The sequence below is a fragment of the Caloenas nicobarica genome, chromosome 3, assembly GCF_036013445.1.
Source record: "Caloenas nicobarica isolate bCalNic1 chromosome 3, bCalNic1.hap1, whole genome shotgun sequence".
In the NCBI taxonomy this organism is placed as follows: domain Eukaryota; kingdom Metazoa; phylum Chordata; class Aves; order Columbiformes; family Columbidae; genus Caloenas; species Caloenas nicobarica.
Genome location: NC_088247.1, coordinates 117139195 through 117350597, shown reverse-complemented (window position 1 = coordinate 117350597; position 211403 = coordinate 117139195). Strand labels below are relative to the sequence as shown.

Below are 211403 nucleotides of genomic sequence, written 5' to 3'. Positions count from 1 at the left end.
GATATGTAGGCCTGACCCTGCCACTTAGGGCTGTGTGGGGAGTTTCAGACCTGCTGTATGCCCTCACTTTCTGTGACTTCAAACATCTTTTAACATGAAGTCCACTTGCTGTTAAAACTGACATTGTCAGTACCTCTAGTCTTCTTGCAGAGCTAGGGTCCTGACAACGGTTTCTTTGATGATTGCCCTTCTTTGAATGAACAAGTCAGGTCAGAGACCTGACACTGGAAAGGGAAAGACTGTGAAAGAACAAAGAAAGGCTTTTTCTAAAGAAACTATACTTCCATTAATTCTGAGATGCCACTGCTTGTCTGCAGTTCATGCAGTTATCCAAGAATTTAAAGTGCCTACATTTTGCAAAAACTGTTTTAAGAACCACAATAATGAAGATAATAGGCCTGAATTTTACCCTGCAATAAAATCCTCTTGCACAGGCAGGCAGCCATGACCTATTGTCATGTAGAAGCCATTTCGGAGGATAAGAAATCATGGGAAAAGCCAAGCAGTGTTATGGACCAGAATAACAGTGTCTGTGCTTAGAGCCAGTGAAAGCTCTAGAGGTCTGAACAGAAACCACACAAGGATTCCTAGGGAGAGTCCAATACTATTTGCTAGTGAGTAAGCCATTATGCCTCACTGGAATTAAAACATTTTTATTACTATTTTTATAATAATTTACTTTATATGCAGCCCAATAGCAAAAAGAAAAAAAAAAGCAATGAAAAGGAAATGGAGCTCTTCATTTGTATACCTGCAAATGTATCCATTTCATTCATTTTGAAATGAACTCTTCTGGAACCACAAACAAAACCCTCTTCATTAGCTCTCTGTCCATCTCACATTGAAGCTAATGTCCTCCATCTTTAATGGCTATAATTGCTGCTTCTATATCCTGCATGTTAACTTGATCCCTTTAGCCCTGCCAGCACAACTGGCCTTCATCCAGCTCATGTGCTTCTCATGCAGGTTCCTTTGTTATTTCCTTCCCGTACCTCCTTTTGCACGATACACCCGCCCTGAGCCTTAGCTGCAGCCTTGCTCCCCTTCATGTATTTCTTAAGCCCTACCTCTACCACCATGCCCATGAGGAATTTCTAATTGAGTAGACATAAGCAAATACGAACATCTGCTTAAAGTAACACTTGCCTCAATTATGGAAACCCCTCAGTCTGTAGGTCTGCTGTGCTGACAGGCTGTCCCTGAAATCATGCATCATCGTTGCTGTTGTTCTTGGTCACCCCTTCGCTTACTTTTCTGTGGCAGCTCCAGGAGCACGATGTCAGCTCTTGAAGGCACAATAATTTTTATCACATCCCAGTACAGCACCTAGCACCAATGGGGAGGTCTTGTTCCAAGCTGGATATTTATGGTTTACAGTACGGGATAATACAAACATTGCCATTTGCCTGCAGAAGCTCTGGCCACTCCATTACCAGATCGGGTAGTTTGTGGCAATGCAACACTGATGACTGTTTAGCAAAATTATTTTAGCTTTTCCTCCACTGCCTTCTCAGATCACTCTTGGTAAAATCTCCAGGTGTAGGTGGCCACCCCTCCTTCCTTCTGAGTGCTGCTGCCGGCTCTTGGTGCCAGTGTCCCTTTGGGATGGCTGAACTGCAGGCCCTGGGCGGCCAAACTTAACAGTTCACTAACAAAGTCCAAAAGGGCGAGCTGTAGGAGAAAAGGGATGGGGAGCCTGCTTTGGCTGCAAAACTCAGCACTTTGTGGGCCATTTTTCTTGACACGGAGGAAAACACTTCTCGTAAAATCACGGGGAGAGAGGGAAGATTGAGACCAGGCACACAATGAGAGCAGAGGAGTGCAGGGGAAGGCACAGGGTGGTATGGTACATGGGCAATCCGTGGCAGGGGTTTGCAGCCAGTCACGAGCTGTGAAAGGGATGGACGGAGGATATTCGGAGAGGGAATCCCACGCTCCTGACCTCAGCTTGCTTACCCAGCGCCGAGCCTTCTCTATTGCTCACTTCAGACAAACCCCAAGGAGTCCAACTGTAATTTTGAGACAAAAAAAACTGTGAGAGTTTGGGAACCCTCCAGCGGCCTCTGAAACATCCCTTTTCCTCTTCAGCCGTGTGTTATCTGCGATGAAGGCAACAGGCCTGGCGGGGGCCGGGAACACACGGGGGATTTCCTCCTTCTCGATTCAGCCACCCTTTAAACACGCATAGTAAACACGGGCACGCTGGCGCGGGCATCCTCACAGAAACACGGCCCCCTGCGTGCTGTGTGTGTACGTACATACACGTATGTGCGGTGCAAGACCGAGGGAACCCGGCCGCGCCCGGGGCCGCGCAGGCGGAGCTCCGCGCCCGCGGCCCCGCCGCCCACTTGCCATGCGCTGCCCGCGGCCCTGCGCGGCGGGGGGAGCCCGGTGCCCGCGTCCGGAGGAGGAGGAGGCGTGAGCGGGTCGGCCCGCCCAGCCCAGGCGGCGGCTGTGGCCGTGGGGTTTCCCCCTTCTCTGCCGCGTTTCTCCGCGCTGCGGGAGTTGAGGCGGGTGCGGCGGCGGGGCCGCCGAGGCGGGGGAGGAGGGAGCAGAAGGGAGCGGGGGGGAAGGAAGGAGGGAGGAGCCGCCGCCGCTGTGAGGCGGGCGGGTAGCGCACACACACAGGCACAGTGTGCGGAGGAGGAGGAAGAGGAGGAAGAAGAAGGAGGAGGAGGAGGAGGAGGAGGTCGTCGCCTCGGCGCAGCCCCGGCACCCTGCGCAGCGCGGCGGGGCCGGCGGCGGCGCGCGCCCCGGCGGCTGAGGTAAAGGCGGCAGCCAGGGGCTGCGCGCGCGAGGCGGCGGCGGCGCCGCGCGGGGCGACCGTTGGGGGCGACCGTTGGGGGCGACCGTTGGGGGCGACCGTTGGGGGCTGGCGGGTCTGTCAGCAGCATCGCGTCCTTCACGGGTAACGACTCTGCCTGTTCCTCCGCTCCGGGCCGTAACCTTGGGCTCCCCGCACCGCCCGGGGCAGCCGCCGGGCGGCTTTACCGGCTCCGGCCTCGGCTCACCGGCCCTCTGCCTCAAGAGGTGGACGTACACACACGCACACGTATGTCTGTGTGTACGTGTGTGAGATTGTATATGTCTTTATGTATGTGTGTGACTGGAGGTTGAATTGTTCCTCTCATCTTCGCTGCCAGCTGTGCAGCTCGCTGTAGTTTCTGAGCGTATCCGGATTTTGTCAGTGCTGGGCGATGTGACAAATTTCTGTGTAGTTAAGTATAACTTTCTTGTAGTGTGTTTTTTTGTGTTTTGGTGGGGTTTTTGTGTGTGTGTGCGTGTGGGGGGATTCCTCCCCCCCCCCCCCCCCGTCTTTTTCTCCTTCTTCCTTGGAGAAAGGAAGGCTTACCTTTGAAGAGATTTTTTTGTGTGTTTTCTTTCAGATATATTGAAAGGTCTCTCGGGTTACAAGTGCTTGTGTTGCCTATGTGTCTATAATTTGCACGGGTGTTTTTAAATCACTCACTGGTAATTTTCAAAGCAAGTTGTAAAAACAGTATTTCTGTTTTGCCAGCAAGGCTATGCACCGTATTTGATGCATGACTTTGAATTATGTGCAGTCAGACACCTGTTACTTAATACTGTTTATCCTTTCCAGTTACAGCTATCCAGCCTCAGACTTCTTTTTTTTTTAATATCTGAAAATAAATTCCAAATATTCTTTTATGTTGGCATCTAGTAGAAACCCAGGAATTCTAATTCAGTTGTGAGGTATATAATGTGTGTATGCTTTCTCAAAGGGAGATGATTTTGGAAAGTTATAGAATAATCTTTATCTCTGAGGGAGTTTATATAATGTTAAAGTGTCCACGGGGATGCCTTTGTAAGGAAGGCGGGCAGTACGGGCTACACAAAGGCAAAGTCTTGCACAGTATAAATCTTCAGTAAAGAGTGTATCATGCTCTCTTAGTATGTAAATAATGTTTGCGTTTTCCAGACTTCACTTGATGTTACACCATGGAATTTTCAGTTTAATAATAGGAGTTAATGAGGATTCTAGGGAAAATGTCGCATTTCTGATGCCGCAAGAGGATGGAGCAGATTCTTTCATAACACATTTGTGTTGGTGGTTGTATTCTGTAGTTTACTAGAGCAGTTTTAGCAAGCTGATGATATTACTCGCTTCCAGTTATTTTCTCTAACTTCTGAAAGTGTAACGTTGATAGCACTTGTAGGCTTTCTCCAGATGAAGAGTACCTAATATTGCTATGTATCACAAAATAATTACTGTTATATAGAACTGAGCAATTTTGTATTATACAGAGACAGTTTCTAAATGCGAGTTGGGAACAGGTTTATTCCTCTCTGCAACTGACAACTTTGTAAAGTAATTAAAATAAATTACAGATTTCAGGGATGAGAATTCCTTCCACAGCTGTTAATACCACTCTGCCTTCAACTGTCAGTTTTGATTCATCTCTTGATGATATCACTACAAACCAGGTATTAACATGAAAGTCAAACCTCTGGTGAAAATGTAACTGCACGTAGCTGTCAAAATAAAATTTTAAGATCTGATTTGATTGCTAGATGTGGCTACGTATTTAGTAGAGTAACAATGCCTTTTATTTTATAGACATGCACCCACGCACAGGAGCTTTGTTCTAAAACAGTATTTTCTGTCATGAATTTATGTATAACCTACACTCAGCTTTTTCTTAGCATGCAGGAAAGAAAGAACCTTGAGGAGGAAGAGAGAAAGACCAAAAAGGGGAAGAGAGAGAATTCATATGAATTTCCATTACTGGCAGAGGAAATGCCTCCTTGTTATATATCACAAAAAACCACTGGTTGTGTTCTGCTTTCACCTTTTCTAAATAATGGCAAGTTGTTTTGGCTTGATATATGCTGCTGACTTCTGTTGCAGACTTTGGCCATTTGTTCCAGTAATATCTGGCTGTGATGATGAACTTGGGGCTATGCTGTGAGTCTGTCAAGTATTTGCTACAGCTTTGTAGAAACTGATAGCTTTATTTTCACCAGGTTTCCATACACTGCATTGAAAACTTGTAGGGGTATAATTTCTATGCTTACTGAGATGGCTTATTTTGTATTTATCTTTCATTATTTAACTTGTCGTTTTTTGTGGTCTACTTGCGTCGTTTAGTGGTTTGCTTTCCTTGGTGGTTTTAGAAGTTCAATTGCTATTCCTTCCTGTTTGTAATTTGCCAGAGACTGAACTCCGCAACTGCTGTTTGAGTATTTTCCTTAAAATTAAATTAGTTCCTTTTCCAGGGTAAAGGGAGAAGGGGGCAGAGGAATACTTAGCAGAATTTTGAAAATGAGAACAAAGACTTAATCCAGGCATCTTACCTAAGAGCGGCTAGTTGTGGAAAATTGATACCTCATTGATTTTAGAGAAGGCTGGTTTCTTCTGCAGTTTTAATCATCTGCCCCATTAGATTCAGGGAATTGTTTTAAATTAGTTTAGAAGTGAAATTTTCCAAATCGTAAAATCTCTGGTTGGTTGTTAGTGGAAATCATTATTAAAGGTTTCATAAGCATTATTTGTAGGGTGGCTAATGAGTAGCCTGGACTTAGTTCCATTCTCTAATAAATAGGTGCATTGTGCTGTTTCCAAAATTGCAAAATCGATGGCTTGAGTTCATTTACTAATTTTGCAAGATATGTAATATATCCAGTTTTGGGAAGACTCTTTCATGTCTACAGAAGTTGCACATGGTGGAGATGTTTATGAGCCAGACTCTTAACTCTTCAAAAGTTTTTTGATTATACTGTTTAAGATGTTTTATTCTTATGAAGGATGCATGCATAGCACTTACCACATCAAAATGATCTTAGTGCATGCCTCAAAGGCTGAAACTTTCTGAGAGTAGACTTTGTGGCCCTTTTGCTGCTGAGGGAAAAGTGTGTGTTGATTTGACTTTGTTGTGTGATTTTTTTTTTTTTTTTTTAATTCCTTTTTGGACTTTGTATTCCTGGAGATCTGACCTATAGAGGGTTTGAACATATGGGATGGCAATGGTATAAATACCCAAAATACTGCGCTTTGGCATTAACATCCTGCTTTGCTTATGTTCTCACCCTGTGAGCACTAAGCTGTCAAAATCTATCTTGTTGGTCCTCACCCATCTTCTTACAGTAGCGGTTTCTGGAAGCCTTGTAAATATGGATAAAGAGTCTTGTGAAATTGCAGAAGAAGACAGATTCCCAGCAATTCTGGTATTAATTAATTAATTATGACTAGTAGGAACTTCCATTTTCCGAGAAAACGTGCTGGTATATCTGAGTGCCTGGAATAGGGCCATAACATGGGGAAGAGTATCAGGACAGCCCTTTCGTACCTGTCCTCAGAGTGCTAATGCCAGGACTCTCTAGTTTTCAGGGCAAGATACTCCCGAGCGGCTTATGTGAGGCACAGAAATAGATGGTGCAGCACAATTGTGGTTTCAGAGATTCCTTTCCAGCAGAATTCTGGATGGTGAGTTGTTGATCTTTTCCCTGTGAGGTGGTCACTGCTGGGAGTCTTGAGAAAAATCAATACTTAACACGCCCTTCTTTTGAAGACCTACATCAGCTTGTATAAGGTAGTGAATTGCTGTGGTTTCTTTTGTCAGTTTGGCTATACAAGTCATTTTAGGTACCATCCACTGAGTGGAGAACTCATTAGAGCTGTACCTGGGCAATAGCAAAAGAGTCCTGATTTTTGAAGAGGAATGAAACAAAAACACTCTCCTGCTTTTTACTGAAGAGCTCAGCCTTTAGGTAGACTGTTACTAAGTTGCACTCTCACATTTGTCTTGTTACTAGGCTTGGATTGATGGTATTGGTGAATGGTTGTAATGTTTCATTTCAACTTTGGAGTTCCAAGAAGCACCAGTCAGTCTTTGTGTGGAAGAGACCCTGTTCCCGGGGAGCTGTGCAGGTGTCATTGAAAGGTTACATTGCCTTCATGTAGTATATGGTCATGAAAAGGGAAAAAAAACAGGGTCACCAACTCTTAAGGCCACTTGCCTTTTTCATGGTTTAGGTTTCTGTGGCAGATGGGGCTCTTAGTTGGATCTCTCTGTGCCTTTCCATTCTTTTCCATTGCCAGTTACTGACCTTGAGCTCAGTCATGACCCTGCGACCAATAGCTACTAGCTGCTCGTGGGACAGATGGAATAGATCATGAAGACCATAGATATGGCATGGAGCAGTCTCACTTGTTCTCCCTGGTTTAATGACCAACTCATTTAATGAGTAGGTGAGTCCGTAATCTGACTTTCTGCAATTGCTGCATGCTGCCTGATGGAAAATCTATTCTATAACCAGTAAGTGTTCCTAGTGCCTCATGTTGCATCTCTTGCTTTCCTTTTATAATAGCAAGTAATCAAAACTTGACTTAAGTAAGTGATTGGCAGCTGTCATGCATCTAAAGTTAGGGCCTTTCAATTTTTTATGGAAGCTGTTATCCTACCACCTTAAGGCTCTACACTTGGACAGTTAAGCGTCACTTGCTCAGTCTTTTCTCAAAATAAGAGCTTATTTCTTTAACCATTAAGGTCTGTTTGTGAAATTAGTATTGCTGAAGTAACCACGCATCTCTGCCCTCTCATTTCTGAAGAAGCTGGCTCTATTCAGTTGACTTTGGGGCTCTCAAATTGTAACTTTCTTTGTAAGCTAACCTTGCAATTGGTAATTTTAGAAGACCATGAGAAGATGTATAGTATTATAGATGCTAAGTTCAAGAGTGACTGTTCAGATTGAATACTCTTCGTTGTTCTTTTTCAGATGTTGTACTGATAGATGATTTATTCAAAACATTTTAATCTAGGCTTGGTGCTTGTATTTTGTTGGTTTTATGTGTAATACCATCTGAAAATATGAAGAGATTAAAAATTTAGAGGTGTCATCCACCTATTAAATAGTTATATAAAACCACTTTATATCTGCAGTTAGTCTAGCAATGTGTCATCTGAGAGAGAATATATATTAAACTTCAGAAATGTTTACATGCACTGTGGTAAGGAGAAAACGGGTACGAAAAAGGTATTAAAGAACAGGCTATTTATTCTTGAAGTTATAGATAGTTTTCCTTTTCTAACAATTTCTATATTGAACTTGAGCACAAAATGCTCCTGCAAACTGGAAGCAATCAGGAGGTTAGTGACTACTAAAGGGGGCAAAAAGAGTAAGGACTTGAAAGGCTAATAAAAAGCATCTATTGGATTCCAGTGATCTAGAGTTTCCATGATCCTGTGAACAGTGTGATGTAGAAAAAAAACAAGCAATAAGGAAGGTCTGTGAGAGAGAAACTCTGGTTTTGAACAAGATATAATATGTTGGATGAAAGGGTTTCTCATAAGAAAGCGGTAATTTTTATTCCTTGATCTTTTAGGCCATTCCAAAACTCTATAGGGTTTTCTGTTCCCATTTTTCTCCTTCTTGAACATATTTATTTCCCATGCCTGAGATTGCCATGTGTCTCATATTTGCTTTTTGGTTTTCCTTCCTAAGCTTGGGGAGATGTTTATATTGATGTTGCTGTATGTGCTATACTTGTTGCATGTACAGATCTCGTCTGCTCTCCTCTTAGCAGAGGCTTTGTTCTGGGTTCAGTATGCTTGACTGTGTCTCTGCCTTTAGACGTCTCTACTGCTGCTGCAGCCGCTAAAAGGAAGCATAGGTAAGAAAGGAGTTGATAGCTGTAGTAAGAAAAAACAAACAAAACAAGCCCACCTATACACAAACTCAAAACAAACAACCAAACCCAAAGCAACAAACAAAAAATCCAAACCAACAACAGTTTTGGATATTGATACCTTCATGCAAGTTACTTTGTTTTGTTACATAGACATGATAAGGACATTTTGCTCTAATTCTTACAGGATTCTGCTCAGAAAGGAGTGAGTGGAAATGGAGGATGAATGCTGTATTGGGAAGCATGAAGTAGAGCCATGGAGTGGTTACACTGGGTGGGCTAGTGTGATCTATTAAACCAAACAGCATTGATATAATCTTTTTTATGAAGGACCCTGATCAGGGAAGGAAAAGCATTTTTGAAGAAGAAGGGGCAGAGATGGGGTGAGAGGCTGATGAATTCACAGGAGATTTATTTGTAGAGGTGACAATGAAGCATATTTCTGTTAAAGGAGAGGTTGGGTGGCATGGTGTGGTGACGAAACGGACTGTGTATTGCTCCTAAATCTTGACTGCAAGGCAGACAGGGGCTGTTGGATGATTTGATTTTTTTTTTTCTTTAGATACAGTTCTTGAGGATTGGTGCAGATTAATTGGGCTCTCTGTGGGATTCAGAGAGCTGTACTGCATGTCTGACATCAGCAAAGAATAGACTGAGTAATTATTGCTTTCTGGTCTTTCAGTCTGTGTTATTTGTGTACGGCTTCCCTAGCAAAATGTGCTTAGGAATAATTGTCATACATTAAATGACAAGGGAAGATGGAATGTGATTGCAGGTATATCAGAGCAGCTTGCAAATGAGGTGCTGCAGTCTGGCATAAGAGCTGTTAGTTGCAGGTAATGTGAACACTTCAGCATCACTGCTCAGCTCGTAATTTCCACACTGGAAATCTCCTGAATCTGGGTATGCTGCAGGTGCAGGGGAGCTCTTGGAAATTCCTCTCAGCGTGTCTGCCATCCCTCACATAATACGCTTATCTGCTTTGATTGGTGAATCCCCGTGCTGAAGCAGAAGGTGGGGGTTTCTGGGGACAGGGAGGAGGGGGGGAGAGATGTGACCTGAAGAATAATTGAGGGCTCACACAGGCAGTCTGAGCAGAGAGGAGATTCAGCTGCTGCTAGTTGACCTAGGGGGTGGTGGTGCCATATTTTCCCAGGCACAACAGCTGGGGCTGTGAGACCCTGACAAGCTATTCTGCTTGCTCTAAAGCTAGAAGTAGCCCCTGCTGTACATCTGCATTTGCCCTGGGGAATGACTGTTGGTCCAGTAATCTCTCAGCTGCAAATGAACTGATACAGTGATTTCCCTCCCTCCCCCCTCACATCCGAATCCTTCAAATCTGGCAATATCTAGCAGACTCTGGCTGGTTTTTTTGCTGATGCTCTGGTTTTCAGCTGTGACATCATAGCAGCTTTTTGTTGACCCGTAACTATAGCAGGTGGCAGGGAAGAGAACTTCTGAGAAGACCTTGCCCCAGGTCAGAACAAAACAGTTTTTTAGTTGCACAGGTTGCTGCTTCCCTGTGTTCAGGTATCATTGGTATAATTTTGCTAACCTCAAGCAGACTCTTGTCTACTTGGATTAATCCTAAAGCATTGTGTATGTTTGGCCCTGCATGCTTTTTTTTTTTTAATTCCCAGACTGAGAAAGTACTGGAACAGGCATATATGCCTAGCCTGGCCAACAGGTATTGATAAAATGGTCTCCTTTGAGATAGCCTGATGAGAGCGTAAAGCTAACTAGGAAAAGTCACACAAAAATAGTAACTGTGTACCATTTTGTGTGTGTCTTTATACAAGAAAATGTCTTACAGTTAAATTAGTTTTTGCATCAGGTAATGGAAGTATTCACACTGGTTTTATGGGAGTATTGCCATCTTTTCCCTTGTTATATTAATGAGGACTGACACCTTGGAAGAAGCGTATGATACTTAACTGGACTTGCCCCAGAGAGAGTTACAAAGTTGGTGTGGTGCTGGTGAGCTTGGTAACCTGTATTGGTACTTCTGTGAATGGATGTATGGATTGCGTGCATAGGAGAGGGTACCCAGAATGTCTCTCTTGCAACCTTAGCTGTTAATTACCTTTGCATTGAAGAACAAAGACAGCTGATGATCACTTAGTTTTCTGCATTGAGCTGGTAGTAAAGATGTATGGATGCTTATATGGATAGGAAAAAGAAACAGCAGTATCAGTTTCTGCATTTTTCTTTCATCTCTCTCGAGAGCTGTGTGATCATTACTATGGAGAAATGTTGAGTGTTGTTGCTATTGCATGTTTTTGTTGGGTTGGTATGGAAGGTATAAATCTTCATTTCTGCTAGTCTGGTCGAATTCATTTAGAAGGGTTCTTATTAATGAAGTCTGTACTGCAAAATTGTGGTCCCTGTGTGGATAGGGGAACCACAGCTCACTTAGACATTTATCTGGTAGTCCAGATCACATATAAAAAATTAATCACCATTTCTCTGCTGCGTCTTCATTTTCAGTGCTGATCCTTTCACTGAATTGCAGCCTCAGAAAAAATAAAACTTGTTGTTTTTTGGCTATGGTGAAAACGCACCAGTTGATTTATTCAGGTTTGTGGTGGTTTTTTTGTTTCATTTGTTTGGGGTTTTGTTTGTTTTCTTTTTTTTAAAGGTAGATAAGATGTTCTTTCAGAGTTTTGTGTAGATCCTTGTGTGTTAGTTTCTAACAGCCTTTCCCTGTGGTGAACTAAATGCCTTGTGTAATGTAAATGCATTTCCAGATGTGGGGGAGTCAAAAGTATATGTTTGTAGTAATTCTTTGCTGTACAAACATATTTATTTTGTAAATGCATCTTGTATTTAAAACACATGAGGTGGAAGCAATACTTACATGAGTAGCTATGAATTGGCGTGAAATAGACTACTTTAAAAAAGTGAGCTTTAATGCTGGGTATTTTGTCGTCATATAATGATCTTTGTGACATCAACTGAAACTTTGTAAATCAACTGAACCAATCTGTCGAGAAATGCACGCTCTGATTTATATATCTTTGCTTTAGTTATGCTTAGTTAAACAAACAGTGCCCTATAATCTTAACTGATCTCATCCTGCTTTCATTTCTAATGTATCCTTGAAAAGACACTGCTCACTTTAATCTTGTGTAACCACCTCCCCTCCCCACAGAACAACTGAAAATGAATATTGTGTAAACAAAGTTGTAATTGCAGCTCTCAGATATTTTATGTGTTAAAAACGTCTATTGAATTGATCTGAAATTATGCAGAAAGATATACAGGTAGTTCTTAGGCAACTTTGAATCATGGGATGACTGATACAGTGAGTAGTTTTCCATGATTGAGGTGCTGAGCAATGTGGCGATTACTTTAAGGCTTTCGAAAACTGTTTTCCAGTTTTCAAATTTCACGGATAGAAGTGGCAGAGGGAATTACATTGTTGTGTTAACCATTGCATTATACAGTTTTAAGCAGTTGGCTCCATCCCACTGTAATTTCATGTCAGAATGTTCCCTATGTATTTTCATGTAAATTTTGGTTTTTTTTTTTTAATGGAGTTGTTTTCTTTACAGAACACAATTTTAGTACAACAAAATATGAGATTTTCCAGTTGTGTACAATTACATTAGCCTTTTTTGGGGCTTAGTTTTTAAAATTATTTAATGTTTTCTATTCCCTTGGTAAAGACTGATATAACCCCTGCCTTTAGCATCATTTAAACACTGATGAAGACCTTCATAACTATTTTGAAATTTTAACCAAAACTTGGATTGCAAAGGTGTTGCTTTGCCTTGTTTGTTTCAAAGCTCTGTGGAAGTATTTCTTCAAAGTGTTAGAGGTAATAATTATCAGAGTAAGGTGTCAGCTTTGTTAAGAGCTGTAAAACTATATACCTAAGAGTTGTAAAATTGTAGACCTATAATATTTGTTAAGTGAGGTACATCTCTTCCTTAAAAAGTAATATGTAATTTAAATTATAATTGCTCTTCTGGTAATATTGCTTAATTTTATAAACCGTTACATGGAGTCAGTTACTAGGAAGCCAAATCATTTCAGTTAAAAGTACCAAAAAAATTTCTGGCTATTTTTCTTTTTGCAGAAGTTGAGGAGAAGGTAATACTTCTCAGTTAGTTTTCAATCATGTGAAGAAATTCCTATTTAAAGATGACTGAAAGTGGATGAATTTCTTTTTTTTTTGCCTTCCATCTCTTCATGCTATCATCACATCTCAGGTTTTAGAAACTAAAGAATATTGTCTTAAAGGCTTTGGTAGGGTGTGTTTTGCTTAGCTGAGTAGTCTTCAGTTCATATGGTAATTAGCACATCTGTTAATGACTGAAACATAATTTTAACAAAAGTTAAAAGTCCATGTTAAAAGTTTTAACAAAAGCTCTTCATGTTTGGCAATGTCTATTGACAAAGTGTGTGTGTGTTACAAGCATGTAACCTAAGTCAATTTGAGCCTTGTATTCAACTCAAAATCACTTTGCACCTCATCCAAGGTGCATTTTGGAAGGTGGTTGCAATTTATCTGCTCTCTCTTACTGTAATACTATTGTGACTGGGTTTATGCACAAGCAAGGATTCATAGGCCAAAAGTGTGTGTCCACTTACTGGTGTATACCTTTCATTGTTAAAAGGGAAAATAATAATAGAAGAAATTACTGTGTGAGGAGTATGTCACTGGAGATGTGGTTGGTTTGTTCTGCTCTCAGTGCAGCTCATTCAGAGCAAAGTCCATGAGATGACAATTGGTAAGATGGTGGTTCTTTGCAGAACTGATGAGAAGCAGGGTATATAAACTTCACTGTTCATTTCAGTCTTATGTTTTTTATTCTTGTTTGGGCTTGATAAGGTAAGTAGCTCTGTAGATCATGTCTAGCTCTGTGCTGATAATATTGTTTTCACATTTGGGCCATTTCCGACTGTAGCACTAGGCTGACATATACTTGCTAAAAATGCTGGGTTTTGGAAAAAAAAGCCCCCCGGTTTTGTTGGTGTTTGGTAATCCACTGTCTAGCCCACTTCTACCCTCCCCCTTTCTTTTGGACATAGACATATCTGGCTATAGTGGATTTTTAAAATTGGATTTCTTTGTTCTAAACCAGGACTTGAGTTAAATACAGTAAAACACACTCAAACCCCACCACTCCCAGTGTTCTGATTATGGTATTTTTCAATACCTATCTTGAATGTCATGATAATGCCTGGCATGAAAGCTCATTGTCTTGTGAACAATGAGATACACAACAACCTTCAGCAGTGCACATCAGAACAATGTGCATAATTCCAGTTTAGCCCTTAACTATGAACTGAAGTTCAGCACAATGTAAATGTCAATTCAGGAATGTTAGGTAGGTTTGGTATGATCCCTTAAGGATTCTTTCTTCATGTCCTAAATTGCAAGGTTTCTGGGGCAGGAACTATCCTTGCATTATTTATTTTATAGCATTTATTACAATGCAGCCTTCCTTAAAAAACTGATTGATGCCCATTTGCTAATACCTCAGATGAGATAATACACTGTGACATGGTGTTTTTAATTAGAATATATATACCCTATTTTATACAAATTAAAAAGAAATGGCATCCCTGTTGTTCAGTTTAACATGCTGAAGTGTCTAAAGGTATAAAGCAGCTTTCAGAATGATTATGACAATTTTGTATCTCTTTATATTCCAGTCATTGAGACTTTTTAGTGCGATAAGAGGGCTTTACAGAAGCCTGCAGCGTAGGTGTTAATAACAGCGCTTCTGGTAAATTTTGTCTTGACCTTGACTTGCAAATCAAAATGTAGCAAATTAGGGGCATGGACATACTATACCAGGACAAACTCCCAAGAGCATAGCTTAATGTATGGAGCAAGAGATTGCGCATACTGCTTAGATTGATGTCTCATGCAGTGTTAGAGACCGTTGTTTTTAATACTTTGTTAAGGAACAGATCCAGTTCTGATTTATAGCCCAGCAGTAGCAAATTTCCATTCTGCTCACTTTTAGAAGTATAATCTGATATTCGGATATTTATCAAGCAGTCTTTTTTCATATAATCTTTGACACCAGTCTTCCAGCAAAAATGTAAATGTGTTTCTTAGTGTTATTTCTAGGTATGAAGACTCCCTGTGTAAACCTTTAAGTCAGAGCAAACCTGATGGGCTTCTTTTTTTTTTCTTTGGCAACTGTGTGCAGATAGTTTGAATCAGCAAAGCTTGCTTAAAGGGAAACTCTCAAGTCAAAACCATATATATATATAATTTTTTTTTTCAGTGAATTGAAGTAGCTGCAGACATTAGGCCTATCACTGAACATCCTTGTCAGTTCTAAAACTATATGGGTTGTGTTATTTCTGTTTCCTCCCTCTTTTTTAGTTCTGTGAAAGGCAACAAAGAACAAACCCTGAACAAACTCGATTGCATAGTTGGATGAGAAAAGAAATAGAAGAGTCTGGGCAGAAATTACCATCTAATTATAGAGAGCATAGATCTAGAAAGATGTCTCAGCTATGCTAAAAATTATTTGACACTTTGTAGTCTTACAACACTCAGTGATCTAATAGTGGTTCTGGAATCTGTTTTTAGGCATTGTACATACTTGTTAAAAATGCTTCTTCCCTCAATGAATTTGTGATACCGGTATAGGAAGAGCCTAAAGCTGAACACATTTTTTAGTATATAGGCAACAGAATATAAGTGTGAAACAATTCTAATTACATGTGGCAAAGTTCAGCCTAAAAATTCAAGCTGCATGTTTTAACAGTTTTCGGTCAAGCAGGACTACCAAGTTACTGGCTTCACTTTCAAGCGTAAGTTTTTACATTGTGCAACCTAGCACAGACTAGTAATGGCTGCCATCATGAAAGATTTGTTTCAATAAAGACTGTAGCATTGTGCCCAGGATGTTTGTACAATGAGGCTCTGTAAACCTCACTTGCAGATATATAATGCTTTGATCTGTTTACTGGACGAATGAAAAATTAAACTGAGGTCTCCCATTTTTTTTTTCTGCTTGGGAGAAACTAGTGGTCAGGAAATCTGGCTAGCCGTATCAGATTTTGCCCCAAGAAATTGCATCAGTTTTAAAAAAGAGGCATTGTACTTGCAGCTTAATGTTTAAACTTAGTGTCAAAACGTTATGGCAGAATAATGCAAACCGATAATGCAAATGGTTTTCTTGGGTGGATTTCAACTCCCGTGCTAGTATCTGGTAGAATATATTTACTTTCTTGCATTGAAATACCATGCTGTTTCCATCACAATGATGCCACTTTTAGCTGGCTGGTTGCAGCCAGATTCAGAGATAGCAATCAAAATTGTTTTGAAATGTATCTCTGTTTATTACAGTGTAAATTTTTCTTTTATACTTCATATTATGCAGTGATTAAACATGTTTACTTTGAACAGGGTATGTGTTCTAGGTGGGTAGAGGCAAAATAAAATTGTGTTTGAGCCAGTTGTAATTTAATTTCAGCTTTGTACATTTTGTTGAGACAAGAAAAGCTGCTGGCATTTGGGCCTTGCAGTGCATTATGAAGTGACTACCAGTTCAGATTTTCCTATGGAATTAAAACAAATTGGAAAGCAGAGTAAGAAAGAGGAAGAGATATTTCTATGAATTAAATGTCAATGGCCTGTGGTTTGCCATCCTCTGTTGCTTTTGTTGATAACGTCTTGTTATGTAAACTTCTTCCCACCACTTTCTTCTTGAACTTGCAGCAAAGCAGTTTTGTTGTGATGTAACATCTGCTAGCATAAAATGGTTGTAAATACACTGCTGCATCTTCACTGTGCAGCCCAGTAGGAAGGAAAGAAGGGTGGAAGGAACTGCTCTTTAGAAACACGGATGGCTTTAGTAATTAATAATGTTTCGTAAAATAGTTTTTTTTAAAAAAGAAAAGTATAACTTCATATAGCTGCCGAAAAAGGGACTGTATGAAAAAGCTGAGTGCATCTGTTTGGTACATTTGGAAGAGGAACATACCTACTATGATCAGCTATGTACTTTCACATGTGTTATGGGACAAAGAGGTTTGGATGAAATGGCATGACTATTCTGTGTTACTTTGCACAATGCAGTGTATCTTGTATTATAACAGATACATGATTATCTCTGTAAATATTCAAGGGGAAAAATAATGCTGCTTAATTCCTTTCTCGTGCTGTTATAAAGGATTGGGATAATAGAAGCGTACATTACAACATGCTACGTTGGAGTTGCTGGACTACATCTCAAAACATGAATGACAAGAAACAAGCTCCCAGTTTTTGAAACACAGGGCACATCCCAAAAAGAGTGATCTGCAGCAGGATTTCTGTGATGATGCTGAGGTTTCCCTGGAGACCTTAGATGATTGTGTTTTATCTTAGTGATTTTAAAGTGCTGGCAACTGGTGGCTTGCTGGCCTGAAAGAAGCATCTATCATCTTCTCACCTGCTGCATATTCCCCACTGGCTGCCCAGGTGCCTGCGATTGCCCCTTCATTTCTCTTTTGTTTGGATATGGTGAGACACTCCTAAACTTTACTCTTAGTTGGAGTGCAGTTTTTCATGAAAATAATTAATTTCATTGGCCCAAGCAGAGTAAAAGCATTTACTCATAATTGAGCTGGATTCTTTGTAGTGCTGTAAGTGAAATCTTGGATTGTTAATGCTTTCAGCAGCAGAGAGTAATTTCATAGATTGAAAACCTCTTAAACTGCAGAACAATAATTTTGGTTCCAAAGAATTATTATAGGTGACTGTAAAAATAGAGTACTCCTCTGCCTCCCCCCCAATATGACCATCCTAAAACATAGTTAAAACAACCTGTAGGAACTTTAGGATAATCTATAGCTGTTACATCCAGATACCCTGAAATTCTGTGACTCAAATTGCAGATCGTGTCTTAGGCCTATTACATTTGCATGCTGATGAGAGTTTGTGGTACTGTTTTATATTGTGCAAATGCTGCTGCTCTTTATGGCTTGGCTTAAATTATGTGGTTTTATGATATAAATATAATATGTTCACTGTAGGAAGAAGTCTGAAATATTTTATTACTTACAAATAATTTTGGAGAGTGTACTTAACTATTATTGATTGATATGCTTTTCCTAAAGCATAATTTCTGGGCTCCAAGTTATTTGAAGTCTCTGTGGAAATAGTCTGCCTGTTTCAGGGATTTGGTGTGCTGAATCTTGCTCAGCAAACACCAGGAAGTACTTTTACTTTTCAATTTAGTGATATCCACCCTGAACCTGAGTGGAGAACTCTCTTGACTCATGACTGCATGGCTGGAGTCACGTTTAGAACTAATACTTAAGCGTGAATTGTGTGTGGCATTAGCAGCAGGTTGTGTACTTTCTTTGTTTAATAAGTTTCTGAGTTAATTCAGTGAAGTTAAATACAACAGCCCTTAATAAAAACCACGTGGTTTACGAGTATGATTTCCATCATGGTATTCCTTTGGCAGAAATGGGTGAAATGTTGTTTAGGTCTTTTTTTTTTTTTTTTTACTGTTTCTGAAGTTATTGACCAATAATTGTGTTTAGCTGTGTATTTAGCTGCTTCTTTTGTCTGCATCTGTGAATCATACTGTCCAGTTTTTATTTACATGGGAACAGACAGACGTATGCCCTGTAGTCAGTGCCATCTAGGTCAGTATCAGGGAAGAAAAGGTGCAGAGTTATCTGGTAACCAAAGAGGCTGCTGATTCTGTGAATTAGTATGTGAAATGTTCCAGAAAAATATGCCAGAGGGTCAAATTATGTAATGCTTTGAGCAGGAAGCCACCGAATTGTGTGTAGAGTGTGTCACCAGCAACAGACTGATATCCCTGGCACGGCTCCACTCCAGGAAGGAGCTGAGGTTTCTCAAAGGCTTTACATGAGAGTGAACAATTTGACGGCGTGGCCCTTGCTAGAACAGCTTGCCCTGTTGAAGGCAGGCCGTGGCAGCACACAGCCCTGCTGCCTGCTGCTAGGAGGCAGGGGGCTGATATAACATTGCTTTGGTAAGTGTGGCTTCCTGCCCACAAGTGTGTACCAGCTGGCATCATCTTATCAAAGACCTAGTGTTAGGGTGAGAGTGATTTCTTTCATGTTTTTTGGTTTTGTGCGTTGGTGGGGGGTCTTGTGTGTGGTTGTGGGGGTTTTTTTGCATGTGGTATTGTTTGTGGTTTTGGTGGGGTTTTTTGTTTTTTTTCCCAGATCGTGAAAAAAAATGTACAAAGGACCTTTTTAGAAACTAAACATCCAGATTCCTGTATAGGGAATTTAGGTGTGGAAAATGTTTAAAAATGTGTGTCTAAAAATAATAAGCAGATAAAGCATGGTTGGCATTCCTTTTGCAAACAAAAATAGTTAAGGTTTGGTAGGTAATGACTGTTACAGAATAGGATATATTGATGAGCTAAAATTGTCATGTTTAAATTAAGAATCTAATGGTATTTTCCAACTTGAGTACTTAGACTTCACTTCTAATTAGAATCAGGCAAAAGGTCCTTATTGGATTCTAATGTTTCAGTCTCCTAGTGGGTAACTCATGGAAGTGCTCTTTGTCTCTAGCCAGGTGTCCATAGATGGGAAACAGTAATAGACTTCTAGAAGTGTGTTCCTGTCAGGTCATTCTCCTCGATCATTTCAGAGAATGGCAGGTGAAAAAAAGAAACATGTATGTTAGATCCCTGTTGATGAAAATTTGCTTTCTCCCTCAAAAACCAATATTAAAAAAAAAAAAAAAAATTGATAAGCCCAGAGTGTCTGTGAAGGCTGTCCATCCTTTCAAAGGATCATCATGATTTACCTGGGGGTTTTGAAAATGTAAGTCATTTCCTAGGGGGTTAAGTGACGTGAAGAGAGAGAGAGAAGGAGGCAACCCATATGGTATGTTTAAGGTGATAGGAAAGTTCAGGTGACTAGTCAAGAAATGAGTCTTGCCTTACTGAACAGTAGTCAAGAAATCTCTGTTGTGGCCACTAATGGACATTGGACACTTCAGAATTTGATGCCTCACTGCCTGGTTAGGTGTTCAGTTGCAGTTGAGATCCTGTGGTGTATCTAGTTAGGTGTTCAGGAAGTGAGGAACATAAAATTGATGATCCTCTGCAAAAAATAAGTATCAAGCTACTTAAGACCAGCTTATTTACTTATTTAAAAAAAATTTTTTTTTTTTCTTTGCAACAGTAGAGAAATTAAAACGGTGGGTTTTTCCTGGTTTAGCCTTTACAACCAGCTGTGGAACAAAGGATAAACCTGAGGCTGCAGCTGCCGTTGGATTCCCCATCAGTAGTTAGGTTACTGTGAATTATAGATTGCCCAGTGTTTCTGCCTCTGTAACTGAGACTTGATTCTGGCTCTAAGTGTTTCCCTCAAAGAAGTGAGAGTCTTACTAAATGGACCATTGGAGATGCTGAACACAAACAAGCTTCTGAATAAATACTTAACTGATGAAAACATGAAAAATCTTTTTCTTTTCACAACTAAAAAGAAACTAGTTTTTTTTTCATTAAATTTATGAGATTGTACTCATCTGTTTACATGGAATATGAAAAATTTCAGAGCCCAATGGCAGTTTTACCCAGAAAGCTGTAAGTTATTAAAACCAATTGAGAAGCAGATTCTGTTTCTGTTATGTGCATTAAGTATGGTATGATGCTACTAATTTCAGTGGAGCTATGCTGGATTTTACTCTGATGTAACCGTGTTGAAATTTGACCACAATCTGCAAGACAGCAAAAATATCTGAGGTGTGTCTTCCATTGCAGACTAGTAGAGTAGCTTGTATGCTTGAAAGTATTTTTGTAATGTCTTTGCTTTTCCAACAGAAACGTGTTTTGAATAGCGAGTTTATTTTAGCATTAACTTGGCTTTAGTTGTCCCCAGAAGTAAGTGTAAGGACACTTCTGTGTGCAGCTGCGAGGTGGTGGGAGACCCAGTGATACCTTGTCATGTAATGATGAGGTACTGAGGCCAGCCTGAAAGTGCAGTAGCAAAATTATAGAGTTTGAGGCACTAAAACAACAACAATCAAATAAAAGCACTGTGCAGTCTCTTACTGGAAGAGCGTGCTGTCAATATTTAATGAGAACAAAGTACCTAGATGTTATCCTCTGAGTTGTTGTTTATGTTTTGGAAAAACTTCTGTTTTAATGGAAGTTTTGGGCAACTGTGGGAGAACTCAACAGAACAGGAAACTATTTTCTTTAACTACTGTCATTGCTATAATTGTGATTGCCATGGTTCTCAGTCCCTCTAGTATGCTACTTTGGGTGTTTTTTTGCACCATGTGTTTTCAAGGCAAACACTAGACCTACAACATGCTTTGGCTTTTTTTTTTTCTTTCTTTCTCTTCTTCCGTACCTCATAAAACTTAAAAGGTGTCAGGTCAGATTTAATCCTGAGTATGCGCTTAGTGGATACACTCAATTTTAGGCTTGAATTATTTTACTTTAAAGGAAAAAAAAAAAAAAAAGAAACTTAATGAAAGAGTGAAAAATACAGATTCTGAAATAATGTGCAGAAGCTCTTGATAGAGATTTATTTGAAAGAGCTACAGTTAATTTCATATTATTTTCATTGCTGAACACACTTGTTATTTTTTCTTTTAAAACATCTTCTCTTATATGATATCCATTTCTAACCTAAATTGGGATTTGACTTCACTTTGTCCTTTTCATTCCCTTTTCTGTAAATCTGCTGCTTTGCTTGTTGCGTGTCTGTTGTGCTTATATCCACTATAAGCTGTCATACAAATGACCTAAGTATAGAAATCAATGGGTTTTGTGCATTTTAAAAAAGAAGGAAGAAACTAACAACAGCAAAGCCATTGGTATTATTGATACAGGTGTGACAGCTACAGGATCTGTAGAAGTGCTTCCTCAGAGGAAGCTTGGGAAGAGGTCGGTTTTTCCTTGAAGCACGGAGTATATTGCAGAAGATGAAAGTACTAGAATGTCACTAGGACTCTGCCATGACCTTATTGCTGCCCTGATGTGTGGAGCTGAGGGAATGGTGTGAATCCCTTTACCCACTTGTTCCGCCCAGAAGCACGGAAGTGTCAAATACTCCTGTGCTACCAACCGCATCCCCACAAAATAGAAGGGGGAAAGACCGAAGCAGACATTGATGAATTAGTTGATGCTTTCATCCTTCTAAAGTGTTGGCAAAAGCAATGGAGGAAGTATGTTTTTGCACTGATAATGATAGCATAATTTACTTTTTACCCAAAGCTGGGATGAGAAAGAGACCTGATTATATGCCTCAAAATAAAATACATTTTTTTTCTCTGCTCCTTACTGCTACATTCTTGGTCTCCATTGTGTGTAGGGTTATCTTTCCAGTTTTAAATGCTTGGAAGAATGGGTACCACGTGTTAGTTTCACCTGCAGCTATGATGCTTTTCTTAGGTAACAAAGACAGAAGGGAATTTCAAAATAAAATGAACTTCAAACAAAAACTCACTGAATGTGTAATATTTATGCTTGCTCTAGTGTACATATTCTGATCATTAAGGACAAATTGTTTCTGGGGGAAAAAGGTGGTCTCGAAGTGGTTCATTGTGTTTTATTATGTATTTAAATATTATTATGCACAATTAAGGCTTTTTGTTTGTTTGTTTTAGGGAAAGGAAGACATTTTCTACAATGGACACTTCTACAGAGTAATTTATGATTTTCGAAAGGTATGTGTTTTCCTGTTAACTTTTTTTTACTAGATTATTTACTTCAGGTTTAAAATATGGTTTAATGTTTCAGTGCTGTTCATATTAGTAGAACAAGAAATGTATTCTGAAAAAACAATGGTTGCGATTTACAAGAGGAGAGGTGTTATTAGAAATTTAGGTCATAACTCTGCGAATTCCGAGTATGCTGAGCTCTCCTGAAAACCAGATGCCCTGACACTAAGGAAGTGTGTGTGAGGATGATCAGTGACACAGGCACATGGCAGTATTCTAGGTCCTCCGTGGCCTCATCTCTTTGTAGTAGCCTAACATTCTGGGAAGTACAGGTGAGTAATAAGCTGATCTTTTGTTTCTTATCCCCCCCGCCCCGGCCTGACTAAAATACAGTGATAATGTGGAGCCATTCTTAAGACAGCTGCAAAGGCAATTTAAGTGCTCTAATCTCTATGTGATTCCAGCAGATTCTTCTCACCTCCAATTTGTGGAAAACACTTTTTTCTTTTTTTTTTTTTTTTCCCTTCTTTTCTTTCTCTCCCCAAAATTCAGGGTTGGGTCACTTGCACATCAACTTATGTTCACTTCATACATACTCCTAGACTTGAGTGTAGTTTTATATATCCCACTGGCATCAAGGTTTCTTACCCTATTGACTTCTGCTGTCTGAAAGCTACCTTTTCTACAGAAGTGCCAAACTGGCACAAAATTCTACCTGCTTTAGCCTCCAGGCCTTGAGCAGGCTCAAAAAGGTTGTTGAGGGAAATACTAGATTCTCGCTAATCCTGAGTGAGACCTCTGTTGGTCAAGCCATTCTGTTTAGCTTGAGTTCTTTGCCCATCCTTACTACATAGGAGCAGAGCACTGCACATGCAAGTAGAGTGTAGAACTCTCTGATGTTATCTGAGATGATTTCTCAGATGAGGATTCCAATTGCAGATAGATCTGCTCTAGAGGAATCTTTTGCAGGACTATTTCAGTGCAGGAAAAGTCATTGACACCAAATGATATTGTTGTGTTGGTCTTCTAGAATTTTAGAATTAGTCATTAGTCATGGCATTAGTCATTAAAATGCACTTGTGTTTTTCTTGTTTTCCACTTCATTGTTATTTGATCCCTATACTGTATACCATAAGGATTTGGGAACTTGTTGCACTGTGACCTGGTGTTCTATCACAATTGGTTTGTTTATTTATAACTGATAAAAATAATTCTTCTGTGGGCACAAGTACAGTTTGATAAAATAAAGAAAAAAATTAAACCTACATTGGCCAGAAATAACCTTCTTGGCAAGTAGAAGCTACTGTAAATATTGTCTTAGAGCAAAAGTCTGAAAATACAGAAAGTGCTATCTTCCTATCCAGGTATAAGCAGTAGAACTCCTACTAGAGACTTAGAACGAAATCACACCAGTGACAGAACTGCTGGGGTAATTGGCTGATTTGTTCAAATTGATAAAGAAGTAGGGAATGAGTCAGTCTACCTTGAACAGCTATTGCATTTGAGCATCTTGCGTGCTTTCAAAATAAAACTCTACATAACAGAGGGAAAAGCCACTACATATGGAGTTAGGTGAAGGAAGTTAGGGATGCTGCTTTTTCATTTTCCATTTGGACCCGTTTTTAACCATTTAAACATAGCATGCATAAAGATATGCTGTAGGTTTCACACATCATCTTGAAAGTGAAAGACTTCTAAAACTTTTGGAACAGCAAATTCCAGAACTTCAGAATTTACATCAAGTAAATATGAAGAGAATTTTTCTCAATAACAAAGCAAAACCAAAACAAAAATAGCCCAGGCAGTCACAATTCGTACAGTCAGTTTTAGGGTCTGAAAACAGCATACTGTAGTTAATCCTAGTTACATTGAGGATGTCTGGGAGAGGTTTTTTGGTAGCAAGAATGCTGACATCATATTATTAAATATTAAGTGAGACCATCATGCATTATTGTCTGTTTCATTACACTGTCATTCTAGACAGTATTTCTTCAGGAGATGAGATCAGCCAGTCTGTCCTTAAGAGGTTTATTCTGTTTACATTGTGGTGGGAGGACACGAGTGTGCAAATGGTAGATGTTGTCTTTATCATTACACATCATTACCTCTAATCATGCTCCCTTTAATGCCATCAGGAGCTACAGGAACTTCGACCCCTTTGCTATTCTGAAAGAGAGTGAGCTGAAGAGAGAACTAGGCAAAGAATTTTTTTAATAAACTATGTTTTCCAATACTGTTGGAAGGAAGCAGTGCTGGATCCCTGTTAAAGTGTATAATGTGAGGCTGGGCATAATGTTCACTGGGCATTCCTGACTGGAATAATAATTAAAATGTACTGATTGTCACGGTTACCTCTTTGATTTTATTCATCACCACTTTTTAGTTGATTTTTATGGAGGCGACATAAGATCCCTGTGGTATTTTTACAGGTTAGAACTGCAGATTTTTTTTGTAGATTGAAGGACCGAGTCAGGTTATTTGGCGTGTGTATTTTTGATGAAATTACCCATGCTCTTGGGTGGGTACTCATGTGCCACTCTCTCTCAGATGGGGAGCTAAAAGCAGCGTTCACCCCAGCCTCATTATCAAACCCAAGGGGCTTCTTAGTTATCGCTGTATCTCATGCTTGATAAGAACCAATTATGTGCTGCCCGTGTTAATCCTATTTATGTGATTGTGTCCTTTGTCATTAAAAAAAAAAAGGTATATTTACGTGGGAAATATGAGAAAAAGCATCAGTCTCTGATTTGGGTACAGCCCAGCCTTGTGGAAAAGAGAGTCTGTTAATAATTCTGTTTAGGATTTAGCAACACACTGGAGCAGTCACTGGTGGACTCTTTTTTTTTTTTTTTTATTCTGTAGGCGGGCAATAGTTGGGTCAGACTGTGATGAAAAAACACTAATGTTTTTGTCAAACTGCTGTCTGACTCCCTCTTGCTTTGGAAAAGTTGAAATACCTTCCTGACTGAATGAAGGTGAAAGAAGGGAGGGATGCAAATTAGAGCCATCACCAAAGATAAGTTGAACTGTAAAAGAAAGTAAGGATTCCCAGTACTCAAACACTGTCCATTAAAGGTGTCATTGAATAATTGGATCCTCAGCCCAGATTTTATGAGCAGCTAATGGACAACTGGCTAGAATCACAAAAATGAGGGCAGGAATATTAGGAGCTAATGTGCTAGGTATATTTGTCTGTGTGTATGACTTTCTTTTGTTTCTCTTTACCCGTTTCTGTATGTTCTGCAGTGGTGCAGTCTATAGTCTTCATTTTAAAAAAAAAAAAAAAAAGAAAAGTACTTAGTCTTATAATTACCTGAAACCTGTTCATCAAGGGGTCTGTGTGCTCTGATGTACCCTGGCAGAGTGGGGGAAAAGGGCAGAGTAGCTGAACCTCAAGGCTGATAAAAGGTGGAGGTGAAATGATACAGCTTTGTCTTGTATTCAAGAAGATCATTAACAGATCACTTAATCATACCATTGCTGAAGTTTTCTGTTCCCTTTGTGATTACAAAATAGAAGACTGACTACTGGCTCTTCTAGGTTCTGAAAGAGTATTGAAGCTTAACAGAATATGTCTGCTATGATCTTTCTAGTTGAAGCAACTGCTAATTTTGCTTTAACAGTTGAGGGAGTACTTGGTAGATTTGTGTGACTAACTTGCTCACATTTCTGAGGCCTCCAAAATAGTGCCATATAGCTACAGATGACATCTTGTAGCTGTCAAAGTACTGCAAGTGCAACCACAAACACTGTTAATGTGGTGCTGTGCACACCACCATACTTGTAAGAATTATCTACTATAATTTCTAATGTTACACTGCTTACCTGCTTTACTTGAAAAGACCAAACCTTGATGACCTTCTCTGTATGTAATCTATCTGCTACAAGTGCAGAAATATTTGTGCTTGTTTTCCTTATTCTAGTATGGACCTGTACTGACTCCATTGTCGCACCTGCTGAGCTTATTCATTTAAATACTGACATAATTGAGGATGGGTTTTAGTCCTAAAGTATTTGCTTTCTGGTCATTTTATGAGGCATGGTAACTGCTCCTAAAATGGAAGTCACGCTTTATATGGGAGAATAAAGAAAAGTTGCTTTCTTGTTAGAGACCAGTGCAATTTGCTTAGATTGCTGTTCTCAAACTAAAGGGTTTTCAATCCTAGCTTTAGACTGTGTCTCCACTGTATATCTTCTTACTGTCACTGATAAGCGCAGCAATTAAGATATATTATGTGAGTATCTTCCATTTGAGCTGAATTTTGCTCTGCAGCATCTATTTTGGCCCTGAATCTTACTACTGCTTTCTTAATCGGGTCCGTTGAATCCTACAGCCTGTTTCTTTGTACATGTTATCTCTGGCTTCTGGTAATTGAATTCTCTTAGGTCTGAAAAGTTATCTGCTGTTTGTAAACAACATGCATAGCTTGTTTAGGTGGAGTGTACACAGAGTTTCCCTTCAGATGGATGGTGTTTTCTTTGTAAAAGTTCTCTTATTCTTAGCACATTTCTAGGTCAGGAATGCTTAAAATATGCTCTGTCATTAAAACTTGGAGTCAACAGTATAAAACAAAAATAGAGAGGCAAAAGAAAAATAAATAAAGCTCACTGAATCCAGATGAAGCATTGTTTTCCAAACGTTCCCTGCTGCTTGTGATCATGTAGTCTTCATACTTTCCTTTGAAAGACTGTTCTGTTTAGTTACAGCAAAATCCAGCGATGGTTAGACCTCTTTGGTGAAAAAGGTGAGCATGGAAGAAGCAGAACTTATATATTGATGAAGGTCTCAGGCTGAGAAAAGTTGGTGGTTCAGAGAGGAGGCAGAGCTCTGGGAGCTAAAAAACAAGTGCTAACAAAAGCATACAGGTAATTTATGGCAGTGGTAACTGTCTCAGTTGTCAGGTTCCCTGTAGTTTCATGTACGTTTAAACTGATGCTTCTGATAAAGAAAGTAGTCCCCAGTCTCACTCCTAGCCTCTACATTTCTTGTCCCTGGATGCTTGTTCACACCAAAAGTCTGTGTAAGTAACTAGTGAACTGGGTAACTGGTCTGTCTGAAAAGTAGACCTGCTAAATAAAATTCTGAAAGATTATTTTTAACCTGGATAAGAGAAGGCTCTGGGGAGCCCTTATCACAGCCTTTCAATACTTAAAGGGGACTTATAAGAAAGATTAGGACATACTTTTTAGTAGGGTATGTTGCAATAGGACAAGGGGTGATGGTTTTAAACTAAAAGAAGGTAGATTCAGACTAGATCTAAGGAAGATTTTTTTTTTTTTTTTTTTGATGATGATGAAGGTGGTGAAACACTGGAACAGGTTGCCTGGAGAAGTGGTAGATCCGCCATCCCTGGAAGCACCCGAGGTCAGGTTGGATCAGGCTCTGAGCAACCTAATCTAGTTGAGGATGTCCCTGCCCATTGCAGGGGGGTTGGACTAGATGACTTTTGAAGGTCCCTTCCAACCTAAACTATTCTATGATTCTTCAGCTGAATCAGTTTTCATTTGAGCTGGCAGAGCAGAGGTTAGTGGGGAAAGAATGAGTGACTGGTGGACTTCTGGTGAGGACTCATTAAGTTTACCAGATTAGTCCCTGGCAGGTCTGTCTTAAGCCATGTCTGAATCTTCAGATATTGTAATTCAGAGAAAGGGAGGAAACATATCTTGGCTTCTGTATATTTTGGTTTTTTATGATATGAGTTGTCTTGGGCTGGGAAAGGTGGTTTTCTTGGCTGCTGCTCTCCAGGAAGAGAAGACTATTTGCTGTTTTTTGAAAAGGCATGGGAATGTTATATAAGGAACTAAGCTATGGTGTTATTTTATTCAAAATCTATATTTTATCAGTGCCCAAAATTAGAACATTGTTCTTTTAAAATGTGCAAAAACCTGGTCTTCAATGGAAATCTAGACAATGTGGGATGAACTGGTCAGAAAATGTGAGACACAAAATGACAACTCATATTATTAGGGCTCGATAAAACCCGAAGAAAGTGAAGTTTTGGCAAACCATTTTGTCCTATGCAGGCTCAGCTCACTAAGACATACTGGGTTCTTTGTGGTTTCCCCTGTCCCCTGCCCTTTTTGTTTTGTTTTGTTTTTCTTTCCCTGGGTCATTTTCTTCCTTCCTTATTAGTGAATTAAACTGGCTCCAGGAGGAAACCAGAACATGAGAGTCTTCTCTAACTAACCAGCAGGAATGCGTGTCTGGAAATGGAGAGCGTAGAGTGGACAGGAGTGGAGGAAACTTCTCTTTCTAGTTTCTCAATCTAAACTCAGCATGATTCAGTGCGAAAGCTGAAGGGCAGTGGTGGCAGAGGCGGTGAGTGACATTTCTGTGTTCCGAAGGGATTCCTTTGCAGACAGGTCAGTGGGATCTTTGTCATTGACTTCAACTGAGGCCAAGTGTTTGAAAAAGAGAGAAATGGAAAGAATAAGCAGAACAATCTGGAAGGTATGAGGAGAGCTGCAAAATGAATGAAGCAAGATAGAAAAAGTGGTAATATAATAATAAAGCTGTCAGATGTAGGAAATACGTATGTGGTGGGGAAGAAAGCAAGCGGTCATATGCACAGCAGAGTTGGGACAAAATGTTTTATTCATTTCTGACTCTCTTCTCCCATTGAAACTATTTGCCAACCACTAATATCGATACACCAAGATTATTTGCCCAGTAGATTTTTTTTTTTTTAAACTGATGTGTCTTCTTATGCCACATGAATAGTGCACTCATCTTTAGCTCTTATTGTTTTCTGGTGAAGCCAAAAAGAAAATTACTAAATTACATCCAGAAAATGCATTGTATTTAGAAATAATTTTTTTTTCTTTCCTTCCAGTATTTTCAACTTCTCTAAACCCCCGAACTATGGACAATTTCAGAGGGATGTTTTCTCTAATTACATTTGTGGTCTGGTTTAGAGGAGCAATGCTTGGTTGAGTGTTTAAGTAAACAGATTCTAATCAAAAGCAAACCCTGTATCATCCTGTGGCTTTCCTAGAACGTGCTTTTGTTTTATTGTTCGCATCTCATGTAATTTTGTTGCTCTTAAAATGAGTATTGCATTATAGAACAGGGAGTGTGCATGTGCGAGATAGTTATGGAATCTGCCTTATTGGCAGCTATTTAGCTGAAGAAATCCTTTTTGATCGCAGTACCTGTGAAAACTGGAATCTGAGAAGATGGCATGCGTTGTTCCGCATCAGAATAATTTCTTGCAGGCGATGGAAATATCTGTGGCAAATCAAATTTGCATTCAAAACTTCATTTATAATGATTGTGGTTATTATGATTTCCTCATTCTCCGTGTACATCCTCTTAACCTACCGAGTGTAAATTTTCCAAACTCGACAGGTTGCATAAGCCAGAAAAGTAGGAAATAACTCCAAAAAGAACTGCTGCCAGATCTTTGAAGCACGTATTGAGTTATTGGATCTGAAACACAATGTGTAAGAGTTGCTTTGCCAAGTTTTGAGAGTTACAGTATGTGGAGTGATGAGACTGCTGTCTAGTTATTTTCTGTAAAACAAAGGGGAAAGACAGAGAAATATGGAATGTTGTTTATTGCTTAACGACACACATTCCACTTTTCAGATGTTTATGTTTTTAACTGTTGTTTCTTCTTTTTGAAGTTAATAAGACTTGTTAAACATTACAATGAAAAGTAGCAAGTAAATCTACTTAGATTTCATAACTGCACTTTTTGCTGTTTGGTCTGTACCAGACTGAAAACTTGGATTGTAAACAAGATCATTATGAGATCTTTTGCATGCTGGGTTAGCAGTTGGGACCACATCTCTGGAGCTGATGTAGATATTACACGTAATTCTTGTGGTGATACACAGACTGCTTTTTCAAGATCTGCAGGGGCCTTTTCTCAGGCATTTGTACATTTGGAAGACTTTTTAACCATCTATACTTGCTTTGCAATGAGTGTTTTTATAAATGGCCTGATAATCAAGACTCTTCTCGTACAAAGGAAGCTGTGCTTCACTTACCTCATTAAACCACATCTAGATGGCCAGATATGTATATCCAGCTCCTCTCTGTGAGCAAGTGTGTTGCTCAGTCTGACAAAAATTCAGTCATTTTCTTCTGTTGAGCTATATTTTAGCCTTGAGAAGGCAACCTCGTCTTTCCTTCTTTAGAGACCTTAGAGGAAGAGAAAAGCCAGTTAACCTAGTTATTAAAATATTTGTGGCTTGTCTTCGGTTTGAATTCACCTAGGCTGGGCAGCTGGCTCTATGAATTCAGTCAGTCCTTTCCAGCAAGATAGTCAGGCATACCTGCCTCTTGTTAGTACTTCATTACTCTTCAGAACCTTTCTCTTTGGAAACTAAATAAATGTTGTCTTAAATTTCCTCTAGTAAGATGTGCTTTTGCACATGATGAGCCTTAAATGTAGCCCACTAAGCAATTTAACTCCCTCTCTGGAAGGCAGATCAAATATTCTTTAGTATCTGAGTTATAACAATGGAAGTTTTTGGTTCAGATGAATTGGTACTTGAGTTTGCTGAATTTGAAGCTAGTACCCATTTTTCCTTTAAAAAAGCAGTTCTGCCTTCCTTAACGGAACTATTCATATCAAACATTGGCAGGGTATTTGGCTGTGGCTGCGTTGGAACTAAGCGAGTTGAAATCTTTAATTAGATGCAGTGTCTTTATCAGACCCAATAATGTAATTTTATCTGGGGCGGGGTGGGGGAGGGAAACAGAAAAGTATTTGGGCATACAAGCCTGTGTACAAGTCATCCGGGTCTGTCTGCCTGAAAACTAGTTAGCTTTTTTCTGTGCTGGCCTTTATGGCCTGCTTTTGTGTAAATGAATTTGTTTTTAAGAATGTAGGTAAGCAACTGGTAAGATATTCTGAAAAGCTTAAAAGATAAACTTCTGTGGTTTTAAAATTACTTCTTTTCATTTAACTGGCCTTTTCCTACGTGTCTTAGTTAGAGCAATTTGTTGCCTGGACTCTATAGAATATATATTTTTTTAAATTTGTAAATTGTGTATATACACGATCAGTGAACTGGGAAGTTTACCCTTTTAAAATGTTAAACAGTTAAGGTGGTTTCCAGGTGAATATTTTAAGGAAATGAAAAGCTTTCCTCTCTTCATAATTGATACATCAGCATGGAGTGTTGTCTGTTGTCACATAAAAATTGGACTCACATTTATCATTATTAATACTCTTCTGTGTTAATCTAGAGATGCTGTGAAAGTGTAGTAAAATATTTTTACATTCGCTTTAATGTCCCTTTCATCTTAGAATCATAGAATCTTGTGAAGGTTTGCAATTTGGCAAGAGCATAAATGGGAATCAGACCCTAAGAACTTCAAAAATTATGATGACCGAAGCAAAGACATTACAGCAAAGGCCTTTTAAATATGAGGTAATATAGCTAAAGCAACACTGCACAGAATGGCTAATCAGTAAGAGCTGGAGCCTATTCTGTGACGTGGGAGAATATGGTTTTGTCCTGAGTGTTCCTTAATGGAGTTTCTTTTACTCTCTAGTATGAGTGTGCAGTCTACCAACTCTGTTGATCCAGTGGGATCCAGGGACGGCTTTAAAAAACCAGGGCTGCCTATGAAGAGGTCGAATTCACCATCTCTCTTAAGATATTTTGGCTGCCTGTACCCTCTCTGTCTCTTCTTTTCTTGGTGGTACACATTAGCTACTGAACCTTGGCAGCAGGTTACACAGGAGAGCAGGAAATGATGCTGTTGAATCTGCTACCTGTTGTACCTGTGACCTCAGCAGAATGTACCAGAGTCTATATTATAAAACTAAACCACAGGCTGTTTGACAGTTCATTGCTTATCCTTATATGTGATCTTTGCTGTGCATTTTATTTTTTGTTTTTTAAAGACTTGTGTCCAGAACACAAGTGGTTTATTTCTGTATCTAAGTATTTTTACTGGCACTTCATGTGGCTTGATATAAACAATAGGAACTTGAGTCAAGTAGTTAAATGTTAAAACAGCTTCCCACACGTCTTGGTTTACTTCCAGGTGAACGTGCAGCATAAATGCTGTATTTAAACACTAATCAAACGTATTACTGTTGAATGAATGACCTAACAAGGATGCAATTGAACTAAAATGTACAGGTTATATTTCATGGAGGTGAAAAGCTTTATTAATATTTGAAGTATGGCTTTAATTAGTCTGACTGTTGGTAGGTGTGTTCATTTTCTCAATGTACATCCGGTATAGCGTTTTTCACCAACTTATAATTGGCAGTTTCCCATAGGAAATAATCATTATTGGTATTATAAAAGCACTTTGTATCTATCACATTTGGGAAATGAAAGTTTTGCAAAGGTCAGAATAAAATGTGCCCCCAATTATGCTAATAACTCATACCACAAATGATCCACTGGAAGGTTTAATAGCTTGGTAGTCTTCTTTAGATTTCCTTAGAACAGGAAGAATTAATATTACGTTTTGACACTTTACAGAAAGGTGAAAAAAGGAATCTTCCTTCTCTCCAGCTTTTGAAGTTTCTATCTGAATTCTCTTAGTTGCTTGATGATCTTGAAATGTTGTGAGGTTTTTATTTTGTTTTGGTGGATTTTTTTGTGTTGTATGGTTTGTTTTTTCTTTTTTAGGAATGCTTTTTAAAATCATTGTATTCCACTTCACTGAGAAGTCAGTATCTTTTTTTTAAGGAGCCCAAGTTTGAAAAAACCACCATGTTTTGACATTTGGAAATGTCTATATATTTTATTTGGAATTTGACAGCATATTCTAATAACTTTGATCCTTTTGCTAAATGGAATATGTTGAAGTAATTTAAAATAATGACCTGCTCAAAAAATAGTCAAAGTTATTAAAAAATGCAAAACTAGAATTTTAAAGGAAATTAAATTTTAATTTTGCTTTTTACCTGTCAAATAAAATTTCCCTTGTTTCCTTTGAGGGATGTTGGACATCTGCACTGCACTCCAAAGGTTTGAGTAACTAAACTATCCAGAAGTTTTCCAAAGATCAGAACAGATCTTCAGGATGTAATTACTTATAAATTATTAGATACTGAATTTTCTCACTCATGTAACATGTCCACCAGACAGATTTCCTTTGAACCTGGAGGTCTATGTTACTTGAAATGGCTGTTTCTTTTTGTAATTTTGAGGTTAAAACATTAGTAAATGGCTAGATGGAATAATTTACTCCTGAGACTGATATGCCCACAGTTACCGTGCATCTACTGAGTTGTTAAAGAACCCATTAAGAGGGCAGCCTGAAAGGTAACATTTGCAAATGTCGCCAAATTGAATTATAAACGTCTCTGGTAAACAAAATGTTTGCTGCACTGTGTCAGTTCCACTGAAACGTCTGGCTGTATCACGTATGTGTATTTTGTAACATACTTTGGAAAGACACAAAAGGTAATGAAATAAATATCTCAGATTTACTCATCTCATTTTTAAAGTGTAGAAACATTTTTAATTACGTATGGTTTTGTTTGAAATATTTTCTTTTTTTTTTTTCAGTGAAGTGTTTTCTCTAAGCTTTATTTTGATGGAGATGCAGATGGTTTATTAGTCTTTTTAGATGAGCTGTAAATGAGGAATATTGACATGGATCGAAATGGAAACAGGGTTGTTTGAAATTTGTATACACGGATTTTATGGGCTGCATTAGGAAAGCTGCTGGCTTGTGCTTTACTGAAGGTGTTGTTTTGCCTTGTGCAGCCGTTAGGGTTATAGCAAGGCTACCTCCAGAAAATGTCTGTTATACGAACAGTCCTTTATAACAGTTTTTCAAAAAACTGTACTAGCAAGGTCTGTCTTGTGCAAATATTTCTGTATAGAGCAGGATGGGAGCAAGCTTTTGGTAGGCTTAAACTTGAATCTTGATTATGTCCTCCTGTAAATATTTTTCTGTTGTGTCATTTATTTATTTTTTCATTGTCAGTTGTAATACATGCTTAATATTAAGTGCAGGGACCCTTAGTTGCTCCTTGCTGTGTATACTTCAGTTTCGTCCACAGGCAAATTACTCTTCTTCAGCATAAACACCTCAATTCTCTGAGGGGACCTTATTAACTCCAGTCAAGCCAGTCCTTATTTTACCTAGAAGATTCTTTTTTGTTATTATAATACACATAGTTCTGTGCAGAAGGCATAAAGGCAAATGTGTGAAACTTACCTGGTGAAATGCATACATGTGTGATTCTGTTTTCTGTAGCCTACCTACAAACCACATTGTACAGTCCAAAACAAATTTTTCAAAACAAATCGTAAGTTTTAAATATCAGGCACGCAATGGAAGATTATGTTAGGGCCCCAAAGTATGTTTATTTAGCATACGTTGTGAAATACATGGCAGTATGTATAACTGGCAAGATGCAGCACTCAACCATTGTTTCAGTAAACTTTCAAGAAGGTGTGGATTTTATTTCATAGCGATGTGAACAATTAAATCCTCTGAAATTTTTCTGACTGTCCTATTTTTTTTTTTTTCATGTGAAGCTTGCTAATGCAGGTCTCATTGCTGCTCACTCTGCCAGTGAGTCAGGTATGTCTCGATGGTACTTTTGCTTTTAGACCGAGGGGACAAAGTGATCCAGTTTTTCCTTCCTTCCAGGTGCAATTATGGGTCTCAATATAATAAAAATAAAATGATTTAATATCTGCAGAGGTTCATATGGCATATTTTCCATTTATTTTAAGTTGGGAAGCTAAAATATCTTAATTGATAGTCCCATATGGTTTATTTTTTCATGAACTCTCTTTTTTCTCTGAGGTTCTGTGTTTTCAGGGTATTGTTAGTTCTGTAAATGTAGCTATCAAACTATTGTAATTTAAGGCCAAATCCTTCTCACAGTTGAAAGAAGTTGTTCAATGGTTTTATTGGAGTAGAATTGGATTTAAGGAGCAGAGCCCGACTAGACTATAATTGTTCTAATCCCTGGACAGCTTTCCAGCCAGGATGCTTCACGGACACTGTAGCATTTTGTATTGGGTGAATCTCCCCTGATGTGAAATATAAGAAGATTTGTTATTCATGAGTTTGATACATAGTCTGCTAAAATCAGTGGGTTCAGTTTTTCTAATCACATTTAATAGGCGAGAAAACATACAGATTTTTGTCGTGGTGGATTTGTCGTTGGTTTTGTGGATTTTTTTGTTTTTGTGGGTTTTCTGCCCTTCTCATGTTTCACTTCATTTAATTTGGTTGGCAAAACTATTGATATGGGGTCTTTTCACAAAGTCTTGCAGCTCCTGTGGCAGATTGTGTAGCCTGCAGAGCATTTGATAGCATCAGTGTTTTGGTTGTTGCTTTACAAGTAGTAATTTATTTTCCTGGTCAAGTATCTCTCATATATGTGGTCCCTACAAGAATGTCTGTCTTTTGTACTGATGTGCTTTTGCTCTCATCTTGTAGTTCCCTGTAAATCTATCAACTGACGGGTCCGGTGGAGACAGCATTGATCTGCGATGCAGGAGTAGGTCAGATTTTGCATTGCTCATATCACTTTCTTATGCCATTTTTCCACCACTGAAGAACTCTTCAAAGAACTTACCCCTCCATCTGTCAGTAGAGCAATTAGCACAGTGAAGTTAGGATCTCTGCTGGTACCATGATGTACTTGTGCATTCCTGGTATTTCTTGCTGCACGAAACCATCCTGTTTGAAGTATTCTTGCTCTCAGCTTTGCCATTTGCATCCCAGTGTCATTAAGATCAAAAGAATTAGGAAAACAGAGCCTCACAGGAGTATTCTGGTGCAATGATGCGTCAATCACAGGGATGATTCTTATTGGTTGAACGATTCGGTAATTTTTTAGGCGGGCAAGAGCTGGTGTTCTGACTGTAATTTCACTGAGTAATTTCAGAAAGCAGCAAAGTTTTATTTATTGATCACGAAGTGATATCAAAATATGATCAAGCAATATGAAAATATTCGCAGGAGAGTAATGGGTCAAGAGTTTGTGTGCATTTTAACGTGCCAGATGAATATTTCCATTTCTTAGGAGATGTGTAGAAATGTATCTTGTTCTGAATTTAGCTAGTCCTGCTGTTGTTTTCTCTACTTGGTTTATATGATCAGAAATACTTGGTCAGCTTCTGATTGGCAGGACCCTGGATCTGCCGTGTAACTGAACACTGAGGAGGCTGTATCAGGCTCCTTCATTAGGCAGAGGCTTGTGGAGAGCAAGATCTTTTTGCTTTCCATGTGTGTGCAGGAGGACAAAGAGGAGTTGCTTCCCTGTGGCTTCTCTAATGAGTCCTAATACAAAAGCTAAGCATGGTAGAAGTTTCCATGTGCTGTTGAACTAAGCAAATGATACGGCCACTTATTTCCCTGTTCTGCTCTTACTGAGAGCATATTGAGAGTGAAGAAGCAAATACCATATTTATTTGCTACTGTGGCAATGGATGAAAATCCTGGTCTTAACATGAATGGAAACATTACTCTTCTAGTTTGGGATGCCAGGATTTTACCAGCTGTGCCCATCTTACTGGCTGCAGAAATAAAAACTAATTAAGAAATAATTCTGTGTTACCATTAGACTAGTGCTACTGGAACTAGTTCCTGGCCCTGTCATGGATAATGGGCTTTTCATCACTAATGGATTCTTCTCTTGTGTTTACTGACCAAATGCAATCCACTGCTGCTATGTAAACAGTTGTTCAGCCCTTTCTCAGTACAGTGCTTTCCCATAGTGTTACTTCAACTGTATGAGTTGCCATTCTGTCTACAGAATTATGGGAAATGTTCAAAACACCTCCCAGAGGTTCAATGAATTAAAGCATTGATGCAGAATTGCGAAATAATAGGGCAGAGCAGCACGTAGGTGAACATTATTGGAGTTGATGGGGTAGATATGTTGGACCACAGTAGTCACTGTTCAGAGCTAAATTAAGGGACAGCAAAACACAAAATTCCTTCAGACTCTGAAGCATCACGTGTTTGATCCTGGTTTTGTTTCTGAAGACATAAAAAAACTATGTACCACACCCAGAAACAGCAATGGAACAGGGTTTGTTTGCCAGTGCCAGCTAAATGGTGTAAAAGGGAATTTCATGTATCTTATGACTCTTTGTTTTTATTTTTGTGCTGGTATTAAAACATACAAATGGTTTTAATGTACAGTCTAAACAGTGGTATGTACAATTTTGTACAAGTGGTGGAGAGAAATATCACTGTTTTAATTTTTTTTTTTTTTCTGCTAGTGATTATCTTAAAAAGAAGTGAAGGCAGAACACATCAAACCTAAAATTGAGAGCTTTTTAATCTTTGAGTGAGTAGTCTCAAGTCAAGCTCCTGTCTCACAGGTAAACCAATATATATTTGTTGACAGGTAAGGGCTGAAAATTAAACTCATTGACAGGAGGAATAAATGCTGGTCTGCAAAGACACTATTGTATGTCAAAGAAAGCTGCTATATGAGGAAAACACAGAGAGAGAGAGAGAGAGAGATCTTGTATATATTAGTACTCTTTTGTCTGTGCACAATTTCTGCTGGCTTTTGGAGGCAACAATTAAGGAGAGTTTGGGGAACCAGAAGGCATAGTGCTAAATACTTGAATGGAAAAATATGTGGAAATTGTAAATAAAGATATTTGAGAAGAATAACAGTGATGCCCTGTTGGACAAAAGGACCTTTTTTCAGAGAGGTAGAGTTAAAAGAGTATTATGTGGGGAAAAGTGAGACCAGTGGCATGGATAGCTTGCTGAGTGAAAAGGTTAGGGCAAGTCTAACAGAGACAGCTGTGGAGGCAAGAGGGCAGTGTGTGATCCTCGAATCTTCCACTTCACTGGAAGTGAAGCCCAGGTGATTTGGCAGGAGGCAGGAACTGTCTTTAAAATGTGTCTGTTCTTTGGTCCCCAGGTGTGCCCTGTGATTAACTCTGTGCTTGTGACTGATGTTTTGTTTTTTTTTTCAAGTCACGGCATCACAGATGTGCATATGTGTGCTTGTGTGTGGATAAGGGCCTTGGGGATTATTGTGATGCTCTTGCCATCTCCTTTGCCCTTCCTTTCTCTTTGCTCACAGAGGCAAACACCAGGAGGATAAGAAGTCAGTTGTGTCTTCTCTTTCTTCTATAGCAGCAGTGAAGAATAGGATGGGCTCTTTTCACAGAGGCTCCCCAGATACTAGGGGGATGACAGGTATTTAGTGATCAGAGAAAAAGCTGAAAAGTTATTCCAAATAATCTTTGGCTAATATGCAAGGAAAATGTACTGCGAGCTTAGCTAACAGAAGGAGCTGTAGTCAGTCAATTGTTAGCATAAAGGGAGTTTAAGCAAGTGACTGATTGTTTCCATGGTATTTCAGTAGTTTCAAGGTATGTAGTTTCAAAGTATGTAGCAGGAGAAGACAAAAGCCTCTTGGAGGCTGGCCATAAGGTTTGTTGTGCAAATTGAGTTGAGAAAGAAAAGTGAATTTGTCTGACACTGTAAAATAGCTTCATGTCCTGTAAGCTATTTCCTCATTGGTGTATGGAAGGCAAGGTCAACATAAACACAGCCTGCTGCCTAAATAAGTTAATATTGATATGGTATTTAATTCTGTACTAAACAATAAACAGGGACAGTCATTTCTTTGTTTACATAGAGATTTAGAAATAATTATATTGCCCTTCATTCTTCTAGGTTTTGTTAGAAAAGACATTGAAGACAAATGGAACAGTGACAAGGCTAATAATAGGTCTTCTATGGAATGTGAGGGTTTTTTTTCTTTGCCAAACTAGAGCATTTTTACATCCTTGTGCTTTTAGGTTGACTCTTTTGTAAAAGTAGAAAAGGGAGATGCAAAGATTTGATTTAGACTTTATTTCAGCTGTGTTGATTCAGAGCCGCTTGTTGTTTTCTGTGTCATGAAACATCTCTAGAGATGTTCTGCCCTGCTTGCATATTTACTTTCTTTGTGGTTGTGCATGAAAGTGCATATGTGTTTACCTGCAATTGCAGTTCTAATGTCAGTCATGAAAATGCACTTGGGATTCCTGTAGATTACAAGGCAAAATGCTGGAGCCTCAGGAACTAGGAATTGGGCACACTTGTGCATGTTACTTTAACGTACAGAGTTTGGCTTATTTCCTAGCGTGCACAATTCTCACATTGCTGTGTATGTTTCTAGGTATTTCGTATGTGAGTATTTGCCTAAGTAATTTTAAAGACAAAGTACTTCTGAATGCAGGATGGCAACTCTTATCTTTAAAGCCCCTACAGTGCTTCTGGCACAAAAGGACATGGAGCTGTGTATGAATAATTGAATGTCGGCAATTAGAACCGTTATTAAAATAGGAAGTTACTGTGACTGTATTTTCTGCTCATTGTCTCTGTTTTACCTGTTCCTCCTGTAAGTGTAATGCTTGACTGGCAACTGAAAGCTAAATATTTCTTGCTTCTCTTTGGTGTTCTATTTTTGTCTCAGTAGTAGCATTTCACACATTATGAACACCATAGGTAGAAATATAGTGTGCAGCATACTGTGCTACTCTTGTCACCAAACCCTCTGGCTTTGCAGAGGTGGGAATGGCAAAATATTTGTATTCCTTGATTGCACTGGGGAAATGCTCCACAAGGTGATTGTTCTTCCCCAGCACACACTCCTTGTCTTCTCACCCTCAGCTTTTGAAGAGGGTGCTGCAGATGTGCAATATTGGGAAGGGGCTGAGGTTTCTGCATGGGCTCTGGGTGGGAAATCCAGTCTCAGAGCTGAGACTAGCAAGGAACTGGGCACCAGATTTGGTGCAGTGGTTCTGTGCTGTGGGAAAGCGTGGAGGGACCATTCCCGCAGGGTGGTTCTGAGCAGGGACAAGGATTAAGGCAATGTTGCCTCTGGGGATTTCTGCTGCAGTCCCTCCGTGGGAGAGGGCGAAGACAGTGGAAGAGCATGAGCTGGACTGTTTGAAATTTGATGTTCCGTGGTCCTTCTCTACTTCCCCAACAACTGCCCAAACACCTCTCTAAATCTGGATGGATTTCACCCATGGTGAAAAGACATAAGCACCAATACATCCATCCCCAGCCTCTGTAGCTGTCTGGGAGTCATTGCAATTGGCAGCTTGATCTCCGATTGAGTATGGTTCTGGATTTCCTTCCTCTCCTCCTCTAATGAAGGAGGGATTCACCTTTTCAAATATAGAGCAGTAATCTTCTCCCTCCTCCCGCTTCTCTCAATTATCAGGTGTGCACTATATCTAGGAATCTAATTTCAAATTAACTTGTCACCCTACATCCCATCTGTAGGGGTTTACAATTTTAAACCAATTGCCTTTGAGGTGACTTTACATACTGTTCCATTAACATACACATATCAATTCTAGGGCACCTACAGACTACAGAATAGAATCCCCTCTCAAGCAAGGCATCTTCAGGGAAAAGAAGTACTTTGCATTTGATTTGCTGTAGAATGAGAGCTGTGATAGGTCAAAACCTAACGTTGAATGGGGCACAAATGCCCTATCTTTGGTTCAAAGGGAGTTGAAGTACAGTGAAATGGTAGGTTGTCTCTAAAGAGAGTGAAGTAGTCTCTCCAATGAGAGAACATGCCTCGAACGAGGACTTACAAGCAGACAGAGGGCCAACCATGCAATATACCCAGAGGCAAACTGGCAGAATTAAGTCAGAGGCTGTTTAGCTCAGTAACAGTGGAGCATTTTCCACAGCTGTGCCTTAATAGCTCCCATGTAGACCTAGTTTTATTTTGTGGAGGGCTAAAAAGACAAGACAGTCAGGTGATGGTGATGAGTGTAATACTGGCCGTGAAAATAAAGCTGAACCATTTTAGGACTCTCAGGTTTGTGGTTTTTTGGTTGGTTTTTGGTTTTGTGGGGTTTTTTGTTTTTGTTTTGTTTTTGTTTGTTTGGGTTGTTGTTGTTGGGTTTTTGTGTGTGTATGTTTTTTCTTTTAAAAAAATTCAATGTATAAATCCAAATATTTTTTTCAGTTAATTGCTAACTCTTCTTACAATGTGCATCATACAGCTCTCTGTAGTCACCTATCCAAGGGCAGATGGGTGGAGATCTGGTAAACCTTTGGACTGCAGTTCAGCTCTCCTTGCTGCTTCCTACATGACTGCTGTTGTGCAGTCACTAAGGCTTTGTGTAAAAATCCTTTCTTATGCTATTTCTTTGCTTATGGCTTAAGGAAAGTACAATCTCTAACCATACAAATGTGCTTCAGATTAATAGTGTGTATAGCAAAGGCTAGTCAGTGAGACAGAAGTCTTACATTCTTGATATTTGCTTATATTTAAGTAAATGCTTCTATTTGGGCTGACATTCACCTCTGCTGTGTGATATACAATCAAAAATGCCATCTCTGCCATGACATAAGCACCCGTAATGCTGCTTTTTTTTTTTTTTAATAAAATACTCCAGAGTATATTCTGACTTTGTTTTTTAAAATTTTTAATCGTTAACATCACTCTGTTTCAAATACATTCTTTAACAATGAAGCACATGCTGTACATAGGGACAAAAGGGTCTTAAATAAATAAATAAATCTTGGCTAGATTTCCTGCCATACGCCTCTAAGTTAGAAAAGTACTATGTTGTCCAGCTGAACTACAAATGCTTAATTCTACAAGGGAGAACAAAAAATACAACAAGTTTTATATCTATCTGTACCTATCTGTCTATATCTTACCTGTGAATATGCATCTATCCATCCATATGTGTCTATACAATATGTATAAGTAACACTTATATCCAAAATTTTTATTAAATAGAAAACATCTCTCTACTACATGTAAAGAGGTATAATATGTATATTTTATACATGAGGGGGGTTTTATATAGTTTTATGCATGCTTATGTAGAGGTACCCTTCTGGAATATATGAAAACCCAGTCTTCAGGGGGGAAAACAAAAAAACAAACCAACCCCACCCAAGACAACACAAACCAACCAACCAACCAAAAAAACCCAAAAAGCCAAACCAAAACCACACAAAACCCCCACACCCCCCAAACAAAACAGAAACTAAGTGGTTGTTCAATTTTAGAACAAAACTGGTCTGACAAAAATGTCAAAAATAATTTCAATGTTTATTTTTGGTAGTTTCAAGATGAAGTTTTCCACGGATGCTGAGGGGTTGTGGTGAGCTCTCACCTGCGGCTTCTTCTGAATCCGGCCCTTCTGGGACCTGGCAGATCTGCCTGGCCTGGCTTGAATGGCGCTACTGGAAGCACTTGGTGCGTGCTGGAGGACACCAAGAGCCCTTTTGCTTCCGTGGAAAGTTAATAAGCGCATGAAAACTATGCCTGAGGGAAAACATGCTGACATTGACTCTCTTCTAGAAAACATTTTGATTTTCAGGAATTGTCATATATCATTGGAAAAGTGGCGTGGCCAGAAACCTGCGTTGTTTCCATTTGCAGTCTCGCTGGCTGGTTTGTTTGAGTGAGATGTGGCCTGGTGAGCGTTTTCCTCAATTTCTGGAAAACTGCAAAACCTAGAAAGCCAGTAATGTTTCAGATCAGACTGTTGAAATGTTTTATTTCTCCTTAATAATATTCTTCCAGCTGTAAGTCACCTTCCAACTGGTAGATTTCAACTTTCCTGTTTATATTTATCGGAAGGTGACCACAAAATAAATAGTGGGGTTTTTTCATTCTTTCCCCAGTTTGTTTAATTTCTGCATTAGACAGTGCTATGTAAATTATAGTTCCACTTTTCCTCTTGAATAGTCAGTCAGGCATGTTACCGTTTCACTTGTGCTGGAGATCCTTTTAAAGGTTACTCAGTCCTAGGAGAGAGAAGTATGTTTTAAAAAAATAGGAAAATGAAATAAATTGATGGAGGAAACTAGGGAGAGCACAGTAAAATGAAGTTTCTTCACTTTGTTTTGTTGACATACTTGTTTTCAGATTGGTAGTATTCTCGTTTCTTATATTTTGCTCACCTTACAGCTTCATTAAAAAGTAATAATGAAAACAACGTTTATGTTGTGTCTAAATGTAAGAAAATCAGTCCTTATTGAAATATCAGTTTGGTTGGAAGTGGAAGACTTCTGTGATGGGGGGGGGTGAGGTTAGTTAAATTGGCTATTAGAAACACGATGTCTTGCTGTCTTTGGTGCATTTTCTTTTGTGTTGTATTTTAAGAGCTCGCAGCTTTCTTTTCTTCCTATTCTTTCCCTTCCTATTTGATTGGGGTATGAAAATGGGAAAGCAATTGAACTAAACTGACCTCGTCTGTAGAGACCTTTCGGTTTGGCTAGCAAAAGGCCAGGATGGAGAAGTGTCATCTGGGGATAACACAAGAAATTTTATTTATAAAGGTGGGTTTCCCTAGATGCTGGAAGCTTGCTTGGGCAGATGTCTGAAATGGCTCAATGCAAGGAGCCCGTAATTCTGTGTATTCCGCATGGCTAAAACGTGTTACACCTCTTGGTCCCAACTTAAAACTTCAAGCTTGGACTGCATTGCGGTTAGGTGATAGGATCTGTCTTAGCTTAAGACTATGGCAGATAGACTCTTATGCGCCCTAAGCACTTCTGTAATTTTTCTGTTTGGTAAGAGTAGTTCAAAGCTATGTAAAGAAGACAAAGCAGGTGCGGAAGGGAGGGACATCCCAGCACAGGAAGATGCTTTGAGGTGTTATTGGCTGTGAAGCAGTTTACTCTTGGTGCTACCATACAGCTATCTGTAACAAACAGCTTGTTTTGATTTTTCACTCTTCAAGTGAAATATAATTCAGGCTTTAAAGGATTTTTTTTTAATGTGGCTTGCAACATTTTTTGCTATAAAACTAAAGATTAACCTTGTTTTATTATGTTTTTTTCTTTCCATATTAGTAGTTTAAGTTTTGGAAAGTGGGAGGGCATGGAAGTTTGCCACTGTTAATGAGGCACAATTTTCTTATTTTAGTTTGGGAACTTCGCAAAGGCAATTCATGGAAAAATTGTGTTTTATAAGTATGAATAGTGGCTGCTCTGCATTATTTAGATACTGGTTCATACCGTGCAGCTCAAGTAAGTGTCCAAATAATGGGAATTCTTATAAACTTATGAAAGGAAAATGCTGCTTGTAAACATATATTAATTTTCCATTTTTCATACAACTTTTTAGGTCTCTGAAACTTGCTTAAATGTATTGGACAAGAAGATCAAGTTTAACATTATATTTATCTGTTTGCTTTAATTATAATTTGAGATTTGTTAAGAGTTCTTTATACTAAGTTGTTTCTCTTAGATGTGTCAGCTCTTTTTATCCTTCTCAAGTAGAAAAAAAAAGCTTGCCTTTTGATAGCACACTGACAAGTTGTTATCTTTTTTATTTGTTAAATGTAGTAATGTACACATTAAACATCTGCTGTCAGTTTAGGGTTTAACACAGATTTCAAGGTTTTTGACAGGTATGTGCCGCTGTATACGTTCGCTTCTTTGAAACTCTGTATTGCAGCACAAATACTTGATGTTTATTAGGGCATTGTTCAAGTTTGCCCAGCCATATTCCCCCACTTTGTTTATTTGTAGGGTATAGGAAAAGAGTACAAAATGATATTTCTCAGCACATCTGTGTTGTTAGTGCAGTTACTTCAACTCAAGTTTACGAACATTTTAGTTTTCAGCTTTTCTGGGAGCAGGGTTGTTCTTCCTAGATAAATATTCACAGCAGTTTGGTTTTTTTAAAAAATGGAATAATAAAAAATATTACTCTCACTAACACCACCACCTAATGTATTCTATTCCACTCAGAGGTTTTAGAATAGACCATTAAATGTGCTTTATTCAATTGATGATTTTACAGAGAGAGAATTTGATTTGTTGAACATCATGCAATGTTATTTGTGGGACTGGTTTCATTAATGGCGGTGTGAATAACTGCTTTCCTGAATTTATTGCTCTGTGTTTGCTTTTGCTGAATCAGAATTTTAGTAAGCTCAATGTGTGGAAAAATGTCATAAGTTTAATTTTTGTGGCTTCCAGGGGCTGTGTTAAGGAGTTTTTGCTTATGAAAATAGAGATAAGTCAATTTGGGAGGAGGAATATTTAACAATTTTCATCTGTTCTCTTAACCGTGAGCTAAAAGAAGTAGAGTAGCTTTTGAAAGGTACATGTTAAGAGCTTTATCACAGGACAACTGCAGAGTATGTTTATTGTAGATTCCTTTTCTTTTATCTTGCAGGTGTGATTCAGTTCCTGTTGCACTTTGTCCTTTATTGTAGGCTCGACTTCCCTGCCCTTTTCCATAGGACAGGTTATTAATTTGTTTTCTTTGGAATGCCCTTGGTGGTGAGAGGATATCTCAGGGACAGGGTTTGTTCATCTGAGCTCCCTGGGACATGAGCATCTGAAGTCTGTCCATCTTCCCCCACTTTTATTCCACTGGGTGACTGAGTTTTACTTTTGTTTTTTAATGTAAAATGCAGTATGTGCTGGATTGTATTTATTATCTCACTCTTTATTTCCTGGAGTGAAGGGATATATTTTTTTTAATTTAAAAAAATAGGTGGGTTTTTTTTACAGTTTAAATGCCACATTGCTTTTTAAAAATAAGCCTCGTTTAAGATGGATATTTTTGATAGCATGCTGCAGATAGCAAGTATCCGTTTGTTGCTGAAACTGTAAACGCAGTCAGCTTTCTCCATAATGGCAACAACTACTGAAGAATGGGCACAAGCTTTGCTAAGAAGCTCATGCAACTTCTGATAGTAGGTTTTTGCAGAGGCAGAGAGTTTGTTTTCTGTAGTTGGGGTCATTCAGGTGTGCCATTTCAGTGATTAGCTCAGTTCAGCCACTGTTGAGGAAGTTGAGAACAGAAAACTGTGGCTTGTTTTGCCTTCGTGTTCCTGTGTACAAAAGTAAGGTATGTGGAGAGAGCACTACGCATCTGGAATTTTGAAGAACGTAACAAATGAAACCATCTTGTTCTGTTCCTTCGCTTAAAGTAGTACCTTTTTGTTCAGTAAAATTGACTAAAATCGAAAGTATAGACCAGAACTTAGTCTAAATTTAGGCTTTTTTTTTTTTTAAAAAAAAAAGTTGCTCTTTTTGCACAGCTCACTCCTAACATGCTTGTGAAGGTCAGACTTCCCAGGTTCTGCTTATTTACGGGATGTATTGATATGTCTTCTTATGAGGAAAGAAGCTCTGTGCAAGGCCCAGGCAAATTTGCTTTTAGTTAATCAAACTATCCTTCGTGTCAGGACAGCAGCTGTGCAATGAGACCAGCAGAAGGCATTTTTGAAATACTTTCCTTGTGAACGAGAATCTCAGTACTGTGAAAAGGAAGACTACTTCAGCTGTTTTGTACATATTTAATGAAAGAAATTCTCAAGGAAATACTGTGACACCAGCCAGGTAGTAGCATGAGAACACTCTCCTATTCCCTTATTTCTAATATAGTTGCGAGTCCACGGAAGCTCACGAGCTGCTGTCATTCTAAAGTAGGTTGCTTCCACCTGAACTGCTTGACAGAATTTTGAGGATCAAATCACTTAGCTTGATATGACACAAAATTACAGCCTTTGTGGTTTAAAATAATTTTAAAAGGTGTTTGCATAGTAAGGAATATGTTCTTTAATATCTGTACTTTTTTCTTCTTAAAACCAAAAATCTTAGCACACATCTTCAGATGCCAGTAACTTCAATACGATTTTGACTTTTCATCAGATGATGCATCTGTTCCTTCCCTTCTTCGTACTTATAAGGGAAGATATTTATTCTGTGCTCTTATATAATTACTTTTTTCTGGTATTCACTGGATAACAACAGCTGCCGATGTTCTGTTCGCTCATAATTATAAAACGTTCTGCATGTGTTAATTTCTGTAGTTAACTGACACGGTGTTTTTGAAGCAGTTTTAAGGCCTCACACTGTTTGCTGCTTTTGTTTTCATTTGACTTCAGAAATTGTCTTTTCATCTCTAGTCCTTTTGGTTGAATTGAAGAATAGCACATCAAGCCAGTGGTGAACAGTCTCAAGTGCTTAAAAAAGCCCTATTCCTGCACTCTTGTGAGCCTTCTCTACTTCTCTGCCCGCATTTTTTGTGCCGAATATTTGGAAAAGAGCTGTGACTGATACAAAAACATTCTCAAGTACTCATTTCTATACTGATTATGTTTTGTAGTGTATTTGCCTTCCAGTAAAATGCAGTATTTGTAATGATTCCATAGTTTATTATGTTGAGGGAATGGGGTGAATTTTTAATAGGTTAATTAACATGTATAAAGACAAACTTCGCAACGTTTTTTTCAATGCAGAGGAAGTTCAACAGTTACTTCATTGCATAAAGTAAACTTACAATGTAGTGGATGTTTCCAGATGTTTTAAAAATTCCTTTCAGATAAAGTAGTATAGTCTAAACTAAGATCTCCACAATTTTAAAGCCCAAAGCAACCCTAAAGAGGCAGGAGCTCTGAGAGAGAAATGGGGGAGAAAATGTTTGCAGGAGAAGGAATAAAATTAGAGGTTAGATGGGGGATGAGTTAAGCAGAAAGTAAGTATTATGTTGCTGTGCAGAAGAAAAGGGACATAAATGACAATTTTGACATGCACAGAGTAGTGTAGATATAGCATTATGGGATATCTTGTCTAGCTCCACAGGTAGGATTTATCTTGCCTAGCTTTAACTGCATAAAGCTGGGCATCTATTTAAACTACTGCTTTGGCTTCTTCTAAAGTCACAGGAGAGAGTAAGGCACCTTTGGAGGAATGATTCATCTGTTTTCTTTTAGACAAATATCGTAGGATGGTATGACTTGTCCTCTGGAGGTGTCTAACATTTTGCATTGATTAGAGAGCTAGACAGATAACTTGGCTTGGACACGTAGCTCTTAGGGCCCTGAGGTAGGGGAGATAGATTTCAGCTGTGTTGAAGTCATGTTCCAGTCTCTCATTTTCTCTGTAAAGCTCACTCTGCAGTTAAGGTGATTTGTAGTTCTTCATTTTTACAGTTACCACAGGTACTGTTGTCCAAGGTCTACAAAGAATTGTTTTTTTTCCTTGTGTTATTGTCTTAGTTGAAGTAGTTGCTTTTACAATTGTCAAGTGTGCTAAAAAAACCTACTCATTTTGAAGTGATGCAGTGTATAATCTGTTACTGAATTTTGTTCAGCTTTATATTACCACGTAAATTAACACTCTTTGGTTTGTATAATTAACAAAGGGAAAAATGGGCCTTTGTTTTAATTTTGGACTAGCTGAAAAAAGGATGTATTCCTTTTTCTCCAAACAAGCAGATAAAACCTTAAGTGAAAATGAAACTGAAGGTACATAATAACACAGGTTGTTTTGTGGTCTTTTTTTTCCCTAATGACAGTATCTGCAAAAACATCCATTTGGTCTTTATCCTCGCACTTGCCTATGGCCTGCATAAATATTGTAACAATAAAGGGGGGAAAAGATCTTTGTCATGTTCTTCATAATGGATTAAGAATTTCATCTAATTTTTTTGATGAGAAAGGTCGTGATTACTCACTGTTGAACAGAAAGTCATTCTAAAAGGTTACAGAACAACAACCGACTTTCAGCAATGACACAATAGTCTCTTTGGCCTTTATATAGTTTGAAATCGTGCATCACTTATTGACCTTTGAAGATTAATAATTTTTAAGCCTCAAAAATTAGTGCTGCCTTTCTTGAAATACAAAACTTTCATAAATGGAAGACAGCACAAATATTATGTGTCTCACACTTCTCTGCCACTGAAGGAAGCTTTCTTTTCATTCCATCTGGCTAGTCAGCTGTCAGTTTATTGTGGTGGGTCTGCTGAGGCCTTTCTCTCAGCCTCAGGACTGGGGACAGGGGCTCAGTTCTACTCCACTCTGAGTGCTAGACTGTGGTGAGACTACACAGCCTCTTCATTTCCATCCCATCTTCCTCACCCTTCTGTTTAGGGTGCCACAATAGAACTGGGAACAGAAAAGGGGAGGTTGTCTTCTTTCAGTTCATGCTTATTGCCTCTCCTACTCCCACCTTGTATCACTGTGAAGAGCTTGGTCCATCTCCTTGGTAGGTACTAGTCATTACATGTACTAGTGGGGCAGCTGTTGGGTGTCCCCTGAAGCCATCCTTTCTCCAGGACAAACAAGCCCTGGTCCTGCAGTCTCTCCCCACTGAGCATGCACTCTAGACCCTGGTGGTCCCGTCACCTCTGCTGGGCTTGCTGCAGTTTGTCTAAGTCTTTCTTGTATTAGGAATCCCTAAACTGGATGCTATTCCAGATGTGGTCTAACAAGTACTGAGTAGAAGGGGATAATCACCTCCCTTGACCTCTTGGCTGTGCCCGAGATGCTGGTGATGCTCTCTCCTGCCAGGGCATCTTGCTGGTTCACGCTGCACTTGCTCTTTCCTGCTAGGACCCCCCGATCTTTTCTGCAGAGTTGTTTACCCACCTAGTTGCCCACCTCTCCAGACCAAAAAATCCCAACTGGGATGCAAGGAGTAGGCCAACCTGTTCATTAGCCAATAAATTTTCCTTTGTTTTCTCATATTAGCATTAAATATCTGCAAGCCTTCTTGTCTAACAGTGCAACCTCAGTCTTATTCATCGCTGCATCATAAATGACTGGAGTAAACTCAAGTTGCAAGTGATTTGCTGGTGTTCATACAGCCTCCTGATTATTGTGAGAATATGGTACATGTGTGTATGTCCTTTCCATGCCTCTATCCACAGTCTGCTGCAGACACAGGATTTTTTTCTCACTCCTGTGCCAAAGACAGTTCAATGGCCTTGCTTTTCAGCAAGTAGCTTAGTCTCAGTGTATTCTGACCATCATACTCCTGTGCAAGAGCAGAGTGAAATCAATAAGAATCCTTATCAATTTTGATGATTCTCACTGGTTTCTTAAAGGCAATTTTAAAATTATCTGGTCTCGTTCTTTTGTATCTGAGACTTGAAGTGGAAAAGCAGTTGTTTGCATATTGATAGGGTGCAGCATTTAACTATAAATGCACATGGAAAGGAATGAATTGCTGATGAGCACAGCTAGCATTTTTAGTTGGATTTTTGTGTTGAAGGCAGACTGTGCTCGTAACAAAAAAGCTGAACAGAAAGTAGTTCATTTTCTCCCCAAATATAATACTGAATAATAAGATCAGCTTTATTTTTTTTTCTTTAGTCTAACATTCTCATTTGGTTTTCTGAAATTTGAGACACTATCAGAACTGGGAAAATTTATCAAGTAGAGCATTCTGTATGGAGGTTCTTAGCTGCAGTGTGTTTGGGGTGAATATCAATTTTATAATTCATGCTGTATCATACTCATCTGTGCAAATACACAGAGCAGCACCTGAATCATGTGAAGGATTCACTATATCACAGCTTTGGGCAGGATTCCCTCTGCTGACTCCACATTTTGAGCTGTGGAGAAACAATACTTTAGATGTTCAAGTTGCATAAAGAGTTGAATGAGGATGGGAAGCAGTGTGCACTGCAGAAGTGTAGTGGAGCCCTGGATGTCTAGGTCAAAGGATGATCGTGTTCTGCTGCATGTTCTCCTATCTGAAAGGAGAGCAAGGTCTCTTCTGGCAGGGGTTGCCCTGATACCTTGAACATCAATACTGGCATAATCTAGAAGGGAATATGTGGAAATTGTCAGATGACATAATTACAGTAGCTCAGAAGACAACCATTGTTTTGTGAAATCAGACTAAGCAACGGCCATATCATTTTCATGTGAAAACATAGTTCCGAAGGTTGATTAGAGGTACGGTGGGAGCAAGCCCACCTCCTTTCTATCTATTACCAGAAGCATTTTATATTTACAGGTCTTCACCAACTCTATTTTTAGGCAAGAGCTTTGTCAGGAGTGTTGAAATCTCTTAGAATTTTGTCCAGTGCTTAATACAAGAATACTCCTGTTAGATTTATTGCAGCATCTAGATAAGGAGACTTTACCTGAGTGGGAAAGTCGAATACGTTCCTTTGTCACAGAGCCTGAGTTTAATTTAAATAATCTGCACAATCTTTTGGGTGTTTGTATGCAATGGCACCACAGGTTTTAAATCTGTAGCATAGCCTGGCTTTATTAGCAAGGATTGACTGCTAAGGGCCATAAATTACAAGTACCTACATTATGGATGATACTAATACATGAATAAGTGCCTTACAACTGAGGAAGTGGAAGTCCTTTGAGAGCAATAATTAATTAAACCTCAAAACAGTCCCCTGAGATGGCATTATCCCTGGTTTTACGGACGGTAGAACACAAAGGCTAAATGTATTGCTCAAGGATAGGTAGCCAGGCATTGTCAGATTAGAGTTTAAAACCTTGACCTCCTTTTTACAGGGCCATGTTCCAATCCACTTTGTGTTTCTAGCGCTTTGAAAGTTGCTGATAGTTACTCTGTAAAGCATATTTTTCATCCCATTTGATCTTTGCTGTATGAGATGATGCTTGGGTAATAACTGGGCATTCCACCAACCTGCTTGTATTGTAAGACTCCAAAAGAGAGTAGGTAATAAATTCTATCTCTTTAGTACTATTGAAGCTAACTCAACATTTAAGTACATACTTTTCTTTCAGAACACAATATTTTATGCAATTACTTTGCCTGTAGAAATGAAGAACAGGATTATAGTGCTGTGTTTTCTTTAGCATAGCCAGCATGGAGAGAGTGAGAGTGGGTATTGCTGATACTCATGTAAAAACAGCGTTGACAGGGAAAGAAGAGGAGGAGTTTGGGGCAGTTCAAGAGCTGTTCACGTAAGTGTTGTTTTAAGAAATTTTGCTACTTAAAGCTACTGCTCATGTTTGTATAAAGAGTTTCTCCTGTTTGAGGTTGAATGATGTCAAAGACTTTATCTCTGTTTTGGCATGTGATATCACACAGCAGCTGAGGCTCTTTGGCTTGTGGGATTTTTTCCAAGTGAAGAGGGAGCACATGTTCCAGTAGGAATTTCAACACTGGCGTGTGTTTCCTCTGGGGCTGACGGGGATGTCATGTTGCGTCCGGAAGGCAAGCTGGAATGCTGCCCTTGTTGAGTTTCTTTGCAAGTCACAGTGAATGAAATCATCTGTTTTTTGTCAAAGGATCTTAGGGGAAGGAAGAAGATTTTTGAGTAACAAAGTACTGTGTAGTAAACTCATTGACAAAATCCTTGTTTGATTTGGTGCTTGTTTTAGAAGCCTTTCTAAAAACCTCATCTCTCAAGTAGGCTGTGATAGGTTAAAGTATACTGCCAGCATAAAACTCTTCTAACACAACTGAGTTTGCTGACAGCTTTTAGTTCAGTGCATCTACAAAACCTAATATCACTCTGGAGGATTCCCCTGGGTGCAGCTAGCAAATAGGTTCATCCGTGTTTTGATTTCTTTCAGCAATAATATTTTTTTTCTTAATAAAATAAATTTGACACGTTTCTTTAAGCATTTGGCTTTGTTAGGAAATAGTCTGAGAACCAGTGAAGCTGCTATTTTCTGTTTTAGTTTAATTTATTAAATTTTATGTTAGCTTTATGCACATCCGTTTTTGCAGAGTGCCTCAATGCGATGGACTGAAAAGAGCTGTGGTGACAGACTTGATAATAGCTTTCGTGTGGCTGTATGCAGCGTTTACAATGCCAAGCACACAAACGCAAGATACAGAGTCCTCACCCCGAAATGTGTGGAACTACAGCTGATCACAACTTGTTTTGTCTTCAGAAAAAAAGCCTGGGTGATAGTATCAATATGATGATGACAGCCCCAAACTGAATCACTGAAGAGAAAGAGGGTCAGGCAAAAAAGTTAATCAAATGTGTATTTTCCATAAAATCTCAATTTTGAGTGGAAAACTTTAAACTAGCCCTATTAATAATCTGGGTCAAAGTAAGACAACATTGAGTGATGAAGAAAAACTATTCAAAGAGAAAGTGAATTTAGTTCAGTCTTAGTGCAGGCTGCTGGCTTTCATCAGTCTAGTATCATTTCAATGTAGTATTGTCAATATTGCTGTTTTGAGGAGTGAAGAAGTGAGAAAAGTGAGTGGCAGAGAAATGAAGTGCATCAGAGAGTGTACGATAATAAAATGCTAATGGGTTGATATGGACAGAATTATGAGAGAACACGGACTTTGCTGAAAGGTGTGACAGCTCGCTGGTAGGAGCAGGGATGTAACCCGGATTGCTTGCTTCCCCATGCAAAATTGCGGCAGAGAGGGTTTGGCAGGGCATTTCCCATATAGCTGGAAGTGTAAGGTAAACGGCCCACGTTCACCCTTGCTTTAAGTAGTGTTGGTCCATTCCCTCTCCTTTCTCTTTATTGTAGTACTTCTTTTCTCATCAGGTAGATCTTATGCTGAGACAGAGTACAATGCTGGGAACAGTTGGAGTTTTTCCATCTGTACCTTCTGCTCTGGAATTGCTCTGCTTGCTCAACTGCGCAGTCCCATGCTCTAGTGAATTACCTTTCTCTGGTTTTAGGTCGCAACTTGCGTTCCAGAGAAGGTAGAAGGTGGCATTTACTATTACAGAACTGAAGTAAATGGAGGTGGGGAATGAGAACGTCTCTGCTGGCTCATACCTTCGTACTACACACCTTCCCTTGTGTAGCCTAGGAGTTTATACCCTTAATGCCAATTTTTCCTTCTCCATGACTGCACATTCCGACAGCCCTGACCTGAGAGCACGGTTCCTGCCTCTGGCTGCCGCAATGCCTGAAGCAGAGGGAAACCCAACTGGCTTCACAGCATTGCAGCTGCCAACTTCTGTTTTTACATGAGGCTGTAGCAAGAGCAGCAGCAGCTCTAGACTTTTGCTTATGTGCAGGATCTAGCAGGAGGCAAGCCATACTTTCTCTGTGATTCCCTATAAAATTTTGTATATGGAAGAGTCAGGAACAGCTGTCATTGTGTGCTGTCAACATATCACTTTGAGGAGGTTTACCTACCAAACCTTACCAAAGCATAGCTTGATAATCTTAAAAAATAAACCTTTTAATAAATATGTCTTAAATGAGCAGCAGAACTATCAGATTTCAAACTGATTTTATTTTATTTTATTTTTGAGTGGTTCGGTTTGGTTTTCATAAAGGTTGAAAATTACTGAAATGTGTTTCAAATCACTGATGCAAGGATGATCTATATTGACCTGACACAGGGGATAGGCAATAGTTCACCCTCAAAGCTGTTAATGAATACACAAAGAAACGCTAGGAGTCCATGAAGCATTACGCATGCAATTCATGCTCTGTAAAAGTAAACTGCTTGCAGTGGTTCCCCACACAAGAAGACGTACATGTCAGGGACTTTCTGGCTTTTGCTTGACTGCCTGTTAAATAATTTTGTTACTTTTAAAAATTATTATTGCTTTTGTGGTACTACACAGTAATTAAAACCAAGAATTATCCTTCTTGCATTCCTGCCAAGATGGATATATTATTGTATGGATGGATATTCTTGTATGACTCAGGCTTTAGAAGTTGAGGCATTAGATTTTTCAAAAGCTCTTAAAATTTATCTCTTACCTCATAAATAATTGGTGAGATTTTGAGACTATATCAGTTCCTGCTTAAACGAGACTTGTATTTTCAGAACCATTCAGTATCTAGCAGCTCTTGATACAGACAATCAAATTATTGGACAGTGTTGCAGTCATTTTGACAATTGAGTCATGTAGTTGCCAGAATACCACAATAGGTATTTAGTTCTCAAGCTATTAACAGGCAATGCCTGGAAATTAAACCAGCCTTCCCTTTTTTCGTTGTGTAGAATACTTTTTGAAAACAGTACCTTCTGCTTTATAGCTTAAATGTTAATTGTCTATGTTGTGAAAGGTAAATAGAGTTCTCTGTTTCTATTTTACCTTCTAAAGCAAATGGTTTCTTCGTATTTTTGCACTTTATGCTAAAATAATTTTTTTATATATCTGAAGAAAAAGGATTTTTCCCTGACAAAGATATGTGTGCATTAGACAATACACAGAATGAACAATACCTTATTTTATTGTATCTTTGAAACTTGCATAGTTTCTAAAATTTCACAGATTTTTTTTTTTTTTTTAGCCTTGTTACACTACAGCTTAAATGCATGATTTTTTTTACACTGTGGTCAGTGTATTAGAAATTGTGATAACTTGCATGTGGCAGGAATAACCTGAATACAGACAACCCACTGGATTGTCTACCTAACATGATCAGGGGTAGGCATAACCCTTTGTCTGTTGAGGTACATCTGAAAGTCCCAATGTAAAACTTGAATTAATTATGAAGACCTGAGGAAAGACCCTGTTATTTCAATAATTAAGACTGAAGAGAAACCATGAAGCTATTATTAAGCTTGGAATCCTCTGTAAAAACAACATCATAAAAAAACCAAAGCCCAAAACTCTTAACTTATCTCAGGTCCTGTTTTAGCAGTCGGTTCTTTCAGGTTTCCCCTGTACTCTTTCATGGTTAGGAAGCATGAGGAGAGGTCTCTTGCAAGGTGTTGCTCTTACAGCTGCTACTGACACCCTGTTCTGCAAAATTGTGCATTTGTGCTTCATGTAGGAACAGCGGGAAATTCTGCTGCTTTCCTGGCACTCTCTGGAGTTACTTGTGACTTCAGTCTGTGCTAAGATCTGTGGCAAAATGCCAATCTAGTTTAAGTAAAACCAGGAATTCAAAAGCCATTGTTTTCCAGCCTGATACGCCCTCTTTTCATTTGGTTTAATGAAGTGTTTCTTTTGCCATGGAGAGCTGGACTGAAATGTCAGTGATATCCATTACTAGTGCCTGTGTGTTATTCAGAGGGACTGATTTGTAGCAGCATGAGCTGTATTAATGGATAATGATTTCCATGGATGTGTGTAAGTTTGTGAAAGATTAGATGGGTTATTAGTTAACATGAGGTTTTCTTTTTTTTTTTTTTTTTCCGTTGGTGAAGGGTAGTATATTTAGATCTCTTTATATGGAAATGAATCCATGTTCTATTTACAGACGTTCAATAAAGATTCATAATATGAAGAGAAAATTGGGTTCCGAGTAGCCAGAAAGATTTAATTAAAAAACATGATATAAAATTAACGCAGCCTATCTTCAGCTTCCTTGTGATTTGAATAACTATAAACAAGGGGCTCTGACTGGTTGTGCAAGTGGATTCAGGGAATTAGTGTGTTCTGTGTGTTTTCCAAGTGTTGACTGATTTGTTTTGGATTATGTGTCCATATGTTCTCACGAAAGCTGTTCCCATGCTTGAGGGCTGTAAGACTGTCCTTTTGAGGCAAAACATGGACTCATATATTTGTAGCATTGCGTTGTGGGTGTTTTGTGGTGGTTGTGTTTGTTGTTGTTTTGTTTGTTTGTTGTTTTTTCAAATTGGGCTTATCTCTAAGCACAGTGGTAAACTGAAACATCTCATTTTCTGGAGATGGCAGTGGTCCTTCTCTGCTATCGGGGGGTGGTAGGGTGATGGTGTTGCAACTCCAATTTTCTTACTGTTGGTATGTGAAAGTACTGGGGTTACCACATTTTTATTTGTTTTTGTTTAGGACCAGGTCTTCACTTTCACTGTCAAGGTTTTCATCAGTGAGACCCATGTGAGAAACGTTTTAACTCAGTTTTATTATGTACTGAGGGGGCTACTTCCAACCTCTTATTAGTAGAAGCACTGCACATCACACTTCTTGCAGGGCTGCATGCAAGTATTTTTTGTTCAAGGGGGTTTTTTTCCTTTTTTTTTTTCTTTTAGTAGTGGTGGCTATACCCACAGTTACAACTTCCAAATACTATTTGCAAGGCTATTTTATTTTTCTGAAAGCTTTTATTGCTTTGTTCACATTTAAAAACTGCATGTCATTCTGTTTGACAACTCTTTAGTCTCTCCGTGTCACCAAGTACTGTTTGATTGGTAAATGATGTTTCCAAATTAAGAGTTTCAAATTAATGAATAGTGTGAAGCAGCAGCATTTTTAAATGGAATGAAAGTGTATCTTATGTTGTCAGTGAGTGATTAAGTAACCTAAACTGTGACCAAACCTGAAAGGGGAATAATTTGTTAGTGGTCTGTTCCCTGTTCAGAAATGAAACTTCTCAGCCTAATGAATGGGTAATATCTTGGATACACCAGCTTCACTAGCTTTATGTCACCGATAAGCATGAATTACTCATGATTTACTTTGTTTTAGGTAATTTTTAAAGGTGTTTGAATATATGTTGACAGTGTGAAATTGATTTTTCACCTCTACCCTCACCCCTCAAAGCTCAGCTGTCAGTCAGGTTCCATGGTAAATGTCAACTTTTCAGGAGAGCGATACGCTTTCATTTCAGGTTTGCTGTCACCAGAACCAGCTCTTCTGAAAATCTGTTGGTAAGCGTGAAGGTTACGTGTTGTGTGCGTTGATCACCCTTGAAATTGGGCATTTTCGAGGTGTCAGAGTGGATCTGGTTCTAATTATGGGTACACTGTGTATTCATCAAATATCCTGTTAGACACATTGATACAAGTCTGTGTAGGAAGTTGAATATATTTTAGGTAGCAATTTAAAGAGTCTGTCATCTTTCATCTTATCATTTCTGGGTTTTTGTGGGATAGAGCTTTTCTTTTACAGCTTCATCATCCCATCACCTCACCTCACTTTTGTATTACAGGTATCATAAACCCTTTCATACTGAATTACTGTCTTGATTTTAAACAAATGAAAGGATGTTTTAATGTGTATGATTTGAAGCAGATGACTGGCAGCAAGAAATGGAAGTTTTGGACTTAAGTTAGAGGAAGTTGACAGATAATATGCTCCATTGCAGAACTGAAAACTTCAGTAGAGGTAAATATCAGTAGAAAAATGTAAATTAATTGTTTGCTACTATTCTATTAGATTTAATCAGCTTCAGATGAGGTCTTATCCATTGTAGTTTTATAGTAATGGTTTAAGTAATCAGGCAGGGCTGAAAATAAGATTTTAAACCTTTGATGCTATAAGGTATTCCAGCCTTCCAGGCACAACATTTAATTATACCAGCCAGAGTTTGCTTTAGCTTTAAAGAACAGTTGTGTTTGTGTAGCCCAGTTCAGATTAAAGAACAGAAATTCACACAGCTGCCCCAAACTGGAAACCTGCCTTCCATGGAAAAACTCTTCAGTCTCTGTGGACTCCAGCTCAGTCTGTGACTGCAAATCAAAGGAGGAATAAGATATTTATGTGAGGGACAGAAATATGTGATGTTGTTATGAGACATGACTAGGGATGAGAGTGTGGGAGGGAACAGCTCTGCTGTCTGCCAATTGCCACTTTAGGACCAGAGTCTTTTGGTGACCTTTGGCAGATCGTGTAAACTGTCTACACCTTGTTTTCTGTGCAAAGAGAATGTGCCTTCTTCACAGTAGTGTTTTGGGACCTAATTAAGATTTTCCAAGCAATTCCAGAACCTCAGGTGAAAGGTATGCACAGAAAGCATTATAGTTCGCAGGAGCTTATCAGCGAGCTTTACAGAATTAATAGATTTTTATAAACATAAAATGGAATTATTTTTTTAGAAGCTGTTCACTACATCCCATCCCTAAAAAGCATCATTTGTAGATATGATATTTTAAGACTAGTAAAAATAAATGTTTATTTTCTTGTACTGGGACATTCTTCTGTGTGTGTATTGACTCACATGCCTTATTGTGTTGGGGATCTGGAGGTTTGGGAGTGTGTGTGTTGCTCTAGGCTATATGCACAAAAGGGAAAAAATTGATTAGACTGTGTCTGCAGATAGTTTCCCATTCCTGCTATAAACATATAAGTGTTTTAAAATTATTTTCTGTTTTCCAAAGACAAAAAAACCCCACAAGCAAAAAAACCCCACAACACAACAACAACAAAAAAACCCGAACAAAACCAGTTAAAAATTAGTTGACTTGACTGCCTTTTCATGTGCATTTCCCTTCCCTACATTGGACGTATTAAAGTATTTCTGCTACTGAAAGAAGAGATTTGATTGCCAATGACTTATAAGGCCATTTTTCTTTATTTATATGGCAAACACAGGAGTGTCTGGACATAAACTAGAGTCAGGGGGCTGCACAACCTGTGTTGGAAGGAGATTGTGACTGGCTTATATTGTACCAAGAGGTTGTTGCCACTACATGGTAGTTACAGTTCCAAAAAAAAGGCAAGTAACATGTGGGTGCAGTACCACTACCTCATAGTGCACACTAATGAGTACTGAATGTTTGTGTAACAGGGTGAACTTAGTTATACGTGCATTGATTTTAATAACACAGCTCCTGCTCTAGACGAGCATTGAGTTTTATAGATTGGGGCCAATACCTGATGACGCTGAATAAGATTGATTATTTATTTTGTGAAATTTAAACCGTATAAATATTGCTTGCAAAATGGATCTGATCTGCAAATATATACAGGGAACACATAATAGAATTGTATTTAATGATCTGGGTGGTCTGCTGGTGGGGCAGTTTTGTATTTTACTAAAATCTGTCACCAGGCATTCTTTCACCATAGTTTGCTGTCTGGTGGGAAAGGTATGTCAAGCAGAATCAATATTATGGTTTCTCTTTACTTGTCTCTGCTTTTAATCATAACTGGAAAATAATGTAAATGATGGGGCACTGAAACCATTTATCATAGTGCTTTTATTGTCTTGTTCAGCTGCAATATAGCATTCATTTACCCCTCTCGTAGCATGTTATTTCCATTTGCAATACAGCACAAGGGAATTCTTATTTCATTTCATAGAAGATGATGTTGGCAAAATTAGAAGGCAAGTACTGATCTTTGCCGTATTTTGGCTGGATTGGTTTGTTTGTTCTGCATTTCTTTTAGATCAACGAAGTGGGAAATAACTACAGAGAGAGCACCAGGTAGTTTGGTTTCTAGATTAGGTGTAGGTGTGAAAGCAACAGGTAGTGATGATCTGTTGTCATCTGATGATGATGTGATGGTGCAGACACAGGTATTTATTTGCATTGTGCTGTGATTTATCATGAAGCACTTGAAATATGGGGTCTCTGTCTTGAATTAGCACTTTGCTTGTAGACATTAGGCACTGCTTAGCCTGTCTTTAAAGCAGAAACTGGGCCTTGTTAAAGCACTGTTCACTTGCTTAAAAATCAATAGAGAGATGTGGAAGGAAGAGGGCTAGTGTCAGAGAATGGCTTGTGCTAACAGCTCGTTTCATAGCTTTGCAGTAGGGCTAGTTGTGTGCCAGGATGGCAAATATGATGGGTAATGAGTGCCCCCTGTTTCTGAGGGTCGTGACCTCAGCCCGAGCAGTGACAGGCACTTGATCAAACTGGTAGCAGTTCTTGGTAAGGGCGGATAAGGTACTACAGTGCGTGGGTGGGAGTACCTGACTTCGGGGAGGCAGAGAGTAATTAATTCCCCCCCTTTTGCTGCTTTCCTTTCCTCTGTGCTCTGTACAAGTGTCTTTCTGGCGTAATGATTTTGTTGTGCCTTGCAGTACAGGGCGAGACAGCTCAGTCCTTAGGAGATGGCATTGGTTTCTCACAGGGAGAAGAACCGCTAGAATAGCACTGTCAGAGTTGAGTTCTCGCTGTGATTCTGCTGTGTCTGTCCTGCAGCTAGCTGTGCAAACGCAGCATCAGGAGTTCCGCCTGAAGTGGCTCCTGTCTGCCTTGCTTGGGTGGGTGCCAGCAGCAACGCAGCAGTGCTAAGAGAGATGTCGGCATCACTGGAGACCCGGCTACATCTGGCTACCCAGGCCTAGAGGCAGCTCCCTGCAGCATTGCGCTGACGGGCCTTCCTGATGTTGGCAGGCTGGAGAGCGGCGGAGTGTGTCCGCGCATGCGATGATCCCACTGCCAGCAGCAGCCTTAGCTGTACTCAGCCTTAGAGGTGACAGATTTAACACGGACACGTTTTCAGACTTGTTCTTGTGCCATTTGCTTATCACAGAGAAGTTAATGTGTAAAGAGATGGGTAGATTAGGAATAGCATCGGGGTAAACAAACCAACCTTTACTTAAGAATAAATGTGTATAATTAATGGCTCTGTACAATTGCTTCATGCAATTCAGACTTTGGATAAGAAAATTTTTTTGAAATTTTGTTTCCAGTAGGTTTTGATCAATACAATTCAACTCTCACTTGAATTTAAGTTGTATTGATTACGATTTTGCCAGTTAATATTGTAACATTTTTATTTATTTGATTTACTGACTAATACAATTGAACGAGTACAAGCCCACGGGTGAAAGCTGTCATCTTAGGACAAATTGATATATCTGCCTTACAGGAGGATATATACTTTGTATTTCAGTGATGCAAAACTGATAAAGTTAAGATAAATCAGTCTTCTGGTGTAGGTGAGGCTTCACTCAGTGGAAAGATCTATAATGTTCAAGAATTAGAAACAGCAAAGGAATATCTATCCTTTTGAATAAATATTATAACTTTTATCGAGCCTTTTATTCTAATACTTTTGTTGTTGTCGGATGCTTTTTGCATCTTCAGAATATCTGAGGTATCTTAAACGTTACAAGTCTGTTTTAAGCACTTCTGGACCAGCATTGGTATGCTGTAATTGAAAGACAGCAGAAAAAAACTCCCAGCAAAATGCAGAATATTTTTTTTTAACCTTGACAGCAGTTAATGTTATTTTTAATGTTTCCTTTATGCATTCAGTCAATTAGGACCTGTACGTATATCCTTCATGAGCAGTTCCACTGTGTGAAGTTGCGCACTTGGTCACTTTCCTTGTTACTTGTATTTGTGTTTATTTATTTGCCTGATTTATTTTTAACTGGAGAACATTTATGGGGATGTTAAAGAGTGGAATTATCTTTCACTCACACATTAGTATGCAAGAAAACCATAAGACATTGAAAAATACTACTAAAAAATAATAAAAATGGGTCAGCAGTCTGATAGATTGAAGCTGTAATGAGGGGACTGTTATTGTTTTATTTGAAATGCATCAGATTTTAAGTCAATGATATCTTCCTAAATAGCCCTTCTAATTACAGGAGAAGTGTTAAATTGTAATCTCTTAGTGGCGTGAAGTCAAAGAGCTCTTTATGGATGGGTGGGAGACTGATATCATGGGGAAATGGGTGATATGAATGGATTGCACAAAGCTGCTGGTAGGGAACAGCAATGGATTGCAAATTGATGAAAAGCAAAGGTTCATCGACTTAGAGGCTGCCTGGATACATTACTGTTAAATTATGGTGAGCATAGTTGAGGCATGCATGAGACGTTTTCCTTTTTAAAAATAAATGAAATCAAATGTGTACCAAGTGAGTTGGATTAATCAATTGTGAACCATTTGTTTATTCAGTTTTGTTTTATAGAACTGCACATAAGATTGGTACACATACACAAATAAAGGCAAAACTAGCCTAATACCCAGTGATTCATATAAAGCACCACTTAAATTCTGACTTGCAGCTGCAAGATATCTTGCATGTCAGATAACAGCTCATACTTTCTTTTTAATTGGTGGTGCACATCACGGATACTGACATTTTGGCAAAAGAATTGTTGGCTTTCTTTGCTACAGTCATGTGTCTATTACAGTGTAAAAAAAAAAAAAAAGTTAGCAATTTGAAATACCAAAGGATTTAAGAGACTTCTTTTTTTGCTGTAAATCTGTATTATTCCATATTGAAAAAACTGTGATAAAACTTGGCAGAGACTGTTGGGAGTCCTGTAAAATGTAATGAAAAATCATTTATCTATTTTAACGTACAGAATTACATGAGTAATGTAGTCCTCTTAGAATAAGCAGAATGGTTCAAATACCTATGGAAAAGTTATGAAACATTGCAAGAACCTTTACATAAATATTAAGAACAGAAACTTTACATGCAAAGTATGAAGCAGTATTAGCAATAGAATCTGGTAAAGCATCCCCCCTTCAAAATTCACTGTCTGGCTGGGCACAAATTCAGAGAGAATTTTGTGCGAATAGGAACAGATATCCTAATTATACATAGTAGGGAGTTATTTATGTGATTTTGACTGTGGTGTAGTCAAGACTATCCCACATAATCTGTGAATAGGCTACATCTGTACAGCCAGTGATAATTCTAGGCTCAAATCAGGAGCCGAACCTAAACACATTGGCCATCTAAGCTACATACCTGAGATGTGGTGCTGTAGTCGGAACCTGCAGGGAGCCAGCTGACTTTCCAGGCAATGAAACCCCAGATGTCTGTTAGGGGATGCTCCAGTATTGCTGAAGTCCACACCTGGCTCCATGTGCAGCCCGGGCCCAGTGTATCTGTAGACCACTTGCAATTAGTCTGGCGTTTTTGTATTATAGTCTGGTGTGCGATCAGGGAAGCTGCCAGCTGAAAAGCGTAGTCACCTTTTTTTGATGTACAGTGCTTGTCATATCCTGTTTTCTTCCAACAACAAGCTTCTTGTATTGATTAAAAAACCTAATCTAGTTCTGCAGATAATTCCCTTTTCTAATTTCAAACACTTTAAAGGCATCTTTCATCTCACCAACCATGTAGATGTGCTGACTGCCTCTTTGCATGTGAGTCAATTTATTCATGACAGATGTTTTGAGCCAAACAATACTGTCTTTAAAATGTCAAGAATTCCATCCTTTGTATAATTTTCTGTCACTCCTATTTTCAGGCTTCATCAAGCCAATCATTTTGATAACTTGAAACCAGTCAGCTATAGTATCAAATAAAATTTTTACTTAGGAATGTTCCTGTTTTTTCATGGTGAAACAACTTGTTAGCCTTTTATGCCCTTTTTTAAAAAAAAATTCTTTTGTAGAGACTGGAAAAGAAGGGGTTTGAGTTTATAGCACACAAATTCTGGAAATATGACGAATCAGGAAGTTGCTAGACAGTGTTCTGAATCTTTTAACAGTCAAACTGTATTTCACATCACAGTTTACATTACAGATAATGTTAAATAGCATATGGTAACGTTCTTTGGATGAAATCCTAGCTCCTCTTAAATCCATGACAGACTTCACATACATTTCAAAATCATATTCATTGTGTGATTCATTACCAAAATTCTCTGAAAAATGGCATCCTTGGAAAAAATTGTGGCCTGCAAAAGCCAGGAATGCAATTTGTTACTGTGCTGGAGTCTTGTGGAGTCTGGGGGAATGGAGAGAGTGAACAAGCGTGGTAAACTATCTTACACAGGCAGTTTTAGCATGGCTAGTGAAAGCTTACAGAACAGTTCTAAGAAGCTGGTTGTAGTTCTACAGCTCGGCTGTGGTTTTACAGCTCGTACAATACATTTTTTTAAACAGTAACAAATATAAATTTCTTAGTTTCTGTATTCTTAATGTATGGCAAATATAACAGATCAGATATATTTGGTTGACTTTAAAAAAGAGATCTGATGCAGCTTCATTTGTGATCCTCTTAAACCACAAAGTAAGTGTATTACAAATTTTTTCATGCATTTTCTCTAAGCTCATTCCATACAGCTTTGTAATTAGGCCTGTAAGGGCCAAATGCAGTCCAGATGAAATCACTTCCATTCCACCTGCCTGCACTGAAACGGACTTTGGACTATATATAATATGTGGGAGTAAGCGATAAGAGCACAATGAATAGACCCTCTGTTCATTAATGACCATGGGGAATTCTAAGAATGCCTAAAGAAAAGTATATTTCTTTTGGAAAGGATTTGTTTGTAGCTTTAGGGGATTTAGGTTGCAAGGAAATTATATGGTGACTATGCCGACTCTTGCCTGTATTTTTAGAAGTAAAAACCCAAACTGTTACTGTCAAGCTATTTTAAGTTCAAGTAGAGAATTTATCTCATCAAAATAATAGCAAATTCATTTTGAAAATTATATAAGTATATAGACATAGAAATATTTTAAAAATCATATAAGGGAAAAATGTAAAGTTTTGCATTTGTCTTCTAAGTCATTTGCACTTTTGTCTTTTATCACTTATGGGTTTGCTTATTGTTTGATTTTTTTTTTTTTTTTTTGGAGCTCTGCAAAAAATCTTGACTCTAGTTCCATACGAGAGCTCCCTGAATGCCCCTTTATCTGTAGACGTTGCTTTTCTTCAGTTTTCCCATAGAATGAGTTGGCTGATGATTTGTTCTCCTTTTTGCTAATAATTATTTTTTTAGCCTTACTATTTTTCCATGACAAGCTTCCTTGAAGTGAGCACCATCATAGCCCTATATATGTACAAGATGAAAAGATAAAGGCCTTTCTGTATTGGAGTGTCACTTTATACAACTTCCAAGCAGTTTTTCCAGAAGTCTGAAGTAATATTATTGTATAAGGCTTTGGTATGTTTTCTGTTCAGTGTATTCTCATAATTTCAATAGAGAATACTTTGGACTGATCTTCCTTTTTTTTTTTTTTTTAAATGATGTTACAGTTAGAATACTTGGCAGTCTACTCTCTTTTTGCCTTTTATTTTTAATTTTGTTGGATAATCTTACATACCACTGCGGTTGTGTTTTTATCATGTTTTCTTCATGGAAAACAATAGTAAGCAGCAATGATCCATGAAGCATTTCATGGCATTTTACTGGTAACCATTACGAAATTATACAAGGTTAGCATAAAGTTTGAGTAAGATTTAATCCATACATTGCGATTAATTAGAGCATTTAGTTGATGAATGACGATTCATCATTTGAATAGTGAACTAAGAATTCAAATCTTTGCCAAACTGTCTTATTAAGTGAAATGCAAATTTCAACTGTTTACATCACATAGTCCAACCACTTGGATGGAGGTATACATTTGGTTCTCTGCAACTTTGCATATTTCATTTATATATTATACTTCTTTGTTCCTTTAGTATTATAGTATATTCATATCTCTGAATACATCAAACTGAAAATGTCATAATAGTTTTTATTGTTGATACTGGAAATATTTAAATTAGTGTTCTTAAGAATGGAATTTTTTACTCCAGTTGTATATTAAATGTCTGTATATATTTTTATTCAGTTCTAAACAGTATCATTTGACCATAGAATCATGGAATTATTTTTAAAATGGGAAACATAGCAGAAAGTTTAGTGAGATCCATGAACTCTGTGTTCTTACAGATGCATCTTATATTAGCTGACTTAAAATGAAAATATAAATAGGACAGCATTATATGCCCATATGTGCACAAGTGTGACTCCTGGGACTGATGACCCATCAGCCATTGGGCCAGTAGCAAACTTGAGTTGACTTCAGAAGAAATACTGTTGTGATCAGCTGCAGTGGTTTTCAGTCTCTCAGAGCCTTGTTCATATGCATACAGCTAGAAATACATCTAGACTCTCTAGGGGTCCAGGATAAACAACTTAGTTGGAATCTCCTGGAATTTCCCTAAGAGATTAACATTTTGTTGCATTAGGAAGGTCGCCTTCTCTTCTTGTGGTGGTTTTCAGTTGGATTGCTCTTTTCAAAAACTCTGCTGATTGAGACTTAGCAACATTGTCGGGTCTGCAGAGGGATTTTCGCTGTCCCCAATTTTTGTCACAGTTGTTCATATTTATTGTGGGATTTTTCCAGGACCCTCACGTAATTCCTTGTGCTATTTTGCCAGAGGTCACCTGTAACACGTTTGTTCATCCATGGGGATGGCAGCGATGAAAGCTACTACAAACATGGCATGGACTTCTTGGGGAGAGAGGTCCTGCCGCAGAGCACGGGATGACATTTGAGGTCCATTCCTGAGTGACTCCCATGGACCGACTGTCCAGGCAATGTCAGTGCCCCAGCCTTGTCTCAAAAGGAATAATCATTGAATGTAAAAAAAGTACGATGCTCATATGCTTCATCTTGCTCCTTCTGATCAAAGTAATAGCTCCTCTGTTGTTTCTGATTGAAATGGTAATGAACATGTAATTACTACAGGTTCCATTTCAGGACTGAGTATACTTTGTGTATGCCCTACTTGTGTATATAAGTTAAATATATGTCCAGGTGATATAGTGGATTAAGCCACAGTGCACATGACATGCAGAATTGAATTTGTTTGGGTTAAGAGTTAGAAAAGGAAAAAAATAAGGTAGTGATAGGCTTCGTTATTAGATGATAAAATAAAAACTTAGAGAAGAATATCATTGCCTTAAAGGATGTAGCAGACAGTTTAAAATCTAAAACCTTGGTTTAGAGAATGTTTCTGTACCTCTGTGAGCATTTACCGAATAAACTTAAATTACTTGAAACTTTGTGTATTACAGCTTACTTGCAGGTAACTCTGCAGCATGATATACTAGATAGCTGATCATAGACGGTGGTGTTGTGGTACAGTCATTTGCCCTGGGAAACTAGGTCTCATATGGTCTGCTAATTAGGGGAGGTATCTTTAAAACAAACAAACCAACACCCACAACAAAACACCACCACCACCAAAACCCACCAACCTTTGTCACTGAACTCTGCAGCCATTATCTAGAAATGAATAAATATTGTTATGTAAATATGAAAGTGGATATAAAACTGAAGGTTTAAAGACACACCGTTGTTGAAATATTTCTGGTCAAAAAATAACTCAAATCTGGCCTGTGTAAATGATATGTGGGAAATTAACATAGTCGTTTGATTTAATCACTTGGAGGCTAACCAAAAGCAGAGAGTGAATAGAAAAGATGAAGATAGTATTCTATTCCAAAAATAAAAATACTTGATATGTCACTTATTTTTCACGTAAGAAGGAATAGCATTTCTTTCACTGTTTCTTCTTTAAGAAAGTCTTCCCTTATTTCCTTGTCAAAATAAGAAATAACACTAAGTAGCGTATATATAAACATGATAGACTCTCTATTTCCATCACCATGAGCCTAGAATGGACACTTACAACTCTCCAAATTACTTGATTGTGCTCCAAGGAAGTTATAATGACTGTCACCATATTATTTTTTTCATTCACATCAGCAGTGAAAGAAGGATATGTAGGAGAAAATATGTTTTATTCTGACTTAAGAAGAAAAAGGAAATAAAATGGAAATATTAAATGTAAAATATGCAGCTTATTTTATTGATATTATATTATTTTGCTGCGACTTTGTCACAACATTTTTATACTGTCAAACTGCCACCAACTAAAAAAAACTTGAGAAATTATTTTGCAGCCAGACTGGGGCCACCTCTTTCTGTTTTAAAGTTTATCCTTAAGAACTCAGTGAAAGTTTTGGGAATCATCACTTGGTATTTCTGCTTGATTTTTTTTTTTTTTTTTTTTCTTTGCAGTCCTTCACAGAATTGTGCTACTCAGAGGACCGGTGAAAATAAAACAATTGTAGAAATTTGTCTGTACTTGCTGATAATCTGGGTGCTCTGAGAAGCACAACGAGGAGCTCACTCGTGGCACCTCCTGAGTGTGGAGAAGGGACTGCACTGTCCTGTTCTAATCCCCCAGCGCTGGCTCATCATTTTGGCACAACAATTTCAGTGTGGCTGTTTTGTATCACTCCTGAGTCACTGGTGAAGGAATCAGCGATGCCTCTAGTAACAAAAGATGAGTTTCATCAAGCTGAATGAGGCAGTTGCTGCTGTGAGCAAAGTATTTTCGTAGCTTTTTCTCTCTGTTCTGGCCACAGTCTTACAGGCGGTTCTTGTTTACTTTCTGTGGCAACTGTGGGCTTCTGTTTGACCATTCTGCAAATCTTTGTAATTGGGGTATGTGGATGTGTTGATATTTTTCTTAAAATGGCCTTGTAGTTTTGGAGATCTTCTTTATTTTACATTTTAAATGTTCTAAAGTGAACAGAGCAAATAATATAAAAGACTGAGTATGGTGCTGCAGGGAAGAGCTGGAGTGATGTCTAACATCCTTTCAAGACAGAATGAGTTCCCATGGCCTCCTAAGACTTCAGGCTGCAGAACAAACTTGTTGCTGGATACTTTGAGAGGGCATATAAATTTAAAACTTGAGTCTTTGCAAAGAGAGATTTGAGGTAGGTTGTTGCCGAAAACCCATACAAGAACATCCCCAGAATGAAAGAATCTCCTGTGGCCCCCAGGGTCATCGTTGTGGCAGTCTGCAGAAAGTAGTTGTAGGAAACGAACCCAAGCGTCTCTAAGTGCTGTGATCTTACACAATTTAAATTCTTTCAGTGAGATAGTGATCTTCAAACTGAGTTTGCTGAGGCAAGTGAATTTGCTGGCACTCACAGTAACATATTCTCTACTGTTTAAAAGTAATTTCCTTTACCCCAGTTGTAGAACTTTCGCTATAGTTTATTGACATCAGTGCAAATATCCCTGCTGACAAATGTACATCCAGGATTTCACATTAGGGTTATGGTGGACAGGGTGCTGGTTGCAATACATATGTACACCAGAACTAAACAGAACAATAACTGAGTCAAAAGAGAAGCAGCAAGTGCAAAGTCCAGCAAATGGTTAAGAGCTTTTAGGTCTCTGTTTTCCATGTGTTGCTCTAGATGTGGCACATTACTGTATGCAGGTTCTAAAAATCTCATCATTTTCAATACCGTCTGTGTTCCCCACATCCATTTAGACATAATTTTTACTGCTCCTGTTACGACCCTCTGTAGAAGCCAATGTTCCTTACAACTGTAAAGCAGCTTGAAATCACAACATTTAAATCCTTTAAAACATTAATCCCCGGTTCCAGCATTTTGTAAAATGCCAACTGCTGTTAGCATGCTGCAGTTAAAGCACACATAAGGCGGTGCTGCAGAAAAAGATGGATGTGTCTGGCTTGCATGAAACAGAAATGTAAAGATGCAAGTCCATGTTGTATTGCCCTGGGTATAAAGCTTTATTAGCAGTTCACCATCCCAATTTGCTTTTTCTCCTTATTCAACTTCAATTTACTATTTCCTCAGCTGTGCTCGTGTATCTATTTGTTAATCCAGACCTTAACCCTCATCAGTGAACTGAGAATAGAACATAAGAAAAAAGAAAGAAGGAAAGACGTAGGGTTTGGTGAGGTTTTTTTTCCACCTCCTAAAATAATTTTGAAGTCTCACAGCTGCATAGATGCAGCCATGTGAGTAGGATAGCAGCAAACTGCCAGTTTACTTAGTTATGCGCAAAAGGTGGTGGGAACCTTGTAAATGTCTTTGCTACTGGGAAATCGGAGTGGTCATCTTAGATTACACCTGGTGAAGCAGTCTCCCTAAAATAAGTACCAGTGTTCCTTGTGTAATTCCCATATCCCTTGTATATGTATTGGAAGGCCGTTGGAGGAAGCTCACATCTGCCTAATGTAGGTGTTTGAACTCAGGTGGACAAACCCCCCACTTTCCCTGTCCTCTTGCTACAGGGTTTTTAGGAATTTTTCTAAGAACATGGCTTCTACTAGGTGCCAAAATTAGGAAGATTTGATCAGCTTGATCTGGCCAGAAGTACTTTGCTGTCATAAAAACTATCAAGACCGCTTTTCTTCAAGAAAAGAGAAGAGCGCTGCTGGTCCCCTCTCCCTCCTTTCTGTATCATCATCCAGCAGTGTTGTTGTGAATTCTGTCCATTTTATTAATCATCCAAATGGTCAAGCAGTCCTTGTATTATGGCAGAAATTACCGCTCTGCCTGGAATTCTACTGCCATGCTTCCAGTCACAAATTTTTTGCTTCAGCAACAGTAAAATATTTAAACTTCTAGCATGCTGTACAGCTGACTAGCTACACTGGGGACCAGAAAGATTTTGTATTGTTGGCTTTGGCAATTGTTAGATCTAAACATTGCTCCGTTATTTTTTATTGTGTTCTCTTATAGCAATTGAATGTTTGACTTTTTAGAAACAAGTAGAAAATGTTCATTATTGCCTGCTTTTTGGGTTACTTTTCTTGCTCATATACTAGCAGTGCCATTCACATTTGAGTAAGTTGGTAGCTGTGTGTCTAACCGTTTAACTGTTGTCTCTTTATTGGTCAAGTCTTCAGGAGTGAGGTTCACTGAGTACAGAGAGAGATGCAGAGGCTCTGCAGTGGGATGCAGGACATCTCAGCAGCCACCTGTGCATTTGCTCATAATGGAGGTTTTTCGTGGCTTCAGCTTTAGGTTAGACATAGACAAGTAGAAGTGAAGCAAGGGTCTGTGTGTATCCGTTATACTCGTTACAGCAATGGTTAAAAGGGATTTATTCACTGCCTGCCAGTGCAGTCGGTAGCTGGGGCGGCAATCCGTGCTCAGGTTGAAGTGAGGATGGATTCTGTCCTGTCTGATTCCGCCTGTTATTCAGCCTCTATGCTGGTAGCGGTGAGGAGCAGTGGCAGTTTTCAGTTGTGTATTGAATTAGTTAGTGCATTTTGTGCCTTTGCTATGATGCTGATTTGAAAAAAGATAACATGTAAAAGTGTTTTAAATAACAAAGGTCTTAAACAACCCCAACATGTTGTAATTTACATCTAGCTATATATTACTATGAAGTAACAAATAATTAGCGTGAATATCAGTAATCTGAAGGGCTTGCAAAGAATTCCGTGGTTTCCACTGGGTCTGGAAATTACTTAGTTGGATACTGGCATGCATAATATAATCAGCAGGTTTCAGTGTGATGATTTACAAATTGCACAACATGACTTAAAGCTCAGCTTCACAAAAATAAGAGAAATGGATTGCTTGATGTACAACAGGCCAGCTGTGTGATTGTGGACCCATTTATGTAATTATTAATACAAACTGACACTTAGTCTCTACTTCAAGTCAGTTACTGTTGACAAAATTACTCATATACTTTTATTATCCTTTAGCTGTGCATGTAATTCCCATTTGACAGTCCATTTGATAGCTTAAGTAGGCCTAAGACTGCAGTTAGCACCGTGCAATCTAGTTAGGCCTCAGTGGCACCTCTTGTGAATTGTTAGTAACTATTGCAAATCAGGTGCTTTATATATAAAATATTTGTTTCTTTTTTACCTTGAGAGAAGCAAGATTTGTAGGATCAGATAATATCTTTTATCAGGCTAACTGATGAGACCAGCAAACAAGCTTTTGGACATGGGCTCTTCTCTAGGTCTCCAAAAAATAGCTTAGTTAATCCAGATTGATCATTTGTGTGTTCCGTCCTCCAAAAAGGATTGTGGCAATGCTGGTTGCAGTTTTTCTTTCCTTGACAAAGGCTGATAGGAGATAATTTGTAAAGTTTGGGGAGGGATGGGGTTTGCTCATGGAAATAAAGATTAAAGATTATATAGAATTTCCCTTATTTTGCTTCTTCCCACAGGGCCATTACTGGGATCTTTCTTTCAGTGAACAAAGCTGGAAGCAATTCCATTTTTGTGCCTTAGTTTCATGTAAGTGTGAAGTTGCTTCTTTTGGAGAATGTTCACAGAAGAATCAGGTGTCAAAATCTGTCCTAGGAACTGTTGTTACATCTCTGACAAATCTGTTCTTACCCTTGACAGGCTCACTGTTTGTTGCCTAATACAGGAATCCATTGTATGCAGGACCAGGAGGATATATTTTTTTTTCCTGTTTACAGAAGAGATTCAAGTAAAATTCATAGTTCCACCTGGAGTTATTAGAGTTGTCCAGCTTTGTTTTGAATCTGAATATGATGTAGAGCCTGTGTTGAAGTCCATTTATAAACTTCCTTATGGTGATAGTGATACCAGTTGTCTCTGCAGATCTTTTCTTTTTATATATAATTTTTGTTCATTAGCCCTTACCTCAAAGTATTAATTATTCCGTTCCAGATATCAGCAGACTTCTTCATAAATAGTTCCTTTATTTTAAAGAGAACTCAACTCAGAACACAGTACAAAATTCTTGTTTGGGCTTCTGTCAAAAATTTCAAATTGTCTTAGCATATAGCGCAGACATCAGAGCATGAAGAATGTGAAAGACCCCTCAATATGGTTGTTAAATCAGGTCGAGTTTGTGTTTGCCTAGTGCTTGGCTGATCCTGGCACTTGTTTGACAAGAAGCTAGCTGGGATTAACCTGCATTAGGCACGGGCAATGTTTGCTGATCTGAGGGCAGGAAAAAGAAGTGACAGGTCATTTCAGCTCCTTCTGCTAACATGATGTGGCTGTCATACTCATATCAAACTCAGCTTTTTTTGGATTGTTTCATGACTTAACTTGAAGGTAGGGTTTTATGCCTTCCTTTTCAGAATTGCTGTTTTAACTGGCCCCCTTAAAATTTAGGTTTTTCTCTTATCTCACAGCTCCATCTACTGTTGGCGCATTTGGTTATAGTCAGTCTCCGTCTTCAGTTTTCTCTTAAACATACATGGATCTAAAAGCTGTTTTTACCTTTCGTGCACTCTTGCTGTTCAGTGCCTGCTTTGTCCTCATTGGTCTCCTCTAAATTCCTCTGCTATTTCCCTCTTTCCCCTGGTTTACTTTAAGTGTTGTGAGCACCACCATGACACTTCTCTGACAATTTTAGGTGTTACTCACATCTCTTTGGGTCACAGATTGAAGGCTGTTGCTTGAGGGGATTGTAGATCAGATGCTGTAACAATTGTTGGAAAAAGCTTCCTATATGTACAAGCATACATTTTTATTATGTCACGTTCCTGTTAACAAACTTGCTTTGATAAATGTAGTCTTACTCCATTCATACTAATTTGAAATTATTCCAAAATTTTTAGCCTACTCATTTGATGATGTCATTGCCCTTTTTGCTTCTTGCTTTCCTGGCTTCTTATACATCTGACATAAACTGCTCTTCTGTACTTTCAGGACTCTTCTTCATGATTCGCACTGACTGTCACCTCTGCTCTGTTTCTCTTAAGTAGTAAGAAACATTCTCTCACCCCTGATCCATCCAGGACCCAAGCCTTTGTTGTTCATTTTTTCCATTCTCAACTCAAGACCTTTATACTCTGATTTTTACTGCATCTTGCAGCAAAAGATGCCACCATAACATCTGAAAAAACTGCCTTGTTATCCTTCTTCAGTTCCTCATATAAAGTATCTTTTCTATAAACAACCCACTGTTTGGAGACTCTTGTGTGGAAAATATTATCTTGTTATTTCCAATATCCCTCGTACCACTCCACTTCAGCTATGAGTGTCTCTGGCAACTTTTCCCATGAGCTGTTTGGGACACAGAATAAGTTTGGTTCTGTTTTGGTACAATGCCAGACAAAATAGTGTGTGGCCTATGACTGCTGCTCTGAGGCGGTGTGGAAATACAGATCATTCTAACATGCTCTTGCTAAATGTTTTAGTTGCAATAACTTCTGGGTGAAACATGGCCACGTGGCAGAGGATGCTTAGAAACCTTAGGAATGGATGTGCAGGAGGATCATTGTCCTCATATTTTGTAATGCTCATGCTCTACTCAAGTCCTGTGTTACTGCGGCTTGTCTGTTACTCATTCTGAAGTGAAATCTTCTCCGCTTTGTTGCTCGTCTAAGGAAGACATGAAACACAATTAAAATCAGCTAGCATTTATTCTGGGAAGATATAAATGTGGCAGCACTGTTCAGCTGCTTCTTTGTGATGATTATTAATCATTCACGATGCTTTATGAATGTTAAAAACTGTCCTGGCATGGTGCGGTGGGGAATGGCATGTTTCATCCAGAGCTTCCAATGCTACCAGCCATGGCTTATCTTTTTCTATGCAGGGATATATAGCAAAACGTTTCTCATGAAAAATTTAACGGTAATATAACCAAATCCAATTCTGAAGTGTTTCTCTTGATACTCTCCTTTGGTGGATTATGGGAGGGGTGTTTTTGCTGATAGTGAGATCCAGCAGATAACACCACCAGCTTTTATACCGATCATATTTTTGTTTTATTGCTTCACAGAAGGAAGAGTTTCCCAGCACATCAGTCTAATTAGACCACTGTTCATTCATCCGGTCCAGAACTGCATTGTAAGTTGCTTGCTTGTAAACTAGAAATTACAGTTGAGTGGAAATTGCAAATGTGGTGCTAATGGATTATCTCTCAATATATCAGTTTAAACCGGAGTGGAGTATTGTATCCATATATATGGATGAATGACTTACTTCACACATATTATCCTGTAATTCGTAAAAATGAAACCGATTAAGAGTATCAGAACAAAGAGGCTGTTACCTTGGCAGCTAATTTCTTGGTCTTATGTGTTTCACAGCAGTATTGGCTTATAATATTTTAAAATCTCAGACTGCTACCATCTTTCTTTGGTTTCTGTGGAGATGTCAGGCTGTGAACCTCATCAGGAGCTAGTTTAGTTCTTAAACAACAAAGGAGAACACACACAGACACACTTTTTTTGTATTGTGATGTCATCGCTGCTAGAGTAGCATGTGTGTCATGGAGACGCAAACAACTCCGTGATGTTGGAAGGAAGGTCAGGGAGCTGGTACTGTCACTGTAAGTTTTTGTAACCCGATCCAATAGCTTAAGGTAGCCAAGACCCAAAAGCAACATCTTTATTAATTGAGGAGGCAGCTTGGGGAACAGTGGGGAGCGACTGTAGCATGTGGGGTGCAAATTGCTGGAAAACTGATGACTGGTAAATTCCAAGATACCTGTTAGATAGCTCTCCACAACAAGAGCCTGCTCGGTTTGTGACAGCATAGGGATCATGACCGTGTAGATGACCAGCTTGCGAGGAGGAACATTATGAAACAGTGAGTAAAAACACACTTCTGTACAGCAGGGCTGCCTAGGCAGTTGTTGGGATTCCAGCAGCACTCCCAAATTGCAGCTTAACAAAACTGCAACATTGCTTTTGCACTTGCCTGTCTCTTGTTTGGTTCATACTAACCTCAGTAATTGTCATGACAAAACCAAGACAACAAAAATTGTCAGATGTTCCATCTAGTTCTTGCTCTTGCTAAATGGGAGATATCTTCATGACTGAATTTAGAACTCTGTTGCCATGGATGATTGTCATGCAACAGTGGCAACAGATGAAACTGCTGAGGTGCAAAGCCTGCAGACTAATAAGAAATATTGGATCAGTGGCCTATGTTTAGAAGTACTTTTTTTTTTTTCATGCAGAAAATCCAAGATTTCAAGCCCAAGGGAAAGTAACTATTCCTCCAGACACTTCCTTGTGGTGCACCTGAACGTCTTGCTCCTTAATGCATATCTGTGTGTTATGGAAGCACATTTCTGTGGTCCCTAAGTAATATATTAAAATCTTCCTGGAGAAACTGGGTTGAGGTTCAGTGATAAACTGCACAACTATCTGCTTAAATGCTCTCATCTGCTTGACCAGTGTCACCAGGGTCTCTGGATCACTTAAGTAAATCTCATAGTGAGCACTGGACAAAGTTTCAATCTTTTTCTCTGCAATCAGTACTGTGCTGGAAACTCTATGTATACCCAGAAGTGAGGGAAAAGGGAGTACTGCCTGCTACGGGCATTTCTTGGAATTGCCTTTTTCACCCATAAAATAGGTTTAGTTCCAGGCAAAACAACTCAGCATTCCGTCATCTCATATTCGCAGCTCCATATTCTCCATAGAGATACCAGAGGATTGCTCTGTTTTGGTTTTCCCTTTTACTATTGCACATGATTCGAGTGTCACTGATAGTGCCTAAACTGAATCTGTTTGTTACTATTAAAGCTTAAATCAGTGATTAGAACAGTTGAAAATTGTTACTGTTTTCCTGGAAATACAGCTAATGCTAGGCAGAGTTTACTAATACAAACTTGAGAAATTGTGGGTGGATGTTGTATTCCCAAAGGCTGAAATAGTTGACAGTAGCATGACGACTGACTAACAGCAAGAGGAGTCTTTTTTTGGCATTCATATGGGGCCATGCTGTTCAGAAGTTGAGTGGATAATGAGGTATTTGGCTATGGTAGAACTCAATATCCAGGCTGTCCCAGAGTTCAGAAAGCATCTGTATTGTTACTGAGCTGCAGTGGTTGTTTGGTGCATATGGATGCGTATGTGTATCCTCAATGAAAATATGTCACTAATTATTTAAAATTAAAAATACCCAAAGTGACTAGGTTACATTCGGACTTTTAACTTCAAGTGCTCATCGAGAAGTATAAATAAGTCTTTACTTAGAACTGAAACTTTAGCATCAGAGTCCAGTGCTAAACCCCTAATGAGATTCTGTGACTTATAAAGGCTCTTCTTAATCAACTGCGTTTGCATTCTGTAATTAAGCCTTATGATCACCTTGCTGGCTTTCAGTATTTTATGTGTAGCTAGGAAGCCTGTTTAAACATTTATTGGAGTCAAATAGGTTTTTCGCAACAGTTCAGGAAATACAAGCCTGCACATGAAGTCCTTGAAACGACAGATGTTAGAGAACTTTTAAAATTTTAGTAAAGTACACAAGATTGCACAGTGGGGAAGATCAGTTTAGCACAGCAGCTTGCTGGAAATACTGGGAATGAGAGCTCATATTCAATAAGCAATTTTTTAAAAATACAAAGTTTGTTTAAAAAAATTCGGTTTTCCCTGGTGCTTCTTGTCTAATAAAATGACACAGTGACTTTACAGCAATTAATAAACTCCTTGTTTTGATAAACCCTTGATGCTTCAGGGTGAGTTGCCTGGCAATGTCAGGCTCCTGTACAGCCAGAGCTTTTGCCTCACAAGGACACGTATGTCACCTTTCTGTCAGATGTTACCTGTCTTGGTCCTCAATCTCTTCCATAAATGCTTGGAAGTTCTGCTGTCTTTTGTGGTTTTGTTGTTTTGGTTTTTGGTTTTTTTTTTTCCCCGTGTTTCTTTTGTTTGTTGCAGTTAATTGTTATAAGATCAGAATGAGACATTTTACTGTGGTGAGGGTGAGTAACGAAAGCAACCAGGACATGTTGTTTGTTACGTAAATTTAACATCAGTTGCTACAAAAAAATTTACTTGCCCTTTCTTTCTGTTTTTCAACTATATCATAACTTGATGTTCTCTGCTACAGGCAGTGTTTTGTATTCTGTTTGCTGAGCTGGTGAAGTCTAAATGTTTCATAAAAGCCTCTTTGGGAGAACGAATCTAGCAATTTCTCCTTCATACTAGCAGCAGAGTTATTAAGGCTTCGTAACTTCATACTCTCAAAGGTAGGAGCTGAGCCAGAGAAAAGGAAGGTGGGCCAGACTTGCAGAATTAGAGGAAAAACCACAACCAGCAATTTATTGCTCTAGTTCTAATCTGATTCACTGAGTCATTCTTCTGGTTGAAAGGTTTTGTATTCTCAAGTTGCACTGTGGTTCCGTAGTTTTGAGGCCATCATAAAAATGAAGGGAGGCCTGGAGGAAAAGATACAGAGCTAGGTGTAGGCAGCAATCCCACTGCTGTCCCTCCTTGAATGTCTGTGCCTGGGTTCCAAGGGTGGAATTTTAGTCAGAGTTAGCAGATTAGATTGTGTATCTGTTCTCTTGATTTAGTGTTACTTAGAGCTTGTTCTTATGAATTTAATAAGTTGATTATACAAACTCATGAAAGGAAAAGCCATCAAGAAAACCGTTTAGCACAAAGATACTGCTTATGGCTCAAAGTTCCCGAGCACCAAACTGCAGGAGACTATTCTGAGGAAAAGTATAGTTACAGGCTTGGTCTGATCGAGTATACTCCCCTAGGTTTTACCTCATGGCCACTTTTGATAGTAGAATCTTGATCACATCTCATATGATCATCATGTTATTGGATGGATACTTCTTCAAGAGTTAATATCCAGTGTTTTGTTGTTTCTCTTCTAGTCAAAAATCCAAACTGCACAGGTGACGTTATATTGTTAGCAAGTGTAAGGCATAGCATATACCAAACTACAAGGAGCTCCCAGAGGGAGCAAGAGCCTAACATTTGTTTTTTTCTCTTCTCATATTAGATGAGCTCCATTTGTGCCATCCTATGACTGTCCTTATAATCAGTAGCAAGCACAAAGCTAGGAGTGTATTTGGTTCCTCCACAGTGAGAAAAAGGTGAGAGCCTCCTGTGCCCCTAAAGATGGACACTTGTAAAACTGGCATCATTCAGTCTTTAGGTTTTGATGAGTTCACTCCTCTTTTCCCAGCACTCTAGTAATAAGTTATGCCACCATGCAGCTGCCTTCTCATATCTGCTTGTTAGTTGGAGAAGGGACAAAATTAGAGCGTGTGTGGCTTTGAGCACCTCAGTTAGTGGCTGAAGGTCGCAGTCCACCATCTTACTCATCAGATGTATACTTCCCATCCTCTTTTTCTCTTTCCTTATAAAAGAGTAGGTATGCAAAGGGCCTGACACTTATGAAGCATGCAGAGGGCTTGTTGATGGATTAACTGAAGCTTGCCTGGAGACCAGTGCTAGCAAAGACTAAATCCTGCCAATCAAAGACATAGAGGCAAGGCCTGTGATCTCTCAGCTTGGTTTCCTGTAAAATACAGCAAAGCTCCCATTCAGGAGCATGTTTGTATCCCCTTATGAATTGATGCAGACTTCTCTACAGACACTGTTGGGTCTCTAAGGTCTCGCTTTAGCAGCTTACTCATTGACAAATGAACTCATAAAGTTAACATAGATGTTAAAGTTATCAATAAGTCATATACCAAGCTCAGCCAGTTCTACACAGTGTGCATCTGCATGCTGCTGAGATAAAATAAGCAATCAAACAAAAACCTCCAGACTTGACAGTGTACCTTTGCTGTTATTAGCAATCAGTGATGTTACTCAAGTCAGTGAGTCTGCTAATAACCTGGTCTTAAGACATTTCCATTTTACCATATTACCACAGTATCGGCAAAAACCAGCCATACAGAGAGCCCCAGGACTTCATTGGGTTTGAAAGTGGACAAATATACTACAAAAGAAGCTTTCTGCCCTGAAGAGAAATAAACTGTGATAAGGGAATGCCTTGTAAGAGTTAACGTTGGGTAGCTCAGACCCAAGCAAGTACAGTAGGGGTTTTTTCTAGAAATGTCTTAGTACTTGCAGCTGTAAGTAGAGGTAACTCTTCTTAGGACTGAGTCCGGTAATCCTTTCTGCATGCCTGTTTAGACTGCTGAAAATGAATGAAACAAGTACAAATCCTCGTGTACTATTTCAATTTTTTTCCCTTGTTTTCTTTTGCCTGTCTTTGCTTTTTTTTTCCTTGCATGCGTCTCAAAAATTTACATGGCAATTTATGTTAATTATTCCTGGAAATTCATAACAATGACTGAATTATGTTCAAGAAAGCAGATTTTAGTGTGGCGTGACACTTGCAACTGTCACAGTCTCAAATCCCCTTTTTGCACGTTATTTTCTCTATTTTGGTCTACAAGAAGTCTATTTATATGTATAACGTATTATGCATTTGTATACACCTAGGCAGTATATTTTCCATGTAGAACCGATTTGTGTCTATGGCTTCTTGCTAAGAAAACAGCTTTCCTGACATTTAGTATATCTGTCTCAGTCAGCTTAAGTTGGCACAAAACTCCTTTGCAGAGGACCTGTTTGCTAGGAAAAACGTCTCTGAGTGACTGCCTTAATTAACCCAGTGCTGGGAATATTAGTCATGGCGAGTGGCTGCGTTGGTATGGAGAAGGAGAAAGAAAAACCCAACACAACCCATCTGTTTTCACTCCGCTTTAAATGAACAGTTCCCTAATCACCTCCAAAAGTAAATTTTAATAAATACCTTTAAAAAGGTCTCTTTGCTCCATTCTGCTCCCTTCTTGTAAGGGGATAATGCTGTGCAGATATATAGCAGATTTTTAGCAGCCTGGTCTCCCAGCATTAATAATTTTCTAACTTTTTTTTTTTTCCTTCAAGTCTACATCTTATTCTAGAAGTAGGTAATCTTTGAATCTCTGGATCTTAGCCTCAACTGGAAAAATAGTTCACTTCATGTATATTCTGATTGTTTGGAATGAAAGCTCTCTTTCATAGCGGCCACAGGAATTTTAACTCTTCAGCTGTGCTCACTGGTAAAATCATACAGCAAAAAATATGAGATATGAGATCTTTTGCTGGACTACTTTTGAGTTGATCTGGGATGACAGAACCTATTTCAGGCCAACAGTCATTCTGAGGTTTCCATGGAGATTAATGATGTCAGAGGAGCAACATCTGAGTGCAGTTTGCTAGAAAACAAGGCTATAATGTGATAGTGGAGAAGTGAAATCTTTGCATTTTTGTAAACTCATAGAATAGTGAAGCACATTTTTCAGTGGATTGCAATTTGGTTTCGATTTGTGCTGAATGTGAGCTGAAATAATGCTTTTGCAGTGTGCTGGTTTTCCTGCAGTTTACCTCAGTGCTGTAAGTGATGATTTCAGTACCATCTCTATACTATCTATTTTAGCTTTGATTGCTGTTCTCTTTACTTGCATATTTTGTGTGTTCTCATATTGCCCTGTTGAACTCTCTCGCATTTTCTGTCTGCACTGAATTGCTTTGACTTAATGGTGATGCCCAGGTTTGCCTGTGAGTGTATTTTGTAATACATGAGCATCAAAATTAGAGTAGGTTACAGCTCTGCTGAGTTTTCTCAAACTTAGGAGCTGCCACGAGGGGTAGTAGGTGTAAGAGAGGGGGGAAGTGGCAAAGTGAGAAAGCATAATTTAAAGCTAATATTTGACCCTTAAGAATTTGAAAACTGTTACCATTGCTTGCAGTGTTATAAAGATTAAAATGCCACTCCACTGTGGAGAGATTACTGACCAAGGGACTAAATGTGTTAGCACTGGTAGTGAAGGCATAGATAGCACTTTTGCATGGGGTTTTCGCAAAGGGAGGGATTAGGAGATGTGAAAGTGCCTCCATTCCACTGACATTTTGTAGCTTTTTAGCAATTCCTGAATGGGAACCAGGCTCTACAAGCAGTGCTGGTTCCCCATTATTACCTAGGGTGTTGTTTGTTTGTTCGATTTTTGTTCTTCAGTTCCACAACTGTGGTTTTGCTGTGCATTATTTGATGGATTCTTGTAAAGTTCAGGTTATCAAAAACCTAAGTCAACAGCAGTACTTAAAATTGGTCAATTTTTCAGGTTTGAGCAGAAAATGGGGGAAGAAGACTTGTTCAAAATAACAAAAATAGATGAAAAAGTCTTAAGATTTTATGCTTAAGTTGAATTCAGCTTTATGACTAAGCCACTTGTTGCTTCTATAGCACTGTCTATAGAAAGATGCTCATGCACACATACTGAAAAACAATCAGAACAACAGTAATGATGGTAAGCTATGTCAAGTCTCTGCTTTGCCTGTTTTTCTTGGAAGATTATTGAACAGCAAACAGTGTTTTCTGGAGCATCTACTGTGCTCCAATGACCATACTTGGCTCTCGTTACTTAACTGTAGTTATAACGGGAACATCTTTTGTGTAAAGGGAAGCACCAGGCTATGTAAACTTGCTTTTCTGACTTGCACAGATTATACTCATGCTTTAGAGAATTTATGTTTTAGGAAAAAAAAAAAAGTGGGAAAGCATCTCTGAACTCAAATCCTTTAATGTCTGAGTTCAGCAGAAAAGGAATTATTTTTCCCCTCAGGCCAGTTTCTAAATTCCTGAAATGCAAAACTTATACAGGGAGAGAATGGCCTACTCTTCTACAGACCAGCTGACAGTTCCTCCTGAAAGTCAGGATAAGTTAATACATTCCACATGTTCTCTGCCCCGGTTTTCCAAATTGATTATTTTGAAAAGCAAAGTAAGATTATCTTTATTTTACAGGAAGTGTTTGGTGCCATTAGACAGCAATGCTGTTGAAAAGAACAAAGCTGGAGCAGCTTTTGATTATACCCTCTGAGAAATGGCCAATTGCTCTACAAGTGATACGAACAGGACTGTTTGTTCTTGCTGGATGCTGAGTACTTGAAAATTTACACGCTTCACTCATGAGCCTAAAAAGGAGTGAAATTCTTTTAAAGCCTTAAATATTGAGCTGTTTTCAAAATCTATCCCTGTATGCGTAGTATGAACATAGGCTATATGACAGTTTTACAGTAATGCACTTGTAGGTGTCTGACCATTACTTGGAGAGCTGAAGCTTTTGTGCATTACCTGACTTTAAAAAAAAGGGGAAAATCTGTTGGGAGATTATGGTCTCTGAAGCAATACAGCCTTTTTTGGAGGGCTGGGTTTAGCAGGTTACTGAGTTTCGTACTTGGCTAGCAGGAGTTCTCTCAGTGTGGGAAGTGAAGCCTGGGTGAAACAGCTACAGTCTTGTTCTTGTTATTTCCTGCAAGAGATGAAGGTTTAATGAAATGTTCTGTAATCCATAACAGTGTTGAAGCTCCTTTGTGTTTGCTAGATTGACAGGGGAAGTGCTGAGTAGGGGAAAGTTATGGAGAAAGACTATAGTTCCGTATGGTTTTTAAACACATTCCTTCAGGAGAATAATTTTTCACATCTACTGAGTCATGCAGATGATTGCATCATTGATTGACATTTTATATGCAAGTATCCTGCCCTCCATCTAAATTCCTCCCTTCAAACAATGCCTTTTGACTCGATTCTGTTACTAGCATACCATGTTTGGCAATGTTTTGGTATGCTGAGTTTACTTAACCAAATACAAAGTTTACTTAACCAGATATAAAGCAATGGCCTGACAAATACAGAGATAGGAATCGCTAAGCTTGCAGCAGAGCACAGCATCTTTTAAAATATTGGTGGTTTTTTTAGTATTTTGCTGTAAAAAAAGAAGAAGCAGATGGTTGTTTTCACCTCCTCATCTTCTCCTGGACTGTCACCTTTTCTCTTCTCTTTGGCCGTCATGCCACTGGCTTTGGCAATGAGAGAGCCTTTTGTAGGTACTGACCCCCACACCTTTACTGGTGGACTGTTCGCTGGTGGGAGGCACCACACCTGTTGGGAACAACGGATCTTGGACAGAGAAGGGAAAGAAGGGGAACCCTCTGTCAAGGCCACATTTAGCAATTCCTTCACTGCTTCTTGTTGTTTTTAAAAACTGATTTCCCTTTTCCCGAGAAGCAAGAGCGAGTTTATTTTGGATGGTACCCTCACAAAACTGATACTGGAAAGGTAGATGCATAAAGCACAAACTAAAAATAAAGTCAGAGCATCTGCGTTAAACTGTAGCCACATCAGACCTTGGTTGGCAGGTTGGATGTCTCACGTGGACAGTCTGCAGTATAAGGCTTGTAATTTAACTTTAGCACTTTAGAGGCATGAATGTTGTGTTCAATTCCAGCATTTATACATGAAGTGGACATTTGTAAGAGCACACTCTGCAAATAGCTGCCTGGCTGACTGCTTGTTTACCCTCAGCATGAATGTCTGCATGCAGAGTTTTGCAGGTGCAGCCAACACACAAACATTTTTCCCACGCTCTTCAGCCATCTCATCCTTTTAGAAAGAGGCCTGTAAATTGACATCTGATACTCTTGAGGGGTTTTTTTTAATCAGCAAGTAGAAGAGTGAGAAGTTTTGGGGGTGTGTGTGGAAGGTGCAGAGAGGGCACCAGAGATTTATACATACAGATCCTGGGAGTAGGAGAAAAGGGCTGCCTTACCTTATGATGTTTGATATTAATGAGTGAAAATTAGTTTCTGTGATTGTGATTTATCATAGAAGAATCCCAGCAGTTAAGCCAGTACATTCTTCTGTGCCTCTGTTATTGTTGCTTTACAGAATTGCCTTCTTTATCCTGGGGACCATGAGGTGTGGCTGTCTTGTCGGGAATATCACTAGAAGTTCAAAGGCAAAAACAAAACTCAAATATAATCTGCATTTAGCTTCAACTTTGCTCTTTCTGTTTCAGTCCTAAAAATATGGCTTCTGTGCCCAAAGCTTGTCTGTTTTCAGCTATTTTCAGTTAAAGTTACTGGATGATATCTGTAAACTTCATCTCACCTAAAGCACTGTACTAGCTTTATCAGTGTACCTCATGCAGATAATTTGAAACCTTAGAAAGTGGTAGAAATAGCATTTTTATTTCTTTAAAATTCAAGTGTGGACTTCTCTTTTAAAGTCTATGGGAAAACAGTGAAGAAAACAGCAGGGCCACATGAGGGAATTCCATATTTATTTTTGGCACTTAATTTCCATGAAGATGTGGATCCTGTTGACGCAGAACACTTTTTTTTTTCCCCCTAACTTGCAAGTGTTATGGAAGCATTAAAAGTTAGTTCCTTGTTGTCAGGATTCCAAAATAGATATTTGCGTAGTAGATTAGATATAATATTTGTGTAACTTTGAAAACAGCTTTCAGGCTGGTGTTTCCTAAGCAGGATATGAAGCTGTATCATCAGGAGGAGCTGTATCATCATTACTTCTCAAATGCATGTTGCATGTACAGAATTGATCAGTTTATAGACAGTATACTGCAGTGATTGAAGAACCATGTGCAGATCATTAGTAGTATAAAACCAGAAGTATGTGCAGTTACAACTGTCTCCCTCTCTATGTAAAACACGGTCTCATGTTTGACTTACCATGATTTTACCATCGCAAACCTCAGAAGGAGATGGCCTAAAACTGGCTTTGGAAGATAAAACATAATTTCAAATAAAAGCCTCACCTGCATTATCTGTAGAGATATAATTTACCACCTGTAGGAAATGACTTCGAAATACTAATTCTCAAAGGAAATTGACTGAAAAAATGCTTTGGCTTCAACTTCTCATTTATTTTAAAAGAAAATATCAAAGCAACGAATAAACTGTAAGAGGTCCTTTGGATTGCAGGGTCACTTTCTTCTTTTCCAGTTGGTGGTTAAGTTAGCAAAGTCGAGCAAAGTGGTGGTGGTGGTAATGATGAGAGGGGAGGAGGGCTGTTAAAATGTGCTGTCCTTTTGAATGCAAAGCTGGGCCCAAGCCCAGGCCTGCACACACACCGGTGATCACTTTCTTCCAGGTGTGCCTGCAGGAGATGCTGTTTGCTGTTGGAATGTAAATCGTCCCTGAAAATGAGGTTGTCATGAACAAGCAGTACTTGGTACCTGGTAATTCTGAATTATTGGGCTAGGGGTTAGTGGTCCTTAAAGACAGAGAAGTCTGTGGTATTTCCAAGGGCTACCACAGCATCTATAGAGCCTGTGTGCTGCTCCATAGCACCCGAAGTAGTTCTCCTGAGATCAGCCTTGACTGCGCTGGTACTTTTCCTGGTTACAATCACAAAGATAGTTGGATAAACCCAAGAACAACGCCAGTTGTCCTATAGGGGAAATTGGGATGAGGGTTGGATTCATTGCTTCTCTTGATCCAGCTTTTGTAGTCTGCTTAAATAGGAGATTGATTAGACTCTTTGTGAGGAAATTACATATTTAACTGTAAAACTGCAGATGTAGCTATTTTCAGAAATCTACCCGCCCATCCTTGTACAGCTAAAAATGGCTTGTCGTGCCTCAGACAGAGGGATGATGAGATATGCAAGCTAGCTAGCCAGTCAGGCCAGCTACCCCTTAAAGATTATACTGGAACTCTGCACAGAGTCCATGCAAATTAGCTAATTACCAGCCTCTGCTCAGGCTTCCATGATTGCTGAATAGTGGAACAGAATGATTTAATTTCTCTAACATACTCTCTTGCTGCTTTTGCATGCAGAATATGTCGCTCTAAAGTATCCCTTGGTGCTGGATCCTTGGCAGTGTTCCAAAAGGAGTTCAAGTTAAAAACCACTCAGTGTAATTCAAGGGTTGGTAAATCTACATTTGTCACCTTCCCTGCATCATATAATTTTACTCTCTGTAACGGGGGCTTTCCTCTTCTCTCGCAGAAGAGATAATCTTGAATAAGTGTTTAAACTGTGAATCGGGGAGTATAGCTGGCAGTGGTTATGCATGTGTTATTCTCTTGGGAGAGTAATTAAACTGAGGTGAAGTGATCATATGATTTTGTTGTTGTTGTTGTTTTCCAAATTCATTATGCTTTAAAAAATGACTATATAGAGTTTTTGGTTACATTAATAACTGAGTGTGATTGTCTTCCATTGTGATTTTCAGCATTGCATTGTGCTTACTCTGAAATGCATGCCACTCTCAGAGACAGTAGTAGTGTACTTTAATTTCCCATTGAAATTCTTGCAAAAGAGTTTGTATATAGGGTACAGGAACATTTTGACTGGCTGAGTGTGTGTTATTTAAATCACAGAAAGTTTTGGGATGTGGCCAGATTGAAGCTAACAGGAAAAGGAATTTGGTCAAGAGCTTCTGTTTCTCCTCAGTAGTTGGGTCTGAATCCTAGAAACACTCTCAAAGTGTGTTAACTCATTAATTTTACTGCAACTATCAAATAAATGTAAATACAGGCATAAACACTGGTGAGTATTAGCCAGCTAGTTCTATTAACTGAAGCGTGCTGATGTCATTGAAGGTTCCTTTCACAGTAGCTGCGCTCTTTAGCTGTCTAGATGCCATTGAAAAACCCCTGTGCTTTAAGCCTCAGGCAGGAAGGAGAAGTGTCTACATGTTCTTCATAATAAGCCTTGGCAATCAAGAGGAAGTTGTAGATCAACTAATTATATGTTGTTGGTTGCCTGTCTGTTGTCTTATTACAGTGTTTTGATGACCAGAGATATCACAATTTCAAATTGAGAAAATTTCGTTTTCATTACGTTTACTAGTTAAAAAAGGTAAAAGTAGAACAAAAGTATGTATTGGAAGATCAGTGCATTGTATGTGTTTCTTTGCTTAGTAGAGGTTCCCTTTGTTGTGCGTCTATAAAAAATCGTGGATTAAGGCCCCATTTCAATTTATTTCAACAGCATCAGTCTCATAAACAGAAGCAGAATACCCCATGCCAAAACACAGAGTAGCTGCTAAGTGAAACTAGCTACAATACGTGTAGTTAACCCCTTGTAAGTATTTGTAGATCATAGTATTGATGTCATAGTTGGACTTTGCTAATCACTTCTTTGCTTAGATGGGTCTACATGTAGATCTGTCTGGAAAAGCTCATGTGTTCTCATTCTTCCTTAATTCCTTGCATCTTTTTAATCCAGGCTGAAGCTGGATTGAAAATTTAAGGTAGTAAATCTCATGCAAGTACTGTAATTTATTTCAGTGACCTAAACATGATAATAAGGATTGTATGGAAAAGTGCTTTGATGCCTACTTTGTTTTCTATTTTAAGCAGCTAAAAGAAGCAGTCTGGCACTAAGCTAAAATTAATGTATTTTGCAGACCTTAAAGAATTGCGTTCCTATTTTTTGAGCATCCTTATTTTTATAGTAATTAATTTCAAATCAGACAACATTTAAAAAGGAGAAGTCTATCAAGATTGTGTAAACTGGAAACTGTGTAGCAAAAAAAATTTACCAGCTTTCTTTCAAACTTGTAGTGGCTTATTCTTTAAGCAAAATATTCCCAGCCAAGTTGCGTAAACTGGGATGCTGGCCTTTCAAGATCATTTCTGTCAACTGGCCCAGCGTGTGCCAGTATCTTACCTGTCACAGCATGTGTGTTTTTGTCATTTCTGAAAGAACCTGCACGTCTGAATTCCTGATTATAGGTCATACTGGAAATCAGTGTTTTTAATTACCACTTGTATTTCAGGGGGAAAAAAAAATCATTTAAAGTACTGCAAACTTGCTAGAATTCTTAAATTAATATCTACTGCTTGATTTTCAAAGAGCCTGAAGGGAACATAGCTTCTCTAGGTGTCTTCAAGAAATTGAATCGGGGCTTAATGCAAATCCAGTACTAAAGCTAACAATCATGCCAGTTATTTCTTTTTGTTTTCTTTTGGAATTTTTTTTATATTATAGTCTTCTCCATGACTTCTGAACCCTTTAGAAACAATTAAATTTTGCACAAAACTTTTAATATGGTTAACTAACATAATAATGAGGTATCACAAACCAGTCTCTGTTCATTAAATAATGCAGGTTTTATATATATATATTTTTAATCCTTATATATATGTGTGTGCGTATATATATAAAATCTTAAAACCTGCTGTTAAGACTCAGGCCATTTTGAACGTGGTTGGCAGCACATCAGAAGATAAATCTTCCTGCTTATTTTGTACCTTTTGGTAACTAAATGTCCAATTTGGAAAAGCGTACTCATTTTACAGAGAGAAATAATTTGAATTAAAGCTAACCAAAAGCCAAGATCTTATCTAGTAGCAGAAGCTGTACTTGCTAAGTTTTCCAAGCATGTAGAGGGCAGCAAGAGTTTATGCTGAAAAAAATCAGATTCACATGAAGCTAGTGTTTATTCTTCATAATTGTAGTTCACCACTAGTCACATCTTTTGCAGCTGGCACTCACTTTGATACTCTATAGCAGAGTACTTGGTGACATCTTCATATTGATTTTAATCTGTCCTTTTAATTTTATTGTTCCCCATGTGTTAAGGGATCATTGCAAATAGGAAGAGACTGGCTAGATTTAATATGACTGAAGCCATATTTTCATGCAATGATCATTCTGGTAAAGCACAGTAAGAGTATCTAATAAAGGTGATTTAATATAGAGGGAATTACAAAGCTAAGCAAAAGTTTAAGTCTTACTATAAATTACAGGTTCCTCTGTGGCATTTAGATTGTGAGTATTTGGAATGTATCTCAGGAACATGGTTTTGGTTCCAAGCATATTCAAAGCATGGAATGAAAATGGATGAGAAACCTGCAAATTAGCGTGGAAATATTGCAGATCCAACATGACAGCACTATGAATTTTTCTTTGGCTCAGCTATTAGAAATGACAATTTTACTAGCTATGATTGAAGAGAACCAAAATGAAGTCAAAACTGGGTCCTTATTTCATCTTTAACTTTTATGATAATGGAAATCTGTTAGATATTTCTGTGGGAATAATTCTCAAAATAGATTGGGACAATTCCCGCACTGACAGGAACCAAAAATGTGTACTTTATACTTGGAAAGAGCTTCCCGACTGTTCCAGAAGAATTTGGTAGGTACTGTTGCAGTGTGTGACATTCAGAAAGTTGACCTTATGAACAAGTCAAAAATCATAGGAAAATGACTAGCAAGCATTTGTGATGTTCAGAGGATGGACTGGGAGATGCAGGTAACATTCTGACCTCAGGAAGAAAATGGTAATGTCGTTAGTACTTTCAAGGGAACCATTCACGCATTAGTTGGACCAGATTTGCAAGCACATTTAAACATGTAGTGTGAGTAACGATTCACTGGAGTTTACAGAAGGGTGTGAGTTCGCAGAGTCTCAGCGGTGATTCTGGCCACTTCACTAAACTTCTTTTTTTATTGTTATTATATCCCCGTGCCTCTGTGGAAACGTAGTCCATGGCCTTCAAACCTGTAGATCAAGTAGCCGTACACCTATAAATAAGCAGACTTCTCCCAGCAGACTTGTGTTGTTTATAGGTGCTTAACTGAAAGCACAAATGTAGTAGTTGTGCAATGTCGGATTAGGTATTCTGGTGAAAAGAGACCCTCTGGTATATAAAATTAATACCATTACACATCTGGTGGATGATAAATAAAATTATTCTCTTAGATCATCTCTGTTTTCTGCTGTTCGTAGCCTTTTTCTTGTCTGCGAGAGAGGTCTGTTTTTCTAGGGAGCTTGCTGACCATCTGATGAACACTGCTGTATATAGTCAAGCTTATTACTCTACTTGAATTTGATTTTTAAATCCTGAAGAGATTTAAAGAGGAATTTTTCCTTCTACCTCTTCATCTTCTTTTACTTTTTTAAAGGAAGAGTTGAATGTATATACAATGTGCTGAAAAATACAGTAAAAGTATCAAATGGTGCTTTTTTAATTTTAGCTTTAATTTTTCTCCCTTCTGAGAGGTAGTGTTAAATATGGCACTATACATATGAAGAGTACACATCAGGTGTATGCAACAAGAATTTATCACTGGGAAGAAAAAATAAGGCGAAATGAAGATGTTACATAAGATAACCTTGCTAATTTTTTTAAAAAATGTTATTTCTCAGTGCCTGTTAACTAAACTACATTATCTAATCCTGAAACATTTTTCTTTAGTAAGATACAAAATTCTGTGATGTCAAAATGGGGTGAATGTGTAAGGTATCCAAGACTGTAGTCATGTTATTAATTATCTTTAATCAAGTTTGTCCTGATGTTGTCCATATTGCGTAGAAACCTTCCTTAAGTGCTATCACTTTCAGTTCATTCCACCAATATTCTTCTCTGTTCTTTGGGTTTTCTGCTTATTATATCTGGTTAATATTGATATTAACAATATCTGTTCCTGTTGCTTATTCTGTATTATTGGTTATGTACAAGAAAATAGTCCCCATTATTGGATTTAGCAGAAATGGAATCTCTAGATTCTGTACATTCTGAACATTCTGAGGTAACATTCTCTTGTATTCATCCTACACGAAACAGGCAATGTGATTTAGTGAGACTTGCTAGTAAGACATAAATTCCATTTTATTAAGCAGGTGGGACTGCCCTGGGAGGAAAATCAAGTTAGACCAGATCATCTGATTCTTCATCAAGGTGTCTGTCCACTGGGTTTTCAGTCTCTGTGCCTTTTGCAACTGTGTTTTCTTGTCCTACTTTGGTTCAGCATCAGAACACTATTTAAAATAATACTCATAGACTGTATTTACTTTGAAACTGTGCGAAGACCTTTATAAATGGTATATAATTCAGAGCTAAGCAAAATTTTCACAGGCAAACAAAATGATATTGGCTAAATCTTTACCTGGGAATTTCCCAAGTTAATCATTCTGGATCCAGCATCCCTCTCTCGTTTGAATTAGTCTATATTCTTTTTTTAACCTATAAGCCGTCTGCTGTGAGAACCTTTTTGCACCCATCTCAAATGTTTGGCAAGCAACTTTTTTCCCTCCTTCTCCATCAGAAGATGAAAAAAATATCATTCTACTGATGCTTCAGATGGCTTGTATCACTTGAGACATGTGAGGTGCCTCAGAGTAAATTATACTGATGAGAAACGTCTGTTACTGCCAGAGCTTCAAACTCCTCATGCAGCCAGCGCTGTGTGAAACCATGCAAACTGACTGCTCAAGAAGTATCTAAAAGGAATAACTAAAATGTGTGTGTGTGCATTTGCATTCATTTGTTTGTCTCTAATCTTAACGATATTTTGGGACAATCAAGTTATATTTCCAAGTTTTATTTGTAATCATGTGGAAGATGGATGCAGAGATTCTTGTTTGATCATGTGCTGTCAAGGCCTTTGGGAGAAGCAAAAAACATGAAAATTGTGATGAAACTGAGTGTCTCACGTGGGGTGATAGTGGCTGATCCTCTGCCAGCAGAACTTAGACCTTGCAGGTGTCCCATCATTCCACTTCTGTCACATTGTTTATAACAGAGGCACTGGCCCCTTCCCTGAGTTGACTGAGCAGTTTTATTTCATCTCTGTATGTTGACTGTTACCATTTATAATTGTTTGCTTATGTCTTTTACAGAATAAGAAAAAAATAGTTTTGACATGTCATTCAAGGTGTTCTTCAGATAGGTCACTTGAATCTAGCAAGCAGGTTGCTTATATTGAAACATTGCTTGCAAATGCCTTACAGGGTTCTCTTGGGTCCTTCCTAAGACATATGTAAGCTGAACAGATGTCAGACTCAGTGGGGAAAAATGCTTACTTTTTCACAGTTGAATTTGCTTCAGTTTCCTGAGTTTCGGTTCCAACTTAATCCTTAAAAAATAGTTCTATTGAAGTACATTTTCAATTTTAAAGGCTGGAGTACAAACCTGGAGTTTGGATTTCACCCATGCTTTGCTGAAGTAATCTTACCTTGTAGTGCACCTGCTTGGAGACGCTCATAGTTAGAAGACAGAAGTCTGTTATGGACACCTGCATTTTCACCATCTTGATACGTTCCATAGGAGCAGGTACTGTTTCTGTGTTGTGAAAATGAGTGTTACAGCAATACTGCTGGTACAGAGTAATTTATGGAAGATTCAGTAACTGCAGGCTGTTATTCTGAACAAAGACAAGTGTTACTGAAGAGTTTTTGAGAATATTACTGCAGTTTAAAATAATCTCTGATTGCTTTGAAGATTGCTTTGTGATATTTTAAGGCTTTCAGCCAGCCTCTTTAGAGCGACTGTAAATGTACCAAGAAACAGCATTCTCACTAGAGTATATCAGCAGAAGGTATGTTTGCCCTACATACCATAATGGGTAGAAATCCCACAAATCCCTGGACAAGCACTAAATGAGCTGGAAGCAGCCTGGCTGTAGTAGCGCGGAGCCGTGTGTGCCTGGGAAGCAGCCGGAATTAAACTGCACAGTGAGGTCGCTTCTAGCGCCACAGAAAGCACGGCAAAGCAGTGCCAGCTCAGAGCTGACTTGCACATCTTCGTGGCACACTGTGCAGCATAAATTTACGTGCCCATGGAAGACTTGAATAAAACATTCATGTCCTACTGTAGTCTGAGCTGCTTTTGCTCTGTTACCAGCTTGTGTATCAGATATACTTGATCTTTGGCCAGTGTTACCACTGAAGGACCATCTAGTTCTGTTTGGAAACATCGCTTAATTAATGCCAGAAGATTTTTGTGTAAGAACAAAATGATGGATTGAGGCGTCACTTTCTTCAAGAGCCCTCTGTACTCTTGATGCAGGACAAAAGGGGATGTCTCTTAATATTCATGTGAAAAAAAAAAAAGGGGAGGGGAAAAAAAAAATGTTTGGTTTTTTTCTGTTTGCTTGTTTAACATTGGCTGAAATTCTAAAGATGTAGCACAGATTTTTCCTGTTTTCATACTTCTGCTCCGAAACAAATCTACACCTTCTAAGAAAGGCAGATTGGGACAGACATGATATTACCTTGCACCTATCAGGACTGAATCTGAAAGCAAAAGGAAGTCTGATTTCTTTAATTGTACGGAGTACTGTCCATTACAGAAGCTTGAAAAGAGCAGCCTTTGTTTCCTAGATCAGATAGTTCTGCCACGGCAATGGGTTTGCCTGAGTAACTTATTCCTTCTTATCTTGTGTGTGGATTTGAATTTCCAATGGAAAATGCAGTTTCTTTGCTTATCACATCCAGCAGCCGCATGATCTTATATTCAACCGGATTTTCAAGTATTGACATCTTGATCTCTAAAATCAGACTCTTCTTTAACTATAGCTTCAAAACCAAACTAAGAATAAAGTTTTGTCTGTTTTTGTTCTGCTTAATAGTTCTACTAGCTGTTTATGTTCACATAGGATTAGTTAAAAAAAAAAATGCAGCTCTTGAAAATGTTTCAACTTACCAGGTATGGCAGCTGTAGCTGTGGGTTTGCTTTTTTATATTACAATAGGCAAGTACTTAAACCCCTTTGTAAACAGGTAAATTTCTACTTAGAGTCTGCAGTATTGTTGTAAAAGTTACAGAAATAGCAAACTTGTTGATCAGACCAATGGTAGATTAGACCAACGGTCCTGACAAAATGGACTGCAGAGGATCAATGCTGTAAGAAAGTGTCAACCAGACAAAGTCAACCAGTTTTGAAAATCGCAGTGGTCTTTCCCAGTAGTGTGTGTGACCCCAGCTTGGCTGGCCCAGTATTGCAGTTTGCTGCCACCCAAAAACTTGGTGCTCTCGCTTCTCTCAGCCGTGTGCTGCCAGTCTTTCCTTTATGCTGGTTCTGGTCATGACTTGACTCCTGTGTAACCGGGATACAGTGCACGGAGCGTGCAGAAAATAACAAATGAATAGCTTTTCACCACCCTACAGAGGTGAATGTGCTAAGCTGGGATCGCTTGCACTAGCAGGAATGTGATCATGCAAAAGGAAGCAGAAGCGAGGGGTAGGACGCTCTTTTCAGTGGGAGTTGGATTGTCTGCTTTTATCATCCCTGATCACTCCAAAAGGGCTCTTGTTTTGCTGACGCTCTGAACAAGCAGCTGTGTGTTGTGTTTTCCTGGTTTCTCTGCAGTTAGGTTACTCTGGTTACCTCTGATAAGTGGTTGTCTCCAGCACACACTGGTAGCACTTCACTTGGGGACAGTGGTGTCCACTGTGCTGACTGTTTGTAAAGCTAATAGCTATTATATCTGTGCCCTTAGTGTGTGGTCAATCAAGGATACTCTGAGATGGACACAGTTCATACTGTCTTAAACACAAATCTTTATGCACATTAGTTTGCATACTGCAGTGAACAATATTATTGGTTAACCCTTAACTAGCCCATGCTATCGATATCTTGGAGAAAACAGTAGAAACGCAACTTTGGAAGGGAAAGCTGTAACTGCAAAATCTGTTCTTTCTGCTTCTCTGCCAGCCACTTCTGTTTCAGGAGAAGCAGTAGCCTCTCTATTCCCCATGCCGCTTTTGTCTCCTATCCAAAAAAACCTTGCCAGCAACCTGGTATCTCAGTAAGCACAGCCTGGGTACCTGCCTTCAGGAGGCTTCTGCCAGCTGCTCAGCATAAAAACCTTGCAGACCACTCTTGATGTTACTTGGGGTGGCATTGGGCTTTCCAGAGAAGTACCAGCTGGACATATGCCCTTTTTCCTACGTGTGCTGTTTCACTCAGATACCCAAAGGAACTGTGCATATATGGAGCAAAGAAGGGATTTAATTCAGCAGTGTCATCATTATGCAAAGCACCCTCTGACATGGGCGGGAATTGTACAGAAACAAAGATTGCAGGAGAGGGTGCTGACGAAAGATTTATTGTTCTAAAACCTATATTAATATTAAGAAAAAAGGCAAACAAAAACCCCTCAATGTGCAGCCTTCCTGATCCAGGCTTTCAGCTTGTGTGCATTGTTATTTCACAAGAAGACTCCTTTTAAACATTGGCACCTTGCTCGGTCTGTTCTCTGTTGTGTGGTATCCAAGTGCCTCAGAAACAATAAAATCACCTTCCCTGGTGATGCTGAAAAACCCCATTCTTGCTTTTCACAGCAGGGAACGTTATGACTTGTTCAGGAAAAATAGTATCTTAAGGAGAATGGAAACCAGAAGTGCTCAGTGGTGGGCCAGTAACTTTACAGTACAGATCTTTCTGCCCACAGTTTTTTAATATGGAAAAGATGCCAGTTTCTTCCCTTGGAACAACCTTCCCCTAGATATTCCCAAGCCCTTAGTTGCTTTCCTGTGTAGTGGTCAGTTGTTTCTTCAGCTCCTCTGACTGGCAGTACACCTTATGGTCCAGTCACAGAGAACAAGAGTTACTTAGGGTCTTGGATGAGGCTGAGGAGCATTTTAAACAAAAAATTATCCTCAGGATGTTAAGACTTCTCTGGGAACAAACGGGGTACAGGAAGATGGAAAGTGGGACTTAGATACATGATTTGACAGTCCAGTTGTGACTGTGCCAAAGTGAGTTTCTGTCACTTCACATTGTCCATTAATTCTTTTGGCAAGTTGTATTTCCTACGGGAGTCAGCTACAATGAGTGCTGTCCAGAGACAGTGTTTCTTCTCAAGCTTTTTCCATGGTATGCAGCTTAGTTTCCAACACAAGTTGCACATGCTGACAAGAATCAGATGCACCTGTTCCTTGACCAGGACCCGCTCCACAGATGCAGATTTATAGAGCCTAAAAAGAAAGGGCTGAAGGGTGTGTACCAGTTGAGCTGGGTAATCTCACTGCCAGAGATACTTTTAGTATAAATTGTGTACTTGCATCTAAGTTTAGAGTGATTGTAATTATGTCAGATGTTTTGTTATACAAAAATAAGCAGCTGCTGAAGACTGAGGGCAACTAGGGACCACAAAGCATTGAATGCACTGATTCACATCTGTTAACACTTTTTCTAATGTGCCCATTGGGATTTCTCACCTTTATTGTCTGCTTCAGCAAAGGATCTTGGTCTTTATCAATCTTAACAGAGCTTCTTCAGTTATTTTTCTGTTTGTTCACTGGACTGTGAGAGGTGCTCTTTATTCTTTTCCTCAAGAACATTTACACTTTCATAGTAAGCTCCAGATTTTTCCTTGCAAAGCAACACTATGTAGTATTGTATGTATATAGTGTGTGCATATTCTCCACATTTCCCTGGGCTCATTTCTAAAATGTCAGATTTATGAAATGCCAGAAATGCATGTATTGTATGTCTGCAGAAGTACAGCATGCACATTATTGTGCTTACCAAGAAGAGAGCAAAGCGGTTTGCTAGCCAAGGGCAGAGAACTCTATTTAAGCTTTCAGTCAAAAAACCAGTCTAGACATTTTTATCACATTAAACAGTCTGGAGCATTTAATAGGTATGTGACAAGAAGAAAAACAGTCTGAACTAGCTGACCAGTTTTCTTATGGGAAAGGGCCCAAATTTTCATTCTTTGCAATGGTAATTATTATGCTGGAGATGCTTAATGGTGGTATGTGAAGCAAAGCTGGGTTTAGACATGTAAAAATGTTACCCTCACTTTCTACGAGGTCTGCTGTGCTTTGCATGTAACACTGCTCTTGATTTTGATGGACACTATACTCAGTGAGTGCGTGTGCCGCTTGTTACTACGTTGTAGGGGGCCAGAGTGTATAGTGTCAGCATTAGTTCAGTGCCACGGAGCACTTGGGCATCTGCAGCCAGTACAAATGGCAAGACGTTTTCTCTATGTCTCTGCTAGGGTCCCTTTATCGATGTTTTAGGATGTAACAAGTTGCATCTGTTGACTTCTCTTGCATCTGATATCTTCCAAGCAGATGACTCTACCTTTGACCTCCACCGTCTCATCGCGAATCAGTTCTTTCACCTTCCCAGGCATTTCCTCCTCGGTTTGTCTGCAGCATGAGGAAATGCTGAACTCCTTGTCTCTGGGAGCCCTGCCATCCCCACTCCTGAGCTGTCACAATAAATCACCCCACTCTGCTATTACCTGGAATGTTGACACTGTTCTTGCCACTTCTTTCTTCTTTACCGCATACACATAGACACCAGCATTTTCTTTTGTTGGTCTTCCTTAGTGTATTCCACCCTGTTCTTTCCTTTCTAGCCTTACTGCAGAAACCTAGTTTCATACTTGGAATAATCTCTAAAAATAGCCTTGCTTGTGCTATCCCAAACGGTTTCCATTTCTGTTATTCCAAATTATCCACTGTTCTTTTCCAGCGCTGTGAAAAAGCTGCCACCTTCCCTTTTCATCTCGGTTGTATTGGCCTACTTGGAGAGTTTATCATTCTGCCAAGGCCCCCATCAGTGTCAGACATCCCATCCTTGCTTTCTGCATTTTTTCTGTTGTTAATTCCCCCCTCGTCTTTCTAATTCTTGTGCTCTTCCCCACACATCTGCTTTGTTTCTTTTTCCCCTAATAGTTGTCCAGAATCAAGAATGTCTTCATATTCCAGCATGATGTGCATACTCTCACCTTTCCATGGAGAGAAGGGAAAACACTGCTTTTCTTGTTGCCCACCTGAGCATGTTGTGTAGTATACCTGTCTTGCCATGAGGGCAAAGGTATCCTTATACTACATGTGTCCCTTTCCACCTCAGTACAAGTGGAGGTCCCAGCTGTAGGTGACAATAAAGAACAGTGATGAGGAGGCTTGAAGAAGTAACAGCTTCCTCCTTTTGTTTCCTCCTATTCAACACCGAATTGCATCTTAATGTTAGGAATTTATAGAAAGGAAGTCCCCGACTCTGTCTTCAGTTGGGCCAGAAAAATCGGAATAAATTGAACGTCTCAGCATGCCGTAAAGCCTGCTGTTCATTATGAGATGTCAAATAAGTGTTCAAAATGGGCTGTGCATGCCAGCATGCCATTCCAGCATTCTTGACTGGCAAACTGTCTCTCTTTTTAGTCTCCATACTGGAAAAATAGGTTACATACCAACACTTTCATTTTAATCTGTTTTGGAGTACTGTGTTGAATCATCGATTTGGAGCAATACAAAAATTGAAGTTCCTTTTGTCCAGCAAATTTCATATAGGTTATGAATAGTCGAACAAGCGAAAATGTATCCAGCAGGAAGATTTGGAGAGGCTGCTGGCTTGGAACACTCTCCCATCCCTCTCTTTAATAGTTGACATGCCTGGTTTTGGTCCATTTTTTTAAACAAGCAATGTATTAATATTCAGAAAGACATTTTAGGGACATTATTCTCAAGCAGTGTAAACAACTGAATACCTCAGTAATGAGTGTATTAGCACTGTGAACTGTTTTATCAGATAAACTGACCTCTCAGATGTCTCACACAGTCTCATTTTACCCTGAAAAGACAACTGTCAGTTCGATAATGACTGATGTGACACGAAACAGCACAATGTCAAGAGAGTGGTTTCAATATTTAATTAGTAGAAACATATATGCAGATTGCCCTTTTACTGCAAGTCAAGGATTAGCGAAAGAGACCGATGCCATGTTTTGTGCATCCCTTTCTTCCATTTATAGTTAACTATGAACTTATCAGCTAAAGGAAGAATGACATTTATTTTTTATCCTTGGTCCCATTATCTGCACAATCTTTGTTATTCTGTCTCCATTACCTTTAGAGCTTCTGGGCAGTGTCACAACAGCCATTTAAAAAGAAATCTGGCTGAAACAAATTTACAAAAAATGCTTACTCTGCTACCTGCCTACAATAATGAAGTAACAGTAATAATTTAAAGTTCAGAACCAGTTGCTTTTCCTCTTGAGTCTCTAGGAAGTCAAAGCTATAAATAGTTGATAACCCGCTATATCTCAGACATGGTTGTCCATATTTGGACAGCTGTGCTGCTGGAAAGAGGGCTTTTGGATTTCCAAATTACAGGTAGCATTTTATTTTTAGCCCTGCCTAGTTGTGATACATTGTATTTAGAACTGTGGCAATCTCATCTTCAGAAAAATGACCAGGTGTTTATTAATGAGTTAATACTGGATGTTATTGGTGATTAAAGGTGTATAATATTTATAACTTTTAGCTCTGGGACACCTTTTTGTCAGTGCTTCCAAACTCTCTCTATAGATAAATAGTAGCATCATGAAGTGATGAATCTGAAGTCTTGCTCGCCTAATTTTTTAGAGGGGGGGAAAGGAAAATGGGAAATGGCCCGATGGCCTTCCAGGGCTGCAGAGCAGTCTGGCCAAACATCGACTGTAATCCGCATCCCTTGACTCCCAGCTGGCCCCAAGGGCTGTGTGGTAATGAACATTGTTTCTGCATACAACAGGTAAAGTGTTTAGGAGTGAGGAGAATAGATAAGCTGAGCTTATAAAATGGTGTTTAGGCCAGGCAGTTCATGATTGTTTTTTTCTTCATCTGTTAAATGTCATTCCAATTCATAGATCTGCTTTTTGCACAGTAATGTTGAAGTGCACACCATGAGCACCACATGTGTTTCTTCTCCTGATGCTGACTGGCATTAAAGGCAGTATGTTCTGTTTCTTTCTGGTTTGGTGCTGGTGGGGTTGTGGTGGTGGTGGTTTGAGGTTGTTGGTGGGTTATTTTTTGTTTGTTTTTTGGCACAAAATAAAATGAAACCAACCAACCATTAACACTAAAGCTCTGAGTGAGATGCAGTCTGCTCCAGCCAGGCATTAGCTAGGGCAGCATAATGGGAAGGAAAGGGTGAGGAAAATAAGAAAAAGGGGTATCAGGCAGAAGGAAGGAAGGAGCATGCTGATGAAATGCAGATGCCAGGTCTACGTTTCTGGCTTTTCATTCCATTTTATCTTCTTTTGTTGAAAGAAGGTGATGCAAAACCTGCTATCTCTAGGGTTCAAGGTGGGTGCTTACATGAAATCTGAGCTGCATTAATGGTTCCTGAGATAGATACAAAAATTTTCTGACCAGTTGCATGGGTTAAGTTGCACAATGACAATCACACCTAAAAAGTATAAAAACCCCTTTATCTTCATGGTAACTGTAGTTTTTAGGCTTTATCCAGGCTACCAAGAAATTTGTAGATAATTTAAACTTTCAACAAATATCTACTTTTAACACACTGCCAACTGTCAAATAATAAATGCACTTTTTTGATATTAATGCATTTTAGACCACTGGAATGATTGCCAAAGATCATGACCCTTGCTTTGTCAGAAGTTTTAAGCCAGCAATGTGACTCACTCCTGTTTTCTCAGAAATCACCTGGAAAACTGGTCAGAATTGAACCCTGCAAATCAAGTCACTTGCTTTATTTTAGGTTTTTAAAGTAACATCTATGTTCCTCACAGTGTATTATTTTTAAAAATATCTGTATATTTTGAGCAAATTCATATTAAGGCATGTAAAAACTTTAATAAAGTTTGATTTGAACTAAAGTACCAGACCATAGAAGGGATTATTTTAAACACAGAGAGATTTAGAAGTTATTACAAAAATGTGATCTTGACCTTTCATTACATTTTATTAACACAAGGTCTGAGTCAGTGTCATTGTTTGGAAAAAGACAACTGTGTCCTCAGGACGTGGTCATGGAGCAGCTGATATTTGTAGCTTGTTCTGTTTTTCTTTGAGGTACTAGCTTATGTTATTTCCTAAACTTTTCCTTGCACTTAAAAATGAAAGACTGTTGATACTAATCTGATTTAGAAGTTTGTGTTGCCTTTTCTATTTGTAGTTAATAATTTGGTCTTGGAGTTTTGCAGGGGTTTTATGTCCTGGGATCCCCAAACTCTTGCATTCATAACAGGAATGATGCTCACTTGAGGTTATTTGGGTGTTTATCTATACTCCTACCTGAATTCTTCTTAGGATTTTGATTTCAAACATTTATTTACGTCTTCCTATCACTTTCAAGTACAGGAATCACTTCAGCTTAAGATCTTTTAGAGCAGTAAGCTGCAAAATGAGGCTAAAAGAAGAAACTGAAGTTCTAAATGTCAAAATCACTCATAATTTTGGTTAAAATAATTGACACAAATACTTCATACAGGTGTACCTAAAAGGGAGAAACACTACTCTCTGACTTAAAAGATTTGTTATCTCTCAGCTACAGATTAAGCAACAACAGTAGAAATCAAGTATGATATTAATTGCCTGAAGAGCATATTGGCAACTCTGTTTTCTTAATAAATCTGAGAAGTCGCTTTCCTTTAGGGCTCATTACTGTAATTAATACAAGGTATCAGATTTTACAAGACTGAAGAGAGAATTTGGGCTTAAGCAGTCATTTGCAAGCGCTACATATTTGTGGTATTTTAATTATTCTGTGAAGCAGCCTTTAACACTCTCTTCAATTGAAAGCCACAGAGTGAAGTAGTTAAACTTAGTAAAAGTCACTGCTGGTTAAATCAAGATACGTTGTATACGTACGTCACATGTTGTAACCATTCAGAAAGATCTCGACAACTATTACATAAACCATTGCTTTCATTGAAGTCTGATGCATTCTCTCTTACTATGTGGGGAGGAGATGGCTTCCAGGAAATGGGATGCTTGACGTTATACTAAAAATAAACCCTGAACACCTCTAATACTTCTACATGACTGAAGATAAAACTGTAGCATCTTCCACATTCTTAGACAACTTATTTACGGTTAGTGTTTGTGATTGGAATGCCACAAAACAGGGTGAGTTCTAGGGAGCTCATGCTATGGAATGAAGATCACTCAGGTGATCACACTTTAGCAGGTGGGTTGGACTAGATGATCTCCAGAGGTCCCTCCAACCCCAACCATTCTGTGATTCTATGATCACTCTTTTCTTAGCCTGAAGCAGAGCAGAGCTCTGCTCACTGAACTTGTGTGAAATGCTAAAGAAGAGCTTAGTTAAGAAGGAGCCACTTGTAGTTTTGGGCTGACCTCTTAGCTGTCCTTGCGTGCCAATACATTCCAGCAATTAAAAAGAAATGGAAAATGAGACAAAATGGAAAATGAGACCATTACTGGACAAGACATGTTCAAGTGCTTGAGCTCTGTTATATGTCTTTTTTTGCTTCTGGGCCTTGTTTTTGGGAGAACGGTTTGAAGTTTCTTGTATTAGTGTGGGAATAATGTGTTTAAAAAAATAACCTGCTGAAAAAGCACTCTTAAAAAAAAATAACAACAAAAAAGTTTGACTGTAGAAGAGCTTGGAGAGCTGTGAAATCTTGGAATTGCTTTACAGTTTAGTGTGGGCAGTGCAGAAATTAAGAAGTGTGGCTTTCACCATTACTTTTTACATCGGACTCACACTGTAGTGGTTTTTATTTTCTAAATTTTCTTAAAACTTAGCTTTTAAATTCTAGTGTAGAAACTAAATTTTTGTGTTTTGCATATGGTGATGCTCGCACATTTAGGGCCAAAGAAATTTTCTGAGGACTAAATGCATGAATATCTGAGTTCTCTTCCTGTAAATCTCTATACCTGTTGTTGTATTTGCATATGGAAGTACTTCAGAGGCTCGTCAAAAAGTGAAGGAGGCATTTTTATAAGAATGTCAGTGTTGTAGTGCCTGTTTAGCCTTGGACAGCTAGTTTCTCACGTCCACAACACTGCAGGTAGACTTTCTGGACTAGGCTGAATTCCATAATAAAACCTAAAAGTTATAGACATCTACTGATATAGATCTGGTTGTCTTTGTTATGAAGAATCTCGTTTACCAAAGGGGAGTAGTGGTGAAGGACATATGTACTTGAAGGGCGGAAAGTGGGAAATATATTAGTTTTATTATTTTAAAAGTGGCTTCCTTGCACCTATAAGAAAAACACATATGCCTGGGCAAGATTGCTAAGCTCAGCATAGTGTTCTGTGGGTGCTTGTACTTTGCCCTTGAACACACGCAGACAGTAACTGGTGCAGGTTTAGGTGGTGTGATTTGAAGACATAAGTGGCGAAATGTCAAACACAGTGTGTGGAGCCTCCTCACTTTTCACTGAGCAAATAGTGATTCATTCCAGAAGCAAAAATAATAATTACGAAACAAAAAAATTCACGAGTATTGTTTTAATATTTGGGGCTAAGCAAACTGCGGAAATTGTGAGTGACTGTGTTTTAGACTGGGGGGGGCTCAGCTCTGAGGAATGCTGCTGTCCTTTCCAACAGTGTCTCAACATTGACAGGATGTTTATGGGATCCAGGGAGTATCCTATCCATCACGCTAGCCAGCCCTCTGGGTTAGTTTAGAATATCACCTCTTTCCCCAAACATTTGTCTGCTTTGTATTAACAGAATCCTTTCCTCCTCCTGTTCAGCCACACCTTGTCCTTCGTTCGGTCAAAGAATGAAAAAACCCATGATGTATAGTCCCCCCACCTCCCATGCCCCAGGTTTAGCTTAGTACAGCCAAGCTTACAAAAGAGGAAGACTTCTGTGTTAAATAATACTATTCTGGATATGGTTAATTTTGTGTTCTCACTCTTTGGGTACTCCAGGTGAATCAAAAGATGCTTTTTATTTCATGTGATCTAGATCATGTCTTATAACGCAGTGTTGAAAGAAAGGGAGATGGTTCAAGAGGCATTTAACTCCTGCACTAGACTTCACCTACTTCTCCCTTGTGGTCATTGATTTAAGTCCTGAGGTGTATTTGTGAGAGTTCTTTCTGCTTTTGTGAATGGTATGTATTCAGAGGCATTTTTATACTTTAAGAACCATACATCAGTGAGAACATTTTTATTTTAATTTTTAAAGGCTGCTTAAAAGTTTTAAAATTAAAATTTTACTGTCTTTAAATTTAGTTTCTAGATCTTCTCTCTCCCAGCTGAATCTACACACATTTCATTGTTAAATTTCTTTAAAGCAAGTAATTCTTGATTCTCATCATCACGAGGGTATATGCATGCGTACATTTGCAACCATATGAATGTTGGAATGTCATGTTTGTTTGGGTTTGGTGGGTGGGGTTGGTTTTGGTTTTCACTTTCTTTGAACTGCTTAAACATTTCTGAAGACTAACAGAGCTCCAAAGAGTGACAGGGGAATATTTTATATTTTATTTTGGTGATCTTAAAAGCTAACGGGGTTACGGAAGAATGGATTTTTGAGAGGAGTGTAAGGGATATGAGAGGCCGAAAAGAGCTTTTCTAAAGGCAGGGAGAATTTTCTTCACCTTCTGCACAGCTGCCAAAGCATATGGCTTAAAAATCTTGTTTGTTACGATTCGTCTGACTCCTTGCTACGTGTACTCAAGCCATCTTTCCCTCACACTTCATCTGTCTCCGTTCATCTGTAAACTGTATTGACCTGTGAGAGCAGAGCTAGAGAAGAGATTGGTAAGATGGTAAATAGCAATGAGCTGGAGTCCCTGAGACAGAACTTGATTGCCTGATAAACTATGAGCAATCAAGTGTGTTTTCTTGCAGTTAAATGCAAGGTTATGCAAATGAGGAGGAAGACTGTAATTCTGGTTTGTGTGGCAGAGCTCTGTGCTGGGCTACTGTGTCCCGGCCCAGACCCCTGACTTCAGAAAGGCAGCTGGAAAAGTGGGGAGGGCTCAGACTGACTCCAAGATTTTGAAAAATGTGCATTGGACCAGAAACTGAAGATCTCAATCTCTTTAATTTATCAGCGATGAAGTAATGAGACAACTTCACTGTACAGTGTGAGTACCCAGACAAGGAGAAGATCTGTAAAGGAGGGTTTTTTACAGAGCTATCTTGCTGTGACTGGATGATGAAGTCAGCAAAGGTCAAATTGGTAATAAAGTGCATGCTTGTAGTGCTAAGGTAATTAGTCGTTCTGAAAGATAAGTGTCTGTTCAAGCACTCTTTATATCCAGGATTTGGAATGTCAGATGCTGGATGGAATGTTGTGACGTGTCTTATACAGTAGCTCAGAGCAGCTGCAGAGTATCTAGGTTTTAAAATCTGTATCTGTGTGGGGTTCAATGTCAGTAAAAAAGGGTAAAGGCCATGTGTATAGGCTAGGGACCGTGGAAGAGTACTCTTCACAGTCTTAAAAGTGTCATCACATTTATTATGATTTAGCACAGAATGCATCTGCTTTTCCCAGAAGGACTTGACATGCTGGCAGCATATATTGCTGCAAGAACTACCTGTCGTATTTGGAGTAACTTTTCTTCTTGGGAACATTCTGATAGTAAAAGTCATTTAAGCAGATAAGGGAATGATCAGTATGCCATAAAAATGGAGCTTTTATCACTTCAGCTGTGTAGGTTTAAAGTGTCCTGTAAATCTAAGGGGTATTTTTCCAAGACCTTTTAGGATTTGTTGTGTAGTATGTGGTGGTGTTGGTTCTGGTTTCACCTCTGCGGTTAGCTAAGCCTGTGAAGTCAAAAACCAGCTTTCTGAAACTGCGTTTCTCTAAATGTAGCTTTGCTATAAGAACAAGCACTAAGTTTTCAAGGTGGTGTGATTATACTGAGCTACTGTGTGAAGTCCATGAGCTGTACAGAGCAAGGTACCATCATGCTATTGCAATGCGCTGGCTGTCGTATTTTGCAGCATCCTCCATGGAATGAGCAAAAAGCAGCTCTATGGTAATCAAAACTGGAAGAGACCCTAAAATTTTAAAAATAATAAAAATTTAATAATTTAGCAAGTTCTCTGGAAGGATCTCAAAACGTCTCATGGTCGTCATGAGGAAGATATTATTACTCTTTTACAGAGTGGTAAGAGCCAAATTCACAGGGCTGGCAAAAGGAAAAGGGAGCTTTTAATAAGATACTAAATGTCATTGGTCCCTTCTTGGCCCTAGTTTCTTGTCCTCTACTTTCTTCAAAACATCTCGTCATCGGGGAAAAAAAAAGTACAGGTGAGTAGTCTTAATTTTTTTTAGCCTCTCTTTTAATTGGAGAGTACAGATACGTTATTTTGAGTTTTCATCCTGTTTGCAACAAAAGTGAACAATTAATGGTGATATATATAACTGTCAAATTGTATTTTTTGATAGTTATGGAGAATGAATTCATTTATCTTATTCCTAAGGCTTTGGAAATGTGATCTGTATTTTTGATATTCCTGTATCAAAGACCAAAAAAGGGCAGGAGATAAAGAGATAGAGGCAGTGTTGAAATGTATTTTTCTTCTTTTTTTTTTTTTTTTCCTTTTCTTTTCTTTTTTTTTTTAATTTTTTTTTTTCTTTTTTAATATATATATAGTAGTAAGGATTTTTTTTTTTTTGGTAGAAAATTGTCAAAAGTAACTGTTCTTAAAGCCAGTATTGAACAGTCTTTTAACTGTTCCTGTTCTTTTCCTTGTTAGAACATTTTTGATACTAATGAAAACAAGACAGAGAAGGAGGATATTACAATTTTTTTCTAAAATTGTTTTTTTAAACACTTGGATCTATTCTGGGTGTAAAGTTCAATCAAAGTAGACATTCGTGTCTAAGCACATTGTGGAAGCATTGTTATTTAATTCGTCATATTTTAGTCTGCTATTCAGAGTTTTGGCATACACAAACACTACCAAGATGGTTTGCATAGCATAGATTACACAGACTGTCATGCTCTCTCCCTTGACTTTTATATATGCCTTTTATTTTTCCTCACTTAGACAAGCTTTGCTTGAGCTGGGTGCCTGCCCTGTAACGGAGCAGGAGCTGTTGAGGTTACGTTTAGCCCTGTGTTGTGCTGCTAGGGATGGCCAATAGGAGCTGAAGGCTGGCAGTTGTCAGAGCGGGGCCCGGACACGCGACGAGAGCAGGGTCAGGCCGTGTTTGCCTGGGAGACAGGCGATAGCGTCTGGGGTCACTTAATTGTGACCATGTGCTGTGTTCATCCCCAATATACTGTTTCACAGGATGATTTGCTGACATCTGTGAGTCAGTCTTGTCTCGCTGCTGCCAAGTGTATTCCCTCTCATGCAAGACTTTCCGCTCCAGTGTCTGAAGGAATAACCAAGATACTGCGTGTCCTAGATGGCATTAGTAAGTAGGAACAATGCAGATGCACTTTACTTCAGATTAAATGAACTTCAGTATTTCAGAGTACATAGCTGGGACCTTTTCTGGTGTAAAGCAGCATAACCAGGAAGGCACCAAGGTGTTGGAAAGGATACTGAGTAATTTGTTAGTCTTTATTCTAATATCCGTATGTTACGACTTTTGTATTATACTCTCAGCAGTTTTGTTCACATCCCTAAACTTGCAGAGATGCACAATACTACTAGGTAGTTTTATTTAACGTCTTGTATCCCTAAACAGGTTTTTACCTTACGAATTTTGACCTAGATATTATCTATAATTTGAGTTATGTATAAGATACCACTGAAGATGCCAAGGACTTTATAAATATAAATGGATTTTACAATATAAAACACAGAGGAAAAATGTGGTTTAGAGTGTTAAAAAATAATAAAAAAAATCTGTCTGTGGTGGATCTGATGTTTTCCTGTGTTACTCCCAGCCTCATTTTACTCTAGAAGTGATGTAGCAGATATTGAAGCTAAAGCAATGTTATAGTGCAAGTGTTTTTTCAAATCATTAAGTTCAGACACGTATTTTAAAGTTATGAAACAAAAATACTCGTACGAGGAAAATTCTCAGTTTAGAAATGCACTATGACTTTTTAATAGTTCTGTGTGAAAGAAAAAGCTGAAAGTCACTTTTTTTCCCCTGCTTAGGCTTTGAAATACTCCTTTTAAAAGACAGTAATTGAACTCTGGTTTTTCATTCCATTTCAGATTTTTCTTCTATAATCATGGCAAAACCTTATGAATTTAACTGGCAGAAGCCAGTTCCCTCTTTTATGCAAGATGGAGCTGTGTTTGATAGATATGAAGAGGTAAGAGGCCAGTTGCATTTCATTTGCTAATCTCTTTTAAATATGTAGGTGTTACAGAATGTTTAATGTTTTGTTTTAATTGTACACAAATAAGCTTTCAAATAACTCCAGAAATGTGTATGGGGAGGGAAGACCAACACACTTTATTGCTACACAGATTTTTGCTTTAAAAATAAATAACTTTAACATATATTTAATCCGTCTGATTTGAAATAAGCCTCGAGGAAGAGAAAGGGAGATTTGGATCAAAATATCTGTAACATGCATAAAGCTCTCATCTTTGCAGATTCGTAAAGCACATTACTGAACAGAGTGAATCCTTCAATTTTTTGTACATCTATCAAATTGAGGGCAGAGGGGAATATGTTTGGTTTTTTAATATGTAAACTGAGGACCTGCATCTCACAAGGGGAAGTAAGAGAACACAAAACATTTATATTCTGATTCAAATGCGTCATTTGAGATCTGGAGTGGTTTTATCTACTTTAGAAAATCAATCTGTACTCTATCTGAAATATGATTACTATGATCCTGCTTTCAGCTGTGCTTTAATCCAAATCTATTAAAGGAATGCAAACCCGGACATTTTATACAGACAGCTGAAATTAAGTGCTGAGACGTTTACCTTATATTCAGCATTGATATGCCTGTGAGAACAATTTTATCAGGGTCTATTATTAATCTTATTTGGACAGGAAATCTCTAAAAGTTTCAGGTATCTCAATAAATGCCTTCAGGGGTATTAGTATTTTCCTCATATCTTTTGAAATGTAAGTAAAAGGTATTTTTTATCATGAGGCCTGCCAAGATAGGGATAGTTGTTTGCCCCATATTCTCAGTTTTGGGGACAGATAAACTAAGATGATACTAGTGGACACTGAATTTCTTGTAAAGGAAGTTCATAAAGTTTTATTTTTCTTCAGGAAATATTGTTCCAGAAACTCAGCCTGTGAGGATCCCAGTGAGGGAGTATGGCCCATGGTTGTTCTCTTGCAGCTTAGATGAGAAGTGCTCAAATTTTGGTGTGAGATCAAGAATGCTCAGTGAGGCACCCAGGTCCTTGATGTAGTGATAGGGAGAACGAGACATCTCAGAAAATAACACTTTTGGCACGGTATATTCAGCAGACGCCCATGTAAGACTAGATAATGTTGGGCAGATGTTGGGTGAGATGTAGCACCAGAAGTGTCTCTCCTTGCAGCTGAATTTACTGCCTTCCAAATCCCTGTAGAGAGGGGGTCCTACTTGCCACCTGTGGAGCAAAATGTTGTTTGTTCATCCATGTGATATTCCTCAGCTGCACTGCTTGCTGCAATTTTCACTACAGTTTGCTCCAGGTCTCCTATGGTTCGGGTGGAAGCCTGGTTTGTTTTCTCAAAGGGGACTCTTCTGGAAACATTAAAAGGCTTTTACTTAAGTAACTAATTGTGTATTTTATCTGCAATTTTACAGGAATTATTGAGGGTTATAAAAAGAACAGTGACTCAGAAGTTAAGATCTGTAGCCTGTAAACAGTGAGCACTTGGTGGTGTGGCTGTTTGATATTATCAGATTTATGATATACGAAGACTGTTATTTAATTGTGTTGTAGTAGTAACTAGATAGCCTACCCAAGTGACAGACCATTGTTTCAGAAATGCTATGCAAACATAGCAAGGTCCAATCCCTATACTTGCAATTTTCAAGAAAGATGTTTCAGATCTAGGCTTCTGATTTTCACAGAAGTTTTGTGTTTAATTCCCCACCTTAACAAAATACTTATGTTGGGGAAGTATATGGAAATATACTTTGATCCAAGCTTTTTCATGTTTGCCAAAAGGTCTGAGTCTAGAACAGAGTTATCTCAGCAGAATATGGGAAATAAAAATCAGACATGATTAGGGGTCTTACTGGTTGTGTTGCATACACGGTCAGATGGCAGGTGCTCTTTTTTACCATACAAGAAGGCAGATTGCAGAAAAAGTGATTTGATTACTAGAGTCAAGGCTGGAGCGGAACATCAACATGAGTGCAGTTTACATAGACACCTTGGTGTAAACAACATTTTTGGTATATCCAAGGCTTTTTGATAGATGGGGACACAATAAATGACAAAAAATTGCCTGCCTTTTATTATGTGAGTAATCTTTCTGGAAATGTAGGACACACTCATTTGGATTGGTAGCTAGCTACATTTCTATTGACACAGGGCTCCAAGGGCTGTAAAACTAGTAAATCTGAGGTCTTGGGCAACAAGTAGGTTTCATGAGGGACTAGTGCTATGGTGAAGGCAGGAAAAGAAATGTTACGGTGAAGAACAATGGGCAGAGCAGTTCATACTGGACACTCGTGCCTAGTGGTGTTGTCTCAGCTGTAGCAACTTTATACTTTCTATCTCAGCTTCCCTGGCTCTAAAATTAACATAGTTGTTTGCTACTTGGGTGGAAAACTGCAAGTGTCAGACCTTAAAACCTGTAAATCTTGTTTGAGGACCTAAAATGTTGTCCAGAAGTGGTAGACGTCATCCAATAATAAATACATCCAGGGAAAAGGAACAATTATCCCAAAGACGACGTATCCCCTTTGGCTGTACCCATCTCGGAGGGCTCAGGGACATGACATGTGGATCCAGGTTCTTACTTGTCCAGGTTCTTACTTGCCTTCATGCCTGATGTCAAGTCAGACTAAGACCTGACTGGAATGTGACCTTAGCCCACCCCATGCCCTTGTTCCATGGCAGAGGATAGATAGTCGTGGACAGACTTAGTGACTTAAAAACCATGCTCCGTGGATTTGAGGGCATTGGAGTTTTTACCTGGTTTTGTTACCTAAATTCGCATTGTCCTGTATGTAAGACTCCAAAAACAGCTGTGGATATTCATGTGCTTGCTGCCCCTGCTACATGCACAGGAGAGGACGTGACATTTCAGAAAGATACCTCAGTCTCTGACATGGAACGAAGCACCGAGATCTGAACCAGCAGGCAGTGCTGTAGCCTGAACACGTGCCTGTTGGTTTTCAATTAAGGAAGTCAGGAAGTCCTGCATCCTTTTTTTCTTTAAAAAGTGATTGATTCTGCACAGCGTTATCCTGCATTTTAGCTTAATTTATGATCCATTAATTGGGGCTGGAGGTGTGTGGAGGAAATTTCTTTTTTAATTCAGCTAATCTGATTTTTTTGCCTTGTCTAGTCTCTTTGGTATGCCATTTTTTCTTGATTTCTCTACAAATCTATGTCCTGCAAACTCTGCTTGCCAGATACTCTGGTTACAAAATGCTCATGGCATGCCTTCTGTCATAGTCTAACAGAAAAGTGCTTCCTAAATTCTGAATGTTAAAATAAAATGTCATTTGATCCTGGAGGTAGTATTGGCAAGTTACATACTTTTAACCTTTATGTAGTTTGAAGCACTCAGTTTTCAATAATTTTTTTGAAGTTCCATTTCATTAAGGTTTTTTATTAAGTAAGAATCGCTGCTTTTACTAAACAAAACAAATCTTCATAGTTGCAAAGAAGTAGGAAAATATTAGTTAGGTGCATCCCAATGTCTCAAATGGCAGCAAAAAGACAAATCACTAAAAATGATCATTTTATAACAGCCTGCCTCTCATTTCTGATTGCTTCGGGAATAGCAAATTCTTCAGGCAGGTTTTTGGGGAGAAATGTAATAATCTTTTTACAGTAAATAAATTTATTACATTTGTCAAACTGGCTAAAATAATGGTCTATATTTTTTTCTATAGGAATCTTTTGTCTTTGAAAGCAACTGTCTCTTCCAAGTGGATGAATTCGGCTTTTTTCTGAGCTGGAAGAGTGAAGGAAAGGTATATTAGTTATGTCAGGAATATATATCAGATATTATGGCATTTGGTTTATATTCTGGCTAGTTTAAAAAAATCTAAAATACTGTGTTAGTTTATTTACCAAACTAGCCTTAGTTCTATTATTTTAGAATTGACGGAAGTGAGGTATTTAAGAGAGAATTAACTGATATAAAAGGGAAATACACTGGTGTTAATTAGCAGTGTTTTGCAAATAAGATTGTTTATTTTTGCTGCAATTCCTAATGGAGCCATGTGTTGACAGACCTTTGAACTTGTACCTTTTTTTTCCTGTTTCAGGAAGGACAGGTATTAGAATGCTCTCTGATCAACAGTGTTCGTTTTGGAGCTGTACCAAAGGTACTCTATACTTAGTTTATAGTCGTTATTTAAACAAAGAATATTTAAACTGAAGGTGAAATGGAGGATGAAGTTCATTTCTTTAAAAAATACCAGCAACACAGCTTTAATTTTGCAATCACAGCATAAAGTATTAAGTTGTAAAGTCAAGTAATTTGGTTTGATTGTAGTGGGAAGTTTCTGTCCTCTGGTCTTTCTGATGCAGTACAGTGCTCAGCTTCTAGAATGCAGTGAAAGCTGAACGACAGGTGTTAAGAGCACACATCAGGAGTTTTTAATTATTTTGTAACGGTGTATTGTGATACTTGTGTTGGGGATCTGGAAAAAAAAATATTTTGTATTCCAAATATTGTTCCTATATTTTAAAAATTTGTTGTATCTTCTTGCTCCATTGGCATAAAACACCGAAAGTTTTGTTTGCATCCCTCTTCATCCAGTTAGATGGTCAGAGAGGGCAGCTGATCACTGTCTGCCATTTTGAAGAATATCCACAGAAATACTAGCTAGGAGTTCTGGAGAAACCCCAAGCTTTGGAAATATTTTCAGTAACATTCTTCAGAAGGAATACGTAGAATTTTCTGAAGTGAATTGTGGGCCTCCCTCCTCAAAGCCTTTAGTTTAGAAGATTTCTTGTGAAGCAAGGTATCTGTTAACACCTCTGCATTTCCACTTTCATGTGTTAAGTGTTTCTGTGTTAACTGTAGATAACTATCTCTTTGAATAATTCTCTTGGGAATCCATAGCCTAAAATCTTTCCCACATAGAGAAGGGGCATGAGAAGTGGTGGTGCAGACAACCCCATGCTTCATGTGCTGACAGCCATACCAATATGCTTCAGACTTCACTTCTGTCTTTACATAGGTAATTTGTTCTTTATGCCCATTAAATCTATAGCCCTTGACCCTCAGCCAAGACAGCAGCTTGTACGATGTGTCATTCAGAAACAGCCAAAAAGTCACACAGATCATAACTCTCAGTACCTATAGACTTAATTAGATTGGAATAATTTACTTAGAGATTAATACTGTCCCTCTATTTCCAGTCTTTGGAGTGATTAATTTTTCCTTTTTTTTTCCTTTTTTTTTTTTTTTCCTTCTTTTTTTGGTGATAAAAATATTTATTATTTCTAATTTAACTTTATAATATATATTTGAAATACTTTACTCCTGAGTTCACACAATCATGCTGCTAATTGTTAGAATATATTGTTTTTCAGGATTACACACAATTCTAAATGAAAGCACTCATTTAAGATGATTGGCAAAGGTTTAAAGGTGTTAATGTATAGGGAGATGGGAATGCATCTTTACTATACTGCATTGCATAACAAAAGTATTGCAAGTATAACAAGTTATTTATTCTGTTTAACAGGATCCCAAAATACTAACTGCACTTGAGGCTGTTGGAAAATCAGAAAATGAATTGGAAGGACGAATAGTGTGTGTTTGCAGTGGCACGGATCTGGTGAACATCAGCTTCACGTTCATGGTAGCAGAAAACACAGAAATAGCCAAGGTATTTCACAATTAAACAGTGTGTGGGAGTTTAAAAAAAAAAAACAAAAACAAAAACCAAAACCAAAATGGAAAGCTCCTCAGCAGTACTTGATTGTTTTTCCTGAGTAGATCGACCTGCTTGGCTGCCTGAAATACCTGTTTTAATGTCTGCTGCACAGTCTACAAAAGAACAGCAAACATCCATTTGGAGCTTTCTGTATCATGTCTGTGTGCCATGGTGAAAGGAAATAGTGACTTTATCAGCCTCTGCGTGCATGGCGATCTGTCAGAAGTAGACACTGAGACTATTAAGTATCGGACACAGCATTCCCTCAACTCTTTAGGCTTGCACAGCAGACTGTGTGATGGTCATGCAGTGCATCTGTAACACATAGGGATGCTGAAGGGAAGTGCAGTTACTTTATTTTTCCTAATGGATAGAGCTCAAGCCTCCGAAATTTTGTTCAGTGATAACCTAATTGTATTGTATGTTCATATTATTTAAAAATACAAAAGCAGGAAAGAAAATTCTCTACAGTTAAGAGGATTCCAGTGTACCCAGGTTTTTTTTCTGTTTCCCGTTGACATGGAACAGTCTTAAGAAAACAATGGTGCTTTTTTACACGTCATCTTTCCTTAGAGCTTAAAATTGCAGTTCACAATGCAAGTTCTCTGGCTCCACCAAGGCCTGATACTTGATCTGTCTGCTGTAAACTGGTCTGAGAAACTTGATCTAGGGTGCTGATAGTATGCTACTGACTTCGATCCAGAGATTCAAGGGATTTTTAAAATACACCTTTTTTGCTTTTCTTTTCTGATTGTATGTGCGTAGAGTGTATTATAATGTATTTTGCCTGTGAGGTAAACATTGAATAGTGATCAGTAACACACACCTGATAAATCCTCTCCTTTTAAACCTGAGTATCTGTTTGCCAAAAGTTACATCACTAAATGCCTTGGCAGACCTGGTTGAATTTTCATTGCTTTGGATCCATATCTCTTTTAAACACTGGCAGTATTGAGTAAGCTCCGTGATGGGAGAAATACTTGTATAACTTACATGGGTACACTAAATTGATTTAACTGTGTATATTTTCAGCAGGCTTTTAGGGAAATAATGTGCCACGGTTATGTTTTGAAAACATTTAAGAAGCAAAGAAAAGGAGATGCTGGCAGCATTCACCTTTATACTTAACCCAACAGTGTCTCTGATTCATTCTGAAAAGAAAAAAGTTGGAGTTAAGTTTTTTAGCCACCTGAGGTCTCAATAAGCTGTATTAGACTCATTGATTTGAGGGGAGTGAGCTGGCCAGTTATATAGACTGTCACAACCGGTGAGCTGATTATGCTGTCTAAAAGATCTACTCCTTCATTAACTATCAAGATACTTATTGAAAGTGGTGTGTCCTGCTGCAGACAGCTTGCGGGTGGACTCTGAGAGGCCCATAAATGTGATAGTCCTACATTTGAGAGTCTTTTCACCAAAAAATATATATCTAGAACTTGTTAACAATGGTGATCCACCTGATCTGTTTGAGGCACAAGGAAGAGGGTAAAGTAGATCAAGCCAAAAACAATTTGGAGCTTTCTAGGATACCTTTGCTAGACATCTGGGAAGTAATTTGGCCTGTGCTGTATTGACCTTTCATATATGATAAGAACATCAGCTTGCTACTATACTTCTGTGTTAAAATTTTCTAGGAGTTATCTGCACATAGAGCTCTTCACACTTAATTCTTTTTGTTTTGTTCATAAGACGACATCTTTTTTTCTGGGACATAATACATTTCCTCTAGAAGAAGTGAGTCTTTGCAAGGCATTAAGTAGCTGTGCAGCTACTAACTGCAGTTTAAAACAGGGCTTGATTTAATCCATGTTCAGAAGTAAGCCCCAATTGTGAAATGACAGAGGCAAGAGTTTGGAGAAGAAGGAGCAGTGATTGTAGCTGAAGCAACCCAGATATGTGTTAGGGATGCGTCTGGACTGGCTTCTGCTGCTTCCTTCCCTGTTGCTGTGAGGAAGGCGAGCGTTACTTGCTGTAGATTTTTTTGTCCCTTGCTCAGATAAAGCAAGGTCAGGATTGGTCGGCACCTGACTGGAATATTTTCAAATAAGGGAATTTGGTGACAGATCTAAATACAAAAGCCCAGAACCTTTCTGCCCAGAAAGAGGGCAAAAAGATATTCTGCTTCTGTAGATAGTATTTTGGAATGGGACAAGAAGTAATTGTTATTGACTGAAGGCTGCGTTATAACAGGACCAAGTAGCTATGACGAAGAAGAAAATTAATGCAAATTCCTGGTTTCTTCAGGCTGCCCATGTGAGGAGCGATGTTGGTGGGAAGCAGATGCTGCGACACAGATAGGGCAGGGTGGCAGAGTGTGGGGACAGTCCCTTAGGGGCGCCCTGACTGTGGCAGGTGAGCGTGCGCAGAGCTGCTGCCTGCCGTGGGCAGGGCTGCTCGCAGGCTGGCTGTTGTGATCTGTCATCTTCTCTGCACTGGGACAGCCCCACATTCCTCTGCCTCTTGTAGCCATGTGCTCAGCAGGTCTGGCCAAGTCATCGCTGGGCTCCTAGTATAGCTATTCCAACAGCAAGAGTGTGTTTATTATCTCTCCACTTGTCTCCAAGCTTCAACTCTGGTATTTACATTCTATCTACTTAAATTTTATTGGTGTTTTCAGCTGAGAAATTGGTTTTCATTTCCACTCTTAAAACGAAACAACCACAAAATGGGGTGTATTCTGTCTCTGATTGCAAGCAGCTGCCATGGTCCACTCCTAAAGCAACTCTACTGTGGAAGTCGAGAGTGACCGTAAAAGTTGGAATTTAATATCTAATGTTTGGAATGCTGATTAAATCAGGTCATATAAATTACTGTGAGCTAAAATTAAAACACACACAATATTAGAGGTGTGAGCGTATGTGTGTGTTTTTTATTTTTGCTTCTCAAATGGACTTTCTGTGACCTAGTAATCTGATAATCTGCTTTTTTCAATCTAGGACATTTCAAAAGGCCAGCGAGTATTTGGAGGTAAATTTCCTTAGTGCAGAAGCACTGTAGTGCTGATGTGAAGCCTTAGAGTATGGTATGTAGGCTGGAGTAAGTCCAATAAAGCTGTTGTAGATCAGCAACCCAAAATCTGGATTTCTTGTCTTTTTTGCTCATCCACTTTGGCAATGCATTAAGGACTTTAATTTAAAAGATTAACCTAAGTCAAGTCAGCTCTTTTTACATTCTTTAATATTACCGCGTACCAGGAGTAAATTTGTCCTGGCAGTTGTTCTTTCCCAGATCCAGCTGTGTTGTTGGGAAGGACCATCTCTCCAGCTGATGGTTTCCGCCCTTCTGCCAGAAAGTACTGTTCCCATTGCCCTGCTGACCGAGGACTTCATGTGAACACGCCTAATTCACTTCAAGGAAGAGCCATAGCATTAAGCTTAGCTCACCAATTTAGAGGCAAAGCTCACACCAGTCTTTAAGATAACCTGGCTCTGGGAAGTGCTGATGCAGACGATTCTTTTGGTGTTAGACAGGGATGGGAGCAGCCGCAGGGGAGACAGGATGGGAAGGAGAGTGGACTAACCTTTTACACTGGCATAGCTGGATTTGATAGAAAATAGACATTTTCTACTGGTGTGTTACTCACTGAGACAGCGAATCACACATTGATGGCTAAACTGTGAGGCACCAGCATGAATAGCACATGCTGAAATGCTTTATTACTCCTATGCTAACAAACAACGTAAAGTAAAAGGTGACCTTTATCTTACAACTAATAATAATATGGCATTGAAGATGACTGCAGTTGAAAGCATTTCATTTCGACATTCTTAAACTTCTCAGCTTTTCAGTTGGAATAGTTTTTTTCATTTTAAAATTGATTTCAGTTTGTTTAAAATGGTTAAGTGGACCACTGTGGTTTTGGTAAGGTGAAGCACTTCAAGCTGATCATTTTTGTTGCTGTTCTACTGTATGGCTCTTTTTGACTTAACAAAGATGTTCTGTTTCAGTTGATAGGACTTTTTTCCATGAAACAAGCTGTTGATTATTTGCACAAATCATATTTCTAGGAGGGAAACTAGAAGGTAGCAGAAGATTCCCACAGGAATATCTCACAGTCACATTACAGAAAAGTTCTCTTTTCCCATAGCTTTGGTTTGTTTTGGTGTTTCAAAGAAAAGCTTTCCAAGAAACCTGCAGAACATACTTGAACAGATCTCTAAAAGTCTACTGCTGCTCTCCTTGTCCCAGTATGTTAGTACTTGGCTTATGTCTCATAGCCACGTTTCTAAACTATGACCATCTTAAATATATAATTGCAGCTTATGTGTGTAGGTAGCCCTGTGCCAAGTATATAGTACCGTGTTTTCTAGATAAATCTTCATATCCTAGCCAGCCTGTAGTTAAGCATTTGTGATTTCAATGCGCTTGCTTTTCTACTTTTTCATGTACTTTCTTGTCTATGCCACAAATCGAAAACTTCAGCCCTGGTTCTCCATTAGCCAGGAGGTCTCTTTCACTATGTAAAGCTCCACTGTGTTTGTCTTAGTCTGTATACAAAAGCAGCCAAAGTGCATTTTCCAGCCACTTTCAGAGCAGACCCCTCAAGTGCTGGAAAAGTCATTCTGGGATGGAAAGCTTTGTTCAAGTGGGGAAGCAGTCTGGCCACATCAGGCAACTCCCAATACAGAGTGTTTGTGTGAGCCTCAGCTTGCTTGATGTAATACTTGAAAGTAGGAAGAGCCCCTTTTATCTTTGTAACAGAATTTTCGCGGCAATACTCTGCAAGTCTGTGCTACAATTGGTCGGGTAGGGGATAAGGTTTTACACCATCACTAGTCTGCTCTCCTTGCTTTTGCTTTCTTAAGTTAGAGGTATGGTAGTTTTCATAGAAGAGAAATTACTTTTGAGACATCTGTGTTGAGAGAACAGGGACATCTACTGGTCACAGCCTCAGTGAAGGAGGACGAAATACCAGGGAATCCTGCCAGGCTGTGTCTGTCTTGGTAAGAATTGGGAAACTTGGTTCTGTTCCCCGTGGGTTTCTGAACCTTCAAGGTATCAAGCCCTTGACTCTGCCAGTCACAGGCGCTGAACACCAAAATCAGAGAGCAGTATCTCCTTGCCTCCCCAGCGTTCCCAATGCTTGAATTAAGTAGAGGGCAACTATGGAGAGACTGCACTGTGAAAAAGTGAAGGTAAAATCTCAAGAGGTCTGGATAATACTGACCTCATCTGTAAAGAAGCCATGCATGACCTTGTCTAGAATTTAGTGAGCTGTAGGTTGCAGTGTTTTTTAGCCTTTCGTAAATTTTACTCTTTTTAACCCTTCTAAATGAAATGTTGACAGCTAAAAGAGAGCTGAGAGGTCAAATTTATCTTTGCACCCTGCCACAGCTGCCAGTGTGTCTTCGATGAACCCCAGCTAATGCAAGGTCACTAAGTGCTTCAGAAGCATTTGAGTACTACAGCAAAAGCTGAAAGAGTGCTTCTTTGATCAATTTTTCTTGTACCTTCTCCTTATAGAGATATTTGACAATGTTGGATCTTGTTTGAGAAAAACAACACAGTCTGCTTAGTCCAGCCTGCAGTATACTTAGTTTTTGGCCTCTTGTGTCAGCCTAAGAGTCTGTGTTTAAGGTGTAGTTGTCTTTGGTTTTGCATCTTTTCATCGTGGTTGTTTCTCTGGGCTTAGATATCAGGTCCCAGATTCCCTTTTATATGAACCTGGACTAATTCTTGGTACATAGAGAGCCATACAGGAATTACACTGACAGAGGAAAGGTACTGAGCTGTATTTTGAAAATCCGAAAATATTTAGCACTAGCATCGCTAAGAATCAAACGTATCATGTACTTCTGTCAAAAACATTTTCTAACTCTACTTTCTGTAGGACCCAAGTGAAGTGTTTCCTATCTACCTCATTTCAGAATTTCATCTTATTATAGGATTTTCCTTCTTTGGAGAGCTAGTGATTTGGAAATGCTGAGCATGAAAAGAGAATTGAGGATTTTTATTGTTGTTTGCTTACATAGGTTTACAGGTCTTTCACCTTCACCTGTAAAACAAGGAGTGCTGTCATAGCATACAAGCAAGGCTGCTGCTATGTTCTTCGTTATCTGAGAAAAATCTGAGATCCTTTTTCATCCCTCCTACAGGGTCATCAGACAAGTGTACATTAAATCTGGGAATGGCTTGTTGTCAGGAAAGCAATATATTGCCAGCTTGACATTTGTCAGAGTATTCAGGCTTTGGATATTTTGAGAGTATCTGTGCACTGGATCACAGTGTCTTAAAAGTGATTATGAAGATAGTTGTTATTTGGAGACTATTCTGGCTCAGAAGGACAAAGTTTGAATGTGTTGCACTGAGCCTGTATATTAATCTACAGGTGAGGAAGTTTTTTCATCTTATGTCATTTTGCTTTTAGATAGTACATTCACAATCCAGAAGCATTTTATTTTTTTTCCTTAGCTCTCTTATTAATTTGGGGCTGGATGGTAACCATGCTGAATATCTGATGAAACACTCCAGAAATTGCTTTAGCCCCAAACTGAAGTACAAGCAGCCAGATGCTGCATTGTAGTGCCGCTGTGTTGAGTGGAACAGACAGGCAAATGTGTCTCTCAAACTGCTGTGTCTTACCCAGGGGACATTGTGCCATAGACGGATAGAGACTCTTAGGTTACTCCCTTACTTGATGCCAGCAGAGATGTGACGATTTTGTGGCTTTTCAGTGTTTGGCTGTCGTTCTGTGCTCTTTTGGTGTGAGAGAATGCAGTTCCTGATTTGGAATCTCTATCAGGAAAGGGCATTATCACTGAAAAAAGATTAGGGAGTCCTCTAAAGTGGGAATCATCAGGACAATTCCTGCAAAGAAAGTACTTGGTAAGTGGTTAGCATATTGATTTCTCTCTATACTTGTTTTCTTTCTAGCAGCGTTGCTTTTTGGCAACTGTTCTTGACAAAGAAGTAACTTCAGAACTGAGTGCTGCATAACCTTAGTTTTAAATGTTAGATTTTGTTTTATCAGGTGTAGCTGCAATCAGTTGCCTTCAAATTAGAATGGATCTGTGTGAGTTTATTTCCTGTTGAAATGGTGATATTGCCAGTACTGCACCAATGGTGGTTTTAGTAGAAAAAAAGGGAGCTTTGAAAGACTGAAGCTTATTTACAACATGCATTTTGTGTGATTTAATTTTACAAAGGTTTTTTGTTTGCAGTGAATATGCGTCATTTTACTTTATGGATCAGTGTTGAAAGGTTGAGGAGCTTTTAAGGGACTACTGGCTAATCCAGATCATACAAGCATAAATTTTTACATAGCTTTGACAGTGTTAATACAGCAGTAATGTTACATTTTACTGTTCAGAGGAAAAAAAAAAAAAAAGAGAAAAACGAATAAAAAACCACCACAACAAAACACACTTATATAGTTAATGATAATTGATAATTATTGAATTTTGACAGTTCTAGGAGGTGGAAATGCATGTACGACTTGTTCACGCATTTATCTTGAAATCATCACTAGCACTATTCCTATATCATCTTAGGTGAGCAAACATTTGTAGGAAAAGATAAGTGTTCCCTAAGTCTGTCAATGGCTTCCAGTTACATTAGTTCTAATAAATAATATCTTTTCCCATGATCCTTGCTTTCTTTATAGCCTTAGGCAAGTACATCTGTTCTATCCATACTTAGTACATTCATGCAGTTGGGAAAAGAGAAATGGGAGGGCAGACTGTTACTGGTGGGTTGTTTTCAAGCATGAAAACACACCTGAGAAAACCCCAAACAGTAGCTTTTCTCATAAGTCAGACTTCTATTTTTAAGTGATTCTCAGATATGCACTTATTCCATTAGCTTGCATATTCTATTCAGTACTTCTTAAAAAGGATAGTTTGAACAGGAATAATTGAATATTAATAGAAGTCTTAGTAAATGGCTACTTTTCCTGAAGCGAAATAGATTTATAAGGTGAATTTTTAAGCCTGATTAAGAATTTCCTGTTTAAAAAGAAGTTTGTGCTTGTAGTGTGTCACGAGTACAAGTGGATGCTGAAGTGTATTTGTCTACTGAATTGTCACCTTAGAGCTTGTTTTAGCCCATAGTGATTTAATGCCTACAGTTTACAATATGCCATTTTCTAAAGACATTAGTATTCCTCCTATAGAAATTATTTTCTTCATCTGTTTTGTAGATGTACAGCACTAATTCATGAAAAGGAAAATATACTCATCTGCATCTATTTATAAGTGTCAAATTTTGGATCCTGCCCAAGTCAGTTCAAGCTGCATGCACAGAATTTGGCCAGAAGCAAGAAGCTGCTTTATTCATAAGGTTAATATTAAGCAGTGGACCAAATCCCATCTCAGTTCCACCAGTGTAAATTATCTGTTAAGTAATCCTAGCATTACAATGGCATGATGGAGATTGAACTTGGCTTGTAGTGCTGTCATTTTTTTTCCTCTTCCTATAGCTTTATCCCGCCAGGATTCTTGCTGAAATCAATGAGTGTTCGTGTTAGGGCCTAATCCTTAAGCTTCTTCTATACAGTACTGCAAAGTCTAGGTACAAGCCATAGTAGAAAAAATATATCCATGAAAAGGAATTGGATAAGTGCTGTAATGCTGCTGTTGGCTGAGGGTCATCCCAATGATAACTGGAATGTTTTGCTTTTTAAGGATGAAAGTAAGCAGGACTTGAATATGTAACAGGGTGTCAGATGAGGTCAGTATCACTGAACTATTGATGTGCTTCCCTGTGGTTTGCTCTAGCTTAGTAATATTTTGTTACATTCCTTTTCTAAACCTTGACCAGTTAAATATATGATCATGTATTGTATAATGTTGCTTAGTAATAGCTAATATTGCCAGCTGCAACTGAAAGGGACACGTATGTTTATATGGGCTATAAACAGAAGGCTTAATAAGTCAATCAACAGACTGCTTGCCTTTGTTAACGATGAACTGTTTAAATAGCACCGCTGATGCTACATGTAGTACTTGGAAGAATGGAAAGCACAATTGCTTTGTTTAGTGAAGTATGAAATAGCAATAGGTAAAATGTGGCTGGACTTTTCTGTGGCATTATAGGCTGTGAAGGGGGCAGTTTTTTTCTTCAACTCAGGTTATTAACATTATCCTTAGCTGCAAGGAAGAAGAGCCTTCCTCCACGACAAATTTTCCTACTTTTTTTCCCCTCTTCTGTTTTCCTAATTAGGTGTTTCTGTATTTTCATGTTTTTCAGCAATGGGTAGAAGGGCTTGGATCCATCATACATAACTTTAGAGCTAACAATGTCAGTCCAATGACATGTCTCAAGAAACAGTAAGTTTCTTTCCTCCCCTTTCTCCTTTATTTTTCTGTACTTGTATTTTCCTTGTATTTTATTTTTTTAAATCATATTTTGTTTTTCATAGTTCAACATTTGCAATCACGAACCACTGTAATAAAGAAAATGGTGTTAAATTAGTTTAGGGTTTATCTGTCATTGTGACCAGAGGAGGTCTCAAGTCTGTATCTGGCACCTGCCCAGGAGAAATTGTATATATATTTGATTTAATGATATTGTATGTTTTAGTTATTGTCTGGTTTGTTCTTTTATTGATGCATATGCAAACAAAACCCCCTGAGTCTTTCTTGTCTTCATACTCGTTTTAGTTGATGTACTGTTTCTTTTGGGATGCTTTTTGCCTTTACAGTTACAGAACTGCTCTGCCTCAAGCACTAGATGGTTAAAGAAAAACGTTTTTATTACAGAACAATTATTTGTTTATACTCATTTCACAGACATGCCAATAATCTTAGTCTAAATATAAGTATCTAGATCCCGATTTTAATCAATAGTATTTTAAAAATATTCCATTCTTGATTTCAGCTGGATGAAACTGGCTTTTCTGACAAACACAAATGGGAAAATTCCAGTTCGGAGGTAAGCATAACTGGGAGTTCAAGTTTTTATCAGGTACTGGTTGTATAATGTTAATAAAATTCTTTGACTTAAAAATTAATTATAATATCAATTTTATTACTAATACATATGTAAAAATAAGTACAGAACTAGACAAACTTAGCCAAGTTCTGCACTTCCTTGGTAAACTAGGCAGGACTTTTTTTTTTCTCAGTCTGTTGTGATGAAGATATGAGTGCTTGTAGTTGTTTTCAAAGTCATTTAGAGCTGAGAGCATTAGTTTTCGCAACTTAAAACTCCTTAAACTCTGATATGGGTTTTTCACTTGTAAAAATTAACAAAATACTTAACAAAAGAACCATAAAAACTTGCAGGCTAGTTAAGGACAAAAAGCTAAGTTTTAAAATGTAGTTGCTTGTAAAAGAGACAGATACAGCTCTGCCAGAAATACTTTTGCTTTTATAGGATCCCCCAGGATAATATTTGAGTTTCTCCATGTGATAAAAGAATCGTTGAGTTAGTCGTCAGTAACAGAAAAGCTAGAACAGTGTATTTCTTTCTGTACAGCTATTAACTATTACAAGTTACTGACTTTCCATCCTCTGGCTAGGCACTAATTCTCCCCGCTCCTGCTCTAGAAATTAATTCTTGCTGTTACATTGAGCTTCTTTCCTCCTTATGCAGTCTGTGAAAACCACACTTTTGGGGCATGCTGTTTTTTCATTAATAGAAACTCACAGAAGGGAGCAAGAAGGAGGACTTTGTAAGATAAGCCTCACAGAATGTTTTTTATTAAGGAAGAAAGAGAGAATTTTGCATCTATGGAATCTGCAAAAAGACAAAGGGCCTGTCATGCCGCCTTACAGGTTTCTTTAATTTCATGACCCAAGTGACACCTTGACAGTGTTAAGGCTGCTTCAGCGTATTAATCTTTCAGCGTTCATGTTGCTAAGCCCCTGCTTATTTCTCAAACTTGAACTAAACTGCCATGGGGCACCTTCTGTGCAGAAGTGCCATGAGGAATATCAAATGAAGGGTAAAGATAAGGGAAAAATACTACACAGAGGCAGATTCATTTTCAAGACTCTAGAGTTTTATGTCTGTGTTTGAACATAGAGCTTTATTCCTTGGTATGAATTTATAGGGTGTTAGCTTGTCTGAAACTGTTTATGCCTTGAAATATTTTACCTTGCATTTAGTGAGGCATAAATTGGCTCAGTTGTGCCACAGCACACTGATTTGCATATGCAGACAAGCTTGCATATTGCTGAAGAGAGTCCAGTCCACTGGTTCCCGTGTATTAAATCTTCCTGCCGGATCTGCAGTTTTGATTTTAGACGACTTGAATATTTTAAAGTTGAATCGTTTTTCTTAAAAATTTTATCAGTTCCAAGCGTTTGGTTGGGTTTTTGTTTTTGTTTTTGTTTTCAAAATTGCGCTATATCCAGGTTCCCATAAATCGGTCTCTTGCAGCTTAATTTATTTCAAAAGTAGTTTGCAGCATGAATTAGTAAGGGCTCTACTATCCCATGCTGTGCAGAGGGAAGCTGAATCTTCTTTACATCTGGATGTTCCAAGGAACGTGCCATGTTGGCGTGGGTGAATGTAGCAAACTTTGGGGGGGGACAGGACTAGGAGAGATGTCAGCGAGAGGTTGGAGGAAAGGCGTAGAGGAGGAATATGAATGAAGGGGAAAAAAAACAGTCTGGGGATACAAGTAGGAAGGTTATTCTCTCAGAGAGTACCTGGCAGATCTTTTAAGCTGTAGGAATGTGTATCACCAGATCAGCTTTAGTTCATTTTTACATAGAAGTGCAGTAAAACCCACCTGGGAAATCAGAGCTCCTTGCATTTCTTTTCAGGTTTAAGACAGATTTTTGCAGCTAACACATGGCCATAGGAATGATGAGCCTTAAGAAGCTGAAACTTCTTAGGCTGTTGGTGGTAAATGGCATAAATATTCCTGACTCCTCGTTAGTACACTTGGGTGTTGCAGAGTGATAAAGGTTCTTCTTCTTCTGGATTTTAATGTACTCTGGGGCATAAATCTATTTCTATCAACCTACTGTGTTTGGAAGAGAATAAATTCTGGCAATTAGTGATATGAAAACCTTAGGAGAGCACAGATTAGTCTTTTGGACTTTAATAAATTTTAGCAGTCTGAGTCTAGAGCTACATCTACAGATCTTAACAAGGACAGGGCATTTGGTAAGATATTTTATATTTTCAGATTTTAACACTACTGTGAATGATGACTAAAAAGGTCAGCCTTTAAAAAAGATAAGTTCTGTTTGGTTTCTGCAACTTTCTGTTGGCAGAAAATGGATTTTCCAAATGCACAAGTTGCACCTGTTCAGCTAGAGCCTGTTTAGAAATGAGCTTTGCTCAATCTATGCTTATCCCTTGAATAACTACATTTAAAAGGATTTAAGTTAATTTAGCTTCTAACTATGAAAAAATATATATATAAAAAAATGAAAAAGCTAAACTATGAAAAATGGGGCCTACATCTGTTTTACCATATAGCTTAAGTTAATTTTGAAATTATACTTTTTTGATAAATATGTTTTGTATTGATTACTTCAGAGTGTCTGGAAGAAATATGTTTCAATACTTAGATGATGGTTGGAAATTGTAGTTTTAGATAATTTCTTCTACAGTGTAGGCAGTGGTACTTCCAGTTCTAGCAAAACTGATAAATGCAGTGGAACCGTGATAAAAGATTGAACAGTTTATGTGTTGGCTTGATTTTTTTTTTTTTTTTTTTTTTAAGTAATGGCTGGAAAGTGGTGGAGGTCTGAAGTAACCAAGTCATTTAATCCATCAGCAAGCACGATAGATTCAGTCTCAGATTTGAGAAATATTTCGAATATTTATGAGCAAGTAGATTGACATGTTACCATAAAAAGCCCCAAACCACAGTGGAACACAAGGAGTAAACACCCATATATATGTGTGGACCAGTAACTTCCCTGCATCTGAAATAGCCAGATTTCTTCTAAGGTGTACAACAAGGTGAATGTAAATCTGCTCAGATGAAGTCTGTTCTGACAGAGGGAAAAGTAGTTTTATTCACAATATCCTTAGCAAAATGAAAGTGTCATGCTGTATTTTTACAATATTTTCTGATTCATGCAGTCTTTTGTAGACTGCTGCTTTCATTACAAATTACTGCTATGTTTGCTGTCGTCTTTGGTGAAATAAAAAACAGTTTGGCATCAAAAAATAAGTTCCCTGCAGACATGGAATATTGGCTCGCAGTTTCTGATTAATTACTTATGCTTTAAACTTGCATTTTACATGACATTTATTATTGAAGCCTGATTCATTAGAACAGGCATATAATTTTTTACTGGGCTGGCGATAGGTTGTAAATTGTAGAGCTAACATTACTCCGTGTTTTAGAATGGATAGAAAAATAAACACCTGAAATTTCTTAAGCAGCAAGTGCCTAAAGTTAAACTCAGTCTATATTTTAGTGAAAACATCTTGGTACTTATCAGCTTTGGAAAATCAAATAACTTATTTAGGTGCCTAAATAGGGACATAGAAATCTAACTGTTGTAAGAACCCAGTAAAAAAAAAGACCAGGATTTTAAAAAATATTATTTTATCATTTAGATCTTTGGCTTCCTGATCTTAATTTTATTAATATGAAGATATTTACATAGGCTGTTTAGAGTATTTTGGAGAGTAAAACAACTGAATTGCCATGGCAACAAATAACAGCAACAGTTAGTTTCATGTCTTTCACCATGTGAAATTATTTAGTATGCATGAGATTAACAAAAAGTCTCACCAAACATTTGTCTCATTTGATGATGAAAAGCAACATATTCTTATCGGGCAACTGTAGAGTCTTTCCCAAAGTGCAGATTTTGTTAGCATTAGAAATAGATGTTGCATACAGACTTCTGTTTGTCTCTCCAAATTGAGACACCAAAATCAAGGAGTTGTGGGACACATCATTTTAGCTTAGACCCGACACAGAGGGAAGGAGAGCTGTCAAGTTTGGATCTACGTTTCCAGAGTTAGAGGTTATTTAAATTCATCTCAAATGGAAACAGGAACAGACCAAACGCTTCCACATTAATCACACCAAATAGCCAAGCTTTAATTGGATTTATTTAATTTCAAGCGAAACCAGTTTGTCGGTCTCATGCGTGGTGAAATCACCCCTGTTTTGCGGAAGGAGATGGATGTTAATCAGTTTGGTGGAAATACTTAAGTGGCAGCTGAGACCTACGTAAATGAGTTGTGTTTAATATGTCCAGAGCGCGGATATTCGTAAGGTGAGGGAGCATTCAAAGGGAGGAGGGAGCTCTGCAGCTGGCGCGGGAGCAGGGAATGAGATTCGGCATGCATGGAGGAGTCTCTTGCTGGTAGCGACTGCTTGAAAAAGAGGGAGGAAACTGCTATTGGGAATGGTTCATGCTGGCCTCATGGGTGCCCTGGGAGGCCTGGGTTAACACTTGGAAAGGAAGTCACCACAACCAGGAATGGCTGGAGGCACCAGTCTCCTCACTTGCAGAATCCGCGACTTTTTAAACACGGTCATTTATCTATGCGTGGCGTTTAAAAGAGCCAACAGAATAATGCTTTGCGTGGCTCTGTATCCCAGTATATTGGAAAAAACACTCTTCTGTTCTTTTTGCAGTTCATTATTTTGATATATTTTCTAATGGATAGCTTGTAGGCAAAGCACTGCTGCCCTGTGAAGCTTAGGGCAGTTTTTCAGCTGAGCTATTACTTGGAAGATGCTTACATTCATCACTTGAAGCCAGAGGAAAATGTTGGCAGTAAAAGCAAGAGAGAGAGAGAAGTGATTGTTCAAGAAGTGACTAACATTTCTCTTTTTTTTCCCTCACTCTTTTTTGTTTTAGCATTACCAGAACTTTTGCATCAGGTAAAACAGAAAAAGTGATCTTTCAAGCACTTAAGGAGTTAGGTCTTCCCAGTGGAAAGGTATGTAATGGTTTTGAATAACTTTTTTGTATACTAATAAGTTGATGAATCATTCACATTTGTAGCTGTGATCTAAGTCATTTGCATCACACAAAAACATGCCTGTTGTTCATAAGTAACTTATTCATCGTGGTGGGTTGTTTACTAAAACAGAAATGTAATTAAATGTGGATGACATAGTGGTCCTTAAACTGCTTAGATGAAGCTTCCCTTCTTTTCAGTTACAGACTACCTTCCATGCATTTATACAAAATATGTGAGCACAGAATGTGCACGTGATTTTTTTTTTTTTTTTTTTTTTTGGTGTGCTGTCCTCTCAGCCACATTCTCCTGCTCTTTGTCCCCTCCTGTTGGAGACCTGCTGTCCAGCTCTGTCCCACTCAGCAGGATGCCCTGCCAACAGCCCCGGAGAGGTGGTGCCTGGTGACAGTTGCAGCTTGTTGTTTTGGCTTTATTCCCTGCCCAGGCTCCCTTCTTTCCTTTTGGAGCCTCCAGCCCTTGGTTCTTGGCCTGTCTGCAGCAAGTGCCTGGTGAGGGGCAGCCCTGCAGGCTCAGCTCGCTGTCTCCAGCCAGGGGGAAAGACGTGAATCCCCAGCTGTCTCAGTGCTTGGCACCTGAGATGAAATTTTTCCTCTCTGCTGCAGTGCTCATCTTGTTCGGAGGAGGACGTGATACTGAATGTATTAATGTTAGCTCATAGAAATTTTATGTGCCCTGTATGAGAGCTGCTTTGCTTCTTAAAACCATTGCACCAAACCTGATACTTTTTCTCCATGTTCCTTGGCTTCAGTATAAGAGTCCTGAAGTTTGTACGCTATTTTGGGCTTCTGGGGTTTTTTTTAAGCTTCAGAAGAAAAATAAAGACTTCTTCAGTTCTGTGTTTATGTAGAATTAATGTTACTGTGAGGTCGGAATATAAGCACATCAAACAGATCTGTGATAAAGACAGATTAAGAACTGTTTTCAGAAAATACAAAAGAAACTAGATAACCATATACTAGGTAAAGAGTTAAAACAGTTCTTGATTGCTTTTGCTGATTTGAGATATGCTTTTGGGAAAAGAGCATGTAAGTTCTCTTTTACTGGATAAATGTACCTTTGCATTTTGTTACAGAATGATGAAATTGAACCTGCAGCATTTACTTATGAGAAATTTTATGAGCTCACCCAGAAGATATGTCCCCGAACTGACATAGAGGACCTCTTTAAGAAGATGTAAGTTCAAATTTAATATAATCTTGCTTTAAACTAATTTTGCTGTATTTTTAGTCCATATCTAATAGTAATAGAACAAGGTAAAGATTATCTAACCTTGAATGCTAGTAGCATCAGCAATATTTTAAGACAAACTCAAGTCTGTGTTTTTCCCCTTCCCTTTCAGACTGTTAATGTAAAAGTTCACTTTCTATTTTAGAGCAACTTTTACATGAATTAGAGAAAGCACCTGGAACTTTTTTTTTTTTTTTTGCATTGGCTTTACTAACTACCGTAATTTTAACTTGCTCCTGTAGGTGATTAACAAAGTATGTGAACTAACTAAATTAAATAAGAAATTTGAAGTTTAAAAGGTTTCTTCACTCAATTTATTCTCAGCCGGAGGACTTACATGTTGTTTTATGAAGTAATGTTTATTAAGTTGTAGGAAGTATGGGAGCTATACTGTGCCAAGCATAGACAGTTAGTATGTTTTCTGTGACTGTTCGTTTTAAGATTATAGAGCCACTTCAGGTAGAAAAGTAGGTGGTTTTAAAAGTATCAACAATGTCAACATGTAAATCATACCTACTGTAGCATCGTATATGAAAACTTACATTCTCTAATAAATTTCTTTTCAGCAATGGAGACAAAACTGATTATTTAACGGTAGACCAATTAGTGAGCTTTCTAAATGAAGTAAGCTTTTTCATACATTAACTACCATACAAGTCTGTCTGCCGTGGCTTGCTTCTTCCAATCTTTCCATTGCATGAATCATGTCATTATTTGCTGTGCTTTTGATCCGCTGATCTTTCCATTATGGTAACATCCAGGTGCAAAAATCAGCTCCAACCTTGTCTGTTGTTGTGCTTTCTACATGTTGGCTTTGCAGATTGCATCTGTTGATTACTTGCTGTTGTGTTATGTTGTGTGTTATGTATGTTTTATACATTTTATACTGTTACATTTAATGCAGTTTCAAGTAAAATACACCCGGTATTTTATTATAAGCAGTTACTTTACCTGTAGGCCACAGCTAAATATATCTGGTAGTCCTTCTAAATAATAGGAAAAATGAAGTAGGCTTTTATAAACAGTGGTTTGATTCTTCTCAACAGTATTATTTCAATCTATTACAAATCTAAGAGCTAAGTGGGTATTTTAAGATTTTGTATATGTTTTTTAAAATACTATATCTGCAGAAAAAGAGGAAATATTTTTATTGCTCTATTTCCCTAATGCAGTTGCTGAAAGAGTATTTATTAATAGCATTTCTTAAAAATATCATGAGTGTGCAAAGTACTTCAATAAACAGTGTGGGGTTTCTATTCCTAAAGCACAGTAAGTTTTAGAAGACGGACTCATTCAGAACTGCAACATTAAGTGCACTGTGTAGATTTGATAAGAACATACGTATGGAAAATAGGCACATTGTACTTGGTTTTGTACTTGTAGATTCTTGTCATCTGGAACACGGATAGCTGCTTTATCTCTCTGCATGATCTTTTAGGGACTGGGTGCATTACCAAAAATCTGCCCATCTAAAATTACTTTACTAGTTATAAATGTATTTTATATTTATAAATATATATGTTTATATATCTGATACTGCTATATGAAGATTCAAGCAATAAATTCCCCATATATCAAATTTAGAATATAATTTTCATTTTCAGGAGGCAATGCATGCCCTACTCTTCACCAAACCTGAATTACATGTAGAAAGAATATTCAAAAAATAGTGAGAAGATTAACAGCTTTAGGACTAATGGTTACACACTTGGGGCCCTGGTTCATATCCCCATAGTTCTCTCTATTAGCAAATTGGAGCAGGTGCTTAATCTTAATACTGAGAGATATTCTTTTGTCACAGCTATTTACAAAGTTCAGTATCTCAATGTTTGCAGGACTGGGATCATAGCTAAGGCATGTCATTTTTGGTTTTTGCATTGAAGAGAGGAAAGATTACTTTGTGATTGAAATTCTAAGTGATCACCCTAAAGTACCTCAGCCCCCCAATTCACTTGTGATAGGTACACTTCACTGCTTGAAGCACACAGCCCTGTCCACACATTAAACCATATTAGCTTCTGATTTTTTTTTTTAGTGTTATTCCTCATTTTTCAGTAAATTACTGTTTTATCATGATTTTAAACTTGATCTCTGTAATTGTTTTAGTTTAAAGTGTGTTACCTTGAAGCCCAAACTTCTGAAGAAGTGCTGCCAGCAGTTGTAAGAACTTCCTGGCTATCTCAAGGAACTGATTACAGAATTAAAATTGGATTGTTGTGCTCTCAGTTTTATATTGTTGTAGCAGTTCTTTTTACAGAATCAGAAGTCTTGTTTTATGGGCAGTATTGGAGAAAGATCCATCTTGTTGGCTACTTTCTTATTGACACAACACATTTTGCATTTTGAAATCTTGTAGTTGGCCCTTTGGTTGGTGACCAGAGCTGGGAAAAATTAGTCAAGTGATTTTACAGAGTAGGACATTCATTCTGATGACTGAAACTAATGCCTTTGGCTCTGTGCTGGAGGTCTTTTGGTCTCCAAATAGAGTTTAGAGTTTTGGTTGTGATTTGAAAGGCACTAAATGACCCAAAATCTCCCTTCTGAAGTGATCATTTCTGTCCCCTTGACAGCTGGCCAACACTGCAATTAGTGGTGTTTAATGCTGGAAAGTATAAAAAGATTATTATCTTTATATAGGAGAGGGGAGTTACTTGGCAGAGCAATTCTTCATGAGAGTCTTTAACCTAAATCATTTTGAATTCAGTAACCTCCAGGGCAGGTAGCAGAAGCTCTAAGTGTTACGGGTTTTTAAGGGAGCATGAGGGTACGTTACCGGGTATGAGTGGAGAGTGAGCTGCTTTCCTGGAGTTCTTCCAAACAGCTGTCTCTGTTTGATTTTTTAAATGCTGCTGGATGACAACTGATTTAATTGTGTATCAGTACTAAAGCTTCTCGGAAGGTTTTAGAAATTTACTTATTGTCAGGCACTGGCTATTTTGTCTAGGTCTCTTTGAAGTCAAATTTTGAAAAAATAAAATGTAATAGAAAAAGAACTGAGATCACTACTAGTGAGATTTGCTCCTGCTGTTCATTCACAGCAATAAATTAATAAGTCAAGTAACTGTCAAAATGGAAATTCAGTAATCTGACCAGGACTTATCCTTTCTCCTGGGAAGGAGGTATGAGGCGAACCTTTTCTATCCTGCTCTTTCCCACTTTGTTGCTCCTCCTCCCTCCTTCCCTCTTGCTTGTTCTTCCTCCCTCCTTCCCACTCTCCTGCTCTTTCTGTCTCCCTCTGGTTTTCATCTCCATGAAAGGACACCCTTCTACCTGCTGCACAGGACAAATTCAAGACGCAAAACTGGTTCTGGCACGTTGTTAACTGCTGTGCATCTTGGTTTGTATCCACTCGGAGGGGTTAGGGAGGCAAAATGATCTTTCTCTCTTTGCAGAATCACAGGGCATTCTTTCTCCCCATGCTTTCAGATAGTTCACCCTCAAACAGTTAAAGAACGTCTAGTGAAAGGGTGTCCTGTCTAAAACGGTAACTAGAACAATCAATACAGCTTTGACAGACATGTGCGATTAGGCCTGGGACATGTTTTCTTTCTAGGTGAAACTTCATGCTTTTAGTTTTGATCAGCTTTTGTGCTACAGCTTCCCTGTGCCAACAAGCCCAGTAGTGCAGAACGTTTCCCCAAGAGACACTAGTAAGCATTCATCCTTTTTTTTAAGAAAAATGTAATCAGTTGTCAATTTTGCTTCATTTTTTAAAGTAAGTAAACTTTAAAGACACACTTTTATTCAAATGGAAAATCGATAATGACTGATGATCATTGCTACAAGAACAGTCTTTTGCTCTTGGCTCCTTACAATAATGCTGGGACTCTTTCTCAAGATGAGTTTTGCTTTATCCCATTTATTTTCTCCTGTTTGCTATGACTAACTGTATAAGAAAGAGAGTAGGGAAGTGCACTTTTCTTGAGTTAAGAACCTTCCCTACTATTTCTTCCAATTTTTTGAAGTGGTGTATTGTCACTAATGGTATAAAGCTTGTCATTTGTCACAGAAGACTGTACTGTTGCATGCCAGCGTTGAGTTGCTGTTGTGTGCTGCTTAGCAAGTTATGTTCCGCATCCATCTGCTCTGATACCGTATTTCATCTGAGTTTTACATAGATCTCCAGACAGCTGATCTGTAGTGAATGAAACTGTTGTATTTCAGATGCTGCAGACTGTCAGTAGCATTACTTGAAAGATCGCTCCTTAACTGCATGATTAAATTGGCATTGGTTGTAATTTCTTGGAATTAATCAAGACATGCACTAAAGTATTGACTGTAAGAAAAGGAATCAAGTGTATATTTTTTGATTGGATATTGCTTTTTTCTTGAAAAATGTCAAAAAGTTTACACATAAGAAATTACAGCAAATGCTGATAGTGCCAAGCCATATCAATGCCATCCTGTCCACTCCAAATTATTGATTACCAATATGGGGGTGGCCTGTTAAGTTTCTGAATTCTGCTTAAACTAAAGCTTGAAAACTGTGCATCTACTGGAGTAAAAGAGTGTTTTCACAGTCATATTTATTTATTTATGTTTTATTGCATCTGCTTACATGCACTACTCCTTTTTCAATTTTCTTTTAATGGAGAATCAGGCACACAGTGTGCAGCTCTAATCCAGCATGGAGAGAAACAAAAGTAACATAGCACACATGAAGTGAAAACTTAAAAATTCCGAGATTTAGTAGTGTATTAGAAATCACTGCTAAATTGTATCTAAATATTACATACATTATGAAAACCTAATATTGTAAATTACCGTGAAATTAAGAGATGATACTGTGAAGCTCTTTTAAGTCATATATATTTCTTCTAAGAACCTATACTGTTTTTTGAATAGTTAATAACACAATGTTTCTACTATTCAGAAATAATCGTCAGTAGTTTCATATTTCTAAATTCAGCTTTCAAATTCTGTATTTATAGCATAGCTTTATTTTACTTTTAATTTTTACTTTAGCCTGTAGATACTGCTGAAGATATGCGTTTTTGCAGAGGTGATTACAGTGCCATCTGTCAAGTCCGTCAGTTTACATGACCTACAAAAAAGATTAGGGAGATAATTTACAAAGAGGAGAGATTTAGTTACTTATTTTCAACATTGCATTTGCACATATGCCACGTGCAGTCATTATTCTCATAAACAAGCAAAAGCAAGACCAGTTACATGATTGCACTGGGTTTTTTTTTTTAATACTTTTATAAACAAACTGCCTAGGTTTCTTACGAAAGATAATGTTTGTTTTCTGTCTAAAGCTAAAGTTACTGTTGAAATAGCCTGTAAGTTTTAGGTCTCCTTTTTTTTTTTTTTTTTTTTTTTTAAATGTCCATTCTTTCTTTCTCATCTGCAGTAATGAAATGCTCTTGGATGATAGCCATGCACTATATTGTTTTGCTGAATTCCGTTGTTTTCTAACCTTAGCATCAACGAGATCCTCGGCTCAATGAAATTTTATTTCCCTTTTATGACACAAAAAGAGCAATGCAGATAATTGAGACATATGAGCCAGATGAAGACTTGAAGAGAAAAGGTAAATATGGGAAGGAATTTAGTATTCACTGGTTTTAGGCACTTGGGGAATTCATTCCAAAGCATCCAATCTTTTAAAAGGGAGCTTACAGTCCTTGTGGTCAAGGAGCAAGCACTGGGGTGGCCACCCAGTGAACTAGATCAGGAAACTGATCTGCTGAAAAATATCTCCCCCTCAAAATCGATGGTTTTTCTAGGAGGATTATTTCCCTGATCCAGGTTGTAGTGTGGCTACAAAGACAGCCATCCTGATACAAAGTGGTCAGTGCACGTCAACTATCCCAAGGCCATTCTGATGAGCACATAGAGCTCTGATAAGTTGCTGAAGTCTCAGCTATTGTTTGCGCAGAATGCCTGCTCACCTGTGACTTTTTTCCACTAGATGATGCACTAGGAGTGCGTATCATCTCAGATAATTTGTGCTGCTCAGTGACCAACAAAATAAAAAATTTCTTAAAGTTGAAAATACCATTTCACCCCCTTTTTTTTTTCCCCTTCCAAAACTCAGAATCAGCTGAGAGGATTTGAATAAGACCTTCCAAACAGTTCACCTCTGGCTGACACAAAGTACAGAAAACTTGAGCTTCAGCAGAGGATTTATTTCAGAAAGCGAGGAGCAGAATGAAAAGCAGGATTACAGGAGTTCTATGTATAAGAGAAAAGTTGTCTTAAACAAAAGTAGAACTCCTGCAGCCTGTGCCTTAACAATAGCTGAGTGTTCATATGTGGCTTTAGGGAAAGCAATCTCCAAATTAGTGCCAGATAACTATTCTTTCTAGTGCCTGTTAGTGAGTAATCTGTTCTCCCCTAACCCAGATCATTTTTCAGTCTCTTGGCCACTTTAAAACTGATATTGCATTACTGATAATTCTTACTTTATCAATCAAGGGATAAATTTTAATGAAAACATTTTTTTGTATTTATGAAGCATATAACAGCAGATAAGAGAAAGGTGTTAAGAATTCTGTCCTCTCGATTACTGTCCATCCCATGTTCCTTGTAGAATATGGCTTGCTTTTCATTATAAAGGAATAAACCTGTATTTCAAACAGTCAACTTGAAGGTATCTTAGATTTTCCTTATGCTTTGCAAATGAACACATGCAAATGTTTTCAGGTACACCTCCACCTGTTTTTGTCAGTGGAGAACAGTCTCTGCACATACTGCAAGCTGATTAGCAGCGATGTAGCACAGTCAGGGCAGGACTAAATATGAAAGAAGGGAAAAAAATACTGTAGAAGACTGGTACATGCAAGCTCACAAAGTCCCAGAGCCCAAAATTGTTGGGAACATTCTGAGGAGATGTCACTCTTTATTAGCCTTCTTCTCTCATCCTCTTGATGCCTTAGGTCTAGTAATGGTGAGTGCTGGGTGTTGGATATTGAGCTAGGTGGCCATCTGATTTTTTTTCTTTTGTTATCTGGGAACACGATGGCAGGTTTTGCACCAGGGGCACAGTTACTGGTCAGCTTGGAAAACTGGAAGGGGAGAGCTTCAGTTTGCTTGCAGAAGACAGCTTTCGTACTAGGGTTCCTGCTCTATGAGACAGTATGATTCCTGCCCACTCTGAATTTCTAGGAGTAATTTACCACTCTTTCTTCTTCCTTTTAGGTGTCATATCAAGTGATGGCTTTTGCAGATACTTGATGTCAGATGAAAATGCCCCAGTTTTCCTAGACCGTTTGGAATTATATCAAGAAATGGACCATCCTTTGGCTCATTATTTTATCAGTTCCTCTCACAATACATATTTAACAGGCAGGCAGTTTGGTGGCAAGTCTTCGGTGGAGATGTACAGACAAGTGCTTTTGGCGGGATGCAGGTTGGAAGCAGGAGATAACAGCCTTTAATATTAGTGAATCTAGTACTTGAAACCTACATAATATACCTTGGTGTTGATATATTGCATAATTGAATGTATAAAGCTATTAGTGTGGTAAATGAAAATATACATATTTAAGACGCTATTTTTCTCAGAAAAAGCATTGAAAGGCAGTGGAATGTAAAAACTGATGTCAGGAGAGAGTTCGTGAGTAAGATAACAGAAGTTTGATCTTAAAATGACAACTGAAGAATTTCAGAGGGCTTTCCACTTTGTAATTAAGAAGTTTATATGTAAATGAGAATCAGTTTACGATTTCCTGCTTAATTTCTTGAAATACTGGAATGTGTCACAGTTAACCGAGTAAGAAAATAAATTAGAAGAGTGTTGCAGTGCTGAAAACATTAAAGTTCAGGTGTAAATATATTGACCCACACATATTATATTTAAGGTAGCATACCCAAAGTTTTAAAGCAGTCTGAAATTACACATGTGCAGCTTAAAATAAATTGTATAATACCCAAAACGGCTTCTTAACTTACTGCTCTGAACGTCACAGCTCAGAACTTGAACCTGTACTGAAACAATAAGGAATCTGACATCATTTTTCTTGGGCCTTTAGGTGTGTGGAGCTGGACTGTTGGGATGGCAAAGGTGAAGACCAAGAACCGATAATAACGCATGGAAAAGCAATGTGTACAGATATTCTTTTCAAGGTAAATGCCTGACTGCTATGCCTGGCAGTAAGTCCCAGTAGAACCCCTGGACAAGGATCCATGCAGGACACCCTCTCCTCCTCAGCACCCAGACGCTGCTCCTTGTGACATGGCGACAGACTGCGTAGGCATGGTTTCTTGTCCCTAGATCTTAGGGCTCATTTCTGACTCACATCATACACCCCCTGTGTCACGTCTGCCTTGCCATAGAAACTGCAGGAAGCAGGCTTGCTTCTTTTGCCCCATATTTTCACATCCTGTGGTTCTTTGCACCACAGAATGAATACCTTGTCTGTTGTCTGAGAAGTTCCTTAGTTGCGGAAAAAGCCTGAAGATGCAGGAGTTATTCTGGGAGTAGAAATTCTCCCTGCCAAGAGAAGATGGCAGTGGGTCCAGGGGTGGCATTGATGGGCTTGGGGTGAAGCTGCCATTGCAGCTGCTAGTGCAGCGAGGCACCTGTTGGGTGCTGAGTCCAGGGCGTTGCGGGGAACAGAGAAGAATGAGCGCATAGTTTGTTCTAGTTCTGCCTTTACTTAGCATATTTGAGACTCAGCTCTGTGTTTCTCAGAGTGGAGAACAAAAAAATCTGTTTGATTATGACTGTAATTTGATCTGTTCTAATTTGAATCCTATTATTGCATTTTATAGGATGTAATTCAAGCCATTAAGGAAACAGCATTTGTTACGTCAGAATATCCCGTCATTCTTTCATTTGAAAATCACTGCAGGTATGTGATGCCCTTGTAGGGTTTTTTTGTTTTGTTTTTTAAAGCGCAGTGTATGAGAGAGAAGATAAAGCTCAAAATACTATAATTTGAATGTAATTGAAAACTGTATAGGGCCATGCAGGTATACTGAATGTCGCTTGGAAGAGACTGTGCTTTAATATAGTAGTCAAACTTTATCTAGCTTAATACAGGCAATATTTTTATCTGTGGTAAAGCTGTGAAATATATTTGGATGTTCCATTAGCTGTGTTGGATACAGTTAATCTGCATTTTTGGTCTTATTAAATTCATCTGTGTCACATAATGGACTTTCATTGACAGTATAATTACAGTAAAGTAATACTTCTCAGTTGAGAGAAGGTGGGCAGTATATAATTTGAGATGTCTACATTACTTAGTATTATTCTATTTTGCTGAGTAATAGTGATTTCTTTTTTATATTTAAAAGTTAACCAACATTATGTTTTCCAGCAAATATCAGCAGTACAAGATGTCAAAATACTGTGAAGATCTTTTTGGAGATCTCCTGTTGAAGCAGCCTCTAGAAACACATCCAGTATGTTATATTCTGACAGTGCTTTTATTTTTTATATTAGCTAGATTTAAAAGAGGTTATAAACTGGAATCATATCACCCATACTGCTGTTCACTGCCAGTCCTGTGCTTTCAAAAATTTCTAGTGATTTTAGGTGTCTGTGCTTTTTGGTACAAATTCGTCCTTATCTGGTTTGTTTAATCTCTTCTGCACAGGGCTCTGGCAAGCAGCCTGGGGAAATCCATCCCCTTGATGCGTAACGTAATATCAGCACCTGCATAAAATACACCACATACATTGTATTTGCAGGTCATACGTAACTCTGAAATTGCCAGTCACTGTCGAAAAACAATTAATTATAAATTGCATGGTTTCAACTGAGGAAACCTCTTCCTTCAGCTGCACTTTGCATGCTTTGTGCTCCAGGTCAGGTCCTGCAGTCTAGGTGGTCCCCACTACTGCATTAAGAATTAAATTAAGCATGAAGAGTTCCCTGCAGCCTCATTTGAACTAACAAGTGCACTGTAATCTGCATGCACTTCACTCTCCTGCATGGCAGGAGATAGTAACAGACACTTCTTCACAAACACAATATTTGAGACTTAATAGCTTGTTACCCAGTGCTTGCAGCTACTCCTCCAGGCCTTGCTTACTCTCCTGAGCAATGTGCTCAGTCTGCCAGCAGCCACCCAAAGCCTGCAGATACTCTTTGGTGCTGTGGGGACCATGGCAAGGAGGCCTCTGCCTTACCTTTCAGCTCCTGTCCATGTGACCTCTGCCAAGGGGCCTCCTGGCGTTATCATCTCTAGAACTGTTTTTCGTGGCTTTCCTTGCACTTTACAGGGACAGCAACGCACAAGGCTCAGTGAATATTAGGTTGTTGCCCTGAAAAGTGCATCCCAAAGAACTAAATCTGTAGTGTTCCCCTATGATGTGTGTAGCACCTTGCCACATTCCCCACAAAAGACAGCTTCCAGCCGCTTTCAGGAAAGCCTAAAATAAGCTGGCCAAAGGCTGCCATGCTGCTATCTCAGGGCCCTGTATTTAAGCCTCAGCTGCCTGTGCTCTGTAGCACCTACTGATCCTTCTGCATTTTGTGTCCATTCCTTCTCGTGGGTGAATTCGGTCCCCAGCTGCTCAGAAAGCAAATGTTGCGGAGATGGCAGGAGGAGCATGAAAGGTGTATTTTATGAGTGCTTGTTTTCTGGTACCTCGACTGGGAGATGAGGGCAGGCTTAAGAGGGACGTGGCGCTGGTGGAAGCAGATTTGGTTTTAAGTAAAAGCAAATGTTTGTCCAAACGGGCATTCAGCTGTGCCCTGTGCTTGGGAATGCAGACTGGCATCCTAGAAGCCCAGGGATAGATGAACTCTGCGGCACTGACATCTAGTGGAATTACAACCCAAGTGCTCTCAGAAACAATTGTATTTTCTCTCCATCCAACATTCTGAGACTCCCCTGACAGAGCTAGCCTGGTGGTTGTGGATGATCATTACCCTCCTGCAAGGAGGTTTGCACCTGTTGTTGTGGGATTGGGTTGATTTGGGTTTTTTTGCTGGGTTGTTATTTGTCACCCCTGCTGCTTTTATTTGATATCAAGTTGTGGTGCTTTGTCCTTTCGTTTCTTCATCTAGAATGCTGCTTCTGCATAGCTCAGAGTTGGATTTAAGGATAAGACCATCTGAATATTTTTTCTAAGAATTTTTACTGGTCCTGGAAATATCTTCTGTTCTTGTATCATGGTTCACTAGAAACCACAGTCCATTATAGCAGCAACTCTCTGTGTAATGTTCTTAGCAAGTGTGAGGTGGAGAGGGTGATAATTACTATTCCCAAATCTCAATTACCATTCCAAATCCTCAGTGATGTGATGGGGCTTAAACCAGAGCGTCTTACACTTTTTCTTGTAATAATGTTTTTTCTCCTTCCCCAGACTGAAACAGACCTTATAGTTGTTTTTCCTTGGGTGTGTTAAACTTGCCATTTGCCTTTCACAAATACTGGAGATGTGACCCTGTAGCCATACTGGCAAAAATAGTCCTCGTTACCTATCTAAGGACTGGGCAGTGTTCTATTCACCAGTGCCAGCCAATTTCTACTCTGTAAATGTGTGGGCTGCCTCACTTGCATTGTTACAGCGTGAAGGGACCATAAAAGGTGACTTATTTAGTGATCAAGCAACTAAACTGTGACTTGGACAGTGCTTGAACCACAGGAAGAGATGGGAGGTAGGATGTCCTCTGATGAAGAGTCGTAGTCACATCCCTGCCCACTGCTAGGCAGGAGAGAGCAGGTGTTTTGCCCAGTGCACCTGAGGATGGTGCAGGCTGGAGATCGATGTGCTGGTTTCAGCCAGCAACATTTCCCTGAGCATGGCTTTCCCATAGGATAGGGAAAAAGCAGAGGAGACAATGTAACTACAGTCACACTCCCTGTCAGGATTTGTGTCTGAAGTGGCACTGCTTGTTCACTGCCCCTTACCATTGCTATCCTCAGGTCAAAATCCCAAATAGGGATACAAAGAGGCCAAGCAGCTGTTATTAAATGTTTTCTTTAAATTATTTTACAGCTTGATCCTGGTAAAGCCTTACCCTCTCCTAATGACCTCAAAAGAAAGATTCTCATAAAGAATAAAAGGCTGAAACCTGAAGTAGAAAAAAGTAAGTAACGCTGTCAAGTATTAAATTAAACAAAAGTCTGGACTGATACGAATAGGCTTAGTTACTAAAGTTTCCAAATTGCTTTTACTTTAGTGTTGGAATAGTATGACTTACATGTAAATGATACTTTGTTCGCACTCGTGTTTCCTTTGAGTGCCAGAGTCTAGGCCTTGATATCATCATGTAGCATAGGCATGGATAGACCTAGAAATGTAATCCTGAGACTTCTATGAGACTGCTGTTTGAGCTAAAATATAACAGATAGAATCTCTTGTAAATTCTGCCTACGCTGGCATGTTTGCATTGCTCTGTTTTTCCAGGATAAGCAAAAAATGAAATGGAATTTCAAATTGCTCTTCTTGCTGTTGTTACTAGTTCCGATATTTATCTTCTTTCACTAATAGTAATATTGCTATATTAGTTTCCAGTATGGCTGTAGTGATAAACCCTGGTCCTTCTCCATTCAAAGATAAGCATGGAGACCCACCACCAACTTCAGTCATACATGATTGTGTTCATACTAAGTGAAATGCATATGGGAACACAATTGAAAATCTAGGCACTCTGCCTCCATTTGCATAGATCAAGTGCCACAGAGATAGCTGTCCATTTATTTTTTTAAAGAAGTAATATGATTGCTCCAGAGATGTTTGCAGTCTATGGAAATATTTTTCTTAACTTCAGTGAGCTTTGGATATAGCACTTACTGACCACTTTTCACATCTAACAACTCTGTATGTCTACCAATGCTCTTACTCTGTAAAATTTTATTGCTAACTGAAAACTTAATCTTAGAGAACCCATTAATTAAAAGTAGCTCTCAGGATTAGAGAATCAATGATGATTGTTCTCATCTATTTCTTTGAACTACAAACTGTTCTTGTCATGACTAATTTATTTTTATTTTTCTTATTAACAGAACAGCTTGATGCTCTGAAAAAGATGATGGAGGCTGGGGAAACTGCAGCTCCTGTAAATATCCTAGAGGATGATAATGAAGAAGAAATAGAAAGTGGTGAGGATTTCATATAGAAGGGCTCTCAAACATTGCCTGTAGTAAATCAGTAGGCCAGCATGAGCAGCTAGGATACATGTTACCCACCTGCCTGTGGTCTGGCAGCAGCAGTAAATCTGGGCTCAGTGCAGGACCATTTGTACAAACCTCCAGCCTTACTATCTATCTCAGATATGTACCGCAGCTGCTCCTGGCTCTGGGGCAGGCTGTGGTAGGAACGTGAGCTCCCTTGGTGGTACCAGTGGTAATTCTCAACTTCCACTTACTGTTCAGAAGTCATGTAAGAGCATCAACCAAGTGAGATTTTCACTGTGTGTATATGTGTGTGTGAGAGAGAGACTGGAAAGCTATGATCTTTGCTTTGAAAACAGATTTTGTCACTATTTTTAATATTTGTGTCAACATCAGATTGGATTATTGCATTACACTTTATAAGGATAAAACAAGGAATAGGATTTTTCTTGCCAAACTTGAGTTATGTTCAGTGTAAGCATCTAGATCTGAGCTAGTGATGTGTTTATGGCCAACAGAGTAAAACAGACACATCGAGGGTGTGATTCACCTGGTCTGCTTTAAATGTCCACCTTCAGAAGAGGTAAATCATGCATTGCCTGTACCAAGGTGCTGGCCTGTGACCCCTGTTGTACTGAATGGCCCAGCTTTAGCCTGCCCCTTGGTCCCCTCCTTGATTTTTTGGGGGTTTTTTTGTTTTGTTTTTTTACTAGCACAAAGCCACTGCTGTTGCAGGCAGTAGAGGGCCTCATGAAATATATTCTTTGCAGTCGAAATCTGGTATCTGTCCTTACAAAGCTAAAAAAGACTGAAGTACAACAATTATTTGGAGAGCCCTCTCAGTATCTTTCTTTAGGAGATCAAGGAGCACAGAGGAGACTCTACTGCTTTGGAGGCCTATTTCCATTGGAATGCTTATTTCTAATAGTGCTCTTATTGTGGTGTGTTATTAATTATGTGCTAGACCACCAAGAGGCTCAAATAAGTATTTTCTAAAACTGTTTAAATTCATATGAATAATGTGATTAATGATTTTGTGTCTGTAAGAGACCTTTTTAGATTCTTTGAGTACACTAGGTTCTGATGGAGAATCGCCTTAAAAGCAAATTAAAATGATTCCCTGTAGTAGGGGCACATAACAATGCACATGAGAAGTCTGGACACGAGCAACTTTTTACATCTTTATTTAAAGAACTCTGCCTTCATTTCTTGTTATTTCCCCAAGCCTATTGGGGTTTTTTTTTTACGCTTTTGCTAAGCAAATTATACTGATTTCTTCAAAAATACCCTAACTGAAATTTTTCTTACTGACCATGTCAAATCTGTTAGAATCTCGTGCCTTAGCTGAAATTTACTACTAATGCTTGGAAATCTAAAACTCTGGATTTTATTTCTGTTTTTAAAAAAATGCCAAAACCAAACCTGTGTATTCAACTGTCATTCGTATCGCGTCTCTCACGAAAGCAGCAGTTGCTGTGCTTTTTGCACTGATCAGTCTTTCTTTTCTGTGCAGCTGACCAGGAGGAAGAAGCTCATCCAGAGTACAAATTTGGAAGTGACCTTACTGTAGATGATTACAGTCAAAAAGAAGCTGTTGCCATCAGTGTCAAAAAGGTGGGATTGCTTCTTATATGTTTCTTTGCAAGCTTTCCATGGAGGTGGGTGTAAAAGACACTGTTTTCTGGAAGCATCACAGCACATGTTGTCAGAAGGTCAAACACAAGATCTTGACCGGATTCCTAAACTTCAGGTTCACGAGAAGACAAAATTTTGTAGCCGAAAATACTCTGCTTGTTCAGATAGAATATTCATTGGGGAAACAGAATCAGTGTGTAGGGAAACAGTATAGAAGAAGTGGATGATTTGATAAAAAACACTAATTAAAGGCAGAAAGCAGTTTCCTGCTTCTGGTATTTTACTTTGCATCTCAGTTGCAGAGTCCTAATATGAGGTGGAACATCAGCTTCCTTACTCAATATTTTTTTGCAAGGCTGCATCCGCTGTCTTCATTATAGGCATTCCCTAGGTCATTTTTTATTGTTCACTCTTAGAGCACATTCTCCCTGCTACCTGCAACAATGAAGGCAAAATAGGACTATCATTCCCCGGTGGGGTGGTGTGGCAGGTGGGCTATTCCAGGGAGCCCGCTGGCAGACAGGGTAAAGTCCTCTGTGTTCCACTCATACCCGATGTAGTACAGTTTATCAGTCTGTGCTCAGTAACTTGAATATTACTTGACAGTAATTAGATACAGGATATTAGAATTCAAAACTAAGGCTGGTCTGGCACTGAAGGTGTTATTGCTGCCTGGTACAGAACAAAACCTACATGTGAGTGCTAAGATACCTTATGAGATCCTGCTCCTCTGTCACTCAAGTATTTTGACCACTTCTCTCCTGCCTGGCTACCTTTGGATCTTACTCCACGTAGAAGTATAGGTATGGAAAATCTTCCATAGCACAGGTTGCTCTTGGCAGTATTTCTCTAGCAGTATCAGAGAGACATCACACCTGCCGTCTTGATATCTCTTCAAGTCAACATCTTTGCTTCTTCAGGACTTTTATGAATCTTCCCACTGAAGTATGGTTTAATGTCTTTGCTCTAGGGCTAGTTTCACGTAACTACCTGAGTGTCATGGGGCTTGATTTGTTTTTGTTTGGTGTTTTTGTGGGGGTTTTTGTTGGGTGTGTGTTTGTTTGCTTGTTTCAGATTAGTTGCTCATCCTCAGCATATGCCCTTGGGTAACTTTTCTGCTTCTTTGCTGATCAGTGATTTGATCCTTATTCTTTGGGGATGTACATCCAGTGCCAAGTCAACATTTATCTGTCTTAAGATTCTCAGTAGTAGCAGCATATAGTTAAAGATAAACAGCAGACTGTCCCATTGCAAATAACGTCTTGAGATAGGCCTTTTCCAAATGTGGACATTAAAAGCACAGTTTATGGCAGTCTTAACCCTTAAGTTTTCAGAGCCTGGGCAACTTGCATATCCAGCTCAGATGATCTTTTGTGTTGTCTGGGTGTGTCATTCTTTCATTTTTCTCTGAAACTTCCTGGCCTTGGCATCTAGTGATAGCACTGGTTTGGGCTTAACTGTCTGCCGTCCTCCTTCCTTTTCCCATTGCTGCCCAGCTGTCGAATTTCATATCTGCTGTACGCAAATTTGAAAGAAACTGCAAATTTTTGCAAGTGTATGGGACAGATAAGCCACACAGGAACGTGGAAAAGGGTATACTTTTTGCTAAATGCATTAACTTTTTGAGGATTTTTTTTTCCTTATGTGAGTGTTTCCTATTGCTTTTTCTTTGGGTAATGTATATGTATTTTTTTCCCTTAGGCTGTTGAAGATTCTGAGCAAGAAAACAATAAAAAGGTGACACATAGGATGTTATGTAGTTTGTTTTATTGCTTTATATATAACATACATATTACTTACCATGCATTCTCAGTGGTATAATTAACAATTTTATGCTCAGTTTCACTGCCCCTACAAAGTATTTTCGAAAGTGACTCTACTCCTTTTCTCATCTAGGGTATCTTCTGCTGTACTTTTATACTAGGGTTGGGGCTCCGTGACTTTTGCCTGCTTAGAAGCATCTGATCACAGTCTCAAATGTCGTGCACTGGGAAACAGCAGTTCTTTGAATGGTGTTGAGATGTATCATCCCTGCTTCTTTTTTTTTTTTCCTCTTCCCTTACCCTGACTGCACGTTGTTTTCCTCTCTTTTTCCTCCTTTTGCTTTCCTTTGGGACTTCTGCATTTATCTTCTCCCAGGAATCCCTTCTGTAAGACTCTTCCCACCTCCTTCTGCTCTTCTCCTTCCTTTTCTTCTCTCATGAAAGCTACTTCTGTTCCTAACCACACTTTGTTTCAGTCTATGTTGTTTTGTAAGTGGATTCTGCTTTTCTTGAGGGGGTAGGGAGGTGTAAATAATCTAGAGAGATCAACTTTTCCCCATTGTTTTCTCGAGCCCCTAAAAGGGTCCTGTCCTGTTTCAACCATTCCTTTGTTTCCATAGACTTTAAGAAAAATTCCATCCTTACCCCTTTCCAATTCATAGTTTTAAAGTTGTGAACACCGCAAAGAGTACAGCCCGTTTGCTCTATGAATTATGGGTCTGCAAGTAAATAAGATCAAACCAATGACCGGTAGATTGTCTTAGAACATTGTCTTAGAGCTGGTGTGTCAGTAATGCAGTCATACAGCTGTAGTCTGCAGGGTACTATTCCCTTGGCACTAAGGATGCATAAACCCTTCTGACTTCCTTTTCACTGCAATTTGTTACGTAGACATATATGGATCAAGATAGCAAAATATGATTAGCAATTCTGAGCAGTCAGCAGGAGGCACATTGAAGGAGCCTGGTTTTTAGACGATGGGTGGTCAGTTCTTCCTGAATTATTTGGCCTTCCAAAAATGAAGACACTGGGAAAGGACTAGGTCATTTGAAGAAATTTGGCCTTAATTTGATCTGAACTCTATTAACAAACGTTAACCTAATAACAAAAAAATGCCTGTATTCTACCAGTAAAGCTATGTACCATTTGACATATTTAGAGAACAGATCTGTGAACCCTCAATATGTGTATTTCTGAAAGGCGGTTGGGTTGAGCCCTGGTGATCAGCATTAAAATATGGTGTCAGTTTGATTTCATGGGCCACTGGAAGTTTAATTCAGTCTAAAATGCACATAAAAGCACATGCACCTGGATTTATTTTGATAACTCAGCTATTCTTTGCATTCAGAAAATGACGTTCATTGTGACTCTAATTGTCTTATCAAGGCATAAATTGTTTCACTTCACATGGAATTCATTTTTTTGAAATGTGTCCGCACAGGTACATGCCCATAATGTTGGCAAGTAGTGTCACATTTCCTTTATTCTCCCATCTCCTGGGTAAATAAGTTGCAGTAGTGTATTCTGAAAATAGAAATCTATACTGTAAGAATTTTTGAATATATTTAGTATTTCCTTGCAGAAGTTCACTGTCAGCCTACAGTAGGCTAGATTTTTTGGTAACTGGTTCGCTGGTAGGAGAACAAGCAAAAATGGTTATGGGAAAAATGCCATGAACAGTAAGCCTTGCAGAGTTTGCTTAGATTGACAAGATCTTTCTTTTTCTTTCCTTTTTCCAGTGGAAAGAGTGTGTTTCAAAGTGGTTTAGGGAAAGGAAAGAGTTGGACAGGCAGATCCACATGAGAAGCGCTTCCTATTGTGGATTTCTAGCAGATAAGCTACTTGCAGAAAACTTTTCAAGTTCTGTTATAAATATAGTGCATCATTATGTGAATGATGTATTCAGATTTTTGTCATTTGAAGTGGCTGGGAATATGAGCTTGGTACTGTGTCTCTTGTTGGTCTTGTTACATCTGTTTGTCCATCGAGGGTTGTAATCCCTATATTTTGATCTGCTTTTATTAGCGAAGGTTTGCAATTGAACCTATATGTGTTTTGATGTTGAGAAGGTTCAACTCAGTACCAAGTATGCATTACTCCACCACAGTTACTATCAGAAAATGTATATTACACCACAATTGTTAGGAATTTCTTTGGCAAAGATAGATCATTATCTCCCACCATTGTGCAGTCTGTTGTAATTTTTCTCTTTTGTCCCAAAGTTATCCTACTAACATCATGTAATATTTACCCACTGCTCGGGAGCTTTTCTATCATCAGTCTTGTTGCATGCGTCTTGTAACATTGAGAGTGTTCGGTGAATATATCAGTAAGAAAATAAATTGTAATCGGTGACATTAAATTTCCACTTTTCCTGTATTAATTTGCACTTTCTTTAACTTTCTGCAGATTTGGGTATGATTTTGTATCACATTTGAAAATTCCAACAATTGTTTTTGCACACACAAATAGTGATTATTCTTTTTAATGTGTTTTCAGGGTTTAGTAACTGTTGAAGATGAACAAGCATGGATGGCATCTTACAAATATGTAGGTGCCACAACCAATATACATCCATATTTATCAACAATGGTCAACTATGCTCAACCTGTAAAATTTCAAGGTTTCGATGTAGCAGAAGGTAACATAAAAGGTTGAATGAAATAAAAGTATTTGTCTGCTCATTCTAGGTAGTTTTTTAATCTCTACATTTTCTGAGTCTAGAAACGGCGTAAGACTTTTATAGTTTAATAAGAGTCATGAGTATATTTTTAGATCTCTGTTTTCTTGGATGTAAATTCAGCATGTTATTCCTTTGGTCATCCACACGGAGTCAGTAAATTACTGGGAGAACATGAAGCTGATGAGGTTGATTATATTCTATAGGCCTTTCCAACTACACTGCTTTTTGTAGTTCATCTTTCTGTAAAGTAAGGTGAGTGTGATTGTCACAGCGGTCAGCAGTTAGCTGATGCTTTCATATTGCACACTAGACCATCTATCATGTTGTTTTGCCTTATCTAGCCACGCAACGCAGGCTCTGCATAACAATTCTGTCCTAAAAAAAACTTGAAAGTTTTGTTGATTTCCCAGAAGAGAAAGAAAAACGCAAGTCAGAAATATTATGAAATTTCTTTTCAGTATAATTCGATTCCGTGAGTGACAGATAATGGGGAAACAGACCAGAATTTGTTATTTCCTGCTATTATGTATAATGCATGATTTTGAATTTTGATTTGTCGTTACAGAGTGTTTTAACACGTCTTGTCTTTTTTTTCTAGAACGTAATATTCATCATAATATGTCCTCTTTCAATGAATCAGTCGGACTAGGGTATTTGAAGACCCATGCCATTGAGTTTGTGAAGTATCCTTTCACCTCCTTATACCATTTCTCTACTCATACTACAAATAAACAACGAATGTACATTTTCTAGATTTATAGTGTTCCATGTCTGTAAAGGAAAAGGGAAAGTAGTTCATAGGATGTGAAAAAGTAAGATTAATGTAAGAGATATTAAAGATACTAGGATATGACCATACATTTCTATGATCTTTTTATTTCATTTTCCTTGATGAATTATACAGTTATAATAAACGACAAATGAGTCGGATATACCCAAAGGGAGGCCGTGTGGATTCCAGTAATTACATGCCTCAGATTTTCTGGAACGCTGGCTGCCAGATGGTCTCACTGAACTATCAGACCCCAGGTACGCACCAACGACCAGTGAACTTCAATCCTAAGAGTGGTTTGGGCAGTAACTCTCAAACAGATGCCATGGATTTGCTTCTGGCATTTTTTGAGGAAACGGACATATGGCTAAATAATACAGTGGGGTGGAATTATAGAAGCGTAAGACAAGGAGCAATAAAAAAGCCATACAGAGATGCAAAATTCAGTTCCCTTTTACAGAAAAATAATAGACTACTGTAACTTCTCACATAAATGTTTTATTAATAAAAAGTATTAATTACAGGGAAACCAGTGTTTTCACAAAACACAGCTTCGGCACAGTTGGATGCATGTCTCCAAAGTAAAGATGGAGTGTACAAATTAAGATGGTAAAAAGTAATGACTCTGTGCCAAATGCATTTCTAGACCAGTTACTGTGAAGTGTTAAAGAGTCTTGTTTAGCATCAGAGAATGGGGTCTGGGATCCCAGCCTAGAGGACGATGCCAGGGAGCGTAAATGCCTCTCCACAGCGTAAACTGAGAGGAAATGTATTGTTCCTGTTCAGTGAAGGTGTGGATATAACTAATAGGGCAGGGGTTTTTGTTGTGCTTCCCCACTCCTCCTGCTCCCCCAAGACAGTGCGTTTGGTACTGCAGACACTCGTGATGATCATACCCCGAGTTCTGTCCTGCAGAGCTTTGCACAGCTGAGGATGCAAGAGAAACTGTATGGGGATAGATGCTTGTAAAGTGGTCCACTGGGCAGGATTTAGAGGTTGGAGCAGATGTGCAAGCTTCACTCTTCTTCCAGCACTGCCTCTGCCCACTGCAGGTCATTCTCAAGCCTTTTGTATTGCAAAATAAGAGTGTTAATTGTATAATTGGAAGCGAGCAACTTTCCTGTATTAGTCTTCTGTGATGCAGCTGTGCTGACAGGCTGAAGAATAATTGAGGAAATAGAAGTTAAGGCTGCCCTATTAAGAGAATAATAACTGATATGAGCATATGAGAATCTTGTACTTTTTGTAATGGAGAACATATAGAAAAAATTTGTTCCCTTCTGAAGGCAGAATCTGTTGGGCAAGAGAATAACCGTGCTACCGCGGAACGAGGATATTGTATTCTAGTGTAACTGAAAACCTGCAGGAAAACATTTTTTTTTACAAAGTTTGGAAGAGGTTTGGAGGGGAATGGGATTATTACGTGTTTGCTATGTGTCTTTATATACAAGTGCCATAATAATGCATTGAATAAAATTCAGATGCTTTAAATGTTGAAACGAAGCAATGCGCTGCTGTGATCTCTGTAGTTTCTTTTTCTGGTATTTTGTTCAATTAAGTCCATAGAAAACCAGTGCAATGTTCATCTCACCTTCTTTAAGACATCAGGATACAGATAGCTTCATTGGAGGGAGTTGTCTATGGTCATTGTAGAGAAATACACACTTCTAGGATGTCTCATCTAGTATATTTTACATGGCTGCCCTAGAATGAGATCATTGCACTGCTAAAAGTGCAGGTATCTCTCCATTATTCAAAGTGATTCTAGATCACTAGCAGGAATGGAGACATCTATACTGTAGATACCAAAAGTTAGATGATGAAAGTCCCATCCCAGACACTTAATACGACCACAATCTGATGCTTCTCTGCCTACCGAGTGTGTTTGAATTCAGGGAGAGACTGTTTTCTAAGCACAGCTTGGTTGACAAAGCTGTTATTACTCTGAAGAAATCTGAAGTTTTCCTATGGCTTATGTTTCTCAGATATGTGTGGTTTTTATACACATTAAATTTAATTTTCACTCAAGCTGCTTATTCTGGACAAAGTCTTATTTTCTTTTCTAAAAAGGATTCTTCGTGATCTGCATTATTCAGATGGAAAGACAGTAATTTTTTTTTCTCTCTTAATAGATTTAGCAATGCAGTTGAATCAAGGAAAATTTGAATATAATGGATCATGCGGGTGAGTGATATGATTTAAACTGTTGTCACTGTCAGAATCTCTTGCTATGGTTTTAATAAGATTTTGTCACTATTAATTACGTGTTACAAGAGAAAAATGGGATGCTAGGTGAAGAGCAGAAATTAGCAGATTTCAGGGAGGATTATCTCCTGCAAGGAGTTATTCTGATGAATCTGCTTTTTAATTATGCCCAGTTTTTACAGATGAGATAGAAGAGGCTTTGTGTGCAAATTATGAAGGTAATGAATATCATACACAGTTATTTAAATACGTCTTCAGCTTCTGTTCTCAGTCTTTCTTTGAAGATATGCCTCAGAATGGGGATTCATTGCACAGTTCACAGAAATGCCCTATTTACTTGGAGAGGTTGAGTCTTAATACACAGGGAATACTTTTTTTAATTTGCATACTTTAGTGGGAGAGCAAATTTCACAGAGAATACTGAAATGTTTCATCTCTCAGTTCTTGCTCATGACTTTTGCATGAAAAAGGATGCTCAAGTGATAGATTTTTCTCATATGTTGAGTTTATACCTTAATAGGATGGGCTGATCATTAACATCAAGAGAAAGGAGAAGTTTGATGGATTATAGGAAATGACAGTCCAGAAACACATTAAAATCTGCAAACTCATTGTGGGAAGAAACATCTCTCTTACTAATGCAAATCTTATTCAGAAAGAAAATCTGAGTAGATGAAGCTTGATAAAATTCCTCATCTGCAGAATGGGCAAAACAGTACTTTGCCACTCTGTGCCTTTATTTCACTTGTGAACTCTTCAGGCAGAGGCTGTTGGCTTTGAAAAAGGTGCAGTCATTTCAGTCGGAATGACAAAAATAGAAGAAAAACAAAGCTTTTTTTATGGCAGAGTATGATTCCTTTATTATTTAACTCGCAAGCCTAGTAAACGAGCACAAACTCACTCTTGCTAAATTCTCTGGAGGACAGGCATCGTTATCAACTAAATTACTTGATTCTGATGTCAGTCTTCTGGTATTACAGTAATATAGTGCTGATACATAGTAATATAGTGGTATATTTTATATGCATTATAAATATGGTGGTGTTCCAGTCACAAAAAACACACAGGACAATGAAAATAAAAAACAACATTTCCTTCTGTCTGTACTCCTTTTTTTCTCTGATTTACAGTTTTTATGCTGGTGAAACTCTAAACTTCAGCATTTTTTATTTCAGCAGGCCTGAAGCAGAGACTAAGAGTGGTTTTGATAGTTCCCTTCTGCCTATAACCTACTTCAGATTAATAAAACATTATGAAATCACACACATTTATAATGTTAGAAAAATGAGGAATATTACTTTCCTAAACAGAAGCCACCTTATGGAAAAATGGGAGAAAGCACTGATATTCTTTCCATTGCAATTTTTCCAGCATTTTAAAATTATTTCTGAATTCTGTCTAGGACTTTGTAACACTGCGTACCAGAGATTCACTAGAAAGACTAAGGGTGAATAAAAAATAATCTTCTAGCAGCTGTTGTCTGTCAGGGCTACAGAATTAGCAAGATGACTCCAGTTACATGTTTTCTTCCCACCAGTGGACGAGAGCCCCTGTCATGTGTAGCACAGCATTTCTGTGATCAACTGCTATTCCATTTTGATGGCAGAATCCTTGGATTTTGGTTCATCAGAGCACGTATCGTCTTCATTGATATGTTGATCCAGGGTATAGTCCTCAGGGATGTGTTAGAAGTGTTATTATGGGAGTACCTTTCATGCTACTATAATTAACAATCTGTCAGCACTGACATTATCAGCTCTTTCCCCCAAGGTTTTAAAATCGAGATGAAAAAATTAGCTTCAAGCTGAAATTTATTGTATGAGCTTCACTCTATGGAACTGCTACATTTTTCCGAAGTGTTAAAGAAATAAACAAATGAGAGCATCTACTTTTTTGTTATATGATAACTTGCTGTATTTTATGTATTATTCAATGTATTATTAAATTATTTTGAAACGTCTTTGATTATATTGGATTTATTTTCATCTTGAAATCCGGGGTTGATTTCATCTCTCAGTAGCTGGTAATTAAAAATTAAGATTAACATTTTTCTGTATTCTAGACAACCGTAAAATTTCCTTTTGGTTCCTTACACTTGCAGCTAGAATGATAGTCTGTATTCTACAGTGCTCTAAGAAAGTTCATTGTTTAAAGCTAAAACATCCATTTTATTTGTATTTAATACATTTTTTATTTATACACAAGAATAATTTTCTTATTCTTTTTTGTGAAATAAGATATCTACTTAAACCAGATTTCATGCGACGACCAGATCGAACGTTTGACCCTTTCTCTGAAACTCCTGTAGATGGTGTAATTGCTGCAACATGTTCTGTACAGGTAAAACAGCAATAGACAAAATTCTGTCATATTTAATTGCCTACAGGAATAGGCTACCTACAGAAAATGTGGTTGGATTGTGTGGATTTCATCAAATTATTTCTTTTTTTTTTTTTTTTAAATTGCTGGCTTAGACATCTCTGTTTACTTGATCTGAGTGGAATGTGATAGAGTTAGAAATGGTTTGTTATTGCACATTATCGCTGAATTTTAAGCTCCCTCATGTTCTTTTTGAATTAATCAGCCCACACAAATGAATAAATGAGTGAAGTTCATTTCTGTGGGCAGTAGGAAATTATACAAACATCACTTATCACCATAGAGCAAGGAGGAATATGGGCACGCATGGACAGGATATTTTGAAAATAAGTAGAGAAAAATGGTTCATGTGATGGAAGTCCTTACTTTGGAATTATCTATGAGTAATAAATTCCATAAAACTTCAGTCATAGTTGTAAAGCATGGTGAGGTGTTACGTTTTGGAAGGAGGCTGACAATTGTAAAGCCTGTTTTGTGACTTGACACTCTACCCTCTTTGCTCAAAACCCTGTATGCAGCTTAACAAAAGGCTTAAACTTTCAGTTATCACTTTCTATGGGCAACATGGAAATTTCAAATTCTATCCAACCAAGGGTTCCTTGTGCATTCTAGACATTTAATTAAGTTTCATTTGCACCCCCAGAAGAACAAAACCTTTTATTAGTGTTGTTTTTCTTTAACCTTAACGACAGTACAATCCCCCCCAAGAAGGAAATGGGATCTGGTGGGGAGAACATAAGTTCTAAGTATCACTACAGGTAGCTCTTAGATCACGTGTTTTGCTATTTGCTCGTGTGTGACTAAAACTAGTATAAAATTCTGTATAAATTCTGTTATAAAGGAGTTGAGTGTACCAAAGGCAGTGATGGTATGCCTCAGCTACATAACGCTTCAGATTTGTTATGCTGAGTGTTCCCTGAAAGAATGTTAGATCGTGAAAAGAAAAGGACTTGAAATGAGCTTAGGTCTGTGAAATCATGTTTCAGTATTTTTCTTCCCTCCTTGATCATAGTAATGGAAATATTAGCAGTATCTTTAAGTAGTAGATCATCTTAATGGAATAAAATCTTTTCCCTGGAGTAATCACCTGCTGTGGCTAGGTTAACCTTGACTTGGAGTGAAATTGCAACAAATCTTCATATGCATAACAATACAGAGGAGTCATGTGGATTTTTTGTTTGTTTGCTTGCTTTTTAAGCATCCTACACTTCCCAGACACACAATATGGAGTTAGACTGACATGTGATTAGTTTAAAACCTTTGCCTAAGTGAAAGCAGAGCAATAGCTTCCTTTCACCTCTTTGTAGTGAAGACATAGAATAGATGATAGTGCTTCCGAACAGAAAGTTTAAAGTTGTGGAATAGCAGTGCCCAATCTGGTTGTTTCATTCAGTGTTTTTCAGTAATGTGGTGAACGCATCTGTGAGACATCAGCTAATCAGGCTGACTGACTTAAGCTGTTAATACCATAGCACAATAAGCACAATCATTTCAAAGTGAGGATATATTTAAGGTGTTATCACAAAAGCTTTTCTAAAGAGGTGCAATTTTAGCACTAAATATACCATTTTCATATTATGAAATAAGTATATCTGTTCTGTAAGAAGCATTTTTTCAAGACTGCTGTCAATAAAAATTCCCCAATATTTCCAGTATGCATAAAATGTTCTATATTTTGTATTACTTTTCTTTACTGCTCTGTTATTATGTTGCAGGTAATATCTGGTCAGTTCTTATCAGACAAAAAAATCGGTACGTACGTAGAAGTGGATATGTATGGTTTACCCACGGACACGATACGTAAAGAATTTCGAACACGCATGGTGATGAACAATGGTCTGAACCCTGTTTACAATGAAGAATCATTTGTATTTCGAAAGGTAGGATACTTGGAAAGCACAGTTTGTGGTTGCAAGCCATTTCACACATGAGCATCCTTGCTCACTTGAGCCCCCCCAGCCTGCTTCAGTCCGACTGCTCACGTTAATAAGTACTGCTCCCATGAAAAAGGGTTTGTAGGGTTCCTGTTTACTACAGTAAACAATCTAAAGCTGAAATAAGCTTTCAAGAGGTTGTTTGTTTTGCTTTTGGTTTTTTTGTGTGTGTGTGTGGGTTTTTTTTAAATTTTGTTCTATTTTTCTAATGGATAACCTCTGTAGCTGTCACATGATTTTTTTGTTTTGTTTTGTTTTGTTTCTGTTTGGCTTTTCCCTCACCTTTGCTTCCTTCTTCCACTTGGAGGTAGCCACCTCCTCCGTAGCTATGCCTGTGTTCAAGGTATGCAGTCTGCTCAGAATGAGCCCCCGCTGCTGGACACCATCATTCCTTGGAGATTTCTTCTTCCCTGCCCTGGCAGTGGCTGCTATCTTGCACTGTTCCTTCAGCCCAGAGGGCAGGTGAGATGCTGCATCCAGAGCTAAGGTCAATGTTATTACATGGAAAAGTTGGAAGGGTGCTGTGTTCCTCACATGTCTTGCCAGCTCCCTCCTTCAGTAGTCCATGTGCATCATGTACCTTCTTTTTTATTTATTTTTTTTTTAATTTAATGGTAAAAGAAAAACAACCCTTTTTTCTTGGTATGGGGGATTTAAAGAGAGAGATCAGTTTCCATGTTCAGTTTTTATCTCTCAGTCTTTATATATATGATACACATATATATATATTTTTTTTCTGTCGGCTGGAGTTTCATCCAGACTACATGTGTTAGCAGTGCTGTCTTTGATAACGTCTGTTTTGCTTAGACCTGTTTTGTTGTCATGCAAAGTTGTTGCTCTTTTATTTCAAAGTGACAGACTTTGCCGAGTGGTGGTAACACTTTACACCTGGGTATATTACACACTAATCTGCTTTCTTAACAGTATAATCAGTTTTTAAATAGAAATGTAGTTAATGCAAGGGGGTTTCCTGGACTCAAATATATTCTGGAATGAATGTGACTTGAAGTGCTTTTCTCTGTATATGAGGAGATACAGGGAAGATGCTTAAGTACTATGACAGGCAATCATGCTGCCCGTGGCTTGCTGGCCATATGGGCAGCATCTGTTGCTTTCTGATTTCTTAAATCAAAAGGCCCATAAACTACAGGGTGCACACAGCTTCAATCTAAAAAGGCAGTACCTTTGTATCATGGCATGGGTACAATGGCTGATACCAATATTCCTTGGACTTTCTGCTCTATTCTGCAATGGACAATTACATGGTCGCACATTCTCCTGAATAACTCATACTGTAAGTCAGCCAGGAGATTATTTTTCTTCATCTCAGGCCCTTATCATATCAGGCTTAGCATTGTAATCAAGACATACATTGATGACCAAGCAGATGAGTGGCATAAACACAGCAGGGACAACTCCTCTATTTGGAGGAAATGAAAATGTGGTTGCAGAGTGCTAAAATGCCGTGAGTGTGGAAGTGCCTACCAGGATACCATAGAGCAAATTCATGGTGGGGAATGATAAACTTCTTAGTCCCCACTCCTGCTCCTTAGCAAATCTGTATCCGAGCCCATCATGTAATGAAAGATGTGCTGATCTGTGGCCTGTAGAGGAGTGATTCTACCTGCCCTATTTGGGTTGCAGTGTTCTCCTCAAGCTGCTGTTGAATCCTACACAGTTGCTCTCAGGTAATGTGTTTGATTGTTTTTCTGTCATGTTTTCTTGGTTTTATTTTAATTAAAAAAAGCTTCAGTCATTCTAACCCAAGTTCTGTGTTGTCACTCTGTTGTGTAAGGGGGAGGATGGGGTGAGTGCCGGTGGTAACCCATGCTGGGATTGCTAAGTTATAGTCAAGTAGAGCAGCAGATCTGTGAATAGCTCAGGCGGCTTCAGAGACCAAAAGCGTAGTTTATTTTGTTCCCTCTAAAACTGACAATGAAAGTGGCAGGAGGAAAGTCTGAGGGAGATAGTAGACGCAGTTTACTTTAGCCTTCCCTTTTGTCCCACAAGCAGTAGAGCCAGGTAGGGAAGGAGTGGGAAGACCTTTCCCAGCATACAGCTGAGGAGGCGGGCAGGGGCTTCACCTCTCGGTTAGGCTGTCTTCTCCTCACTGCTCCATGCACAAATGCAGCACCATTGTTCCAGGGAAGTCAGGAGACTTTTTTTGTTACTGTTTCGGTGGGTCCAGCTGGGAGCTGACAGATGCAGATAGCTGGCAGCATCCCTGCCCACCATGCATACCATGTACCCTTCATGCCGTGAGTACAGCACAGCCGCTTGTGCTGGTGACATGTCATTTCAGCAGGTCTGTCACCCTGGCCTGCCCTCCTCTGTCTGCTTCTCTCCTGTGCAGAACCCATAGTTCAACATACATCCTCATCAGCTTGTGCTTGCACTCCTCCTGTTTTTAACTGCCCTTTTGGATACATCCCAAATCTCATTTTCCTGTCACAGTTCCTCCTGATTCACCACTGTCTACCCTTTGCCACTGTATCTGTCATTTCCCAGGTAGTATTTACCTGCTGCCTTATCAAGGTCACCAGTCTTCAGTAATGAAAAATAAATATGCAAAATATTTAGCTAATGTAACTGTAAGCTGCAGGATTTGCATATTCTGAAATCTACCCATTATTTGGGGTGAAAAAAAGCTTTTCTAGGAAAGATTCGATTTAAAGTGTGCAGTTTGCAGGGAATTACATTATCTTACAGTGATGATAGTCTGTTTCTGGCCTACAAAGTGAATGGTTCAAACTTAGGAAGTGGGGAGGGTGCTACTGTATTAGAGTCATTGAATTTCTTCATTTTATGACTTTCCAGGTTATTCTCCCTGATCTTGCTGTCCTGAGAATAGCAGTGTATGATGACAACAATAAGTTGATTGGTCAGAGGATCCTACCTCTGGATGGTCTACAAGCAGGTTACAGACACATTTCCCTTCGGAATGAGGGCAACAAACCACTCTCTCTTCCAACGGTTTTCTGCAACATCGTGCTTAAAACATACGTGCCTGATGGTTTTGGAGGTGAGATAAACCTCTGTCTCAGTGTGCTGTAGATCTTGAGTGTTGGTGCAAAGCACCGAAGTACTGCCATGTCCGTATGTCAGAAACGGGCACACAATGCTCGAGGACTGGAAAGATGTAGTATTTTAACTCCTTGGAAATCATGCGTATTCAGTTAAGAAATCAGTTTTCAGACCAAGCACCTGCCTCAGCGTTAATGATAAATGACATGTACCTCTTAAATGACAAAATAATATAGGAAATAAGATAATACTACAGTTAACTGAATTGGATTTTTCTCTGAAGATTCTTCTTTAGATTTTAAGTACATATTTTCTGACATAAAGTACATGTTAACCTTACAAATATTTATCTATATTGCTTGGCCTATAGGTATAAACAATTGATGCAGAATCTAGATGTGTTTTTTCAGATAAAACCACATTTGTATTCTTGAGAATACTGGCATATTGTTAAAAATAGACAGTATTAACATAACTAAATTAGTTCCATGGTTAGTTCTCCTCTCTCTTCCCAGATAGTTTTGATGTGTCTCGTGTATTTTTCTCATCGATACAGAACGACAACATGATGAACAACTGGGAAACAACTTTTGACACTCGAGTGGGAGTTGGCATGTGTTTTTTAATTACTTATCATCTGCAGTGCACCTCTCATTGTTTTTGAGCTGTCATTAGGATCTCCATGGTTGTTTTAGCAAACCTGTAGGAAGGTATAGTTCAATTCAATAGCTGCCTACTTTTTCATTTTTTTTTAACCTGTATGATTAAGATTTTTTAAATTGCACTGAGTCATAACTAGAATGGGTAATCCATTGTAGGCTTTAAAAGGTGCATAATTTTATTTTTCATATAACTTAGCAATTTCTTATGGTTTATCTGCATCAGTTACTCTGTTCCAAATAAAACATAATAGTGGTGCAAATTAATGCAAATCAAGTAGCATTCTCCAAAGACAAGCTTCTATAATAGAAGTCTGTACATAAGTAAGCAAGGCTGCTTTGGTTAATGGTTAGAGTCCTCTCTAATGTACTCTTCTAGTGATCTTCCTAGTTTTATTTAATTGCGGTTCTTCTACAAAATGCTACTCCCCACCCCCATCTTACCTCACTGAGGAGAAAAAAAAAACCATAAGCAGAGCACAAATGACAATGTGAGAAGCAGCGATGAGTCACATTGCCCTTGTAGAAGTGCTGAGCCTTTGGTGATATGCTTGTATGGTTAGTAATACAATTTACAAAGGTCTCACTCTCACAAACACGTTAGTCATTTGTACTTTGAAGCTCGTGATAATCGGGTTCCATTTCCAAATGACGCATCATATTAGCATGGTACTCCTGGATTTTCATTGAAGGGTGAATACCAAGGATAAAAAGGCATGATTACTAAGTTAGGGAGAGGGGAAACAGTCCGTGCTGAGCTACAAGGCCATTGTTAGGGCTGAAAAAAAATTCTGCATGGATTTTGTGTATATGAAGTACGGTTTCAAAAGACATAGTTGGTTCACAACAGTTTTTGGAGGCAACCTCTTTGTGTAGGTAAACAGAGCTGTCCAGGATAACTCTTTGTATTTAATACAACTTTTGATGGAATGGGAGCCCTATCTCTGCGTTTGTTGCTTAAGAAATGCATCCACTGACTTCAGAGGAACGTTTCATAGAGCAAGTTAGTTTGGAAGGGAGATACTACAGTCCAGCCCCTGGTTTGCACAAGGATAGCAAGTTTCTTCCCAAAGCTTTTGGTGGCTTGGATATTTTTACAGACCTGGTCAGTGGACCAGCTCCTCTATCTTGCATCATTGTAAGCTAACTTGAAAAATGGCTGAAGAGATGACTGGAAACATGGGCAAAATTCAAATGATGATGAAAACCTTGAGTTTCAAAGCTGTCATTGCAGAAATAATGGCCTGTCATGCTACTGAGACCGTCTAGAGTGTAAGGGTTCAAAAGCATTTGTCTTCTACTCATAAGCAGCTGAAAATAGGGCTCTGCAGCATTCTGCAGAGAAACAGCTTCCTTGCAAATGAAGCACTGTCTCCATGGTCCTCCTAACAGTCATGACAAAAAAACCTGAGTTAATTAAATGATAATATTTTGTAGTGAATGATGAGTCAGTCAGGCCGCAGTGTTCAAAATTCCTTTCTTAAGTTACTGCTCTGACAAGGAGGGCTTATTAACTGAGACCAGTGACCCTTTCCTCCATAAAACTGAAGTTCAAGTTTCAGAGGGATCATCAAAACAGATCACTGCTGTGGTTTCTGAATGCATTATTATTGTAGATGCTGAATCAGTTTAACTTGTAAAATCATCTCTTGCTGTGGGAGTGTCCTTTGCCATTTGTGAATTCTTTAACTGTTGAAATTAAGGCATGGAAAGGGATTATTCAATACGCAGGTAAAGATTCATGTGTCTTTGTCTTCCTGTAAACCTATGCTTGCACATTTATCACTGCATGTGGAAAGAAGTTTCAACAGTCTATACAGTATCAAGTGCTGGCTATGATACCACTAGTGGCGCTTTGTCATGTGCAAGATTCAAATATTGGCCATTATGGTTCGTTGAAAAGCTGTTTCACAGCCTGTCATGTTCCAGACATGGAGTATCACAAAGGCGAGTGAGAACAGATTTTCCTGATTGCTTTAACCACCCATCTGAAACTGCTGTTTAACTAGGAACTATAACAGCATTTTCTACATTTCTCTGCGGTCCCAAGTCGGTCCGCACCCCCTCAGATAACCAAGAGGCAAAGTCGTTAGTGCTTTGTGGCTCAGGAGATCCCATTCTGGTCTCAAACTCTAGTGTCATCAACCAGGAGTAAATTAGGGCAATTTTGATCTTATGGAGTTAGTGCGTGTTTCCTAAATAAGGTCCCTGAATTAATACCACTCCCTTGGTGCATTATAAACTGATTGATGTTCCTAGTGTGTGCAAGCACTGCAGTGAGGAGCACCTTCAGTTCTGCCAGGTTCACTAAGGAAAGTCAGACTATTGTTGCAAGCCATGGCTCATAACAACAGGGGTAGAATAATGCTCTCGCAAAATATTAATTTCCAAATCCTTCTGAAGATTATAAAAAGTTGATCATTTTTCCCTTACAGATATTGTGGATGCTTTATCAGATCCGAAGAAATTTTTGTCTATCACAGAAAAAAGAGCAGACCAAATGAGAGCTATGGGTATCGAAACTGTAAGTAGAACTTAAGGGCAAATACAGCCCATTTGTGTTCATACTATGTGGGGTTTTATTGAGTAAACTGATCCTTCTCCAATTGATGCATGTTCCCTTATAATTTATCATTTTCAAATATAAGCCTCTTGGTCCTGCTCCAAAATACACTGGCTTATGTTAGTTACATGTACTGAAATACCATTCGCTAACTGACTTTTCACAAATCATACTAACGCATCCCTTAGAAGTAGAAATTTTGCAAAATGAGAAAGGAGCCATATTTTAGTAGGCAGGCATTTGAAATAGGTCGCAAATGCTTTAGTGAGTGTAGTTTGTTTGAAAGTATGTTGCAATTTTCTTAGTTATGTTTAAAGTAAACAAGTTCAGAAATTTCCCATACCCCAACTTTTATACTACAAGTGAAACAGCAATTAATTTATTATTATGTGAATATTTCTTTCAGAGTGATATAGCTGATGTACCAAATGACACTTCAAAGAATGATAAAAAAGGAAAAGCCAATAATGCCAAAGCCAACGTAACACCTCAGAGCAGTTCTGAACTTCGACCGACTACCACGGCAGGATCTGGGACCGATGCTAAGAAAGGTTGGCAAAAGTCACGTACCATTCTTTCTGTTCTGAAGTGGTTCAGCAAGTCACAAAGTAGTACTCATTACTCAATTTTACTTTTGCAGTTCTATTCATTCTTACCCTTTCAGAAGGTAACTTCTTTTGACATTGAGTGGTCTTCGTCTAATTGCAAATAAATTTTGTATATTACTAAAATGGCTGTATAACACAAATACAGCTTTATTTTACTAAGTCTGTGGGCAGCTGTATACCTACTGCCAGTAGTAGTAACCTGCATGACTCTGGGAGTAGTTTACTAAAGATCTATTAGAGGAACACTAATAGGAATGACTGTTTTCTGGTATACTCCACAGAAACTCTTCTGCTTTTTTTTTTCTTCCCTCTACAAATCCCTTGGCAGAGTTGCAGATTTAAGTAATTAAAGGTATTTAGAATTCATTGGATTCTGTAGAGATTTCTCAACAATTAGAAATGTTTTCAATGTGTGGTTTTACTCTGAACAGTGATTATGGAAATGGCATGTTTATTGTAAAAAACATCCATATTAAATGTGCTCATTTATAAGTGAATAAGTATTTTTCCCTCACTCTTCACTGTTCACTCTACAAAATTGTCTTACCGAGTCAAATGGGATTATTTGTTTCTCACATATCATCACAGGTAATGAAGATTAAAAGAGAAAACAGATTTGTACAGCTGAATGAAACACAATAAATATTTCTGTTAATGAGCCACAAGAATTAGAATCTGCTTCACTCTCTTTCATCCACCTTGGCCCAAAGGGATTGATAGGACTGAAGAGCAGCACTGATTGCTCTTCTTCTTAAACTTAAGCAGACATGGCTGAATACACACGTGTGAGAAACAAGATGCTATTTCTCTAGAGTTACTTTTGGCAATAAAACAGGTCTTCTCTGACACCTGGTCTCTTTCAAAGTTCTTCCCTGGTGCAAAACCCAGATTATTTTATGCAGTGAGATGTTTCCCTATTGCATGTATCATCACCAAGATGCACAAGTATTAGTTTTATTGTGCACTAATTAAACATGAAGTTTGCTGGAGTTGGCAACTAATTCCTGGTTGCCATGGAGTCAGACCTGGTGAACAAAGTAAATGGGTCTGCATTTTTAAATAAAATCCTGAGGAAGTTTGTTTAGAAGGCAGCACACCTGATGTAGCCCTGGTCTTAAACTGAGATTTCAGTACTTAACCATTCTGATCTGCAACCATATTCTCTCATGTTAAAATAGACCTGGTCATTTTTATATCCCGTGTAACTATCCTTATTTTGTATTACTTATCTCTGTGATCTGAATAATTCTACCATTGCTAGAATATGCAGCTCACCTTGCTATTAGAAATTAGGTATCCAGCAAGATATGGTGTCTGCGGAAAGCTCTCAAATGCACAGGAATGTTGTGATTTTTTTGTTCACTGACTTTCAGTAATGTAAGTGATTTGTATTTTTTAAAACTTCAACCTTGAGATTTGTCTGTGCCTAAATCTGTTCCAGTCTCATTTACTAGACTAATGTTAATACCATATAATTGAGCAGAACCTTATGCTTCTAAGTAAATTAAAATTCTTGTTACCTAAGGAGATTGCCTACCACCCCTTCCCCCCCACCTTACTTTTTACAGCATCATAACTGAAAACATATTTTTTCAGTTAAATTCACCTTAAAAGGTATGAAGTCCTTTACAAGGCAGGGGAGATATAACACAGACACTATTAATAGTGGTTAACTAAATATGTTTGCAGTGTGTTAATGAACAGCTGAATGTTTTTGTGTAAAAACTCAGAAAAAAACCTATGCATTACAATTCCCATGGCATCGTAGTGACATTTTTATTAGTTATTATATGTAGGATGTGCTTAGTAGTTAAAAAAAATCATAACGTGCACAAAAATTTATTAAAGCATAAAGATGAGTTTGGGTTTTGTTTGCATTGCAGTTAAGGTGGTCAAAATATATTTTCAGTCATCTAAATAGTACAGTTAGTCATGTGTGATACATTTGCTTTTTGAATTGAATTTTCATTAGAATTTTCACTTAGGATTTTTTTTCTCCCCCATTTTTAACTCTCCTTTAGTCTTGGAGTGAGCTCTTGCTCCTTTTCTCATAGTCTGGTATTAACCAAAATCAAATTTTACCTCCGTTAACATGTAGACTGCAGGTAAATTTTCACACCCATGACTTTTGTGTTTTAAATTGAAGTATACCTGAACTCAGTTAACTCTTTATGCAGCTATGTAGAATATTACCCAAGCCTCCCCATCCCAAAATGAGTGGTGCCAGCACAATCTCCAGCTATGTACCAAATTCCTGAAGTTCGTGTGGTTCATTTTTAATGTACATAAATGGTTTGCTGTGTTTTCAGAACAGGAGCTTTTTCAATTCTTAGATTGCCGTATTTTGACACTTCAATCCAGAACTGTAAGAGATTAAAATACACTCATTGATTCATTTCCTTTTTTCACAAATTGAAATTGAGCAGTGCACTTGGAAAGGAAATTAACTGTATCTTTGCTATGTCTTGATGAATAATTTTCTCATTAACTTGTGATTATTTTTTATGTTGCAAATAACATTAATTAATTGCTGACTTAAATGTAGGTTTTTGTGATAAAACTCAAAAAGTATGAGATATACTAATACGTATGAGGTTTTAGATAAACCATATCAATACCTTCCTAGGTATAGACCTCATTCCTCAAGTGAAGATAGAAGATTTAAAGCAAATGAAGGTAAGGATGGACAGAAGCTTTTCAAAATATGACCCTAATTATTTAAGTAGCCAGGATTTTATCTGGTTACAGTCAAGATGACCATGGAAAAATTGATCCAACTTCTCTTTGTAGGCTTACATAAAGCATTTAAAGAAACAGCAGAAAGAGCTGAATGCCTTAAAGAAGAAACATGCGAAGGTATGATCGCTAAGAGCTCTCTGGGCAACACATTCTAATTGGAAAAAGTTGCAGCAATCACTAGCACAGACAACTCCTAATTAAATTGTAGGGAGAAACAAAGGAACAGTAGTTGCACCACCAAGAAAGGCATACGTGTTTTAAATGTACTGAAATATGCTCCAGTGAGCAAGTTTTCCCTTTAGCAACCCTTTGTATGTCTCCCTGAGTTCCAGTGCACATTTGTTTGACCCATATAAGCATCCAAAGCTCACCTTTTTCAGATAATGATTTTATCTAGCTCCCTCTTGCATGACATATTGACAGGCAGCTTGGAAAAAAAGACAGTAATGATGTGAGAGAGTGCTGCATCAAAGTCAGGCACTGGAGAAACTTCAAAATTGCCAAAGAGAACTGGAATGAGTAACTGAAGAATGAAATGCCCTGTTCTTCCCGACTTATATCTATGTTAGCCACTTTATACTCAGCTTTTTGCTTGGTACTGTTGGCAGTGATGTCCCAAATATATACAACACTATCACAAATATACTTTACATTAGAAAATACAGCCAATTTTCTCCTGACCTTTATCATTAGAAAAACATTTCTCTTCTTACAGAAAGAGGCATAACAAGTAAAGAAAGTATCTGAAGTTCCGAATTTGGCAATGCATACAAATCCATTCTGGGCTGTTACGTCAGTTATTCCCTTGCCCTCTTTTATTGCAGATTTCATTGCAGATCTGACATAATGTAGTTGCCTGGGCATTTTAATACTAGTTTTTGTGTTTATTTTCATGACCGTTGTTTGGGTGTGGGACTCTATGCCTGTACAATGAAGTATGAAGAAATTACTTCCAATAATTGGCACTTTTGTGGGGCTCTTAGTATTAAAAGTAGTATAAGGAAATTAAGTAGTTAAGTTTCAGACTCCTTACTGACTCGATGCAGAAGGGAAATGAGTGATTTCTCCATTTCAGTATTGTGTGCAAAGCTCATACTCAAGAAAAAGTGTCTGTTGTCCACACTTCTAGCATGGACAGTTTCCAGACTTTCATAGGGTTGATCTTTCAGGAGACTTATTTTTAAACACTACTTTCTTATTCGTTGGACAACATCTAGCAGCTGGCTATAGCAGCTTTTTGCAAATGAAAATGGCACCATGGTTACGTAGAAAACAGCCATACCAATGATATATATCCCTGATACATGTGACCCACAGCAGTGTAAGGATATCTTAGCCAAGATTGTGCTTGCTAATGTTAAAAAATTGATCCATCTGTTCAGGCTTGTACTTGCTGCTTCTAATCTGAGGAAAAAATTGCCAGCCACAATCTGAAAATGCTGTGCACTCAGAAGGGCTTTCAGCATTAATTCAAGCACAGCTATTTTAGGTCTGAGCCAGCCTGTGTCCTGCTGGTCCTAAGTACAGAGTGCGAGTCTGTGCTAACAAGAAAGTGCCTGTCTAGAGTGTGCCTTACTAAAGGCTCCAGGATGGGCACGTTCTTGAATTTGGAGAGGAGAGGCTGAGCAGGAAAGTGTGGCCATATTGCCTCCCAGGTGATCTTAGGGAGGTGCTTGGTGTACTCATCACTGGTTTTAATGCATTTTATCAGCCGGGATGGAGCAGGAGAGCTATATGGTTAGTTACCTGTTATCAGGTTGAGGAAACCTGTGTATTAAGCAGACTGAACTTACAAGTTCCAGAAATAAGTTGTCTCTCATTTAACCATAGAAACTGCAGAGAACTGGAAGAATAAGTAAACAGAAGGGAATTTTTCATGTTGTTTAAGGAAAGTAAAGTCCAATTCTTTTTCATCTCAAGTTGGCCTTGGAAAATGCATTATGGAAAATGCATTTTTTTTTTATCAAGTTACACCTTGAGTACTGTTTAGATAAATGATCTGGGGTGACATCACAGGGCTATAAAGGCATGTGATAAAGAGATAAGGCTTAAATCATGGTTGTCCTGAGGGAAAAGCAGGGATTCTAGCTGATGTGCCCTCCCAGATTATGGAGGAGCGTCACGTGAGTGGGCAGATGTCTCCTGCTTTGCAATGCTTGTGCTTAGTTGTTTATAGCAAGAATTGCATTGTTCTGTTCATCTAGAGGAGAGTGGGTGGTTTGAGAGATGCTCTTAGTCACTTCACCTGGGGCTGGCCGGTGCTGTCAAGCTGATGTCATTCTTTTCACTGTCCATGTTTTTTCCTACCTGATTAGTCAGTGTAAATATTCCCTGGTGAAGCTGGCATGTTTTAGTGTTGGTGGAGTCTATTTGTTTCCCTTTAAATCCTCTATAGAATAGAGAATTTGGTTCCCCCTCTAAATACAAAATTTGGAAGCTGTACATGTTCCCCGGGGAAGTGCTTGGCAGATGTTGGAGTGCTTGGGTACAGCCCAGGGCTAGATTTTTAAAAGCCTCACAACATTTGTATTAATCTTTTGGTAAAAGTGAATGTAAAAGTCTTTAATTAGTATTTTTAGAGGAAGAAACAGTGATAAGGCAAACCCAGGTGTATAGAAAATTATAACAAAAAGCAGTAGAATAGCAAGGGTAGAATAAATGCAAAACGAACTGTAAAACAAAATAAAGTCCTGGAAGAGGCCATATTAATTAATGCAAGGCTTTTTGTCACAATTAGGTAAAGTGTGGAGCAATTGGATATTAATCAAATAACGTAAATTAACAAACAAGTTTTTCTATTGTTATGTAAATTCAATATTTAGTGCTCTCCATGGTAGTTAAATATATGCATCATTATGAGCAGCTGTTCTGATAAAGGAGAATATGAAGTCAAGTTCAATAATGAAGTCTATATGTAAGCACTAAGTGAAGTGTGTTGTTTCTGGTAGTCTTGTAATGGAAAGGAACTGTCAGTATGCTAAACCCGAAAGTGTAACATGCATTAGTCGTTCATCTTTTCATCATAGGAACAAATTTTTCATCCCTTTCCATAGATAAACTCCTCGACCACTTCACCAATAACTATAGTAGTGACAATGGGCTAGCATTGATGTGCAATACTCCACAGGTAGCCCCGTATGTCCAGTTCGTCAGCATGTGCTGCGTTGTTGGAGGGGGAAATCGGGGGGGAATGGTAATTTGCAGTCTGTATGTGTAATTGAAAGTTGTATTGCGCAGCTTACTGTCGCTTGCAAAGGGAGGTGCTCTGCAACAAGGTAGAATTACTTAATGATAAGATTACTGCTGTAATTGGGGATCACAGGCTCAGATCTACAGAAAGGCAGTTGTTAATGATTTGATTTTTACCTAATGTTTGGGTTTGGAGCTATTTGGTTTGCAGTGACCAAGGGGCTAGCACTGTATTCAGTATGAGATATGTAGAGGAAGGTGGGGCTGGGTTGATTTTTATTCTCCTCGGCATTCAGAAACTTTGAATGATATGATCTGAGCTTGTAAATCTGATTTTTACATTGCACTTCAGTGGGCACTTATTCAAAAAGCTGAAGTTTTTTCCAATCATTCTTTTGTTTTAAGGTATACGGTATTTTAAGGTCCACTACAGATTTTTGTTTTTCAAAACAAGAAGAAATGTTTTAGGGCTTGTGGTAGAATATCTGGAATCTTTAATATCAGATGGTTAAGCCAGATGAAGTTCCATTGTCAAAGTTATCTGTTTGTACACTGATAATTTTACTCTGCAAGAAAACTAAACATTAAAAATCCAGCAACCTAATTGTAAGGTCCTACTGTTTTCCAGGAGCACAGCGCTATGCAGAAGTTGCACTGCACACAAATTGACAAAATAGTGGCACAGTATGATAAAGAAAAGGTATCATACGAGAAAATGTTAGAGAAGGCAATCAAGAAGAAGGGGTAAGATATTATTTTAAATTTTGTTTTAGACTTAAAATACATTTTATGCTTTTGGGGTCTGGAATAAAACTTTCATAAAAAGGTCATTCAGATGAATGAATTGCGGCTTGAACCAGCATCATACATCAAAAGCTGCTTGAAGGCTCTAGCCATAAATGTTGTACTCACTTTGCCTTTCTCTAGTCTTCTAGTGTCAAGAGTTTTAATAAAACGTGAAGGAGTTGCCTCAAGCTTTTATTTCTGTGCTCTGATCTGGTCTCACTTCATTCCCCAGGGAATGTCCCTGTTGTGTTCAGTGAGGGCAGACTAAGGTCCTCAATAGCTCTAGTGACCAAAAAGTAGCGATGTTTTGATTTGGGGGAAAAAGCTGGCGTCTAAATCCTGAACATTTTAGAATAATAGAGTTTTGCTGTGCTGTCAAGTTGAAGTTTCTTTTTAACAAATAAACCTTCATATCCTCAGCTGGGATAAATCAGTATTACTCCTTTGACTTGAGTGAAGCTGTTTTGCTTCACACTAGCTGATGGCCTGGGACATTGCATGTGTGGATCTCTTAATTGTCCCAGAAAAGTTCCCAGAAGATACTGGTGACTTTAATAAAATGTCTGTCTTACAGTCCCATTTGGAATTATGTAGCAGGGCCTGTAGTTGCCTTGCTGCTGTCCTATAATCTGGCAGCAGTTTCTTCTCTCCACCTTTCACCCTATGACTTTCATTGAGACAGCTGTTTATTCTATAATACTAAAGCAGGAATTACTCTATTTAGATCTATATCAAGCTATGCTAATAGTCAGCCTTAATTTCATATTGTTGTCATCTGGCAACAACAACTGGCAACCAACTCACTCACCACATACTGAACATAGACGCCTTTTTGGAGATTCTTCCACAAATACTTTTTATTTGGAGTGGCAGCGGTTTCAAGTGTACATGTTATAAACTTGAAACAGAAATAGAACTGTCAGAATTAAACAAGGTAAGGAGAATTCTCCTCACTAAATTATTAAAAGATCACAAACTCTTTAAAAAGCTCACATTGGGGTTTTTTTTTTTGTACAAGAAAGAAGAACTCTAAGCACCCAAATACTTCTAATTCAAGTAGCTACTTCTCCAAACACAGAGAGAACAGCTATAGGACTAATTAATTTAATGTGGCTTTGATTCAATTTCCATTGAATATAACACCTATTTCTATCAAATATAACAGTATAGCTGGATTTATCATAATAGTCAGGGTGTATTTACTACAGTGGTGGTGAACTAAGCCCTGGGCACTGCACCATAATTATCGTGTGGGGAGAAAGGCTTCCCCATGCTCTGGTATTTAAGAGTCTTGTATCAAGAAGAGTCAGGAATCAGTATTCCTGTTGGCCTGAGAAGCTGTCGGTACCTCTGTCCGAGCAGAACAGCAAATAAAGGTGTGTCAGAAAGTTAAAGGTGGTAATGGCTGTCTCTGTGCAGTCAATAGTGGAAAGCGCTGGGTAACAGTGCTTGCCAGAGAAACCCCAAGTGGGAGAAGTATAAAAGTAGTTGATAATTTGATTCCCAGTTTGAGATCACTTCATTGGCTACATGCAGTGTCTTGTCTTAGTTCTTTAACACTTCTTTCATGGATGACAAAGCATTTATGATAGTTTTAAATTATCATTAAAAGTTTTTTAAAAATTTGAAAGGTTGGAAATGACAACTCCAGATGCAGATCCAGTAGGCAACCATACATTGTTCCTTGCCAGGACTCTGTGCTTTCCATGGACTCCAGAGCTCTCACTCATCTGATGGCTCTTCAGTGCCAAAAGAATAACTATTGGTATCTCATTAACAGCCAAATCAAATCCAGTATCAGCACAGACTTTCTGTGAAAACACTTTTCAACTCTATATCAAAGTGTGTTAAGGGCTTCCTTCAGGGTCATTGTGTATGCAGTCCTGAAAGCCCTTTCAGCAAGGTACCTGTGCACACGCTTCTCTTCACCCCAGCTGTGCAGTATATTTAAGGACATGCTTGAAAGTGAGCATATTGGTTGAGACTTAAAGCCTTTATTGAACTGAAATGATCTGATGAATAAGGGGTCCTGGGTTCGGTGAGTACAAGACATCTTCCATTTTCTTGGCTATAATTTTGGGACGTTTACAAGCAATAAAATTTGTAAAATAACGTATAAAATGTGGTTTCAAGACATTCATATTGAAATTGTCAGATACTTCCTGAAAAAAAGCTTTTTGATAGGCGTATGGAAGACTTTCTCTTCTGATTCTATTGTGCAGTTTTTTGTGGTCCATTTCTGCCACATGGTGTGACAAATGTCAACTGCATATTGTTCAGCAAAGCAGAATTTTTTAATCACATGCTAATTCACTGACAGATGGACAGGATTTTGCTCCGTGTGTTGTTTCTGTTGTACACTTCAAATGCTTGCAAATCTCAGAGAGACTTATAGGGATACGTGTGCTCGCGTTCCCACTCTGAAATGTAAAGATCCTTCTGATTTATCGGGACGCTCCAAAAATTCACATGTATGTGTGTGTGTGAGCATGTACATGTGGCATTGGGTTGGGCATTTCTTCCCAACTGTGCTTTAACCATGGCCTATGCCACTGCAGCTGGGGACAATACTCGTTATTGGGTGGAAGTTGCTTTGAGATATAATGAAAGCTTCATTTCCAGAGAAGGGATCAGCTGGTGATTTTGGTATCTGGGATTCTGAAAAGTCCAGTGATTGAAGCGATTAGACTAATTTGGGATAAAATATGTTTGATTCGCCTAAGAATCAGTCTCTTTCATATTGTGTGAGAAATCATATGAATTCTAGCCAGAATCTGATCACAGCTACTCACATGCATAATCAAAACCACTTTCTTTCCAGCTGTTTTTTCCTTTGTTTGGGTTTTGTTTTGTTTTCATGCACAGGTAGTAGTGGTCAGAACCTGTCTCTAAATGCCTTTATATTACTTCCAAAGTGTCAAATAAGTGTTAGAAATCTCTACAAAAATCTCTTCCATATGACTAGGAAATAGACGACTAGTTCTTCTGGTGAAGGCACATCACACTACTATTTTCAGTAAGGGCTTTCCTGATACTGTTTGATGATAAAATTTTCTGCTAATTTCCATAAGTTTAGCAGTAATTTGCTATTAAAGTAGGATTTAAACTTGTTAAGAGTTTCATAAATCTCCTTTTCTAGAGCAAACATGGATTAATGTTACTGCAGTCAAGCAATAACCATTCTTATTAGGGCCAGCTTCAGATGATAAAATGAGTGTGGCTCCATCCACTCAGTGAAGTTACACCATTTTACATCCGTGGATGATCTGACACTGAAATATTACAGTGATGTTAAAATAGATTCCTCTCAATATAATATATTGTATTATTCCAGACAAAAAAACCAGAGACTTCCAATATGTGAATTTGTATTCAGTTGTAAAAACACTTCACTGCAAAAAAAACAGAACAAGAAAATTGGTAAAGATAAAGCTTGTCAGCCTTCAAAAATTTATTGACTTAAGTGAGACAGTAATTGACATTCCTCTTGCAGCTGCAATGGAATGTTTTTTTTCTGTACATCCATTCCACCCAGTTTGTGGCCCAAGTAATTTGGTTTTGCGAAGGAAATTCCATGGGTGAGAGGTAGAAGTCATCCATCTCCTAATCCACAGGAACGTCAGGGGAGCTTCAGTTTGGGACCTCTACAGGCGTTTTACCAGCCTCTTCCTTAGAATCGCACGCTCCTCCTGCATTAGACAAGCTTTGCAACTTACATTCAACCCCATTAACTTGACATAAACGCCATGCTTTATTCAGCTTATTTGCAGGAGTGAAGGGCTGTCTTCAGGATTTGTTGTTTTCCAAGTCATAGAAGTTATCTAATGGCTTGGTTTCATCCGCATGGGTTGGTGTGGTCTGCAAGGGTAATGAAGCCCCTTTCTTTGCAACCCATTCACTTCTGTTTTCTCACAGAGGGGCACTTAGGCTTTCAATAGGCATTCAAATTTATTACACCCAGATTGTCCTGTGAGATAGTTATTCAAATTACTTCCTTTTCTCTGCCTCAAACTAAAATAAATAAATGAGGAGCAAAAATTACTTTTAAAACAGAGGATAAAATCCCAGCAAGGCAATGAGTATGCCTGTAAGTTTTCAGGCAGAAACTGGTTTCTCTTGGCAAGGTATTTTAAGCCTGGAAAAGGAACCAAGTACCATAAATGGAGATGCTTGATATATCCGCAGCAACAGAATAATTGCTGGGCCAATCTAGAATTAATCATGTGGTGTTTGAATTGAATGATCATTAATCCAACAATATTTTGTAAGTTGTGAGTACATTGCCAGAAGAAATAATTTCATTCCAATACACTGCAGCACTTCAACTTTGATTAACATTTTAATTAGTAAGAGCTGACTGAATGGGAGGATGTTTAACTTGTGGCACACATTTGCAATTTTCCTTTTTTTTAGAGGAAGTAATTGTCTCGAACTGAAGAAAGAAATGGAAATTAAAATTCAAACACTAACATCAGATCACAAATCTAAGGTAAGCAAACAGCCAATTTTAACACATGCAAAATCTGAAAGGGAGAGTCTGAGATCCAAGCGGTAGTTAATTTTCTTGGAAGCATATGAATGATTTTCAGCAACAATAACGTTGAAAAGAATGGGAGTAATTGAGTGTCTAAAAGTGTTTCTTAAATTTTAAAAAGCTATGTCAATTTCCTGCCCTTTTAGAATTGCTGAAGAAAGTGCCATGTTCATGCCTTATGATATTAAACTGGTCATTTGTGTCAGTTCTAGCTAAACAAAGAAATGAACATATTCTGTGTGAAATTTGGATGCTAAATACTTTCTCAAAATATATATGTAATGAAGTTTCTTTTTCATTTTCCCCTCATTGTCACCATGGACAACACTTCCTAGTCTGGCGCTTAGGGAGGGAGTCCAAGTTGCTCTTGAGCCAAGTGCCTTATTTCTAGTATTTTTTTTTTCTCCATTGCTTAGTTGCATTGTTTTATCCAAGGTGCTGGAGAATAAAAGTGCTCTGAAACTCAACCTCAGTTCATTTGAAAAAACTGTTCTCAAGCTGTGATTAGTGGTTCACGCTGAGCTGCTTAGAGCTGCTTCCTCTAAATTTCTACACCACTACTATGCTCACCAACTTCAGATTTCCTTTGAAAGTTTTATCCACCACCTGCTGATGTGCTTTTGAGTTTCTGAAAGGTATCCAAGCTATAGAGTGGCAGGCGCACTAGAAGACACGTCAAATACAAAATGATCTGGAAGGAGAAGAGTGCAGGAGACTGACCGCAGTCCAGGAGAGTTATTGTAAAAGTTGAAACCTGTGAAAAGAATCAGACAAATACAGAAAATACAAACAGAAACGGCTACATCTTTGAGATGAGAATAAGGTCATTTCCATCTTTTCTTGCCCTCATTTTATTAGCTGGTATTATTATTTCATATGGAGAATATCTTGCTTTTCTAAGCAAGATTTCTTTCTTCTTGCTGACTGCTCAGCCAAATACGTAGGAAAATGCCCAGGAATAAAACAGTCTTATCTCCCTATCTCCTTCTCCTATGAAAAGTCCGGAATAGTCTCCTTAAATTTGAATAGTCTCCTTAAATTTAAGCAAATTTGTTGACAAAAAAAAAAAAATTCATTCATTTCTTAGTGAAATAAAGTCGGAGGAGCACTAGCTCCCTATCATCCAGACATAACTTCAAATTAGTTCTGGAGCTTATATTGTGTAGAAAATTCTTTGCTGTGATCTCTGCTTCTCACCTGTGTCATTCACAGTCTCGAGTTAAGAGCTGTGATTTGTACACAAGGGACATCCAAGTATTCATTCATCTTCCAAATCCAATAAATGTGACTCATGTTTTCCCTTCCCACAAATGTATGCAGTTTCTGAGCTCTTTTCCTTTTAAAATCCTGCTTTCAAACTGGTTCCCTTCCATTTAATCCATACCTGGAAAACAGATTGGTGTCAGGTTTTAGGATGAAATTTTCAAAGGAGACTTGAATGTAAGCTACTTTGAAATGCCAAACCTCTGTGTGCTGGATAATTCCTAAAGAACTCCTCTGCAAGTCATCTACCTCTGTGGTTTTTCTCTAATTCACTGATTTTTCAATATCTTACTGGTTCCATCAAAATTATCCAGATTAGGTACCAATTTTAGAATTCTCACAGACTTCTTTTGTTTCAATTGCTGTGTGTGGCCCCTCGAATTATTCCTGGAGATCATTCAAAGGTTTACAAGCAACATGTTGGAAAACAGTGCTCAAAACCACAGGGAAATTAACTTTTCTCTTAGGTGAAGGTTGGTGCAATTAAATTAGATTAAATTCTGAGATGCTGAATGCATTACACTGATATAGTGGGAGTTTGATTAATTAACAGTTGTTCAGCATTTCTCAGCATTTGGCCCACTAATTTTGATACCAGTTTGTACCATAATTCAACTTTAATTATAGCTCATGTTCTCCAGTGTCACAATGTGCATGTACACTTTTAGCACCAAAGAGACCTTTTCATCTACAAAAGTTTTCTTGTCGTGAGGAAACATCCAGCCCAAGTTTGGCATTAAATACTTAAATTAGATCCGAATGGCCCAATACGTACTTCACACACAATTAACCTAGCAGATGAAAATTACTCCCCTGCATTAGAAAAGTAGGTCCCAATATCAAGTAGGCAGAGGATGAAAAGCAAAAAAAAAAAAAAAGGAAAGATTACTTCAAAGATTATTCCTGCTTGAACTTAGTGACTAAACAAACATCTTGCATAGATGCTGCGCAAAAGAAAGTTCCTTATTGAGATTTTAATTAGTCTCTTAGGCCCAGTGTAGGAGCAGATGAAAGGACAGGGTTGCAAACACAGTCTGTAGAACAGGAAAGAGAGAATTTAGCTAATGGTTATTTTTCCTATCCTTTTGGATAAGCAATGCTACCTTAATAGTGGAAAGTAGGACGAGAGCACAGCCCAGTGCAAATGAAATAGTCATTTTAACTATGGCGCTAATAAATTGGAGAAAAGAAGGGATGTACACTGAATTTACTACATCTGAACTTTGAAGTGTATCATAGATCTGCAGCAAAATTGGATTTCAGATGATTTAATGGTCTTGAGTTCTAGGGTCATTTGAATCTGAGTCAAATTGGGTATTTCAGGTCTTGTAACTGGTGTTTGGCAAATCCTTCTCATCAGTTTGTATCTTGCTCTACCTGAAATGACTCTCCCACTCCTAGAGAAAAACTTGGTTTATGAGGAGCTGTACCCGCTGTTAGTTACCAAAGTAGCAGCTGAAATGACTACCTGAAAATAGATTTATTGCGAGGCATATTTTGTATACCATTTTAAAAGGTAGGATAGCTTGTCAAAATATCCAAAGATAGTTATTGAAGGATAATAAAATATATGTTTCTGTTAGCTTCTCTTCTAAATTATTGAGTGCAATATATTCTTATAATAACAACTCTGGTGATTTAGACTTCTTCATACTTTCCTTGGGAACTTTCCAAAACTTTAATCTCATTATTCTTGGGAGTCTTGGGAGATAAGCAAGAGAAGAATTCTTGTCAGATTCCCTGCTGACTTAATGAGTACAAAACAAAGATACATAGCCCATCTTCAGATTCAGGCTTTATTAAACACAGGATTTCTGTGTAAACTGACTGTGTTCGTAAAACTGTCTCTACAAAATCAAAGACCGTAATTTAAGTCCTCAGAGAAATCTCACTTGCTAGATTTTTCCATTGTTAATTTCAGTACTTTTGATATAGACTTTTTTCTTGGCAGCCAAGAATGTGAAACCATTTTATATATGAACTCAGTGTTAGAGAAGGTTTTAAAATAACAGTAGCACAGTCAAGAGCACAAATGCAGCCAGTTGATTCAGGGCACTTGAGATAATAGAGTCCTAATAGTAGGGGTTGTTTTACATCTGGTTTTGTAATACACTATAGTGTCCTCAGTAGTTTGATTACTCTGTGAAGCAACTTCATTTGCATAACTTCATTTTTCACAATTTAGCTGCATTCTTTGTAATCTTTTTAATGATTGTCTTTACATCATCTTCAGCGGCAGTAATAGTTCATCTCCTAGTGTAGCTGAGAACCTCTGCGAATGCTGCTGTTACTTCTCTACAGGTCAAAGAGATTGTGGCACAGCACACTAAAGAGTGGTCTGAGATGATCAATACGCACAGTGCCGAAGAGCAAGAAATCCGTGATTTACACTTGAACCAACAGTGTGAACTACTGAAGAAACTACTGATTAATGCTCACGAACAACAAACCCAGCAACTAAAATTTTCACATGACAGGTGAGCAGGGCAGTGCTACCTGTTAACAGTTGATTTATGTCCACTTCGAGTAATGTTTTAGTTTCTTGTGTTGATAGCTCCTGTACTGCTGTCAAAGATACTGGACGGTGTGTTCGTGGTAGAAGTAAAAGAAGTGATCATGCAAGGATTAGATAGATGCAGCAATAGGCTGCTTAGCTGGTTTAGATTATCTGAGCTTCATTAAAGGCAGCAGATGCAACGAAGTGGTGGTAGTTTCCATCAACTGTAGATACTTAGATTTTACCCAGGAACTTCAGTTCACAGGCTGGAAACTGAGAGGTGTCAAATATGGAAGTACCCTTTGGAGTTGCTAGCAGTTGCGAACACGTCTTTATAGCATTGGTGATTAGAAGAAAGGTCCATGAAAAGTAAGATCATAAAAACAACGGGTAGCACGATAAGCTACATTAGCCTGATGCATTATCTTCATACAATATCCTGCCATAATCACTGGGAATACAGAAGATATCGCACAAGTGTCTTGTTGCTTTTGTAATTAACCATCCTGCCCGTTTGAAATGAAATAAAATTAAATATGCATCATATCCACAGTGTTAAAATTAGCAGTAAGTAGAGAATAATTTTTTTAATGCTGTTATTTTTATGCAAAGGAGCCTAAAAGCATATGAATGCAAAGTGTGTGTACGTACACACACGTCCATTAATACATATATAGAGAGATACAGATATATATAGATATGTAATTGTCTTCAGCATCTTTCACATAAAAAGCATGGGGAAAAAGAATAAATAAATCACATTTAAAGAAGGAACTGAAATGATTTTTTTAAATTCCTGAGTGAAAAAACAGCTTATCTTTGCATCAGAGAGAACACATGCTGGGACCTGCAAGCTTTCCATCCAACAGAGAATTGTCCCAGCAAAAGGCTTTTAGTGAGCTCATCTTTATGTTAATCTCTGTGGTAACCCATGTATTCAAGCTGTCCTGCAATAAATACCCAGTCAAAAATGAAGTCCAAAATTGTTAAAATTATAATACAAATGCATCATTTAAAAGATACTATCCAGAGGAAGGTGCAGTCCTTGGTATTGTATTTCTAAATCATACCTGACTGCATCAGCCCAGACAAATCTCATCACTTTGTTTTTAGGAGTCCTGTTTTCTGCCCCCTTTGAAATTCACTACAGTGCTCAGAAAGTAATTGACTAATGTATAGCCTGTTTGTGGAATAAGACTTTTTTCCCCCCATCATCTTTTTGAAAGTAAGTTTTTGGTTTCTGTACACATTTTCCTATTCTCATAACTTTGCTGAAGGCTGTCACTGAAGGCAGCTATTATATCTACGCTAGGAAAAGATTTGATTGTGTGGGGTTTTTTAAGCTTTTTTTCTTATAGTTTTTGTCTTTGGGTTTAGAATTTCTATATCGCTACATTGTTTAAACAGCCCTGCATCATTTCTTTTAAATGGTTCTTATATATTTATTAATGCATCTTGCTCTCTTATTAGCAGTCGCTTGTGCTCAGTTCATGTATTGTTCTATTTTCAGAGCTACTAAGAACCAGATCTCAAAATCTACATCCTGATAAATACTGAGACCTTTCTTCTCAGCTGCCCTAGGAGTAACAACGTTCAAAATTATTTCTTCTTTATTCATTGCAATAGTGTGTTTCTTCTTATTTGCAAATTTGTGTGTAACCCCCAAATGTGCAGACTGGAGACTTTCCTGTTTAAAACAAATACAAGACTGTGTCTGAATCTATTAATATTAAAGAAAAATTTGAAATGTGAAGTATTGAAATATGAATAATAACTCTCTAAAGAGACTTCACAGTTAATAATTTGTAAACTTTTTAATAGAATATATTCTGTGTAGGAATACATATGCATTTATCTGTAGAGGAGTAGGTAATAGCCAAGAAACAACTCAGGTAACCACAGGAAAAGCCGGATCTATCATGCTCTCAGCTTGCTGTTCTCACCACTTCCCTCTCTGTGAGCTGAGGTAATTAGTTCACTATCACAACAGAGGGCACAGGGCTGGTAGGAAAGCTCGGTAATCTAAAATAATGTCATTATCTGCTGTAGGGTAGATACTTTCCCTCCATGTGTAGTACAAAAAACAATTACAGTTTGTGCTTTCAGCTCATTTGAAAACAAAGCAGAAGACGGCAGATACTACTAAAAATCTGAAGCTTTACTGAATTCCAGGGGTGCTGAGCCCCCTGCCTCCCACACCGAGTTAGCTTAACTGACTTGGCTGTAGTGAGCTTACAGCATTTCAGAAATTTGGGATGTGAGGCTGTTATTTGCAAGCATTATGTACTCCAGCTAAAATAACATGAGATAGAAAGAAAAATTATGTGGTGGATTTGTTGTTTTTTTTTTTTTTTAATAGAAGAGGTTTCTAGTCATTCAAACAATACTGGTGACATAAAATGACATGTTAATGCACTTTTAATGTCGTCTAAATATCTGTATGAATTCCAACGATACACTTAGATGCTTAAAGTTAAGTATCCCTTTAAAAGACGTGTTTGTATAAATTTCAGAGTTGCAGTCAGTGTGATACAGTAGGAAGTCAGCAGTTCAGTCGTGCAGTTCTTGTGCCATGTTTTTCAGAATCCTTTTTTTCTTTCCTGTCCTGGCTTACCTACTTCTTCCAGTGAGCTCTGTCTGGGGGCATCACCCTGTTTGTGAGGAGGAGAAGGGTGTTCTGTAGCGGTGGCCTTAGGACTTCCAGCCACGGCCACACTGGCAGAATGGGAGACTCAACATGAAGCCCCACGCCAGGTGGTTGAGCAGTGAACTGACACTAGAACTTCAGCCCTGTCTTTGAGAATCACTATTTTAGAAACAAGGAGTGGTCTCTACAAGTGCTTCTTGGTGATCCGAAAAGGAAGATAAGATATTTCATTTATTCTGTTAATAATACCTTTTATTTCTTCAAAGCAGAGAAAACCCAACACACCCAGAAAGACCCATCAGCAGTGCAGCTCAGAGCTAGATCATAGCTGGCAGAAAGGAGAAGTAGTTGCGTATAGATGTGTTGGCACTTCTGGCCGTACCCATGGCCAAAGCCTTATTTTGAAATCATCAGTGATGCACCGTAGTCATCTAATCCTCTTAACTTCTTTCATTCTAAAATTGTGTCTGATGCAAATAGGCTAAATCAATTTGAACACCTACACTCAACTTTTTTCATGTCCTTGAGCACAGCAATAAAAACAAGTGACTTTAGTACTGCTCTTAAGATAGTGTGCTTGAAAATTACTTCCAATTCAGTATAGAAAATAAAAGCTTTTATTTGGAGAAAGGATTGTTGGAGTGAAATGTGCTTTCAATATAACATTTTTTAGAACCCAGTCTTAATTTTTGCCATGATACCACTGCTTTTAAATCTGTATCCAGGAAACGTTTCACCTTCTGAACTCTTGGAGAAAAAAAAAAAAAGAGGCACTGCATTTCTTTAATAAAAATTTTAAAATGTGGAAAATGTAAGTCATAGAACAAAGTTTTCTCATGCTACTTAATGATTAATGCATTTTAGAGATGAAAGCAAGCTAAAAAAGATTCAGTGACAACATTTCATTAAATTAAACACTCTGTTCTGTGCTACACCCTTCCTGTGCATACAAAATACTTAAAATTTGGGGTAATTAGTATAATAATTGTTTAGCACCCTACTTAAGGTCATGTCCAGAAAAAGAGACTAAGGCACTGCCTTGGCTTTCAATGGGTGACTTTTAGATGTATATGCACTGCTGGGGACTTTACAATCCCTTACTCACTGTCTGATTTCCGTATATAATTCCTGTTTAAATAAGCACTTAAGATTAGGAGCTGGAATGCTACACAGGCAGAAAGCAAGAGCCAGCCTTCAGGGATGGCCTTTTTGGAGCTGGCTTACCCGGAGCGACGGAAAACCTTCCGCTCACTTGCAGTTCACCAGCCGTTTCTGAAAGTCAGCATCTGTGCTGCTGCTCCCAACAAAGAATCACAGTCTCTCTTTCTTTTTAAAACAACAGGATTTGTAAATTTATTAGACAGTTTTGAAAGACAGATTGCATTTTCTAAATGTCTGGTAGTAGCTCATACTCGGGCATCTCTTATATACGAGGGAGGACAGTATTTTATACCTTTTTATAGCATTCAAAGTGTAAAAATGCTTAAAACTGATCTTTCGGATTATATTCTCTGTAACAAATGGAGACTCCTGAATGCTTGCACAAATTCTGTAAAGTCTACCCAAACAAAGGCAATTTTCATATGGTTTGCTCTTTTTCTCTTCCTTAATGGTTCAAGGACAAAATCAACTACGGTGTAGAGTAATATCAGGAAACCAACCCCAACAACAATTGCATTTCAGGCATTAATGACTTTATTTGGTCTTCCCTAGGGAAAGCAAGGAAATGCGGGCCAACCAGGCTAAAATATCTATGGAGAACAGCAAAGCCATAAGCCAAGACAAATCTATCAAAAATAAAGCTGAGAGAGAGAGGTAAGTAGGAGATCTCCCTTCTTGAGAAGGGAGAAATGCTGTCAAAGGCTGACAGGTGAACTCATGGATTAATTCCATTAATTAATGGAAATTATGCCTAATGTTTGTGCTGAATATATTTTAGAGGACCATTTTAGGAAAAACGTTGCTTTTCTCATGTTTATCCTTTTAATACATGTAGTGCTGTGATCAGGGAAATAAAAAGCTTGACTTTATACTCATCAGCTGTGACTGTTGTAGGTCTAGTCACACTATTAAATTGAAACACATCTGTAAGAGTTTTAATGATTGTATTTCAAGTGCATTATACTTTTTTGCTCTGGCTTTTCAAATGAAAGGAGGGCTATACTGAAAAGAGAGTCTGAGATTTGGTTCTAGCTGGAGTTAGAACAACTAGAGAGGCAGCATCACTGAAAACACAGGAGGTAGTGCCAGTGAAAGGCTTTCTCCTTCATCTACTGATAACACGGAGGAGAGGTGGAACAGAAGAGTGCTAAAAGTGATGATAAATGGGGAGGGTGATGGAAATCAGAGTGAAGAAGCAGGAGATGTGCTCCACAACCATACACGTGTTGCTTCTCCACTGTTGAATGGAACTGCAGCACTGGCCCTTGTGTGCTGGCGTTGGAGACCCGGCCAGGGTCCAGGCTCAGCACGGCAGGTGCACTGCTGCACTTGCAAAAGCAGGTTATTCACAGCACGCTTGGGGCTGACAGCCTTAACTGACTTGGGAGACTAGAGAGATGCTTGCCAGTACCAGCTGCCCAGACTTTGGGGAGGATTGATCTGTGCTATAGCTGTTTTAAGTTTCTTCTATTTATCCTAAAGGTTACCAAATAAATAGATAAAAGCAGGGTCTACGTGCTGATGTCTCATAAGCCTTCAAGGTTTCCCCTTCACTTTGGGCTTGCCATCTGGCTCATTCTTTCCTCTTTTACATTCTCTCCTTGGCACTGGGCTATTTTGGTCAAAAGGCTTGAACTTGTTCCCACTGCACTAAATCCCTTGAGTGTTACACACTCCGAGCTCATCAGGAAGATGAGCTGTCAGAGCCCTTGGTAACTCCATGCTTGGTTAGTGAAAGACCTCCGCTAATGACTCCCAGATACATCTGTACCCAGATATGAAAGCAGTCTGAATGCAGTTCTGGTTTTCAGGCTTTGCGATTAGTCTGATTCAGCTCTTTGAAGTATTTTTGGTATACTTCATGACAGAAATCTTAGGAAGAGACACTTTGCAGTTAGGTATTTTGTGTAAATATTAATTGTATACTTACCTTTTTTGCTTAAAAAACAACTTTAAAAACCTTACAACATTGGGAATCTGTACCTTTATTCATGATCATCAGATGATTTTTCCATTACCACTGTTAGGAGATGTAGCACATTTTATACACCAAAATAAATTGAGAGCAGAGCGCAGTAAGGGATACACAAATGGATTAAACACTTTTTAGGTTCTTTTCACCACTCTTGACTAAGGAAAAAAGCAAACTTCATTCACAGCAAGTCTTGGTCTTTTTTTTTTTTTCCAAGTCTTCTATCGTATTTTGAAAGTACTTCGAAACCTTCAGGTGTAAAGGTGTAAAGCTAGAGGAGTGTACAACTTGCCATTAGCCCCACATGGTACAGATAATCAGAAACCAAAATATACCTCACAAGTTTTTGATTCTCTTTATTGTAGCTTTTGGGTTTCTATTTTTACAATGAGTCTTCATGGACAATATTTGCATTTTTTTAGGCGAGTCAGAGAACTGAACAGCAGCAACACAAAAAAGTTCCTGGAAGAGAGAAAAAGGGTAACTATAACCTTGACAAAGTCACTGGGCACTATTTTGGGATATTCATTTTCATTTTTCTTTGTTGAGAATCCAGCTCTAGTAAACAAACAGATGTTTGTCCTTGCTTTGTTCCACATACTTGTAGTGTAAAAGATGAAACATCTATAGAAGAGGAAGCTATTTTAAATTAATATAATTACTATTCATTGTCATCTGCTTGCTATTTTTATGTGATATATATTATATGTGTAATATGTATAATATAAATATATTATTTTGCTAATAGCTCTTCTTAAGATTGGGTGATATAATAGGTCTCCTGGGACTTTTTGTGCTATCCAAATGGGGCAAGATGGTGTGTATGTGTATGTTTTGAGTAAGTTTTTATTTTGCTTGTAACTGACATGTTACATTTCCCCCTATTTTTTTCTCTTGCTTCCAGCTGGCAATGAAGCAGTCAAAGGAAATGGATCAGTTGAAAAAAGTTCAACTTGAGCATTTAGAAGTCTTGGAGAAGCAGAATGAGCAGGTATCTTATTTTAAAGGCTTAAAAGAAAAGCAGGCTAGTGAAAACAGTAACCAGAATCAGGCTGAGCACAATGCTTCTGAGTGTAAGTCATGACCGAACCTGGGAAAATGACTTTGTTCGTGGGGAGTTTAAATAAAGAGGTGAGGTGACTCAAATAATGATACAGAACCAGATTTGTTTCAGATAAGCATGTTAAAGCTAGACTGCTTAGCCAGAGTCAGTCCTTTCAGCTGTTCAGCCACATTGATACTCACTAGCTAGATATGACAGTCATAAAAGCCCCAGCATATCTATGTTAATTACTCCCAAGAAGTACCATGAGCAAATCCATTTCCTTCATTTTGAAACTTACATTTCTAATGCTGAGGTGAAACATGCCCAGAGCATGTCTGAACTCTAAGAGACAGTTAGTTTGGACTGAATTCTAGAGACGTATAGTAGCGTAGGGAGTTTTATCTGTACTAGTACACCCTTTCCTAATTAAAATACCTTATTATTTTGCTAGTTTATAAGCTCTTTTTTTTTTTTTTAATTGAAAAACTATTTGGCAAGGAAAGGAAAATTCTAATCTTCTTTCTGGTAGAAGCAGTGCTATGTTCTGAGCAGTTCCCTGGGTTGAGCCAGCAGAGCTGTAATAACTGCATGGACTTGCAGTACTGCACTTAGACAAATGTAAAAGGCAAGGGGAATGTACACAGCAGTTCAGTGAGACGAGAGAGGAGGAGTGCATTTTATACCCATTACTTTCAAGGGTTATGTACTTTGTTTATTAAATGTTCAGAACTTGAACTCCCTGGCAGATAGTATGAATGAAAGCCGTATAGCAGAGTGGGAGGGAAGAGAGGAAAACATGCAAATCAAGTATTTTCACTGTCAGGAGAGAATCCTATAGCCCCAAAGCTGCAGCCTGGGAACTTGTAGAGAGGTGACAGCACGTAGATGGCAGGCAGCTGCTGCCACCAAGCCCCAGCCACCGTGGCTCTGTCTTCTGATGACCTCCCTTCTGCACAACAACCAAAATTCCTAGTCTGTTCCCTCTCGAGGTGTCTGTAGATGCCATCTCTAACATCGAGCACAAACGGATCTGTCAGTCAGTCTGCTCCTGAGCAATATCTGCACATAATCAAAAGGCAGGGGGGACAGGTACCTGGGAGAGGCAACTGGGCTACAGCAGATCTGTAGCGTCACTATAGAGAGCATGATGGAGAACTCCCTGTGAACTGTGCTAGCTGACACAAAATGATGGGCTTGATCAAGAGATAGGTATTAATATTTTCAGCGGTTTCTTTCCGCCCTTCAGAGGGCTTTGGATCCATTTCTTAAAAACGTAAGGACAAGGAGGAATTATTATAGTTGTGCTTTTAACCACAGTGTGATAAACACATAACATATAACGGAGGGAGGTTGCTGGGAAATAAGTGTGAGTCATTAAGAGAGTCATCTCTTTCAGCAATTAGATACTTCCCTCACCTGGGGTTACAGCTTCCACTGCTGAGCAATGGTAACAGCCTACATGAGCTTGCTCATAATCCACTTCAGTGCAGAGATCAAGTCAGGTTAAATTATCAGTGATTAAATGCAGTGAGGTCATTCACGTGCTGGTTATCACTTTTATGTGGGCGTGTGGTGGCCTCTGCCACAGGGATAGTCCTTAACAGCTTTTTAACTCACTCTAAGTTGATCCATCAGAGCATAGATCTTCATACCTGCTGTTTTGACCGCTTCCTTTTAGACCCGAAAGTGCACCAGTGCAAACCCCCAGCTGGGTCTGGTTTTGTTGTTATACACATCAATATATGAAGGCTATTTGGATCAAGATAAAGGTGGTATTTGTTTAATGAGGATTTCAAAACATGATTTTTTTTTTGCTGATCAAGCAAGAGGAGAAATATTTCATTCAACTATACAATGTAGAAAAGTAGAATTACGGGTGGAAACAGCCTTCAATGCAAACTGTTATGAATTTAAATTTGCTTTGTTTTATGTATGTTTTTCTTGCATTAATTTTTCAATCTCGCTTCAGTTTTCATTCATTTAATTTGCTTCTTGTTGTATTACTCAATTTTGACATTATTATTTTTGTACAAACAGCTTTTGAAATCCTGTCATGCAGTGTCTCAAACACAAGGTAGGATGGACGTATAATAAGCAAACTATTATTTCAGTGTGCTTTCCTTCTAAATTAAATCATTATCATTGGAGCCCTTCTTGTAAATGCAGCTATTGGGAAGTACCATTGACATAGTGAACACAATGTTAATCTTGTTTGCACACAGGTGTTTGATCCTGACACAACGTTAACAGTATTTTGTGCTTTAGCATGTCAAATTCAGATGCACATGACCAGTGATGTGCAGAGGAAATATTTAGAGATGAACTTATATTGTACATTAGCTGTCGTTACTGAAAGATAAGCTCAGAGTTCTACACTGTGTCTATGAGAAGTGTCTATTGATCTAAGAAAACTATTTTAGCGTTAACATACATATGATTAACTGCTAATGCTGATAGTCAGACAAAGAGTATCCACATAAATTACTATGGTAATAAAATAAGTATTTCCGTGCTAAGACTAGCAAAATATAGAATAGATGGCTAGAAATAGCGTTTCAGTATCTAAAGAAAAAAGGCTTCCAGCACTTTAAAATTCACTTTAAAATCCAACACATTACAAGACATGGCAACTATACCTACCATGTGGCCGTGCTGCTGTGGCTTCCTAAGTAATAGTTACTCACAGAAATCTGTTAACCCCTGTCTTACCAAGGGAAATAGTTGTACGAGGCTTGAAAATCCAGTTGTACAGTACTGCTTGATCTGAATTACTTTCTTGAATTGATAACATCTTGCACCAGTGAGTGTGACAGCACCCACTTTAACAACATTTATTGACAGATATATAAAGAGGAAAAAAAGTATTCATTAGGCTAGGAAAAAAATATTTTTGTCTTTTACTGTGTATGGTTCTTAGCTGTCCTAGATCTCACTAGAGGGCAGGCATCTTGAAAGCAGAGTCCATTAGCTGCTTCATGAATGCGCTGTAGTTTCAATGCCGCCTTCTAGAAGGCTCGTCATCAAGTGCCATGATTGTGTGTTCACATCAGAATTCACTGTCTGAACCAGCCTCAGACTAGCGAAAACGGGCATCCCGATCCTACGCCAATGTGTTATTCGAAGCCAGGTTATCTCTAGAATAATTCCGTATGCCATACATTGGCATGCAGAATGTTTATAGGACACTATGTGCCAGCAGTTAATTCACAAGCTGAAATGTGTGAGTCGCTAAGAAACAACCACGAGGTTTTGTTTTATCTGGAATTTCATTTCACACGCAAGCAAAATCCAGCCAACATTTCAGAAGAGGTTGTACATATCGATTTATTTATTATGTTTCCATATTTTCATGTTAAGATTATTTCTTCATTACTTTTAAGCTTTTAACTCATTTAAATGGAGAGCGTCGATTAATTTTTAATCATATTTATGACAGTTGCTTTGCTATTATCATAATTACTTTTTTCCCCATGATGATGATTATTATGTAAGTACAGGGCTAGATTTTTCAAGCAGGCATATATATCACATCTGCACAGACCCACATTTACCTTCCAAAGTGAATAGCTGTGCATCTCATTACTTTAGATCTACATCTGCCCATTTTTGTGTATGCAGATATGTGTTTGCACATCCAGAATAGGTGACTTCTTAAGTAGGAACTTGCATAGCAAAGTTCCCTATCTAAGTAACATTTACAACTTTTTGAGGAACTTAGTTCATATAAATCAAGTCCAGTAACCATTCTTCCCTGCATGATGGACACAAAGCCGTTACACCAAAGAAAATATTAGCTTGGTTTGCCTTTTCCTAAACCTGTCCTAATCCTCGGGAGCTTGGTTGTAAAGATAGATGGGTTAGCTTGCCCTCTGGGTCAATTTATTCAGAGTCATTTGGATTCAAATAACTTCCCAGATGGAGAGGCTTCAGAGAAAATGAGATGGTGACTCCCAGTTGCTTTAAACTGCGGAGTTTCAAACCAAGGCACAACTTCTAATGTCTAACTGAGCCACAGGAGGAGTAAGTGTGCGTGTGTGCACATCCGTGAAGAAGAGAAAGAGAGGGAGAGGAAGGGAATTTAAAAAGCGCTCTCTAAATAGGGAATTCCCAGGCCAGTTACCATTTATATCCAGTGCTTTAACTCTGCTTGCAAAGCCAGAGGCACGAGGAGTTTATAGCGAGATCTGGCATCCGTTCATTGCTGTATCGTGCACAATGCATTTGGATACGGTTTCAGGTGCATTCGGTGTGTGTAATCCCATGGAGCATATAGCAGTAGTCTAATCCTGAGGTGAAAAATGCCACATCTGTAATCATAAGGATCTCCTGGCCAGTCGGAGATTATTTTTTTAAAAATATTATTTTAAAAATTACTACTTGAAAAATCTTGCCTACTGCAGGGAAGATGTTACACTGATGGAATTTTGTCATTCAATGTCTTTATGAAAGAAATGAGTCCAGATCATAGATTAACTCCTAAACGTTTCGGGAAGTAACACATCGCAGTACTCGCACAAAAGCCGTGAAGCAGACGTTCCCAGAGACATTTCCTATCAGGAGAAATAGTCGAATCAGCATCTGCCTAGTTTTCTTCCCCATAATTGGAGCTTCTGCATTTCATTATACACTTGTTCAGAAAATCAACCCATGAGTCTTGGAATAGGATCAAAAATATATCCCAAGACTTTGTAGACATAAGAATTAAATCTGATTTTGGATACAGAATGATGGGGTGGGGGGACACACAGAGAATGTTATTACATATATCTTCAGTGTGTTTTGCCTGTATTCCACTCAGACACTCTCATATAAAACATGTGCTTCATTTTGAACAAATGGTCTAATGCAGTGCTTCATGCGGTTATTTTGGATTGCAGGCAAAGGAGATGCAGCAGATGGTGAAGCTGGAAGCAGAGATGGATCGCAGGCCAGCAACAGTGGTCTAAAGCCTCAACAAGCAAACTGAAGTTGGAGAACACAGCATCCTTAAAATGAGAGCAAAATTCAAAGTAACGTTGCTGAGGTTGAGAAGTGGGCTTTTTTCTTTTTTTTTTTCTTTTTTTCTTTTTTTTTTTAATGTATAAAATGTAGCTACGGACCACCAGTCTTAAGGTTTGCATTATTTCTTTTTTAACACTGGGCACTGAATTTCCTTTGTTGGATTTCCACAATAAGAATTTCCTTTGTTCAGAAAAACACTAATTGGAAGATGGAGACAGTTTTTAAACCCAGTCCTGTATTCCTTTCTGTATCTCAACAGGCAGCTCGCCTGCATCAGAATTACACAATCAAAGCTTTGAAACACAACAGATATTTTTAGCATCATCTCAAATGGCAATGAAACTGTAGTCATGTTATTTACCATTTGTGTTCTCATGTGTGATATATTGTGTAGAAACTCCATGCTGCCAGATCCCGACAAGCAACGACTTGTCAGATGCTCGACACCTGATGTCATCAAGCCCATTGAACTGGATCTTCTGCTAAGCCACCATAATAATCAGTATAGTAAGGAGTTGAGTTTGGTCAGTTTTAAATCATATTTCAAAGTATTTTTCAGGCAGCAGACAGTAGGCAGTTGAAAGTCAACTGTGTATATTCAAAAATACAATATGTACAAAGTCATCGGCCAAATTCATCAACTGTAACAGTAACTTGACAGAATATTTCTGCAGTCCAATAATGTCATTCACAAGTGCCATATCAACTCTATCACGTCTGAAAGTTGCCAATATCCTGTAAAAGTTACTGCAATGGTTAGTGTGAGGGAAATACAGTGTATTTGTGCCAAAACTGATCAGTGCTCTAAGGAATTACATATTAGGCACTTTAAGAAAAGTTTACATCCTACATAGCTTGTATAGAAATTGCATTTTGATCCTGTTGCTGCAGATCCCAGAAACTACAGTTCATTGTAACTTAAAGATTGTTTAAATGGCTTTTGGCAAAAAGTTTGTAACTGTGAAAATGTAAAAAGTATTTATACACTTCAGAATCACAACACTGTAGAAAATCACATACATGTTGCCACGTGATAAAATTAGTCACCAGAAATGCTAAGAGTATGTTTGCATGTGATACAAATGCTACTAAGACTGTAATGCCTACTATATGACCACAGTCATTCTACTAGCTGGTAAATACTGAATAAATGTATGGCACAGAATATTGTTTGATTAATTACAAAGACTTTTAGCATAACAAGGTCTCTCTATATATATGTGTGTATATTAATTACGTGGGCATTCTTGATACTTGTAGTAAAAGAAAAGTACATAACTAATTTAATTTTACACAGAAGTATTTATGCAGATTTTCAGAATTTCATATCAGGAATAACCTTTTTATGTCCATTAGATATAAAAAAAAATTGCTAGTGTGTTAATTTGCATGTTTCCAGCGCTTGCTGTAGTTATATTGCAAAACAATGCATGTAAGCATTCCACTTGGAATTTGTCCATGCTGCCAATTCAAAGATGACTGCATGGAAAACTGGTAGTTTAGAACAAATCAGATTCCTGATTGCAATGTACTAAGCACCAATTACTTTGTTGTATATGCTTGTACAAACAAATTCTACATATTCCTATAAACAAAATAAATGAAAAGAGATAATTATGTTACTGTCAGTCCTGAGATGAAACTTTCAACTTCTCTAATAAAAACCTTAAAAATTTGAAATCTTTAGTTTTGACTGAATTGCAGGTTGGTGGTATTATTACTTACAAATTTTTGGTACGTTTTATTTCCTGTAAAAATGTACATAGTGTAAATATATTTCTATCACAGCTTATTTATTCAAAGGAGTCTTATTTCTTTTAAGTGCTAGGAGAATTGCGCAGCATTGTTCCTCGCAGCACTGCAGAACTACCCGAGTACAGTGTAGCAGACCTACCTTGAGATGCAGCAAGCCGAGTACAGTATAGCAGCACTACCTTGAGAATGCAACTGAGAGAGGTCAGTGAAGTCTTTAGGGGTTTAAGGTAGGATTTAAACTTGTGATGCCTATTCAGAATTCCCATTCTGATGCCACTTAACGTCGAGAGGCACCGTCAGCTCCTTACCATCTGTAATGTTATAAAGACAAGTCGTGTGTGCCTGCACCACTGGGAGCAGCTCTCCCTGCACTCTAAGCTTGGCTTGTCCTCTGGTGCCGGAGGGAGGGAGCTGGGAGCAGCAGCGGTCTCGGAACACGCTGAACAGGATCACAAAAGGCAGTGATTTTTATTTATAGATATATGTGTATTTTTTTAATTAAAAATGTATTTTAAGACAAAGTTGGTGGGGACAGTGCTGTGAGCTGGAATTTTACACTGTTGCCCACTGCAGTGGTTTGTAGCCAGTGAGGAGAAGCGAATGACAGACCAGATACGGATGGTGAAGCATTGAACATTACCAGTTTTCTTAGGCTCACAATCTAGCTGGAAACCACTGCCCTGCCTGTTAAAGAATTAACTGGAAATGGAGGACCTGGGTTCAGTTCACTTCCCTCTCTGATGAAAATCAAACCCGCCTGTCTTAATTCCCTGGTGAGTATCCTATGCATCAGGGAATAAGCTGGTTTTGGAAGGCTAGAAAATACTGTTCACAGCCTTATTCTGAGTCTGCGCTCACTGCTCAGCCAGGAGCGAGACATTTATCAAGTCAGATACAAAATGTGCTTCTGTGAAACCAGGGATCTGGGTAGCCTCAGCTCCCAGAACTGTTACATATTTCATCCATTGACAATTTAGCATAAAACGCAGACAGTAATTTGAAATTAAGCTATGAATTTTGTCAGCTAAGTATTTTGAAATGCTGTTTAAGTAGTATTTGATTCAAAATATATTTGAAGTTTGGCCACTAATGTAATGAGGTGAGACTTTCATTTGAGATGAAATAGGCTAATCAATTTGAACACTGATACTGAGTTAAAGCAGTTTAAAATGTCATTCTCTACCTGGGTGATGGATTCCGCTTTACTGAAATTTCATCGAGGGAAGTGGCAGATTCTCCCTCTCTGAATCTCTTTAGATAAATTCAGTGCAGCTGTGATGGGGAGAGTGATGACACCCTGGCCTCACAGGCAGCCCTGCTGTTCTTTCATGTCCAGTAATTTAGGGGTTGGTCATTAACTGGACCGTTTCCAGACGAGGGTCAGTTTAACTCCTGCCCCACTCAAGTGCAGTCAAACTGCATTGCCAGAGACCCAAAATACCCCTTGGGGGCTGATTTCCTTGCAGACTCCACATGCTGCTGCCCACGGGCTGCCTGTGAAAGCGGCTGCCAGCAGCAGATGCATCCCAGAGCCGCTTGGCCAGAAAAACCCGCTGCCCGGGATGTGCCAGCGGTGGTCCCAGTGCTGCAGCCCTGTTGTCACCACGCTGCGTGCTTCCTGCGAGGAGGCTGGTAAGAGTTGTTGTTGTCGGGGGGTAGGAAGGGGGATTCAGCCTTCAGAGATAGGCAGTCTCCACAGCTGAGGGTAAGGGCTGGCTCCAGGTGATCCAATCTGACCATAAATTGGCCCTGGTCACAGCATTTTAGGTCAGCTAATGCTGCACTGGCTCCCTCAGGTGAGACTTTTCTTCTCTGTCAATGTTTTGGTGCTTTCTTGGTGTTAGGAAATCTTAGGCCTTTTTTCGCTATGGAGAGTGAGATAAATGCGGCTCTGCAGGCTGGGAGTGAGGATTGCCACCAAAGCTGAAGGCTTTTTTGTTGTGCTGTGCAGCTAGTGGGTGCTGGGAGAGCATGGTTCTGTGCTCTGGGGCTCGGGGAGCTGTGGGTCAGGCTTGCTCATGTCTCTAAGACAGCTGCTCTTTCCCAGCCGCTCCCTGTTGTACCCTCCTACATCGGCTGGATGCAGGAGCAGCTGCTCAGCATCGTCTATTTATTTGGAGGTTTAGAAGCTACCTAGAAAGGTCAAAAAATTGGTAATTAAATAGGGGGCTAGAGGAGGAACTAGAGGCTACTTAAATACTGAGGTCATCAGTGAAAGACCTGAGGAAGCCAGGTATTAAAATCACCACAGAAATGGAGTCTGTTGCAGTCAAAAAGCCTCATATAGAAATATTTTTTTTCCTTTATATAGTCCCCTGCAAGTATTATCTTCAGGTTAATCCCATGCCACGACTGACACAGGTCTGGCTTTATTTTGGGGGGCAGGAATGACTCTTTATCATGAAACAGGAGAGAAGGGAAATGACCAGGACATAATATTTAATATGTAGAGCAAGCAGAAATGTAATTTCAACAGCGTAGTTACAGAAATCAATATGTTCCTTCAGTATCTGCTTTTATTTTAAAGAGGTAGTTCCCAGCAAGAAAACCTCTCTGTGCAGGTGTGCCCTGGCAGAGAAAGGGCAGCTTCCCACAGTCAAAACTCACCTTGTAATTCCTTGCTTTGCAAAACCCTGGTCTGTTTCCTCCAGCCTCCTTTTCCTGGACTAGAAATGCGAATTGCTAGTGAATCCATGTAACGCCACACATGCCAAATAGCTGCTGTCCCTTTGGCTTTTTGCAAAAAAAAAAAAAAAATCCTTAGTAGTAGGCTCCCGTTCATCGCTGTTCCGGGGACTTGTGTTTCTGTAAATTGTAAATATTCGGATGTGGTCCTCGAATGGGTCGAGGGCGGGAGTGTATTAAAGGACCATAAAAGCTCCCGATGAGGGGTGGAAAAAAAATATTTTAACGCTTCATGGCCCGGCAAAAGAGAAAGGTGAAAGCCGGGAGGTGCGGGGGGGCCGGCGGGGCTCCGGGAGCAGGCGGCGGCCGGGCCGGGCTCCGCGGCGGTGCGGGCAGCCGGGGCTCGTCTGCCGTTTGCAGGGCCTCGGGGGAGAACCGGCAGCTCACCCGGGCGCTCTGGGCTGGGAACACGCCTGCTCCTCCTCGGGACACCCCTCTGCCCCCTCCTCCCCAGAGGCCGACAGGGATGGGGTGCGTGGTGCTTTTCCGCAGCCCGCCTTGCAGCCCCTTCTGCCCTCAGCGCCCCCAGCTGTGCCGGACCCCCCCACCCCCTTTGCCCCATAACGTTCCGCGTAGGCGCAGCCTGGATTGTTTTAATGCATCTTCTCGGTGCTATCGGGACTACTCTCCTTGCTACGTGATGGTACGTTTTATGTTACGGTGTGTTTTATGGTATGTCACGACATGTTAAGAGGTCAGGTGTGTTGGTGGCCGTTTACAAAAGACTGCCGGCTTTGCTTCTGACCTTGCCATACAAAAATAGCTGCACGTTTCTTTCTAAATTAAAACACGAGCCAGCTATTCGCCTTCACGAAAATTACTGGCGCTCTGTGAGCAGCCGGCGCTGGACTAGATAACCCCTCCTCCATCCCCTCCGCTGTCCCGGTTTAGCGGTTCGCTTGCCTCTCTGGCGGTGCTGCCCCGGGACAGCGGTTGTCCCGCGGGAGCGGCCGCCTGGCGCGGCTCCGAAGGGGAAGGGTGAGCAGTAGGACCCGCGGGGAAGGGGGACCCGGCCCCGCACTGTGCCCCGGCGAAGCCCAGGGGAGCGGGGGGGGCGCTCGGTGCGGTTCAGCCCCGCTACAGCGGCACGTCGGGGCGGCCCGGCTGGCCAGGGGTCCTCAGCTCTTTCCTCTGAGGTCCCCGTTCTCCACCGGGATCCCTTCCGCGGGGGTTGGCGGGGTCCCGAATGCCGGAGGAGGGGGGGGGAATCCCTCCTCCCCCCGCTGCCTCCGCGTACGCCCCGTCTGTCGGCGTGGGCGCCTCCGTCAGCTCCGCCGGCATCTCCCCTCCTCCTCCCCGCACACCCACACACTCTTCCCCGTCCCTCCTCCCCGCCGCTCCGCAGCACAGTGCTTTTGCAGCCTGTGCAGCTCCTGAGAAAGGAGGTGTTGAGGTGTTTCAGCTTTCTTCCAACCTCCTTTTCTTTTTTTTTTTTTTTTTTCTTTTTCTTTCTCTCCTCCGGAGCGGACCCTTTCGGAGAAGCAGCAGCCGCGGACACGCCGGGGCCAAGCAGGGAGGATGGCTGGGGGGCGCCTCCCGGGGCTGCTCTTCCTCTTGCGTGAGTACCGCGGCGGCAAGTCGCGACACGGAGAAGCCCTGTCGCGATAAGGCAGCCGCTGAGGCAGACCCGGCGCTGCTAGAGCACCGGTCCTGCTTCACTACCACCGGCTGCCCCGTCTCCACTGCCGGCTCTATCGCGACAGGGACGCCCCATGGTGACAGGGGAGCTTACTCCAGTGGGCTCTGGGGTGGCGGGGTAAAGGTAAAGGCTTAGGGCAAAAGGCCCGGGCGCAGCCGCCGCTCAGCGCCTCTCTGCCCGCAGACGCCGCGGCTCACCTGGCTGCCGAGCAAGAAGTTGAAAATCTATCCGGGCTCTCCCCTAACCCCGAAAAGGACATTTTCGTGGTGCGGGAAAACCGGACGACGTGTCTCATGGCGGAATTCGCCGCCAAGTTCATCGTCCCGTACGACGTGTGGGCCAGCAACTACGTGGATGTGAGTGGGGTCCGGGGCTATGGGGGGGCGGCCGGGACTCGCGTTTGCAGCGCTGCAGCCGCGGAGCCGCTGCTTGTTTTTACGGCAGGACCGGTGCGGGGTGGGAGGGGAAATCCGCCCGTACTTTTGGAAAGTCTTTTATCCCCTCTGAGGATATTCAGCCGGGGCTGGGAAGGGGGGATGGACTGTGGACGCCCGGGGGGGCACCGGGGCCGCCCCCCTGACCCCCACTCCTTGCTTGCAGCTGATCACGGAACAAGCCGATATCCCGCTGTCGCGGGGAGCCGAGATGAAGGGCAAGTGCGGCACCAACGAGTCGGAGCTGGAAATCTCCTGGCTGGAACAAGCGTACACCCTCAAACTCTTCTTCCTGAAGGTACAGGGCTCCCCCCGCACGCCCGGGAGCTGGGGGGTGCACGGCGGCCTTGCCGGGGTCCTGACCGGCCCTGTCTCGGCAGGAGGGGCACAACACGTCCCGGGGGCAGGAGGCTTTCTGGAGGCTCAGCCGGATCCAGTTCACCTACGACACCTCTGAGCGCACCTACTTCAAGGACGCCGTCAGCCGTAAGTGCCCCGAGGGGACGGGATTTAAAGCAGATTCCCGGGATCTGACGAGCTCGGGGCAGGGTGGGGGGGAGGCGGAACGCAGACACCCCGCGGGCTACTTGCTGAAAAGCAGTTTAACAGGGGAAAAAAAGAAACCCCAAACCCCACCCGACAAAGCTGACACCAGGTGCCAGTTTTTAAGTGCATATTAATTTTTTCCCTTTTTATTATTGGTGGTGGCTTGGTTTGGTTTTGGTGATTTTTTTTGTTTGCTTGCTTGTGGCGGTTTTTGTTTTAATCACCGCAGTTGCAGCAGGAGACACAGCCCAACCTCTGCCCATTTGCTGCATGGCCCTGGGCCCCTCCCCGGTGGGACGCAGGGGTCCGATGGGTTGGGCAGCGGGGAAGGGGTCTGCCTGCCTGCAAAAATTTTTCTCCTTTCCAGAGGGACCGGCACCTTGATGTTTTTTAAGGTTACTTATTACCTCAGTTCTGATGTTGATGAATGGGTAGGAAAGCAGCAGTTCCCAATATAACAATGACATCGACATCAGTACCCGTACTCCTACACATCAATATCTGTACTCCACACCCAACAGCCTCCTCTTTTCTCACTGTGTTTCCTTTTTTTTGGCTTTCATTTTATTTTTATCTTATTTCTGCTCAGAAATGAGCAGTCTTGTATTGAAAATTGAAATATGGTTATTTGCAAGTTGTTCTTTCGCAAGATTTTCAAACTCCAGTGAATGGTGTGTTAAGGGTTTGTGGCATAAGACACACTGGACATGGAGCTGTTTTTCCTATCGGTTTTCCTACTGTTCGTGTCCCCAAAACACAGTGGTGGCCGTGCCTCATCACCCTCTGGAGTGCGAAACACTGATTGCCTTTCTGTGCTGCTGGAAGGGAACAAAGGGCCGCAGAGGAGCGGGATGTGGAAGACATCCCTCATTCCGCCTTGCTGAGCCGCGTTCAGCCATCATTTATAAAACAAGCTTGATGCAATGGGACAATATTTTCTTGTAATTTATACTTGGGCGAAACGGTCATGTCATATTCTTAGGAAAGGTGCTAGGGCCTGTTTTGCTTTGTAGTGAGGTCCCCAAATTGCATTGCTCCTTCCCACTTGGATTCAGAGCCCAAGTGCAGCGGCAGGAATTGCTTTTTCCCAAATGCAGGGAGTATGAGCACAATCTGAAACCTGCATATACATCAATAGAAACCATTCCTCTGAGTTGATGGACTTGGAGTCCTGTGATATGAGCACTGCTGGCAGTGGCAGAGCCAGCTCTCCCCTTCATGCCGGCAGGACCACGCACTGCAACTGTCCATTCCTGCTTGCAGGCAGGCAAACCCCAGTGCGGGAATTGCCCGGGGGTGTCATGCCAAAAGCACGGTCCCATCCCGGGAGAAAATGCTGCTTTAAGAGCAGTGGAGCATGCGGCTGCTGCATTGCACACTGCCTGCATACCTTGTGTTTGATTCGTGTGCTTTGTTAACAAAGTCGCGTCAGTCCCCTGGAGATGGGACCTGACCTCTGCTGTTTCTGCCCCTTGGCCAGCCGGCAAGCACACGGCCAGCTCGCACCGGCTCTCTGCCCTGGTCACCCCAGCTGGGAAGTCCTACGAGTGCCAGGCGCAGCAAACCATCTCCCTCATCTCCAGCGACCACCAGAAGTCTGTGCAGCTCTTGCTGTCGGAAGTGCGCGTCCAGCCCTTCGACATCACTGCAGATTTTGTCTTCAGTGAAGGTAAGATGCAGGGCGAAGGCGTGTCTTGCATCCCTGAGATGCTGACGCTGCCAAAGCCTTTGGGGTTTCACAATGTACTGAAGGAATTTGGGTCCTTCTCCTCCCTCCAGCGGGTTGTTAGTGCTCCCTGCAGTCCCTCCGACTCATTCTCTGCCTTTGTGGTCCCTCCAAAAGCCTGCAGGAGCGTTTTAGGGCTGCAGCACGCTGAGGAAAGCTTGGGGCTGTGCGGGTGTAGGAAATGCTTGTGATACGCGTTGCTGGCTCCAGTGTGATTAACGCTCACTGTGAGGGTGAAGGAATAGTAACGGCAACTTCGGTGAGGCACCTTGTGTGCCCAACACACTGGACGCTGTTCATTCTCTTAGGTTTCTTTAATGTTGATGGTGGACAAAAGAAAATGTGAGTTAACGCGTGCCGTTCGTGTCCAAGGGTTGGACTGAAGGCAGCAGTAATACTGCCACAGGGCAGAATTCCTGCAGATTTTGCCTTCCTTTATCCTAAGTAACCCACGGTGCTCCTCCTCCCTGACCCCCCCCTGCCTTTCCATCAGGTTGGATGAGGGATTATAAACAGGCTCACCTGAATTAGGGCTTCGAGACTAGTCCCCTTTTTATAGTGCTATCTTAACAAATTATTTAATTCCATTATTGTAACAAGATGCAAATAAAATTTGTAGTAGCCAAATCTTTTAATAATGAGCTAGAAAATGGTGGTGTTATTTTCAAGCCCAGCATTAAAATCATGGGGCTTTATTATTTTGCATGTGGGAAATATTTTAGAACACAATAAAAAACCAGCACCGACTACAGAGCCGAGCACTTACGCTCATGACTCACATTCCTCTAACTGATGTAGTAAATATATGCTATTATGTACACTGGCTCTGGCAGAGCCTTGTGTGGCTGAATTACTCATGGCAAGGCCAGTGTAGTACAGAGTAGGTTTTATGCATGAGCAGAAATAATTTTTTTTTTCTCTATTGAATTAGTAGCACATTTTGCATAGGTTACAGGGAGAAAAAGGTAGAATTTTGTAGTTTAGTGTGATTTTTTTGTTGGCACATGTTCATTCTCTCCCTCCTCGTGTAGATCCAGGCTTCCTGCACTCAGGGTTTGGCTGAGCAGACCCAAGTCTGGACTGGGTTTTACCTGCTGTGTCTCTGTGATACCAAATTTGTCAAGTCCAAGAGCTCACAGTTAAAACAAACAAACTTGGGAACTACCTGCCTTTTTCATTATATGCTCTTTCGTATCAGGAGGACACGCCAGTTGGTTTAACAACCTTTAAACATATGTGGGGGATTCGTCCTTCTGAGAAAAGCATAGTTTCTTTTTTTGTCAAGCTTTCTGGGTTTTTTGTTGTTGCTCTAGTTATTAAATGACACTTCTTTTTGTTGAATTCCACTGCAAAGAGCACCTGGAGAGGATGGTCAGGAATACCTGAGAGGTGGTTTATTAGTGAAGCTTCTCCCAATGCCACGTCCCCACCAGCCCTGCAGACCAGCGTGTCCTCAGCACATGCATGGCAAAACATGATCCTTTGTGGGGTCTGCCAATCTTAAATTACAGTAATTAGCCTTCTCCTGTTTGGTTCATTAATTTCCCGTTATGTAAAATTCCTGTTAATTATGAACAAGCTATAGAACATTTTAAAATATTTTAGAGAAAGAAACGTGCTAGAGCAGAAGAATTGCTGAGATGCAGGAGGGTCAAGGCCCTTTTACCGCAAAGAAATAGGAGGAAAGGTTTTGTCATTTGTCCTGACACTGTCTGGTCTGGAATAAATTAAAAAGCTTGTAGGGAGTGATTGGATTGCTTTTATTTTTTGAATGCTTAAACTCATGTGCTATATTTTTTGTTTTAAAGACATTGCTTCCAACCCTTACAAATACATATATGTATATATATATATTAAAAAAAATGTACATACATCTCTCTACATATTTACCTTTTTCAATACAGAAGCAGCAGAATGTTTTTTCCATTCAGGGCTTGGGAATTTTTTTTTTTAATACGGAAGATGTGTGCACATTTTTCAGCTTGAAAGGTCAGTAAAAAGACAGCTGAATCAAGAGAGTGTGAGGAGAACATTTAAATTGGCAAGAGACCCCCCACAAAAATTGTCAACTCTTTTAATCAATATAGGCAAATACTAATCAATCAGGCAAAATACTGATACAAAATTAGGGCCCGGGATCCCGGGAGACCTCATCTCCCTCTGAGCCGCCTCAAGCAAGGGCCACATTTTCTCAAGGGTCCTTGACACCCAGTAGCTCCTCTTTGCAAGGTATGTGGCCACATTTTAAAAAGCACTCAGTCTTTTTTTTTTAATAAGCTAATCGCTTATAAATGTCCATCTAAAATCTCAGACACAATCGGGCTGTTTTTCCATCCCTTTGAACAGCCCCTGCACCATTCCTCAGGCTCGGCGGTCATGACTGTGGGAAACAGCTGATTTTTTATTATTATTTTTTTTTTTTTGCTGCTATTTGTTCTGCAGAAGGATGCTGAAACAAGAAAATGGGCCTGTTGGGTGGTTTTGTAGCCTAGTACTGAAATTGGACGAGCACTCACCATAGAAACCGTGTGGGTACATGAGCCTGGGTCCTGTGCGGTGCCGGAGGAAGCGCAGCACAAAAGAACGATGAGGAACGCACCTAAACGCCTCCGTTGTCTCTGCCCGCAGCCTTTGTTCAGCGGGACAGGGACCAGGGCTGGGGGGTGGCACCTCTCTGGGACAGGGGTGACCCCACCAGGTTCAGGATGCAGCAAAACTCCCGGCATCACCTGAACTTTTCATGTAGTTAAAATTTGCCAGAGACCTTTTTGCTTTCATGGACTGAGGGAAATGCTGCGATCCCTGTGACTTGAAGCAAAATACTCAAGAAAATTTGATGGAAAGGGCTGTTTTCCTGCAGAAGGCATTGATTTAAAATAACAGCGGTTCCTGGTGTGACAGTGTTTGATTTGCTGTGCATTAACCAGCCCACCTGCCCACACTGTGCTCGATGGGGTTGAGTGTCTGAATTTGTGTCTGCTGTGGACTTTATTCAAACCCTCCTCCCCCCCAGCTCTCCCTTTGCATTTTCCTTTGCTGACAGACCAAGAATGATGCCTGTTACCTACCCCCCCCTATATGTTGTGGACCTCAGCGCCTATGCAATGAGAAATGCTATATAGATGTTATTTTTATTTGTTGTAAAATGATGTGGTTTAACATTACATTAATGTTAAAATAGAGCTGGGGCAGAGCGCTTTCTGCCCGGGGAGGTGCAGCCGGGTCCAGCTGGGGAGAGCAGCATGGGTTGTGGATGTGCTGCTGGAGACTGCGAGCTTTGCTTTGATTTTTTTTTTTTTCCTGTGGGCTTTTTTTTTTTCCTTTTAATCCTCTTTAAAAAGTGTCAGGATAAGGAACTGTCTTCCTTGGCTGCTCGGAGGAATTGACACCTTTTTGAGTTCTGACTCAGACACTTAAATACAGCCAGGGCTTTACGTGGACACTGGAGTTTTGGACACGTCTTCTGACACATTTTGTGCTCTACAGCCAGTTTGATTTGGCAAAAGATGGGAGTTCAAACATTGCAAGCAGATGTGTTAGAGTTGGATTAGTGCTCTGCATCGCAGCACTCGTGCTTTTGGCTTTGCTTTCTTCACTGGCCGCAGACCCCCGTGTTCACCCCATTCTGCAGACACAGCATCGTTCTTGTTTAAGGAAAGGTGCACAGGCAAACCTGCCGTGTTTGAGCGCAGGTGAATGCCCTCAGCTGGGTTTACAGCAAGCACATTTCAATTTTCTGGCACCCCTGGCCCCGCAGCACTGCCCTGTGTGTGGCTTTTCCCGCAGTCAGGTCCAGGGATGCCAGCCTGCCGCTGTGTCTCTACCTTGGAGCTGCAAGTCTGGTCAGGCCTAAACCAGGAAGAATTTCATAAAGATAGAGAAACCCAATTTTGGAAGCTATAATAATAATCAGGATTTTTTTTCCCCTTTCTCCCTAATACAAACAAACAAAACCCCTGCATTGCAGCAATTGCTGAACCGCCTGTAACACAGTCCTGGTGATTAATCACTCCTCTGGTGAATCAGTGAGCAACTGGAACAGAAAAGGACATTTTTTTTGTTAGACTACCTTTCACTTTTGCTTTTTTGTTTCACTTCATTTACAGCTTGAAATGTTTCCTGGTGGCATCGCTGCGAGCCCGGTGCTGGGAGGACGACAGAGCTCCCAGAGGTGCCGGCGCTGCTGGAGATACGTCCCTTCTGTCCCCCCCTGCCTGGGCCTGGGCGGTCTCTGGGTTTTTCCTGCTCTTTACCACATGCCGTTAGATTTTCAGAGCTTTTGCTGTTTGTGGTTATCGCAGATCTCTGCGTCTTGCGATCAGCTGCCTGGGGAACCCATCTGGACAGTCTTTAGCAATGGGAGGAATTAATGGTGCCCTTTGTATCTGCTCGTGTAACATGCAGCCCTTTTTTACCTTTTTTTTTTTTTTAAAGTAATTGCTGTTTTCATTGTTTTCAGCACAATTGTACTGTGAAGAAGATGATCCAGGGGCCAGAGCACTGTCCCTCTTGTACCCCCCATAATTTTCTTTGTTTTTTGTTTTGTTTTGTTTTTTTCCAGAGTTGGCATTTTTTGTCATTTTGGTCTGGCAGCCCCATCTTGGCAGCATCAGCTCTGCCTGTCCCTCGGTACGGATGAACAAGAGTCACGCAGGGAAAAGAGTAAATTATGATCCTGTCATTCAGGCCTAGGGTAGACTCTGGAAGTGTAAGGGAATTGAACCAGGGCTGCCAGTGTAACGTGTTTCCTAACCTTGGTGGCTGTGCCTTTGCAAGCTATCTAGAGAAGCATTTTCCCATCGTAGCTGTGGTTATTTTCTAGTGGTTTATTAGAGTATGACGAGGACTTGTAGGCCAAAGAGAAAGACACTGCTCATCAGCCACCATCAGGAAACTTGCACTTTCACTGTCCTGGTCCCAACAAGGCCATTCCTGTCCTGCTGTGGCAAGGGCCTGAAGAGGAGCTTATGGGCATGAAAAGTTTTTTCCCCAGTGTCAGCTGGTTTGGTAGATGTCACCTCTCCCTCCGAACCCTGCATTGTGACTGTGATTTCACTTTCCTCCAGAGCAGCTGATTTTCTCCCTGGGACTCTGATGATGGTTGCTGTCTGTCCTTGCTGCTGTGGCTATTTTTGCCGTGCAGGGACCCCAGGCACAGAGCCGTGACTCCGGGGAGGTCCATTCGCTACTGCAGCAGCTCAGATTTGCAATGTCTCATTCATTTCTCTCTTCCTCTCCTTCCTTTTATTTCTTTCCCTGCAGAACACAAGTGCCCCGTGGACCAGAGGGAGCAGTTAGAAGAAACCCTGCCTCTGATCTTGGGCCTGATACTGGGATTGGTTATCGTGATAACCCTCTGCGCCTACCATATCCACCACAAGCTGACAGCCAACCAAGTGCAGATTCCTCGGGACAGATCTCAGTACAAACACATGGGATAGGAGACAGCCCAAATAACCAGGTAGAAAAAGCAAAAGCACTTTTTTCTAAAGGTGAGGAAAGGTAATGGGGGGGTAAGAGACGGTATTCACAACACCTAATAGTGGGTATTTCACGGAGGCACGCACATTAAGGTTGGGCTTTAACATAATTAGTGCAGAGACATAGATTTTGGATTCTGGAGACATTGATTTTTGGAGTCTGTCTGTGGCAGTAGGTGATATGAATACCTTCTTAAACACCGGGCCGATTATCTGGAAACAGAAACGCTTCCCATGTCAAAGTTTACCACTGGGGCAAAATCAGCTTTTTTCCTTTTACTCTTCCCTTTTTTTCCCCTGCCTCTAAGGGACTCTTTCCAGTGTGCTGCTCTGGGCTGGGAGACAGAGCCATGGGACAGCCTTCATTAAGATTCTCTAACAAAGGGACTCAAACCACATTCCTGAAGTTTGCACTCATGTTACGGAAAGCATGAAGGCAATACAGGTGTGTTTTGGGGGTGAGGGGGGGAAAGGCCAGAACCTCAAGCTGGTATAAGCCGGAGTAACTCCAGTGCAGCAGATTGCAGCCAGCTGAGGAGCTGATCCCACACTTGAGGCTGAGTGAGGAAAGTTTGTTTTTGCTTCTTGAGCCACATCTGAATTAAACTTAAAAAAAAAAAAAAGTTAAAAAAAGTATTGATTCACGAATTATAAAGTGCCATGCTACTGCAAGTCAACTGAGAAATGCTTCTGGCTGGACATCCTGCACGTATTGTGATTGTTGTTGAGATGTTACATTGCTACCTGCAACTGGTATTTTCATAATGAAGCAAACAAAAAAGAGAAACCAGAAATGTTAAAGTTACTATGCAGATTATTCAGGTGTAATCTAATGTAACAGAAAACAATATAAGGAAACCTTTGAAATCGAACCGTAAATGTAGAGCATTTTTAAAATGAATTAAAACATGTACATATATAATGCATTATTTGCCTCCTTATTTTGAAATGATATAATGCTTTTTACTAACTCCATGATATCTAATGGAATCGGTGCAAAAGTACATAGTCTGAATGGTTGTTAAATGTAGGATTTATTCTAGCAGTGTTTTGGTGCAGATGGTTTGGCGAAGACATGGTGGTGGCTCAGTATTCTGTAGTTTGTTCGTTATTTCTAATGTTCTTCTAATCTCCTGGCTGTTTCTTTCTTACATGTTTTGTGGGCAATGGTGTGTCCAGTTCCCCGTGACACTTTTGACTTCCCTTGGCTCTGGTGTTACCACAGCAAGAGTTAGTTCAGAGCTTGTGTTAATTCAGGGTATGGAAAATACGTTCTTGTTCTTGAACTGATTTGATCCAAACTGGGACTCATACAGACTGTCTTCTTTCAGCTTAAAACCGGTGATAAGCAAAGAAAAATAGTAATTTAAATGTTGAGAAGTGGAGGAGGAGAAACTTAACTGCTTTTTAATGCTGCAGCCTCCTCCAAAATTCATGAGGTTTTTTGATAAAGGTGGATGCAGCAAGAGCCTTCCTTTAGTCCTGTCTTATTCCTGGTCTCATTTCTATGTTATGCTCAGCTTTTTGTTTTCTCATTTGGATGTAAGATGCAAAATTATGGTGCTAATGATGCTTGTGGCTTTGGCCTTTTCTTTTAAAACTCTAGTGAAAGTGTTCTGGGCGGGCTTTAGGCTGACCAAGTGCCACTGCCTACAATGAGCTGATTATTATTAAAAAAAAATATCATTTAGAGGCAGCTGGAAAAAGCTGTAGGTAGCAGGAGGGTGAATAAAAGGATGAAGGTTCATCCTTAATAGAGAGGGGCCATAGTTACCAGCTTTGTCCTGCCTCGCTCTCATCTGCCCTCCAGCCAGAACGGCTTTCCCAGCCAGCTCCCGCCAGCCCGAGCAGCTGCTCCTGTATTTGACATCCAAATACAAGAAAATAGAAAGGGAAGCAAACAACTGAACTGCAGACGCCAAAGGAGCCACTCCATTGTCATTTGTCTTCTTCATGGCATGTCTGGGCAAGGCAGTGGCAGGACCGCAGTGGGATGGCGTGGTTGAGTGGGTGAGCAGTGGTGGGGCAGGACATGGGGATGGACATTGCACCAAACTGGAGATATCCCAGTCAGTAAGAGACCGGTCCCCTCCCGGCTGGGTTCCTCCTGATGAGCTGCAGGTCTTTGGTGTCAGCAGGAGCAAGTTCTGCTGGTTCGGTTGAGTATAATTAGAGATAGAGAAGAGATGGGACATCGTCTGTGAAAAATGGTGGAAGAGAAGGACTTTGGGGCTGGAAATAAGGAAAAGAATCCTGGTTTGCCCCTGTGCCATCTGTTCCTCTAGGAGAGCCCATTAGGGTTTTTTTTTTCTCCCTCTGTTCACATTTATCAGCACCTATCTCTTTTTTGTTGTTGTTCGTGGTTTGTTGGTTGGTTTGGGTTTTGTTGTTTCGTTGGTTTTTTGTTTTGGTGTGGGTTCTGTTGTTGTGGTTTTTTTTCCTTGCAAAACTTGAGTAGTTGCGTATCTGCTTGGTGTAACAGGGAGACTCTCTCCAACATCTACATGTATTTGAGATGGGAAAAAAAAAAAATGCTAATTTATGCTTGACTTTGCAAACTAATTTTAATTCAACCTGCAGTGACCCTGTAAGGGCAAGGAACACATTGTCTTGACTGCTTATAGGAAACCGCCCTTGACTGATCCCGCTGCTCAGGCACTGGCCGCTGCATTGAAGTGGTGGCATCGGCCACCTGACAAGGGGACAACCCCCAAAAGCTGGTGCAGCTGTTGTGACCCTGTGCCCATACACCTGAAGAACTTCTGCTGCTTTTCATGTCAGATGATGGAGGTTTCCCGTGGGTAGCGCTCAGCATCGCCTTCAGGCTGAAAGTGTCTGTAAGCTCTCAGGAACAGAGTTGCATGAATATGGTAATTAATTTATTGGGGTTTTTTCCAAATTAAGATAGAAAATAATTTCTTGTTGGACTGAACTGTTTTCTGTCTCTTTTTTTTGGGAAGAAAGGAAATAGAAATAATAATTTCAGCTCAATGACAGTTTGCATTGTGTCCTGAACTGATGTATCTTGTTTAAAGAATAAGTTATTTAAGATCTTGAAAGAAAACCCTTTGAAGCTTTTAATTATCTCCATCCTTTTGCTAACAATTATTTACTGAATTTTATCTGACTTTTCCATTGATCTAAGCTTTCCAAGCCTATTTTTGAAAATGATTTATGAGAGGGGGTTAAAAAAAAATGTGTTCGACTTCTCTCCTGCCCATCAACCTACAGCAGAGTCTTCAGGATGGCAGCATGGTTATTGTGATTTCATTTTATATTTCGCTTTTGGTCATCGATGGCTTATTATGAGCTAGTTGCAAACTTGAACACTTGGCTTTATAGATGTTTATGAACACACTAGGAGAAGGTGGATAAATGTAAGAAACATCACTCTACTGAGCTCTATAAGGACCTGTAATAATTAAGTACTTACTAAAGCAGCTGTTAATGACTTACGAAGTACCCAGGATTAGAACTTTAATTATGAATTATTGATGTAGTGCTGAGGAGGGGAGTTACATAGCCAGTAAATGCCCTGGCCTCTGCTACTAGAATTATTTGTTAATACTGTTAGAATGGGTGCTATCAGAAAAAGCTGTTGTTTCTCAGTGACAGGTGGGAATAAATGGATTGCAGTCCCATGCTGTACGCAGAGCTCAGCAGATGAAGAGACCTTCTGGATGAAGGGATGTTCCCAACATCTGGTAGCTAAAAAAACCTGAAATTAAAGATATTTTTCTAGTGATAGTGGTGGAGGAAATGGCTTCTGCAGGGACCAGGATAAGAGCTCAGGAGCTGTTGGGTTGCAGGAGAAGAGACCTGGGAAGATCTACAGAGGTTACCCAAATTTGCAGAGAAGGTGAAGAAAAGGGCTCAGGCAACTTTGTAGCCCAAGGTAACAGGCTGTCTGTGTGTGCATTTGTCTGCGTGTATGTGTACATGTATGTACACGCGTGTATGTGTGTGTGCACACTTGTGTGCCTGTGTGCTCATGTGTGTGCGCCTGACTCTGTGTGTACGTCTGCTTGTGTGTCTGCATGTATGTGTCTGCAAACGTGTCAGCATGCCTGTGCATTTGTGCTTGTCTTTGTGTGCACATCTGTGCGTGTTTCTGCGTGCATGCATCTTTGTGTGTGTATACTTGTCTGTGTCTATGCGTGGGGGTTGTGTGTGTGTGTTTGTGCATGTCTGTGTACACGCACATGTGCCTCTGCGTGTGTGCATGCATACATGGGTATGTCTGTGTGCGCCCCTGTGCATTTGCATGCATCTGCATGCACATGTGTGCCTGTATGTGCGGGACTGCGTGTGCGTGCTTGTCTGTGTGCCTGTTTGTGTGCACACGTGTGCATGTCTGTGCATGCATGAGTGCGCGTCTGTGCGGTTGCGTCTGCATTTGTCTGTGCATGTTTGTGTGATTGTGTTTCTGACTGTGTATGTCTGTGTGCGCGTGCGTGACCTTGTATCTATATGTGCGTCTGTTTCTGATTGTGTGCATGCGTGCGCTTGTGCATGTCTGTGTGTGCAGGTGTCTGCATGACTGTGTACCTGTGTGTCTGTGTATGTGTGTGCGTGACTCTGTGTGTGTGCGCGTTTGCGCATCTGTGTGCCTATGCGTCTGCATGCACATCTGTGCGTCACTGCGCCTGTGTATCTGTGTGCATGTGTCTGTGTGTGCACATCTCTGCATGTACATCTGCACATCCATTTGTGCACATATGTGACTCTGTCTGCTTGTGTGACTGTGCACGCACGCATGTATGTTTGTGTGTGCATTTGTGTCTGTGTACATATGCATGTCTCTGCGCTTAAGTGCGTTTGAATGCTTGTGTGTCATATACGCGTGCAAATGTGCCTGTGTGCACATGAGTGTGCCTCTGTGTGTGGCTGTGTGCGTGTCTACATGCGTGCTTGTGTGTTTATGTGTCTGCGTGCATCTCTGTGTATGTGCACGTCTGTGTGATTCTGTGTGTACATCTGTGCATTTGTGTGTGCACTTGTGTGAGTGCACGTGGCTGTGTGTTTGTGTATATGTGTGTGTGACTCCATGTGTGTCTCTGTGTGCGTATGTGCACCTGTCTGCATGTATGTCGTGTGCGTCTGTGTGTGTTACTGTGCATGAATGTTTGTGCGCATGGCTGTGTGCACATGCGTCTTTGTGCATGTTTATGTATCTGTGTGCATATGTGTCTGCCTGTGTTTCTGCATGTCTGGGTGCAGGTGTGTTTGTGTGCATGCTTGTGTGTCTGTGTCCATCTGTATTTGTTTCTGTGTGTGTGAAGTTTAGAAAACAGAAACAAGGTGGGGGGGGAAAAACCACACTGAATATGAAAGCATTTATTAATTTATTTAACTTGCATGTGCATTTGTCTCACCAGCAGTTGGTGTTCACAAAAAAAACCCTTTGAAATTGACAAAACTTTCAGTAAACTTGATGAATACTGTTTAAAGTATCTAATGATAAGAAAGTTGCAGAAAATTCTTCACTTACAGCCTAAAATGTGCTGAATATTGAAGAAAAAATCCCCACCAACCCCAAGCCCCTTTTTATTCAAAGATGGTTAAAAAAACTTGAATTTTGTGGCTAGTATTACAGTTTTGCCTGCATGTCATTGCCTTTACCAGTGCAGCCTGTTTTCCTGAGTTGTCAAGACTACAAAATAGAAATGCCTCCGAAGGCCGGGGGTGCTGCGCTCTCTGCCAGGCTTCTGCGGGTGGGGACCGGGAGCCAAACACATTTTCTTCAGTGTCTTAAAATGTGCAAACAGGGTTAAGAAGAGAAAGCAGCAGGGAGTAAGACACACAGCTATTCGGTGCTCAAGTTCATATTTACCTCCTCTTTTCAATTGTTTCTCTCCCTTCAATTATTCTTTACCTTTTTTAAGGGCAGTACTAAAGGAGCTGCTGTACTACTGGCAACTCTTTTTGTCCTGGAGGAAGATCTTTAAGCAACAGCTCCTTCCAGGTATAGATGTTTGGTTATAATTTACTACAATAAATAACAATTAACTTTTTCACTATGAAATTCCATAATAAGAAAGAAACTAACTGTGTTTTCACAAAATTTGCTTTTTGTTTCTTAATGAGATCATAAAATGAGGTCAGTAAGAAAAAAAAAACCTTGAAAAACATGGCTTTCATATTATACATAATTCAAAAGAATTCAAAAGAATCATTAATAAATAAAATTCATTTATCATTGAAATAATTATGAAGCACTTCTAAAAATTTTCAAGGCAAATCTAGTTAGGCCTACAGTTAACATGCAAAGTCATCCAACAAATAACACAAAATTGTACCGCAGTAGTCAACTGTTGCATCAACATTCAAAAAGGTTTAGACAGCAGCACGACTTCTTCTATATGGCAAACATCTCGTAACGCATCACAACGGTCGGTCTGAGCTCTGGAGGGTCCCACGGGTGGGCGGATGGACGGACAGACGCCTGCCATCCCCTTCCACTGCCAGAGCGAGACAGGAATAACGGAGATTTTTGTGCTAACAAAACTGAGCTTGTGGTGGCAAAGAAAAGAAGGGACCGCCACGGTGTGAGAAGACCCTTGAGTAAAGGTGGGGCGGATGTTAACATCCCACCGCCGGGGAGATGAGGGACACCCTGATGCCCATGACCATTCACCAGCAGCGCTGACTGATACTGACAGGGTGTCACTGGTAGCGCCGGCTCCCATCGCTCTTTCAGCCACCGTGGCTCTCCTCACTGTAAAGGAACCCCTGGAAAACTTTCTAACTTCCTAAAGGGTGTTGGTTTTTTTCTGTTTTCAAAAGGGTTAAAAAAGGGTTAAAAAAATTCTTGCTAGTTACACTTAGTACTTCAACTAACACAACAGTTACATGACAAAGTACTGCAAGTTATCAAAACATACTGTACAGAAAATTACAAATTCATTGCAAAATACATTGCGCTGCTATGACTGAGATAAAAAGTGCTTTTTTTGTCAGAAAAGTGTTCTTCTGAAATAGAAGTGCCGTAGCCTGCAATAAAATTCTGGTGTTTCACTCTG

General features: G+C 39.2%; 2 protein-coding genes across 5 annotated transcripts; both read left to right on the top strand.

Annotated features, from left to right (window-relative positions):
- The first annotated feature begins 2654 nt into the window (after window positions 1-2654).
- Window positions 2655-191443, top strand: PLCB4 (phospholipase C beta 4). 4 transcript variants are annotated; one of them, XM_065630531.1, is made up of 41 exons: window positions 2655-2765; window positions 22224-22283; window positions 74746-74813; window positions 108128-108228; window positions 111952-112032; window positions 112330-112389; window positions 113761-113904; window positions 123139-123218; window positions 123769-123822; window positions 128685-128766; window positions 129881-129981; window positions 130602-130659; window positions 135463-135571; window positions 137182-137392; window positions 138015-138108; window positions 138757-138836; window positions 139308-139392; window positions 141940-142030; window positions 142950-143045; window positions 144571-144671; window positions 146394-146429; window positions 148955-149096; window positions 149737-149821; window positions 150043-150167; window positions 152043-152094; window positions 154353-154455; window positions 156210-156374; window positions 159246-159450; window positions 162547-162635; window positions 163081-163225; window positions 163315-163341; window positions 165909-165958; window positions 166073-166138; window positions 169839-169954; window positions 174410-174485; window positions 178095-178270; window positions 182651-182752; window positions 184493-184550; window positions 184975-185061; window positions 187153-187189; window positions 189993-191443. In XM_065630531.1, the coding sequence occupies exons 4-41, from the start codon at window positions 108145-108147 to the stop codon at window positions 190079-190081; spliced, it is 3642 nt and encodes a 1213-aa protein (XP_065486603.1). In that variant the 5' UTR covers window positions 2655-2765; window positions 22224-22283; window positions 74746-74813; window positions 108128-108144; the 3' UTR covers window positions 190082-191443. The 4 variants fall into 4 exon arrangements, with proteins under 4 accessions (XP_065486603.1, XP_065486605.1, XP_065486606.1 ...); XM_065630533.1 differs by lacking the exon at window positions 163315-163341; XM_065630532.1 differs by lacking the exons at window positions 2655-2765; window positions 22224-22283 and adding an exon at window positions 72211-72272.
- A 2203-nt stretch (window positions 191444-193646) lies between these two features.
- On the top strand, window positions 193647-204342 carry LAMP5 (lysosomal associated membrane protein family member 5). The gene is made up of 7 exons (XM_065632546.1): window positions 193647-193667; window positions 196021-196114; window positions 196379-196551; window positions 196796-196927; window positions 197010-197115; window positions 198656-198844; window positions 204164-204342. Exons 1-7 carry the CDS (start codon window positions 193647-193649, stop codon window positions 204340-204342), a joined length of 894 nt encoding a protein of 297 aa, XP_065488618.1.
- The last annotated feature ends 7061 nt before the right edge of the window (window positions 204343-211403 follow it).

Bases quoted from the DNA above. Each gene is read 5' to 3' on its own strand.
- PLCB4 (XM_065630531.1), top strand. From the start codon at position 108,145: ATGGCAAAACCTTATGAATTTAACTGGCAGAAGCCAGTTCCCTCTTTT. The intron at 130,660-135,462 runs GTAAGCTTTTTC...TTCTAACCTTAG, and splicing joins TAGTGAGCTTTCTAAATGAA to CATCAACGAGATCCTCGGCT. The intron at 174,486-178,094 runs GTAAGCAAACAG...ACTTCTCTACAG, and splicing joins CATCAGATCACAAATCTAAG to GTCAAAGAGATTGTGGCACA.
- LAMP5 (XM_065632546.1), top strand. From the start codon at position 193,647: ATGCTGCACTGGCTCCCTCAG. The intron at 193,668-196,020 runs GTGAGACTTTTC...TCTCCTCCGGAG, and splicing joins TGCTGCACTGGCTCCCTCAG to CGGACCCTTTCGGAGAAGCA. The intron at 196,928-197,009 runs GTACAGGGCTCC...CTGTCTCGGCAG, and splicing joins TCAAACTCTTCTTCCTGAAG to GAGGGGCACAACACGTCCCG.